General features: G+C 38.1%; 1 protein-coding gene across 4 annotated transcripts; it reads right to left on the minus strand.

Moving 5' to 3' along the window:
• Nucleotides 1–13,114: 13,114 nt before the first annotated feature.
• RASGEF1A (RasGEF domain family member 1A) lies at nucleotides 13,115–199,917 on the minus strand. 4 transcript variants are annotated; one of them, XM_009688034.2, is made up of 15 exons: nucleotides 199,528–199,917; nucleotides 71,863–71,977; nucleotides 70,144–70,213; nucleotides 39,975–40,154; nucleotides 33,334–33,462; nucleotides 27,795–27,932; nucleotides 23,815–24,036; nucleotides 23,416–23,490; nucleotides 23,097–23,189; nucleotides 21,201–21,303; nucleotides 20,838–20,917; nucleotides 19,947–20,138; nucleotides 17,235–17,358; nucleotides 16,918–16,990; nucleotides 13,115–15,773 (listed from the first exon to the last, which is right to left on the minus strand). In XM_009688034.2, the coding sequence occupies exons 3-15, from the start codon at nucleotides 70,159–70,161 to the stop codon at nucleotides 15,749–15,751; spliced, it is 1,452 nt and encodes a 483-aa protein (XP_009686329.1). In that variant the 5' UTR covers nucleotides 70,162–70,213; nucleotides 71,863–71,977; nucleotides 199,528–199,917; the 3' UTR covers nucleotides 13,115–15,748. The 4 variants fall into 4 exon arrangements, with proteins under 4 accessions (XP_009686329.1, XP_009686328.1, XP_009686330.1 ...); XM_009688033.2 differs by lacking the exon at nucleotides 70,144–70,213 and having other exon boundaries at nucleotides 199,528–199,786; XM_009688035.2 differs by lacking the exons at nucleotides 70,144–70,213; nucleotides 71,863–71,977 and having other exon boundaries at nucleotides 199,528–199,784.
• Between the last annotated feature and the right edge of the window lie 88,441 nt (nucleotides 199,918–288,358).

Consider the following 288,358-nt stretch of genomic DNA (forward strand, 5'->3'; position numbering starts at 1 on the left):
GGAGGAAATGAAAATCTTTTAAAGTAGAATTGTAAAGCCTTCAATATAGTGTCACATTGTAAAAGAGACACCACTTTCTTATCTTGGTGATGGGTCAAGCAGGTTAGGAACAGTTCTGTTTCTGGGTCTAGTCTTTTCCCACAGTAGACACCATGTCTTAGACTCCCTTTTATAAACTGAGCTGTCCTGGTAAAGAAACTTAGTTGTTCAAGGATGTTTGGCCTCACTACTCCTTCTTGAAAGGTCCTGCCTGTACCTCTCAGCCTTAAAGTTGAGAAACTCTCTTTTCCTTTCAATATACCTTTGTTGGTGGTCCATTTGCTGCTATGCCAATATTGTCCTTTTGCTTTCTTTCTCTTCCTCTAGCATTTCCCTGGCATGTTTTTAGAAGGTAGTCATAGACTGTTAGCTCTTCCACTAGATGGAAAAAGCAAGTGCTGTTATAATCTTTCTTCACAGAACACTCCCCATTCCACTAATAATCCTAGTAGCCTTATTCTTCACTCTTTCAATTTGAGTTAATTTTTTTAACATGCATGAGCAGAGTTCTATTTCATGTGTGTTCTCATCAGTGCCTTATACAATGGCACTGCTACTTCCCTACTTTCCTTTTGCATATTTCAGGGTACATAAACAGTTGAAATGCAGGCAGGGCGTTTTTCTCCATGTTGTCTTATATGCTGTCTTATGGCATGCCTTTTTTTGTATCTTTGTTTTTAAAAATGAGTGCTGAGAATGCTAATTCAGTGGTTGAACCATTTGCTTGGTCTCCACTGAATTTAGAAGTTAGTTGAAAACCCTTCTCAAACTCAGCTAATTAAGATCTGTTTGTTAATTCAGTTTGGTTCAAGAATTCTGAACGCAATTAAGAGATTTAAATGTTTGATTTCTGAATAGCAGATACGCTGGGCACTGATCCTTTTTTCATGTACATAAAATTTGCCTTTATGTAACTTATTGTGGAGAACGGTGTACTGTATTGTACTTGAGGGAATGCATTGCAAGACTCCTTGCAAATGATATTCTCTGTATAATAAATTGAACATCTGCATTTTAGAATTTGTTTTAAGTTGTTTTCATTGAAATAGACTTACAATAACAAGGTGGAAGATGCACCGAATTCAAGTAACAAGTAGTTGAGCTTTTCTTACAAATACTATTTAGTGAATCTCAAGTGAATATTCAGACAAGTTATGAAAGCTTAAAATCAGTTCCCCAGACAAATTTATACCAGATGTTATTTTGTTCTTGGGAAATCACTATTTTGGGCACATCATTTGGACTCCTTCCCAATGCTTAAAGATACCTTGATGTTTCCTAACAAAATAATGAGATAGTGAGGAAGTCAAAATATTTCATACATAGGCATGAAGATGTGAGTAAAGATGGAAGCGGACCATCTCCTGAGACCCCAGCCCTTAAAACTTCAGCTGCTATTGCTGTCCTGGCTCCACTGCACAAGAATAAGCATCAAAAATGCCTCTCACAGCACTGCTACTGGCATGCACTGGACTGAACACTGAGGTTCTGCAGAGGTGTCGAACACTGTTTCAGCTCACTCTTAACATCCAGCCACTGCTTCAGAAGGCTCCCATTGTCCTAGCTGAGAGGTTTGGCACTCAGCAGACTGCTGATAGCCAGATCTGTTACCTTCTGCTGTTTTCTGCTAGGTAGTTGTCCTTATCACACCTTATTTCAGCCATCTGTAGATCAGAAACGGCCTGCAGCATCGAGGCTGCACTGCAATGAAGGAAGTTTAGAACTGAATGCAAACCACAGGAACTATGTTTGGAAACTTTTTTTTCCGTTCTTCATCCTAAAATGTGGAAGTTAATGCGTGAGAGTTGAAGCCAAAACTATTGGAACTAGTTAATGTCAGGGTTGGCTGTAGGCACAAGTAGCCTGAGTGACTCCAGAACTTTTCAGGGCCCTGCAGTCCTAGCTTTGCTCTTCCCTACAATTGGCTCTGGAGCCCGCAAGAGCTGCTTGGGTAAGACCATGTTGCTGTGGTGCATGCAGAGTGGGCAGCTCATTAGGCTGTTGTGGTCTCTTGTGTTTGTGCTTTGTTAAAGTCAGAGATGCCAATACGGGCTGTGTTAAGTCATTGCAAGGTACTTGCAATACAGTGGTGGTAATAAGCAAATGTACCATTTTAAGCATAGGATGTCCTCGGATTTTGCTACTGCCTAATAAAGGATAAAATGCACACACCTCACAATGTGATAATGTTTGCTGTTCTGGGAAGATGATTTTACTACCAAGAATCAACCTATAGAACATTTACAGCAGGAAAATATTCCATTCTAGTAGTGGCTAAACTAGTGTCTAACACTAGTTAGACACTAAACTAGTGGACCTAGTCTAACTAGTCTACTAGTCTAACTAGTTTACTAGTTAGACAGTAAAACTGTCTAGCTTTACAGTTTATGGAATGGTTCTTTAACAATTTTGCCATCAGAAATTGAATCAGTTACTTAAAAGCAGTTGTTCATGATTTAAAACTTGCACTTCCAGGTAATAATTACTTATCATGTATACCTCATGTTCCCCAATGAGTATTTCACTTTACCTACTAAATTTTCCCTAAACTATTATTTAAATTAGGTTAAAATTATAAATAACAACCTTCAATTTGTTGATTTTAATTAAATGCAAAAGTAGACTTCTTTTTAAGTGCTCAAGGATTTTACGTTTTGCTCTTGGGCTGGGTTATAGGCCTTGAGCATTTAGCTTAAAAAGCAGATGTCAGAAGTGGAAGTCTTAAATTAAAAATGATTGCCCCTCAATGAATTAGCAGATATTTTTAGAAAATAGGAGGCAATATTTTCTTGTAAGCAAGGCCCTCGCTGAACTGAGTTGAGTGATGAATATTACACTGATGGATTATTTTGTCTATTTTAACAGGGATTCTCCAGAAAAGGACAAGATGTCTTATATATCTCTGCATATAACGCATTCAAAATAGATAGGGAAAAGCTTGAGAAATATCGATGACAGAAAGATTGTTCGGTGTGTTGCTCCAAAAGGTACTCAAAATTGCACAAGTACATGGTAAGATCAGCGCATGCTCGCTGCTTTCCTGCTTCTGTTCTGCTTTTCATCTGTCTTTGGCTGTGAGTTTTTCTGTTTCCATAGAAGCCCCTGACAAAAAGTTCACTGGAAGCCCTTTTTCTCTTTTCACATTTTCTTTCTTCTCTCCTTAGCCCTGGGGGAATGCCTGGGTAGAGTCAAGTTCTGGGTTCAAATTTTGCAGTTGTTACCGGTTATTACTGCACTGCCCAAAGCTAACTACGCAGCTCCTTAGCGTACCTAAAAGAAATTACGTGTGCTGTGTAGATATATTTTATTCTGAAAACTTGAATGGCTTTTTTCTTCCCCTCTAAATTTCATGTCATGTTGTCCTGTGTCTTTCTTTAAGGGGTTTCTTGTATTGTATTTTCATCTATCTCTGCGTGCTTCCTTCCTTATTTACCCATCTTTTTACTCTTTTGCTCTTCTTGGATATGGCTCTTCTATCTTTTCTAACTGTCTGCTTTAAAACCTTCAAGCACTCTTGGCTCTTCAGCAACAACCTAGGAGACATTGCCCGTACTGGCTGGCTAGCCAGCCACAAGGAAGAATGGTGAAGAGTGGCAAGGAAAAGCCAAGTGGATGGATGCTATGAGCGGGAAGGGAGCTGCAAGGAAGTAGAGAAGTGCCTTCCCATATTTCTTTGATCCCATAATATCTTTGAGAACTGGATTTTAACCATAAAGGACATATGTTATGAATTCTATACTACAACTTATAGCTTTTTTTCTTATTTTTTATTTGTCATATTTCAAAATATTTCATGCTGAAATACAGTAAACTACTAGGACAACATGAAGTTCATAGCAAAGAGCAGTATTTTAAGATTACGTTATCCATCCTCAATCTGTTTGATCACCACTGATCTGTTTGATCACCACTGAATCTGTTTTATCACCAGGTCTGTAATAATACTAGAAAAGAAACAGTAGGATAATCCTTTACCAGAGAGTGACTTTACAAGTGATTTCATTTATCTGAGTTGATCAAGCTTTTGCTTGCTTTTTGCAGTAACAGAGCTATGATGCAAGTGCATGTGTTTGTATACAACTGTGTAGCTGTTTTCTGGGTACTGCAGTGTGCTGTAATACATGATAGGTTTGCTCTTTCTCAGTGAAAAGTGTTACTCTTTTCTTTAGACCAGTTTAAAGGTATTTCCTAATGTCATCCAAGCAAAGGAGAAAAGTAGTCACATCTCAGATATGAAAATCTCTTGCTTGAACAATAAAATCCACTCTGCATGTTGCTTTACAAGCCACAGAATCACTGAGGTTGGAAGGCACCTCTGGAGATCATCTGGTCCAAGTCCCTCCTCAAAGCAGGGTCAACTTGAGCAGGTTGCTCAGGGCCATGTCCAGCTGGGTTTTGAATATGTCCAAGGATAGAGACTCCACAACCTCTCTGCGCAACCTCTTCCCAGTGTTTGATCACCTTCGTAGTGAAAAAGTGTTTTATTTTATTCAAACAGACCTTCCTGTGTTTCAGTTTGTCTTTTATCCTGTCCCTGGGTACCACCGAGGTGAGTCTGGCTCCATCTTCTTTACTCCTCCCCATCAGCTATTTACACACGTTGATCAGATCCCCCGCAGCCTGCTCTTCTCCAGGCTGAGCAGTCCCAGCTCTCTCAGCCTCCCCTCGCATAACAGATGCTCCAGTCCCGTAATCATTCTTGTGGCCATTCACAGCGCTCGCTCCAGTAGCTCCATGTCTGTCTTGTAGTGAGGAGCCCAGACATGCCCACCCATGCAGAGCAGAGGGGCAGGATCACCTCCCTTGACCTGCTGGCGACGCTTCTCCTAATGCAGCCCAGGAGGCTGCTGGGCCTCTTTGCCTCAAGGGCACATGGTTGGCTCATGGCCAACTGCTTGGTCCTTCTCTGCAAAGCTGCTCTCCAGGAAGTCAGCCCCCAGCCTGTGCTGGGGCGTGAGGTTGTCCCTCCCCAGGTGCAGGACTCTGCACTTCCCTTCGCTGAGGTTCATGGGGTTCCCCTCTGCCCGTTTCCCCAGCCTGTCGAGGTCACTCTCTCTGAATGGCAGCGCAACCGTCTGGTGTATCAGCCGCATCGGAATAAATCTGGCTCCATCCGATTATCAGTGTTGGAATATATCTGGCTAAACAGCTGGAAAATTTTAGTTGAGTGGCTAGCCTCAAGCTTGTAACTCGTGGCGTTGGGCTGAAGACGTAACACGACAGTATGTACTTGCAATGGCATTTTGCTCTGCCGGCGTGCGGCTCTGCTGGGGGCCTGCACGCAGGACAGAGCTGTTGGGTCCAAAGGGCTTTCCGTGTCCCTTTTCTGGCCTTTCCTCCCCTCTGCTCCGCGCCCCGGCCCAGCCTTGTTCCTCCCCGGAGCTGTGGCAGTGAGCGGGGCACGTCCGCACCCGCCGGGGGGGCAGCCGGCCCCGCTCCCGGCGCGGGGAGCCTGGCGCCTGCGCTGCTCCAGCCTGCTCGCTTGAGGCATCGGCTTTCGCGGGGACGCGGCCGAGGCCTCCTGACTCTCGGGGCGCTGCTTAGTTTTTCCTCTCTTCTGTTTTAACAAGAAACATGAAAATTGAATTACTTGAAGAGAAGTTAAACCTCAGATGTGTCTCTGCCTGCAGAATAAGCTCAGTAACTTAATTATCAAGGCTTCAGTATTGACAACGAGTGCTCTTTATTGGCAGTTAACTTCAGTCTGATCCTGTGCAAAAATCCTTCAGCGCGGAGGGCTGAGGCCCCGAGCTCGGAGCCACGGGGAATTCCTTGTGGAGAGAGGAGTATGGAGTTTCTGAACAGTGTACTTGGACTGCTGTTTGTTGTTACAAACACAAGGTCATGCGATCAAGAAAAATAACATTTTTGCATTTTTGCAGAGGGAGCAATGGTGGCTGCGGCCTTGGAATAGCTGTGTGAGGGGAACGCCTGAGCAGCCGCGCGGTGTCCGAAGCGCCTGTGTGGACACGGGCAGCCCTAGGGCCGGGAGGTGCTGGCCTGCCCCGCTTCAGAGCGGGCAGAAAAAAGGAGTTTTTAGTGCATGTTTATGACTGATGGTTCGGGAGCTGGAGCCGACTGCCCGTTCTCCCAAGGCAGGTGGTCTGCCTGGATCCGTGAATAAAAGTAACGCTGTGTGCTTTGCCTGACTGCCGCCGGAGCATCAGGAAGATAATAGAAAATATTATGCTTCAGACTCTGACCCAACTCTCTGCGCACATTAAGTGCTCAGGTTGCACGTCTGGGTGTTGTGTTTTGACGGATACTGTTTATGTAATATGCTCTTTTCCTTTTTTTAAGCTACAGCCCAAGTATAAAAAGCCAGCTGTGTTTTCCTCGAGGCATCATTGCATTTCAGTGTTAGAGTAGCAAATATAGTGATGTTTGTTTGCATAGGAACATGCTCCACTGAACTGAGATAAAAATCTAACTTTTTTTTAGCTGTTACATGCCTTAATTATAACTTTTCTCCAAGGAACTTGCATCTGTGGAGGAAAAGGAAAGTGTTCTTGGTTAGAGAAGTCAAATGAGACCAGCTCAGTACACAACACTTCTGTATTGGGTGCTTCATAGGAATGAATTCAAGTTGTGCTTTAGCGTATACTTGAATTTGTTTAAAAATATGCCACTCAATGGGACTGGAAGATAATGTTTTTGAGAATCAGCAAATACAAGTGAAAAAGTATACAGAAATACTTTGTTCTGGATCCACTGCATTCAGGAGAAAATACCTAGGTTGCTCTTGCTGTTTTTTTCCTTCCATAAAACCCTTCTCCTCTGCGAACCGGAAGATGCACCCACCATCCAACCCAGGGACTCTTGCTGAAACTTCTCCGCAAACTGGTTAAATTGTCCCGACGAACGTTTAGCACCTCTCAGTATTTCGAACTGGAGACTGAGATAAGGAGGGAAGGAGAAGTTGTGGATAAGCTCTGAACTGTTGTTACGCAGTGCTGGCGCATGTCTAAACTGCGGTTCTTAGTGCATGCTGCAGTAGTAATTTTAAAGTAAGTTCAACAGCTTTTTTCCTTTGTCAGGCCGCTAAATGAAAGGGAAAGAACTTCAAACAGTTTGTAAATGATGATTCAGCATAAAGGTATTGACTCATTGACTACTGCACTGGTGCAGCAGGTAAAAAGCTGCATGGGTTGAAAGCTCTTTGTCTAGCAAAGGCTGCTTAGCTGTCATCTGCCGGAGGTGCGTTGGGTACCTCCATGACCCCCAAGGAGGTTAGTTGCTAGGACCGGACACTGCCATGACATTAAGTGACGAACCTCAGGACACGGATCAAGTGCAGCAGCGTTTGGTTTATGCCGCCACGATACTCACTTGCCTCGCTGTTAGGCCTAACTGCCAAACACAGGCTTCACCTAAAGGCTCTTTTCTTAACAGCAAAAGCTTTGCTGCAAAAGGGAACAGGATAAAACGCTTCTGGCGGTTGCACCAGCACAGCAGGCCTCTGCCTTAATTACCAGGGTAATTAAGTGGTGTAAAAAGTGGTGTACCACCACTTTTCTCTGCTGGCCGTGATGAGGACCAGGTGGGCCTGGGTGCAGGCTGGCGCAGGTGCAAACGGGCAGGGAGCGGGGCCGGCGGCAGGGGCGGCTCCTGGCAGCCCCCGGCTGCAGCTGCGTTGCGTTGCGGCTCCCCGAGGGCCGTGGGGGCGGCGAGCGGGGTGAGCCAGCCCGCTCCCACCCAGGGCCCCGTGGAGCTGCTGGCTGCTCTCTGTCTGCGCCTGGAGCCAGCCAAAAAAGTTTCTCCTGCTTCTCTCCCAGGTAACGTGGTCTCTCTCCTTGGGGGTTAAAATAATGCAAGTGTTTTCTTGACTTTCTGGGAGATACTGCTCTTGGATTACACCACGTGGGAGGTGACTTTTGGATTTTTAGTGAGAAATCTTGTGTGCTTCTGCAAAGCAGTTGATGGTTACAGATACCTTATACTGAGTTTGAGGAACAGCTGTCCTGGTTTGTATCCCTGTGGCATTACCATGTGACAGACTGTATTTTTTAATTTAAGGTAGGCTGCTGAATAAATCTCTTTTATCTCTAAGTCTCAGTGGTTGCATAAGGTTGTATTAAAACACTGCCCTGTTTTGGCTAGCTTAGTTGTGTCCGAAGAGGGAAGTGAAGTAAGTCACTCTTAGCCCGAAATGCAGTGCCTAAACAGGAGGTTGCAGTGATTTAACTGGTTTATTTGGGCAGCTGTAAATCTGAGTATGCTGTAGATAAGTTTTTTTCAAAGGGAGTATTTTAGCTCTGGCCGGGTCGGTGTTATCTTTTAACTCTGGGCCTCTTGTGTCCTGCGAGACTTGGGTGTCTTGGCGCGTGTCTCTTTTAAGCTTTCACTCCATCTCCTATAAAAACCCTTTGCTGATGCAAGTTGCCTTAGTTAAAAATCTGCCACAATACATCGTTTTCTTCCCGAGGTAGCAGCGTTGCCAAGGGTCCCTGAATTGCATGCAAAGCAGGGCGTTACCCGCTCCCTGCCTCCCGCCGCGCCAGCGCTGCAGCAAGCGCTCTGCAGGGCTGGCTCGCAGCTGTGCCGCTGGTACCGCCTAGCTTAAAAATTACAGCTACTGAGATCTGACTTATTTATGTATTTGTTTGTTTATTTTTTGGTGGCAGTGGCATTGCCAGCGGTGTGTCCATGGGGTGGCGCATGTGCTCTTTGCCATTTCACGGGACGTTTGTGTATTTAGCATAAAATGCCCTTCTAAAAAACGGTCCCCCGAGTGAAATGAAATCCCCCGTGGTTGGAAGGGGGGAGCCGGGAAACGACCGGCCGCGAAGGGCTGCCGCGCGGGGCACGGTGAGCCCCGGTCGCAGCGGTGCCTTCGGCCTCGCGCGCCAGCACCCCGATGCGGTCTCCCGCCACCGCGGCTCCTCGCTGCCTTCGCTACCAGCCTGGGCAAAGCCAGTTTTGACCTATAAAAGGGACGGTTTGCAGAAAAAATACCCCCCCTCTCCCCCGGACCCGCATTGGGGTCATGTTGGGCTGGGGTAGAGGCAGCGGGTTGTTAATTCACAAACATCCTCCACGTACAATTGGGTTTTTGGTTTTGTTTTTTTTTTTTTTTAGATCTTTCTGTAGCGGCTTGTTGGCCGGGGCCCTTGTGGCGTTCATCGAGGGGCACTTGGATCCTCTGCAAATCTGGGGAGGTGACATGGCAGGAGAGAGGCGTGCGGGGCAGGGGGAGGGTTCCAGATTTGTTTGGTTTTGTGCAGCTTTTGAGGTATTTTAGGAACCATTTTTCAGATTTGAGGCAGCTTCTTCAGCACTGAGCCATAATGCCTACAGACATGAATAGTTTAATACTTAATTAAATTCTTAATTAAATTCTCCTAGTGCTATGAAGGTTGAAAGGTCGTTATCAAATACATCGTTGAAACTGCACGTGCTGGGGGAAGAAGTTAACAAAATGTGTTTACAGGCGACGAGCTACCAAAGTTTGGTCCCCGTAAATTCTGGTTCAGGCTGTGGTCGACTGAGCCTCCCTGAGTTTGGTCTTGCCCTGATTTGTGCTACTAAAACGCAGTCCCCTCGCCCGTGGCAGCTGCTCTTGTGAGGTGTGCTGCGGACTGACGCCTGGGCGCGCGTTCGCAGGACGGAAGAGGCAAGTAGCTGCCCGGGACCGTTGCTCCGCGTGCCGCTGTTGGTCACCAGCTGCACTTAGGCTGAAAAAAGAGGGGAAAATCCTCTGCAGTCCTAAAAACTGTCAGCCTTTCCACTGACACCTGGTCGTCTGTGTCTGGCTGCCTGTTTCTTCTCCTCCCCCTAGAACTGAGGTACGGACTAGCTCAGGGTCTGGTAACCAGAAGAAAGGCAGATCCTCCAAACTCTCCGTTACGGCGTTATTTACGCACCTGGGAAGAACAACGGCTTCAGTTTCCATACAGCGTTTTATATCTTAACACAAACGGACAACCCCCAAACACGCACAAAAAACACCCCCTTGGTTGTGATGTTGTCTCAGTTAACTCTCTATAAGTGATTTTGTTTATTTGTGGTAGGTCGAACTTAGCAGATCTTAGTGAGTTGTTGGGCTCGTGCGAAGGAAAAATTGCCTTTAATGGGCAGCTACTGACTCCTGTAACAACCCAGGAGCTGTGCGGATGTCTAGGAGCTGGCAGCTTAAACCAGTCCGATGTTGCATACAACTCTAGACTAGTTGCTGGGGGCAGGGGGGGTTGGTTTGGATGGAAGTAGGAGGCATGGCTTCTGCGCGGTTGGTGTGGGCGCGGAGGCGGTGCGCCGGGGGCCGGGGCTGCCTCCGCACCCGGCGGGCGGTCCAGCGCTCTCTTGGTGCAGCTCATCGTCTCACTCGCACTGGTAACAGAAGTATATAGCAGAGTTGCTGGTGTGTACTTTTTTAAATAAGAAAATGAAGTTCTTTAGTACGTTCCATTCCAGGGTAAAATCTATTTTACTTTAATTCTTTATTAAAACTTGACTTGGGGAGGACGGGATGGATGGTAGTATCTGGTTTGAATTGAATGTGAACAACTGAATATAGTTTAAATATAAAATTATTTAAAAGGAAACTCTGAATGTGGAACATGGATGGATTGCGTGACTCTGAATTTATTGCACCCCAGATCCAGGAGAGGTCTGAAAGTGCTTCTAGGACAGTGATTAGAAGGATGGTTTAAAGTGCTCTCCCCTCTGCATAAAGGGGTGCTGCTGGATCCCATAACAATTCTGTCTCCAGACAAACAGAACTATGTTAATCTCCAAAGTTCAGCAGCTATCTTAATCTAAGGATATAGATAAAAATAGAAATATAGGAAACAAGTTTGCACTAATTCTCAAGTTCCTTCCCTCTGATCTAGATAAGGCAGGAATTTTTGAGTCTAGTGGCTTGGTTTGTATTTGCTTTTAGTTTTCTTTCAATTCTTAAGCATTCTTAATATCATAAAATATGTATCCTAGTAGATCAGAAACAGTATATTTATTGGCTTAATGTTTTAAAATTCATGTTGCGTTCTCTGGTTGTTTGAATTTCTTCCTCATCATACCTCTTGGAGAGGCAAAATATATGCCTGAGACTACATCAGCACTCCCTGCATGACACAGAACTTGATTGCTTTTTAATCTTTCGCTGTGCAAATTCACTAATAACCTGGTTATTTTGCATCACATAACCGCAAGATAGAGATATGCTCATGCACTTTCTGTGCAGAAGCTGAGCGTGAGTGTGGTCAAGAAACCACAAAACTGGTGATGTTAGAAGTTGCTTACAATGTCAGAAACCTTTAAGTCCTTTACTGTTCTGAATAATCTCACAGAAGTGGCTGTGCTTTAAATTGTACCCCAAACTACTATAAAGTAGACCCCAAATCTTGTTTCTCTGTCTTCCAAAGCTGTAGGCCTGCCTCGAGGAGGGTGCACGCACGTGCGTGTGGTGCTGAGGGAAGAGGCCCCCGGGCGGGGAGCGGTGCGTGGCTAGCTCTGCAGCCTCAGGGAACCTGTGCCGGCGCCCTGCGGAGAGGTGCTGAAACCCCAAAGCGCAGCTGGTTATCTCTGCCTTGCCAGATGAGCATGGGAGGAAACATTTGAAAGCAGCTATTGTGAACGCTTGCATGCTCACTGGTCTGGAAACTTCCTAGATAGCATGCACTACTGGCTTAGGATAAAGTCTTTCTGCAATTTGATTTTTCTGTTGGCAAGTATCTCGCTGTCCACATGGCCCCATTTAACAGCTGGAGAGAGCCATAAGACAAAACTGTTTTTCTGAAAAATCTATCTGGCTTTTCTGCATAGTTGGAAAGCCAGGCTTGCCCTGATTAAAAACAAACTTAGATACATTTCAGACTGAGGAGGAAAGACTTGTGTCTGCATGTGTCCTCTGAAGAATTACTAACAAGTCAGCTGAATTTTGCTACGTTGGTTTTATTTGCTAGAAAAAGCTGTTTCTTGGGAGCTATTAACTTTATAAATCAAGTTGCTGCTAACATCACTAAAAATTTCTTACTGGCATTGAGCTACTGCTTGTCACAGTTGCATTGTATTTTAATGTAAGTGAAGTGTCTGGAAAGCGATTTTATTGTTTACTCTTATGCCTGTGTAAATAGCTAATTTATCCTAATGACTGGATGGGACATAATTGAAAGTGAGTTTTCAGATATGTCATATGTGTATTAATTGTGCACATGAGCTGGCCACCAGGAGGACTCTTGTCTGCTAGATCCTCTTAATACTGGTAAACATCGTTATCTTTTCTAATGAGCCATGATGACTGAAAGTTGTACTGTTTTACTCTAAATGTTGTGGACGCCTTGTTACCAAAACTATCCTCCCTGAGTGTTTTAAATAGAAAAATAATGCTCATGCGACCTCCAGAGCTGTGCAACTGCAAGGTCCAGCATTTTTTATGGCTTATGTCACTGGGAAAGGAGGCAGTGTGGGTAGGCCTGGGACAGTGTGTTAGGAAAGCTGGACTTGCATCAAAGGTCAGCGCCTGCTTTACCTGCTGGGTGACCCTGGAGAAGCGGCTTTGCTTCTGTGCGTTAGGGCAATGAGAAACGGTCGCAAGAGCGGCTATCCTGCAGCGTTGAAACGTCACCAGCATCGTGCTACCGGAAACCCTGCACTGCGCTAAAGCCAGCAAATATTTCCATGCTTTCTTGTTGACAAGATAAATATGGAGGAGGAAAAACTGAAATTTAACTTTTAGGATATATAAAATGTTTTTACATGGTGGAATTGCTACCCATTTTCTTGTGAGAGTGAAATTATTCTTTAGCAGACACTGTATCAAACTCAAAACATGCTATTATACAGACAGCATGTGACAATTGGCAGCATATTTTTGGATTAGTATTGTGCTCATTTTTGTTTGAAGATACTTAAATATTTAATAATGCGTCTTATAAGTGAGGATTTAAATTTAGGTAACCAATAGGTTCATTAAAACTGTACTATCTTCTACAGTTGGTTTGTTCACCTCTTTCAGCCACTCGTTTGTGGCTTGATAAGTTTGCAAGTGAAAAATAACCACAGGACAAGTTTAGCCTGGATGAAACAACTTTTTTTTTTTTTTTTATTAACGCAAGCACATCCAATCAAACACAGAATATCCTGCTTTATGGTACAGCTTTATATTTAGCATTTCAGCTCAGAATAGCAAACCACAGATCTAAGGAATGTATTAAACTGAGGGAAGAAAAATAAAAAGGAACCAATGTAGATACTGCATTGATTTCAAGTATATACTAGGACTGATTGACCAGTGAAGTGCACATTCATGTGAAAGCTTTTTTTAATACATTTACAGAAAGTGTTCTAAAATTGCATTTCAAATATATATTTTTTCTTAAATTTTTTTTCTTAAATTTTAAGCATCCCTTTTAAATTTCAATTACATAAACAAAGCTGATATACAATCCCTTTTATAGTGTCTGACAATGTTACTAGCTAGAACATCTCTGAAAGTGCAAAACACTGTAATAATACAGTATAAATATTCTTACTCTAATCCGGGGCTGAAGGTCAGTACTTCAGCACAGGAAAAATAGCAGCAGATCACAAGAACTATCCCCTCTCCTTTTCTGGGCTGTTCTTGTCAACAGTTAGTATTCCTTCTCCTTTTCCATGGCATTTATCTAGTATGTTTTTGTTTGTTTGTCTTTGATTTCTGTTCTACAGGAATAGCAAAATGTCCCCCCCCCCTTCCTTACCCTAGCTTACTGTTCTTATTTTAAGTGTTTGTCAAGGGAGGGGGGTGGGAAGGCTGAGAGGGAAGGCTCTTTTATTTTCATTCTGCTGCAGGGCTCACACAGCAAACGATTACTACCTGGTGAATGCAAATGCTACATGAAACCAACGGGACTGCTCATGATTGTAGGCCTTCAGTGAGAAGAGTCTATGGGACTGGAACGAACCAGACCTTTGGTCCAGCTAGTCTTGCCCCTGCTTTCAACAGAGGGCAGAAAAAGATATATTAAAGAGGGCTGCAACCCACCTACTCAGAACTGGCAGTTTTTAAAGAAGCTTGCACAGAGGTCCTCTGTGAGGCTCTAGTAAAGAGGCAGTAACCATTTCAAGCTTTAGAGGGCTTTGAAAAAAATTCTTCTCTGATAAAACTGTCTGGATCAACTCATTATCTTTATAGATATCCAACCCTGAAGCCATAAGAGAAGAATTGTTGGAAAGGATAGTGGATATTCATGGCTAATAGCTCATTAAACAAAACAGTTTTTAATTTGAGCCTATTTTCTTTTTTCCTAACTCAGAGATCAAAGGAGGAGAGGAAGGAAGTCCTGAAATGTGTAATCTTTCCTGGAAATGGATAGCTTACATCTTAATATAAGATTCTAAGTTATGCTTATTATGATAGCCAAATTAGCCATAACCTCGAGGTTTAAAAGGAGAAATTAGAAACTGGGCTTACACATCATCTGTAACTCTGATACTGATATGGGTTCAAAGGCTTGATCTAATTCCTGTGATGTTTTTCCCATAGATTTCAATGTGTTGGCCTGCGCTTTTAATTAGGGCTTTCAGAATACTAGAATATGTTTATGATGTGAGAAGTTCTTTGTTTTAATTGTCTGTTAGCATAGACTAGCGTTTTTAAAGGAACCAAGGGAATTAAAGGCCCAATTCAGTGGAGCTGGAGTATTTCAACTCTTCTTAAGTTTCTTTGGAAATCTTAGCCTTAGCTTCAAATTTGATATCTGAGTTTAGTTCCCTCTCCTAAACTCATGCATGACTTTTTGCAAACAAATTTTTGGAGAATAAAACACATCAAATCTGTTTTGCAGAGATAATCTAGGTTAGACATCCTTCTCTTAATAGTAATAATAAAAAAAAAATTCCCTGATTTTTAGAAAAGGAAAACACAAACTATTTTGACAGCCAGAACTTAAGGGATAGTTCCCAGGAGTATTAAAACTTAGGCATGCGTGCATCTTCACACATGCACGCACACATACACGCACACAAACGCACATCCCCCAGCAGTTACCCCATCTCACCTCTTTAAATCACGTAACAAAAATATGTTTGCTGCACCATCAATGTTACAGGCAGGTATACTCTACTTCATGTGCCATATCCTCCATTTTATTTAAAAAGTACATTGTAGCTGGTTTTGAGACATCCATATTTTTATTTTCTTTCCTTCCAGTCCAGCGTAATAGAAGGTACACTAAACAATGTCAGTACCTTTTAAGGCACTATTTCCTGATGTAGGAGAGGGACATGCTTACTGCAGATGTCTAGGGCCTTGACTCTACAAACACTTAATCATGCATGTGAACAGCCTCACTGATTTGAATGAGACCCTTCACTTCAAAGCCAAGGAAGTGTATTGAGTGTTCTGTAGGTTATTGGTCCAATGGAGTATTTAATCTGAACGCTGGCTGTAGCTGAGATGCATGTTTTAATTCTTTTTTGGTGGAAGTAGTGAAAAATAAAAATTTGGATGCCATAGAATAAAACCTCCCCAGGGATACCATCTCCCATGATACACTTCATCTCTGAGAACAGGGCCCTGCCCTTGTATTAAAATAAAAAACCAAAACCCTTCACTTAAGTGCCTTTAAGGTTGACATGTGAAATATTTACCACGTTTTAGTCATAAAAGGTACTATATATACAAAAGAGACCTCAGCCAGTGAGGTCTTTCTTAGCTCAACCCAAGTCCTTCAGGTTTTAAAAACACGTTCTTCCCGTGTGCTTCAAAGTCTGCAGATCAGATCTCAAAATCTCAGGCTCTATTAAGCAGAGTTGTCCTAGAAAAAGAAGTAACAAATAAATAAAACTAACCTTTCTGTCATGACAACAAATTCTATAGTTTTGGTAAAGGTCGGCAACTGTACATATGTTATATCAGTAGCTGGAAGTCTTTCTTCAAGGGCTAGATTTTTAAACTGCTATAAACTGAATTTCCTCTATGAATAAAGATCCTGATTTAATATGAAATGAAAATTTCACCTTCCTAACATTGCTTCAGGTCTCATAGGATGCACTCAGGTAAATAATGTACCTTCCTCTATCATCCTTACTGATGCTTTGATGAACAGCACTGGATTTAACATAAAGTATATTGTTTTGCATGGGTGTCATAACTAAAAAGCTTAAGTGAACTTCCTAAAAAACACTGGGATCATTGTCTCCTCTAGTATAATATAGTCATAATGTAGCTCAGCTGTAACTCTGGACACATCAGCTTCTTTAGTCTTTCTTTATCTGGTACTGATATGTCAAATCTAAATGTTTAACAGCATTTGCAAAGCTTTACGTTTCTCCTTCTGTGTTGGCCTGAGTATTAGGAGAGCCCTGATCTTTAACTGATCTTATCATGTACACGGAAAGGCTGCTTCCCCCTCTAAAGAAGCGAGGAGGAAACATTCCTCCCTTAAAAAGTAGACTGCAAATGAGGGTGTCCATATCACAATTTCTTCCCTTTAGAAAATCTGTAAGTACAAGGGTATGATGCATAATAGCGCCTTCTCACTATCTGTACATATTTGTTCTCCTAATAAAAGTACTTCTGTAAACTGCTACAAAGGGAGACTGTTCTGTTGTATTTGACAGCCTAAACAAAGCATATTCTCTTTAGTGGTCTGAGCAGTGATCTTATAGTCTAAACTGGCTGGAAAAGCTCTTTCAAAATCCAAGTTCTACTGCATTTTCTCAAATTTGAGTTCTGGAAGGGGGCGAGGGGGAATAAAAACCCAGCGTTACGTTTGGGCCAAAATAGTACTCAAGCTGTGTATGCAAACAGGAGGGAACAAGTTGAATTCTTTATACCCATTCTACAATGCAATCGGGGCTCAGATGAGATTGTGAGTTGAACACAAAAGTGTTACACAAAGTGATTGCTTGTCTGTGTATGTCTGCAAAAAGATTCATTGTTCTGAATAGACTTCATACCTCAGTGTTTTCCAGCTGTCTTTTTCCATGTGATTTTCTGGCCCTTCACTTTCAAAGGATGCAATAAACAAAGCTAGGCAATAAAATAAAAACAATCAGATTTACAGGTTCTTTAACTTAAACTGCTTGCTATATTATAATTATTTTTTTTAACAGATGTGAATAATGAAGTTTGTTATCCTCATTTGAAGCCAACGTGAGAAGTGATAGTACACACTTCTCATACTTCTCTTGCCTGTTAATTCTTTCATCTTCATGCCCTGTCTGCACTTCCACAAGTGGAAAGACTCACTATAATATTCAATAGGGGACTTTACCTTCTTCACTGTAAATGGGTGCTGTGAGCAGATAACTCTGGATCTTCTTATCCTTTTCAAAAGGGCACTCGACCTGCTTCCATGTCATGAAATCATGAATCTGTCTTGAAATTTCCCAGAATTTCTGTATATGGTAATTAAAAGAATATTATTACAATCATATTTGTTTTCTTTTTCAAATACTAGTTCTTTGGTTTCAATTTCAGGGCCCCTCCATCTTGCCCTCTTTCATGCTTCTGCTCTTATTATCCCTTACTCCATCTTCTTCCTTGTTATCCTCTCTTCTTATTGCTTCCTTCGTCTCCTTCTCTTGTTCCTTATCTTCTGTTAGTCTCTCAAATTTACAACGGAGTTCACTCACCAGTTCTTTCATTCAATTCTTTTTCCAGTCATCAACTTTATTCTAATATACAATAGATTAAAGGAGAATAAAGTGCTGTTGGCCCATTTTGTGTGTCCTATTTCTAAATTAACCTGCAAGTGGAACTGGTCAGAAAATGTTTTTTATTGATTTTACTTTTTACATTTCCAACTTTGAACTTAAATGAAATATGATGCACCTGATTTGTTCCTAAAGCACTTTTTATAGTTAAGAAATAATCAAAATAATGTATAGGAACTGCAGACATCATTCCTCCCTAGGGTTTTAGGAAATGTATAACTATTTAGGGTTTGTTTTGTGTATTTTACCCTCCATGATCTTAATAAAGGCAAAAGTTTGAAAGGATGTTGACAGGCTGCAGTCCCTTGAACATGAATGTTTATTACTCCGTTGATGGGGGAGAAAAAACACAAAATTGGTAGAAATTTTGCTACATAGATCTTATTTAAGAAATCTATCCTTTTCAAACTGGACTAACAAGCAGGCATTCAGGAGTCAAGTGCTATTTTTAATGAAACTCAATGTTGTCCACTTGAGGAAAACCTGGATTGTTCCCAGACTAGCACTGAAAATAAAACCTGCATTTTGTTTTCTTGTTATATGTGCAAGACCAAATACAACTAGGTTATAAGCAAAAGAATAGTAGCTTATATTTCTGTATATTATTATTTTTTCTTACTGCTTATTCTCCAGATAAAATTAGGACTTGAGAATCATCTAATCCTTCAGAAGTTAGGAAGATCCTCTTGCTTTAGAAAACGTGTGCTTTGTTTTTTTAATAGTGAAAAATTGGAACTATTTACAGCAGAGGGACTTTTTAAATAGTGAGAATTATGAAGATACCTACCTTCTCTAATGTATGATTTCCCCACAATGGATAATTTCTCATTGGCCTTTTTAATGAACAGCAAGCTTTCAAGTCTTTGTTTTTCCTTGTTTGCTCTACTAGACTGCAATAACTTCTGTTAAACTTCTCTCCTGATGCTATATTAAGCTTCTAATTAGAACTGCTGCTCTTGACCATCGCACTCTTTTTCCATATATTTAGTAATTCTTTGTAAAGAAATAATTCCTTGGGGCTGTGACCTTTATGTAGCTTTCAAAGCCCCCTCCCCTCCCCTTTGCATCTGATATTTGATACTAGTGAACATAATACTGTAGATGCTATCCCTTCCCTGTCCCTTTCTTAAATCTCCAAATGGCAGAACATCTCCACTAATGAATGCCGAAATAATGTATGCTTAGTGGTCTTACCTTTTATGTTTACAGACTTGGGAGATTCTTAACCTCTTCTGCAGTTGTTTCCTCTATAGCAACCTGTACCTCCAGCTTAAGATTAGCTTAGAATTCTAAATTGTTCTTCAACATAAATGTACATCAGCTTTTGGAAAAAGACAGCTGTGCATTCATATTTTTCACTTACTAGAAGAGTAAATTGTGCATTTCTTCAAAGACAAGAACCCTTGAAGACTTGTTAAATAACATTTGCTGGTTGTGTGTGTTGTTTGTAGCTAGCTAACCCAACGAGAACAACCCTGAAGATTTAGAGTGAAGTGACTGTTACGGTTTGATCAAATAAAAGCTTGCTGCCACCAAAAGGCTTGCCTTCCATACTTTACCTTCCTCCCTGCTTCTCCCATTCCCTTATGAACATAAGGCAGGAGCAGAGGTGAGGAGGGATAAACTCTTCTCTCTGCCATCATACCTCATCCACCAAAATTCTTGTACTTCTTGATTTCAAGTTCTTTCCCTTATTTTAAATGTTGCATGGACACAACTTTCCTTGAAAAGATTTCCCTTTCCAATTTGCTAATATTGGACTATTTCTGTTTCATTTAAGTAATTTCTAATCGTTGGGTTTTGGCCTTTGAAATTCTTATTTTCTTCTCAATCTTTCTGTATGCCGGTTTTGGTAACCAATTAAAATTACTAAAATCATTTCTACTTGTATGTATTTTATGTTTTGCAGTGTGTTTTGTCTCCTGCTTCATGTAAAGCTAGGAAAAATTGATCACTATTTCAGTACACTTTAAAAGCTAATCTTTTTAATGAAGGCAATTACATTCCAACAGTTTTATGTATCCTCCTCTGCATACGCAGTGGTCATCTGCGGGATATGCAACATAGATATTGTAACTGCAGTGCTAGCTTTCAGAGGAATTTGGTATCAAGACCTTAAAATCCTTTCCTCTATATAAAAATATCTCTCTGTCTAGATTACAGCAATGCTGAATAATTTAAGGGACTTGGTGAGATAACAAGCTGGAAGTTCAAAATTGCCAGTAAATTGTTTGACTAGCATTACAGTTTCTATAATAGCAAAGTCCTACCTTGAAGTTTATCTGCCCATTGGGCAAGCGGTTTGTATGTATTTTGTGCAGAAAGTAGATATCTTTAATGAATAGGTTGAAAACTGGGATAACAATTTTCTCTCGATTGCTGTTGGCAGTCTGAGATCGCTGTGCTGCTCCTTGCAGGGCTGTGCGGTAATTACAGAAGTTGCTGGATGGATCCATGTGGTGCTGTTTTTATGTGGGCAGAAAAGGCAATCAAGTGTTACATGGTTAAATCAACACCTTTTGTATTTATGAAACAAGAGAGAGGTTATTCTTTATGACTTCTTTGGGCCCCTTTTTACACTTTCAAGGTAGACTATCTCAAACTGATGAGGTTTGGATTCAAACTTTATCTAATTCCTGTCCTGTTTGAAAGGAGGGTATTGCACTGACTTCACATCTACGTTTTGTCTCTCAATAGTGAGCGGAAGACTGAAAGGAAATAATAAATGACTGTCGGGGAAAAACAATTAGAATTCTAATTTGCTGTCACCAGTCTTGGTTTGTTGCTGATTTCAATTACCTTTGTTTTGATCCAGATCTCCACTAGATGGAGTACTTTAATTAGATTTAAGGGTAGCAAAAAAGCATTCATTTGCATGAAGAGTGAAAATAAATGCTCTGAACAGTTGGGAACGATCTTGATTTTTCAATTGAAAAAATATGCTAGGAAGGAATAACCTAAAGCAAACTTGCATCAGCTTTTCCTTGCACCCAAGTAGAGATTTTGAAATTCAGGAAATGCTCTCCCTGATGTTTATATGCCGGTTACCATTGACAGAGGTGCCTGTGATCTTTAGCTTATACTGCATCCGCACCTCTCCTTGCAATTACTATTTGATTAATTTTTTTTTTTAATTAACCAAGTCAAAACTTTATATGTACCTCTAAAACATCAAATTTGGCTGTTTTGACCTTGGACCAAGTTTTCTTTAGCCGTGCCACAGGACTCAAGTTCATGCCAGCTGAATGGAGAGAAAAGAGACAAAAACAGCTGAGTTAATATATAGGGCCAACACAACTCTACCTTGTGTGTGTATGTCAGCATTACACACTTGCGCTTTGGAAGGCAGTTCAGCTTGAGAAACAAAACTTGTAGCTAACGCCCACTGCATTAATCTGTCACTGGTACCCCTGTAGGAGTGTGCATACTGATAGAGTCAGCCAATTTATGGCAAGTATGAGCGCAGCTTTGCCAATCGGGTTGTAAAATGCAGAGCCTTTGTCATCTATGCCACGGTAACTCACAGATAATAGCCATCATCGAGTTAAAGTTTCCAATATTGAAGCATTCTCTTGCCACATCAATAAAAAATTCCACCATTCTTGTACGCTGCTTTTTCTTCACAACCTGAAACAAAAAAGATTTGTTAAGAGGGAAGGAATGGCCTGAAGTTTGGATGGGTAGGATGTTCAGTCAAAGGCATTATAGTCAGCTGATTGAACAGACATTTTAAGACTTCATCAAGATAAGAGATCTTACAATGATATAGGCCTTGGGGGTATTTTGTTAAGATTCCTCTTTTAATAGAATAGCAGCAGTATTTTGGGCTACTATCAGTCCAGCTGTGGGGGAGTGTAATTTTTTGTTTATACATGAAGTTCAATGTCTTAGGGAATCTTATCTAAACAAGCTGGACACTTTCTGCAATTTCCTCTTACTGGAAAAGGGAGAAAACATGAATCTGCTATCAGAATGAAGAAGGCATGCAAAAAATTTAAGCCTCGGGAGTAAAAAAAAAAAAAAAAAAAAAAAAAAAAAGCAAATACATATATATACACCCATGGACAGAGTTACGATCAGGGATAAGTAGCCTGGATGTGAGAAACACAATTGGCAGGTCCTGATTTTCTCATTTTATACTGTACACTCTTAAATGATCTTTTGAGAGCAGGTAGTGATGATGGTAAATATACAGATTCCCACTCATGCGAACACTCAAGGTATCTAGCATGCGATGCTGGACATCTGTGTTGCCAGTTTTCTTTTACATCTGGCAAAGCGTAATTAATAGATAGCACTGTCGCCAAACACTCCTTCCAAAAGCTGTCAATCAATCCCTCTTTAAAAAGCTAGTATTTTCTCCTAGATTTCGTTTACTCATCAAAATCTTTCCTGTGTTTTGATCTAGAACTTTGGTCTAGCTCATATAAAAATGGCTCCTGAGTGGTGACCACAGAGTACTTCTTGACCAGAACTTTGTGTGTGTGTGTAGGATGCACTCTGTTATCTAGATACCTTTGCTTATGTATCATATCAGAAGAAAATGGTTCAGTTGTGAATGCCTTGGCTTAGCCTTTGGTATACTAAGAATTTCTGTTTGTCTGCTTTAATAAATGTATTAACTATGTCAGATAACCCTGGAAGATGTTTTGGTTGTGTATTTGTAATATGGTTCTGTGGGAGCAGGAAATCTTCAAGATTAGGGTTAATAAATGAGACTTCATGAAACTGCAGCAAGCATCTGAGAGCTGGTTTCCACAGAGGGGCTACTGACCTTGTAGGAATAGAGACAAATTTCTGTTTTGCCAGAACTGCTGCATATTAATACGAATCTCAAAAGACAGAGAATACACATGCAAAAAAGGCTTATGGGGCAGTATATTTTTGGTTTCTTTGTTCGTTATAGATGGTAGAAGCTCTATGTAACTTTTAATATGGATGTTCTCCCTCTTTTTTTAACTTCTCTAATAGTCTACTGTTCTTCCACGTTTCTCAAGAAAAGATTTATTCCTGTTCTTTTTCCCCAACAGAAATGAATATATGGCAGCACTAATGATATCTAAATGCAGTGGAAGGACAGCAGTTTACAAAGTAAACCTGTGCTTCAAGATGAATAGTTTTGAGAATTGATGAATATATTATTTAAAAAAAAAAAATCCAAATGAGTTCTGTGACTCAAATTTCACAGAAGTTCCATTTCACTGCATGACTGCTATTTCTATAGAAGCTACGCAAGGCTAGAGAATACACGAAAAGCTAAACGTAGCGCCATACGCACAAGCATGCAAATAATGTAAAGCTTGAGTAATGACATTGTCTTTAATAGGACTGCTAATATTTAAATCTCTACTGGACCGCTATCTACCTTTTGGCTTTAAGGATAGAATTATTTTGCCATCTTGTCTTCTACTAGTACCTACCCTACAAATTTCTGTAGCCACCAGCATGCTGAGACAGTTGAACCAATTGTCATAGGCCTCCAAATTGTAGGTTTTGGTAACATCGCCTCGGCACTGTAAGAGAAAAGACCATGTGTTAATCCTATCCTGTGTCATGATACAGTTAGCATACCAAAGGACAAACTTTTGTTTCATGTCTTGATAAAAATCTTTTTTGGGTATCTCTTAAGCGTGACCTCAAAGGTTGAGAAATGGCAGCTTTTCCTGCATGGAGAAAACTAGAACCATTCTTTATCCTGATTATTCTTTGTTTATTTTCCCTCCATACCCCTCCTTGTACCTTGTGATTATCCAGGGAGTCCATGTGGCTGACAATCTGCATCAGGTCCTCTGGGTAAATGTTGCTCACTCTTTCCTATGTTCAGGGAGATGAGAGATGTTGTCATTGTATAGACAGACAGTGAGTTCAGTGAAAAACACATTAATAAATCCAAGATGAGGCGATCATGTTGGTAACTTCCATCTTACTTCAGCCTTCTTTACTGACCTGAAGTTTTATGGTATAGATGTGTGAGGCTTTTTTTAATCAGGGTGCCTCATTGTTCTTGTTCACCACTTGGTATTTTTTGATTAAAATACAGAGGGCTTTCAGCGAAGCCTACAGCAAAGTTCATGTTGATGAGCATATCAATACTTAGTAAATGGAAAATGAAATAATTCACACAAGTTAATGTCTCACCAGTTCAATATGGGTCAGCTGCTGAGCCAAGACCAGAGGGTCACAGCACACACTCAGGATGTCCTTTTGAGTTGACTGTGGCTTATTTTTGAGGATGGTTCCTTTGTCAGCAACAGGTTGCCGGAATTTCTCTCTGATTTCTTGGTACTGACTCCGTGCGGAGAGGGCCATCAGGAGATTCTGTGTCATCTGGCTAATGATCTTTTTCACTGTTCCATTTTCCTAGGCAGAAGATGGAAACAATGACTACTGAAAAGTTTTAACTCTCTCACAGATGCTATCACCAAAGAATTTCTGACCGCGATAAATAAATGACTTTTATTCATTGTCTTTCATCTCATCAGAGCTGATTGTCCGTGAACAGGAATGAACTTGTATCCTAATTGCCCATGCAACTTTGTAACAAGACTGTTACGCCTGCCTTCTTTTCCAACTCTTGTTTCACTAGCTTGGCTGGTCTACTGCTTGCAGCAGTTTGTTTTGACTAGTAAGCCACTTCAAGGCCTCTGGGTCAAGGACTTAAAAATAAGTGTAGTGAAAGGTGGCTGCCGAGCTGCTTACCATAAGGCTTCTTGGATCCTCTGTACAGAAAGTGACAAAAAGCTCTTTCTCATTCTCATCAGACCCACTGATCAAGTCTATCTAGCACAGAAGCCACGGAATTCATGTTATATCTAGGAATATACTCCTAAAATATCCTGGCTTGGCACTGAGCTTCAAATAGCAATTATAGGTACATCCAAAGATTTAGGGAGGAGCCCAATAGCCATCATGTTCCTGGACAACTAAAATGCCCTTCTGCTTGTCCGGGGCAGGTTTTATATGTATGGTCTATAAGGAAACATAGTGTGGAAGTGACAGAAATATAATCAACACCATATTTTTTGGCAAATAGGCAAGCTGAATTCTTTCTGCCATGGACTGTCTGTGTCATATAGACACTTCCTTAGGAACCCAACCTCAAAGAACTAAATTTCTCTTTTTCACACCTTCATTGCTCCTGTAACTACTTTAAGTGACCCCAGATCTCTGACCTTGTTCTTCCTGCTGCTCATATAACTAATTCTGCCAAAGGTGGTCCTTCTCCTCTTCCCTACGCTATTGTTCTCTTCATTTCAACCAAATTATTCCTTTTGAAGTTAGCCAGTGTTAACTGTTAGTTCAGTCTGCTGCGTTGGTTTCAGCCAGTCAACTGGATGCACTAGAAAGAACTGCAATGAATCTGTGATTGTTCAAAGAAGCCACTAATGTGCACTGATGATTGAAATTATGTAGCAGATGTGAGAGAGGAGGACTACCAAATACTTGTATATTGCATGGTATAATTAAGCAATAACAGTGTCAGAATGTTGCTTTACAAGGCAATAATCTGACTCCCAAGTGGAATCAAATGAAAAGCTGAAGGCAGCGTAGCTCATCTTGATGAGGCAACTGGATTACTGCTAAACAGCAGCTGGTTGAAGCCGTTTTGGATATTGTGCTACAAGTGTTCAGAAATACCAAGGGAGAGTGTGTGTGTTTGGAGGGGGGAAGAGGGGGCTGAAATTTTAATTAATTCTCGTCTCTGATATGCTCAGCTTTATACTGTGAATCATTGACTTCAGTCACTATGCCTGACTTACACATGTGTCTGTGAGGAGGCAAACTAGATGTGGATCATAGGGAAGCAAATATGAAGATAGCTGAGAGTATCATAGATACTACATAAAAGTAAACAAAGAAATTGCAGTGACATGAAAACTATGATTTACCTAAACTGTTGTGAATTTAACAGTATCTTAATGTTTAGACAAATGCTCTTAGAGTTTTAGCTGTTTCCTTTCACTGGTAGTCTTACCCTAAATTTTCTTTCAACTTTGAAAATAAAGGCAAAACTTTCAGCTGGTCTGAGTAGGTTCAGTTCTATTGAGTGTGGCTTTCAATCTCAGTGAGCGTACAAGAATTTGTCCTTGTTTGACTTCAAGCAAGATGCTTTCACTCCACTTGGGGCTCAGTCCTGGCTATATGTATGTGATCAGCACTGGCACTGCCCTCATGAAGGTGCGAGTGTTCTCCTTAGTGGCCAAAGTGCATTTTGCTAGTCTCCTAGTGGTCAGATATAAATTAAACGCGAAGATTGTTGAGGGTCCACCTATGACTTGAGCACCTGTCTTGTGTGCTATGATCAAATGCCTCCTTTAGCTTTAATTATTCAGGAACTATAACCATTTGCTATGCTGTCTTATATCTCCAAGGCAAGATTAGGACGGCTCTGTGTGAGTTCTTTGTTGATCTCCTATCCCATATATGGAGAATAGTGTTCTACGGGGATCTGCAAAAGGTTTAAAATACAAAATAAGCCTCCTCCCGCCCCATAATATTCCCATAATCCCTTGCTGGAGCACAGTAATTCCTTAGAACAGAAAGGAGGAGGGTACAAATATTGAGAGCAAAAGCTGCTTTTTGTCAGTGTCAAATTACATTTCCTAGAGATCAGATGTGGCATAGCTCTTCACTGACCAAACTTGACTTGTAGCCTTGTTAAACAGATAAATACTATGACATTCGGATTAATGAATGTCACCAGAAACCTCAGGTACCAGAGCACTAAGCCACTCTATGAAGACTTTTTTTTTTTTTTTTTTTTTTTTACCCAAATGACAATTTATTCATGCATAATAGACTGGGAGGGAAGAGGAAGAAAAGCCACAATGTTTTTCTAATTCAAAATAATAGGCAAATTAAATACACTAAATAAAAACCCTGCCATTTTGCAAAGTCACCTTTCACAGTAGTATCTCTGCTGATGTATACCTCTTCACCCTTGTCTATAAAGGGAACAGAAGGCATATCATAACACTATCTCCTTTTCCCCTCCTACTAAGGCACTGACACATCATAGTAGCATCCAGGTAAACTGCATTGCTGATGCAATAAAACTGACATACTTCCTTTTGACAACTTGGTGTAACACCTAATTGCATTGTGTCCTATCACTGATTCATACAATGCTGTTAAACCTGTTATTTTTTTGTTTCCTCTGTACTTGAATCAACAAAAACACATACACAATACAATTGTCTTCCCAGCTCCTGCTAACTATTCTTAAAAATATCCCAAAATTTTGGGGATCCCAAACACTGGGAAGCATCTACTTCCATTAGCCTTCACATTCACACAAAACAATTCTCCTTACAGTAAATGCCCTTGTAGTTCTTGATTATATCCTTCCTCCTTCTGTCTACTGGTATTTATAATGACTTTCTCATGAGAAAAAGTATAGGCTTTGTAAATTCTTAAAAAAAAAAAAAAAAAACACCACTGTAAAACTTGTTTTATTTGAACTTGCTTCATACGTTTGCTTTGGTAAAAAGGTTTCCGTGAGTTCTAGTTTTCTTCATAGAGCTGAAAACTCACACCTGTTAAACCTGGGGATTGACTAGCTGGTAGGGCTCAAGGAGCTTTCTTTGTCATAACACTACCCATGACACCTGAAATGTGGCAACAGAAAGTCATTCTGATTATTGTTAGGAGCTCGGACCAAACTACTAAATCATAAGTATCCTCATCTTGAGCTAGAGTACAGCTAGTTGATACATTCTGAGGGACTTAGGCATGCAGAGTAGTAGTAATGTACAAAGGATGGTACATTCGTCATGGAAGTTAACCATATTGTGCCTGTACAGTCTCTCTCCTTATAGTTCTTCTCTCCTTTCTCCTCCTGTACCACATTCATTTTTTTTATATCATCGTGGATACTTTATTTCTTCCTCTTCTGATACATAGACAGCTGTGATGCATGCAGTTTCTGCTACGAGGCCATGAAATTCATCTCAGCCCATGTCCAGCACTTACTTAACAGCTTAGCACCTGCTGCTGTACTCCACTTAGAAAATATAGTATGCAGGAGCAAGAGAGGAAATCTTTGTATATAATATGATAAAGTATATGTAAAGGTTGACAGAAATATTGCTTTCCCATTCACAATTTTTCTCCCTCACCTCATCACATTGTGTGATTCTGTGAGCAATCTCCTTCAACTCTTTCATAGATTTTTCATCTTGGAAATCATAGGGGAAAGTTTCAGTCCATTCCTTTAGGAGCTGAATGATCTTGGCAGCAAAGGATTTCAGCTTTGCCTAGAAAGGAATAACAAGTTAATTACTGACCACAGATACTTCTTACTCCAGAGTGAGTGAATACCTGATGAAGCTTAGCATAAAACTACAGACAACCTTGAAAAATCTTTACATTAGTAGTAGGTGAGGAGGAGGAAAAAAGAACATATTAAACTGCCAGCTCCCTAACTGGTATGATTTAGTCAACTTTCATTATAACCTGGCAATGTCTCTGACCAAATACTTTGAAGATATTTTCAAGGTAAGTTGTATAAAGCTGAGAAGATGACAGGATAGTACAAGTGTCTTGTTTGATTGAAGTCAGTAGGACGTAAGCTGATTTATGCCACCTGAGAGCAGAATACCTTAGTGTTTTAATTAAAATGCATACAAACTGCAGTGCAGAACCAAGAGTCTTTCACGAGAAATGTTCGCAACAAAATTCTTGTTCTATAGAACTTATCAGACCCTCCAGATTGAGCTGTATTTTAAAATAAATAAATGACAGAAAAGATGTGTGTGTTCTCTCCATAAAATCTAAGTTAAATTGGACTTTGAAAATAAAATGTTGGCTCTTATTCAAAAAGCCACCAGCTACAGAGGGAGAGCTGTTTTCTAAGTTCTGTTGTTACCAGTGAATCTTCTAAGGCTTTTCATCAGCTAGACCTGATCTGGATGCCAGTTATTCCAGTATCATAGCAATAGAGCTGTATCAGTAAATTCAAAGGAGTAATCTTGTAAAACTGGGAGAGTGTGTGCTAAGATAACTTTCAATGAACAAGAAGAATCAAAACTTAATTCACGTTATGTCTATCTCCCCACCTAACCTGTGATGCACTAAGAAAAAGAGGAAGCTTTCATTTGTGTTTACCTCCCTACTTGTGTAAGCTAAAGAAGTTCCATTACACAGCAGTTCCTCCTTACTGCGAGCAATGTAATTTCCTCCTTGTGCTCTCCAGTAGCCTCTTAGGGGTTATAGAAAGTCACTTAGCACGTGAATGTCACTACAGGAAATGAATTTTATTTTAAAACAAGTAGAAAACGTCTTACAAGAATTGGTAGGAACTCCTGCCCAAAAGCATCTTCTGATCACAGTATCTCCCTTATTTAATTAAAACCAAAGTCCACCACACTAGATTATTTTTTGTATGTGTTTTCTGTATCTTACTGGCATGCTCTGGCACTAGTTCTCAATGGGAACATTAATAATGGTTAATATGAATTTTAAAATTAAACCACGTGCATTTGAATTTTCAGTCTGAAAATGAACCTGTTTGTAAGTCTGAAGGGAATTTTATAGTTTTTTTCAGAGCTGCAAACTGCGCTCTGATAGTATGCTTCTCCTAGTTGTTTTTATTGATAGCATTTCATTGGTCCTGCTAGCGAGAGAAGCACTGAATAGTTGGACAGCGATGGCAAAAAGAAAATGTCACCATTCTCTTTGCCATCAGTAGGCATTCCTGCAAAACATTTGAATACATAGATGAAGGCTTCGACGGCGCAATCTCTGCCAACGCAGTTCCTACGAAGCCCAGCCTCATAGTCCTTCTGCACAGAGTGAGCTAGAGCTTCAAGTTATAGTCATCCGTCCTCCAATTTTGCATGATCATCTACCTCGAGGGAAACATAATTTATGCTTCTTTGTCCAGCAAATGCATGGAGCCTGCCATTATTAAATGAATAATCTGTAGATGATGTTAGAGAATTAATTAATTAGCCAGTTAGTGGGCTTAACGTTTGATTAACATGAACAAGTGCATGCCTACTCCCCTTTTGGTTCACCAAAAGCTTCTACATAACTATTCTGGTATTAATTATCCTGAATATCCCTTCTTTTTAACTTTTGAAACTGGAAAGGAGGGATGGGGGGAAGGATCCAAAATCTTTCCTTTGGCGATGGCAATCAGCTCCATACGAACGCTGACTTTTTTGTGCGTTTGTACACGAGTCATTAGGGTTTGCCTTCTTCATGATGGAAAACTAGGCATCTTTTGCAAGACAAACTGCAAACCATATTGCTCTTCAGGAATATAGGCATAAAAAAGCTTAATATTTCATCAGATGTTTTTAATGCTTATGAAAATGAAGTGTTCTTTCCAACGACAATAATGAAAACCATCAGTACGGCGAAACACGAGATTCTTGTTTCACATGTGTTCTGATGAAACACAAAGCAGTGTGACAGGCTTGGTGCGCATGATTTGTGATAACCTAGATAAAAATCGCACATCCATAGGGGGCAGCAACATGAACACTCATTTATATAGTGCTTGTAAGAAAAGTACCAGCCTACTCTTTCTATAGTTCTACTCCAGATTTCAGTCTCTACTTCGTGAAGCTTGATTTAGGGTTCTCTGGAGTCAATGGGAGTATTTCTCCCAAAAATATTTGTTTGACAAGAAGAATGCTTCTATTAACTTAAAGAACTTCAGATCAGACCTGTGAAGCATGAGACAAAAGACAGACAGGACTGAGAAATAACTACCAATTAGAAAGGAGCAGTAGCAGTACAGTACTTGCAGGAAAAGGATGTTTAATGAGAGTGACCTAGCTGTATTGTTCTCATTTTTGTTTTAAAAAGAACAACTAACTGGAGATAGAAATTGAGGGAAATTACGTTTTTGAAGGGAGCACCTCTGACAAGTTCATATGGAATCACAGCAGACCCACATCTCACTTAGTATCTTTAAGTATTCCAGAAGAGGCAAGACAAGCTTAACAGAACCTAACATTTCTTTCTCTTTCGCTCTGGCTCTCTCTCTCTCTTTTGCTTTCTTTTTCTGTTTTTTTAATCTTTGATTAAAAACATGTCCTCAATCTGTGGAAATAGTACACCACAGTTTTAGCAACCATTCTATCACTGAATAATACTATATGAGAGCTTTTTTTTCAGTCTCGTTTGGCCCCCTCCAATCTCTGATACACTTCTGGGCAGTTAAATTTTATTCTTTATGGTCAAGTTTAACTATTGACTTGTATGTTGATGTCTTGAACTGTGAAACCCTTTCTTTTTATGATTAGCCAAAAGGACTCTAAGTGGGCTCAAAGACAACCCAGAGTTTTTTCCTTTTTAATCCACTTTTCTCTGAGTTGTTTTCTGCAGGACTCGTCTGCTAGTCAGTGACGTTAAAAACAAAGGAATGATAAGTATTGTGGTGCGTAACCTCAGAACCTGGATCCTTGCCATTTCTTTAGCTCACACGCTACTCAGGCAACAAGTCAGCCAGCTTCTTGCTTTAGAATTTGTTTATGCAAATCTTTTATCAGAAACGATCAAATCTGCTTTAACTCTTTTTGCCAGCTACTTCCTGCTACTGAGGCACTTAATTAGAAGAATTAGAAGATGCTGGGAGCTGATGATACCTTAATGGGTTATGACTGTGAATATGTAGAGTGCCTTGGGTCAGTGATTTCTATGCTGCATATGAGATGAACTTTTATTTGTTGCCAAATAGAAAAAAATAAATGTTTGCAAATGCTAGTGGCCAACTTAATCTGTAATACATACAGGTGTTTGCAGTAGAAGTCTGCTAAGCAGTCATTTTAGAGGGGTGTCAAAAGTTTATGTAGTGTTATTCCAAGAATTTTGTTTAGTGGGCAAGAAAAAAGTGTAGTTTATGTTAAGAGGGTAGAAAGGGATCAAGGGCATAGTAAGAAAAGCAGCTAGCAAAGCATGTAAACTAAAGCAGCCTCCCAAACAGCCAAGTTTTATTGTTACCCTGCTGCTTGTTGTTTTTTCTGCAGGCCCATTTCCCAATTACCAGCAGAAGGTGTAAGAGCGTGGGTGTTTGGAATATGAGATGCTCTATTTTATATCCTGTTGTTAGGATGTTTAATGCTATGTCATTTCAGGGTGGAAGCCGTACTTCTTCTGTCTGCCGAAAAGCCAGTCGCACAACGTTACCATTAACACCTTATCTCTAAACAGCCAGTAAATTTAGTCTCCAGCTACTGTTTTGCTTTCAAAAACTCAAAAGTGCACTGCTATTCACACAGAAAAGTTTCATCTTATATCCAGTTATTTTAAAATCCAAATATTTTACCTATGGATTTTGACACTAACTACTGACAGCAGTTAGTCTTCCTCTTCACAAATCTACAGAGAGCTTTACTCGTTTGATGTTTCAGATAATCTCAGCTATCTGTTCCGCCATCTCTTACAAATTACTACCTCTGCTGTTTAGTTAGATGGGAACTGCGGAGCCACTGCAATTTGCAAAGCACCAGTTTGGGTTTGCTTGCTTGTGAAGCAGGTTGGGGTGGTGAGAGGAACTATTATCACTTCTGTGTACAAAGCTGGATGTAGTAGATCTTGCACTTTCCTTCCTCCTATCCCTTCAGATCCCCAGCACCAACATAACTCGTTACATAGCTATTTGGTGAGTGGATCAGGGAACTGACCTGGATGAAAAGTCATTCTGCACCAAGTGGTCATTTTTTTCCTGTAGAGGAAAGTTGTGACATAAGAGCATACACACAGGGAACAGTAACGGAGAAGGAAGCCTCAAGTCAGTATTGCTGTTGAAAACTGAATTGCCAAACCACAGGGTTACCTTCGGTGCTCCCAACTTGAGAGCCCTGATACAACAAGGAGAAAAGGAAGTGGGACTATCGGCGTGCTGCGAATTAGAAATGTCAGCGTGTTGTTTCTCACAATAAAAAATTGATCCAAAGCAGGCTCAGGATTTGAACAACAGTTTAGATCTTTACATATTTGCTTAAAAGAATCCTTCTTTCTGTCACCCTTATGTGCATCCCAGCTTTGACTGAAATTGAAGTATCATACCTTCAATACACTTTTTCCATAATGATGGGACTTCAATGGATTCAAGAGCATATCCAAACTTAGCCAGTCTGGTTTAGCAGTAAATCAAACTAGTGAAACTGCACATTTGCATATGTAAGCACAGGCTACCATTTTAAGTAGTGCATCCCCAAATTTTGTTCAGAGGTGATTTTACTGATTTACTATTAAATTAATTTAAAACACCAATAACTGTTTTCCAGTGTGCCTATAGCAAAATTCTCAGCTTTAATGGCCGTGATGAGGGTGAACGGAGAAAGAGGAATCAGGTTCAGGAAGGAACTTAATGAAAGTCCAGCAGGGCAAAGCAGCTTGCTGGGCAAGTTTCATGCCAGATAATCACTGCTCCAGTGCACAGCACTGACCTGTAGCTTTATGAGTAAAGTCATGTCTCCTACTGCAGCATCTGACTGTTTGCTGGTACATACTGTATGTTTGTGGCTAGCAAAGGAGAAAAAGTGCTTAAAGAAAAAGACACAAATAAAAGTGTATTCAGTAATAGACACTGATTACAATTTCAGTTTATTCTTTATCAATCTATTTAGTTTTACAATGAAAATGAGGGATTGGGAAATAAATGATAGCACAGCTAACTGAGGAAATAATTGGTTCACTTACCTTTTCTGCCTCAGCCCCCGTTTCCAGCTGCTGCTTCTGTTTAATGCAGATCTGCCCCACTTTAGCCAGGAGCTCATGTGGGTGAATGAAGACCCGTGAGCTCAACAGGAAAGTGAAGATGTAGGTCCTCTATGGGAGCAGAGAGAAAAAAAAAAGTTGAATAACTTTAGCAGAAATTCTCTTTCTTTTCTGGAGACTAATAATGAAAGCTATTCCATAAACCACAAATGTAAGTTTCCTTCATTTAAACTTCGTATAATTTTTCCTTCCTCCAAAGACCCAGTGGTCTTTTCCAGCTCTGTTAAGAAGAAATGCTGTGGGCTTCTAGGCTGTGAACTAAGCTGTTGTTTTCAGATTCCCAAACTATTTGTCTTTTTAAAACACCAAACTTATTATACCTAACTAGTCATCACTCACCAAAAAGGCAAATGAAATATGTTCAGTGTAGAGTATTATGCCTCTTGAACACCACTATTTATGCTGCTTTGTTTCTTTAAGAGCGATTGTTTTTCATTTAGCTGCAGAAAATTGCTTCATGTATATTCCAAACCACAGCAGTAACTTTTTCACGTATGGGTTTTTTTCAGTCCTTTTTCTCACATTCACTTACATAGGCTCAAGCTTAGATTGTGACTATATGACAATAATTCAGGTTTAAGTCTGACTTAGCCTATTTGGAGCCTGTTTCAGATTCTTTTGAGTATGAATACTGCTATTAAATTATAATTATAATAAAAATTATTTCTCATTAGAAATAGGCTATTCATTTGTATTTATAAACTGTGATGCATTCTATTCTGAATCATACTCTGGACAGTTCAGTTGATTTAAGAATGCTTTCATATCCTGCTCTTGCTGTAAGCATTTGAAGCTTGACTTCTGTATTTGAATGTAATCCACTGAATAATGAAGGGAGTATCTCAGTGTCATAGACTTTTGTTTTTTCTTTAGGCTTTTCCACAGAATTTAGAGTTAGGAAATTGTTGGGGGGGGGGGTTCCAGATTTCAATTAACCTACGTTACGTTTGCAGTGTTTATTGTTACTTTGCACCATGGTTGGTGCAAATGTGATTGGCGGGCTACAACCAAGTGTGTCTATAAACAGTCAATGTGTGTATATACCATCTTGGATTAGGCAATTAAAATGAGACATCTAAAAATTTAAGATCAGCCATCTAAAATATGGCATCTGTAGTATTAGCTACTGAATTCTACTGCTCGTAGTCTCTAAAACATGCTTGTAGTCAAACAATAATGGTATACTAATCACTTCAAAAAGTTTATGGGATTTATCTCTCTAATTACAGAAAATGCACTCTTAATGAAAAATTTTTCCCTTTCACTAGTATGCATGAATACTAGTGAATAATACAAACTTAGCACTAAAAATACCCAAATATCTGAGGTGGGAAAAGGTATGTTTTACACCTTAAAAGAATTTAACTAGCAGTCACAGTGTTCTAGGAATGACTGAACTGTAGAATAGATTAAGCATACATCTATTGAAGGTCCAACTCTGTCCCCAGTTTGTGGAAGAAGCTAATGAAGGAACAGAATGAATGGGAGCGAGATAGATGTTCATTCTGATTTGGAGATCTTATTAGCACTGATGTTCATGTATTAAATTAGGAATAGCATTAATTCTGGCTGTACCATTAAAACTGGAGTTAATTTGTAGTCCTTGCCTTGTCTATTGTTTATGAATAGAGGAAGAAAGGAGAAGGGTTAGGTTAATCACATGAATAGTCTGGGTCAGGCTCTTGACTAGCACTTCCACTGAAGTGTCTACAGAACGCTGACGGCTGAGGCCACCTAATGAACGGGCTCTCAGCAAATTCAAGCAGGTGGCCAGGGCAGGTGACAGGACATACGGATGGCATGGCCTCACGTTATGATGATATGGTTACAAACATTCTGCATATATGTAGGTTGGGATAACTTAAGAAACAGGGGTTTTATTCAGCATTTTGTTCGTGTATCTCTTCAGAATTTCAGAGTTTATTTTTACATTTACAGTGGCACTTAAAAAATTCAATGTAGCTCTTACACCTGCATCTAGAAACAGTTGGTGCCAACATGTCAGCTTTGGAGAAACTTTATAAAAATCTATGGTAGTGGATGCAATGTGTCCTGGACACAATTTAAAATTCGGCTGAAGAACCAACTTGATCCGCAAAAGGAGACTTGTTTGTGTTATGGGACAATTTATCTTATCTTTTTTCTTATACATGTGAGAATGATCCTTAACTGATACACTCCTAATTCAGAATTAAAGCGTGAGAAAGAATAGTGAGTTGTTTTTTTTTTTTTTAAATAGACTATGCCTGGTTTTCCTCTATTGTTTTTATAGCCAACTTCTGGGCTCATTTCTATCAGTGTTGTTCCTGACTTTAAAGCTGTGAGTCTGGCCTGTCTGGGAAAGGAATTTAGCTGTTGGGTGTGCCAACTGTCATTGGGCTGTATGAAAATTTTTATTCTGGAAACATGAAGCAGCTCTTGCTTTTACCCTATTTTGCAATTATGGGAGTAGCAGAATAAAAACAAACTCTATGGACTTTGAGTGAGACCTTCATCCTTTACCCACTTTCTTGTGTTTTTGGAGTTTAAAAGCCTGTCAAAAAAGATGCCTTCACATGTCTGTAGCAGGCAACCAAAATGTAAGTTGCACTGCCCTGCCAGTGACCTTAGCTCTGATAAGCTGGAACACGTTCTTCTAAGGAAAGATATAATTTTGCTTCTCACACTAATTCTAGTCTAGGTCTCGTTGGTAGAAGTTTGTATGATGTGGGATAATGTTTATCCAGAGTGAATCTGAGAAAGCCTCGCTTCGAGTATCATCTCTATATTCTTATACTGTATTAATCCCAATGACCTGTGCTTTTGTTTGGTCTCTTTGACAGTGTTTTATGTGATGTTCAAAAAGTACAGAACTGGCAAGGTACAGGAAAATACATGGGCATAAAAGAATGTAGTGTCTTTCCATTTTAGGCATATTCATGTCTCTCTGTAATCAGTAATATCTGTACTGGACCCCTGCAGTGCTTTCCAGGCAACACTAGACTGCCACGTTTGAGAAACAAATTATTATACTTCTGGCTCCCAACTGATGTATTGATTCACTTTTTTTTTTTTTTTTTTCTTTGACGTCACTTAATAACTGGGATCAGGTTCAGTACTTCAGAAAAGATTTGTTCTGTGATGGCCAGAGATGTCGGTTTACAACATCTGGGTACCTGGTCTTATTTCTTAGGTTTCTATTTTTGATAGTGCTACTGTTTATGCTCACATAGATGAGTAACTATAATTAAGAAGCAAGTTAAAAGTCATACGTTTAACAGAAGTATTGAGCCCCATTGCCCTGCCTTTATGCTAATAACCACTTCCTGTCCAATAAAGAAAATTTAGGTTGAACTAAGCCATACGCTTCAGTTTCATAGTCTCAGTGGTTAGAAACATAGTTGTTTGGGATAGGAAATATTTCATACGCACATCATGTACCTTATCTAGCCTGAGGATTTCTGTGATTTGTTACACCTGTAGTCCTAGTCACATTATAAGCAAGATCTGTTATAACAGTGTAAACACCCATAATCTCTCGTAGGTGGTCTCTCTGATCATGAAGACAATGATTTGGAGAAGGAAATTCAGCTATGATCCTAGCTGGTTTGATAAAGAATGATTTTTAAAATGCTTCCATAAGCTGTCAGATTGAAAATTAAGCTCCACTTATCCTACTAAAGTGACAGATATTCAGGAGCACAAAAAAAAAAAAATCCTTTCTGCACTTGGAACAACTTAAACTGACTCAAAAGGGGCTTGTGTTTTACAGGAGAAAAAGAAGGCAGATTCCTTTAGTGCTGAAAGTTGTTGCTAAGAGATGAGCTGAATTATATATTTAAAAAAAAAAAAAAAAAGGGAAGCGAGTGCACAAGACTAAAGAAGGAATTGTTACTTTCTGACCCAAGAATGTACTAATGTCATCTTTAGGGAGGAAAAAAAGAAAAATATTTTCTTTGTGCACTCACTGCTCATTCTGGAACTTCTTGTTTGTGAAATATTTGCCTGAAACATTTTCTTGCTTGGGCACAAGGGTTGCAGACTGGTACATTCCATTCCTAACCTCCCGAACTCCTCCGTCTCATGAGTATACATTTTCCTATGTGCTGAACTAGTCCCTGTACACAAACAAGCCTCGAAAGAGCAGTACACAAGTGTAGGCCCTTATCTCTCCTGTCCTCCCTCATCTGTCTCCTGTTCTGCCAACACGGCAAGTGCATTTTTGTTTTGCCTCTGTAACCAGCACAGAAAGATATTCTGTGGTTGGTTTCTCCTCCCCCTCTCCACCCCCCCCCCCTTTTTTGTGTCTGAAAGGTTACTGTAATCTTTAGATTAATGTTGACACAGGCAGGAATGCTTTCTAAGCATGGTGCTCAGATGTAGTAATCCATAAGTTTGGGTGAGTACAGCTCCTGTTCAGCAGCTTACAAATATGCCACTCTGACACTAAGGTAATCTCTGCTGACATTTCCAATAGTGACTCTTGGTGAGAATGCATTGGTGATGCCTTGCAGCCTTTCTTTGCATGTGTAGTCAGTGACATGAGACTGAGAGGTGTTGATACCTTTCTCTTGAACATCCAACATTGGCTACTCTTTTATGACAGCATATCAGAGTAAATGACAACCTCTCTAACCCTTTATGGCAACTTCCCTAAAAACAGAAATGAGCATGAAATTAAGTACAAACATGAAACTGAATTGAAATAGAAAACTTAGATCTGGAGATGACTTAAATACAGCTCATTCTTTATGTTGTTCAAAGTTTATTTATCTACTTGTTTTATAATTAACCTTTTCAGCTAAATTAATGGAGTGATCTGATTTAACTAAAAGAATATGCCCTGCTCTACAGGGGATAAATTTCGTTTAATACTGTTTTCCCAGGAGTTCCTTTGACTGCTTTTGTTGTAGCGCTCTCCCTTGTCAGCCTGTTGTCTGTTTAAACTGTAGCCTCCCAAAGTGGGGTCTATGACTACTTGGTTTGCAATGCTCTCTCACATAGAGTACGGGATAGCACCATGGAAACGAGCAGGATTCCAAAATAAGTCTTAGACCCCTTAAGCAATGCTCACCTTTATGGAACCATTTTCAGAGTAGCTGTGTTATAAATAGATCCCATGTTACAATAAGGGACATGCATGAGCAGCTACTTAAAGATTAGCTAGATTTGGAAGAAATCCAAACAGCAAGTAAATGTGCTTTGATATTAAACAAAAGGCAAGGAACTGATTCCCTGGAAAGCTTAACTACAGCAGCCTACAGCTATTTAACTCTTACATGATATTTAACTATACATGATATTTCAACATTCTCTTCAAGCTCTACCTGCTGCTTTCATCTGTTCTGTGAGGTATATTTGGGGGGGGGGGGGGGGAGACAAATGGAGGTTTAATGCCAAGCAATTGTTGCCCCTCTGTGTCTTCTAAGGACTTGGTACTAAGTCAGCATCTGTCAAACGTAGTGCAATTGTACGTAAGTGTATTTAAATGCAAGGTTTAGGATTACTTTGAAGTGGGAAATTAATGCATCCTGTTTTTTCTTTTTTAATATTTTATTGATAACTGTTGGCAATCTGCTGCTTATACTCACTGAACTTTCATATAGGGTGTGCCTTTTTTATGCATGGTGATTGGGAGGATGGGTAGCAAGTATGTGCAAGTTTTGGGAGATTTTATGGTAACGTAATAACCAAATTAACCAAAGTAAAAAATTCTACATAGAGTAGACTGAGGAACTCCGATACAAGGTGTATTTCGTAGCACAGCCCACCACCACAAGTGCAAGTTCAATGTATCAGTCAACACCAATTGCAATATCTGGTTTCCCTGTTAGTCTTTAAACCAAGAGTTAGGATGCTTCTACCACAGCTGCCACTTTCTCAGCGCTCAAATGGCACATATGCTACATAAGCTCTTTGATCTTTGGAAACTTCTTTAAGTAAAACCTTTCATTAATAGGTATAAGGGGTCATTTTAAGTAATAAAGGGATTACTTAATAACATCCTAGGTTCAAAATCTTATTGCATGCCCTGTAGTTATACATGGTATTACTTTAGTGCGTTGCGGTGAGGATGTTTAATCAGTTGTAACATCATTTCCAGGCTCATAAATCATTACAGTGCTGGCCAATGAAAATGTGTTGAGAAAGGGAGCATTTTAATTAAATTCTGTTTTTATTTTCTGATGATCTAACTAGGAGATACACTGAAAAAAAGAACTACAGCTGATTTCAGCTGAAAGAGTTCATCCACTTCCCTAGGTAATCTTGGCCGCATTAGAGCGAAAGCAGCTTAAAGGGATTGAAAATTCTGTTGTGAATGCTGCTTTTAATTGGTTCTTAAGGTGCTGATTTGGGTTCAACAGGGCTTTCTTTCTAATAAGTTTTTTTTGCTTAGAAGTAGAATGGAAAGTGTCCCCAGTGAGCAAGATCTTTTGCAAATGGTTACTGTAAGCAAAATAAATACATCTTTAGCCTGTATCTTAATCTTGATTCAGATAGGGGTGGAACTTCCTGAGGAAGCACCAATCAGGATCCTAAGGCAGGAAAGCCACGGGAAGTAAAACTCTCCAGTGTCTACTTACATCTGGATAATAGTCCATAGTAGGCACTAGGCGCTCTATCAAGGCCTCCAGTGAACCAGAAACAAGGTTTCCATCCTGATAAACGGGATCACCACACCTTTCTCCCATATCAGGCTGCACTTGTCCACTACAACTGGAACCAAGCATGCTGGAAAATATTGGCGTCTGGGGCATAGTTTCCTGCAGAAGTGAGGAAAAAGAGAGGATTAAGCTTTCTTTGAGGATGTCTTATGCAAGTGTTTTACAGAGGCATATATTAAACACAATTACACATCTGACTGAATGCAGCCTGGGTATTAGAGCCAAATTCTAGATCTAAACAGTCACAGATCTGGAAGTTGGCTTTTGGGTTTGAAATGCACATGAAACTCTGTTACTAAAGCTATAGATCCAGAAGCTATAAGAATTTTTTTTTATACTTCACTCTTTTTCTCCTTTCTCCCCTAGTTTTCTCTTGATTCTTTATGGGTGCAACTAAAAAGGGATGAAAATGCAAAAACCTTCTGAATTTTAAAATTGCAAAAATTGTGCCTTACTGAACAAATGAAAAAAAAATTATTGTGGCGTAATGTTCCTCTTTATACTCTTTTTGAAGTCTGATTTTTGGGCAATTTGATTTGTGATGATAAATCCTCCACCACTTCTGTTCTGCTAGATATAATCCAGGTCATGACAAATGTGCATCTTCTGCACATAATCTGACACATGCATGTCACCGGAAACAGTGGGGGATTTAGTATCTGAACAAAACTGCCTTTTTTAGTACACAACACCATTAGTTGGGTGGAACTGAATGCATATACTGTAATATATAACTCTAAGAACAGTCTCTTTGGAGATTTTTTGCTTAGGGAAAAAAACTGCTGTTATAACACAAAAATCACATGAAGGTTTTGGGTTTCTACCCCCGCCCCTTAGCCACAAGCTATATCAGTATGTTGTAGTTACCAATTGTAAGCTGTTTGGTTTTTTTTTTTGTTTTTGTTTTTAAACTGACTACCAGTTAAATATATGCTGAAAGCCAAACAAAACACGCTTGCTACTGTATGGAAAGGTTGAAATTACTATTAAGCATCAGTACAAAAGCAACTCCTTGTGCACTGCTGAAACAGTTAAGACTGATTAGAAAGTAAAGTGAAAAGAACATCAGCCATTAACTCTTTAGCTGCTGTCTCACCCTCCGTCTCAAAGACGGTAAAGTCACACTCTGAAAAGTAGTTACCTAGAGAAATGGGATTAGGCCATTACTAGTGCCTTTAAACTGACAGCTATTTCTAACTGTACTTGAGTCTTAGACAGGCATAGGTCCTCTCTCTCCTGTTAGAGAGTCTTCAAAAACTAGCTTAAGAACTCAAAACCATAAATGGTATAAGGACTTTTTTTAGGCAGCACTTGAGGCAACTGCAAAGCAAACCAGTACTTTATCTTCTTTTAATGTGATGCACATTTTTCCTTTCAAACCAATTTTGAAAAGCAATCATTCGTGTTTACAACCTGGGATAGAAAACATACTTTCTTTTTTTAAGCTCAGATGAACGTTTTGGGTCTGTGGGTGAGGAAAAAATACCAGTATTAACAACATTTGTTTACTATGGTGACAGAGCTACTTAGGTAGGCTGGTAAAGTGAGTTGTGCTTTGTGGCTTTAACCAGAGCACCTTTAGGTACTAATATGCGATATAGATCCAAGCCGTAACGGAAGTGTAGCTCCCTATAAGTTAAAATATAGCAGCTGTTCAGTAGTGACCAATAAGGCTACTTCATGGAGGGGAGTTCAGGACACAGTGTCCTGGCACACACAGAATATGCAAGATCTAATGCCAATTCGAAAGAAATGAAAAATGCTGCTGCTGCACAAACTGAGACGTTAGGGATGCTTGGTATTTCACAGACATCCGTTAGACCTAAGCTTTGCAGCACGCGCAAGTTTGACAAATCACTGGAGCATATGACAAAGAAGCCAGCTTTTGCTATGCGTATTATGTAACTCGCCAGTAATTTGTTCTTTTTTTCCTTTTAAGGTCCACAGCAATAGAATCGATAGCTACTTTTAGGCTGGACCAGGGTATGACGGGTGCTTCTGGCTAATGACAGGAGGCTGCACAGGGCTTGAAGGGAAAGTTAACTGCTAAGGAAGTGTTCACTGAAATGATGTCTAAGGAGGAAACGGATCCTGGGTTTTTTGTTGTCATTAACCGTTTTAAGCTCATTTAAAGTGCTTATTGTTGCATTGGTTTTGTTTTGAAAGACCCTTTTTTGGGAGGGGGGTGTAATGATCTTTGCTGCTCTTGCTGGATTGAAAATGTGGACAGCTTGAGCTGGAGCTCTCACAGCAGGGCTGCTGGTTGACACTAGCCCTTGTTTTACCTGCAGTGCCAGCTCCAGCTTCCCCCAAAATAACAAATGAACCAAACGGATCAGGCTATGCTGTCAGCTCTAATTCTCCTTCTGAAACCCCGCTGCGAGGGGGAAGGCAGGTCCCAATGAACGCGCTCCGAGGGGAAGGGACAGTTAATGCCTCTGTAAACAACCCAAGCTCTCCCCAAGCCTGTAATGCAAACATTTCTTTGAAATTCAACACAGTCCGGGGCGGGCAGGTGGCCGGGCACCCCCCCTCCCCCCGCCTTGCAGCGCCCATCTCCGCGCACCGAGACCCGCCGCCCGCAGCGGCACCTGCCCGGCCCCGTCCGCCACAGCCCCAACGGCCGCGGCGCGCGACGGCCCGCAGCCGCTAACGGATCGCCAACCGCCGGCCGGGAGGGGCGCGTGCGCCCCCCCCCCCCCCGCCTCCCGGCAGGTCCCTGCCCCGGGCGGCAGCGCTCCCAGCCCGTCACCGCAGCGCGGGGGGAGGCGGACGCAGCGCGGGAAGTTTTTAGGCGAGCAGATCCTTCGACTTCACGTCGGTTTGCTTGTTCGGTTGGTTTTTGGTTCCCCCCCCCCCCGCCTTCCTTCGCTTCTGGGAAAAATAAGCCCCTGTCCCCCCCCCCCCCCCCCCCCCGGAGCGCGCAACAGGACGGCGCGGCGGGTGCCGCGTTTGAGACGGCAGCAGCCCCTCGGCCCGGCCCGGCACACGTAACCCGCGGGCGAGGGCGCCTGCCCGCGCCGCTGGGGCGGCCCGGCGGGGACCGGCGACCTGGCTCTTACCCTCATTTTCCTCGGCAGTATGTACATACGCCTCGGCAGATGCGGCCGCCCCGGCGGGCTCCCCGGAGCTGACAGCGCTACCCAGCCGCGGCGCAGGGGCGGCCCGGCCTGGCCCGGCCCCGCGCCGCCCGCCCGCTCCCGCCGGCCGTGACGTCAGGGCGCGGCGCGGCGCCCTGTTGGCTGAGCGCGAGCGTGGCCCGTTCAAACGGAGCCGAGGCCGGGGGAGCTGGGCGGGCTGCGGCGCGCGCGCGTGCTCCGGGGGTGGCGGTTGAGGCTCGCGCGCTGCGGAGGGTGTCGGTTGTGTGTGTGTGTGGGGGGGGGGGGGGGGGTGTTGAGGGATGGCGTGTGCGGGAGGGCGAGGTTTGGGGGCGGGTGTGCCTAAGGGATGACGTGCGTGGGGATTTTGGAGCGCTGCGTGGAGGCCTGAGGGGGCGAGGCGTGGGAGGTTTCGGGGTTGCGCGTGGGGGGGACGTGAAGTGAGTGGAGGTTTGGTGGCAGGGGTGTTGGGGGGGCGCAAACCCTCTGCGAGCGTGGAAATAAGCGACCGCCTTCCCTGCGCCCGGCTCGTCCGACAGGCTGGACAGCTTAGCTGTGTTCTCCCTCCCCGCCCCTATGTGAGCGAGGCGGTGAAGCCCGGGCTGGGAGCCTTCCAGCCCTCCACCCCACAGGGGGTAGCGTCAACAGCCAGCGCCCTGCCGGGGAGCACGGAGCAGCAGTGGTCCCTCCTGTCCCGCTGGGCCTGCCGGGGAGACTGGCCCTGCCTCAGAGGGGATCGGAAAGCAGCAAGCAGAGCTAGAGCTGGCAGCGCGGCAGCACGGTGTTTCCTAAGCAAAAGCGTGAATTCGTTTCTCTCTATATAGCGTGCAGAGAGATACGGCTTCCTGAGAGCAGGAAGTCGCATCCCCGGGCAGTATCTGGATGAAACGCGAAACTGAGCCAGGGCAGCTGGCAGACTGCCTGGGGTAAGCAGGTCTAGCAGCTCTTCGTCCTAGCCCACATCTAGTCATAGGGTTACTGGTAGTCAGAACTAAAATTACGTTAATTGCAAAGGAGTTTAGCTAATATCGGTATATTTAAAACAGACAAACCCAGTCGCTGTTATTTTTCTCAAGAAGTACTTTTTGAAACATTTATCGTTCTGGATTTTCTCAAGAAAAAAGTTCTTAGATGATTTGACTGCTCATGTCTTACACCCAAAGTACTGTTTGCATTTCTGAAAACTCTTCAACTGTGTGTATTTTTTCAGTTTTGAGCGGGGAAATTACCTCCCCAAAGCTACGGTGTCAGATCCCTATCCACCAAGAGCTCCTATGTTTAGAAAAGTGTAGAATGAGAAGAGGCAGATGGAGAGTGCAACTCTAAACTGCTTATGAGGACTGTGCTTATTGCACAGCTTGGCTTTTTGTAACATGATCTGTAAAATGAAGTGGCAGGAGAGAATTAAGAGAGTCTCCCTATTAAGCTGTTTACAACTCTATGTGTGGTAGCACCCACCATAATTACCCTACCACTGAGAGACTGCTACTGAACCCTCCCTTCTAATAGCTGTTTTTATTCTTCTTTCTTATAGGGTTCTTTCTCCTTCTAAATTGCCCAAGCACAATCATTTGATAGTTCTGGGTTAGTCATAGCCTGAAAAGTTGGTGCAGGACCAGCCCCTGTTGTTTTGCATGCAGGCTTGGATGTGTAGGTAGAGTCTGATCATCCATGGAAAAATGCAGTGGGCACATCCAGCCACCTCACAACTTCCTCAGCTGTGCTCAGGAGTAACTGAGGGTTTCCATCTTTGTGGGCTTCCCCCCTCCCCCCCAACATACTTTTACATCCCTATTTCTCATTTTCTTTGAATTGGGATAATTTAGCATTTGCCCCGTTGTCTCTATGTAGTTTCTTCATTTATTTAGGGCTCTATTGGAGTATGTAGCAGAAAGTTTAAAGACTCTTCTCCACAGTGATTAACGTGAGAAAAGCCTTTCTGGAAGTAAGCGTGCCAGCTTAGGTAGGTGGGCCAAGCAAACAGATTCAGGAACATGCATCCTCTAGTGCAAGAAATATATTCACGTTTGCCCTTCTAAATCCTATATTTGTCGGCAAGCGCCGTCACCCATCCTAAAGGATAAACGTCTTTAAAAAGATTTGTAATTGCTCTACGGCTTCACTGTTACAAATATCTCTAGTCCCATCTACATTTACTTACTAAATCCCTTCTTGGTCTGCAACTCTTAACAGATACTTTTGCGGTGTTTATTTTCTCTATGTAAAATGAGCTTTTTCTCTCAAGTGGCAACTGGAAAAGTCAGTCCTTTTCCTCCCTGCCAAGTCTGCTTTGCTCCTGAAGTCTCAGCTTCTGCATCTTGGCTGTATTCCACAATCTCTAGAGTATGCAGGTGTTGCAGCCGATCTGATAGGTACTAGATTCACACTGGCGTTTTCCTTAGTTATCGCCTATTGCCCACCTTTGACAACAAGGAAGTCCCAAAATGCATGAGCTTTGAATCCAGCAGTCGAATTTGTTGAGATACTACTCTAGGATGTTAGCATATAATACTAGGGAGGTGTGCTGGACAAGTTTTCTCAGGCTTATTGTAATCTTTAAGATCTTTGTAAAGGTTGTTAGAAGCAGAAGATAGGAATGCATAGGTTAATGTTGCATAAGAAAATATGATAATATTCCTTTATAATGGCTGCAAACACTAACTTATCTAATATTTACAGTTAAGAGCACCAGCAGTATCTGGAATTAAGTACACATGAAAACAAATGTAAGATCTCATTGCAGTTCTGCTAATGTCTTTCCACCCTATTCGAACATTTGCTGAGACTTGTAGAAGTATATGTCAATAGATGTTAGCAAAACACACTTGACTGGGTTCTATTCACAAATTGAGATTCAATCAATTGTAAAAACAACTGCTGTTGGGGGGAGTGGTTTGGTTGGTTGGTTTTTTGGACGTGTTAGATGACCATTATGTTAGATGTATCCTGTCACTGGAACTAAGAAATGTAAGACATTCTGAATGTTTCAATAAAATTAAGAGAAACTATACTAATCTTCTTTGAGGGTCTATGGGCAAAGGACAGCATAAATACGATGAAGAGCACCTAGTGTTTTCACCACATTTTGGGATAGATGACCAACCATACTTCTTCCCCAAAGTACAGACTGTGCAGAGCTGGTCCCATCCTAGTTGATAAAACTCATAGTAGTTTACAGAGGGGACTTATCCTACGCTATATAGATTCTTAAGTTATTTTTATTGGCAACATGTCTAAGTGTTTTTCCATCTTCCTTTTCTCCATTCTGCAGTCCAGCAGACTTGGGTTGGATTTCTTTTTGCATATGTGCATAAGGGGGTATGTGTGTGTGTGTGTATTGTTATATATGTGTGTATATATGTGTGGTGTTATATATATATGTATATGGTGTGTGGGGGAGGGTGAGGTTTAGGAGTGTGTGCAAGGGAGGATGGGGGATTTTGGAGCGGTGCATGGAGGCTTGAGAGGGAGTGGGAGGGGGCGAGGCATGAGAAGTTTTGGGGTTGTGCGTGGGGGAGACATCAGGTAAGTGATGTGTGTGTATATGTACTTATGTGTATATATATATAAGTATATATGTATGTGTATGTATACATATATGTGTATATATGTGTATGTATATATTACATATATACATGCATACATGTACACATATTTATATAAAAATACAAGAAATACACACCCCTACACACCCCCTACATGTGCAAATAAGTGTGTATATGTGTGTGTGTATTCATATATATATATATATGTTAGTATATGTGTGTTGGAGAAAGAAGTTTAGGAAAGTGTATCTTGCCTTCTCTAACATACGTGGCACAGTTTGTGGGGACGTTGTTAGGAAAAGTATCTTTCATGGACCAGAGAAGCTGAGGAGCTAAGTTCAGCTCATAGAGCATCGAACAGATAAATCACCTTAACGTTTTATGGCCATTTCTTGTTCTGTAAAGGGTGGAGGGTGACCTTTAGCTATCTATATTTGGAAAGCTGAGATCTGTAGATACAGAAACTATCGAAGGTTTTATAGTTACACAAGTCCCGTTCCTCAACAAATTGCTTGTATTTTGAAGCTGTTCTTACTAGGCAATGCCTCTTGTTACTGGCGGGGAGGCCCTAGAGCAAGTTTAGTCAGTGGAGTCAGTATTTGCTCTGCACCTGTTGCTACAAAGAGGACTTGAAGCAACACTCCTGTGGCTCTGTGGAGGTGGTCAGAGGGGTGCCTGGATGCAGAATGAGTCAGCAGTAGTGAAGTCATGGTTGTCTTACCCTAAATGTTGCTTCAGCATGTCTTATACCAGCTACTATCAGCACATATAGTATAACAGGCTCTACTATTTTTTAATAAATGACTTGGATTGGGACTCATCATATTTGGGTTATACTCCTACCTGGGGCCCAGACTTCCTATTCAAATCATTTGATGCCCCTGTGCCTCAGTCATCATCTGTGAGATGTTGGTGATGGTACCTTTTCACGTAGTTGTGCTTGCTTTGTAGGTTTTCATATTTTGGCAGTAAGCTCTTCAAAATAAAGTCTTTCTTCTACTGTGAGTACAATTTCCTGGCACACTAACATCTTTACTTAGGAAGTTGTTGGTCAATAAGTAAAATTCAGGAATCTTAACAAAGAAAATGGGTGCATGTGAGGGAGAAATTGATTCTATAGTGAAGATTATCAAGATTATAAAGCACTTTTTGGAAACAACTTATTCAAATGTGCTTATGAGGATATTTAAAGTATGACTGTACTTTAGAAAAGCAAGTAATTACAAATATCACGAATGCTAATCTTGGGCTCTAACCTTAAGTATCAAGGGTCTCTCTCTGAAACGCTGTCTTTCTAGCTTTCATTGTCAAGCTACTCAAGTCACTTGTTGGTCACCTTCCACACAGATTTAGTCATTATGATGTTTGACTTCACACAACAGAATGTGTCCTCATGATTTAAAGCCCCAGCATTTGCGCTAGTTGAAGCAAAGACAGAGGAGGTAGCATGGAAAGCGGGTTAACTGTGTATGGCATTCTTCACAGTGTTCATTGAAGGCTTGCTCACATTTTGTCATTTAGTCTGTCCATTCCCACCCTTGTATGTAAACAGCGAGGTGAATGTACTACACTGCTTTGGTCTTCTGAAGCAAGGCTGTTTAGTGCATAGCCTTGTTTCTTATTAGGAGGTTAAGCCTGTTACCTATGGATCCATGTGATCTTCTAAAGTGGCCAATATATAGAGGGGCTAGCATTTTATATTCTATATATTCTACATACTATATATCTCTATATTTATGTATTTATATTCTATACATTATATATAGTACATTATGCACACAAAGCAGTATGATTTTGGAAACCATTTTCATATGCTTGTAAAGATGACTGGGCAAGGTTTCAACATTATATTCTAGTTCCTACATTTCAGAAGACTCTAGTGTATATAGCCTAATATTGTCACTTAGAACACGATACTGGTGAATTAAAAAAGAACGTTATATTAACACTTTGTATTGGTCTTTGGCCTTGGTTATAGACTGCTCTGTTTTATCTGGACCTGAAATAAGGAATTTATCCAGGAAACATCAACCACCACAAGCCATAACGATAGTGGCCTCAGATGGAGCTTTTACATGGGTGCAAGTTAGTATGGAGTGTTTGTAAGAACTTACAATTTAAGGAGCTGAATATAGGTAGAGCTCCAAAGCCTCAGGCAAATGTCTTTAGGGAATGCTAGGTTTTAGTCTGATTTATAGGGCTGCACAGATGATCTAGGCTTCCCTGTTTCATAAACATTTTAAGATTTGAAAGCTGCTCTCAACCCTGTTTGGATGAATTTGAAGCTTTCTAAATTTCAGAGACTGATGCTGCAGAATAACTTGATTGCGTGTTAATAACTTGGCAGCAGATGGGAGTGGGAGACAGTTCCAAAGCTCTGTTGTGAGCTGAGCAAAACTCGTTAAGCTTGGGACTTGAAGTTGGATTGAATGCTCTAACCATTGCTCTGTCGTTATTATTGAACGTGCCCCTCTCTTCCTCTCTGACCTAGGCACAACAAATCTTTCCACATAATAGTTTTGTCAGAGCTGATATGTTTTGTAGGTTGAAAATGGCATTTTTATTTTTTTAAATGTTTTGATGAAGAGGTCTTGACCAGCTCTACTCCTGAGAGATATAGCAATTTTCAGAGCAAACCAAGCTGAAAAAATAAGAACAACTTAAGATGTGGCTCTTCACTGAATCTATTTTCAGTACTGCCTGAAATGGAAAACTATTTTGTGAAAATTAAGTCACATTTCCGTGGATCAAGCTAAGCATAAGGTCAGCCCTGTGACCCACCATTGAGAATAACTGTGTTTTGAGCAGTGATGTATTAATCTTCCACTGATGCTCAGTACTGCATCCCCTACCTGGATTGGGAAAACTCTTTCTCGGGAATTAAGGAGAGCCTGGTGCTTATCTCCAATTTTTGTGCCTTTGCCAGTATTGGAGACTCTTAACATAATCTGACACAAATTGTCTGCAATTCTGGTGCATGGCTCCTGAAGTAGTAACTGAGATGCTAACGATTACTTTAGCACAGTTGTCTAACAAAATTAGCTCTGTGGTTCCTTGTTTTCACAGATGTTCCAGTTTTAGCATTTTGTAGTTTTTAGGAATTAGCTTGTCTGCTAATTGGGATTTAAGGTACATCCAGTAGGGAAACATCACTGGAGTGTATTATGGCTGTCCCTATCCTATTATTGATTGCTATAGATAAAGAAGTCAGTAAAGGATCAATAAAAAGGAGTGATATTCCTCTCTTGAATCAATGACGTAGCGACAGAAACACAGTTTGAGTCTGATGAACTCAGAAAGGTGATTTAACTGTGTACAAGATCTAGCCAGAGAGCAAGTGAAAGAAAAAAATCTTGGAAAAAGATAGTTGGCTCACCTGCTTCACTTAAAGAAGCTGCTACAGCATGTCATGTGTAAATGCCAATTTAGGCAATCAGTGTGTAGTTGAACAGCTGCTCCTGCTATAGATATACATTTGTTCCATTCTTATTTGTGTTATATGTTTTCTGGAAGTGATGGGAGTCTGCTTGCTGTTTCTCATGCCTTCTTTTCCAAGAAGGCGCAGAAGCGGCATTTAAAAACTGCTTTAATGTTTGTGAGGGCTTCAGTTTGATTTTCGACTATAACATAGAAGAACAGAGATGTGTTAAAGTAATATGCACCCTTTTTATTAATTTTATCTAGGGTCTTTCTAAGCTGAATTTTTAAAAACAACTGATATTCAGTTTTAAATTTGGTTCAAGCTTGAAGATGAAGTTCTGGTCTTACCCTAGCTAATTTGTCCTTCACTTGCATATTCATGTTTCCTGCGACACAAGCTATTCCAAGAATGTGCCACCATGCAGAAAGTGAAAATCAATTATGCCAAGAAAGGAGCATGTACATACATCAGCAATTTGGTGCCCAGGGGAAGAAAAATCTGCATGTCTGCTGATGTCAATCTTCTTGATAGAGTATTTTTGTAAGGGCACGTGGGCTGCTATTTTTTTTAACCAGCTCAACAAAAAAGAAGTTTATTTTTAGTGTGCTAAGCTTCAGGGCATCGCAATTAGTGGATCAAAATTGTGAATCTGATTAGTCAACCTTCTGTTTGCTTTAGCAGAAACTATGACAGCAACATTTAACATCCCCACAGGTATTTTGTAAGATTCATTAAGGTCAATGAGGAGGTCAATTTCTTGTTTTCTTTTTTCAATCTCTTTGGATTTGTGAATTTTCTTTTGCACTTAATGGTGAGAAATGCTGCGCTGATGAACTTATTTGCAGTAACTCGCTTGTTCATGCACTGATACAGCTGCAAAGAGATTTCTAGGGGGCATGTGATATATCTGCATTATTACGTAGATTGTATCTACAAAATGTGACCTGCATTATCACTAGTTCCTGCACGCATCAAGAAGTTTAGCAGCAATTATTAGGGAAGTTTTAGAGTGGACTAAAATGTAGCTAGTTCACAGGGTAATTAATAACTAGTGACTTCATTCGGAATAGAGTCAAAGTAGGAATCTTGAGGTATGATAGTCTTAATATATTGAGTAAGAGATTTGGGGAAATACTGAGAAAATTAAGTTAAATTTGGCTTAATTCTAGCAAGAACTTGTCACCAAAATAATAAGTCTTCAAAATAAATTTATTTTGAAGAAAACATTTTGATGAACAAGAGCTAGGTATAAGCCTCTAAGCCTAAACAAAAATGTGTTTGTAGGTGCGACTGTCAGCTAAAGTGTGTTTCAGCACAGTTTGAACTACTTGGGAAATACCTGCACTACTCTGTCACAAGCACAGTGAATAAATAAATGTATTCTGAGCTGATGCCAAGTAACACAGAATCTAGGATTTTGTTATATAGGAGATATATATGTGTGTGTGTATTCTATATGTGTACATCCTAGGATGCGCATACAGCCCCAGACTGTCCAATAATAAACTGTTGAACAGGAAATGTTAAAATATGATGACCCTATATGGTCAGATTTTGCCCTGGACAAAGCTGAGGATTAATCTACAGGTGAAAAAAAATGTTTCTGTATACAGAAACTTTTTAAATTTTTAATTTTTTTCTTTGAACTAGCCGTATGTTAGTAAAATTAACTTAACAACTACTTTTGAATTTGAATTGCAACTTTGTCAGCACAAAGAAACAGTCAGTATTTTGTCAGTACAAGAAAAATAAAGGCTACAAGGAGATATTAAATCTTATTTATTTGTAGTTCACTTATATTTATTTCTGTGTACAGATATGTCATAAAGGGTTGGGCCAAAGTAGCTGAGTTGTGTTAATTCTTTGACTGATTTATGTCAAGCTGCTTTAGCAAAACTGACTAAGTCACAATTCAAATAACTGATGACGGAAAACAACATATCTTGAACATTTTTTGCTTTACCATTGAAGATTGGCACTCATTTAAAGGTTAGCTGTTTCATAAGATACCAAGTTACAGTAATTTCCATATACGTTTTTTTTTCAGTGAGTTGAAACACTTTTATTTCAATATCAGTAGGATAATAAATATTGAACCTGTCACCTATTTATCTGCCTTTTTGAAATTCCTTGCTGCAATATTAAAGATCTTCCAGGGAGCTTGTTTTTGTCATTTTGCTTAAATATTACAGTTTATATACTTTCCCTCCTCACCAGAATAAAGAGAATCAAATAGTACAAAACAGAAATATGGTAAATTCAAGATCTCTGTATGTTCTGATGTATCTGAGTCTCAACCTTACTATTGCTGTTTGCCTCGCTCCAGTGGCATGAAACAAATGTCACCTCACCTAGCAACCTCAAAGGGGATTCCCCAGGGCATGAACATGTGGGTAACTTAAAAGTGATATTATTTTCCCAGAGGAAGCTTGCTTTTTCTTGTGCTCGTTTGTGCTCCTTGTTAGACTAGATTCTTGGGTCTCCGAAAGTTTTATACGCTATGAGGAGGGTCTGTTTTACTCTATGTGCCTCTTAGCTGAGGTTTAGGAACTTCTTTATTAATCTGTGCATTTGGTTTTTTAAATTATTTTTATTTGTGTGGGAATGCCAAAGCTCCCTGAAATAATAGTCATGGTAGTGAAAAGTTTTGGAATTAGAATTTACAGAATGCACCTGTGATTCATGCTGTTGTCCTGGTATTTCCTGCTTGGATGTTTTCTTTCCCTACTCCTTTTTTTCTCCAGAGATAGACAAGCTAGAAATGATCCAAGTCATGGGTATATGGGGGGAGATAAACTATAGAAAGATATAGGTTGGGTTAATGAAATGGATAGCCATCCTTGAGAAATGGCTGCAATGAAAATAAATTTCATGAAGAACTATTAATGGATGTTCAGAGGAGTAGCTGTCATCCTCCACTCGTTCAGAACAATATAGGCATCCCTCTTATTTAATTTTCTCTCTGTAACTTCTCAAAACAAACCAGCATCACTATACATGTAAAATAGAAGTTATGTAAAGCTCATGCTTGCAGATAGTATATAATGGATAATATTAAAAAAAAAAGATTTAAATTTTGTTAGCAACCATTCCTCCCTCTTGCTTGTGGGTGTTCTAACCTGATACACAGTGTGATAATAACTTTCAGGTACTTATAGTCTCAGTGACATCTGAGCTGATGGCTGAAGAGTAAAAGCTTTCTATATCATTTCCCATTTCCTGGACAATCTATTCACAATGCCTTTAACTTTCTGAACTATAAGGGAGTTGTGATCAGATGGCACTCTTACGTTTCTGTAAGATCTAGAGCCAGGAAAATAATTTCAGAATGCTTCCCTTCAAATGCAGCCACTTAGTAGTAATGACTGAAGTGTTTTGCAGTAATGAAAACTTGAGAACTTTCACTAAAAATTGGATTTTTTTTCTTGAGTAGAAGAATGATTCCTTAACGTTTTGTGGATTTCCTCTTCTCTCATTACATTGCTGGCAAATCAGGCAGCCTAAACCTGAAGTTAAAAATACAGCTTGGTTCACATGAAGTGTTGCAAATGTGTTAAGTTACTGAAATAACTATCTTTTCGAATTCATTAACAGAGTCTAGCCTAATTTTAATCATAGAGACATAAAAATAATTCATTAAATGTCTTCAAAATAAATGTGTTTTATAAACATACAGAATTTGGGGGAGTTATTTACCTAGCCAGAGACATTATTTTGTAACAATTCTATATGCATTCCAGGAATGATAATGAGAACAATATTGAACAGTATAGACAAAATTCTTGTTGATTACATACCAATCTGCGTTCTAACACTGAGAGAAGTAGACAATGGAACTTTTTGTCATATTCTACTTTATGCAAGACAAACCCAGTAAGGGGAAAAAATAACACTGTTCCTACTTTCATTTTTCTTGTAGGATCTGCTGTGTTTTACTGGCATGAAAATTGGGAGATGCAGCAGGAATGTGAGACTATAACACCACACAGATGTTGGCTTCTTGAACCTTGCTGTCATAACTTGAGTACAGTCCTGCTCTAGGTGAGTGCCTACCCTTTTAATATCTATGTCTACGGAAGTAGAGAAGAGTTTGTTCAAGTGGAGCAGTTGGTCCTACGAAATGGAATTGTAATTTTAAAACAAAATATGAAAAGAATTCTATATGCTAATGGTTTGCATTGTTGGTTTCTAAGGCAAATGAAAGCCTAGAATTGACTTAGTGCTACATGATACAGCAGAAGATAATGATTCATAATAACTGGTACAAAAATTAACTTTTATAAAGGATATTCTAGGAATTTCTGTTTCTTGAAACGTGTCCTTGATTGTTTTGCAATTTGAATGATTCAATTTTTGTTCTTGCTAAAGCTTGTATACAGCTACTGAAAGTTTAGAGAATATGCGATTCTTTTATACAGTCAGTTCCTTTTTTACAGTTTGCAAAATACTAGCAAACTGTAGCTGAAGTCAACACAAGATTTCAACAAGCGCATCTGTAAATACCGGTAAAGATAACTTCATGCACACAAGAGATGAAAAATCATCTCTGGCCTGTTGTCAAAATTGTTAATAGGGTAATAAGGAACTGTGCCTAAGTGTCAGTCATTGCCTTACCAGAAAAGCTTTCTTCAAACTGCCTACAGTTATAATGAACTATGAAGATATGATAATGGAAAACAGATCTCTGATAAGAGAGCGATAAACAAAGAAGTAGCCGTATATATCTTCTCATTGTTACAATCTGTGCAAACACTATCATCTTCTGACATCCAATCTTTTTCACAAAATCCAGAAAGTAAAGTAGAAGAATTGCAGTAATATAAGATAACATTGGAATGCCTGCCAGGTAGCTTTATCTGGAATATAATATAGATATCTGAGCAAGAATAACTTACCCATCTAGAAGCATAACTACCTGAAACTGGTTTATTTCTTGATTGAATTAAAAGGCTAGATTTTTCAGGCAATTACTAAGCATTCTGAAATTAATGGGAACCAGCTGCCTAGCACCCTTTGAAGATATGGCCCAGTGTTGTGAAGTAGTGTCTACTGACCCCTCCAATATGCGTCTTTTGACTGGAAGCCAGCTTCTAGACTAATACAATAAACAATAAGGGCTTTGACACTTGCTCACTTCTTCTAAAAAGCCTCATAGACAAGTTGGAGGAAGTTTCATGGAAAACTTAGGCTTCTAATATTATCCTGAAAACATCAGAAGTGCATTTGAAAGCAATTTATAATCTGTCACAAAACTTTATTTTGACATATGTTTTGTTAATTGAACTTCTGAGGATGTGCAGTTCCTAATGTGTCTGTTTGAGGGAGCAATGTCACTTACCTGTTTCACAAACTCGCATCTAAGCTAAACTTTCATCTTTACTCAGCATTGCTGTTTCTACTAAAACCTGATACATTATTCATAACTGCTTCTAATTTTGGTCTAACTTTGAACTGGAGATAATTGGAATGTCTCCAATTGTCTTACATGTTCACAGATCAAAGAACATCAAGTCGGCAATCAGGATTGTTCTTATAGTATGTGTGTGTTGTAAAGAGTTATGAAATATTTTTTGCTAGTGCTATTGGACATTCCTCATTCTTTAAAAAGCAAATATTAAAAGAACTGTCATCTTTTAGAAGGGATATCACAGATTATTGTGTCCAGTGCTGCATATATGGGCCTTGGAACAAAACTCATTGTAAGCAACAGAGTTAATCTAGATGACTTCAGTAGGTTTTAGGTAAAGCCCCCAATAAAGATTATTTTTCAGTGTTAGTTAATCACTCCTTTCCCTTTGGTGCCACAGAACTGTCCTCCAGAAATCATCACCGCTTCCAGGTATCCATTATTTGTTTTTCTTTTACTCATACCTATTTTCTCCTTTCTCCCTCTACCAAACCCCAGCCCAAATTTGGATGAAACTAATGAGGACCACAGTGAGAATGCGAAGCTGTCTGCTATTAGTGGTGGGGTTTGCTGTGTAATGTTATTGAGCCTAGCTTGGGAGGAAGCAGTATGCTATCTCCCGCTTTGCTCTACAGAAAGCGTATGGCTTGAAATGACACCTCTTCCCCAAGAGACTGGGAAAGTTGTAAGACATATGGGTTCTCCTGAAGGAACAGGTGATATGTTGAGCATATTAGAGTTTGATAGGGATGAAGAAAGCAGGTTTAGATCTGCTAAAGGCTGCTGCTTGAACAATTTTGGATTGTGACTGGTTTGAAACTGGTCACATTAAACAAGGGGAAACTTGCAAAGGCTCAAGGACATCATATGCCTAATTCCTTTTTGAAATTTTGCAAATATCTCATAATAGCTACAGTTGTTTGAACCTGACTAATTTATATGCAACCCAACAAATGTTATAGCGCCCTTCTCTCCCTGCAACCTAGCTATTGTTATCAACAGCCTCACTAGCAAATACTTATAACCGTTTGCAATATATGAAAGGTTGAAAGCAAAACTGTCTTTCAGGATTAACATATTAAGCACTAAAATGATCTACTGCATGATTTGTAATAAGCCGTGTTACTTTTTTCTACCATCACAAGTCACTACTTTTATTGCTGAAGTAAGTGGCCTCATTTTTTTTATTATTATTTTTCCTTGCTAAACCTTTTCTCTGTATTGTGATGCTTGACTGATTCTGTGTATATTTTCTTTTTTTAAATACAGATGTAAATTGTCTCATTGATATACCTAATGCAAAAAAACCTAAAGATTCTGCTTATTTTTTTCTTTAACTTTGGACATATTATCTCTGTCAAAGTGACTGTTGGTATTCTACACACCTCGGGGCTTTACAGAATTGAGACCATAGCACTCTGCAGATTACAGCAATGAACTCCAAGTCACTGCATACATGTAGGACTTAGATTTATCTTGAAGCTTCCCATTCAGGTTCCTACCAAACTCTTTCTGCTCAGTTTAGGTGATAATAATCAAAGTTATTAGAGACTGCAAATGGCTGATATATCCCCCTTGGCAGCAGATAAAAACTAGCAAAGTACAGTTTGAACTGGAATCAGACGTCCATATACATCAGTAAGATTAATAGCTGTAACTGAAAAATCTGATCTCTTGCTTTATAAATATATCACAGTTCTTCTCTTCACCTTTCAATTTTTATTTTCATATCATTGACAAAGAAAAACTAGAAAATGTTCTTTTTTTCCCCCAAAGTTAGTTATAGCATACCTTTCAGGCAGTCTTGGGTAGTTTACTTAAGAGTCTCCTAGTCAATTTTAGAAAACTGTTATTGATTTGATAGATTTATTTACTCCTTTTTAGCACTTTGGTTTCTTATTTTGTCCATTATGAGACCTTTTGCAATTCCTTTTTGAAGTACCAAAGTGGTTAAAAAAGGAAGGATGGACATTTAACAAGTCTATTGTTGTTCAGGTTGCTTTCAAGTGCAGTTTTGAAAATGTTAGCTCTATTTTTTCTGTGCTATTGTCTGACTTTGTATACATTACGTATCATCTTGAGTTTTATCAGACTTTGGGCTAAATCCTGTACACACACCCATCTGTACAGCCACAGAACTCCAGCAGTTAATAATTCAGTATTTCTTTGAAAGTCTTATCTGAAAGAATTTTATGAAAAGTTATCACACTTATCTCTGCTAAGTGGGTAGTTTGTAGGTAAATTCGTACCTGATTTTCTGAATACAAATTATAAAAAATTGTGTCCTCTATTGGATTTGTGAATTCTGATCTGAGAAGTGGTCTGGAATGTTGCAGTAGGATAAAATAATCTTGAAATTCACCTTTGAAGAGTAAAATAGCCATTCTCAAAAGGTCCAGTTATGCATTGGTCCAAAGATTAAAACAGCTGCAGATTCCTTGCTTCAAGAAATTTGGCTACATAGGAATGATTTTAAAGCATTTTCTGTAACTGCATTGCTTATTTGAATCCTAATTCTACTGCTGCCAATATTCTATCTTTTAAAAACATCAGTCAGGACTTTAAAATTTGATATTTTATGATTCACATTACAAGTGAAATACATTACTGCTATAATAATAATAATAACAATAATTCAAATTATTTTTCAGTGAAGCTTTTTTATGCTTTAACTATCTTAAAATTCACTAATTTTTTCAAACTTTCAAATTTGATTTTTTTCAAAGTTTTTGAATGCGTGAGGTAAGATTCTGTCCCTTTAAAGTACATGTTCAAGGCATAGTATTGCTGCTATGTTGCAGTTTACCTACAAGCAATCACCTACAAGTACATATCATGGAAATGTGCAATATGTGTGGATAGATAAGAACTTCTTCCTATTTTCTATTTTTTCTATTTCCATAACACAGCTAGCTGGTGTTACAGTACTCAAAACTGAGCAAACTAAACAATCTGCTTACACTCCTAATTGCTTTGAGGAGCATGCCTACATAGTTATGGCAAATGTCCCAACATAATTTCTTTCATATCCTTTTTAATATTAATCTATGTTCAGCTTTCAGCTGCAAAGGACTAAAAGAAGAACATGTCAAGCCCACACAAAGTCTAAAGAGAGCTAATGGCTGTGTACAGGTCAGAACAGCAAGCTGCATGTTCCCCATTACAGCAGTGAAGATGATCAGGATTTTATTTATTTAGTGGGTGTTTTTCTTTTTTTTTTTTCAGCAGTACCCAAATACAGGTAGTATCCACCAGAGAGAATCTGAAAATTGGCAATTACAGAATAAATCTAACAGAATAAATATATTTGATAAGACTGTGAGAAAGTAGGAGGGTAAGGGTGGATTGGAGACACAGAGAAGTTTTCTTCTTAATTAACAGGTCTGTGAACAGTAAGAAAAGAAAAATCAACCCAGGAAAGGCATCACTTACCTTATAGTCTTTTAACCTTTTCCCAAAGGCCTGTCCTGCAAATCCCTCGAAGTCCCATGTTCAACTACCAGCATTTTTTGCGACCCATATTTTCCTTCTCCTCCTCCAGCCATTTTCTTCCCCTTCCCCCCAACTCCTTATTAAAAGGAAAGCCACCAATAGCTCATAAGTAACAGGCTCTTGCTTTCAATCAAAGGAGGGGGCTGAATAGCCTTCTACTTGGTGCGAGTTCAGTGGATCTAGAGTCAGGGCCCCTTCATTAATGAGAAAGGAATCTACGCACCTTCTGAAATCTTGCAGCACTGCCTGAACCACACAACTTGTTTCTCATAATTTCCCCCCCGTTGGCCACCGTTCTGTTTCTTTCTTTCTCTCTTTCATCTCTTGAAAAATCAAACGTACAAAGGTAGTTTTCCTGTTCTTGCATGGGTAGATCCTGAGGTTTCTGATCTTTATTTGCTCATTAGGAGATGTCACTTCCAATTTTTTCCTTCCTTCACCTGACCTCCCAATCCCTTGGTTTCAGTGAAAACTCTTAGGATATATTAGTTGGGTTTAGAATTATATACAAAGAAAACTGACATTTACATCATGTTTGCCAGGCGTGTGGACAGTGCAGGCCCAAACACTGGTTTTGATTCTCAGGCTCAGTGGTTTTCACTCTCAGGCTTTTCACTCAAACCTCTTGTTTCAGTTCACTCCCAACGAGTTTTGTTTTGAGTTTATAGGGGTTAAAATGTACTCTGAAAATTCAAACTCAAAGCTCCACCAGAACAGCTGCTCTCTTGCCTCAAACTACTTTACCACCAAAAATGCTAAAATCATCCTTGCTCCTGAAACTTAGCATAGATTTGGTGAAAACCTCATTAACCTAGCCTATGTTTCAGATTTGTAATGAATAATGGACCTGCAGAGTTTAGCAGTTTTATTATCTGTTTTTTACACTAATACCATGTCATATAAAAATATTAGTAAAACCCTAACACTCCACCATGTCAGGAAATATATACCTGCATTCCACATATTGTCTGACTTGTTTTCTCACTGGCAGTAACTATCCTTTTAACATTACAGACATGATATAGACCCACACATAGTATAAAATTCATTTTTGAAACTAGGCAAATAATGGCATTGCATTTATAAGTCAATGAGGAAAGAAATCATATGTACCTAATAATTTTTCATAGTTGAGCTCTGTTTATTGTTTAATATTGATTGTACCTACACCTTGAGGATATGGTGACTAGCTAAAACTGAAAATCGAGGGAAAAGTACCCAGGATTCTTGAATGAAAACCAGATAACTTGTCAAAACAAGCTGTATGCTATAGAGTCCCTCAAGAGAAAATAACTACTAGAGAATGCACAACTGAATGCTGCATTTCTATGATGTTAATTAGATGTAAATAGATATTGTGAGTGCTCAAAACCAGAGTATGAAATTCTGGCAGTACCGTTCTCTGCCAGGCATTCATGTAAAAGAATAATTTGTGGTTGGTATTATGGATACAATTCCAAGATTATAGGCAGAGTCAACTATGTTTCCCTCTTCTCCCTGTCTCAGTAACTTTTTCATGCCTAAAGTAACTGCATTGAGGGTTGAAAATAACTGGATCAGAACACAGTGGTGTAAAGGTTTTCTAAGTGGAGGACAATAATGTAGTAATAAATTAAGATTTTAGTGCATTGCAAAGTGCATCGCTGCAGCAAGTGGCCATAAAATTTGTCAGACTGGGTGCTAGTTTGTCATGGCTTGGTCATTTTCACATGAATGGTCTGTCAGTTGTTCCTGATGTTGATGGTGAATATACTTGAGGCTGCATATTTGTGCTTCTAACGGTGTCTATTGTTGGAGCTGTTCACCAGCAGGGTCTGCTTGGCACACTGCATAGCACAGGAATCAGCAGAGCAGCAAAAGAAATAATTCACTTAAACTCTCCAGGCTTGTTTTAATACTAGCAAACACAGCTGCGTCTCTCCTTGCCATCATTTTAAAGCAGGGAGGGCAGTGTGAATGCACTTAGGCTGCAATCTTTTACAGCACCTGTAACCTGACTCGCAGAGAGACTCTCTTCTGTGTGTTTGCCTCACCTTCCTACTGAGTTCGGCCTCCCGCACTGTGTCTTCTACAACACCGCTTTGCAGTCAGTTGTGTAGCCTTACATTGCTGCTTACTACTCTTTGCCCTTTGAAAAATCAAGAAATTAAAGCCTTGAAAGCTTAAATCCCTTCCTCTTAACTGCTTGGCGCAAACAACGCTTTGAAATGTAACTAGTATTCCTTTGTGCTTCAAAAAAAGGCAGGCAAGCACTGAGTGAATTCTCACGACCCACTAACTGTCACTAACTGATTTGGGGGGGGGGGGGTGTATGCATGCTGCAGGAGCCCCTTGCGGCCCTGTCGCACAGGTGTTCAAAAGCCGGGCGGGAATGAGCCATGCCCTTAGCTGTTCACAACCTCTCTGCTTTGCATTTATGGAAACCGAGGCAGGCAGAAGTGGAAGTAGCTGGCCTGGGTTACGCAGTAAGTGAACTGCTGAGCTGGAATGAGAGCCCCAGTGCTCTGGTCTTTGACCAGTGGTGTCTCTCTTCCTCCTTAGTCCCAGTTCTCATCTGAGCATTCATCCTCGATTTTACAGTCTTTCCAGGCTTCCTGCCGCTAGAATTGTTGAGATTTTGCAAGACTGTATCATGCAATGACCTGCTTTTTTCAGGGTTTTCTAGTATAGCTCACTGTGAAGAACAAAACTAATGGGCCTAGCTGATGCTCCTGATCATTCTTATAGCTGGCCTGGGTCCACAGCAGACAGTGCTAGGGCACTTCAAGGGCTGCTTGATTGTGAATTGTTCCCTGCAGCTGTGCACAAAAGAAATTTGTTTAAAACTTGTTTTTGTATTTCAGGTTTCTAAGAGAGGAGAGTTCAGGTTCTTTCAAACTCTGCCCACTAGAAACTAAATTAAATTTTACTGTCATCAGTCTTCTGTGTTCTTGTTCTTTTAGAATTGAATAAAAGTTTGTTTATTGTTTTGTGGACTGCTCTGGGTTTTCAGGTAGGCAAATAATGTTATCCTTTGAATTATTTAAGGTTGTGTTGGATCAGTTACCTATTTACTTTTTTATTACTACTAAATTTCAGAAGCAGCTAAACAGGGAGTAGGGGAAAGGCCTGTGTTTATTCATATAAACTCCTCTTCATATTCTAATATTGCCACATAGGAAGGTCCTTACTTAAACCAATTTAAAATGTGGGTGCTATGAGCATTTGCCTTCTGTTTTGTTACTGCAGAGGTTAACAAGTCAAGGGTCAGGGCATTAATCACTGATGACGGTGCAGAAAAGACTTACTGAACTTGTGAAATATGAGCTGGCTGTCAGGGGAGCAGAATGGAAAGCGCAGCCCTCCCAAAGAGCCAGCCTTACAGAGCCACCAGCAAGGGAGAGAGCCCAAAAACTGTAGCTCTGCTCAAGAAGCGTGATTCATTTTGGTGCTGATTTTATTTCCTAATGTGTATGTACTCTGCATTTAATCTTCATTTTTATGGATTTTTCTATATGTTGTCAATAACTCTCTAGCCTGTTAGACTTTATTCCTTAAAAGTTAAGATTGGCCATCGAATGCTTGTTGCCTGGTCTGAATTGTGAAAGAGTACCAAGTTAGGGAAACCAAAGACTCGGAGATGTTGTCTTTGTCCATTAAGTGAAGTTCTAAATCCTTCTTTGCTCACTCTGTTGACAAAGCTCATTTTCTTTTAGCACAAACAATCTTTTAAGAAAGGAACTGTTAGCAGGGTATACAGTTTTTATGGTGTAGTTCTGAGCCATGATACTGGAAGGTGCTGAGCAGATGTAATGCCCATCAATTTGCCATTTTTAATTACAAAGGAGAACTGCTTCATGCAGATAGCTTCCCTTTCTTTCTTACAGCTACATTGCTGTAATTCTTCTGTTTGTATAATTAAAACTCTTTAAACCATGCATCTTGGTCTCATACCTCCAAAGACTGCCTGCCTTATTTTTTTATTTATTTCCTATTTTTACCGCTTGATTTGCAATCAAAATGGAAAGATGCTGCTTCTGTAGAGAGATCTATCTCAATTAAGAGGTTATTATTTATTTCTTTGGAATAAGCAAATACATTTCATGTTCTCCTTCAAAAAGGAGATTCTTTTCTCCTCGGTATCATTGGTCTGCAGGGAAAGCTATTACAATTATTTGATGTAATTCCTGAACCATTAGTCACATTGGCTAGTATTTTGCAAGAGGCAAAGCTTTATTTGCTTACAGTTCATACTTAAATTTAAGCTCTTTATTTACTCTCCAGCCTGAATCCCCTTTTAAGACCTTAAGAAATGAAAAGTGCAAGAAGACACAAATTCCTTCTCTGATCTAAGTATGCAAACACTGTTTTCAGAGCTCTTGTCTATAGAAAAGACGTAGCAGAAGGTAACAAGAAATAAGTCAATATCAGATTCTGGTTATGATTTGGAAGTCTTTCATGCAGCCAGATAGCACTGCCATCTCTTTCTTAGTCCTAGAAACACAGGTCAATGCCCCTAGCACTAGTCAGAGAAACCTGATAGTTGGTCTAATTTGTCCAATGTGTCTGTGGCTCCAAGGGACCCATGCAGAATATTAAAGTAACTGGACTACTGGTCATGCCCCGCTTCAGCTTACTGCTTTCAGCTACTGCTTTGCTGTTCTGTCTTTCCCATCTCTCTTCTTTATAAGCAGTGCAGATTTGCTCTTCTCATTTCAAATGATTATCAAAGCTAGCAGTACATGCTATTCAGCATTACCTCAGCAAACATCATCAGCATATGACGAATAATGCTACTCTAGATGTCTTATTCATCTAACTTATTCTTAAAAATGAAGATTGGCTAAAATACAATGATTATATCTCCTGTGAAGAGACCCAGTTTTAGGGTTGAGCTACTCTGTTGTAAGACAGTTCATTACTTGCATAAGGGTGAGTAATGTTCATTTCTGTTATTGCTTGGTGGCAAAAACTATAATGGGATGCCTGTTGCTGATAATAAACATATACAGTCCCTAAAAGCAAATTAAATTTTGGCCAGACTACTCCTAGCCTTCATATTGCTAACTTCTTGCCCCTTGGTTGAGTGGCTAAATTGTATTGGTTTTATGTTTGTGGATTGTTTTTGTTTCATGTTAAGATCTGTTTCTCATTAACAAAAAGAACTAAAACATATCAGAAAATCAGGCTTATTTTCAGCATTTCAGATCAGATACTTTTTACTGTCAGTTTCTTAACCTATTTCCTTCCTCAAGGGCCTTAAATATATGAACTTCTAAATACAGAGATAGGCACTTTTTCCCTCCATCTTTTTCTCTTCTTTTTAAGGCAATTTTTTAGTGCCAATTAGGCAGGAGCCTTGGAGACTTCAAGCTTCTTTCATCTTCCAAAATACCAGCAATTTCAAAGACGTCGGTAGCTGTACACTTCTTTTTACATGTTCTACAGTGCTCTTCAGACTTGACCTGCAACTTGACCCTTTCTCTGCGAGTGAGAAGGGAGCTCCATCATGGGACCTATATAGACCTCAGACTCTCTAGCTAAAGTGGTCACCAGGGAGAGGAGCACACCCAAACACAAGCTACCTGTCCTTAGTCCAAAAGAATTAGATTGCTTTCAGCATCTCTACCCTCTTTTTCTGGCCTTTATATGAAGTTTGCAAGTAGCAAATGCAATGCAGCTGAGAGACAGCTGAGTTAGGATGTCTTAGCTTCCTGTTGTTGTAGTTGAAAGAGACATTAGAAACAGTCAAACAAAACCAGCAATGTCAAGCAGATTTCTGGAGCAGTCTGTGGTCTATACACTTGAACTACAAGAACTTTCAGCCTTCAGCAAATGCTTCTTCTTGGGTTACCCACTACCAGTTTAAAAAAAAAAAAAAGGAGATTTGTAAACACTCATGTGTGTGTGGTTTTAATTTGATTTGTTCATTTAACCTAGGAGATGGGGGTGTGGAATGGGAGAGAGGAAACAAATTCTATTCTTGGTAACCAAATCCAGCAGTGGTGATGGAAAAGCCAGCAATTGATAGGAGAGGAATGTGATTCAGAAGAATGCTACAAAAGATAGTTGGGCTGCATGTTTAGGTTAGCATGGAGATGGGAACAAGGCAGAAAGCAGGTAAATGCTTGAGAAACAATAGGAGAAATGAATGAGTTGAGAAAGTATTATGGACCAGAAGTAAATGTAGAAAGGAGGGTGAAGAGAGAGGAATAAGAAAGTGGGACAAGAGGAAACAGAAAAAAGTTGTTTTCTCCATGTATGCGTGCTGCATATTCCTTTACTAGAGGAAGAAAAGGCACTTCTCATGCTAATACACATGAAATGACTGAAGAGTTCCAAGATGAATCTCCTTTTACATTCAGTGATCTGTACTGGGCAAAAACAAATGATTGTATGTTTAAAACACAGCAAAAGTATTTTTGTTTTAAAAATTAACAAATTGTATATGGTGATATTGAGGAGCGTCCCTTTTTCCTTTTGGTCTGAGCTCAGGATTTCCTTTCCTATTTTACAGAGTATAAAAGCTGCAGATATTGCAGGTGCAGGTATATAAAAGGTATTGCTTTTATTTAATAGTGTCAGCAAAGGCATGTTAGTGCAATTAGAGAATATTTTTTCAGAATTCAAGAGAGGATCTTCTGAACATTTTTCTCTGGGAGATGACCTGGGCCCTACCAGGGAAAACTCTAGCTGAAATCTTCCCCAAAAGTTTCCAGCCCTTCAAGCATAAAAATGTCAATCCCTTATTCCCAGGCATTTCTCAGAAGGTCAGTTCTTTCAAGTTCTCAAGGTGCAAACATAATTTTTGGATGTAAAAGCTGTTATTGAATCTTAATTGAAGCCTGCACAGTAATAACCTACAGGCAAGGGTGTGCAAAGCATGAAGATGCATTGTTTGAGTTTTGTGGAGCTTAGGGTAATCTTTACAGATATAGGCAGAAGAAGCTTTTTCAAAATATCCTTGAGCATATTTAAAGCAAGTTTAATTAAACTGAGTCCATAAGCAATTATTGTTCTTTCACTGCCCTCCCTCTATTTTTAAATCTTTTTCAATGGAGTGTTAATTTTACCCTATCAAATCTTTCAGTAATATACAAAAAGCTTCTATTAAAAAAAGGTAGGATTATATAAAAGAAATCTACTTTTTTCCCTGATGACCAGAAAAAATACATGGCCAATTTAAGAACAAGCCAAGAACATTTCTTGGGCTTAACTTTGAAGAAGGTTTAACGGCTGCAAAAAGGAGGATAAGGTGCAAGATCAAAGTAGCAACCTGAAATATGTATTTTCATAGGTACGCTTAGGTAATAAAGCTTTACGCAGAGGAAAAGCCTAGATTTCTTTTTTTTAATCATGATATATTTATTTATTTATGTTATTTCTATGTCATCTAGTCACAGGTGGTGTTACTAAGTGTGACAATTGTTACAGTGTGACAGATGTATTACAATTTCCCTACTGCAAATAGGAATGTTTATTTTACTTAAAGGGTGCCAACTGTTTAGTTATCTTACTTTGTAAAGCTGTGTGAAGATAAGGAGGAGAAGAAGGGAACACTTAGAAGAAAGAAAAGAGAAAATCTTAGTTTTGGTGCTGCTGGAGGAGTGGGTGTTACATGTGGGAGGTAAAGGCATAGGAAAAAGGAATGACATTTACTGAACTTTTTGCTCAGACTCCCTGTAGTTCAAATGTGCCTACTTTTGGTATTTATAGGGGAAGCCCTTGTGTGATAGGCAAAAGTGATCTCATGCTTAAAAAAAAAAAAATCTCTGGTCTCCATTCTATCTAAAACACAAAACTTACTTAGCAATGCAGAGTAATCCTTTGTGCCTTCAGAGCTGTCAAATCTGTCTCATACAGAGACTACATCAATGAAAGGGCATGTATTACATTAGAAGTGTTTAATGCCAATAAGTAAACCCTGCTGAAAATGTAAGAACAGGTATACAGGTCTTTAACTATTTACTGCTATGATTAACCAAATGCATATGGCTCAGTTGCACAGTTCTCCAATTTGAGAGATCATCACCTATTCTGAATGCAAAGTAATATCTAAAACTAAACATTCTGCAGAAGGCAATTGATATAAGTCTCCACAGAGATTGAACCTACCTCTCTTTTGCTCTTTTAAAAATATGAGTGGGTCAAATGAGCTGGGCAGCGCTTCAACCATGCTATTGTTTTTTACTGTTAAAATAGGCCAGTGAATGAAGTAAACATATTTGATGTGTTATTTTCCCACTATTAAGCTCCCAAAAGCTAACTGCTGTGAAGAACATAATGTAATATTTAGTTGTCATGTTTTTGATTAATGGATTGGGATGCATAGTTAGTAAAAATCAGCACGTGTCACATCTATATTGGTCTCATGAGCTATAAACACCTTGAACATCTCCCTTGCTCTAGTTATTTTCAGTTTTGTTTCTCAGTCTACAGACTTTCCCAGGAGGATGTGATAGGTCAGTAGCAGGCCGAAGGTGGGCTTCAGACCTAATCTAATCAATATTGTGACAAACATAACGAAAGAAGCTATGTCACCTTGGAATACTAGTGTATTTTATCAGCTCTGTTCCTAATGGGATGTGACAGCAACGTTGGTCTGTGGCCCCTTAGGATAGGAGAGAAGTTGTGCAAGGGCTTGTGCAAGGATGGCTGTGTGACAAAGGGTAATCTAACTCCATTAAGATCAGAGCTAGAGGTCGAAACTAAAGATCCTTACTTACACGTTGAGCATCAAATAGTCTTTTTAATAACCTCCATTTTCAAGTAAACTATTTATGCATTTATCAGCTCTTCTAACATGTCATCCATATTTAAAAATATGGTAACTTCTTCTGTTTTGGGGGAAGGTTCTGAAATTGATTTCACAAATTAGAAAGCAGTAGTCACTGCCTTTATATTTATTCCAAGCGAAGCACTTTTACTTTGATCATCTGTAGTGGCTTTATATTTTATTCTGAATTACCTCTTTTTGCAGTGATATACAACTAGTTCGGTAGTTATAAAAGTACATGGCATTTCTATGAGATGAAAGTGAATGACTTTTACTTCTTTTATTCCATGTTTTTCTCCTGTAGTACTACTTTATTCTAAGACTTGCTGCCTGCTTTCTTCTCTTTCCTAGCTGGGTAGCCTTTACTTCACTGATGCACTCTGGCATGCAGTCACAAATTTTTGTGCCATTCTGGTTTTGAGGTGACAGCTTTACTAAAGATTATTTTTATGATAACTTCATTTTTTGTGTTCAGGATTGCATATATCACTATCAAATTTGACAATTACTGTCCTTAATTCTAATCATCCTAGCTTCTCTGCCGTGCTAGGTTCACTGAAACACTTTGACTTATCTTGTCTGTTATCCTTAAAATTCTTCTGTTCTTAAATGTTCTCCATGTACTGTGATACTATCTGTACCAGCTTATTCTCAAGGCATGTGCTTGCTCTGTCCCTTTACCCTTAACAATCCACCTCTGGAAGAATGGCAATTACTGCCAAAATGTTCTTATGCTTAGAAATCTTGTGGACTTGTAGACTATAGCTTGGATATCTAGAAGCTTTCAGGGATAGTACTATCATAACTGTTAGTGTTGATCAAGAAGCTATCATGTCTTATTCTTTTTCCTTGGGGAAATAACCTTTGAAGTATCCTGTGAAAATTTACCAGTTTCTTCTCTCTATATAATCTTTTAACATGAAAAATTGTATTTCTTGTCCTTTAAATTGATCAAGCTGTTTCTGAATCTCAGTTTCATTTATTGAAGTTTTCTATATGAGGATTTCCATAAATTGGCTTGATGTGTAAATAGTAGAGCAAAGCTGCCTTATACTTTTTTATTAATCCTGCAATTACATGGTTGTAGAGCCTTTTTACTGTGCTTAATATGAAACTAAGCCCTCTTCTCACCTGCTCCTTTGCATAACCAATGCACTAAAAATTATGGACATCACAGCAAAATCCAGTTCTTAAATCCCAGGCTTGGTAACTATATGCTATTGCTCCTTACTGTTTCTCTCTAATAAGCTGTAAGCAGTACAATATCTTATTAGTTAATTTGAAAATCGTTTCTCAAGGGATTGCATGGCTTATGTGCATCAGGTCCCTACCAATCCACTTAATGCTTAAATTCACCAAACTGAAAAACTCAGTGTTGGTTTGGATCTTATTGGCTGTAGCAGAAACATTGAGTTCCCTGTAAAGTAGTATGATAGCGTTTTTGATTTAATGGAAGCTATACTGAAATCATCCTTGAACCTCTTGTGTGAAAATAAGCTCTCACTTTCTAGCTAGTTTTATTACTTACTTGCTATTTAGCTAGTATCAAAACCTGCTATTTTTTGAACGTACAGAAAATATCTTTTATGCTGTTGTATACACTAACAAAAGAAGATATTTTGTTTCAATTCAAATGCCCTGTTACTATTGAAAATCCAGTAGTGTTGTTGTTCTCTGATTGTTTAATTAATTAACCTAAAATAAAAAAAAGAGACTGAGGAAAATCTTATAGCAAAACAGCTAATGTATCTGAAACTTGATTGTTGATGTTCTGGGGACTACCATCTGAGCTTAGGATGAGCTCATCCCAAAAGGTAGATTCAAACCTCCCTTGAAAGCTGAACTTTGATACAGAGGTTAGGGTCTCTCAGTGTACTACATCATTTCAAACTTGTTTGATCAGCCCTGAAACAATCTCACTTGATGAATATTCTTTCAAATCACTGTTACTATATTTTGGAGTATTACACACTGGCTTCAAAAACAAAAAAAAAAAAACACACCACAATAATATGAAATATCAACCTGTTTCCATTCCTCTACAGCAGCATTGTTTAAAGCCACCACCATGTAAACTTTCTTATGGGCAGGGTCAGTTCATTACATATGATCTAATTATGACATAATATATAGAGCAACCCATGAATTTATAAACTGCATCACGGCTGTAATTTTGTTTCCTGTATAAGACACTATGAAAACACTCTGCCTAAATCATGCATGGCTAGCTGTCTGTTGAAGTCTCTGCTGTAGCGATACCTAGCACAGAGATGCTTTCACTGTTGTTTGCCTGGAGGCGCATTTGATTCCTCAAACACCAGCAGCACAAAAGAGCAGATGGTATAAAGCACAGCACTGCACAAAACTTACCTGGGTCTCAAGGAGCATGTCTTCTCACAGCTGGGGCAATCCAGCTGGGTCAGTCTGTCCCTGCTTTAAGCTGCCACATAAGAATAGATTGTTCAAAATTGTCACCAGTCTTGCATGTGTACGTTAAGGCAAAGTATGTTGGGGACTGTGTTGAGTCCTGTGTTTTCCATTACAGTTATACCCCTGAAAAACTGAAAGTACTACAGAGGGTAGCGCATGAGAGGAAATTCTGACAGTCTCAGTCTTCCACTACGTAGGTGTCATGTGTTGCACTTCTGGTAATGACTGGGAACTTCCATTCCTGCCACAATGTTTATTGAATTATAGTGAAACTGAGGTTGTTTTGCTGTTTTCCCTATAGAGAATTCCCTATTGGAATTAATATGCCATTTAGACCAGTGTAAAGATGTTGTGAAGGAAAGGAAGTAGGCATTGGGCAGGAATTTGTAATTAACTTCTTATATCATTGCTGTTATAATTGCTCTAAAATTCTATTATTGATTTAGTTTGGTATGATTTTAGATCAGAATTTCTCAAATTTTTAACTTTGGTTAATAAATTAAAATAGTAATTTAAAATTTCATTAATAATTATAAATTGTTTATAACAGATTCCATGGAATCTAATGGCCAGGAACACTCTAGAAGTGAACTTGTTGGATTTTTAAAACTATTTTCAGTCAACAATTCTCTATACTTTATTTTTTCAAAGTAATATACACAGTATACCAAGTACTCTTCAGAAGCTCAGTTAAATCAGATAAGAAAATATTAGATGGATTCTGGCTGGAAATCTGAATAGGTTTTCCCCAGTGGTATTATATTTTTTTTAAATAAAATAATAATAAAGAATGAATTCTCTCTATCCGTATGTATCCATAGTGTGAAATATTTCAAGCAGAGACAAATCAGAAAATAGAAAAAGGAATTTTCGATGTAGGTAATGTCAAATTGCAGATAACGGGGACAGAATTTGGGGGAGGGGAAGAGTTTGTGTGTTTTTTTTTTTTTTAAATAATAGTAAATTTAAATAAGGGTGTAGAAATCAGGAGATCGGGGAAAATGGGCAATTGGTAACTGAAATGAGGAAGAAGGCACAGAGGTGATTGCTAAAGAGGATTCACATACCTTTGTGGAAATGGCAGCAAAATGGAGGGCAGTTTAGAAAGGGAAGGTAACAAGACAGGCATGGCTACATGCTCGTAGAAAACATTTGGAAAAGGTTAGTGGACTGCATTGCCGTTAATCTTCTGTGGGGCACAGTGTTCGAGGTGAACAAAGGCAATGGATAGGAAAGATTTGTCTTTTACTAGTAATTCGTCTATTTAGATGAGGTCTGAGAAGTGGATGTTGAAGTGGATGCCCAAGCAGCACGTACCCAGAGCTTTATGGGTGATGGAAGGAGAGGCACAGATTGGATGGTGGGCGGGTGTTGAAAGCAGCTATCAGCAGTATGGAGTTTTACAATGAACCATTGCCACTGATTAGTGTCTTTTGCCTGCAATTCCCAGTCCACAGTTGGGCTTCAAATTAGTCCAAGGTTCGTTCTGCACCAGCTTACATAGTCTTTTGACGGCTGAACTAATTTTTATTCAACTGTAAGACTGCCCAGTATGATTCCTGAGCAATATAAACCTCTAACTGCAAATTAGCCTTTCATTGCTTTCAAATGAAAAAGGGAGCTTTACGTAAGCATCATAAAATGTAAAATAATACTTACTTTGCATTTCTTTACAGCAGCATTGCACAGTGGTTCTGCCATCCAGCCTTTCCCAGTGGGTGGACTTCCAGCTATTTCACTCTATGATTTTTGTCATGTGTCTTGCCTCCTTCCCCTTAAAATGAGGGGTGCAATGGATTACTATTCAGAACATACTGTTATTTTCCACTGAAAAAGCATGGTAATATCAGAATAAAATTTGACATGGATAGTTTTAGAGAGGTCAGGATCATAAGAAGGAGAAAATAGCACAAATTCTGGGACAACAGAGAGAGAGAAAGGCAGAATTTTAAATGCTAGGTGCTGGGAGAAGAGGAATAGGAAAAGGGTTGGAAGGGTGGGAAAAAAAAAGAAAAGAAAAAAAGAAAAAAAAGAGCTGTTTTGGAAGGGAACCTCCATTATAATGTACTTGAAAGTAACTAAGAAGCAATATCAAGTATAATATCAACAATATTTACATTGCAAAATTGACTGGTTATGAAACTGCATGCTGAAAAGTGTTTAACAAAAGCCTTGGAATTTACTCATTTGTGGAGTTATGGTGGTAGAAGAATAATATATATTTTTTCTTCTTAAGTGCTATGTCACATGAAGAGACAGCACAATCATATCCCATCAGAATGATAAGGAAATCGTTAATAATATGTATGTAGCATCGACTGAACTATCTTAAATGTGACATAAAATAAAAAACAAATAAAAACTGGCAAACATTCTGTTGCCACCTAAGACAAAATGGGCTGAAGAGGATCCAAGTCCTGAAAACCAATACAAACCTAAGTTTGAGCTGGTTTTAGCAATAATAAATATAGCGAGAATTCACCATAGACCAACTTTGAAACAAACTCTTATAGGTTTTTAGTAGGATTTGGGTTTTCTTCAGGTTTCTTACTGGAAATTCAGTGTTACTACATTACTGAGCTGAAATTTATGTTGTAATTAATACCAGAGTTTATGGGCACAGGTATTTATACTTTCAAGGCATTTTATTTTATTTTTCTCCTATGTATGAGATTAACATAGTTTTTCTTTAAGTAAGACCTGCCAAAATGGAAAAATAAAACAAAACCAAAAAAACCAACCTCAGTTTACTTCTGTGCCAAAGTGACCTCTAGCTTGTTTACTTTTTTGAGGGGATAATTTTTTTGTTTGTCCTTTCTTGATCCTAATAACTAATAAGTACTAGATTCCTAGAGCTACAAATTTATAGAGATTTCCCTTCAAAAGGCAGCACAGTAAGGAAAATTGGGTTCTAATTTCAGTTACAGTTCTAAATAGGGCCCAAACCCTTCTTGACTGTGGCTGCAGTCACTGAAAAAGTACATTAAGGACTACTTCCAAAAGATTCTGTTGTGCCTGTGATGAGTCTGTTGTTGTATGGCTATTCCTTACTACTGTATGGCTATTCCTATCTACTATATATCTTAAGGTATCAGTACAACTGTTTTGTGGTGCATATGTTTGATGAAAGTGCTAAATTTCTTAGCTTGGATTATCGGTCTATAAAAACTATAAAAACTGTTCTTCAATAATTCTAAGCCTTAATGTTTTGGTGGTGAAATTTTTTTCATATATTTATGGATGTGGAGCGAATTAAACCTACAATGCCTCATACGGAGATAACCCCATGTCTCTACATGTTTCTATAACGTAGTCACTAAGCCGAAAAGCAACGTGCCGTGTTCTAGTTCAGAGCTGTGAGCATACTGACTGGCATGAGCCAAATGGAGCTGTCACACCTGAAGCTCTTTGCCTTCAGTGGTGGCACTAACTTGAGTTCCCTTCGCCTTCCCTTCACCTTCCCTGTTATTTTTTTTTTTAGCACTGACACCTCTACGACTTTCAAATTACTCACTGGAATTAAATAGTGAGGGAGCTGGACAAACAACTATTATAAACACACTAAACTCATTTCTCCTGGAAATCAGACTAAAAATAATTATTCATTAAAAAGGTTATAAGAATAAATGTACAAATGTTTTAAAAACAAATAGTACCCTGTGCAATGAGTTACGGCAGTGAGTGACCTCATGGCCATAGGAAATTGAGGACTAAATCTTCACACACTTGCAGCTTGAAGCCTGAATTTTCAAAAGTGATTTGTTGTCACCAGTGAATTTTGTTTTCAGTTAGTGCTTGCTGAACCTCCGAGTTAGTTTAAACCAACTTTTAAAAAAATTCTAGGGCACGTGTGGTCTCAATCATTTATGGATAATTTTGAACTAAAGTGACTGTTTTCAAATCCAAATATGATTTCTTTGATTTTTTCATTATCCAAACAGAAGGAAATATAGGAAGTAAGCAGGAAATATGAAGAATGCGATGTGGAATTAGATGTATGTTGTTTTGTTACTTTTATATGAGACTGTTTCTCTTTAATAATATCAGTGAAGAAGTGCTGCTTTACTTTTGTGTGATCAGCTGCAGATTTTGCCTGGAACTGGAGTGAAACTGTTGTTTATTTGTTAATATTTAATTTTTTTTTCAATAAATACAGTTTTGATTCAGGAGAGCACCTGCAATGGCTTTGAGGAGGAAGATGACTTCCATGAAAATACTTTGAAGACCTTCTGGCAGGCCTTCCTAAGCTCTGTTGCGAAAGCTATAAGAACATAACACAGTAATATACATTTATATTTAGATTATATTTTTAGTAAATATGGTTACCTAGAAGCCAGCTGTGTTTGTGCAGGTTCCTTGTAAAGGTGATACAAATTCCTGTAAGTAAGGCCTACAATGCTTTAATGGCAAGCATACTGACTTCCCATTGCAGGGTATCTCTTTTCACTTTCTCTGTTTACGCATGAGGATGAGAAAGAAAAAGTCTATAGGGTAGGTGATTCTCCACTTTATCTGGGAATCTGTTAATGCCATAGCCTAACTGTGATCCATATGCAGTTACCGGGCAAAGTTTGTTTTGACCTTCAGCATCAGCAAGTTGCAAGCTATTGTAATTACTGCATTATGAATTAGGCATACTCATGGGTGCAATCAACACTTACTCTGTCATTTCTTATTCTGCTTCTCTCAGCCACGTGTCACACTTCAAAGCACTGAATGGGCTCAGTTTCAACGGAAGCTGGATGTGCCCATATCAGGCTAAGCTAGGCTGTAACTTCAAAACATGCAGGCAGCCAACTTCTCTTTTTTGTAAAGAGAACAGCTTCCTGTTAGCACAGATAATGAAATGTACCACTGTTCGCATAAGATGGAAACCCCCATCACCCTCAAAATTTGATGTAGTGGAACCTACAGCAAGTGCAAAAACACAACGGTACTTCTATTTTTGGAGAAATGGGAAACTACTGTGAAAAGTTCTCATGTTTTTTTCACCCTCCACACAGTTACTTTTATGTAGTGATCTAGAGGAAATGACAAAAAAGTGAATAAAAGCCAGCACAAGTCATTATATTTGGGGGGATATTTTTGCAGTGAACTGATGGTACTTAGTGTCGGAAGATAATTACAGCAGTGATATCTCTATTGGTCTGTATTCCTTGTTGACATATTTATGATATCATAAAATTAATTTCACAAATACAGTTTTTAAATGCACAAGTTCTATTTGTTGTTGAGAGCAAGTGACTATGATTTTTCCTAATATCAAAGACCCATACATGCTGTAGGTTTAAAATTAAAGTGCTATACTTCCTGAGAAAGCTGTTAGAGCGCTGTTGAACAAAATACGTGACTTATCTAGGTAGATTGTGATTAATATTTCTAGTTGTGAACACAGCCATATTTTGTGGTTGGAAGTGGTTGACTTTGGAAGGAGATTTTTTTCCTCTCTGTTTTTATCATATGTAAAGGTTGGGTTCAGGTGGTTGATAATAGATTATGTTTCTGGATATTAGTATTGCAGTTTAGTTTTGATGGAGTGTTTTCTTTAAGCAGTGTCAAGATCATTACAACATATGAATATGACTTTTTTTTTGGTACCTACATAACATCTGTATTTTGACTTACAGATATGACTCAAAAACTTGATGTTAAAAGTTATCTTGGGGTCCTCTAGTTCAGTACTGGCTGATTGTTGTCATTTTATTCACCAGTGCCATTGATTCTGCTGTTAGCAAAATGGAACACAAGCAGCAAAGCTTTAGGAAAAGAGGATGGGAAATCCAGAGTTTAACAGTTTTATAATTCCATCTAGTTGAGGACCGTGAGCAGTTGGATAGCAAAAGATATCTTGGTTGGCAGGTAGGAAGTTGTCACGGTGTGGATTTCTTAAAAGTCCAGCTGGTTTACTGGCAGCTGGAAGATGAAGTGGCAGTAGAAAATAGCGGGGAGAGCTTGTCCATAGGCTGGCTGCTACTGGGGAAGCCAGTGAAGCTTACGGTCTACAGATTTTGATTTGATGAAATTGCTGTGCTTGTAATAGCTATAAGCTGTTGTATAAATGAAAATTGAAGCTATTTGCTGACCATTGGGAGACCGGCAGCAACATACATGCTACTGAAGGCAGTACAAGTAACATGAGAGTGGTAGCAAGGGCAGTGTGTGATATTGCATATGGAAGCAAATATACCCAAACCCCTGGTAATGGCTACTACTGTTTACTTCTTCAAGTAATTGAAGGAATGCCTTGTGGTTGGAGAGTCCCGAAGGAGGTCAGGGTGTGTGCACAGTTCTGAATGATCTGAATACATGTACTCTGCGGGCATGTATGTATATCCTACGTTGACTCCAGTAAGAGAACTTTCCAGTCTGATAGACTTTGCGGCTGGAGCGAACTGTGGTCCTTTCATGGTACTTGCTAGCGCCTGTGGGGCTTGTTTCGTTGTGGGCTACCTGAAGGTATGCTGAAGCGTACGAATGTATAAGGGCTGCCTCCAGAAGGCTCTGCACTCAGGAGGACTCTGCTTCTTCTCAGGGCTACTTGCTGCGTTTCAGTCTGGGGTTGCATCTGAGCAACCTTAGTATTTATTGTCTCACTGTTCATAGAGAAGTTAGACTTATCTGGCACTCTGCTCATCTGTGGTGTTTTCTAGATACTGGAGACTGCTGTAAAGAATATTATAGACAAGACACTACACGCAGCTTTGCCAGCAGGTCCTGATTTGACAAATACTGATCTGGAACATGGAGATGTTATGGGTTTTTCATTGCTTTTCCCTTCCTATATTACTAAATGGGAGAAGATGGTAGCCGTAAGAGGGAGGAAATTCCAAACAGGATATTCTGATATGGGCGAGGAGGTAACTTGGCCTGGAAAAGTTTGTCATTATTCTGTTACCATTACTCTGTTACACTAGAAAGCGCTTTGCAAGAAGTAATGCACAAATCGTTCTACTTCTAAGCATAATTTGATGTTGAACTTTTCATTTTGAATGCAAACTTGGAGTACTTAAATTAACAGTGAATGAGAATAGTTGTGCTTTTTCAGCATATAGGCATTTTTACATTTTTTATTTTAAATCATTTATTTAGTAGTGAAGATTTTGAGGAATGTTTAAATTTGTTGCATTCTCTGAAAACTGTTTCCACTTCACATATATTGAGAATAAACTGTGTTCACTTTCAGTTTTATTTCAAGTAGGAAGAAGTAGTAGCTTAAAAAAGACCCAGAATACCATTTCATGATGTCTAATTTGTGACTTTCCAAAGTTGATCTTTGATTGCTCAGTGCAACTTGCTGTTTAACAGTGTTGGTGAGAAAGAGAAATTTTGTGCTTGAAGCCAGTGTCTGTATTTGAAAGAAAACGACCTCATTGTTTTTGATAATGATGGCAGTAGGATGTAAACCAAGTCTGATTATGTTTGTCAGTTAAACAACATCAAAAATACAATACACCTGGAAATGTATCAGGTAAATAAATATTCCTATTGCCATTGCTGGCGCAGTGCTTAAGGATAATGCCTAGAAAAGGAAGTGAAAATTCAAAATTCTTTACAGGCCTCTAAGAGCACATCTTCACTCCACAGTGGAGAATCATGCAAGATGCAGGAGTTTCTTGTGCTGTTTCAAGCTGATGCGGATCAGTGCCCTTGGAAGCACTTGAATATATTTGGAAGCAGTACAGCAGCATTAGCACGATACTGTGCCTAGGGCTTTAGGCCAGGGAGTGGGACTTAAATCCGCAGAGCTAGTTGCAAGAATCAGACCTTTAAGCACCAAAGCATGTGGCGAACATTGCTTACCCAGGATGGTCAGTTTATACACGTGTAAGCAGAGTGACCTTGCTCCCTTTGAGTGTGTACTCTGAAGTGACCCTGTTCCAAGAATCTGGAGTCTTTGCAAGTGGGGAGCTACCACATAGAAAAGAGAACCTGGGATATTGTATTTTAATCTTGGCCTTTATCCATAGCTCTTACTTCATTCAAAAAGCCACACTAATTTGTTGAAGAAAGTTTTCATATAGTATTGATGCTTTTTTTTTTTTTTTTTTTGCAGGGAAGAGATGGCATTACATGACTTTGTTATAGCAAGAGTACTTCTCAGAGTGATGCTGTGTAAAATAAAGATGCAGGCCTAAGTTCGCAACTGGTATGGTCCCACTTTGTTCCAGCGGTAGGCATGAATGAGCCAAGCAGTGCCATGCTGTGAATGCTGACTAGACTAGATGCTGCTTGTGGAGAGCTTTCAGGGTGACAGTAAAGGTTTTGGCCATATGAGTAGGGAACAGCTTTGTGCTATCAACAGCAATGTTTTGCCCATATTGGTAGTGCTGCAAAGAGTACAGTCTCGTGTTCCCCAGGTATTGTAACAGATCGCAGTAGTACGTTAGTCCTTTACAGAGAAATGTGATGTTTTGCTGACCCTATAATAATTACAGAACATACAGTAATACATATGTGCACAAAAATAGTTCAGATATATACTGGTACTAAAAATCTGATTAAAATACTGCTATGTTAAGCAATAAAACAATGTAATCTTGGGAGTATCTTAAGACATGAGATGAGACCAAGTCCATTTTCTGGTTCTGCTGTAGATATCCTTTGTGAGTTGTGGGAAGTTAGACAGGTAACTATAGTTGTATGTCTCCTCTCTGTTTCCAGTCTGGTATTTGCATGGCGGCATTAGTGCTGAGTCTTTATTTTTCTGGAGAATTCTTGGAGAAGTGGAAGATGGAATATATTTTTTTCTTAATTATAGTTTCATCTTCATCCATGTCCTAATGAATACTTGATTTTCAGTACTTAAAAGTGGAAATAGGCATTTAATTGGCAAGGCTGTTCTACGTCTTACTGTTTCATTGTGTAGAATTCTTTATGATGTTGAACATTGGGGTTAAATTATTTGTACTGTCTGCTGCTTTTTATTTAAAAGGATTTCCATTTGTAAGTCAGAAGGGGAACTTCTGGCTGTGGAGTTGCTGTACACTTTTCAGGAAATAGAATATTTATTGGGGATTTCCTTGGTGAAACGGATTGCTTGGCACACTCTCAACATCTGCAAGTTTTCAGCCAAATTTTCAGCGGACACTATCTCCATTTTCAATCATCTTAGTCCAAATACTTATGCTCAGATCATGCTGGAAGATTAAATTCTTCTAAAAACAAGTTTAATCACTGGAGAATCACTTTATATTTGCATTCAAGATGGACTATCCTTTGTCTGCCTCTAAACATTCTCTGGTTTAAAAGTTGAGTTAAAATGATGTGTACTTTTCTTTTTGTTTTTGGTTTTTTGGTGGAGGGTTGTCAGAGGGTTTCTTTTCCTTTATTTACATTCTGTTGGTTCTGTATAGCCTGTTTCATGAGATCAATCAGTGTATGACCTGATGCTTTTAAGTATTATTTGTTGCCACCGTCTTGTATTTTCTGATGTCCCACAATGCGTGTCCCAAAAATAGAATGAGGAACCTCAGAAACGGATGAGGCCTCAGACTGTCCCTGTGTGACCAAAGCAGAAGCTGTGGAAGAAATAACTATTCTGAAAGAAAAAAAACCCAGCAGCTCAACTGCAAAAATCCAGCCTGGAAAGCACCAAACAATTTCTCGCATAAATCTTCAGCAATTTCCTTGCTTACAGGCAGTTCCAAGCTCTTTGATGTCAAAATCGTTTATACAGTCACAACATGTGAGTTGTTATAGAAGGTATTTGAATGCAATAGAGTGTTGAAAAAGGTGAACAGGTTAGAGAAGCATGCTTTATTCCAAGCAAAATGGCAATATGAAAAAGAGTGCCAGAATACTTCTGGAAAAAAAGGGGAGTGGGTTGTACTGTGTTAGATTGAAGTGAAGCAGAAGAGAAGATAAAATTGGAAATGCAGATGACAACTGCACATAGGTAGCCATGAAAAGCTGGACATATATTATGAATTGGAATTCCCTGTAAATACTTTCGTAAAACATTGCTATTATGGCATAAGAATCTGTCAAAATAAGCACCGACACTTCAGTGTGTCTGGGCTGAAGGCCAGCTGACTGTGAACTCTGCTTCTAGAATGAATCACTGTACTGTTGTTTTTCTCAGTGGCATACAGTTTTCCTAGCAGATGCAAAAGGTCAATCTCTGGAAAATTAACTTGAATGAATAAATAAAACTTGCTGTGACAAACAGGGGATCAACAACAAAACAATTTAGTCATCATTCCATCTCACCCTGTAGAAAATGTACAACAAACGCTTCAACTGGAAGCTTCCATCAGATTCTTGCCTTATGGCTGTGAATAGTGTACAGAAGGAAGTGCATGATATTAAAATCATATTTAGTATAAATTAAAATTTATATATTAAAATATTAGGATAAGGTGGTATAAGAAAATGCCTACCATAAGGCACTTTACCCTGAACAACCAAGGGGTACGTTTTATTGGTCATATCCATATGTTTTTGAGAACTTGCTTGAGCTTATTTTGCATGTTTGTTTTGGCATTCCTTTGTTATATAGTACGAGGTTGAAGCATTCCCTGCTTTTATATTTTATGTTTCTGCATGGAATTGTCAGAATGGAGCAGGCCAGTGGGAACAGACTTGAGAAAAGACGACTGCTAACATGCTTTGGTGGCATGCAAATTTCTTTTCCATTTCAAAGGATCCCTAGAGCAGTATCAGTATCAGCAATAGATTTCAAAATGGTAATAAGAAACAAGAATTGTGGCCATGTCAGCTGAGGTCTGCATGGCGTTCTTTTCTCCTGTGTTAGAAAGATTTTATAGGGTTCATGGGAGAATTAATAGGGAAAATCATTTGTTCCATATTATGTGGGAGATTAGTTTAGATGATGGTTGTAATCCCTTTTTGGCTTCCGGATCTCTGAATTGTTTTAGCAGGAAGTGAAATTGATAACAAAGACTGACAGTGGTTGCTACCTGAAGACTGATTGGTAATGTTAGTTTGAAAGATGCGGTTGAACTTGTTTCAGTTCCTTGTGAATAAATGCCTACATTAAAACAAACCAAACACAGATAGCAGTGGTGTCCTTGTTTACTACTAAGTGCTTTGTCACAATCCTGTTCCCCAAAGAAGCAGGCTCCACTTGAGGCATATCATCATAGTTAATATGGATGAATCTTTCTTAACTAACGCTCAGGCTGCATCTATTTATTTGATGGAGAGTTTTAGTATCCCACACTATACTGTGGTATTTTTTAAAACAGCAAGCACTATGCTGTGCCTCTAGTGCTTTGTAGGAAAACTATGTGTCTCACGATATCATACCTCTCGTTAGACCGGATGGAAGCAGGCAAAGCTTTGGGAACTGATGCTATGTTGATCACAATCTGCAGGCCATAAGAAGTGCATCACATGAGGTAGCATCACTGATAAGGTGTGGCTGAGGCAAGGTATTGAGATGTTACTGATTCCTATTCATTAGACAGTGTCCTGCGTTCCAGTCAACACCTTGCCTTTAAATTAATTTAATGAAAGATTTTTTTCTAGTGTTTAAAGGTATAGTGGATACTGTCACAGGCTACTATAAACAATTTGAGGAATTTTATGGAACAGTTTTAGGAAATAATTTAGGAAAGTAATCTTCAAAAAAAAGCCAACAATCACCTTTCCTTTGAACAACTCTCCATCTCTTCACCCTCCTTCTTTTCTCATAACCAGTGGGTGACAGGGTAGTTTACGATTTGATACTGATGATTGTTGAGCCTTTCTCACAACAGAAATGTCTCTACCCATCGTAGTCTGCAGTTTGAAAAATTGCCAGCATACATTTCTTGGAAAAACTTCTCATTTTTGCTACACGCTTGCTGTGAGGAGGAAAACATGAGCAAGAGAGACACCCTTGATATTAAAGAAATGGGACAGTCATTACCACAAAGGTGCACAGCAATAGAAGAAGAAAAACCAGCGGGTGGTAAAAAGGGCTATTAGTACCCGTATTTGACCATAGAGGAAAAGACCTGAACTGCGAAGCCCCTCCTCTGTTGCAGCAGTCACTTGATGCAGCAGTCACCAGCACCTGCTAACAATGCTTTGCATTTAGGTTTTCCCACAGTGCAAGGCAACATATTTTTTGGGGGGGGGGCGGGGGGGAGGGAAGTAGTGTTGCTTTTGCTCTGCTTATTTTCTTTTCTGCTGTGCTCTCCCTGCCAGTGGTGATGTGAGAGGCACTGGAGGAGTGAGTCATTGTAGGGTGTGCCTGAACCCAGGAGCAGTTTCCCTGACCACAGTGAGCCAGGGAACGGTGCCCCAGCATCCTCCCTGGCCCGGCTACTCGCTCATGTGCCTGCTGCAGCACTGTCGGCAATGGACTTGCCAGAGCTGCAAGCTGTCAGATAAGTCCCTCCAACCCTGTCATCCTTATATTTTTATCCTTTGCTCAAGAGAATCAATCTCAGTCTGGAAGTAATGTGTTGAAGCTCAGAGGTGAATGAGCACCCCAGGGCCTATCACTGAGCTCATTTAGCATAGTGTAATGTCCAGTTTTTGTCATACATTCATATACATCTCAGGAGAAAGATGCTTACATCTTTCACATGCTTACATGTGAAATGAGTATACACAAGCTGAACTAATCAGGAGTAAGGGCTGGAAATTTCTGTCCTGCCTGATTATTTTTGGTGTATATTTTCATAAATCTGTGCTTTGGATTACATGTGGTATTTTAGTGTAAGTTTCATGACAGTGATATGTGTGTTCTGACATACAGCTTTGAAAGGCAACATTGGTATTTGGTTGAATTTGACCTGCCTCTGTTTTTATCAGCTGATACTGGTGGCTACATGAGTTGGCCAGGAAAAACACATCAGCTAACTGGCTTATTAATACCTCAGGCAATATACATGAGCTGATGTACCAGGTATATAATATAGCACTCTTGACTGCTATGGCCCAGAAACTGTCAGGGGCTAAAGCATATCTTAATGCAAACTGTAAAGTAGACTTCACAGCCACCGTTAGCAATGACGTTTTACTTCAATCTGCAGATATAAGAAGATAACAGTGTGTGAGGTTCTCAGCTGAATTAAATAAGTTGGTTCCAGTAAAATCAGCATCAGCTGAAATTGGGTCTCTGTAATATAGGTAAATAGATGAGTCATTGGAGCCATGTCCAATGCTCTCTCCTGCCGCAAACCTGCAGTGTGATTCTCACTCGTTGACTTGGGATATATCTTCATGGATAGACACAGAGAGATTCACTCTGTCAGGAATGCAGCTGGGCTGGATACAAGGAAAATGTGATCTGAGAGCTATGTAACAATTCTGGTATGTTGGTGTGCCCAGAGCGGTAAATCCCACTGAGGTCAAACATGTTGTAGTTCAAATATTTGTGCACTGCAGATTCCAGGTGTCAACTGCCTTACATCCAACCAGCTTAGAAAGGATGCTTGTATCTGCTCTGTTCTGCTTACAGAGATAGGATGCTACCTTTATGTCACCCCTCTATCATATTTTCATGGACTTGGACAATTCTTCTACTTGTGTATGTTCTTCTTTTTTCCTATGTGCCAAAATAATGGTTTTGTGTAAGGCCTTTTCTTTCTAAAATCCATGTTAACTGTTTGTGAGACATCTTTTGTCTAGGGATTCTAAGGTATAGTACAAGCAACAACCAATTAAGCTTTGCCGTGAAGAGCTGGACTTTATTAGACTATTTTTAAGCAATCAGGTTATCTGGCTACAGAACGATGTATGAAGTACTTAAAATATGATACAAAGATACTCAGCAATGCTCTTGTATTTATTGTACTCTTTGCCTTTCAGGATAACAATAATGTAATACTTTTCCTTCACAGACTGTGAAGGGCTCCAAAAACATAAGCGATTCCACTTTATTTTTCAAGTATGGGAGTGGGCTCTCTGCTTAGTGATTTTTATCTGATGCTATTCTGAGTTAACGCATAGCCAGATAAAAAATCCACTTCCCCGATATTCAGTTCTGTGCCCTACTCAGTTTATTAATACAAAACCCCCAAAGAAACCCAGAATAGTGCTGTCTTTTTTTGTTTGACCCTTCATCTCTCCTTTGTAGATGCATGTGGGAGAACTCCTTTTCATGCACATTTCCAGTACAATTTAATGTTTAGCTTGTACAAATAAAGTGATTTCAAGTGCTTCCTAGCTTTCACGGAACTGAAGGGAGACATCATAACAAAAAAAAATTTTTTTACAAAGCTTATTCATAACTAGTCACAGCCCTATGAAAGTAAGTTGCAGTTTCTTATAGATGGTTAATACAGGTGTATGGTCTCCTGAACGTTTGATTAGCCTGTATTAACAAGCCTGATGCAATTCTATCCACAGAGATCAGTGCCGGAGTGGATATTTTTGAATAGTTTTCCTGAAGTTCTTCTATGTCATCATTCTGTGATACTAAATATATTTTTCCTTGGTGATTTGGAAGGCAGGTGCTATTAATATTTTTCTGTTTTTTTTTTTCTGCAGCTTAAAGAGGAGTTTTCCCTGGATTACTGACTTACAAGTACAAGTCTTTCCTCATTTTTTCATCTCTATGATTACTGTAGCATGTAGGGATACTAGCACTGATTGTTCCCTTAATAGAAGTTCTCTTGCATTTTTTTGCAATATTATCTTTTCATAGTGTATGCTTCCCTTGAGAAGAATGTTTATATAGTTTATTTTTTAGATTAGATGCTTGCTGACTAAATAGGTTTTTCATTTTGACTTCTGAATTATGTGTTGTTATCATGTGTTGTTAATGATAACAATTAAGTTGTTATCATTTACAAGTTTGTCTTACAAACCCATCTGCTTTTCCATCTATTTTATACAACGGAGGCATTCAGTGTTTTTGTTGTTGGAAGTATTTCAGGAAGAGCATCATAAAAATGGGGCCTGAAGGAGACCTTAGATGTCACCTAAAATCCACCAAAGATGAGAGAGACTGTATTCTTGATAGAAAATTTTGAAAAGGTTCTTTAAAGATTTTAATGAATGAGAGAAGGATTATTATCATATCTCCTCTGCTCTCTGACTTGTGTGTGTTCTAAACAAAACAACTGCAGCAAAATATCCTCACAGGATATTTTACAATATGTTTTTCCTGGACACTTTGTAGATTTTTATAGTTTGCAGTTCAAATTTGGATACTGTATTCCAACTAGTAAGACAACAGCAGTGAAAAGAGAGGAATAATTACCACCACTGCCTTGCATATAATATTCCTCTTATCTCTCAGGATTACTTTTTTTTTTTTCAATCAGTCTCACTGAGTTGTGTTATTGGCTCACATTACGGTCCACTACACCTACTTACTGTGTTTCTCTTCTTGTATTCATCTATGTGTTAGCAGTACGCGGGACTTATTGTGTACATGTCTAATTTGAATTTCATCTTTTTTTTTTCCCTAATGATCTATTAGTTAAGATTTTGAATTCAAATGCTGTCTTCCAGAGTACATCTCCTCCTGCTTTGGTAACATTCCCAATTTTCTCATGTGTAACTTGTGCCATTGTTGATGATAATGAAACACTGGATACACCAGGCAGAACGGTATAACAAGCCACTGATAACTGTGACTCCTATATGATTTTCTAGCTGACTGTGCATCCTGTTTATGGTGATTATCTATGGAGAAAACTTTCTTTGGTTCCTTATGAGAATGTCCTCTGTGAGAGAGCAAGTAACATTAACACAGTGAAGGTATGTCATCCTTCTGCTCTATCCTAGTCACTAGGCCATTTATTCTGTTGAAAAAGGAAATTAGAATGGCTTGACATGATCTCTTCTTGGCAAATTTATGTTGGCAATTTCTCATCACTTTATTATGCTCTAGTAGTTTACAAATTGATTGTTTTCCTGCTGGGTCTTCCTAAGCATTATGGTTAGCATCCTTGTATCCTTGTAATCTAGTGAGTCCTTCCTTTTAAAATATTGTGTTTGTCCTTCTCCAGTAATCTAGTATGTTCCCTTCTATGTTCTTTGCTGGATACAAAATAGAAGCATTATGGAACTGGCACAAATGGAATACTAGAAAACTAATTACGTATCTATTCTCTTGAGCTTCTCATCTGCATATTGCAGCTATTAGAGGATTAATTAGCTTGAACAAACATCACATGTTTACAGCTAACTGATTTTTTCAGCTTTACATCATGCACAATGCTATTATGCTAAATTTGGTGTGATTTTTGCACACAAACTTCAACAACAGCAACAAACCCTTGGTACAATACAGTTAGTTTCCAGGAAAAATTAGTGCTATTTTTGCACTAACATACTAAGTTAGTAAGCCTGTTTTATGTATGTTCCAGATATACAGTTTGTTCAACAACTCCTAAAAGAAGCATGCCTGTAATCCACCGTACCAGCAGTTGTTCAAGTTTTCATTGTTTAAGTGAATTCAGAAAGATTATTTACAAGCTTAACATTAAGCATACTTGCAAGCAGTTGGAGGAATGTACTTTCTGTTTTCATCATCATATCATTTCATCATTACTTCTAGCAAATCTATTAGATTTCTTGTAAGCATTACCAAGAATCCGGTCAATGCCGTTTCGAAGAGCAAAACCCCTTGAGTTCCTTTGTACCCATTCATGGTATCCTGTTTTGTGAACTGATAGGTCCTCTTATGGCCTCCTGTAACTACCAGCTATGCTCCTTACCCCTCAAAAATATCAATTTTTGTTTATCTCAGGAGTACAGAGTATGATGAATGATCCTCTGACTGCATTAGTTGTAGCAAAAACGTTAAGATAAAGTATTCTCTGGATATAAACTTGTTTAGTTACATTTGTAGAAAGAATTCATCTACGTCATTTAATATCAACTCTATTTTAGAACTGAATTTGTAGAGAGTATCTATCAGCTTCCTTCCCAGCACCTTACAAGCCAGCTGTGAAAAAGCTTGTCCTGACTAAAGACAAGTACGATTTATCATTTAGAACTTGTATTTTTAAGTAGTCTCTGTCAACCAAGGACACATGGTCTCTTGTTTCCGTAGAGGAAACCATTTGCACTGAGTATCAAAGCATAACAATATGGAATCTGATTCAGGTATATTAATGAGTTGTTCTCATATTTGATTTCTTGCATTTGGATCTTATTCTCTTGGATTTGATCTCCTTTTGAAATTGGTAGGGGGATTTCTGCTGATTTCAAGGGAAATTTAAACAAATCTTGTTAAAGTTCACAAATTTAGCAGGATTGTTTTGGATTAAAGATAACTGCCATCAGCCTACTGTAAATGGGGCAATCCTTGACTTGCTAATGTGATTTAATCACAGATAATCTCTGTTCTGTTGGCTAATATTTTCCTCTTAAGGGAAGATGAGTGATATCATTAATAACAGATGCATGATGACTTGTGTGCAGTGATTTCATAACATAATTCCCATTTCTAGAGAGAAGAGGACCACAATTAAGGAATTTTACTAGGCCACTAATTTATTTTTCAGTATTAACAGAAAGATACAGGTTATTAAACAGTGCTTTGAAAATAATAATGAGTGAGCCAGAAATCAAAAATACCATTGTGCATTCTTCCTGAATGCATTTATGGGTAGGTCCTTTGCGAGATATTTGAGAGAAAGTGGCCAGGGAGCCTGTAGAAGCTTGCAGAGCTACATCTTAAAATACATTTGAAAAGTGCTTAAAGAGAGGAAATTTGTGCTTGGTGTTGTAAATAAGTTTTTGTCTTTTTTGAGTGTAAATCTCACTCAAAATCTATCTCAGTGATAGACCTATCTCTGACCTTTGTGGGCATTATTTTAATTGCCACTGAGTTGGTTCTGAATATACCTTTCCATACGTTCAGAACATGATTTATTTATTTGCGAAATAAAGTTTTTTGCAATTATATAGGCAAATGTCTCTGCTTCTCTGGCAGCTTAAGAGAGGCATTCTTTATTTGGAGGTGCTTGCAGTCTACTTTATTTGTGTTCGCTTATTTAAATGTTCTTGCTGAAATTTTCTTTATATTTTGTTTCTGCTATGTTTATCTGATGATTATGAATTTTTAGTTTGCTAAATCACCTGCGAATATTGTTCTCTGTTCTGTAGCAATTATGATCTCTAAAGGTAAAAGTGATTATCTAATAAATGGATTTTTAATTTATTTTTAGATTAACAGTTTGGCTCATCAACATTATTCTTTTTAGACAACCATAATAGTATTGTTTTTAGTCACTCTCAGCAATTTTATTGCTTCTGTACTGTTTTCATAACGTTTTGAAACCAAAAAGAAAGAAGTGATTGCTGAAATAGCTTGTACTTTAGAAAGTAGATGGTGTGAATATATTAATTCCTTCACTTTGGTCTCAGTTCACAAATTCATCTAAAGCGTTGGATTCCATATGGTTTAAACATGTACTTATGTACTATTCTAAACTGGGATATTAGGTTTATCTGAGCTAATATAAAGATTGCCAGTTTACCTTAACTGATGGTAAGAGTGCTATGGCAACTTAGCGCTGTGTCATCTGAGAGTTAGAAAGGACTTAGTGTGCTGAATGGAAGACACTATTGCTGAAGTAGTGTGATTGGTGCGTTAACTAAAACGTACAATATTTCAGTTCTGTGCTGTTTTGATATTCTGTCATGGTTTGTGGCATAACAGTAATTCAAAAAACCACTGCTATTAATTATAATACATAATGCATTATAATTAAATATTATAATTAAATATCCATCCAAATGCAGCCAGCTAGTATTTGTCTTTCTCGTTGCTTTTCTATTCAACCACAGGTTGAACCAGCCTTTGAATAGGGAAGATGTGTTATTGTGTGTAATGGGTTGGGGTTATAGACTCACTAGTTTTGTTAAAATTGTATGGATATTGATATAGATATATATCAATTTAATCACATTATTAAAAATAGGTTTTTTTAAAGAGCTTCATGCTTGTCTTAATTTCATTTGGATTAATTAATTGTACTTTACTGGTTTTATATATGAAAAGACGATGGTGATTATAATGTAGGTGGAGTAGAGTGGGATGCAATGGCTACAAAGAAGCTATTTGTATTCCAGTAGGGAGTCAGAAATGTAACCTGTTATGAGGACAATAACAATTGTACAAACATCTAGCAATAAATTAATCCTGTAGAACTATACACAGTTCGAACACTTGAAATAAACAACAGCTTTTTTTTTTTTTTAACTTGCTTTTTTCTAGTAGGTCTTTGATTATTGTAAGAGAGGACAAGCTACAGACCTATCTTTCAGTCACAGCCGGTCTGCAGAAAGAAATGTGTCAGCATTGTACGCTAGGGAGCATAAAAAGTCACAGAGCAGGGAAAGATAAGAAATGCCTTTCTCTTTGAAGATGATCTTATTTGCCTTTTGAGGGCTATTATACAGTGATCTGTGATTGTAAGATTTCTATCATGAAGATATAAAGTTGAATATATGAAATCTTTTACTGCGCTGTATGGTAGAATTGCACAGGATCGAGCAATGAATTTTCCAAGTGGTGTAAAGAAAAAATTTGCATCCAGAATTTGAGCTGTGATAGTTAGGAACAGGCCTCATAGCACTTTCATTAAAGAAATTAGGTTCTTTTTGTTGTTTCAGTTTGACTTTGTTAACTGTTCTGCAAGAACTGTAGGTTTTGTTTATAGAATGGTTTTTTTTTGTCTTCAAGTGTTATTCTTTCCTTAGTTATCTAAAACTGATACTCTATGCATTTAGCATATAGAATACAAATTCGATCAGTTTAGTTTGTTCTGTGTATTTCGTTAGTAAAGGTAAGAAAATGCATGCTTTTTGCTTGTGATATATCAAGAAAACATGCACTTTCTTTTTGCTATAAGGATATTTTGCTTCATTAAAATGCATTGCTACAATACCTATTTTGATAGTTTGTAATGAGTAAGGAATGGTAGATATCGCTAAATATGCATTGAGTTGCTCTTGATTGCTAACTCAGGGAATAAAACGGGCAAAAGCAGATGGGTTTGTTTAGTAGTACGTATTCTGGGCATTGCCAGGGGAGAAACCTTCACTCCTTGGTTGCTTTCGCACCTGACAAACCTGTGGTTAGAGCTGCTGCAGAAAGTAAGTATACTTTCTTCCTCTCTCCTTTGGTCCCTGTTCCTATGGAGTGGGTAGAAGGAGAGAGAGAGAGGAAGTTGCCAGAAGTATGAGGCAATTCCAGTCCTTTTCACTGTCATGAGAAGCAGATGCAAGTCTTTGGCTCTTTCCTATATCCCCTACTTCTCTGCCCATTAGCACAGGAAAGAAAAGTGAACCCTGGGAGCTTTTATCCCTACCCTGGGAAGGGTAGGGATAATATTGGAAAAGGTACTGGCACAGAGCTCTCTGTAGGACCTGGGCAGCAGAATTACTTGTAGGACACAGCTTGCAATGATTATACACTGAGGCATCTGAATTGGGATTTCTGTAGAGTATTTCTTCTGCAGGTGCAAAAGAAGTTGTCACTAGGTGTTGTGAGAAAACTATTTGCTTTTTGACTGTTTGGTTAGCTTCCAACCAGCTTAGCATGTTGAAATGGCTTGGTGAAGAATGTCATTAGTGCTGAGAGCTGATGCAAAGGCAGGGACAAAATACATGGCTGGGAACGGGGAGGAGGTGGGACTGCAGGAGTCAGCAATCACATAGGCTTAGGCTGCTGTGCAACTGCAGCCTCAGTGGCTGCAACAGACATTCACCTTTTCTAAATTTAAATGTCCAAACTGAACCAACACCTTTACCCCTTGTCGTTTAAATTCAGAGGCCTCTTTTACATGTTTAAGCCCAGGAGGCTTGATTACAGTTGTACTCGAAAGCCGTAAAAGAACTATGAGCAGAGCTCTGTCCGCAAGCTACAAGATAACTCTATCTGGTGTAGCTTTCTTCCTGTTCTGCTCCCAGTGTTTTCAAATCTGCAGAGGGCTATAAACAATCTGTCCTAGTTTTATTTTCTCGTAAGTTTCTAGATGAGATTTTTTGTTGTCTTTGGCTAGCAAAAACACATGCTATAAATTTTATTCGCGAATACATTAGCAACTGAGCATCTCACATAAAAATACATTTTGACAAAGTTAATACTGTGAGGCTTCTCATAAAATGTGGTAGTCTTTAAAATATACCGGTTTAATATTTGTCTGATAGCCAGCCATCTTCAGGGATCTTTCTTCAGGGCTTTCTTTTTTTGGTCATCATCTGTCACTGCTCATCATAAAGTAGGATTGGGATTTAATGATGTATCCCAAATCCCTAGCCTGTGTGAGCATTCAGTACTGTCCCCATGCACATTCATCTTGGTGTGACTTTTGGTGCAGTAAGACTGTACTGTGGAAATGTAGATAATGAATATTAATATTTCCAGTTCTTTCCTAATGTTCCGTTCAGCTTTTAATCCTCGACATTCTTCTCTTGCTGCACCGAGTTACAACTACATAATTCATGTATAAGTGCAATAATCCTAATGGTTTATTGATTTCCTCCTGCAGCTCTCTTTCTCACTTCTTAACTGTCACTGTGAATATATTATACTTGGAAACCTATGAAAGTCAAATAGCTGACTTTGCTATTTTTGGCTGCCTAATAGAATTGACTATGGTATGGAGCATATTTTTCCTTCAGTTCAGACTGATGAGTTAGACATTATTACTTAGCAAATTGAAAGAAACTAAAAAAATTGATTGATTTAAATCCTTATAACTATTTTCAAATACAGAAATTGCCCAGCTGTCACCTTGCAAATAAACAGAAGAAAATATTATGTGGTTTCACAGTGAAGGGGTTTTACATCTTGTGTTGGAAAGCCTATTTGCTATCTGACGTGCATTTCTACATGCCCAGACTTGATTGAGAAGCAATGGAAGTCATTTGTGTGTGGAAGGGTATCCTATAATAACAGACCGAAGAAGACCTTTTCTCATAGCCTTAGCAGAAAGGCCAAGGAGCTAATCTCAAGCTTAGAGGTGATCCTTTCAGATCAGCAGGAGGGCAGCATATGTAATGGAAACTTGCCCTCAGGATGCCTGTGCTGTGTCTGTCATTTAGATAAACAGGCTGCTTTACTCACAATAGCTGTCAATCTGTCATTTCCTATCGCTATTAACATTCACCTTAAGATATAGCAAAGAATTATTCTCATTAGCTCTGGAAAAGTCAACAGGTGCAAAAGAAAAGTGCAATATTATCTTACTTGTTTTGCTTTTATTAAAGTATGTCATAGAACTTTTGACAATTTTATGTGCTGCATTTAATGGGAATTTCTAGCTAATCCAAAGGAAACTCTAGCAAGAATACTCACAATAATTTTGGCTTTTCATTGCTCTGCAAAGACATTCCACAAGCTCCTCTAAAAGGATTTTGTACACAGCTGATGAGAACCTAGTTTGTAAACAGTCTCTCACTGAAAGCAATGTTATGCTTAGTTTTTATTAATTATGAATTTCCCATAAGCAACAGTATCTGTGATTTAAATATTAATCTTTGTGAAGGGAGCCATAAAACTAGTTGCATGATTACATTGCGTGGATAGTTTAACCCCTTTTTTGTCTGGAGCTTCTAGAGACAGCACATTGGAAGATGATGGCAATTATTTTAAATGATGTTTGCAATTTGAAGGAGTTGTGTTTTGCTAAATTGTGTGAATATATACCAGCAATATAATGTGTTGGTTCAACCAAGTGCTGCTCAGTGTATAATTTTGGCCTGGGGAATCATTATATTTTGCTAAAAGCTTGCTACAACCTTACCGCTCTCAAGCATTGATGCAGTGTCTGTAGGCCTCCATCTCCATTATGTCAAATTCTATTATAAATGAGTCCCTAATGACAAGCATTTTACTGTGGACTAGAAAATGCTTTCTCCCCATCTTGCATACCACTTCTACAGAGAGGGCATTTTGTGGTAAATAAAGGTTATTAGAATTAGTGTGATGTGGAAGATACTTAAAAATCTATAACTAAATCTTCTTTGTAACTCCCATCAGCAAATGCTTTGATTGGAAGTCTTACAGATTAATTCATTGAACGTCAGAGCCATATGACAGTGATAAAGCATAGCACATGCACTGTAAGTTGCACAAACAAAGCAGTAATTTGAAATGAGAGATAACAGAAGTCATAAATCTTAAAATAAAAATAATAATAAAAAAACCCATCAGCTATACATCCAGGCAAAAATTACTGATTTGTGTCTGCATTTCAGGGTCCTATTGTTTACACTCATATGTTACTTATCCTTTTGAGAACAAAAACTAAAATGGAAAGGTCTAATATATGAGTTAAATCTAATGCTGTTTGTGCAAGTAAATGTGCAAAAGCTGAACAAAACCAGATGCTAACTTAAATGCAAACTACTTGATATCTTCCAATATTAATGTACTTTGAAATTATTGGGAATTTGGAAGAACCTTAAACTTTCTTGCAGGCTAGTTTTAGTAAATAAACTAGCTTTTCTGATTTATAGTCTTTGGCTGATTGTTTTCATTCAAAGTAAAGAGTAAAACTTAAGCTATATGTAAAAGAAAATACATTAACCATCGTTTCTGCTTGACTTCCTTCTCTCTTAAATACTTTGAATAACAGTGATTGCTTAGTCATCAGAGGAAAACAAACCATCCAAAAACCACGTTTCAAAGTTATAGCAAGGTTTCATCAGGACTTGAGCCTCATTAGTTTCTGAATAATCTCAGTTAAAGCTATGGTTTAGATCCTGTAATTTACTCTTGAAAATGAATTTTTTTCTTCTGCATCTAATAGTACCTTGATAGAAAGGAAAAACTGGAACCTTTCTCCTCAAGAGATTATCTAGTTCAGCACCCCACAATGAGGAAAATCAGATTTGCCTGCAGCGTTCCTGGTGGTATTTTTCTAAACTATTTGCAAGTATCAAGAAAGCATTTTACTAAGAAAGACGGTTTAGCATGTTCATATTACTAGGGGGTGGTTTTTGTTAAGGATTCTCTTTCCATTCCTCATTTTTTTTCCTCCTTTGTACTGTCCTATGATGTTCATTTCTGCATTCTGCAAGGCTTATACTCTTGTGCCAGACCAAGACTGCATTTTACCTGCTCTGTTCAAGTGATTCAGTTAGAATAGTCAACATTTTCACAGTATTTAACTCTTTTATTTATATTTATGCTCCTTGCTGCAAATAGAGATCTTCTCTTCCTGACCTCCTTTCTGCTTCCCTTCCCACCTTCCAATGTACCTGTGGCACTGGGAACAATTAACATTGTCCACTTTATAGTAATCTACTTACTGGAAAAGGAAACTTGGTGCTTTCTAAATGGAACAATCTAGCTCCATTTTCCAAAACAGCTTTTCATTTCTGCTACTCCCTTCTGAACACTGCAGGTTGTTTATATCCTTTTTAAAGTGAAGAACTGCAGTTTGAGCATAGTATCCCGTTTGAACATATCGAAAAGAAAGGCATAATTACCTCTTCTATCTTGTATATAATGTACAATATTCCTTTTATTACCTACCAGAACTACTTTTATTATTTATGCAAGTGTCACAATTGACTCAGCTGTGATTCATATTTGCACTCTGGTATTTTTCAGCAGTATGGCTGTGTAGGCTGTCAAGTCTGTAATTCTTAGTTCTCCTCCTTAACATTTTAAAAAATGGATGCTATGTGTTGTCCTTTAATTGAGTGGACTTTGTGCTCTCCGCGTGTGCAGAGTTCACTGATTGCATTGGTTGGTCCTTTAAGAATCGTGGGGTAAATTTCCTCATGTCTTGCTCACTTGAAACTTATCTATATCATCTGAATAGACTCTATGTCACTTTTTTCCAATGTTAGACTGTGCTCCTGACCCCTTGCTAATTTCACCAAAGTTTAACCTGTTCTAGAATTTGGATAGTGCTTACTTTGGTTTTTTAAAGAAACTGTAGGCTTTATGACTGTCCAGCAATAACCATTTCCTTAACAGAAACCGTTTGTTAAAGCAGTCCACTAGGCACGAACATCCTTCATATCCCAATATTCTGCTAAGTTATTTTTGGAAAGCAGCTTTTGACATTCTGTGTTGTTGCTATAGACAGCACTGGTTTCTGGAGAAATTGATTATTTATTTATTTACTTACGTTTAACTGTAGGGTTTTGGAAAAGTTTTTTAAAATTGGTCAATTTTCTAGGGAGTCTTTGGCCCCAGTGACTTGTTAAGCAATTTGTGGTTTGTAACAGGAACATTTAAAGGCTTTTTAAAATACTAATTTCACGGAAATCTGTCACATCTATTTCATGTGAATGTTTTGTTTCATCTGGAGGAAATCCTTTCCCCTTTATATGCCCTTGAAAAAGTGTGCACATACTAAGAGTTATGTGGAGATTTTGGTGTTCTTCCCAGAATTTTTGAAGCCTCCTACCTCTCACCATTTACTATCCAATGGAAAGCTCAGGCATTAAGGAAATGCTACCATCTTGGGTAAATGCTAGTCTTCTAAGAGAAACTACTTATAAACACTAATGCTAAAGTGGTTGATTAGTTTTAAGTTGGATTCTAAAAAAATGTGCTGTTCATGTCAAAGTTATACATAAATACTATGCCTCCTAAGTTGCCTTGAAGAGCTAGCTGTGGCTGAGATAAGTTATTTTTCACATGCAAAGCAGTTGTTTGTGTAGGTCAAGTCAGAAGTGACTACTCTTAATGCTGTAAAACATGTTACTGGTTGTATCAACTCAGTTTGAATGGCTAGGAGTTTGTTCCTTAGACTATCAAAACTGGTATCTTCATAGTAAGATTAGGCAAGGGAGGCACAGACTGTGAAGACCTTGAAACTGAGCTCTGTTGTCATTTACAAAGATGATTCTTTTAAGCCGAGTCACGTTTGTTTTGCAAAGTACCTCAAATGTATCTCAGTTTCTGTCCAAGTATGTCTGGTCTGTCCAAGTATGTCTAGCCAAAGACTTAAGAATTTCAGTCCTATTACTTTCATTGGGGAACTGTGTTAGTAGCAAAAGTAACAAAGAAGTATCCTTCTCCTCCACCCCCTTCTGTGTCTTATTTTCTAATGTGACAGCTTCAGCTTTTCTGGACTTGAAAGGACTAACATGTTTTAAAAATTTTTGCTTGGAGGTTCATAAGCTATTGCTAATGTGAATATATTCCATTAGCAAACACTTGACTGATTTTGCTGCTTAACTTGCTATGAAAATTGATCCTAATATGTTTAATGTTGTTGCTTTCCTTCCCTTAAAATACCCAGTCACCCAAACGTTATTGATATAGTGCATCAGCAAGTGGTTTTGTGTTATACTGTTTGTTTGAGAAATATCCACTCAACGTCTGCATTAGCGAAACATAATTTATCTTGATTGGAGTACTACAATTTCCTGCCCAAGGGATAAAATCTCTTGGATCATTGTACTCCAGAGAAATTCCTATCCTTTCACAATTTCAACTATGTAAACATATCTTCTGTTAGCTTCCAGTATCTAAGTATTTTTAAAGCAGTTCTGTGATGGCAATAAACAAAAAAACTAGCCAAACAAAAAAAAGAAATATGTACATTTTGCTGCCTCAGCAGCAACTAGCTGTACTCCAGGACCAGACTGAGGCCTCAGAAGAATTGTTCTAGTCTGCGGGGCTCAGTTGCTATCCATTTTTTTTTTTTTTTCCTTAATGCTTTTGTCATTCATGTTACAGCTACCTGTGCTGCCCTGGCTTTTCCACGTTTATTTCTCCACAGTTGGTGATTACTGGAGAAATACACGTCTTGATGTGTCAGGTCACCCCCAAGAGAAAAGCCTGCATTTGTTCCTCCAGAATCAGAGAAACTCTGGTTTAGGAAAATAGCCTACTTATGTTGCTGTCATAGGTTCAGGAACATTAAGACATATAAGTCAAAACTAAACTGTTATAATGTGTACTAAGCAAATAGAAGCCAGTGCTTGCTGAATTGAAGTAGACATGTCAGCTGAATGGCATGGTTACAACTCAATACCAAAGCATAATTGGTTGAAGTAGTACCTAAGTTAAAAAGATGGAGTCTGCCTCGTATTTAAAAAGCTGCAAATTAAGCGTATGGAAGTTTTCTGCCCAAACATTTTTCTGGAGAAATCTAGATTTGGGTAAAACCAAGTATTTCACAAATTGTCATTTTTCCTGTATTTTCCAGTTATTAAAAGTCCCTAAAAATTGAAATATTATTTTCACATTTTTGTAGCAAAAACCTTTGAAACTTTATTATTAAATTATGAAGTTTCATGTTCATTTCAATTTAAAAAAAAATTTAAAACTTTTAAAAATTCAGAATGGACAAAAACATTTAATTTCGATTTAAGCAAAGGCTTTAAAAACTTGACTGTCTTTTCTTTAATAAATGAATACAAAAATCAGCTATTTGTACAGGTCTTTTGAGCTGTTAGAAAAGTTATGGCACATGGTACATGTTGTTGCTTGTGGAAAAGCAAGGAACAATGTCAAAAGAAGGAGTTTGTAATTTGTTTATCAAAGGTATTCTACCTTTTTCTGTTTAGAAACATTTTTTCTTGTTCTTTTTACAAAAGCATTCTGTGGTTTCTGTAATGAAACAATGAAAAAGAAAATGTGCTGAGTAAGAATCTGTATACACTATTGAGCTAGCTCCTAGTCTCCCATCAACACATTGAATGTTTTGGGTCACAGGGCGTTGTTCTGTAAAAAGATTGGCGTTTTTTTATTTACAGATTTTTTTGAGCAGTTCTCCTTCAGTGTCTTTAAACTGGGAGTGACTTGTCAGTTTTGATTTTTCTCACAGGGAGCAGCTATTTCTATTTTTAAAAGCCTAAACCATTGGATAAAGTATTTGGCAAAAGAAGGAATTAAAAAGTACTAAAAATAATGCTTTCAGAAGTCTATATAATGGGCTGATTTTTTTCTTTCTTATCTTAATTCTTGCTGCATTAAAAGCAATGTGAAAAACATGCAACCATGGCAAAACCTTTCAGAACGGAAGAGGAGAGAATTGGAACTACTCAAAACCTGTGGGGAAAACCAGAGATGCTCTGTTGATTTATTCTCCAAGGCCCATATGGTCTTTTCAGTTCCAAGCCAATAAGGTAGAGGAGAGCTTTGAAGAAAATGGCCAAGATAGGAGTATTTTCAGAGTGAATCCTAGGATTTGTTAGGTCATGGAAGTTCAGAATGATTTCAGTGTTCCTAAATCTACAAATAGTCTCTAAAATGTTAGGGACAAAGATGATTGTGCTTAAAACGAGACAGCAACGATTAAAAAATATGCTTTTTGCTTGAAAAATGTTTCAGTAGGATGTTACTAATGGAACTGAAACTTATCCTTACAGAGATTAAAATGAAAAAAATACTTGCGGTTTCTGTTATTGCATTTATGTGGTGCTCCAATCAACAATCTGTGAATCGCTTCCTGTGTATAATTTATATGTAGCATCACTATTTTCCTCACATGATTAGTGGCTTCTGCTTTTGTTTGGGTGGATTTTACACCTATTGATTAAAAATATTTCTTTTTCCTTCTGCCCAGATTTCATGCCTGAGGCTGATATAGTCATATAAACTACACTGTTCAAAGTGTTACTAACTGTGATTCTTATTGTTTTCAGTGATGGATCTCAAACTCGCAATCCAGTTGGATGCAGAGTAACAAACTACACAGCCACAAAGAGGAGATAATAGTGCCTCCTCCCATGGAAGGGTGTAATAAAGATTCTTGGTGAAGCACATAGATATAAAAGTGATGGATATTGTGGGAAAGCTCTGGCAGAAAGATTCCTGTCTTAAAGCAGTTTTTGGTTAGTATGTCATTTGTCATTGTCTTGTATCAGTATGGTGGTAGTTTACGCTGAACAGAGAGACTAAACCAAATTGTTAATTAATGACTGGTTCACTGAGCACTGCCTATGGTGTATACACAGTGAGCAAAGTATGATTGTGTCATTTAAAGAGCAGATTATAACACCCCAGAGGATGAAGTCAAGATTATGCAGACCTCTTTAATCACAGCCTTTCCTAACTTTTGAATGCTCTTGTACATGCAATGATTTATAAAATAATTTTTCAGCCTTAATAACCACCTTCTTAGCACAGTCTTTTACTTAACATTTTATTTATCATCTCTTCTTCAAATGTAACATACAAAGATAGATGTTCCGTTTTTGCTCAACACCAATTTATTACAGATTTCCCGGTCTAATTAAATGAGAAGGAATAAGTGGTCAGGGAACCATAACCTGCAATACCACAAAAATTGTTATAGAAGCTCTGGAAATATGTGTATATACATTTAATGTTTTGTGATTCAGGTATGTGTTTCTGTACTAAGCAATCAAGAAAGTAAAACCTCTTTAGTATGTATTATTTCAGCCACTGTAATCATTTAGTCATCTGTCTCCTCCCTTCTGTCGTCTTCTCCTGTCCCCAACTATGGAATGAGAGATGTCATTGAACCATATGTAACTTGGGCAGCTATCAATGCAAATTCTTCACATTTTTCAGGGGAAGAGAGTTATCAGCAGGCACCATCAGTTTACACAGTGTCTTTATTTTTCACAATGCTGCAGTTTGTTTAATGGTTTATGCTGTTTGGCATTGTGCACTGAAAAAGAAATGCACGATAACAGTCCTTATTGATGCAATGTTACCCTTCCAGTAATTTAACATAGAGGCTTCTAATATTAAGCCATTCACTATACAAAAATCTGCTATGGTAACAGCACAGCTGAACTGCTTGAAAACTGGGCTGCTGTAGCTGCTCTGCTAGAGCAGTGTAAATTGAATGTAAGATTGTAAGATTAGCCTTGCTATTTCCTGAAGTTTCTGATATTTGGTGATATATATTAGTATGCTGGACTTTCTTTACTGACTGATAACATGAAATGATTTCACAAGCAGTTACATGTAGGTTATTAAATGAGTAGCAGGCCTAAAACCTGTTATCTTGAAGCTAATGTCTATTGCAGACAATGCAGTTGAGTTGCTACTATCCTGATGAAGTAGAATATGAAGAGGAAAGCAGTAGATGAGTCCTGCTTTGTTTTGTCTTACTAAAGAAAATAATATTACTCTGGAAAAGTTAAATTCCTTTGATTGGTGCCATATGCTTGGGTTTATAATAGGCTTTTGTGTTCCCTCTTAGCTAGATCAAATTGAAAGTGGGATAGTTATCAGTGAGGGTTAGAAATAAAATAATCAGTTTGGTATGTCAAAATATCTTCATTTTTATGTCAGTCATGCTCTTTTTGGTACAGTGAAAAATGAGTCCAGGCTTAACAGCAATAGCATAGTAATTGAACTTCACCCCTTTCCGTGCAATCAAGTATTGGTTGTGGAACTCATCTGCATGTTTTGCTGTGTAAACAGGGGAGCAGGGCATATACTTCTAACTACAGCTGATATTCTGGTATTAGGGCTGTCAGTTTTTTTTGGTAAAAATGATAAAACTTCAAATCAGAGAATAATTAAGGTGTAAGTATTCCTTTCTTATTTGTTTCATTTTTTTCCAAGGCTCAAAAATGTTACTACAGAGTTTGTTCAGAACTGTATTTCTGTCAGTGTTAACTTTGAATGCTCAGTTGCTTTAATGGACTTGGACAGTTGCACTTTTTGAAGAGAGATCAGTGAGTCTGGTATGTCAGGTTAAAGATAAGTTTATTGACATTATCTATACTGATGTAACATTTGAAAACATATACTAAATAAAACAACCAAATAGTGCTTATGCATGTCCTGCTGCGTGCTAATGCTTCTCATCCATGTTAGGTTATGCAGTCAGCATATTTGCAAAGGAAAAAAAGCAAACATTTAGGTTTTGTAACTGTGGTCTTCTACTGCTTTTGAGTTCCTTAGGAGTCTACCCTATTGAGTTTGTCACAGGAAATGCAGGCCAACATCGTGTGGACCTGAGTCTAGAAATTAAAGAGTTTTTAATTGCTTAAGAGCATTTAGGTCATAACATTTCTCATAAAACCAAGTTTCTCTAAAATACTTTGGGAAGTACTACAGTCTCTATTGTAACTGTTTTTTTTTTTTTTTTTTTTTTAAGCAAAGCTCTAGAAGGTTTAAGTGTTGGGAGATGGTTGCTACAGATGACTTATATTGCCATGGAAATACTGTTCTTCACAAGTAATAAGCCTCCTCCCTTTTGTGCAATATAGACTGCTAAGACAGCATATATATATATTAAAAAAAAATTGTACTTACTGGAGTAAAAATATCACAGAAAGTAATACTAAATGGTTTTTAGGATAATGAAACAAGATAATATTAAGGTCAGATGGCAAAATTGTTTTTCTTTTACAGTATAGAGTATAACAATTATCAGTTGATTGATCTTCGTACATTTTCCAAAACCAGTTTGTACAGAAAGGCAGAATTTTCTTTTGATTCTACCACACTGTGATTCATTTCATAAAATTAGTGTGTGAGAAATCTGTTTTCAATATCCTCTGGTTGCCTTTTCCCCCTAGATTTCAATTTTGTTTGTGTGTGTGTGTATATATATATATACACATATATTTGTTTTAATATATGCATATAATCCCATAGGATAATATAATAATCGTTAGTAACTAAAAAAATCTAACATGATTTGTATAGAATTTGTTCCTCACTCACTGCTTTGATTTGCATAAGACTATATAGTTGTAGTTCTACAGTAAATGGATAATAGAAGCGATATTTGTGTGAAAATATTTGGGAAGTGTTCATTAGTGGAAGCATTCATCATCATTAATTCTTGGAATTTTCATTTATTAATAACTGAGAAGAGAATCCTGTCCTATCTCTAACGTTCTGTTACGCTGCTCAGAAAGCCTTAAAGCTGTTTCCAGACAATTGTAAAGAATTTTATTTCCTTTTCAATGTTCCTAGTTACTGAGAGTCTGTTGGTTGACTACTGTTAGTTTTGAACTTCCTAAAGTGTGAAAAGAGATTTCAGTCTTTCCATTTTCTGTGGCCTATAGTATAGGAATAATAGTATACAAAAGGAAGTATATATAAACAATGTGGGGCAGATAAAGTGATGCTATAGTTAACTGATTGAAGGTGCTGTCGTAAGACATTACCTAAGGGAAATAATTTGTCTTTGTTCAAATAAGAATTAGACAGATAATTCTGTTGCCTTAGCTAGGATAACAGCAGAAAGACAGGGCAGTTCCTGCTAATGGAGCATCCTCTTTTTGTAGAAATCAGACTGATTTTGACAACTCATTTTGCAAAATTGTTGTTGAATCAGAGAGGTTCATCATTGCTATTGTATGTCTACTGATGATGTCATGAACCTAACAGGTATGTAAAAGTTTTTATGCCATAGGAATAACTTCAGTTATTTTAGGAAAGAGAATCTCTTGCTTTATTGTGGTTGAGTACGAGATAAATGCTACAGATTTGATCCTTACTTTGGCAAAAGGAGTCCTTCAGCTATCGATTCCCTTCCTCCACAAATACACAATATTATAGATATATCAGTATTCCCCTCTGTTTCTTTGTTGTCTTGAACAACTGAGGAAAGACGCCAGCTGCTGGCGCACAGATGCGATATGAAGAGCCAGGCTCCTGAGTCTTGATCTTTGTAGCTTTGGGGGAAAAAAAGAAAAGCCTAAGTGAAGGAATTTACAAATCCCCACAAAAACTGTCTTTAGTGGTCCTAATAAAAAGTGATTTTCGGTACTTTTACCAGTCCTTTTAGATGTGCCTTTATGATTTTAAGAGAAGAGCTGTGTCGTGTTTTGCAGTCTTTGCCCCTTATTAATATTCTGGACCACTAATGCTATTAAAAGTACAGTATATCCGCATCCTTTTGCTAAAGCAGGCTGAAAAAAATAGTACTGTATAGGTTTTCTTTTTTTCACTGCATTTTTCTAAAGAGTTCTATAAATGCTTAACTCGTTATAAAAAGAAAAAAAGAAACAACACATGAAATGTACTATAAACATTATTTTATATACTGTGAGGCACTATCTCTGAAATACTCTGAAGTATTTCGATACCCTGGTTGCCATGGTAAGAGAGAGGAAGGAATAAAAAAATTCCTGCAGTGAATACCTTTATAACTCCAAAATCATCACTCAGCAGGGTTGTGTGCTTAATAACTCATAAAAAATACTGTGGGTTTTTTAGAAGACTTGGAGGGAATTTCTTTACTGATTTGTCTCGTTCTATTCAGATGATTTCACATGTTGCTAAAGAGCAGAGGTGACTGGAAGCGGTAACTACATGATGGGGTGATTTTTAGCTTTGACGTGGGCGTGAATGTGTTGAAACCTTCAAACGGGGAGAGAGCCTGCTTCACTGATCCAGCACGGCAGGGAGGAGGCTTGTGGGATCGCAGTGGAGCTGCGTCACTCCCACCAGCAGCCACGGGAAAGATATGCGAGCGGTGTGGGAAGACAGGGAAACTGGTAGTGTCCCGTAGGCCTTTCCCTCTGTGAGGAGGAGGAGGAGAGATGGGGCAGTGGATTCAGTCTGGGGATGATCTTGTTAGCTAACATATCTGAAGGATGTAGTTGATGCAACCTCCCGCTCAGTGAAGGCCCACTGAGTGTAAGTACCTTGTAGCTCTGTGTGGACAATTGGACAACTGGCAAGGCAGGAGGTGTCCTGTCAGCCACCACAGCTCACTGCTGTGAGCCAGCCCCTGTGCCAGTCCCAGGCCCACCCCACTGCACGCCTTCAGGTACGCTACCGGGTCTGGGTTTCTCTGTGTGGTGTTGCTACGACCTGTCGAGATACCTGACGTTTCTAAAAGCTCTGGGCTTTACGCTGGGAGCGGGGGGGAATTTTTGCTCAGTGAATAAAGGGTGCAGGTTGGCAGCTTCATGGACATTTAAAAATGTCCTCAGTCCAACGAAGCCGTAGGAATGTAATTTGTGAAGCTTTTCCAAAGCAGCCTGACCCAGAGGCACTAGGTACTCAGCGTGTGAGTACTCGGAGCATTTCACGGAGTCCAGGCTGAGACCCGCGCTGGGGTGATGGCATTTCTAGACTTTCAGTGATAGATGAGAGTGTCCACATAACGATTTCATGCAGCATCCTACTGCTAGCACCGTCTGCTGCAATTTTTAAATATAGAAAGGAATTTATCTTAGTCAGCATGTTTCTGTCAGAACTAGCTCTTCATTGACCTGATCGGAACGCCTCTGCAGAGCTTCAGACTTCATCTGCTTTCTAATGGAATAACACAACACAGCCTAATCTTTTCAAAGTGTTGCCTTTCCTTAGCAAATGGAATCAGTTTTTACTCTTCAGTGATTTGTGTGGCTGTGTCTGCATTTATGTCTAAAATGTTTCCTGTCTTAGCATTATAACCTATACATCTATTGGGAATGATTTTAGGACTCGAGAAACCATCTGAAACATGTGGGGAGTTGTTTTTTTGCTTGAATCTTGCCACCGTAAAGTGAAATCTATGAAAATGTCATCAAACAGCTACCTTCTTTGCTTCAGCTTCACCCCATTTTTTGTTCAATGGATGCCTCTAAAACAGGTACTAAAACGATGCTAAATAGCTATGGCAACTGTCACAAAGTGCCAGATAACTTTTCTAAAATTGTTTAAGCATCTGTAGGCTGAGAATCATGATAGTTAAACATCTTTTAAAGTATTCTGAAATCCACAGATGAAAATAGCTGCTTTTATGGTATTGCTTGTTCATAGTGAAGATTGCTCTGCACAGAGGTGCTGTGCAGGTACCGATCCCAGCACCACAGGTAGCTCAGTGTCTCTCCTTATTGTGCCACTAAAGCTTGGCACCTAAATTTTTCATCACTCACAGCTTGCTAGTACCTCTGGACTGTCCATCTGTATGGAAAATGGCCTGTTTCTGAACATGAGGACAGAAGCAACAGCAGTAAATGCTGTGGGGAAGAAACTTTTTCTTGAGCTAATGGAGTGTAGGCCAATGTAAGCGATCAAACAAACAAGCTTTATCCCCTGACAGTATTTCTTCGTGACTACAGTTATTACTTTACTTTTATCTCCCCCGAGACAAAGCCATTTGTTTTGTTGTTTGCTGAGGCTTTTTACACGCTGAATGTTATGTGTGGGATAACCTGTCATGTTGCTCATTGCCCGAGGAGCAACAATGCCAGCGCCATCGTGTAGCCCTCCAATGGCCAGGGTCGGCCGGATTGTAACCAGCTGTAGCTGAGGCATGCTCAGAGTGGGTTTGGAGGATGGCCACAGATCGAGCTGCCGTGCTAGCTGCTTATTTGTGTGAGCCTGTGACACGTAAGCTATCACTCCAGGAGGAGTGCACAACTTTTCCTTACGTTCAGAGGTGGTTTCTTTTTTTTTCCTCATGTCCCTTGGACCCCAAGGAAGGTGTGACACAATAGGCATGTCCCAGAGGGTTGACACCCGCATGCTACTTCTTCCTCTGATTGTTCCCTCACAGCTGTTCTGCAAATATTTCCTTCCCTTGCTACCACTGAATAGTGGCTTAAGAAATCTAAATGTAAGAAGAATTGCTCGCTGTGTAAATAAAACAGAATTTTACACAAGTATGTTATGCTTGCACATTTTAGAACGTAGGCCCCGAGTACTTGAGAAAGATTTTACGCTTAGGATGTTAAGATCTTGCTAAGCAGTTGGTTATTTTGCTGAAAAGGCTGTCTGTCTATCTTCTCAAAATAATTTATGGTACATTTATAGTATATTGACCTGAAATGCAGCAATAATTTGAATAGGAAAACAGATGAGTTACAAACACATATTTGTTTATGTAGCATTCCGTAACGCCCCCTTCCGAACTGTTAGTCCATCATGCAAGTATATATACATCTTTTCATTGCTGAACTGAGCATTTATATGCCTATTGGTTAGAGAGCCTCTTGAAAAATAGCTACAGCAATCGTTCTTCACGGTTATATATGATGTCTGGCATCCTAACATATGAAAGAACTAACTCACTTTCTGAAAGCTTGGACAGCAGATGAAATCTCTGACTAATAAAGCCTGAAAAATAAGATTAGTGACAGATATTGTGATTGTCCTGGTCAGTGTGAGTTTAAGAAGCTTGAGATTATATTGTTTGAAGAATCTTAATGAGAGAGAGAATGAGAATGGTTCGGTAGCAGAGCAAGATGCAGTATGTATTTTTCAGAGTAAGGTTGTCAGCCCTTAAGGAGATTGTTTCTTCAATGTCACTTCCTTCCTCAGTAGCTCATTCGAAAACCGGAATTAATAATTCCTTTTTTTTCTTTTTTTTTTTTCCTGTCTATCATATCCCTTTATACATATTTCTAGTGTTCAGGATTGTCTGTTATACACTTGTAAATTAGTGCAGCAAGCTTCAGCCTTGGCTGGCATAAGTTAGTGCTGCAGCAGTATGTGAGTAAATACTGCAAAAAAGGGAGCTACACAGTGAAGTGCAAAGGCTGCAAATGTGAAACTTGGGCTAAGCTCTGAGTTTTCGTTCTTAATTGGAAATTTGAAATAAGTATTAGCTTTTTAGTGACTGATAAGGAGACTCATTATCTGTTTATTTTCAGTAAAAGAAGGTCTGCAGTTAAGTTTATTGTAACATTATGACTTCTGTCTAGGACTAGGCTAGAGGGCAGAAGACTAGGAATGATGGGTGCAGAGGATCATAGGATATTTGGGATAGAAGGGATCACAGATGGTTGTCCAGTCCAGCCTCCAGCCCGCTTGTTTTATTTCTTTGCTTTTTGCCGAATTCTTGTGTGAATTCTATCTACACAGAATTCATTTACACAGTTCAAACTGGCTGTACTTCCCTTTCTGTATATTCAACAGAGGAATAAAATATGAGCACAGAATATATAGTCTGAACAGAAGGCAATTTCATAAAGTCTTCTAAAAGCTGAAGATTAGCAGTATTTCTTTAAATCTGTATACTGTTGGTGATCCATCTAAATCACATATGCCACCAAAAATTAGCCAAGTAATCAGAAAAAGTTTCTGTAATCCTACTTGGCTATAGATACAGTTACCAACATTTTAGTCAGACATCCTGCATTTGTTCCATTACACTTCCTATGATGATTCCTGTTTAAGAACTGTAGTAGTAAAGTACACAAATGACTTTATTAATAAAAAAGTATAGTTTTCCATCTCTGAAGCAGATCTTAGGGATGATCTAGCTTTCCTAGTCATGCTGTTAAATTCAATAAAACATTTACTTTATCTGAGAAATGTTGAGATTCTGGTAAGGTTACAGTGAATGATGAATTTGCAAGGAATTCAAAGGTAACTGAGAACAGCCATGGGTTTCACTGACTTCTGTATTATCTCTCTGACTTCCACAGTAGTTATTATATAGCTTGTGATTATGTCTTGTGGGTTCTCCATGAATCCTGGCCTACCTCAGGCAGTCGCAGAATGCACAGGAACTGCGTTGCAAGAGTGAGTACTGCAGTCAAGCAGTTGACGCTGTGTGACACGGATGATTGAATTCCAGGTGCCAGATAGTATAAAATTTACAGTTCCTACTACTGAAGTGTTTTTGGGAAGCTAAAATTCTCTAAATGGCCTCAGGAATCCAATATTTCTAGCTGCAGAACTGATCAGGAGACATGATAATGTATTTATTCCATGTAGCTCTTCTCAGTAGATTATAGCTATAAGAATGTTGCTAGAAAGATAATGCTGGATGCTAAAAGATTCCTATTTTTGAAGTAATTTTCAGAAAAATAATGACCAATGTACCGCCTACTTTGATAGAATCTTTTTTGCTAGTTGATAATAAGGTAAATCTACAAAAGGAGGAGAACTCTTCTGTTTGCATATTGTTCAGCTTCACCAAATGGTCTTTGAATAGGCAGCTGTCACCTTAATTTCTGCAGAATGATCCATTCTGTAATGCCTAGCTTGCGGTTTCAATTATTTCAGTATTTAACTTTTTTTCGTTATATATCTGTATGGTATATTCCCTATCTCCTGTCCATAACATGCCTATAAATGAGTTCAGTGTTCTAATTCCAACCTGCGCTGGATACCTGTCACCTTCCTGTGTAGTTTTTTTATGATTCAAGGTGAGACTACTAGAGCTGTAGTACAGAAAAAGGGGAAATTTGCTAGGGGAAATTAGATCCCTAAATTTTCAAACCTCCTCAGCACCTTTAAAACTGAAATCTAAGAGCTTTACATCCATTTCCTAAGGAGGAACATGATGAGGAAAATTCTCAGGTGTTCAAATTAGATAATAATTGTGAACCCTTACTTTAGGAATGGCCCTAAAATGCAGAAATTTCTCTAAACTTTATACAAAGCTGTCACCTGCAGACTAGAACTCTCAAAATTCCTGCTCTCTGCTGCTGCTTTTACAGTAGGGGAGCAGACCTTTTACTGCTTCTCCTAGTTTGGCTTGTGCTCTGAAGTGGAAAGTTCATTTAGAACATACTTATTCTTTCCTAGCTAATGTACCAGTGTATTGTTTGGGTAATGACTGTTAGCAAGAGAACTATTTTTTTATATAATATATATCTGCATTATATCTATATTTTTATTTTTATACAGACTTGAGCGGCATCAAAAATATCATCTTCAAATTCAATAGAATCAGATTAAGAGTACTTACATTTTTTAATCAGTTACTTGGAAGAACACATGCCCGTTCAGGAGACTTTTCTCCCAAAGCTACCAGAGTGATTGACAGATCGTTCTCCCTCGGATTTCATCTGCACTTTATGTACTTGTTCATGAATGCTTATCTAATTCCAAACAGCTATAATGCATTTTTCCACTGCTATTCAGGACGCTCCTATTGATACTCACTTTCTTGTGACCAGTTATGTTAAAAGCAAGCTTTTCACTCTCAACTTTCTGTACCCAAAAAATCACAATATAAGAAAAAAGTATCAAGCCTATAAAGAATGGATGATGGAAAATTTATATTTTTATCTTTAAATTTGCTAATGAAAATGGACATGGAATGGAATCATAAATAGACTCATGACAATTTTCTTAATATAATCCTCCTTATGATGACATTAAGACCTCAAAACTACGCAGTGAGAGTTTTTAAAATTGATTCCCTGTGTACTTAGTAATGGACAGTGTTTCTATCCTTGTGACAGTTGTTGCAGGTTTCATATGCAGGGTGATTAACACTACTGAATTGCTGAAATTTACAGAACTTCCCATTACAAGTTCTTAGTTTTTGGTTAGTTTCTTGTGTTACTGTTTTTTTAGGTGGTTTTGCTTTAATATCAACTATTTCTGATAATAATTAGAGAGATAAAAAATATAGGACTTTTCTTCTGGTAAAACATTCAAGTGGCCATTTCTTTTGAATAGTATTAGCATGCTTTGTACCAAGAATGGACAAAATCTTCCCATTCCGCCTGTGTAAAATCTTCAAGTGGAGAAAAGAGGAAATAAAAATGTGCTAGGTATGTGCTAATCCAAGTGATGCCTACACAATTCCAAACCATTGGAACCCATTTGGGGCCACTTTGAGTCCAGCTAAGAATCTTCTTATCCCCTAGAAAGAATGACAGCCCACTGTCAGTTGCTGTTGTCTGTCAAAATGCTCTATTTTTCATAAAAATCAAACAGGTATGGTCACAGTTGGGTTTCTGCATTGCTTTGTTTGATATAAATTGCAGTCTAAAAATGAACTTTGGAGGAAGCAACTTCATCTTATTGAAAGGCTTCCTGTTGATTTTCTTTTTTAAATGAAAGTTTGTTGAAACTGATTTGTTTCCATAGAGTTTTACAATTAGAATAAGTAATCAAATTTTTCAACAAACTCTAATCAACTCTGCTGCTGACTCTCACTGGTGTCAGTATAAAACTTCAGGACTTTTTTCTTTTTTTCCGTTTGTTCTTATGCATGTACTTACAGTAGTATTATTAGAATGGCAGTGCCAAGTATTAATAAATTAAGATCTTCCATTTTGGTGTTGCTTTTATAGCTTAATAGTTTTTAAAAGACTCTGTCGTGTTTATATGTATGTTATTTTACAGTCTTTAATTATTTGGGTGATTGTTTTCCACAGGTTCTCTAGTTCATTTAAGTACAGGATAACCCTCCTTTGTGAGCATGACTGTTTTGTAAATCCTCTGTCTCGTGTGTTGTACAAATTGGGAATTTTACAATTTCTGAGCTAGAAATCCATGAAGAAAATGGAACGTTTACCATTGCTGAATGCTATCTTGGAAAACTGTTTTTTCCCAGTCTTTATCGCAGACAGTTCCTACTGCGCTGCATAAGTACAATAGGGCTAGATTAAAGTTTTGTAGGACGTTTTCTTGTTTGTTTTGTTCTATGTCATGTGCCACCTCTTGACTGTTTAACTTGGCAAGTTTTGTAAGGTTTTCCTAATGTATGTTTTTTCCTGTTGTTCCCTATAATGTAGCAGTGAGCCACAGTCCTTATAAAATTTGTATTTTCTATCTGTTTTTGTGGCTGCTGCTGTTCCCGCTCAAATCTCATTTATTCATTTGTCTCAGTTACATGGAGGAAATTCTTTTCATTTTGCAGTAATGTCAGAGGATGGAAGTGTACACTCTGACAACCTTATTCTGTTAACCAGAGTGGCTAACAGAATACCCTGTATCTTATTTTTGTGTTGCTTATTGCTTGCAAAAGTTTCAGGAATATTGAGATCCTGTTGACGCATTGTTCAAGTACCTATGCAAATATTTTTCTGCTTGAAAGTATGCTAAACCTATGTTTTTGGAAAACCTCTCTCTGCATCAGAAGGCCTGCTAAAAAAATCTGCTGGAGCCCTTGTACATTTTTACAGGTCAGACAGCTCTTTCTGGTTATGGTGATCTATGATAAAGGAAAGTGGAGTCCTGTCTGCACAAAATATATCAAAATCTATCAGTTCCTTCTACAAAAATCCAGGGCTTTTAATTTATTCACACTCTTAAAGCCTAGGGGAAATTAAATTAGCAATGTTAAGATATATGTGGATCCTTTTAGGAAAAAAAATAAACTAGAATTAATCATTAAGAATATATAGGAGTCATTGGACACATAAATACCCCAATTCACAATGATGAATGTCTTAAAAATATGTATCACTAAACAAGTAGCTGATCCTCCCCATTTCTCTTCAGTAGTGCTGTAGTGTTTCTTAGCAACTGCTGCATTTCACTTTGAGCTAGTGTTTCCCTGACAGTACTCGTAACAGTAATATTGCACATATGTATAAGACATTTGATCAGAAGGGCTTTAAAGTCCAAGAACACATTTATAAAGCATCGTTGAAATGCAGCTACTGTTGGGCAAAAAAAGAGAAGGAAGCAGGCACAACACTGTTGCGTGGTATGGGTAGAGGGAATGGGACAACAGGAAGGAGGAATTTTGGCTAACCATGCCAAGGTTCCCTTAGGTCTAACAAAGAGCAAGGATGTTAAAACTCAGCCTTTCTATTTTCAAGTTAGCAGGGTGTTTCTTAGATTGGTGAAGGAAGTGGATGAATCATCTATCTGCTAGAGCATCATTTGAGCAGAACAGTAAAGCTCAGCGATCTGTTTTGTCCCTGGGGAATTTTACAAACCTCTAATCCTTCTGTAGTCTAAACGTTTTCTCATGCTATATTGAAATTATTAATCCCTATTCCTGCATCTCACCTTCACCTTGTGTGCCCAAAACCCTGGGTTTCTGCACTGCTAAATAGCTGGACCTCTCTGTGGAGAGCTATCTAAATAGCTACCTCTAACAGCAGATCTCTTGCTGGCTTTGTCAGCCCCTGTATCAGGTATGAGCAAGCAACTGCTGTATTCAAGCTGCCTGTGATTTGTTTTTTAACCACAAACAAGCAGCTACCTTTCCTGAGATCTAAGTACATCAGTAAAATTATTGTATTTAGGGGATCTCACCAGGAAAGTTGCTGTAAGTTGCTGTATTATTGTATAAAAACGAAAGTAATATTCTTGCTGTTGTCTGAAGATCTGGTTAAAGAGTTGCACTGAGATTTAGTTAAAGAGTTGCATTGCTTTCCTGGTTCAGGGAAATGAGAATTTTTGTTGACAGTGACTATCAGGTCTAGTCAGAGAAATGTTGCAATTTTTCAGCTCCTATATTTTGATTCTTCATTAATATTATCTATCTAGTTTTCCAGACAGTCAGTTCTTAGGAGGCAGTAAAGGACATGAACTCTCAGATGCCTTTAATTATGTGTTTGTTTTCATTTTTCATGTTTGCAGCTTTTGTTGCTTTCCATTTCCATTTGTCTCATTTAATTCTGTGAGCAGAAAGAATTTGGAAGCTTAAGGCTATTGGTCTGGAACCACTCATCAGCTAGACAAATTTGTCATGGTTTGTGATTTAACATTTTCCTTCATATATTTTCTTCGGAGAATGACTGCAATTTAATATTACTTTGCATTCCAAGGAGTTGTAGATTCACTGTTTGTTACCAGACCGTAAAACTTCTTTCTGAGCTACTCTCTTCAGTAGCGCTCAAAGCTCCTCTGTCATTTGTGATGCTAAAAAGCAGGTTGAAATTTCAGTGGTAATTTGTTACAGAGAAATCCATGAAATTTGAATAAATCAACAAATTCCTTTTCTCATCACCAACCAGTTTTAATAACATAAGCATTGTTAGAAGTTTAGTCTATAAATCTATTACTGATGTGCAAACTAGTTTGGCACACTACCCTGGAAATGCTCACTTGAAATCAGTTCAAGAGCCTATTTGCTTTTGAAAACAGGAGTGCAATAAAGATTTAATGGAAACTGAAGTGACTACAACTGGCTGTTATCTGATTAAGCTACCTGAAATGGATTATCACTTGGGGCTGCATGCCATATATTTACATTACTGAAGGGTCTTTCCACCTTTCCGAAAAAACACACACCCCAAAAAACAAAAAAGCTCCCAACCTAGTGGCTCTTCAGCTGAGAAGACAAAGCAAGGAAAGCAAAAGCTCAGGGACCACTGCTGGCTCAGATACATTGGCAGGACAGTAAGAAAAGAACTACCACTCCTACTTCCGTAGTCTGCTCTGCTGACTTTTGTGTTGAACTGTTTCCACTCTGTGCTTAGTGGTGAAGTTTATCTTATTGGCATCTTTCACTAATACAGCAATCACTTTAAGGAAAGAAAAAGTGACTTAAGTTGGCCCCTTTATTTATATAATCAAGAACGGGATGCACCACTTTCTAGCTGAAACTGGCCCAGTATGTACACTTGAGAAATGAGTCACAAGTCAGAACCTCTTAGAATAGGTTCTCGTTGGTGGGAAAAGAAACAAGACTCAGATTCCCAGATATGAACCTACTTCAGTGTTTTTATTTGTTGGTGAGATCCAAACCAGCAAGGGAAGTACTTTGAAGTTCTTGGTTTAGAGCTCACAGATATGCTAAAGCGATGATAACTTTATCTGAGACATGGTTGTGGTGACGTGGTCACGCTGTTAGATGTGTCAGTAGGTGTGATATGCTGTATGCTTAGCTATTGAGCAAAAGTGAGGATGTTGATTTTGCAGTCTCTAGTGCGCTCCATCTACGTTTTCAGTCCATTCTTTTCAGAGCTTTATGTTTTCTCTCTGTTCCTTTCCTCAGAATCTGTTATCTTTGTTTCATAAAGACATTACTGAATAACAATAGTTCTGGTTTTTGAGTTTAATTTAATCAAAGTACATCACCTTCCCTTTCGATGTGTGGTTTTTGCTGTTGTTGTTTTTGTTTTGGTCATAAGACAATGCTCATGCAAGGGTTTTTATCTTTTCTGGTTTTCTGTCTGCTTCAATAACTCTGTGCGCACACTGTATTTGAAATCTGCTACTGTCTGGAGTGAGAAGCCAAGTGTGGGCAGCCACAGGTTGGGTAATGCTCGTATTCATGCTCCTGTTTATGACTGATACTGCTGTTTTCTTTTTGTGCTCTTTTGTCACTCAGAATGCTGTCTCCATAGTTGCATTTCTGACTTCGTTCCTGAAATTTCCACTTCTAAATAGAAGTCGCACCCACCACTGAACAAAAACTGAGAATTCAATTCAGGCAAAAGATTGTTAATAGTGAGATATATTCCTTGATTGCCTAGGTGAATGGGTCTAATTATGCAAAATTGAAGAGATGTAGAATTCAGTTTCCTAATTAGAATTTATCTTCTCCATTTGCCCAGAGTCAATTTTGGATCAGTTACTGAAGCCCAGAAAAGTCTACCAACAGAAGATAGCTTTATGAGCAAACAAAAATCAGGTCTCCTCATTTAAGTAATTATTCTCTTTAACCCAATGTGAAAAGTAAGGGCTTTTTCAAATATTCTAGAGCAGTTAGACTTCTATTTCCATTGCTCTCACTGCTTGGGTAAAAGTTTAACAGATGAATTGCAAAGAACTCATTACTGATATAGAGACACAGCAATCTGTTCCATTAGCCACGCAAAATACATGGTTTTCTGCCACCCTCTGTTGTATGCTAGGGTGACACTAACATTTGCCACTCACTACAGTGATCTACAATAACAGTGAGAAAAGAAATATACTCCAAAGCATAAAAAACACATCACAATACTATCATTTCAGCTTCTCTCTTGCCGTGCACGCCAGCTCAGTTTGTGGGATAATAGAAATTGTCTTGCTTATAGCATTTATTTTGAACTCCCCAAACAGATGCCAATTTGTTTCTAAGTAAGCGCCCATCCAAAAGTGCAGCATTTGGAAAGGCTGGTTTCTGAGACAATATGTTTGCGGCAAGCTTTATATAACTTAAGTACCTTGTAGTTTATGACATCTTTCAAACTAGTGTTCATGTGTAGTAGAGACTGGACGTGCAAGGACACGTTCTTTCATCTTTGTATCTTGCTCCCCATCCTTAATACCATCGCAACCTTAAAAATCAGTCACGATTTGACCATTTAGTGATCATTTAGTTTAAGTTGTAAATTAAACTTGCAACAGGTTTTTAAATGGAGTGATAGCACAAAAAAAAAAAAAAACAAAGACCCAACCCAAAAAAGCCTCACTAAACAAAACTGTTGTAAAATGGTTAGCTAAAGCCAAGGCTTTGGATTCACCAAGCAGCTACAAAAACACCTATGCTAGCACAAGAGAGGGGGTGATGTTTGGGCAGGAAAGAGCGGGTATGGGTGTCAGTGAAAGGACAGTGTCCGGCTCTGCTGGTTTAAAGTGTATCTCAGTTTTTGACTTTTGAATGCCCTTTTCAGAGCATGTGTTTGATTCAGTGAAAGATCAGATGTTACTTCTACTGTGGAATTTATTTGGGCATAATACCCCTAAACTAATAGCTCTTAAAGAGATGTAAACCTTTCCTTTATGGAAGCTGTATTTTTATATATCAGTACCAGGTCTGGTCTAAGTCATATTCTTCTGTTTTTTCCTCGTATTTTTTGTCCTGGCTTTCAGAGCTGCAGGTTTTTAATTGTTTGAAAACAGGCGAGTGAGACTGTATTCTGGGAAAGGAAAGGCTTGCATGAATGTGAGTTGGTTGGCAGGATCCTCAAGTGTGGAGCATTTTTCAAAATCATCTTTAATTGCTGCCCAAAGTTACAAAGTGTAGCAGACATAAACTTGCCTTCTGGCTATTTTAATTTTATTATTTATTTTACTTACTTTCCCACATATTTATCGTATTTTTTTCTAATGTACATCTACCTTTAAAGTGCTTTTAAACATACAGATCAAAACACAGTATAAATGTTATGATTATGAAGTGATGCAATGAAGGATTGGACCTATATTGTGCGCTCACGACAGTGATGTGGAAGGACATTCTGTCCAAGGTTAAAAATTTATCCAAAGGAAGGCATAATAGAGATCAGTTGTTCTCTTTGATCAATATGAATAACACTAGAGAGATTCTGGAACAGGAAAAGTCACTGAAAATGTCAAAAGGCAACAAGGAAGAATGACACAAAGCACACTTTTGCTTTTGTCACTAAACATGCATTAGGCAACTTGACTCTGAATCAAAAGTAGTGTTAGCAAAGAGATTACCTTCCCTATTGATAGTGTTAACTGAAATAAAATGAGGTTTAAAATAGATTTTGTACAAAGGAGAGAGATTTATATATAGTAATGAAACTGGAGGCAAGTTGACAAGTGACTAGCCTTAAACGTATGTAACAGGAAACAACACTGATTTTATTTACATAGCTTGGCTGAAAGGCTAGCTATTGCACTGAATAGTTTCACTGAGAGAGACAGAAGATCAAGCTCTAACTAAAAGCAGTAAAAATTCAAATTAAATTCACCATCCAGATAAGAACTGTGGGTGTGCCAGCAACTAGAAAAGAGAAAATAAAACAAAATAAAAAGCGCAGCAAAAAAACACAAACCCTCTCATAATGCTACCTTTAATGAACCGAAAGTAGGGTCTGACAGCTTAAGTAAGAAGCACAGCTAGAATGAAAATATACAGATAAGCAGCAGCAGTCCAATAGGACTGTGATGAAGCTTGCATCCTAATACTGATTCCAGTCTTTTTGGTGAATAGTAGAGTTACTGTTCTGGATATGTTTTGAAATTTTCTTTTGTATTAATTTTTATTTAGGGAAGATTGAGACTAGGCACAGCAGCTAGGATCTTAGAGTGACATGTAGATAAGGCTCTTCTCTTGCCAGTATATCATATAACCAGGTCATCAGTGTGATTGAAGAGCAACCAGGGAAATGTGTCTATATTTGCTAGATTGTTTGCAGTAAATAATTCAGCCAGCTCTGCTAAATAGACAACTCTGTCAAAATACTTCAATACTGTCCTGACTTTAAAATCAATGCAGAACAGTGTGCATGGTTTCTTTGTGCTCTCCGTCTGGAGAAATAGACTTTTTGATAAATATTAAATACAAATATGCCTCTTTCTAAAGTAGGAACTTTTTGAAGCTTCCACTTGGAGTTGATTTATGAAACGATGTTGAAACCCAGTATATACAAATACCTCTTTTGGAAAAAAAATGTAGGTTACTGCCGTATTGAACCTTTGGGATTACATGTTTTAAGAACTAAAGGAAGAGTAAGATAATAGGATAAAACTTGCTTTTAACAACTGTTAAGAGTTAGGCCTCTCATACATTCGTCTTTAGCCCTATGGACCAAGACAAAAACCTTTCTTTAAGCAACAGTTAAAACTCTCCCAAATCCTTGATTCAGTCTGGCTTTGCAAAAGCTCAGCTCGCCATCCTCATGGGGCTTGACTGAGGTTGAAAAGTCCAATGGCTTTTTCTTTACCAAAAAAAGGACTAACTGCAGTCAGGTACTTGATGTAACTAACAGATATGCAAGGGAGACAGGATCTTGGATCATACCATTGAAAGAACACACTAAAAACAGCAGTAAATGAAACTGTCACTAGTGTTATGAAATCCAAAGGTTCTGAGTTAGCTAATTCCAAAATAATCTAAAGAAGTAATGAAAGCAATAACTCTTAGTGACTTATTTCGAGAAGTCAGGGAGGACAGATGGGCTCCCACCTGACCAGAGTGTAGGCACAGTGCACATACACCTGAAGAGTGGCATGAGATGGATGCAGCATGATAAATCAAGATCCGCCTATCGATAGTATCAAATACAACCCTGATGTTTGAAAAACCATGAGAGCAAAGGCCTGTGCAGTCAGCTGACAACAGCAGGCCCTGCGGGTGCCACGAGGCAGTAACGGCCCTGCTCCGTCCCGCCTGCCCCACCACCGCCACCAGCCCCAGGGTACACGAGCCTGGGCCTAGTGAGGAAAGACGAGTAGTCGTTTTTTTGCTCTTAATTTCTGTAACGTTTTTGCCTGTTTCACAGGACATTCTCATTGCTAAGGAAGCGTGGCCTAGGTTGGCAGTTCTGACACCAAAAACACCAAAAAATGATAGCTTTAGAAAATGTGATTTATGAGGAAGAGCTTGAGGAACTAATTTGGCTGAGTTTAGAGAAGAGAGGACCCAGCGAAGGACACAGAAGTTTTAACAATCTGAAAAATCTTGTCATAGGGAGAGTAGCATGCTCACCAAGGCAGGGCAGGGCAAATGCTAAGGTGCATAAATGCAGCAAGGGCGATTTTAGGTGAGGGGTTAAGAAAGCGAGTTTTCTACAGTAAGAAATAAACCGTAGAGCTGGCTACTGAGGATTCTGTGGAATAGACTTTCTTAGAAGTGTTAAAAATGGGTAAGGTGGATATCTGCAAGGATTCTAATTCAAAGCTGCAGCCGTCAGTCTCTTCGCCTTTCCCTTCCAGCTGTTCATTGCAATGTCTCTGTGATCTGTAGAAATTCACTGCATTATTTATTCTGACGGGAATGGCTATCTTGCATATGTCCAAGGGAAGCTGTAAAAAAAATTGTAGCTTGGACTGCTAGTCTACCTGGGACAAAGCACCTGGTTTCATTGTTTGGCAATGAAAGGACAGCAGATTGTCCATGGGAAATCAATCCTGCAGATGACTGAGTTACCTGACAATATTGCATAACAGTGAATCCTGGAGAAACTCAAAGTATTGGTATATTAAGGATTAATCACTATCCAGTGTTTGTACTGAACAAGTAGTTACATCATTAATATCTGCTACAAAAGGATATAATGCCCAATAAGACAAATAAAGGATAATTTCTTCTTCTAGAGAAGGGGAAATATTTGCCATAAATTGGTATACATGGAGTTCTGGTGGGAATGAAGATTCCTTTGTATTTAGAGTACACCATAATTTTTAAAATGCAGAATAAAGATGCAAGTAAATGATTTAAAATATTGCTAACCATGCCATTGTCTTCTCAAATTCTCATAGCGAACAAAACCAGAATTTCCCCGCATACGTGATTGCCACACTTTCACCTGCTGCGCTGGCTAAAAGACTGACAGAGCACTTGTGCCCGATTCAAATGCTGACCACATGTCATCATGTGGAACTATCCAGCCATTCTGCCATTCTATTAAAAATGTGTATACATGTAGTCTATAGTGAATTACATTAAACCTTGTGAAAGTTTAACTGATAATCTTGGATTCTTTTTCTGTTTTTGTGATTTTTTTTTTTGTTTGTTCCCGTAAGAAGGGTCAGTTACTCCAATTTTTGCATTGGTAATTAACAGTATTTTAACGAAAGATTACTGGACCAATGGAGCGTTCATGCTAGAAGTAATGTCTGAACATCCCTTGTTGTGTTCAGCCATCAGCGTTATTTAAATAGTGCAATTCACATGTTCTTATTGCCTTTACCGCAGGAGAAAAACAGACCCGTCTCATAGTGTTTGTTTCTCAGCTGAGTAATTTTGAAAACAAGCTGAAGTGACCAACCTGAATTTAAATGGAGTAAGCTGTAGCTGTGTGACCTGCATAGGCTGACTGAAACTATCGTTAGCGTATAATTTGTCATTTTAAGTTGATAAGCCACTGGTTATGTGCTTTGGTTTTATTTATTTTCTTAATGAAATTGGCAGTTTCAGAGTATGGTTGGTGAATGTGTGTAGTTTGTTTCCAGTATGTTTTCACATAAAACAGAGTATGACCTCTGAGAAACGTGTCTTGAGCTGTTGTGCTAGCAGATTGAAATGCCGCCTTGGTGTCTTGTGTCGTCCCCCCCCCCCCCCCCCCCAAACTTCTGGAGTTCTGGTAATAAAGTCTGGGGTTTTTTGCTTGTTTGTTTGTTTTTTAAATTTATCCAAGCATAGGAAATAATCATAGCAGCCCAGGTGAAACACTTGTGCTGCTGCTCCCCTGCCCCTCAGCAGATTACAGCTGTTGTGGGTTAGTTATTATCGCTTTCCTTTCCTGGCTTTTGCTTAGACCTACCTGCCCCCCTTTTTCTTTCCTGCAACACAGCATGGTATAGCTCCTGTACTTCTGTGAGTTGTTTCTAGTAGTTCCGACAATATAGTAGTTCTTTGCGAAGCTTCTGGCTTTCAGTGTACATTTACCTGTGTTAGTATGCGCTTCTCAAATACCTCATGTTTCAGTCGTCTTCACTCCGTTTAAATAACTTTTTTTCTCTGCTACCTAGGTGAGAGTGAAGGAGATCTTTACGAGATCTTTTTAGGAGATCTCCTAGAGAAGGAGATTTTTAACTTTGTTGCTTTCTATATGGAAGCAACCACTGTCATGACTAATAAGGCTGAGGGGAGAACACGATGGCACTGTTCTTTAGGTAGATTGTAAGAACATTGCATATTGCTACAAAGATAAATCGTTTAGCTCCAAGTACAAATGCCTTTATTTCCACATTTCAGTTCCAAACACATGCCTGTGCTGTGCAAATTTGGAAAACTACTTTGTGTCAGAATTAATGAATGTGTCATCCTTGCCTGGTAAATTGAATCTGTAACATTTTCACTTTTCCCAGAAAGTGTTATGTTGTCCTTTTTTTGTCTTTATTGCAAGACAATTCTTAAATTTAGGCTACGATAGAGGAAGGAAATGTACTTTTACCACTTCCAAAATAAAGTAGTGGATATTAGAGGGCGACCACTGCTAGAAACTAGTGGACAACAGGTGGCTTGTGATAATTTTCAGTAACAGTACGGAGAAAAAAAAATCATGTGTTACTGTAAGATTTTAGTGAGGTTACCATTTCAATAGCAATTCTAGTTTTCCTGTCCTCTCATTACTGCATATTCTTTCAGGTGGACCTTACTGCAGTGGTTAACTAAGTATGTGACTTCACTTATGTTTCCTTTCAAATATACAGCTCATTGCATAGGATTTGATTTGCATAAGCTTTAAACCTTTGAAGCATGATCAAGTTATAGGGCAAAGGATGAACCTTCTACTTCAGTAGAAAAGTGATATGTGTTTATGAAGGAAAAACAGAAAAGACTTAATAATAACATTCAAAGTATGAGAGGAGATGCATCAGGACCCCTTCTATCTATTTTATCAAATGTCAGAGAAAACCTCAAGCGTTATGGGAACCCAGAGAATGCTTGTTAATTTGAGATCTTGTAGTTTATTAGAAATGTCCTGCTGTTAAGCTCATATTCATGGCCAAAAGTAGTGCAGCACTGATACAGATTTGACAAATGCTGGGTGTGCGACAGTCAAAAGTTAAGTAAAGAAGATAAGGTGCAGAGGTGGTGCGTCTAAAACAAAAATGAATAGGACTCCCTGTATGTGTAAAATAGTTTAGATGTGTGTGGTTCCCAGGTGGTTTTAAAAGGTAATTTAAAGACCTGACTGTATAGTAATAATTTCTAGAAGGCTAATGTAAATTAATCTCCATGAACGCTTTCATTCAAACTGGGCTAACAATGGTTAAACTAAACTAGGTGCATAGTCCAACAAGTTTTTGCTGTGTTGCTTTACTTAGGAAAGCTTTTGGTCTACCCTGCTGCACAATAATTCAAGAAAACATAAGATGTAATAGATGAAAAATATTTTTGCTATCATCTTCTCCTGCTGCCACCTACTTTCTGTCAAACAAATTGTTTAGCATAATCGAGTCAAACTAAAAGTATAATTGATGAGTTACTGCTTGCTTCCGTTTCAGACTAGGGAAGAAATTGTGAAGACAAAACTTGTCTATTTTCCCCAGCAAGATCAGTTGGTCTAATTAAAATCGAAATCTCTATGGCTATAGGCTTGTCTCATTTACTATATATTTGCTACCATGTCATTTGTGCAAAAATATTTTTATTACACCTAGCTGAATTCCTTCAGCTCTGATGACATTAATGATCTCTATTGCAGTAGCAGACTGTTTACTTTGTGCTAATCTCAGCGAGATGGAGGAAACGTCCATTACAGATGGGTTTTCCAAATGCATACTCATTTCCTTTCTTGGATAACCACACTGAAAGCCCCTAATTCTCAGAGGTTAGAAGACCTGGCATATTCTTATACTGAGGCCTCTCTATGAGCTCTGGTTTTTAAATATGACTGTGCCATTCACTGAATTAAAAAAAAAAAAAATCTATAAAATAGTGGACATCTAAAATATGAGATGCTGCACTGTTGAGGTACCACTTGACATACAGTAAAGTAAATGATCTTGTATAAACACAAAAAGTAAGCTTGCAAAAGGAGTTCATTGGTACCAGTAAAATTAAATTACGTTCTTCCTAGTTGTAGCTGCAGTAACACCAGTAAAATATGTCAGTAAAAGTTTGATGATAATGACAGTGGGAGGTGCAGGGTGTATAGTTTACTCCACTGATTTGGGGTATGATGGCAAATTATCATTTTGTTAAGCAAAACAGTTTCTGTGAATATATGCGTGGTTTTCACGGAGGGGGAAAAACTGTGAAAGAACGTTGACATGTTACGTAACAGCTGGCCAAAGGATTTGGATTGTCCTAGGAGGTGGGAACATCGGCCTGGACTGTCTGGTGGTAATCTGTATAAGACATTTTTGAGAAAGCTTGGGAAGGGGTCTGTACTCCCATCAAAGACTACTTCAGTATGGGAAGAACTGTCAAAGAGCAATGGACTGCAATGGCACTTTCTTCTTTTCTTCTTTTTGGGGGTGAAAGATGTAGTTGCCTTTTTTTTTTTTTTTCCTTCTTCTTTCTCTCCCTGAGGAACAGGGAGAAAACAAAGGCTCTGTTCAAAGAAACCAATTTGTTCACTGCACCTGCAGAATGTACAGAGACTGCATTTCTACAATCATTATTAATGTTCTTCATTTGTGCACGTTGGTCATTTGAAGTGCCTGTCTAAATTCATTCTTTATTCATAATTTGGTACTAATAATTGGACTAATTTCTTCTTTTTTCATGTCTACAAACTGTCACTGATGGATGGCATTTTTCCCAAATGTATTTCACAGAGAATTTGTCAAATTATTTCACCAGCTCATTAATAAGCAATTAATTGTGAATATTGGCAATAGGAAATCTGGCTAAATGTTCTGTCACCAGCTCCATGGCCCTAGACCCTGTGCTGACACGGGAGGTGTTTCATTACCTTCCCTGGCATTTTATTCCTTTTCCTTTTTTTATTTTCGTTCTTTAACTGGGTGAGCTGCTTGCGGAATTGGGGTCGGTGTGAATGCTTGCAAGAAGTAAATTCTGTTTGCATGATTTATGCTGCCAGAAACTTTATTCATTTAGAAATGCTGCCAGTAAATAGACTATTCAGAGAAAATAAACACAGATGCTCATACATACAATGGCAGATTAATTTAAAAATGTAACTAGTATTCATAGGAAATTGTTTTCAGTATTTGCCTAGACTTATTTGCAACAGTAAAATAAAGATTATTTCCCGTGTTCGTGATGCTCTAGGACTGGGCGAAGTATAAATTTTGTGTATTGATGGCCACAACTAGAGAGCAAATGATAGACTGATGTCATGGATTTGTTTTCGGTATGGTTTGCCAGTTTTTTTTTGAGGTATATACCATAACAATAGCTAAGTTAGAAGATAGTTTTGAAATAGGACAAAGAGCTTAAAACAGTTTGAGACCCCAAAAGCAAAAAAAGGCGTCTTTTGGATTCATTGTAGGTTATAGCTGGGCATTTTGATTCAATTGTATCAGATATTTTCTTTGAACTTACAAAAAGTAAATTTTCTCTTCATGGGCATTTGCATTTGATATGGCAATGATTATACAATGGCTGCTATTATCAGATGTGAGTTTTGTGTTGTTACTAAACAAGCACAAGAAATATGGTAGAAGAGAAATGAGGTGAAATTCATTCCAAGGTTGCTCTTTGCTTATTGTACCATACTATGCTAATCTTTTCCTTATTTGAATAAATAACTTATATATACACACACATATACGAAGTTAAAGTAACCTTTATTTTTTATTTTTTATTTTTTTTAAGGCAAAGGAGTAATGCCTCAAACTGCAGATCACTTGAGGCTTATTTGGTGCTAATTAACTTATTCAGCTCAGTTAGTTAGCAGTTTTTAATTGCTATAGAAGCTCCTGTGGATATTTTAAAAGCAGAAACATACGGTTTTTTAAAAGATGTGTGGCTTTTTCTGTGATCATGTGAGATATCATACTTAGTGTTTTCATGTACAGATGTATATTTGGTTTCATAATTACTCAATTTCAGACTCAACCCTTTGGAAATATTGATGGAATTACTGCACTGAGAACAGTCTTTAACTTCGTTTCCTGAAGAGCTTGCTTTTTCATTCTTAACAAGAAAAAATCTTGTATATTTGCAAGTCTTTCTGTCAAAATGACCCTAGATGATAGAAAGATCTCTTAAGCTTTCTAAATGCATTGATAGATTGTTTAAAGTAGTAGGACCAATCTCATTTAGACTTTCGGTGTTTGTAATTAATAATTAGAATAATCAAAGCTAGAGGATAGTTAATCTGCCTTCAGACTTGCTGCTCATGGTCCTGTCCTCTGTACACTGTTCCTCACGTTTTACCCCATCATCTATATTAGAAGTTGCTACTGTTTTGAAATCAAAAAGACTCCCAGTGTTCTCTAAAATGATTGGAATTGTTTAATTAAAGTCTCTGATGTAGACCCAGCCCAGTTTTGAAAATTCCCTCTCAGAATGTGAGTCCAGGTATCACGTATGTTCTCTTGTGAGTAAGGGGAAAAAGGCTACTGTTACTATTGGGCAAGTAAACTGAATCTTCCTAGGCATGATTTGGCTGTCCATTAATCAAGCTATTCGAGAACCATTAATGAGTAATTAAAAAAGCTATCTTAATATGCATGCTTTAATGAAGCAAACATAGACACAAGCATTTATGTTGCATATTCCACATGCAGATCAAAGATTTAAATTGGATTGCTTATTTCCCACTTATCTCAGTTTTTCTCATTTCATTTCTACCTCTGTTCTGTAAGGCAAAAGTGACAGTGTCAGTTGTGGATATTGTTGTCTATGGATTCTGTGAAATCAGGTTAATGATAATGCCATTGATGATACCATGGTCATATGTTAGAGTTTACTACAGGGGGAAAAAAAAGATTAATAACATAGTACCCATTTTTAGTTTATCAAGTGATTCCAATTTATCAAGTGATAGCTCCAAGTGCATAAACGAGGTTTGACAGTGCTCTAATACTCTTGGGTTAGATTTTGAAACTTTATGATAGGTGTACTGAAATGTGTTTAGGTTTCTTTAATGGTTTTGAGTGTGTCGTTGTTATGATTCACTGTAGTCTCATTACTCTTACTGTTACCATTCAGTATAGTTTTGACTCACTGTAAACTGTTCGGCTAAACAAGTTAGAGAAAGCTCAGAGAAAACCGATATGTGGAGTGTATTTAATCTGATTTCATGTGTTGTTGGAAAATGAGAGCATTTAGGGAAATATTTCATATTAATTAATAATCTTTGAAGCCAAAGAAGGAAACTTTAAAAAAAAAAAAAAACCCACAACAACAAGCACCCTCCCTAACACACAAACACGTTTGCAAGGTAATCTGCAATATTCTCAGCTAAAATCATTCCTTCCTATGGTAGAAACACTAGGAGGGGGGACCAGAAAAGGAGACTTCCCTACTGTTCCTCTGATGCAGTGCTGTTTGCTGTAAAATATATAATGAGGCATCCACAGATTTCTTTTTGCCAGAGCTCTCGTGATAGCACTGAAGCATACAATGAAGTCGTCTCTTGAAGTGTGGCTGCAGCTGTGCTGGGGCGCTCTACTGCAGTAACAATGCAGCATCAGATTGTAGTATCTTTTCCACCTTTGATAGATGGAACGAGTCTTATGTGTCCTCTTTCACTGTAACCTGGACTGCTGATCAGCTAGTCATTGTCATTTGGAGGAAGGAACATGTGAGCAGGAAACGGTTGCTCCTGAGAGGAGAGATCTTTGCCCAGATACTGGGGAGAAGGGGAAAGACAGGATTTCCACCCATTGTGTTTAGGGAATGTCTTCACTGATTATAAAAGCTCTTAAGTAGATGAAGTTCTTTCCTGAACTTTAAGTTAAAATCAAGTTTTAATTTGCTCCCATCTGGGGCTTACCTCAGTTAAGTTAGTATCAGCCCAATAGTAAGTTTCTGATACGCTGAAAAGAGCAGAACTCTGCTCTCCAGAAACGCTGCAGCAGAAAATACAGTTATAGCTATGACCAAATGAGGATATTGTGCCACTTTCTCTAACAAAATGAGTATAATAGTGAACGAAGAGACTAAGAAACGTTAATGCACTCTTTGCTTATTTGCTTTTTACAAAATTATCGAGCTTACAATTAGCGCTGTACTACTGTCAACATATTAGCGGCGTTTGCACTGGATTTCATTTTTGTAACAGTCGTCACAAATGTTTCTAAGTATTTACCATTAATATTAGACAACTGTGAATGACTATAACTAGGATTATAGTCATAGGATTGAAAATGGCCTTTATAGTTAAAAATTAAATATATGAAATATATGAAAGCAGGCTGTGAGAATGACTCTCTGTTGCAAAGTAGGCAGACAATGTTTCATACTCATATGCCCCCCCCTTAAAATAATTTTATACATTAGTTGAAAAAAAAGAAAAAAAGAAAAAAGATCCCCTGGCAAGTTATGGGGTAAATAGATTTAAAAGGAAAAGAGAGTAAATTTAACATACAGAGTATGTTTGTGCAATACATTACATTGCCATATGAAGGTGAGCAGAAGGCAGAGAAAGGTTGCCGTGCACAGAATAGCTGCATTGATGCAGCTTTCTGCACAGCCTGGTAAACCTTTCATTTCACCTTGGAGTACATGACTAGCGAGGCATTGTTGCTTCAGAAAACCCCAGCTGAACACCTTCTGCAACGCTGTGTAGTACCAGTGGGCATACTCATTTTTTGCCTGGCCACCTTTTCTTTTCAGGGTTGTACTGTAGGCTGTAGCGGCCTCTGTTGGAAAATCGCCATCTCCTGTTAGTGCTTTAAACTAGAGCCGTCCAAATTCTCATAGTACCCTTTAATACTGCATCTCCCTCCCCTTCTTCTTGGGGCTTGCAAGGGGAGATTGCACAGGGCAGTTTATCTTTGTCCTTCACAACATGTACAGATCAGCGAAAAACCCCTGGCTGGCTAAGGGCTTTAATTGTTTCATGGAGAAATTACGCAAAGGTACTTTAGGAGGAAGGAATCCTTTCCTGCATTTTTGATGCCACAGTAGTTCTGATAACGGTAATGCTGTGTGGAAAACAAAGTATCACTTTTTAAAGGCAGCACATTTTTTGCTTTTTGGATATAAATTGATCATCTCTGCAAAGAATTTTCGAATGTATGAGACAGATGGTGAAGCACAGTATTTGGTATCCTCGCTCCTCTGAAGCAATAAGTAAGGGCAGATTCTGGACTTGGCAAGCCAACATTGTCTAAGCTGAACCCTGTTTATTGTGACATTCAAGTGATGTAATTGATATGGCAGTAATAGTATACAAAATGAATGCTCTATTAATAACTTCTGTTTAATGGCCACTTAACCCAGAACCTTAGCTCATTATTGAAACCTTCACTGGTAGTGCTTTGCAGCAACTGTACTGACAGTGTGTCTTGAAAGTTAATGGGATGCCTGGGAACAAACATTTGATGAGATTGACAACTGTTGGAGGTTTATTTCAGGTACAGTTTGTCTTGGTGTAAAAGACTTAAATCTCTGCCCTGAGTGTGTTCTGAGTCTTTTTCATGCTTTGTCTCAATTCTGTGCATGAAGCCGTTTCCTTACTCAATTTGCAAGGTATTATTTGTTCCTTATTCATATGTTTTGTAATGACTGTCTTCAGTCATGATGCCAATAGAAAGCTAGTTAATTTTGTATGTCTGAATCACATACATACAAATACAGAGCATATACATTATATAAGTTTATGTTAGGTACATATGGAAGCAGGAGATATTGTCCTCTCTCATTTCTGTTTCAGCCTTTTCCAGTCTCTCTCATTTCTTGGCTATAGTTTCCATAGTACACATTTCCTTTATTTTGCAGTACGTGAGCAGCAGTGTGTGTATTATCAGTGCTACAGACACAGGAAGTACTGTGGTTTTCTAAAAAGTGGTAATATAGATATACAGTGATCCTCCCACTCTACTCAGCCCTGATGAGGGCCCACCTGGAGTACTGTCTAGTACTGTCCAGTTCTGGGCTCCCCAGTGTAAGAGAGATATGAAGCTCCTGGAGCAAGTCCAGCAAAGGGCTACTATGGTGATGAAGGTACTGCAGCAGTCCTCCTATAAGGCAAGGCTGAGAGAGCTGGGCCTGTTCTGCCTGCAGAAGGGAAGACTGAGGGGGGACCTGATCAGTATGTACAAGTATCTGAAGGGAAGGTGTCAGGAGGATGGGACCAGACTCTTCTCCGTGGTGCCCAGTGACAGGACGAGAGGCAACGGGCATAAACTGAACCACAGGCAGTTCCATCTGAACCTGAGGAAAAACTTCTTTCCTGTGAGGGTGACAGAGCACTGGAACAGGTTGCCCAGAGAGGTTATGGAGACTGCTTTCCTGGAGATATTCAAAAGATATGTCTGGACAGGGTCCTGGGTAATGTGTTCTAGGTGACCCTGCTTGAGCAGGGAGGTTGGACTAAATGATCTCCAGAGGTCCCTGCCAACCTCAACCGCTCTGTGATTCTGTGACCTATACACAGAAAGACAGCCTGCTGTCCGTGTAATGTATTCCTGCAAAAGCTTCATGTTGTATATGGGACAGAGTAGCCACATATAGAAATGTCTGAGGGAGTGGGTTATCCAGACCTAAGATGAATTGTCTTCTTGTCTGCATTGAACTAAACAGGGCCCATCTACTTTTAATTAACATTAGTTTTTACAAGGAACTTGGCTGGTCATTCTTGATCTGGTCAAAAGACCTAATTTTAGAGTTTTTAAAAATATTTCTGAGTTATTTCCACTTATATTGCTGCATGCAGCTTTTGCAACACAAACACACACACGCAGGTATGTATATATAAACTTTTATCAGTTGTATTCTTCTGTCACATGATTGGCCATCTTTTTTTATCATTTAAATTACTGCTCTTTGTACTCTACGTAATATAGCATCTACATAAATAAGTTTAGTCTCTCATATTAAGTCCTAAGTCAAAGTAGTATGTGATGAGATTGAAGCTGGAATGAATCCTGTTATATTTTGAGTAACAGACCTGTGACTTTCTGATAAAGCTTATGTTTTTAGAATATTTTCTGAGATAAATTGCATACAACATTTTAAAAGACCATTTGCCATACTAAGGAAATTCTGAGCAATTAGTTTTGGTTTTATTTATAAGTATGACATATTTACAGACATACTTGTATAAATATTTTAATACATATTTATATAGTGGTTTAGATTACGATGAACCACTCACTTCGCCAACCAGTTTGCTCCAATTGACTCCTTGTGTGTAGAGCTTATCTGTCTGAAAAGTAGGAAAAGATACAACTGATAAGTTCTACAGAAAAAATCAATATGTTGAACAAATCTTACATAAGCGAGGAGCTCAAAAGATGTAGCTGAAAATGAGATGAACAGTACTGTATTTAACTGTGTCGGATGGAATTTATCTTTTGCAAAGGAACCATACCAGTCTAAAATGGTAGATTAAAGAAATCCACGATAATTAAATGCCCATTTATGTCTATTTTGGAAGGGATTGTAGGGTAGGGAGGGAGTTCAACCTTTTCCTGTCACTCAGGACATCTCTGCTACACTACTTGTGTTGAAGTACGACCTTGGAAAGGTCACACAGTTGCTACGTTTTTCTTTCTCTAGAACAAGAAAAATATATGACCTTTTCTGTAAATGTTCCCAGACCCCTATACAGTATACCACATAATTTTAGAATGAGATGACTGAAGATTTTCAACATTTTTCAGTCAAGAAGGATATACTTTGTGAAAGTCTCTCCCATTATCTTTTATTTAACTGCTGCATTATTTTTAATTGAATATTACAGTAAGAAGGATTGAATCAGACCTATGTATGTGGATAGTATTTTCCGTGTGTCTTATTCTTGCTACACATCCCTCAGGAGGAAAGAGAAATTAGAAATGCTGAACGTCACCAGCTTTTACCAGCTAAGCTAGAGAAATAATTGATCTGCTTATAGCAGAACTACCTGCTGTATACCACTTTTTAAAGCGACGCACATTACTTCTGGTGCGTGATGTAGATTGGAGTGGAAAAAAAGGCTGATACAACACTTTAATCTCAGGTGATTTTGGTACAGAAGGTCTTGAATTCTATCTCTGGGCTTTCTCAGCCTGAGTGCAAAATCGTGTTCTGTGATGTGCTTCTTAAAGGTATAGATTGCTTTTGTATAGCCTTTCAAGATGCAAGAAAAGGTTAATACAAGCTTTCTTTGATGTAGCAGACCAAAACTGAGGCATTAAATCTAGAGCTTCATCTCAAGTACATTGTAGCTCACTTGAAACAGAACAGTCAGCTGAGGGTCTGGCTTTGACACCTCAAATTCTATAAAATAGTTGTGTGTGTCTAAATTGCTTTAAAACCAGTAAAACTTAAGCATACTTAATGATAATTACATGCTTAAGTGCTTTGCAGAACTGAGGCTTTAACTAATTCTTTAGCTCGTATATACTGGAAAGAGCTGGTATCAGCACTACAAATATTGTGCTACAGTTTTATAGTCTTCAGGTCTTTTCAATGCTATTCTGCTATTGCAGAATTGAATTATAGCCTATGTCATAGCCTGTGGTTTTATACTTATTTTGGGATTTTTCCACCTTTTGTTTGCATATATCAGACATTTTCTGTTATATAACTAATATTTTTGTTCTTGAATTTCCTGTATTTTTTCTCATCCCTTTGCAGTTATACTCAGAAATAAAGTAGATAGTTTTTGGGAGAAAAAAAAAGAAGGGAGAGTGCAAGAGAAAAAATGAATCATGCCTACGCCTGAACCAGGGACACAGTAGCTATATAAAACTGTCTGTAGTATAAATACCAGATCAGTAGAATGTAAAATGTTATTGCTGTATACTGCTTAAGAAGCATTATAAACTATTAGGTTAGTTTTGCTTCACCATATTCAAGGTTGACTTATTTACGAGTACAGACATTTGCTTTTATTTTTAAAGGTTACAGCACATACTGATTTTCCTGGACTCATAAACTGTTTCCTCACCCACCACTTGCCTTTAATGGTGGGTACTATCTTACACTTGCCAAGGAGAGCTGCCTGCTGAAAACCTTGCTCTGAATCACGCTAGCTCAGAGATGGTTCATTGCAGACTGGCGGAGACTCCGCTCTTGTTAAACTCTAAACACATTTTGGAGGGCAGCCTGTTCATATTAAACTGTCTGTACTGGGTATAGATTTGCCATTGCTTGAGGAGGAGGATACTCAGTGCTTGTTAGATTACCCCAAAACTACCTTTATTGTTGTGGAAAGAAACATGGAGGGGAAATAGGTTGTTATTTCCTGCAAAGTGAAAGCATAACTTTTTTATTACAAATTTGGTAGCAAGTGCCTGGAAGAAAAGAAACAGAAAGTGTTGGCAAGATGTATTGAAATGTGCCTCTGTACTTCAGGATAAAGGTCCTTCCTGTCTGTCGGAGCAAACCACGCAATCCCAAAACACATGTTGCCATTCCAGACGTTATTTCTTACCCCTAATCACTTTCCTTCATCAATGTTACCAAGTGGCAAACCTCATTTATTAGGTAACTACTAAGTGCAAATTAATCTGAAGCAGTCCCTGGAGCAGAGCTGCCTCTTCTGATCACTCACTTCAGAATTTTAGCCCTGTGTGGCAGTAAAAATGCAAATGGGGCGTTTCTAGGTTTGTTGAGCACAAGGCCGATTCTGGTACCTGGATGGCTCTATACTATGTAGTATATATACTCTATACTTTATTTCATGTTACATTTACAAAGTTTCTAGTTCAGTTGATGCTAGATTTCTCTTGCAGATATCCTAGGAAGAAAGAACCCATCCCTCTGCCTCTGCCTCTCCCTTTAAAATTCGTACTTTACTTTATGTACTTTAATTGTCCATCTGGTCTATAGTAGACATTTCTTACCTATCAGGTGAGAGCTAAATATCTGTCAGTATGTACAATAATTTATTTTTCTCTTGTTTAGATTATCTTGAAAATACTGGTAGCAGTAGAGTAGACTGATAAGGGAGCTGAGGAGGGGGTTCTTGTACCAGCAGTAATGGAGAAGGATGAGAACTATCTGCAGGCTTGCTCAAGAGAGGATGCTCAAGAAACAGTCTAGGCTGTTGGTGGTGCATGCTGAGAGATGTTATATTTGTGGGAGAGAGCGTTTCTTAGTGAAAATGATCTGAAAAAAGAACAGGAAAGGAGTAAGTATTCTTTACAACTCGTATGCACAGTGTTCTTGGGCCCTCTTGTTTCAGTTGTTGATCAAAGTTTAGAACCAGAAGTTACTGTCTCTGTTGGAAGCTGTGTAGGCAGAAGGCTAGTGCTATTCATGCCATAAGGTCCTCAGATTTACATCGGAATCATTCTTAAACCAGCTACTTGAAATAGATTCAGGACTGGTGGTAATACCCAGCTGTTTTTACAATCTCAATGGAAAGTCTGAAAATAATAGAGCTGGTAAGTAATGCTGTTAGGAAACCTATTGCCCTTGGGAAAAAGGACATCTTCCACGTAGTTGCTGTAGGTATCAGGTAAAGATGTTAAAATGTAAGGGGTACATTGGATCTGAGTTTTTGGGATGACAAAATACTTTGGAATATACAGTAGCAAGGCTGCCTGCAAATGAGTCTTTCGGCAGGATAATTCGAAATTAAACGAAGCAATTGTGTAGGGATTAACTTTCTGGTAGAAATGCTGTGCTTCTAATAGGTGTTAAGTGCTTGCCACACAATATTTTAGAGAATTCATGCAAGTGTTTTTCTCTCTGGGAATTTAATTATCTTTATGAACAATTTTGTTTTGTCATGGTATGATTTTGGCCATCTGAGAAAAATCTGCAATTTGTTTTGCCGTGGTGCAATATGTAATGTGTATTAGAAGTCAGATAAGCTGGAATCTGCATGTATTTAATACATAGGAGACTTAAATATTGTCATTATGAAAAAATGGCAGCATGTTTTTTGTTTGTTTGGTTGGGTGTTTTGTTTTTCGGGTTTTTTTTGAGTGGCTGAGAGTAATATTGATATTTGGTCAAATCTTTGTAGAGTTACATTTTGACAGGAGGTATCCGTATAGGTGTGCTAGTCTGGGGTTTGAAAGAGAAATGTAATTCCTCACAAATTCTGTGAGCTCCCTGTGCTATTTATGGATAGCTTAGAATAGGACAGTAGTAAGTCTATAGTGCTCAGAGTCTGAATCCATGAAAATGGACTCTACCCAATTGAATGGAGCCATATACAGACGAGATGAATGCGAGAGAAGATAAATGTATAAAATTTCATACAGCTCTTTATTCTGCTGCTTTCTTGGTCAGGAATTAAAAAAAAAAAAGAAAGTTCTTCAAGCACTGTGCATGGAGTAGTAAGTATATCATTCTTCTTCCTTTTGGAGCTCAGTGTTAACAAGAGTGAATGAAAGTTTTCAAACCAAAATTGCTGCTCTGCAGGGTTATTTTACTACGTGAGGTGCATGTTCAAGTGTGCATAATTTCACAGGTTAAACCACAGATTTAGCCTTCCTATGCCTAAAAACATGATCTGTGAAGAACTGATTTTACTTGGTCTGTTTCAAGGTGCAAATCCATTTTTATCTTTCTTACTAAAATGTGTATTTGAGGTCCATATCATCAAAATTCATCTTCAGAGTCACTATATTTTTGGGAAGAGGTGATGAAAAGATCAAAATCCATCAAAGTGTGTTCAGTCTGAGTGGAAATTAAGCCAGTCCTAGCGATAGTCTTACTAATATCTCAACAAAAAGCACCAGTTTCGAGAAGCATAATCTAGTGAGGATATTTTTTTTCAACCAGCCTTGTTTTCTTCACCAGCTGTAAGGGATTGCAAAGTGACAGTGTTTGTCAAATACAGAAAAGTAGTGGCTCTGGAGGCTAGGAATATAGGACACAGAGGCTTTCATCTCGAGAGCCCTGGTTCAGCTGCAGCATGGGGCCATGTTGTGCCCTTTAATGAAGAAGCTAACAGGCAGAGAAACGTGGTTCCTCCCTAGGAGGGTCATTCAGCACTGGAACAGACTACGCAGTGGGGTTGTGGAGTTTCCTCCCTGGACGTTTTTAAGCCTCAGCTAGGCAAAGCGATAGCTGACTTGATTCAATATTGGTCCTAGTTCTGCTTTGGGGGGGGGGATTGGATTAGATGACCTCCAGGGGTCCCAACATTTTTGTTGTTCTGTGGTAAATCTGATTAGAAAGTGTTAAATTTGCATGATGGATGACTTGGAATAGCTTTGTTAAGCTGCAGGGCTTGTACTGTTGCAAAAGAGACAGCAAGTTTGCCCTTGTATGCTGAGAGAAAAAAGGTATCCTGTCATCAGTGCCGTTTTCTCCCCTGCCTGATTTACTTAAGAGCTGCGTTTTCAACTGGTTGCCATTGCAGTACCCTCTCTAACTGCCTGTCGGGATTCAGTTCCAAAATGTCACTACTTAATAAATTGGCAGTCAGGATTGTTTCACAGGGGAGAATTCCCTCTGATAAAAACATGAGATATTCATGTATGTATATACATGTGCACTATTCACATGACATCAGTTACTCGTCAGAATATAACTATTGGCATAGTCTTCCAAATTCACTTGTACTCGTTTTTACTCGAGATATTCTTTCCTGAAAGAAAGTGCTGATTGCCTGAGAGAAATAAACCAAACTGTATCTGACTTTCTGTGGTTGCTCCACTCCTGCGGGAAGCACAGCTGCACCCCACTAACCATGTTTTACAGCTCTGTCAGCTTACTGACTTGAACTGCCCTGTCCATATTTTTTCTTTTTATTACTTTTATTTTTTTTAAGAGCTACTTCTAAAACATCTGGAGGACAACTTGTCAGGAAGCAGTTTGTGTTAGAAGGGTTTATGCCTGTCAGCTGCTCACCTCAAAGTGTGCGCAGATCCCGGGAACCCCGGAAAGCGCTTATTTGGGAGATAGCTGTTTTCACTATTTGCAAACAATTCTTGGGTGTGTTTTCTTTTTCCACTCTTAATTCACATGCGTAGTAATTGTTTTTGGTTGCATGGCAACCAGCTGGGGCATATGGGATGGAAAGTTGGACTTACCTACACTGTAAGGTTTAGTTTCCTTTTCAGGCAAGCTTAAAAATATGCGATTCTAGCTCCAGATCATTTAGTGTTTAATTTATGTGTATTCTTATTGCATCACTGTTTTTATAATTGGTAAGGGACAAGACGAACTGCCATGGTTGTTTAGGTAGCAAAGCAGCACGCTTGCCAGAGCCCATGCTAGGCAGTGTCAGTGAAAACTACCCTCTCCCCTTGCCCCAGCAGCTCTGCTGCTACAACTCAGTCCTGAGTTAAGCATTCGTGCTGAGCTCCCCTCCCTCCCTCCCCAGTAGTAACCCCAAGCTGAGTGATGTCTTTTGGCACTGGAATAAAAGCACCAAACGCATTGAAAGTGAGCATAAAAAAAAGAAAACTTACAAAATACTGTGTTTCTCTGAGGGTGCCTTTTTTTTTTCCCCCCCATAAACACATATTTATGATATATCCCAGATCTATAGCTCTCCCTCGATCCAGTTTTTTGTTTGAGGTACGCATTTGGTTCTTTCTTGTCCACGTTTTAGTGATAACTGAAAATTTTAGTTTGATAACATTAAGTGGAACATTTGTAATTGTTTTCTATTTTTCTGGTTGCTCTTTGTTGTTCCCATGCTGCTAAACAGGAATTACTTATACTACTACTTGTCATATGAAGTAGTTTCATACCATAAGCTCTGTGCTTTCAGATTGAAATGTTTAAAGTTGCTGTAATCAGTGACAGCAAGTGTATTACTTTGGATTACGTCAGTGTAAGTCATAATTGACATCTGGCAGTTTGGAAACAGCTCTTATCAAGAATGTACAAAGATTATAGCATAATCAACGGTAGTTTAAACAGTGCTCACAGGAATTGCTTGGTGCTCCCTGTTGGATACCTTTCTTTGACATCTTTAACCTCTTAACAGCAGGTTGACACTTTCGCTGCAACGCACACTCCAGTTTGCTCATTTTTTAAAATGTGTTCAAAATCATTGAGTGTTTGCCTTCCACACAATCAGGACAGTGTCTTTCATTGGAGGCTTATTAAAGGAGTGTGAACGTTCACAAGAGACGATGCATTCCTAAGGCTGCTGCAGTTGCATATGCTACTCTGTCCTGTGCACACTTGGTGGAAAAGGAATTTAACAGCATTTTGTGCGTGTGTTCTCTTTACCATGTCTTCCCTTTTTTCCACCTGTGCCTGCTTATTTCTGTATTTATTTAATGTGTTATCTTACTAACCTAGCATCTAAGCTCTTTAGTGTTTGTCTCTTCTCCTGCCTGCTGGCTGTGTCTGGCATGGTGGGGGCTGGACCTCGTATTGATTCCTATAAACTTGTCTATACTCCCAGAAACCCTAACCTCATTCCAGGTTAGCAGACTTTGCCAAGTGTTGTAATATTCATATTAAAATCATAATATATTGCATGGAGAAGTGGAATGGGATAGGAAAATGAAAGGATAGATAGAAGACAGTGTTATCTCCTATTTACAGAGGGGAAACCGAGAGTATTCAGCAGAGGTAGCAGTTAAACCTGCATGCCAGAGTTAGTAATCCAGTGTCCGCAGTTCTATCATCTCTTGATTTTTAATGTAAAAAAGAGTGGATATTGACCAGCCTGGATGTGCTTAATGCGGTAACTTGGGAAGGACAACCTGTGGCTTATGAGTGGTGTGGCTCTTGTGCTTGTCAAGTGACTCGCAGGGCACTGTAGGAGAGTGGGTATCAATGCTGTGTCAGGGATTCAGCAGTGGCTGCTAAAGGTGCCAAAGCTAATTTCTCTCTAGGAGCCCTTCTAGGGCCAGTCTTGTGCCCTTCCCCGGGAGTTTTGTCTCCTCCTGCAGTGGCTACATCTGCCATTATAAGTGTTAAAGGTCTAGCCAAGCCAGGATTCAAAGCCTTCCAAGAGAACTCTTGTGCTCTGGTTTTTAACCCCCCCCCCCCCCCCCCCCGCTTCCTTTCTTCTTTTTATATTTTCGTTTTTGTGCTTCTCATTTTTGTCTTCTTTCTATGTCTTTGCCTCTTTTGGTATCTCCTTTAATGTGCCTGACTGATAGATTTTATTTTCCCCTTCTTAATAGCTTATAGAACGTTTTCAGACTTGAACTCCAATAACTTTTTTTGATTTTTTGACTGAATGTTTATTCCAAATTCTAACGGATTCATATAATAAAATTGTGAGCGTTCCTGGATGCTTAAGTAAATTGCTCATGTTTACTAGGATGATTGGGTGTAAGGGTGAATAACGTGACTATTCCACAGAAAAAGTGTCACTTTGTAACAATACTTACTTTTTTTCATGAAGCTAGATATGTAAGTAACTTTTGGAACTAGAACGTTAACAGAATGTAACATGATTTCTTTTTTCTTCATTAATAAGAATTGCTTTTAGAACAAGCATGACTTTTGACATCTACATTATACAGCTTGTCAACATTTTTTTCCAGGAAAGTGTGGCTACTGGGGAATAGATTAAAGCATGTTCAGCTTTTATTCAGACTTTAATGGGGCAAAATTGACATTTATGACAGTCTAAGATTTTTGCCTGAGTAGCAATTTAGCTAAGGACTTGCCTTAAGCTGCTGATATTTAACATCAGTTACCAAGTTCTTCTTCTAGCCTGTCATTGGAGAGTCCATGCTTTACAGAAAACCTAACGATATCATTGTTTATTGACTCTTGAGAGTATTCGGCACCATACAGTGCTTCTAGATGTGAAGTGAAGATTATTTGATTTGCCTGACATGCACCTCTGCCGTTCAAGATGGACACAGTCAGCTGAGTGACTGACATGGTACAGTCTTGCATTTGTACTTGTAATTTTTTGGTCTCAAGATTCTAGGCTGTGAAGAAGTGACTTGGTTCCCATTGAAACCCGCTGTCTCAGTTAATGATGGTTGCAGAGTGCTGTTGCAGGCAGCTTGTTATAACTTTTGATTAATAATAAGGTGCTGATATGGGAAATGTGTTACAGTGAGCAAGATCACATCTGGCAAGTCATCATGGCTACTTGTTTTAAGCAGTTTTTATCCCCAGAGTGTGTTGACCTGATTCTGTGCTGCTAAATTCTCATGATACAGTTACTACCTTATATTGTACATATGTCCAATTCACAGTCTGAGGATGCAGACATAAGCTGAGGCGGCTGTGCGGGCATCTTGCTTTCTCAGCTCACCCAACTTTCTTCTGTTTTCGAAGTGAAATCTAAGTATCAGATAGCTAAATTTGTCAGTGACTGCAAATTTAATCTGCATCTAATCAGCAGTTTGATTATTTTTAAACAAATGCCTCTGAATTTAAAAGAAGATTCTGAATTTTTATGTGATTGTATTTTTAAACAAAAAAGTTGAGCTAAAAGCGCTCAAAGATAGAGTGCCAGAATACTGTTCTCTGAGGGGAAAAAACATTTTTTTAAATCAACTGAGAGGGGTTAGGTACTTTCCCAAGCAAATGATCTATTTGTGGATTCATATTGTTTTAATTTTACTGGAGTTTCTATCAAGCTCTTACGTGGCTCTCCAGCAGTTTTACTGTGTGAACCCTTAGGAGAAATACTTGTAGTACACTTGCTGTCTATATATTACATTGTGAAGCACATTCTTGAAGAACATATGCATTCCTTTGAAGAAAAAAAAATTTTTTGAGTCACTTCCACGTCACTGAAGCAGCACTAGGAGGGGCAAGTGACTAGTATTAAAGAAAAACATTCGAATTAAAACCTGAAAAGCATTTATGTAACATGTTTTTGTATTATACAAGTTCTGTGGTATAATTAAGTGGAAATTATCATGAAGAGAAAACCCCTAAGCAAAGACAAAATACATCATAATTTCAAGCATAAGCTCCGTGAGACTCTTTCAGATATTCAAAGCTAGAAACTAGGCTGTAGGCAGAGTTTTGGATTGCTTGACAGGTGTGCATTTGAAACGTTAAAGGGCTGAATTCCTATTATAAGCTTAAATACCTATAAAGTGTAATTCAATATAAATTAGAGATTATTAAGGAGCTTTTGGTGGTTTGGTTTTGTTTTGAGGGAGGAAAACGTGGTAGTTGGTATTTCTTTAAATTAAGGGTAAGACTTAGCCTGCCAGCACTTACTAGGTCATTTTCCATAGCCAAGTTTTATCCTAATGAGAACTGGAAGGAAGGGGTCTTGGAGGGTACCACTATAGCAGAACCTCTGTTTGCATAATATGCTTCTAAAAGCTTGGAAATCTGTCAGTATTTATGTATGTGCATATTAATTTAACTATATCAACATTCATAATAGGAAACATGTCACCCATTTTACCATCTGCACTTCTTACAGTGTTTTTCTTCCTATTTTTCCCTTAACATCACTGCAATAAGAAAAAATCGACGAGGAATTAACAGAAAAGAATCAGAATGATCACATCGCATTTCTATTTGAGCCACTGGGGGCAGGATTGCTGTGGTGCCGACATGAGCAATAGCAATCGACTGTGAGTCTCTTCATGATAGGTAATGAGAGTTTTCCACATCTGTAGTTCAGAGCTGTTTTCAATACTGACTCAGAATAGGCTAACACCAAAATTTATGACCAGCTTTCATCCCTTCCTATTGTTACCATCAGGGTATATTCTCTTAACCATGGAAGCAATGAAATGGTCATTTGTAAAAGCAAAGCTATTCTGGTAATTGTGCTACAATTGTTCCCATAATCCTTGTCAACAGAAGGAAATCACATCACTAAACAGTACTGCAGCATTGTAAAAAGTAGGTTGACAGCAAGATTAATGCATATATAGCAAAGTGATGCCTTTCAGATGGGCCAGACCAAATGGTATTAACACACTGTTCTATCTTGACAACATAATCCTGTTAGCACTGAGGTTTTAAAATTTAATGAACATGAATGTTACTTTATAAAATCCATTCAGATATATAGTAGTAAAATAGTGAAGACTTTTCTCACTGCCCAAAGCTCCATGAAGCAACATTTTTATGGCTCAGATAGGTAAGTCTGTTTATATCACAGTAACAGGGCTCAGACCATATTTTGATAAAACAAAAGGTAACTCCTCTTATGAGGAGAAAATGTAAGTCGACAACAATCGAAGACAGGGAATGAGAGGGAAATGGAGGTGTAGGGAGAAGAGGCAAATTGTTCTTGATTACAATAGAAGAGGGCTGGAACAGACACTATAGCCTTAGTCTCTGCAGAGAGAGATGCTTCTTGAAACATAGCCAGCCAAACATAGCTTTTAATTTCCTGGAATTAGGCTGATAAGGCAGAGCAACAATATAAAGAAAATAAATTACATCAACAGAACTCGTGAAATTAGTGGAATGAGGAACTCCTTGTGTGCAAGGTGTATCCCCCTCTACTTCTTTACTCAGCACCTACCTGTATCCGCAAATATTTTCAAGCTAAGATGCTCATAGACAGCAACTGCCAGTCCTTAAAGGTGCCGGACTTAAAATCCCTGTTATGACTTTAGAAGCATCCCTGGGATCAGGAACGGTAATCCATGTAATTGTGTAATAGGATTGATATTAATATGATCCTATTACTAAACCATGTGTTTATATGTCTGAGTAAGCAGTGAATAGAGGCTCAGGATGTTCGGGTCATGTTGCTCTTTCAAAACAGATCGTAGATGCCCCATTGTAGAAGCACCATTGTAACATGCATTGATATAAAAGGTGGATATTGATGTAGCCAGCAGCTTCATGCCATAAATTAATTTTGCTAAATGTTCTGAGCTGCTAGGTGGTGGGTGGGTTTTTTTTTTTGGTGGTTCATTCTTTTTTTTTTCTCCAGCAATAGCAAAAGGTAAGGTTGCAATGAAAGTCTTTCTTATTTCTGCACTGTCCGTGAGAGAGAAACACTACAGATGATATGATATGAAGTAAACTCCCATGAAAGGGGGTTTCCGGATTTCTCCCCAGAAGGGAGAAACTTCCAAATCTGGAAGAAGGTACGTGTGAGTACAACCAATAAGAACATACTGAAGTAACTCAGGTCATGCGGTTAGCACAGTTGCAGGGTATTAATCCCTTAAAAATCTGAAAGCAAGCAAGCATTTATTGAAAGTTAAGTATATATAGTGACTGAGCTGAATTGCTGAATGTCTTAAATTGAAGTTATGAAGAAGTTAACAAATTAAGTGCCTTTGCCCTTTTCTTCCAAATTAATCTTACTCAGAAGACAGTACAAACATATTATACAACTATCATGCCAAGGAAGTGCTGGCAGTAGCTTTTTTTGGGGCCACTTCTTGTCATTCTTGAGGCAGGAAATACCCAAAATTGAACTGCATTCCTCTTTTTAATTTTGAAGCCTAAGCCAAGATAAAAGCATTACAGTGTGGGCCATTAAACTTGCTGTGAAAGTTTCGTTTTTCAAAACTTTCCAGGTGTACCTGATTTTGTTTCAGAAGAGATGTTAAACGTGCTTTTCAGATACAGCATAATGTAACATCTAAATTACACCTGCTCAAGTAAGCATGCATGCAAACTTGTATGTATGTGCAAATGCTATTTTAATTAGAATTGAGTAACTAGGAAGGGAGACCACATTATCTGCTTGGCCCTTCACGTGATATTTCCAGTTCAGGTGCCACAGGGCTTTGCAGGGAATTTTTGTGCTACTACCAACTACTTTATCACTTTCTTCACACGAGAATGTAAATTCCAAGTGGGAAAAGATCTCTATTATCATCTCAAAGTATGGAAATACTCAGTGTGGTGGTATCTGATGATGCAGGAGTAAAAAGAACTGTGGAAAAAATCAACATCTGTCCCATTTGAGCACCTAAGGGTATTAGTCTGCACTCTGCTGACTTGATGAGTTTTTTCCAGCTTCAGTCTAAATAGCTGCTCCGCCAATGCACAGAGACAGTTAGCCATGGTGCTAAGGATGTGCTGAGGATGTGCTTAATTATGTAGCTATCTAGAATTATCTTGATTTCAGTATTTATTTCCTGTACTTAGGAGATTTAATGCAGTAGAGAGAATTCCTTTGTTTAAAAAGTTCAATAGTCTAAGCAGACGGGTTAGACAAAGGATTCACACCCTTCCCAAATTAAGCATTGGGAAAAGAAGCACAGAAAAGCTTGGAATTTAGTCCATATCTTTTAAATCTCAAACAAATGCTTTTGATCTCAAGACTCTCAGGTCTATGGAGTATTTATTTTAGTACATTCCTATTTTACGTTTTCATCCTGAAGCAGCCCAGCTTGCATCGTTATTATCTGGACACAGAGAAATTAATTGTGTGGGTGGGCTATTGGAGGGAATGAGTTGTCTGGTAATAGTGCAGTTTATGTTAAAAGCTAATATTAGGAGAGCATACAGTACTTCAGAAGTCTCACACCTTTTCTGAACTTAGTTGAGGAACTTTACTGTGGTTTGCCCTCATCATTCTTGCATTATCTCCCAATATAAAAATATGATTTATCAGTGGTGACAGATGCTGCCTTGGCTTTGCAGTTCTTGTTACGTTAATGCATCACAGTTTGCTGGAAAACAGCATTTCTCAAATAGCCTGTCCTTGTTCAACAATGCTGAATTATTATTTCACTAGCTTTAGTTTCTTCTTTTTATAATTAACTTTCAAATGTGCTGGGGGAACATAGGGAGCAAACAAATTCATTTTACAGTAACCTGTAAATAAAACCATTTTCAAAGCAAAACTGACAGTTAATACCAAGCAGTAGCGCAGTTTGTTGCCACTAGAGAGAATGATGAAATGGATGACCTATAGGCATGAAATATTGATGAATACCTAACACTACCTGACTTTATCCTTTTGAAACATACTGTGCACAAAAGTTCCTAGAAGAAAGGAGCAAGAATGGAGCAGAAAAACATTCAAAGTTTACTGGTGCTAATTCTTATCTCCTTCAACTGTTTTCTTGCATTTCCTGGTTCGTCATATAGGTTTCTAAAGAGAGCATGTATAACCCAATGGTTAAACTTGATTTTAAAAAGTAAACGACATTAAAAATAGTATTAAATTAATGCTGATCAGTAACTTAATAGGTCAGGTCTTAACAGTTCTAGGCTCCCACCTTTGTGTATTCTATGTCTTTCTGGATGATCTGATCTACTCTAAGATTTGTTCTAATTTGTCTTTCAAAAAGTGCATAATGTTCAAAATCTGCATGCTCCCAATCTAAATCTTTGTAGAAAACATTAATGGTAATTAATCGTATGGTGTATCACAAAGGAACTCATCGAAGCATTCATTTCTAAGGTAGCAATGAGTAGCACTGGAAAAAATTGTTCCTATTAAGAAGGCAAATTAGAGGTTCCCTTATCTAAGTTTGAAATAGATTGTCTTCTTCTAATTTCTGATTATGTGTTTAAAATGACCTAAGAGAATATTGCGGCAATTTTGAAGTAAGGTAATTTTTTGGTAAAGTAATTTAATCTAAAAATATCATTAAAAAAACTCAGTGTAATGCCAGAACGGAAGTGCGACAAAGCTCACTGAGAAGTGAAGATTTTGGTGATTTGTACATGAGAGTAAAAGTGCAACCAGCAAGAAGGCTACTCTGCAGCTCTAATATTCAGACATTCACAGCATGATACAATTGGTCCAACGCAGTATTTTTCTACTGGGCAAAAAATGGGGGAAATTCAGGAACATTTTGGGGAGAGAGGAAGGAACCCCAGGTAAAATGTGCTTCATTTTTAGTTTTATTTTAAAAAAGGGATTGAAAAAGAATAGAAGGCACTTTGTGTGATATGAATGGATATTTGGCATTTTAATGATTTTTTTTTGCATTGAGAAATTTCATTTTGTTTCAATTCATTTAAGAATTTTCATAATAGAATTTCTCAAAAGTAAATTTTCTTGTTCTTTCTCAGCTTTAGTGACTACATCTAGTAAATCTTCTGCATCCAATGCAGCACAGCTCTTTCCCGAAAGATGCTTGGCAGAAACTGGAATATGGAGGTAGCGTGATGGCGAGGCATGCATATGTTTGGCTAAAAGATCGAAATCAGCAAGCAGCTGGTAGCGTCTGGTTGAGAGCTGGCTGGGATTTGGAAGAATGCTAGTAAGGTTTGATTGTGACCCAGGATTGCTGCTGGAGGCAGTCTGTTTGCAACCAGTAAAATAACACCTTTTGCAGCTAATCTTTACATACTCTGCAGAGAAATCATTAACCAATGTCCAGACTGGTTCCAGACACTACTGCAGAGGGTTTTGGGTGAGGCAATGAGGGATGGCTCTCCACGCCAGATCAGATTCAACACTTTCTCCTCCCTTCCCTGCCACAGGAAACAATAATTAGAAAGGACTTCTGAAATATGATTTCTTACATTGGAGTAGAAGTTGCTAGGCAGTTCATGGAATGCTTATCATCAAGCATGCTTGGCTTTAATATTCACACAGAACTTCCCATAGAAGTTAAAGTAACGTAATTTTAAATGGAAATTCACCAGCTGTCTTCAACACCTACTTCAGCTGCTTTTATAATCAAACACTAAGGATAACTATATAGTAGTACTGGGCCTTGTGTTTTCATTATATTTACTTGTGTTGCAAAACGTGTATTACTTAAAATATTTATGCAGGTCAAAGCTACAAAAATCTCTTTTTTTTTTTTGATCTCAAGTTTCCTTAGATCATTTATCCTTGTAAATGCAGATAGATGATAATTGTTTCCTACTAAGCAAAATAATTATATTAACTCTATAAGAAAAATATATTTGGGGTCAAGCTATTGTATAAATATAGACTAATCTTTTTAGTCAAATGCTGATGATGTTTTTAGTGTTTTTAAATTTAAACCCATACATTTTGCAACCCATTTCTTTTGTTTGCCATACAAATGCAGGAGTGTGATCATTTCAATAACTGAAAAAAAAATATTTGCATAGGTACAGTGCTCTTGACATGCATGCAGTTGCACATTTTTCTTTCTATTAAACCTGAGATGCCTGGAGGCACAAAGAAGGATGACTTGGTCCAGGTGACCCATCAATGCAGTGGCAGAACTGCGAATTGAACCTCTGGCTCTAGGGACCCAATGTGTTAATGATTCTGTGATTTGGAGAGCAGAAATTTATTAGAAAAGAGCAGTTGAAAAGAACTTTTTTACAATGTTTTTCACTGTTTTCTACAACTGTTAGCTTTGGATGCTCTCATGAAGGTCATTGTGTGGGCAACTGTGGCAAATTTGGGATCAGACAGAATTATGGGCAGGGCTTTTCACAGCGACTAATTGCAAAGATGTTTTGGAGTTACTTTCTGAGAAAAGCAAAAGAGAAACCATGCAAGGACGAGGCTTGTAGAAAACATAAGGCAGCAGGATCAGGGTTTTGCAGAGAAATTTTGAGCCTATCAAAAGAACAACAACTTTCTAAACCTTAGAAGGGACTTTAACGATAAAAAGATTTCTGAATTCTAACGATTCTCCTAAAAGTCAGAAAAATCCTGCAAACCTGCGGCATTGTTTGTAGTCACACAGAATTTCTGTATAACACAAGTTTCGTTTTTCTAGGTGCTATGCTACACACAAATAGACAGTTATTTTGAAGTGTGTGGTTGAGACTAGAAATGAAAGTGGTGAGAAGAAAATCAGTTTCATAAATTAGGAGAAGGTAAATCTTGGTTTGATGCAATATAATGTCAATTTCTTAGTATTAACAAGGCTTAGATTTTTAGCACTGAAGAAGGGCATGGTGTATAAGTGCTAACTAATGAAGACGGTACTAGCTTGTGGTTCCCATTACAGGTTGATGGCTTTATGCAAGTGTGAGGTTTGGGGCTGTTTTTTTTTTTTCCTTTTTGGCTTAGCATTTCAAAGCAGGGAATTATTTAATTGGCATTTCCTATCTTATTAATGTCAGGCCGGTCTGAGACCTCTTTTCCTTGAACAGATTATGATGAGGTGTTCCTCCAGTGCCACTTATAGCAGTTGTTTAAAAAATAAATAAAGAGATAAAAAGCTCTTAAACCAAATCAATACTTAAATAAGAGATATTTATGCACTTAATTTAATTTGCACAGGGTCAGATTTATCTTCCCTTTGACAAGAATCTGTGGTTAGAGGAAGCAGGCCTATAAGCATATGGTGCTTTGCTAAACCTGTTAGAGGCTCAAGACCTTACCCTCACACTTCAAAAACACATCTATATTATTATAGATCAGCTGTACAGAGGGTTATGTTGCTGCGATTTACACTTCAAAAAACTCAGGTCTACCTGAGCCGCGTACTTCATGACCCTGTTGGTAAAAGATAAAACAGAAATGCTAGCGTGCTCTGTTCTTTAATCTTAATCCTAGCCACCAAAGCAGAAGAAATTACAGTTTCTTACAGGAACAAAGGGTTTGCAGAGAGAGAGAGAGTTATTACCTTACCATTTAGAAGCAGTTGATTGTGTTGATTTGTTGCAATTTCATAATGCATATTTATATAAAATCATATTTTTTTTTCCTACCTATAAAGATTTAGAGGAAATTTTAAGTAATGCTAATGGGAACACAGGTATTTTCTCCTAGCTAGCGCAGTCGCTATTAGCTGGGAATTGCTTCTGTCGTGCTATCTAATTATGAGCTAATTGCTGCAAAATAAGTAGTGATATAATAGGAAGGTGAACAGAGAAGAAAATGATGCTTTTTATCACTTCCTATAGATTGTACTGAAGATGGGCTTATTTTGCACATGGAATTAGATTTGACTGTGGCCTTCACAAATCTGAGGTTTTCTTCCACTTTCACGTGCAGCAATTAAAAAAAAAAAAAGACAAAAATGCTGCATGGTATTGAAGAAAATCTGCATATTAACACAATCTATTGATTAATCTTAGGTATATCCTCTTCCTGTTGTCTGTAGTGATTGCATTGATTGCAGTGCTGCTTTTCAATTAATGCAATATACAGGGAAAATGTAGTCTCCATATACTTCACCCGAGCCTTGACCCTTTGAGTTGCTGAATGTTCAGAACTCCCATTGACTGCATTGAAAATGTTCCTGTCTAATCACCTTCAACCCTGTAGCTGTCTGAATAACTGCTTTGTGTGCGAGATGTTTTGTGTGCTCTGTGTTTATGGGTCTGTTTTCAACCACAAAATTGTCTAATTTACTTGATATCTCTTCTCACTGGCAAATGTTTTAAAAAATGAATCTAGTAGCAATCCCCCAAATTGCTTTTCACATAACGTTCTTTGAGTGTGTATTACAAACCATGAGATCATGAAATGAAGAAATAGCTGGTCGAAGGCAAACCATTAGGGAGCATTATTGAGATGGTTTGTTTGTTTTTTTGTCTTGTCATGCTGTTCATCTATATGCACTGGAAGGTTAGAATTTGTTTTAGACTTTTTTTTTTAATTTGCTTTTAGATTTTATTTTCCCTCTTCTCCTTTTATATGTATGAGAAGTGACTGGCTTCCCTCCAGAACAGGTTACTTCTGCATCAAACTACTAAAGCAGTTTCTTCATGAAATGCATGGAAACTAGTAAAATCCATCTATAAAGAATAGAGGACTGTTTAGAGAAGTACTTGGCAAAAGCCCTTTTTCAAACCTTGAATTGGTATCTACAGGATCTTCTGCAGCTGAGATAAATGGTAGCGTAATTAAATTTGGTAACAAACTTGGGAGTTATGACTGTTGCCTCAGTAAGATTTGAAAATAGATGAAGCTAAGTATTTCTTGGATGCAGTGCAATTAGTTGACAGATAACATACACAACCCTGTTTCCTGAAAAACATCAGAAACCAAATCAACCGTAGCTGACTCTTTTTTCCTTTCTCTTCTCTCAGGCCCAGATTGCTCTTATCCCTCTTATCCATCATGCAGCCTGAAAGCTTCCTTTTGAGTCTCTTCTCGGGGCTGTACTCTCAGTTCAGATTCAGTGTGATGATTCCCTGTAGCTTGCCTCACAGTTTCTCTGTGCTGTCATTCTTTCACAGATTCACAGGTGAAATTCCCTTGCACTTACGTTTTTTGTTTGGTAATAAAATACAGTTCTCCCTAAAGAGAAGGCTGTTTAATAGCTCAACTATTTGATTTTATTAAGGCATTTAAGATTTTCTTATAATAATCTTCAGTGAAGAGTGGTGCTTACAGACAGTCAACATCCTGGAGTATGATTAGCAGGACACGCTAATAATCCAAAGTCCTGCTCTTTTTGGCTGACAGGGCATGGTTAAAATAGCAGGATATCCAAACTCCTGATTGTGCAAGGAGAGATCATTGTAATCAAGGTGGAGGAAGGAAGAAAGGATTACAGCCGGTAAAAGAAAATGGATGCAAAGAGATAATAAGAGGAAGAGAAGGATCTGGCAGAGAAAGTTACATTCTGCCTAAGGGCAGCTCACTTATATCATTGAAACTCTAGTACAGAGCATTATATCATAGACTTTTGTGGAAAATATTTGCCTACGTGTTGATTGAGTGAGGCTGAGAGAAAGGAGTGGGGAAAGGTAAAGGTTCTTTCATTTGAAGGACTCTTGGCTACAAAGAAGCAAAGGAATGTGGGATAAAACTTGTGCAAAAAATTCAATTTCAGAGGAGAGAGCAACGGAAAAAACAGTGCATGAAGCATTATAAGAACTTATAACGGAAGCCAGTAGATACCTGACAGCTAAGAAAATTAGGATTTTTCCTTGTGCAGCCAGTTAAATCAGTATTTACCTAGTGTGTGTAAAATATAGAGTAGAATGTTTGCTACTTGTTTGGGTTTTTTTTTTTTTTTTTAAACCTCTCAACAAAAGTGCTTTACCTTCTCTGTTTTATTTCAACTCTCTTTCTACTAGGGATTTCCAATAGGTATTGCATGCCCACCAAGAGAATTATGTTATACATATAAATGACAGCCTGAGTTATTTGTAGAAAAGGTACCAGAAAGATTAGTTATAACATGTAACATTGTTATGCCAGGAAAAAGATGATTTCCTCTCTTCACTGAGAAGCCTGGACCTGATAAGAAAACTGCACTGGTAGCTGAACAATTTTTTGAGCATTACAGCATATGTGACATTGAAACAAGTTTTTGTTTCACCAAATATTGCCTCACTTGATAACATAGTTAAATACTCTCTGTTTTTTTGTTAAGATAATATTTAAATAAAGAGTAATTTCACTTAAATTATTTTTTCTAACTTTCAGTGATGCTTTTTTGCATACCTGAAGGTCATAGAACTAAAAATTAAATACAAAATTATGGAATTCATCTTCCATCTTTTATCTGGGGTATCTAATATTGATTTAGAAAAACAGTAAGACATGAATTAACTGAATGGCATAATACACCTTTGAAGAAGTGTGATTGCTCTCCAGCAGATGAGTACCCAAAGGCATGATGAGATTGTGATATACCCAAATCATAATCAATTGTAGTTCACAGAATTTAAATCTGGGTTTTTTAGGATTTTGATTTCCAGAACTCCATTTTAGTTGATGGATGCTAGTCCTTCAGTTGAAAATATATATCACTGTATCTACCTTCTATTACAATACATTCATCACTGTCTGGATAGAAATAACAGCTACAATAATAGTTTATGAGAATTTAAACTATGTAGCATGTTCTGTCTTTAATCCATCACATCACTGTTCATACACAGTTCATACACATCACTGATGCTGAACGCTGATTCTCTGGGAATGCAAAATCATATATTAAATAATGAAATATTGGCCAACTAAGAGTATGCTTGAGCAGACTCCAGATTCAGTTTGTGATTAGAATTTACAGTGACATAATTGGTAATTAAAAACTTTGCTTTCAAATGAGGCCTGTGTCTCAAGGCAGTTCCTGGTGGGTTCTGTTCAGATGCTTTTAACAATAAGCAGAATGTTGTTTTTCTGGTTGACGTATTGTCAACTAGAGGGCAGAGCACTCAGCTGTCATCTGTGGTAGGTTTGTTCAAAGTTAGCTTTAAAGAGTAATATAGGAAAGTTTAATCATTGTCATTACTGTATGTCATTACTCCATTACTGTGGTGGTAGTGTCATTAAGTGCAGTGGCATACTAACCTAGGTGTGCTTGATGCTTTACTGTGGAACAGGGTGCCTGGGAGTGTCCTGAGCTAATGGAGATAAAATTGGGTTCAAAGAAGTAAGAAGTTGTATGCATTTACCTTTCCCTGAAAGCATTTCTATAGCTGCTGTTTATTATTTGTAATTTATTGTGCTTGTCTGTGCTGGTAGTCCCATTAAAATTGGAGTCCAGTTGGGCTAATCTTTTCATAAACGGAAAATAAGAAATGGCCTTTCTACCAAGTCCATGGAATTCTTTACATGGTGCATAGATGAGATCAGTGTGCCAAGGGTGGGGTAATACTTTATTTGGAAAATTTGAGTTGAGAAATTTGGTTGTTATATATAATAAGAATACATGTTACATAGACTCAATGGCTACAAAAATTTTAGGTTTCTCTTTTTAGTAAGGGAAAATTAAGGATTGTATAGCATGCCATTACCCAGCCTTCATCATCTGGTAGCCCACTGTACTCAAAGCTTGAGCCTTTGGTTGGAGGATTCAGAAAAATAGCTGTGATTCAGGGAAACTGTTCAGTGATTGAACTGGCATGAGTGAACAAGAGTGGCAGACTGAAGAAGAATGAATCATCAAGTTTAGTTTCTTCATTTAAGCTATTTTTCTCTATTTAATCTGACTTGAGGAAATGTAGCCTCAAATGTAGCCAGATTAAGCCTCACAGTGAAAAGAAGTCAGCTGGTTAGTCTTTTTTTTCTGAAAATGGAGATTATTTTCCAAACTGGAATAGAATACATTGCCAAAATAAATATGTAGCAGTGCAGGAAGTAACAGTGCATTGACCTGAAACTTTCTACATGTAATCACCACTTTCAGTGAAGTTTGTGTTTGTTTATATCCAGCATCAAATTTCTTGTCATTATTATGAACATGTACACCTCTGCCTGCACCTTTCCTGTAACTGCTGATCAGGAGGAGTGGTAGCAACCCTTTAGGATGTCAGAGATGTAGGTTCAAGTCAATGCTCTGCCCAATTTGAAACAAAGCCCATACTAGCAACCCAAGGGATTCCTTAGCTGTTATCTGTTTGGGGATGTCAGTTTCTGATTTAGATAATGTGTTTAGTATCCCATCTCCCTGATTTAAAGTTTCATGAATTTTTTTCCCTCAGTGTCCTGATTTCACCAAAGCTTGTTCAGACTTTTCAGTACAACTTTTTTCCCTTACTGAAAATGCTGATGTGATTCCTTGGGAATAAAGCAGCTCACAGCAAAATTTTAATAAGTTTTCAAATTACGATTCCAAAAATTTGTAATCTGTTGAAAACTCTTCTTTGTCACATTTAGTATCAATTTTGGGGGGGGGGGGGGGATCAAAATCTGAAAGTTTCTCTGAATAAAATAAATGAAATAAGAAGCAATCAGCATCTTCCGTAGTATATTTCTTATATACTGAAGATGACTCTTCATTAATGTTCAATCTGAGTAAAACAGATTCTGCATGGCAGTTGATTGGACCTTTATGCAATATTGCCTCAGTCACCAGCTTCTATCCAGATTATAGAAATTTTTATTTTTTCTAGAATAATTGTAACCAAATCACTAGACTAGACAACCCACTTCAACATGTTGAACACTCATTCTCCTGCCATTAGAGGAGTTGCCTGCGCTATGCTGGGATGTTGGACTAGCTTTACACTGTTCTCCTAACGTGTGTTGCTCTGGCTAGATTTTGCCATAGCCGTCGCTCACAAGGCAGTCTGAGACACAGGTTTAGAGGACTGCAGAGATGCCAGTAAGCCTTATAGTTAGTGCTGCTAAAATTCCCCAAATAATCAAAAGATGGTGGTCTTTTTTTTCCCCTCTTTCAGCTTGTCTATAAGATCTAAAACCAGAATAGGCAAACCCAGTTCTGAAATGTAAGATATCCTTGTTCATCCAATATTGTAAAAAAGTTACGTTACCTTCCCTTTTCCCGTAAATTCACTGTCTTCAGCTTCCTGTAAGAACCAGCTATGCTCTACCATCACATGAGACAATCATCTCAGTGTTCATAATCTGATGGGAAATATGAAACGGGGGCAATACTGAGAAAGATTTTCTCACAATATTTTCTGCCAGGTTCTGCGCACTTGGGAAACTTGGAGAAACATCTGATTATTTTTTTTTAAATACTTATTCCAAACAACCCCACACTCATGATCTTTTTAAGGTACTCCCATCACCAATCTAAACTCTTGGTGGTTAGCACACACAGAGAGTCATTTACCAGAAATCCCACTAAATAGATAGATAGCAAGCTTTGTTTGTTAGCTAAACTGAAAGGTCACTTTCTTTCTGTTGCCAAATGCAGAGACAGCGAAGTCAAAATAAAACTCCGAAACGCATCGTTTAGTATGGTTTGTCACAGAATATCTCAGAATTCTAATGCCGTGACTGTGCAGTGAAATAAAAAGAAAATATGAATCTAAATATAGAGAGGAAAACATTAATTTTAAACAACGAAGATTCAAGTTAGAGAGAAAATGAGGCAGGGATTGTAGCCTAACTTTCTCCACTTTTCAGGAGACTGATGTATAATACTCTATTTGCTTCCGTCTCCTGAAGAAATAAAAATGATGCCTCATTGTGAAAATATGATGCTATGATTTTGTCCTATTTCCCTCTTCATAAAGTCATAATGGCATGGAAGAAGTGTGAACTTGCATTTTTAGTTCTGTTATAATCAGTTTAGCTAGTGACAATAAAAGCAAATAGATCAAGAGCACTCCCGTAAATTCAGAAACTTGTATTTAATATATGAAATTACAGTTGAAGGCCTTGATGTTGCTATCAGTTGCTGTATGGTGATGGATAGGTTGGTGGAGAGTTGCCTGTGTAGAACAGCTTGCGGGAGTGATCTGTGAAGAATAGCTGAATTGAGATAGTGTGAATTATGGATATTTGCTTATGTGTGTATCCTTCTGTTAATGCTGCTGTGTGTGAGTGCCAAGAAGCAGGAAGGAAAGCTGAAGTGGTCGAGTTTTAACCTGTTATGGCAGGATTTGCTAGAGCTTGTGTGTTACAGCCAGTTGTTACATTTTGGAACTGCGTGCTGAGGACCACCCAGCAGCTTCACCAGGCCTCGCAGCTGGTGCCCAGGGGTAGTGTGCAGCTCCTTCAGGCGTCGTCTCTAAATCTTGAGGAGCTAGGCAAGACTTGTCTGGCGGTGCAACGTTTGGAGGTGTTTTGTGATGGAATATTTGGATATTTTAGGTTGTCACAGTGACTTTCGAGTTGTGATCCTACCCTCATGCCTGGAATCGTTGGCAATAGCATCTTCATGTATGCTTTTCTCCCTGTCCTGCAGTGTCTAATGCACCAAGCAAAACAGAATCTGTCACATGGTGAACAAGCTATTTAAGAATGGAAAGAAAACAAACTCTGCAAATGCATAACCTTAGAGAAATTTTAATTAATGTCAGCAGAGAAATCTCTGTGGAACAAAAATGGAACTGTAAAGTGTTCTGGTTTCACAAAGTCTTTCTGCCTCTCCCCTTCCCAGCTGGTTTCCTCCACAGATAAAAACCACAGTCTCCAAATGCAGAGAGTGAAATATTGGCAGCTCTCAGGTTTGCTTTTCATCCCATGCCTGATGGGAAAACGCCAGTCAGTTTTCAAGCTTTTCCAAGTGAGCCTTTAGGGGCTTATTCACCAGACTGTGAATTTCTGGTAAGCTGTTCCCTGCAGCTTTGGCCATAAGACCCAGAATTTATTTGTATCCTATTTTCAGTTTTTGATTTGCTGCCTAAATTTATTATGAGTAGAGTCTAAGGATTTTCTTGCTTCTTTTTTTTTTTTATTTTTTTAAATTCTCCTGAGTTTTACTAGCATTTTTCTGGGCAGCCTTTTTAAGGCACACACCCTCTAACATGGTTCTAGTTACTGATAGACATTATCTTTTTCTTTCCATAAAAAATGACTATGCAGGTTTCTAAGATGTTTGTGGATGAGTGTTGAACTCTGCTGAGAATATTTTATGGATCATAGAAAATTATTCCACCAAATCACTGTGCTGCCAGGGCCAGAAAAGATGCATTACTTATTGCTGATATGACTGTAAAACAAGATAGATAGAAGGATCTTTCAGGTATAACCCCCAGAAAGAGTCTATCTTGGAAGAAATCTCAGCAAAAGTTAGTTGTTAGTTTTTTACTTTTAAAGCAAAAAATATAAGTAATCTAAGTGGAGCTGGGTTTAAAGAGAGCCCCGTATGCATATTATGCCCAAAGCAGGGCAAGCAACCCCTGGAAAGAGTGCTGTTTCCATGACAGGACCAGTTAAAACACTTTTCACAGTAAGAAAAATACAGGGCAAGGAAGTTAAGTTCTGTCTGCCTCATTCCACTGCAGTATCCTTACCGCATCTAGATTAATCCATAGTAGGAAACTTGCTCTGTTTTCAACTGATTAACTTTTTGGCTAAAAGGAAGCGTTTTTGCTCCTGTCATGTTTATTAATTTGGGGTTTTTTTGCCTCTGTGTAATTCTGTGGGATAAAGTGCAGACATGCAAATAAGTGACTGAAGTGAGTTCATGCCTGATAGTTGGTCATGTATGTGCTCTTAACCCAAGGTCAAGGAAGAAATTTGAGCTGTTAGCTCTGTTTTATTGATGACTGACCTAACTGGGATGGGCTTTGATTTACTTCAGCAAAGAGCGCTCCCACAGACCAATGCTGTTCATCACTGTCTGCATGGTGACTTGTAACTTGTTTCTGTCAGAGCACCAAGTTATATGGGCTGCTGTTTTATCAAAGACAAAGGATAATGGTGATTTATTTTTAAATACTGACGCCGTTCCGAGTGCTTCAGAGCCTTCTCCTTGTCAATACTTTGTGTTATTTTCTTTAATTTTAAACTGTTTTGTAGTCAGAAAGGACAAGGATTTTTTTTTCTTAAATCTTTTTATTGTAACTTAATTTAGCTACAGCTATCACCTGAAATTGCAGATAATTTTACCCCATTCTTATACTGGGGACTTTTGTATACTTAAATGTGTGAATAGCCTGTATAACATACTACCAGTACTGTAGTCTTGTTTGTCTTCATTTATGTCTTTGTATCATATACTAGTTTTACTGGAAGTGGTTTGAAATAGTATTGAGGATTATCTGATAAACAGAGATTATATAAGGAACGCAGTGAACTCATTTTGGGAGAAGTGCTTAAACTACTTGTTTCATTGCACTTTAAAACTTCTTCTAAGGGAAGAATTCCTTACTGATAGCTAGTCTTGCAGAGACTCTTAAATGAGAAAAATCTGTTTGTTTTAAAGATAATTTTTTTCTATTTAGATTTTGATTATGCATTATTAATGTTTGGTGAACTATTCCTTCTGAAACAAAAAAATGTTGTAAAATTGTGGTTTAATATTCTGAAATTAAGTGTGTTTTGTCCTCTAAAGTAATGGAATAAAAGTAATAAAGAATATTCCTTTTTATGTCAGATTGAAGCTACCTCCTTAATATAAGCACATGGTTATTAGCTGTATATCACAATCCTGTGGACTTTTAGAAAGCTGATGGTGTGAGTAGAGTTGATGCTGTTTATTTGATGGGAAACATTTGGATAGGAACATACAGGACGATCAGCATGCAATACTGCAATCCTGTTAGGTCTTAATTTTTCCCTTTCTTATGTGTTTTAATTGGCAATTTCATCTTGTGACAGACTTGCAGCTACTTCCTAAATCTGTGCATGGTGAAGAGTCTTCAGTCTAATCTCTTTTTTCTTCATATTGTTGGATCACAATTCACCTGCTCCTGATACATAGAAATGAAATGAATGAGAATACCCAGCCAGATGCAAGACCAGAACTACACTTTTGCAAACGAATCTACTTGAAAGAGAGATCTAGCCTAGTGGTATAGAAGGCTGCCATGCACCCTGCTTTCATCTAGTTCCCTTGGATCAGATTGAGCTAAAGCCCTTGATCCGCATCACCAGGGCATACTGTGTGGTACTGTTGAAGCCCTCAGACAATACCGTTATCATCACAATCATTATTATTGAAATTTAAAATGTCTAGAATGGGAGGACTATAACTTGCCAGAATGCCAATTTTGTAACCTGAAATTGAGAGTACGTGTTTTATGTGTCAAGCTGTTAGGTTATGCAAAGGGTACAAGGCTTGCAAGATGGGGCTGGAGAACTGTATAGATTACAAAAGAGCAAACCTGGCTCAGTCTGGCCCATACTTTCTTGCTGGGACCAGTTCTGTGGTGAGTTATGCTTTGAAGGAAATGGTATTATTCTAAGTGAGGTATTTTTCTGAGCAGGTATTAGAGGAAATACTGCACTTTTGAGCATAGTGACTAAGTGGGAAATTTGTTACTCTGCCCTGGAGGTATTATGTCTCTTGTTACAATACTGTGTTGCTATTTAGAATGAAATAATTTGCAGGAAACTGAACATCTTCATTTTTGAAAGCCTTAACCTTTTTTTTTTTTTAAATGAAAAATGCTGTAGGGATGAGGTGTGTTACAGGTTACCATCCAACTCTGTACGGGACGCTGATGACAGAGTTGTTGAAGGAATGAATCCTGTGCATTCTGGTTTCACAGTTCTGCCACATGATTAATACCAACAAGCTGTGACTATAGAGATCAGATAATATGCTGATAGGTGCTATATAATATCTTAATATATTACCACATTTTAAAATAAGTTATAATATTTTTCCCTTATACCTGTATTTTTCCCCTTAGAACAGAGGAGACACAAATTGCATGAGAACATTTCCATCTCATTGCCCCACTCGTTAGTCCAGTGTTTGTTTTGTCTACAGCTCTTAAATCTCCTACAGATATCTTAGTATACTTTACTGGTGATCAATCCGATGACTTTTTTGATCGGATGGCAGCTCCATCTAAGAAGTAAAGATGTATTCTCTGAAATAACTGAATGGGAAACTTTCATGGATTAACTGAACTTAATCTGATAAAGATGACTCAGTACCTAATTAGTCTCTTGCTGTCTATTGCTGCATGTTTTGGAGCTTGAGATTCATCATTAATGAAAGTAATTAAGTGAACAAGTATTTTATCATCAACAGTGTCCTAAAAGAGGACAGTCTGGCAGTGAAGGGATAGGATAAAGCTCTAGGTGGATCAATAACATGCAAGTCTGCCTTTCCTAATGACAATTAATTGTGCTTACAGTTATAACTGCTTTGATATTATCCAGGGAATCTAAGTTGAAGTGTTACAGAGACAAGCTGAGGTGTAGGATTTGTGCATTGATTTTGGGACCCTGTACTCTGAGTTGCCACTTTTTGTTGCTAAGACGATGTGGTCGTGTAATGTCTTAGCACTTGTCCAAAGGGGGCGGACTGAATAGGCTCTGTTTAGCAACTTGTAATATAGTTATGATTTTAATGTTCACCTCGTACCTAGGGTTAATTTGAAAATTTGTAATGCACTCATTACTATCTGCAAAGGATTAGCCTTTACATTGTCTTTCTTGCTTCATTATATTAAAAGTCATTTATCAATTGTCACTATTACAAATGAGAATCTAGATCTTACTTAAGAAACAAATTTTCAAGAAAATATACCGGTAAGGACAAAATATTTGCCAAAAGATAATAGTAAGATACTGTACTGACCTCTGCTACATTTCCTCTTCAAAACACTTGATAGAATTAAATAAACATATTTTGATATGTATTAGATTTTCAATATGGAACTGCTAGTAGACAGTGGGTATTTCATGGACTAGAAAGTGAAGGAGGATTATCTTGGGCAGATCTGTATGACAAGACTAAAATTTAATATTTTGTTCCCACTGAGCTCAGACCATGCAGAAAGATTGGGAAATTGAGTTTGTGATACAAATGAGGAAATATATAATAATACGTCCTTTAGTTTTGTAGAAACTTATTCTCTAAGTTAGAAATGCACAAATAGTGCAGAAATGCCTAGCAATTTGTGTCCGAGCAAAAGGATTAATTGACGTTTGAGGGGCGATGGAAGTGAGAGGAGCTGCACACCATTGTCTTACAATTAGTCTGTGTCTTGAAACTGGATGATACTTTCTCATGAAAGCTTGGCCGTAAGTATTCATGTAGGAACTGAAGAGTAGGGAACATTTCTGAAAAATCTGGCTCCTTGTTTAGATACCAGTTAACATCAAATGATATTTGGGGAAGAGGTTGTTTTTAGTCTAACAATATGTATTCAAAGCCAAGACTTCTGACCAGACCTGTTTAGAGAAAAAAGCAGAAAAGCAAAATAAACAATAAAAACAGTAGTTTCATGGAGCAGGAGCTACAAAGTACAACTTCAGAGAAAATCATGAGAAAAGGGGCTACTGTGAGAATCCAGGCATAATGGGGATATAATTTGCAAATGGAAGATAAACACTTAAGTAATTCCCAATATGCTGGAAACTCCCTGTTGTAGCATGACTTAGAAATCAAGGCATTCGTAAATACTTCCATGGCAATATGCTCCTCCACAATTTTTATTCATATCTTGCAGCAGTGTACAGCATTCTTCAGAAAGGCAAAGGCTGTGGCAAAGAACAGGTAGCTTTGTCAGCATTGTTAATAATGTCCGTCATAACAGAGGTATTTGGAGTCAAAGAGTTTTCTTCTTTTTTTTAGAGTGCAGGCTCATGATTAAGTTGGTAGAAAGGCCTGAGCTTAGAAAAAAGATGACCTTTCAAGACTCCTGCCTGTTTAGATTATGAATGACTAGAATGTCAGAGAAAGGCCTAGGGTGGAAGAAAAAGCAATAAAACAAGGAAAGGAAATAATCAGTCTATAACTGATTGAAAAGTAACAATGTTGCATAATATAAGAGAGTTACAGCTCTTGATCTTTAAGCTATTTTTGGCCCTCCAGTGCCATACTGATGTGAAAGGTTGATATGGTGGGAGGAAGATGCCTAGGACTACAAAATGGTTGGTAAATTGTTGAATAAAATAATTATCATGAGTTCATGGACTTTCATCTATATTGTAAAATGAGATTATCTTACAAAGATATTCTTGTTAAACATTTTAGTTGTTATTGCTAACATCTCTGCTCTCTCTCACAGCGATTAGGCACCCGTATAACAGTACAAATAGGTGATCATTGAACTGAACTGTAGTTATCCTACACTTCAAAACCCCTGACTTGTCTATGCTATCTGCGACATAATAAGACTAAAGCAAGGACGTATAAGGAGGTTTTGAAGGGTTTTGAAACCGTTTCAGTAGGTGTACTGTTGTATGTGCTGTCTCAGAAGCAGAGCATATCCTGAGTCATTCTCCCTACACTAATGATACAAATTAGAAATCAAATGTGGCTTTCTTTACCTTTGTCTCTGAACAGAGCTCTAAGAGCTCTGAGGCTCATAGTTTGTGAAGTCTGGCTTCAGGGAAAAAACTGATGTTATGAAAACTGTTTACATCTAGAAATGAGCTGAGGTCAACTTCACGTTTATCCATTTGTGCAAAAAGGATGACGTTAGTTATAATTTGCTTCATTGTTATAGTTGTGCACATCGATTAGGTAAGTGCTTCTGGAAAACAGCATTCTAAAAAAATATATATTTTTTTAATCTTTTCTACGAGTCCATTAACATGGGAAGCCATCTGTAAATGGAAAATATACATGTTTCTTTCTTGCCCTGAAAAGTTTCAGAGTCTCTGACAGGGGAAAGCAAGAGGTTCTCTAGACTCTCCTGAACCATGGAGAATATGAATGAGGAGAAGAAATGCTTTTAAGACATAGGACTCTCTAGAGAGTGGGATTTGCAGAGGAAAGAAAAAACGCTACCCGTGCAGCTCTGCAGGACCTGCGGCAGGGATGAATGAGAGACTCAGGTCCGTAACGTTTAGTCTCTGTGAAACTACTGTGTCAAGTCTCACCCGGGCTGTCTTCAAAGGGTGTTTCATCATTAAGAAAGCCCCAGACGTGAACTGTGTAAAGGTTCCAGCTGTAGTTTACAAGAAGTGCAGCTGGGTGTATATGCGTGACAGAGAACGATGATTTACTAGTGTGGGTTACACTGTACATTGACTGCCTTCAGAAAGGCTTCTGCCATTCCTTATTGCTCTCTGTCCACAAAACATGCCATGCTTTGGATAAAAGATAGATAAATAAGAAATTTATAGACATTACAGTGACAAGAAAACCATTTATGCCAACTGTAGTTATAACTACTAGCGCTTGACCTGGAGAAAGTTAGCCTCCATTTAGCCAATGCCATGTGGCTTAGTGGCAGTAATTTGGATATTATAGAGGTAAAGTATTAAACACATTTCTTAATGCACCAGCTGCCACATAAAGGTATATTTTAAAAAAAGAAATATAGATACGTATAAAATATGTATGTATTATAATTTGTTATTTTTAGTTGTTCAAATACATAAACTTTCTATACTGCTGTTAGTAATCATATTTTGAACCTCTACATACTCCTTTGAAAAGATTTTTTTTTTTGGTACCTCACTAGGTTTCTAGAAGTTAAAAATGAAAGCTTTCCATTATAAAATCCAGTTTACCCTAAAGTAGGGCTGACGGTATTAAGGTATTTGTGTTTATAGGGAGACTTTCAGCTGCTATGATTATGAGAACAGAGAGCAGTTAGGGCTTTGAGTGGACTATCTGAGGAGTCTCTTCCTGTAACAGGTGGGAAGGGGGCTGGGTCTGACAGATAAGTGTCTGGTGGTTTTATCTTTAATACAAGCAAATGAGATGATTCTGTCAGTGACATACAAGCATTTAACCTTGTTAATTTAAAAGGTTTGCAAGTTAGATAATAGTTTGAGTGTCCTTATGAAACATTAGTGAAGGCAAGCTGGTTTTTTTGAGATACTTACTAACATTTGACTTAATGTTCAGCATTCAAACAATATCATATTACAATAATTGGCACATGCAGGGTTAACCAATAGCATAAGGTAGTTCAATGGATATAGGCTAGAAAATATTGTACAACTTGGATGCTTTAGGGGTGAGCATGTTGGAATGAGAGAGAGGATGGGGCAGTTGTTTCTCTGAAATGATGTTTCATCTCTGCCCAGTATATTGTTCTTTCTAGGCCAAAGAGGGGGTGAGCTTTAAAAACACAAAAGTCCCCCTCTTCTAGCTGAGCCTGCCAAAGAGAAAGCTAAAAATGGGCAAGAATGCTCTTATTTGATGCTCGTAGTCAAGACTGTTGAACGTGCATCTTGGCACTTCTACTGTAAGGCACATCATTTTCTCCAGTGATGTTAACATTTCCCATGTGATGCAGCTTTGAAGGATGCATCAACTAAAGAGCAAGTTGCCTACCTTTCCCCCCCCTATGTAAACTGAATGAGTTTTATTTTCCAACACTGTTAATTATGAGGGACCTGGCTTTTTCCAAAATAAGCACACATCTGTTTGCTCCCAGTGACTGTTTCACCAGCAAGTTCTTCTCTGAGACAGCATTCAGAAAATTTTGGTATCTAATATGTTATCTCTGGGAATTCATACTACATTTAAGTTCTAAGGTGCAATATTTTCTTTATATCCTTTTTGTAGTTTGCAGAGGTTTAAATGTGTGTTCTCAACCTGCATGCCGTCCGTTGGAAAGTTGAAAATCACTCATTTAAGCCCAGGAATCTTTGATAGGTAATTGCTAATAGCAACAAGATATACTTTGTTAAAATATTTTAGAATTATTTCTAAGTATGTTATGGTTATTTTCTTTAATGGATATGAAAGCAGATGTGGATTTGACCTTTTTTAAACACTTTCCCACCCCTGCAAATGAATGACTATTTGATATGCAAATTATCATTACAGAAAGAGCTGTGGATGATTTTCTTATAAAACTTTGCTGCGTGCTGAGAAAGTCTTAGTCTGTCTTATATTTACAGAACAGGTTTTACATGAGTGAGATAACTTCATTATTTTGTCTGTCAGTTGGGCCTTTTAATGTAATTACAATTGCAGCAAAATATTATAAGAGGAAAAAAAATAAGCACAAGCAAAAGGTTTCTGGGATGCATAGCAGCAAATCCACTCCATTCCTATTTCAGCATCCAATTAACTCCCACAGCTTGTTCATAACTGGCATCTCTCTAAGTCTACCACTATAGTAGAAAGTACAAAAATGCACTAACCTAATAGCTAGCAAATTTTCAAGTCTCCATGTGTATAGCTTTTTTTGTTTAAACATTCCTTTAATCTTTAAATAAAAGGAGGGAAAAAGTACTGCCATGTGGCAGTACTGATGGCACTGTTTCTCTCGGAAGATGCCCTGTGTCTATGAGTTAACCTCACCATTGCCTCTGTTGGCTGTCTTATAAAATGCGATAAGAGTTCTTCAGCAAAATCTGCTGTGAAAATACAGGCAATGTTTTCGAAAACTTCTCAAAAACAGATATCACAATATATTTAAGTAGCTTAGACAGTACTAGCACATAATAAAATATGGAATCTCTCAAAAAATTTGTAAGTGTAGTTGTGAGGTTATGTGATATGGTAATAATTTGTTCCTGATACGGAAACTTATTCAGTTGTAGTGGAAAAAGCCTTTATATATGAAAAGGAGGCTTGGTATTTATTTTCTCTATTGTCTACACTGTTGTAAGGACTGAATAAAATGTTGAACCCATAGTAAGAAGAACTGGGTCCCAAATTTAACATACTGAAAGTTTCATACTGAAAATGCTCTTATTGGCTATGACTACCAAAGAGGTTATTTTTATATATATACATATGCATATATATGTATATATGTATTTTTTTTTAGTGCACGTACTTATGGTGAATCATGGATGAGTGAGTTTTTTACTCTGTCTGCTGTGAAATATGTTCATTGAGATGACTCAAGAGCTTATTAATCAAAAGATACTAGTAATAGCTTTTTTAATTAGTGGAATTATTTTGATATTCCTCCCAGATGGTACCCACGTTTTTTGAAGGGAAGAATTATTTTGCATTTGATGATGAGCAGTGACCGGGATAGATGGATGCATGTTTTTTTGAATGCGATTTATTCAGTTATTCATTTATTTATTTTGGTATCAAGAACTGCAGGAACTGAGAAAATAGGGCCAGTCTAAAGCATGCTCAAAAGAAAAAAGGCTCCTTTGAGCCCTCTGGCTTCAGTAAGTTTTGGATCAAGTCTGTGGGTAAAGGCAAAGGAAAGGTGCCTGCTGAGACAGTCCATGATGAAGTAGGTAGCTAAAGATCATCACACGTCCAGATGACTGACGTGTTTTGGCACTTAGCAAAAGAAGATACCTCTTGGAAATGAATTTATGTGACCTGAGAAATTTGTTTATGGGAAGAGCAAATGAATGTGAAGAATGAGGTCATTGTGATCCTGTCAGGGAAGTTAGAGCAGCCATGAACCTGAAAGTAATGGTGGACATAACTCAGGTGGTTTTGTACAGATAAGCATTCAACTGACTAGAAAGCAGTAAGAGTGGAGATGCATTGAAATTTAATGGAACCTATTTCAACATTCAGAAATGCATTCAGGTTGTGCTGGAGTTGCTGGAGTTCAAGACTGGCTAATAAAAAAGAGTTGTTTCATCCTTCTCTGTAAAGAGGGCACCCAATTCCAAATGCAATGCCACTCTGCAATCTTAGTGTGCTTCACTATGTGTTCAGATCAGATCTAATAGAAGTAAAGGGGAATAGCATACGTGCTTAAGTACTCTGTTGAATATAATACAGCGCAGCAGAAAAGTATCAATAGTAGGTCAATATACTTGTACAGGCTCGTCCTAATATTTCTACCCTGGACAATTTGCCACAGGGCATTTACTGTGGTTTGATTCTGTTGAGTATTGTGGTACACGTGGGTTCTTTCCGTTTTCCTCTCTGATTTGAAGCCCCTAACCATGTGTCAGTTGAATAAAACTAGGCATGATAAATGCAAGAGGTAATTAGCTGAGATAAGCGTTAGTCTTAACAAGGTCTTACTCCAATAGAGATGACTCTGGGCTTTATCTGAAGGAAAGAATAGACTGGTCACCATGTTCTGTATACTCCAATAAGCAGCATTTGTAGTAAGCATTTGTCCTGTTGTCTTGGTTACTGTCACGCTTTTGCCAGAAACCATAAAGCTAGCATGATTTCATCTGCACGTGTGAACTGTGATATGAGAAGCTCTGAAAAGTCTTTCTTTATTCTAAGCACTGCAATTATAAATAGATTGTATGTGAGCTTTGCCTAGTCAACTGTCAGTGTTAAATTGGAAAGCTGATGCCCTGTCATTTTGTTCTCTCTAGGTAGACTCAAACCTCTTAACAAATGATCAAATTCATCTTTTAGTGCAAAGGGTAATTAATTATTAGTGCAAAGGGTAATTAATTATTTTTGCATTTAGTTAATATTCTTATTAATAGATCCGCCCATCTATGAAAGAGGATCTTCTTTTCTGTCCAGGCAAATATATCTATCTAAGATAATTATCTGATTTCTTTTGTCGCAGTATCTGAGCAGCCCATGTCATGACTGCAGTTATCTCCTGCGCACTTGCATTGTTCGCCCTTTCACTGAGTCGCAGAGAAAAGATGTAGCTTATGGCAGTGCAGAGTGCTGACTTCGGGGCTCCAGAATGCCAGGCTGTGGCTCTCATAAGATGGTTCCTTCTTTTTAAAACTGACTGCTAATGCAACACTTGGGTATTGTTGCAAGGACGATGTTCTTGTGGTAGGGGATGTGATATTTATTTCTTACTAATATTGCTTATACTGGTGTGTGCCTGATATTTTTCATGCTCTCTGCCACGCGAGTAGAAACCATTAATTCAGTCCTGAAGGAGGTCTGCATGAAGGTGGTAATGATACTAAGTTAATTGATGGTGCTGAATGAACAGCAAACTTTTTTAGAAGCATACTTTTGTCCTCTCTACCTTTACCGATGAACTAATTAGACTGGGCAGGCTCCCATTTCCCAGAACAGACAAAGAAACTTTCAAAAGAATGAACTACTGCCTATGAACTTAGAGGAATTAAATTAGGTTAAGACAAAGGTTTCTGGACAGCCATTTCATCTATTCCCAGTTATGGTGGGTGCTTAGAACAACTAGACCTATCCTAGCTTGCAAGAAAAACTTGCAAAAGGTCCTATGCACTTTTTAAAACCCTTTTCACTTGTCTTATTTTTTCCGTGAACAAATAACTCTTTGTTTGGAAGAGCCTTTCCATATTTCAATAGAAAACTGTAAGAGGGTGTCAAAACCCAGTTACTCACTGAGATAACATATAGGTGATAATTTGGGTTATTATGACATAGGGACTCCATATATATAAGGGGTCAAGCATATACATGTGATGGTTGCATTATGATTTTCATGCTTTTTAATATCCTTTGGATCATTCTGTGTAGAAGTGTTCAGAGTTCCATGAGAGCGACTTCTACTTGGAAGCAGAAAGTACTGACAATTTCATAAGAAACCATTCTTAGGAGATCTCCAAGCCAATTTCATAGGCTCAGAATTCTTGAGTGTGCTTTGACTGGTCAAGCAACTTGTACTTTATTAAGTCAGTCCTTTTCACAATGGAATATAATTATGCTCATCACTCTGCTAGTTGAGTGGAACCAGTTCACTTTTTCTAGTACTGGGGCATTTTCTCATTAAAGATAGATACTGGTTGCTCATCCAGAAAAGCCTTCTATAATGTTAAAGATTTGTCTAAGCTCTTGCTTTTGGTTCGCCACATTATAATCATTATGCAATGAGTACAAGTGAAATAAGCAGCAATAACAAACACAACAATAACGAGCATTTGCCTTTTGCTGTAGCTGTGTCCAAACATATAGCCTAGAATGACATTAAAAGCCTAGTTTTAACACTGATGCGTGGTGAAGGGTGTGCATAGTGAGCTAATGATATGTTAAATGCAATTGCTCTCTATGGATTGACTGTAATGTTCTGTATCTTGAGAGAGAGAGAAAATACTGTCCCTCTCTGTAAGCAGATGCTTTTTGATTACCTCTGTTGAGGATTTATAGAATACTGAAGATAAAATGTTCTGTAATAAACAACATTTAATAATTTTGATCTTCAAGGATACTGATACTCAGTAAGAATCATGTTTTCTCTAGAACATGAAGAGAAAATATGCCTCGACTAAGAATAAAGAAAAATATTTGGCTAGTATATTGCACTCTTTAGAGGTCCTTGTGCTGCTATGTGGAATCTTCTCTTTCAAATATTTTAAAGTTAATTTGATCCTTATGTAAATGCTGTACTGACAGTTGTGGAGAATGCATCTTCTGTGTTCCCAGAGCTAAGGGAGGAATATTAGAGAAGTATTTCCTTTGAATATGCCTTTAAATACTTAAATGCAATTGCTTTCGTTGAGGACATACCCCTTTGGTGTTTTTTTTAAACATTCTTATTGGCAATGTTACAGAAATAAAATTGGAATTCAATGAATAGCGATGAGTGAAAATAAACACACCTGCATGAATCTTCCAGGACACTGTATTTAGTTAAAGAACATTTATATATTAATTAGACCAACAATATGAGGGGGAGGGCCATAATTACTTCTTGCTACAAATGCACATCGTAGTTTGTATTTGTGTCTGTTGCCTTAACTGTTGTTAAATCTATTTGCCTAACATTATCTATTAATAAAATTCATGTAGCTGTACATAGCGGCGAATTTTGGGAGTGTGCTATAGACTGGTGCCTGGATGGTAGCCAGTTTTTAATTACCGTGACATCTGGGCTTCATGTGAGGTGGGTTAGACAGCATGGTGCTTAAGAACATCTGCAGCCATATGGTGTTCTTTGTATGTCAGCATTCCCAGTATTGCTGTTTCTGGTTAAATGCTGGGTGATGCAAGCACTGATGGGGAATTTCAGGGCTTGACATTGATTAGGAAGCAATTGGCAGAAAAGTGAGATCAAAGCTTAAAAAACAAACGTGGCTTTACTTAGATGAAGTATCTGATTTAGACGAAAAGTGGGTAAGAGGAAGGACAGAGGTAACCAAACTGCAGTGTAACCGGGAAACCTGTCTGGTCTACGGCTCTTGACCTACAATTGTGAAAGTGTCATGGAACTTTGATTACAAGGGGAACAATGTATTATTGATTCATTATTTTCTCAAATTATAATTTCCTTGAATACGGGAACTGATCTTCTGCTTCTTTGCTAATGCTAAGGCAGTTCTACTATACTTAATGTGAAAAATATGATAGGATGAAAGTGCACTATGGCATAGTTGCAGGCAATGAGACAAATTAAGGAACTTGGTAAAATCATACATCCTTTGTAGGTTAGCTTTATGGAATAGCACACATTCCTAGAAACTTAGTGCATGATTCGTTGTGCTGAGTGTAATAAGGGCTTTATTCAAGTGCCACTGCAAGTGTTAAAGTCCTGGATCAATCCATGCAGCCTCTTCTGATATCAAAAATAATATCTTTTGGAACATTTTTAACAGCAGACTTGCAGATGTGAAGCCTTAGGCATACCAAATCTGTTGTAGTCCCTTTGGTTTTGGATTTAAATAATAAATTTATTGCTCATCTGCTACCATATCTTTTCTACATTTTTTTCCATGTACAATTGCCGGCATGCAGATCATTTAATGAAAAATGAAACATCTGAAAACATAAAGGAAATATTTCTTTGTCAGGCTTATCTTGTTGGAATAAGCTGCCTAGGCTGAAGTGTATGGCCCAACATATATGAATAAGATTTTTATTTATTTTCGTAATGCATTTGATAATTCCAAATAGGAGATCATGCCTCCATGGAAAAAACATGAAATCAGCAGTAAGTAAAAGCTGTCAGTGGCCTGGCATGAAGTTACTCTTTAATACTCAATACTGAAACACTTGGGGGGAAAAAAAATGCTAGGTGTGACGACTCTCTGTCGAAGGACTGTTTGTGCCTCTTGATCTGTAGGTTCTGTTCTTTCTGATGACAGCTGAATATCTGCATGAGGACATTGGCATTATTATTTGCCTATGACAAAGCCCTACCTACTGACAGCCCTAAAGTTTTCCAGGCTTTGCAGATCAGTTCTATCACAAATCAAAAAATGTCCAGTGGAGGAATCGGCATTTCTCCTTTTTTAAGTGGAAAGATACAAAGGGAGATTATAGGCTACGTGCGTTCTGTCAAGGTCTTTTGTCAGGCATGCCATATGAATTTTTGTCCTGTGTCATTGCTTTTTCTGTCTGTATTTACAGCAGGACCATTAAGAAGGAGGAAGATTAGCACAAATTAGGGTTAAGATGACATTATCTTATTTTTATTTCACAAAGTTGAAAGTAACAAGCTTTTTTCTGGTGCAGTTATGACTGCCATTGGCTGAGTGTAAAGTTTTTTCTTTAATGCTCTTTGGGTGGATTTGTGTAATGATGCAGTACCGCTTCCTGATTGTCCATAGGGGCAGTGAAGGTTGGTAAGCCAAAGCAAGCTGAATCAGACCTTTAGCTTTAGCTGTCATTTCTACTTTTGAGCAACTTCATTTTGGGGAAAAAAAAAAAAAAAAAAAAAAACACCAAGCTAGTTTAATGAATTACAAATAGAGCTGGTTAGAGAATGTCAAAGGTTGTCACAATAAATTACGCAGCAGCCAATAGAAAGTAAATTACTTGAAATAATAATATGTAAAACAATACTTAAAACTTATTTGTCAAATATTGTTCACCTAACTTAGGTGAGTAATGACACTATTTAAAAACGAACTATTCTGAGGAAAAATTAGTTTCATAAATTACTGTCACTGATTAATTCAATAGGTTTTGTTTGCATACTGGGAGAATATACAAATAAAATTTTCACAGAATCACAGAATGGTTGAGGTTGGAAGGGACCTCTGGAGATCATCTAGTCCAACCTCCCTGCTCAAGCAGGGTCACCTAGAGCATATTTCCCAGGATCGCGTCCAGACAGGTTTTGAATATCTCCAGCGAAGGAGACTCCACTACCTCTCTGGGCAACCTCTGCTAGTGCTCTGTCATCATCACAGTGAAGAAGTTCTTTCTCAGGTTTAGGTGGAACTTCCTCTGTTTCAGTTTATGCCCGTTGCCTCTTGTCCTGTTGCTGGGCACCACGGAGAAGAGATTGGCCTCATCCTCTTGACACTCCCCTTTCAGATACTTGTACACGTTGATGAGTGTATACGTGTTCATGAGTGTAACTTTCACCTTGTTTTATTTCATGAGAGACAGCTCATCCTGGAGATAGTGCTCCAAGAAATCATGTACTTTGGGTTTGGATTCAAAGTCCAAATAAAGCATTTGATAGAGAACTACCGTGTCTTATAATGGTATCACTAAGCTCCTTATTGTAGGTGAGAGCACAGATGGGAGTCGTTAGGGAAATGTTTGTGGCTGTGCCAAGCATTCACAAAGGATATCAAATGAAAAGTTGTGTTTGTAAAAGCATAGCTTTTATTTTCTAACTGTGATTTTTGTATATTTCCATTTGCACCTTTTCATTGCACTTCCTTCCAATTATTAATTCAAGCTCATGCCTGCTTTCCGAATGCATATTGCATGATTAAAACACAGGGCAAGTAAATGTCACATAATTTTTCCAGACAAAAATACAGAGTTTATCTATCACTAGTGAAAAAACAACTAGGAGAAACATTCCACACAACAGAGCAAAAACAATTCTTGGAACCTGGATTATATTTATAAGATTTCCAAGCAGCAGTAGGAAATAACTGAGCTGTTGCCACCCACATGATTGGCACTTTAGAAAAGTGAAATAGCAATTTATACCAAATTGATGTGGTAAAATGTTAATGGTTGGAATCAGGAACAGATTTCTAATCCCAGCTTTGACTTTGTAGCCTTCTGCAGTTAAGTCATTCAAGCTCTGCATTTATATCCATTTCTTTGCCACAGAACTTATAAGTTAGTTATTTCTTTTTCTGATTGCTTTGTACAAGTATGCAGTATAGGGGGATGCTCAGAAAAATGTGTCCTGAGCAAATCTGTGCCAAAATGCCTATTGGACAATGGGTTTATGCGTTCAGAAAGCTAAAATCATTTTTGCCACAAGGCTAATATGTCCCCAATGGATGAACATTTCTTTGAAATTTTCATTGGTTTAAATCTTGTATGCATTTGTACTAATGGTTTTGGACTGAATGTGAACACAAAAGAGGAATAATTAGGTACTACCTGTATTTCTCTGCCTTATGTGACATGCAGCTAAACAACAAAAATAATGACGGGACCTCTAAACTAAATTCTTTCATTTCAGTAACAGAGTTTCTGTTTCAGTGTTTCTTTTTATGAAGAAAGTTTTCCTACTTATTCACTAGGCCCAGGATGGAAGTGTAACAGACGTTCATAAATGCAATTAGCTGATTGAAAATCCCTTTCCCTCTTAAATGCCCAGGTTTCCACTTCTTATTTGTTGGTGTTATAGTCTGCAGATTTGTCAATTATTGTAAAGTCTGGTAAAATGGTTACAACTCTATTGTTTCTAAAATGGCTGTAAAAAGTAAATTGGAACTAATTTTTTTCCTGTTTTGGAAGTTGGAGAAAAAGTACGTGACAGGTCCTTTCTTCTCAATTGGCAAGTTATCCATTAAAAAAAAGTTTTATTTAATTCTAATGTTAATATTATGGGTTAGTAGAATGATCAATAAGATGAATTTATTTAAGGTCTTATCCTGGCACTCACAAAATCCCTTTGATTCCATTGATTACATGATGCCAAGATATGGAGTGAAATCTGGACCCCCATTTGAGCACTGGAAGTTTTGTTGCTGATCTTAGAGTCTCTAGGATTTCGTGCCTAGTTTGAATAGGAATGTATATTTTCAGGATTGTCCATAATTAGGCAAGAGATCTGATGTGCATTTAATAATCTAACAATTAAATCCTGATATTATATTTAATAACCACTTTATGTTCATAAAGATTTGTTTCACTGATTCCTTAGAAGAGTAAACTGCAGTTTCAGTATAAATGAACACAGGTCCACTGAGCTTAATGAGATCATGCTGATTTGCAGCAATGGCAACTCCAAGGGCTGCTTAGCATTGAGGATGGAAAGTGAACTGGGGAAAGAAGGGAAAAAGGAGCTAGTTATAGTTGTGTTTTAGCTATCAGCTGGTCATCATGTTTTTCTGAAGCTTAGTGATTATGGCACTGGTTCAGATGTGTAGTTAGTACCGTATATATTGCAGATTTTGAAGTTTTTATTAAATATAAGTAAATACTTCCAGTCTTAAATGAATTAACTTTCAGTTATTAAAGTTTACTAACATCAAAATGAGTTAGGGTTTCAATTACCTAATTGGCATTATGAATGATGAGGTTTTTTTTTTAATGTTCAGTTGCTATATAGATCATGTTAACTGTCTTAAGAAGTCACTGATGATTAATTTATATATAGTCTGCAATAACCTTAAATATATATATATATACACCCACACACTTTCAACTAAAATTATTACTTTATTTTAAACACTGAAAATAAGTGTTTCAGTCTCCTACGCTGTATTTCAGAAAACATGTTGAAAGGTGAAAGAGAGAAAAGATGAAGAAGTGATGGAAGAGTTTAGATCTAGTTTATTAATCTAATATCAACTGGAGTTTTGGACATTTATATATATTCTGCTTTGTTCCAAGTGTATCTACATAAAAGAAAAATTCTCTGTTTTTCCACAAATGGCTTTAAGAGGTTTTGAAGTTAAAAAGACGTTTATCTAACTCCCTCTTAGAAAGTACCAGTGATATGGTTATTTTTACCCACTCTTGTGTGTCTTCGTTATTTTAGTTTGGTGTGACAGTACGCTTTTGAAGCAAATGTCTTGAATGTTCGCACTTATGATTCTGATTCATGTCACGGAGTGACTTTTGGAGTGCACAAACTGAACTCCTTTCAGATTAAGTTAAATTAAAAAATGAGCTCAAATGTACTCCAACCTCTGGGGGAAGCCAAAAATATAATGGCATGCATTTGTCACACTCTCCCATTCTTGATGATAATTTTCTTCCATTGATTTGCCTACTATTATTTTGAACCCATATACAGTTTTGGCCTCTGTATCAGTTTTGGCCTCTGCAACATCCTGCATCAGTGAATTTCAAGGTACATATGTTTGGACCTCCTTTTGTTCGTTTTGGACCTGCTACCGAAGGATCTCGTCTGATGCCCTCTAATTCTTCTGTTTTCAGACAGAGAATAGCAGTTCACTAATGACCTTCCTGTAGCTCATAGTTTTATAGATCTCTGTAAAATCACCCCTTAATCATATCATACATCTCTAATCCAGACTGTGCAATCTTAGTCTATTTAGTTTTTACTTGTATTGAAGATCTTCTCTGCCTTCAGGTATCTTTGTTGTTTTTACTTACTTTCAACCATGCTGGAGTGATAAGGCAGGGTGCAATATAGTAAATATGCATTTTTTTGACAGATTGTTGTGCAGAGCTGTAAATTAGAAGTTCTCAATTTCAGTAATAGAAAAGTTTGTGCTTGAAAACGTAAGTAACCAAAAGTAGGATTTTATAACGAGAAGTGACGTTGTCTTTAATGGTAGGCCATGCTACCTTCATACCTGTGAATTGCCTTCTAGCCAATGAAATAACTTCAGCTTAAATGCTAAACAAAAAATGTATTTGCACTTCACCTAATAAATAAACATATCAAGTAAAAAACTAGAGTTGTTTAAATAATTTGCAAAGCTGGAGTAAAATGATTTTTATAAACTGTAGGCTACTCAATTTTAATTATGCTTCTGTACTCTCTCAACCAGCCTTACACTTCCTTAAAGGTGCATGTAAAATTTAAATGCCTTGCTTTTTATTTCTTTCATTATTTGTGTAATTGAGCTATACTTAATCTGTCCTTACAAGCAATCCTCTTTAAGACAGAAAATCAAAGTTATTATAATAATTGAATAACTAGTTACTATATGCTCAGAAATCTTTTCCACCTGAGCAATATAATTCAATATATAGCTACTCAGAGAAATATAATTAGCAATAAGACTTGAGCAAAACATATCCTAGACCATAAAATTTATGGGAGAACCTAAAACAGTGTCTGATAAGTAAGAAAGGCGTTTGCTGTGTATTAAAGCAAGTGCTTAGTAATTCAAAATAAACACTTGGGTGACCTATTTTTTTTAACCTGTACTGTGTAAGTCATCAAAAGTTTTGAGTTCTTTATATATTACCTGTAAAAACATGTTTTGCTACACTTCATTGTGTTTAGGTAAACTAGTAAGGCTAACAAAACAATGATATTTTGGAAACTCGATCCATTTAAAAATAATTGCAAGACCTCTTAGGCCTGCAAACTTTAATCATCGAACGTTTTCATCCCTAAAATGCTTAGTTGCATGCTTCTTATTCAATAATCTGCTGAAGAATCTCCTTTTTACATGACCTGTTGTCTTCTAGCTCCAAACAGGGGAGCCTGTCTGTTGCCGAAGGACAGCCTTTTCTGGGAAGGAAAGGGCACGCTATGCCATCGCAGGGGCAGGCTTATTTGGGGCTGGGGAGGAGGGCTGTGAAACCTGCCGCGGAGCTGGGCTGTGAGGTGCTGTGCGCGTCTGCTGAAGTCGGCCCCGCAGGCGCAGGCAGGCTGGGTGCTAGTGCCCCGACTGCTGGCTCAGGTCCCTCTTAGGGCTCGCTGGAGCAGTGGAGCCGCGGGCAGCACTGTCACCACCAGCTCGTGCCTGCAAGGGCCCTCCTCAGCCCAGAACACGGCAGTGCACTAAAGACGCGTGGTATGTGGTGCAAACAGGAGAGCGAACGTGGTAGGTTTTAAATAAGCGAGTCCTGCACCTTTTGGAAAAGAGGATACCTTGATATAGCTTGCTGTGTCACCCCAGGGACCATGGCGCAGGCCTAGGTTGTGGGGGGAGCAGCAGTTCCTGAGCACCTGTGCCACGCTGCTTCAGCAAGCCTTCAGTTCAAGCTTCGTTTTCTGGAAGTGAGGGTTTTCTCTAAACTGAGCATAGTATTCTGATTTGCATAATTCATATTTTTAATGTTTGTCTTAATAATTAAAGACAAGAAGCTAGTTCAAAAAATGGGTTTGTGATTGTTTTCCCCTTCCTAATTTAATGCTTATAAAACTGCTGTTAGAGCAGAGGTGGTTGCTTGTACCTACAATAAGTAGTCCAAGGTTATGCCGATACCAGTATTCTTGCATTCTGCCCTGCCCTTTGAGCCTATTTTCATTTTGCAGAGTGCCAGTTATATAGGTGTGAATAACTTTAGCATTATATACCTCATCTGTCGCAGCTACTAAATTGCCACATGTACATACACATTTGGCAGTTTCTGGTGATTCAGTATTCTTGATGCAAAAGTTTGGGAGCAGGACTGAGAATACTTTAGTGGCATAAGCTGAATAACAATAATTCAGTTGGAAACCAATAAATATTGCCAGCTACCATTTTATTTTCATTAAACGTTATTAAATGCTGAAGTGACTAGTTACTTGTTTGTTAAAATTTTGTTTTGTTCATCATGAGTTCTTTATCTACTGGATCATTATTTAAGTTCCTACCATGACTTTTGTCTGGATGCCACTGCATGCATTTACATTTCCAGAACAGGGAATATTTTGCTGTTACTCATGAACATAGATTTTGATCGGATATAATAAACTTTTTGACCTAAATTGTAGATTGACCTTCTGTGACTTGTTTTGCTTAGTAAATATGGTGTGAAAGTAGAAAAATCCATGTTTTTCTTAGACCATTCTTTCATTTTGATTCTTTTGTTGCTAAGATCAGAAGATAGATAACTAGGGATCCTCTTATACGAAATTACTGCTACAGATTTGAAAAATATTTTCTGCAAAATTATGCTTATCAAATAAGTAGGACTATTTCATTAGAAGTTAGTCAATCTTTTAATAAGGTCAAGCAGTGCATTTTTTATACTATTTTATCAAATATATCCTGCCTCTAAATTTCTTGTGTAAACTTCTGTATAGGAGAAAACTTATGTATTACCTAGGATTTTAACCATTTAATGCTGGTAATAAAAGTAATCTTTCTCATTGCGTGTAATGCTGGCTGGGATAGGCATGTGTTAGTGTTCCACGTGTCTTGTACAGGTCAATAGTTGTCCTGTGCTGAGTATAGTTATCACTGTTTAGGCTGAAATGTTCCCTTCCATCTTCTTTATGTTGTTTATTTGGAGAGAACTTCATGTAGTTGACTAAAACGTATGATACACTCGCTGGGTGTGGGGGGCTCAGAGAGCTAGGTGATTGAGGAGTTGCATAATTGAAGAACGAGTAAATGAGTGGCACATGATAAAATCCAGCATAATCCTAGGACCTTTTCTTGGTAGAAAAATATTTATGAAGTCATAATACCTTTTGTATTGACCAAAACCTTTGGTACTCCAGCTAGGCTGATGTTTATTAGCTGTAGAATTGCAGGGGAAATTTTGAACTATTCATTTCATACGCAGTTGTCCATGAACTAAACTTATCAGTGACAGTGAGAATTTCCTGCCCAAGTTCATGGTATATTCCTGTTACCAATTTACAATTTTCACAGTTTTCATTAGAGTTTGCTGCTTAGTGAGAAATTAAACTTACTGTATAAGGAATTTACTAATGGTATTATCTGTGAAACCTCAGAGGTTCAAAAGGAACTAGCCCAAGAACCACATGCAAATCCTTATGCTGCAAACTGAGCTAAACAAAGTTTTGTTATAGATTTAGCACAGAACATGGACATAGATGAGGAAAGAATGAAGTGTTTTAATGTGCATCTTGATCTCCAAGAGACCAAGAAGATCTAATGTACAAAAGTCTTTTAAGTCCATCAGTGATACATAGTTACTGATGGGGTGTAAAACACAGCATCTGTTTAAGAGCACAACACTGCCAAACTGTTGAGGACAAATAACTTCTCTGCTCTACTCTGGAACGTATTGAATAGCTTGAGCCAAAGAACAATCAGCTTATTGGCAGGGGGTGGAGAAATGTACTTGGCTTTCCTCTCCTATAAATAAATAGCTGAGAAGGATAACAGCAACATGAATAAAGAAAAACAAAAACCTAAAACTGTATAAAAAGCATATATCAATTTAGATTCATTGGAAGTGAGAATAAACTCTCTAACATTGTCTAAAAATGAGACAGACGCTAGATATGTCCAAAAAAACTCTTGGAAAAAAGAGATGATTTAGCTGTAGTTGCTACCCACTCTTGGATATAATGAAGAAACTGGAGAAGATGTACACATGACCACCCGGTGAAGTTGCTAGAAAATTGCCAATTCTGACATCAAGCGAGAGGAAGACAGTGATCAACACCACATGTCATACAAAAGGATATTTTTGCATTCAGGATGAATCACAGGACAGCAATGTGTAACTTGCCTTTTACCCACTGACTGCAAGAGATTAAAGGAGCAAGAGAAAGTGAAGACAAATTGCTGCGTGAATATTGCAGGAACAGAAAATAGCTACTAAACTTTTGAGGAATGAGTAGGACAATTTTTCTAGTTTTGCTGCTTGCTGATATAGGGTGAAGATTTTTATTATTCATTTAATTTAGTCTTGAGACTTGCCAGTTTTCCCTAAAAAATGTTGTTCTCTTGAGGGCGAAGTAGAAAATGATCTTGGTAATATATTCATCACAGACGTTCTTCTTTATGAGATGGTTATTGTACCAGGACAATTTTGATGAGAACTATTCTCACTGTTTTTTCTTCACAAATGTAGTGGTATTTCTCCTCCAAATGGAAAACTTTATGCATTGCAGAAGCAAAGTTAACATGTCTCCAGACGCATCTGAAGGATTAAAATGTAAAGCACTCCTGTCCCTTTTACCCATCCCTTTTTCACTTTGATTCAGTTACTGATTGCTGTTTCCTAAGCATGGAATGTTTTTCTCTTGTTTCTAAATATCTCTGGGTTATTTTTGGCAGTGTCCATCATAGGATCATAGGATAAATCAGGTTGGAAGGGACCTCAGAAGACCTACTCCAACCTCCTGCTCAAAGCAGGGTCAGCTATGAGATCAAGCCAGGTTGCTCAGAGCTTTATCTGGTGTGGCCTTAAAAGCCTCCAGGGATGGAGATGATATTTCTCTGGGCAAGTAGTTCCACTGCTTGGGTGTCCTCATGGACAATCTCATGGAGAACTTTCCTTATACTCAGTCTGAACCTCTCTGTTTTCAGCTTATGCCCTCTGCCTCCTTTCCTCCCATCATATACTGCTGTGAAGAGCCTGGCTCTATCTTTTTCTTAACCTTTTCAAGGAATACTTCTCATCTTAATATTGTTTTTTCTCTTTCAGATATAAAAAACAACAAACAGGACTATCCTGGGCTACCTGTAGGTACTGCAGTTACACCTCTCTCCTGTGTTGTGCAATTTACTTTTTCTACTGTTTTTTTTTACTCCTTTTTTAAATCTTTTTTTAAGTATCTGGCACTTTGCAGGCACTAAAAAAAAAAAAAAAATCCTCCCCTCAAATTACTGTCTGAGCAAGAGTGTTGCCTTGAGGTATCAGTTCTAGACTACTGTTCTACCTGTGCTGTTACCTACAGTGAGTGACCTGAACAAGAATGAATGGAACAAGAAATTCCATTTCTAACCAGGGACTCAAGCTGGTTATGTTTATGCTTGTGCAGTCGTGCCTGATTTCAGCTTAAAAGCAGAAAAGTGTTTGAGTGCATGTCAGGTTTAGCTAGCTCAGGTACTGATGATGGCATATGTTCAACTGGGCAGTTACTGTATTTACTTTTGTGCTACTTGATGAATCTTACACTAAGCTTGTGATGGATTTTGTATAACAGCAGGGCAAAGAAACTCTGGATAAAAACAGCATTAACTGATAGTGAGGCCCATTTATGTTTTGCAGTGTTTGCAATCCACATAGGTGAGACAGAAAAAGGGGAGATAGGAAACAGTCAGAGAAATGCCTTGCCCAAGGTCACAGAGGTGGGAATTGAACCCACTGTTCTTAAGACAGTGATTCAAATACTGCAGCCAGGCCATGTTGTCTCTTCTTCTCACTGATGTGCGTCAGAATATGTTCGAGTATATGGTTATCAACAGAGAGTTGACTGTGTGCGTGCGTGTGTGTGTGCACACGTGTGTGTGTGTGAGAGAGGGAGTGAGTGACTGAGACTGGTGGGATGGCATAGCTGCCTCTCCTTTCAATTTCCTCTGTCGAGTCTTTCCAAACTATTGTGATCTTTAATGGCTTCCAGTAAGGGTCTTAAAATCACTATTTAAAAATCTCACAAAGGAACCATCAGAGGAATACCTGCCATATGAAAAGACAGATAGTATGACAGAAGAATATCTAGTACTTCTTTTTCTCTATGTTATTGTATTATTACTGTTCTTTTGAAAAGTACTTGTATTCTATATATGATGAGATAGTGGGAATTCATAATATTCATGGTCATTTCTTTTTTAATGTAGAAATTAAAAAATATTATAAATTAGGTGATTCAAATGGGGCAGTGTCTTTCAAGCTTCAATATTTCAAGCAGCAAAGAACAGCATAAAAGTTTAGTGCTATGCATGATTCAATAACACGCTACTTTCTACATATATGTCACAACTGATATCAAGAAACTATGAAACCATAGGCCAGGATATTTGTTAATCCATTAGGGGTGTCTGTTAAAATAATAAAAAGAAATGATGGCTCATAAGGTTGTGATTCTGTAATGACCATCAAGGTCAGGGTCTCACCCTCTGCTGCTTCCCCACCATGTCCTTCTCTTCTGTTAGTAATGGCATAAAGGATCTTTTTCTCTCTGGTTAATAAGACCAAATTTTGTTACTGCTGACAGCTATTTGGCTGGCTCTTTCTGTTTGATAATCTGCTGGGTTTGGCTGGTTACTTGTGGGCAGCTGTCCATACCATGCAGCTGGCACTCCCTGGTGATCATGCAGTAAGGCCAGGTTTGGAGAGGGGGGAAGATGTACCGTACTACCCTTATGCTTAGATCTGTCCCTTCAAGGCCATGATTAATGTAATTTGGCTGGCAAAGATGCAGAGGCAGCTTGCACTACTATTGCCTATGCTGTACTTGTCCCTGGTTTAATGGGGTGCTTCAACTGCTATGGCTGGATTAGTCTGGCATCTTTCTCAAGCACAATAAGAATTACTTTAAAATGCCATGTGTGTACTTTTGCTTAATTACCAAAACATTATTTCTTAATATAATCACCCTTTTTTTTTAATTAACTGACTTCTTATACAGAGTGTGATTTGTGGGACAGGCAAGCAGTAATGAAAGCCAAAGGACCTTTTCTTACCTGAAGTCTGGCCAAGCATCCTACTGCCCTAAATGCTTGGGACATAATGCAGTGTCACACAGAGATACTTGCAATACTCTGCCATTTTAGCAAGGTATTTCTCAAAAGGACTAATGAACCTGGACAGAGTACTACACTAAGGCAATTCTCCTGCTTCTACTATTTTAGCTGGCATGCTCAGTTAGCTTGAGTATCTCTGCATGGGACTACGTTATATTATACAGACGGAGCATGGTATAGCTAAAGAATAACTTAATGCCCCAGACTCTTGGTCCTCTTGTGGTTTGGTCTGGTTTTCTACTCCCAAAGAAGCTGAGTTGCTCAATGTATGATAATCTCTGCTTGAACTCTGGAAATCTGAAAATCTGAGTTGCAAGGTCTTGCTTGCAGTTCTGGCATCAGATCTTCTGTGTGCATCCAGCGAAGTCTAGAAGAATGCCCAGCTGCAGAAAGCCCTTTTCTTGCATATACTGAATGTGTCTGGCTGCCCTGACACAGTAAGCTGTTGTTTGAGGCATTTGCCTTAGTAACGACAATATGTCTAAAATGAACAGAGGAAAAGCCTTCAGCCATACAACCCCCAAAATTATCTCAACACTTCTCAAAATCAGCCTGTTTAGCATCTAGAAAAAGAGCGCCTAGGAAACCCTGAGAGAGCATTGCACATAGTGCACGTCATTCAGCAGATGGGTGCTGGTAACACACAGCTCTCACTTGTCCTATTATCAAGAGGACTTGCTAAAAAACAGGAAATGCAGTTTCAAAAAATGGTTCTGAGTCTTGAAGTAGGAACTTGTCTATCCTAGGCTGCTAAATATTCTTGAATCTCTTCTGTTTTAAACTAGAATGTTCATTCTTGACTTGAAAAAAATCCCCAACCTTTTCTAATTAAAAATCTAATCAAAACTGAAAATTTCTATAAAGAAAGTAAGTTACAAAAAAAATTCTCATTAGTGCTGCTGCAAATGCTGGTCTGTGAAAGCTATTGTTAATAAGAGATAAAATCAGTACTGCATAAGCTGATGGACATTTATAATCCCTTTGAAAGTTTTTACAGGCTTAGGAGTTTTTAATCCTAGACACAAAACATCATCCCGAACTATATAGTTATTGTTTGTCTATCTAAATTCTCCCTGCAGTGTAAGGTGGGCATATTTTTCTCCTTCACAGTGTGCTGGTGTTGTGAGCTGTCAGGCAACTGCCATGCGATCTCCCTGGAGTAGGTGAAATGAATCCTCTGTATGGTGTATATAAGCCTCGTGAGCTATTTTTGAAATGGAAGCTGTTCTATAAATATTTTAGGCATAATTAGAACATATTGGGAGATAAGTCCCTGCAGAAATTTAGTGAGGATCTTGGTTGGCTGGTGCAGGCTCTCCGAGGTGCTACCTGCCACAGGCTCATAGAACATACAGAGAGCTCAGTCAGCCTTAAAGGTAGGTGAAATAGGCAGCCGCCTATCCTGGTGAGGAGATACGGCTTGCAAAGGAGGAGAGGAAACTTTCACCTGTGACACGCTTGCAATTTGATAGCAATAGATATTTGCTTCTAAAATTATCAAATATTAAAGCTAACGCTTCCTAGCACTTTACTGGGGACTTGGGAAGCTAATAGAATGCACTTAGAAAAGTCTTCCTAGCAGAAATTGTTTTAACCTTCTTTTGTGATGTTTATGAAAAAGGAGAGTGATGGGCTTCAATAGCTTAAGGCAAGCGTAAGTATGGCTTGCTAGCTTTTATCAGTCCAACTAGAAACAGATGAAAGAAGGCCAAGGGAAAGAGGAGTCATTGCAGAGGTAAAAATGAATTTTAGGTAGAAAGAGTAGTGCCTTACCCTCTTTCCAGATAATAGTTATCTGTTTTAGCTAAACTGAAAGCACCTTTGTTTGATACAACTAAAGAGAAAAACAGAAGTTAAAGGACTTCATTTTATTTAATTTCTTATTGTTAGTCTTCTGCTGAAGTTAATCTCAGGACCATAGCATCTTCTGCAGGTAGAAAGGAACGGTGGAGTTGAAAATGCCTGGTTGTACCTATCTGAAGTGTTGGCTGCCAGCTGTCAATAGTGCATTTCTGCTGAACGGTTTTTGACATGGTGTTAGCTAAGAGTTTGGAAGAAAGCCATTTCTGAAGCTAGTGTAATACCTATGTGAAGGGGAAAGCAAATTTAGTGCAGGAGGACAGTCACTAAGTTGGCTAAAGAGATTAAATATGAATTCAAAATAATTCCTCAGCTGACTAAGGTTTTCTCCTTAGCATGTGTATGTACACATACACTGTGGTTGTATTTACACAGATCCATTAATTCTGTTTATTGTATGGCCTTCTTTGGGAAACTTCAGCTGTCTTATTCTGCTGATAGAAAGCTGAGCATATGTTTAGGTTTTGAGAACAGTTAATCACCTCTTCATGTTGAACAAGATCTGGGATAGGACCTTAGTTTCTTCATCTTTAAAATGGGGATGTGCTTCAAATTAACAGTTTTGATTGGTATTTGAAGTGCTTTGGAGGAAGTATGAAGATGGAAGGGGCTACAGAAATGCAAAATGTCACTACTACTGTAGTTCAGCTAAAATTAAATTCTACTCTCTTTAGGAATAAAATTCACCAAAGTTAAAATTTAATTTAGTGGAATAGCAGTGAATTATTCAGGAAATGCATATAAACTATGAAAACCATGCAGTAGAAATCTTCAGGTGTTGAAGTTTGTGTAATTCAGTCTTTATAAATCTTTACATTTTGAAGGACCCAATAGATACATCATTAATTTGTTGGATGATGTGCAGAACCTTCTCTCCCCCTTTCCATCTGTCTCTAAGATTATCTCTTTCCTTCCTCCCCTCCCCTTCAGAGCAAAAATGCTAAGTAATCCTGAAGACAGGAACTGTATTTATAGTTCTCTAGTTAGCTCACTGAGAGAAGCATTAATGCAAATCAGTTTATGCCCTTTAAAGAATGGCGCAATCACGTGATGCCTTTCTCAGGCATGAAATATAAGGTATATCAAATTTAGAGGCTCCTTATATAGATATATCCTCTTAAACAAAAACCTTTAGTGTCATGAAAGGAGAAGTATGGAATAAGAAAAAACAAAGGAAAAGTGATGGAATTATGTTAGCCATTAAGCTAGCAGAGGGCATGTATTTTAGCAAAAAAAAGGTTAATAAAAACCTGTTAGAACATTCTCCCCAGCCCCTGACAATCACATCATTCGTGTAACGCCTATGCTGCTATTTGTTAATAGGGTTGCTATGGCAACTGAAAACCTACATCTCTTCAAGGTAAAATCAGAAGTGCAATGAGTGTTGAAACACTAGGACCAACTTAAAAAAAAAAAAAACCACCACAAATGTGTATACACACAGACACATACACACGCTTTCTCTCTTCTGCTTCTTTTCCCAATAGATAATGATTAAAGCTTTTCTCTTCATTTTCTTTCCATTCTGGCACTGGGAAGGGTAACTGTGGGGACTAAGTAGTAAAATGTGAAACCCTCTTGGAGACGGAGAAACTACCTGCAGAACTGCCAGCAATTTCTTTAACAGATGGTATCAGGTCTCAAAAGGGTCTAATTGGCTTATCGTAGCCAATACATGTGTTACAAGTGCTTAGATAAATCCAGCAAATACGCATTAGCCTGACGACTTGATCTTGCAACTGTGCTTTTAAAGAAAAATAGAGTCAAGACTGAAGAACGCCATTTTGAAAGGGCTATGTTTGAGCCTCTCGACACCTGCAATGCTTTGCTGAAGTCCAGTACAAATCACTTTAAAAAAAAAAAAAAAAAAAAAAAAAAAGCTCTGGCTGATCTTACAGTAGGCTGGTACAACCTCTGTGTTTGCATGCCAAACTCCATGCTGTTCCTACTATAGACATTAGCTAGTTGCATTGCTGGTAAACAGTCAAATTCTAGGTGATTTCATAGGAACTGAGCTGAACGTGCCTTTTATGGTTATTTCTAAAGAGTATCCATTTGAAGATCTTGGCATATGTAAGATTTATGTACAGCTCCTCTGGTCCTCTGATTAGCAGTGTGTGCAAAGGAAGGACTAGACTGTGTCGATTTGGCTAAGGAAGTGGTAGATGCACTAGAAAAGCAGCTTCTAGCAAAGTCTGAACTGGGAATCAGTGGTGGATTTCAGGTGTTGTCCTGAAGTTTAAAGGACTTCAGAAGTCAAAAGGATGATATTTTTCCCCAGGACACAATGCAGAATGTACCAAGGATGTAGCAGATAATATCCTACAGCTCCAGTCTGCTGTACCAACTGGCACAGCCAAATGATTCATTGCATTTAAGGGTTTTCTAGTTTTGTTTTTGTTTTTTGAAATTGCCTTTAAAAATTATTGGCTATTGTACCATGAAGCTTCTTGTAGGCCCCTAGTGTTGCCTCAGATCTAAAAACAGAGCTATTGGAGCCTCAGCTGAATCCAGGCTAGATGTTGGTCTGAGTGGAGATGCTGAGGGAGATGCTAGTAGATGGCTATTGTACATACACATGAAGTGGGACCTATGTAAGGAAGGCTGACACATCAATTGTCCTTCCTCACTAAATTCACAGTCCTCAAGTATATACCAAGCTAGTTACTAAACAGCAGAACCTGAAACTTGCAAATTAATGTCTTATCACTTGGATTTTTTTTCTTTTTTAAACTAAATTCAGACACAGGGCCATATGTCTCATGGGAGTTGTTAGGGAAGCTCAGCTCATTTTTCTAAAATGTTATCGTGATCTGTAAAACCTCCTGATTCATAGGAAAGCCATGGAAATCAGGAAATTGTACCTTTTTGGAAAATGAACGACTGTTACTAATAAGCTATATCTGTCAGTGCTAAGTGTCGCAAGGAAATTTCCCTGTTTCTTTCCACAGGAGTTACCAATGGAGTAGAATGTCCATTTCTGTCGGTAGGGTTTTTGGTTTTTATTGCAAGGCTGCTATTTGGTGTTCAGTGTTAAGAAAAATCACTACAACTTTCTGCAGTCAAAGTGGGTTTTTTCTTTTCTTTTTTTTTTTTTTCTTTTGTCCCTTTTCTGCTTTGGTGATTGTCTGGATAGTAAATGAAGCCTTTCAGTAAATTCAGCCTTTCAACTGACCTCATAGTGTGTCAGTGCTCCTTCTGGACCTTTCACCTACTAGGATTTGCCAGAAGGTGATTCTGGCAAATTTTTCATGCAGCTTGTTAGTTAAGTTACTTGGCGAAGCCTGTTTTAGTCATTAAAATAAGCTATTCATTTATGTTTTGTGTAATCGCCAGGTTTGCAAAAATCTTCATTGTCCTTGATTGCAACTGCTTTCTTCTACTCCAGGAGCTCCAAAACTATGTCCTCAGTGGGCAACCTATCTTTAAAAAAAATCCCCCCAAAACAGCAGCAACCCTCCTTTCCCACTCCCCTGAAAATATCAGAGAAGCCAACTGGCTGGCTGTCATTGACGTATAATGCAAGACAATATAGAAGCAAGCATCAAAAAATGAATTAAAAAAAAAAACTTACTATTTAATTATTATCTCAGAAGGTGGGGGTTTTTTGTTTTGTTTTGTTTTTTAACAAATGTGCAAATGAAAGAGTTAAAAACACTAAAGTTGAAGGGAACTCTGGACTTGTCATGTGCAGACAGTGTGGGAAAAATCATTTTTCACATTTCGAAAAGCAGAAATAGGAGAACCCTTTCTCTTCCTGTGCAGTTATTGCAAGATCTGAAGGCTAGACATCTTTAAAATGAGCCAAGGCACAGAGATGCTGCATCAAACAGCAAAAGAAATTTATCCTGTGGAGAATGACATTCGGAGAATCGGTGGAGTCATGTAGTTACTGTTAGCATACTGAGAACAGGGGCACAGAAGCTGCTTTTGTGGAATTACACAATGAGATTATAGAAGATTGGAGCTTATAGAAGGGGAGCAGACCTAGGAACCCACAGAGTCTTATTTACTGAGTATGATACTGAAACAGAACCGCCTACAAATCCTTATTCAGTTCCACAGTTCAGTGTAGGGATGGTCACAGATTCATACATCTCTTGCAATATTTGCTGATTGTTTATGGGATAAAATTGTTTGTGGTTCTCCAGAACCTGGTCAGCAGTCTGTATAATGGATAACATTCCCATTTTTGCCATGCTTGAATATTTTTGTGTTAAACACAAGTATTTTTTTAGTTATAGCATTAATTTGAATTTTAGTTTTCTTAATTCCAGCATGTTAAAATCATTTTTATATATACATATATATATATATACACACACATATATATATATATGTCTCAATTGGCTGCACAGTTCAGAAATTCCTTCTTCTGTGAAACTATGAGATCTGCGATTAAAATCTTGTGGTGGTCCCCTCAGCTGGAACGAAACAGGTATGCCAAAAGGTTTATCTGAACTATTTATATGTAGGAAGAGCAAGCAATCTATACAAACCAATAAAATGTCACCCCATGTCTCCAAATTAGCAAGCAACTAGAGTTTGATTAAAATTGATACTGAATTCAGCAAGTCAGAGAGTTCTTACCTAGCACAATCTATAAAACTAATTGGCCACAAAACACCACATGCAGATTGGCAAGCTCCTCATCCAAGGAGGTTTGGAAAATAAGCACAACTAGCACTTCAGATCCCCAGTACACATGAGAACAATATGTTTCACAGCAGTTTGTCACAAAACAGCGTGCATATTAGCAATTCATTACTCATTAAGACTGCCACATGTACAATAAATGCATGTATATATGATGATGCTATTGTTGGGAGGGCTGCTTGGTTGTATGAATCAATTTTGGAGTCCATTGTCACTTAGAGTCCCCTTTGTAAGTAAATGCTTGTTTCTGGTTTCATAGATGCTATTTGGAGCACAGCAGGATATAAACCTGCACAAGTTTGTTGTGATAGCTTAAAAGTGATTTTGGAAGCAGCAGCATCATTTTTGCAGGTGCCCGCTCTACCACCCCTGGGGAGTCATTAGGAAAGCAATATGATTATTTGTTTTGATTTCAGCTCGTATGGAATAGCCTGAAAGGCTATGGCAGGAAAAGGCTAGATAAGTACCTCCAAAACTTTGTCTTTATAATACCATTGACAATCTTCCAGGGTTGTTCCAGACCAGCAGCCCAGGGGCTAATTTCCTAATACCTAGTTTATTAACTGTGTATCCAGTACCAGTATGCCTGTACCAGTATTGGTTGGCCTGGGGAAGATAGTTGACAGACTTTCATGCTGGTTAGGGTTCTGTGTTACATAGTATGTTGCTGAAGGAGTGGGGCAAACTCCTTGTCTGAGTCAGTGATAGGCTATGGCACTGACTGGCCAGTTCCCCAGGTGCACAAGGAAGTTCAGTCACAGAGCTGTCCAAATCTCTCTTGTATCCTTCTTGGTATACCGTTTCCAGCATCCTTACACATTGCTGCAGTCCCCCAGGGACTTTCCGGCACTGTTTGTGCAGCGGATGTTTCTCTGAGCAGCCTTCTGACTTGCTGTGTATGCTGGCTGCAGTCAGCAGGATCTCCCCTGGTCAGTCTGTATGCCTAACCCTCTGAAGAGCTGCACAGAGCTGTTAAATCTGTATTAGTTTTCTCTTTTGGGCTGTTGAGACAAGGCAAGTTGTCCCACCGCGCACCTAAACACTAGCTGCTGGAATGGATCCCCCCCTTGGCAAGTCCTAGGGAAGCAGAGGCTCTTCTGCTCCCGTGCCCCAAGCCTGCGTAATGCCCCAGGTGCCACGGGTAGCGTGTGCGTACCGGTGTGCACCCAGCCCTGCTTACCCGCATCCGCACCAGCCCTGCGTCTGCATGCTGCGCTCCTGTATGTGTGGGGATCTGTTGCTGTGGATATATCCAAAGTAATAAAGCAATGACTGAACTAGTATTAAAACAGAAAAATCATTCCAGGGTGAATGAGCTATCTTAGTTACTGCTGAAGAGATTTATGTAATTGTTGGCTAGTGAGAAGCTTCTTAGTTTTTCTCTAGATGTCTAACATAGTACAAATAATGTTAAATGATTTGAACGATTAGAAAAACAGTTCTTTTCTGTCTCTAGACGTAGGATGTATCTGTATGAGTATGAAAAACATGGTCAGGGTGCCACAGTGGATGTGACCTTAGTGACACTAGACAGCTGAGGGAATAGTTATACAGTTTATCCCAGTTCAAAATGATATTTACTGTTGTTTAAACAAGTCTATAAAAAAAATATTTATGAAATAGTCCTAAAATGCTAAGAAGCTGGAAATGAACGTTGTTTTTTTCTGGAGTTTCCTTCCTCATTACTTCAGTGTAATCCTTCTTTTCAGATGAATTTTTAAGTTCAGGTCAATTCACTCATTATTAGAGAGTAACATTTCCTTCTCTCCAGGTTTTGTTTTCAAAGCCTCAGAGATAATGTATTGTAAAACAGTAAATGATTTGAATAGAATTTAGGAAATTGTTGTTCAAGATCATTGTTTTCTATTTTCCAAGGTCGTTACATCATATTCGTTATAATTATGACCTCCATTTCTCCTGCATGTATTTTAAGTACTTTCTTTGGGTGAGTTGAAGTGGATTTTGGTTTTGTGTTTTGTTAAGGTTTTTTTTTTTCTTTTTTACGAATACAATTTTATCCGGCAATTTAGCTGAGAAATAAAATATAACAGGTAACTAGGTCCTATATGGAATGTCTTTTAGTGTAAACTATAACAATTCATCTAAATAGCCCTGCATGTCTTGAGTGTAAACAATTTTGCCCTCATAGTTAATTTGTGAGTTCTCATTTGTGCTCAGACTTGATGTTGGTGAGAGAAGGGAACTAACCACTGTGCAAATTTGTGGCCCATACTTGGTGACTTCCAGCAAGATTTAACATTGCCCTGAAGAATTCTTGATTAAAAATCACTCTTCCTCTTTTTGGTTTGGTCAGCAGAATATTGAATCTAATTTTACATCAGTGCTGACCTGATTTTAGGAAGTTAAGTTCCTGTGAGGCCTATATTACTCCCTCTCTATTTTCTGTGAGCCCCTCTTACAAGGGAATAGCAGAGACTTGCCTTTGAGTTTGAAAACCTTAACCGAAGGCCACATTTACAGCTATTTTCCTGTAGGCTCTTCTTGCTTGCGTGATATCTACCCTGCTGTAACCTTTCCTGTAAGATTTTGTATCTCTTTGTTTAGCCAGCGTTTATCAGGCTTTGTGGCTGCTTGTGGTCACAGTGGGAAGGGATAGAGCATGAAGGGAAATCAAATTAGCCAAACTCCTTTGAATCAAATACGTTTCCTAATCATGCTTATTTTGAATGCTAGTGTTAAAGCCCACTTGAACATCTCCTGTTATGATGCGAAAGTTTAGGCCAACAAGTAGTAAATGGAATATATCGCAGCTAACTAAACAAATAGTTTCTAGGAAAGGCAAGTGATTTCATTCCCCCATATCCTTATTTATTACACAAACATTTATACAAATAGGAGTCTTTTTCTTCAACCATTTTCCTTGGACCACAGACATTCCCCTCTTTTTTAAAAATAGGGATGAGTCTAGCAGCAAAGCTGGAGAACAGAGTGAGCTGAAAGAAAAAAAGTGCTCTTTTCAGAGAAACCAAGCGCAGCACCATGCCTGCTTCCCTTTGACGTGGTGAAATGCAATTGTTCAGCTATTGCTTACACACTTTCCCTATTTTAATGCATCAGAGTTGTCACTGTTGAATAGTATCCATTGTATGTGATAAGCTGTGAATATTCTGTGATTCTGTGATTCTGTAATATGTGATGATGAAGTGGTGACTTCCTGGAAAGGAACAGAATTAATCTTCAGAATTCCCCATCCCTTATAAAAGGCCTTCTGACAATTTGAAAACTGACAAGTGTGAGGGTTGTTAAAATTCGTGCAGCTTGGAAAAAGCTCCATTGGATTGTCCATTTAAGCATGTTTTAGGCTGGAAGCTTTTACTAGCTAGTTACAAATATATTGATTTTTAAAAAGAAATTATTGACCTTTAAAACCCTGGAATCAGCTGCCTGACTTATTGGAGACATTTAGTTATTTATATTCACAGAGGCCTCGCTAAGAGCTGAGGATTTTCAGAGTCAGACCTGAACAGTGATCGGGGTGAGGGGTAGGAGGTGAAAGCACTGTATCTACATAAAATATAATTAGACAGGCCTGATTGCAGAGGGCTGAGATACCGCTCACATTCCAGAGGAGAGGACCTCAGACTTTATTTCTTCACTTCTTCCCCCTGCTCTCTGGGACAATTTTCACATCCTCTGCCATTTGAAAAAGTTGGTTTATCCAGCGCCCTTCCCTTCTCTGCCTGTCCCCAGTCCATGCGTAGCATGAAAATACTCCTGTGCTGGCGCTCACTGAGTGCTGGGGCTCAGCACAGGCACGCGTGCTGATCTTGCTGTGGTTTCATGAGCCCAGTCAGTAGTGGGTCTGTGGTAAGCCAAGAAGTATGGCTTCAAGTTTCCTCCTCCTCGAGAATAAAATTCATGGTCCCCAAATTAGAGCTGTTATCCTGGAAGAAACTATTGTTGACTGAGAGGGAAAAGGGAAGGTCATTCAAGGATTTTAGATGACCTTCTATACTCCAGAAAGGTGCTGCAGGTTATTTGTAGCTGTGACCACAGATTAATAAGCAAAGTTTCCACCCAAATTGATCAGTAGAACCATGAAAGTAGTTCATGAATAGTGAGGAAAAACTGGAAAAATACTATCTACTGTGATTGAAGAGTTGTAAAATAAAATGGTGGCTATGTTTTGTAAAATAGGTTGTGAGCTTGTAAAAAGAGCAACCTCCTCCCTACTTCCCCCTAGAAAAAACACCCTCAAACGTCCACCTGGAGAGACAATTATGGTACCACATGCTGTCTTAACGTTGTCAGTAATAACTTTTTAAATAATAAGTAATAAATTCCTTTAGGCCTTACCCTCTAAGCAGTTTCAGTACTCACATAAATGTGTGTGATTACAGGTTTTTGAATGAGGGCCCAATGTATGTACCATTAGTTGTCTTATTTGCCAAAGAAGGGCTGAGATCTCTGCTGCTGTGTCTTGTTGTATTTACATTTTCACCTTGGAAAATAAATTGTTTCCTAAATTCAGGCAGAAGAACAATTTTCTGGCTGTCAAAACATGTTAAGTATTAGTATATGAATGGGATATTAGTTATTGTGAGTTAACACTGCAGATCTGAAAATTAAAATCAATGCTGTAATTCAGCAACTGTAGATTGATGATATATGAAATAATATATATTTGGGTGTTTTTCTGCTGACATTTCTTTAGCTTTTCCCTACCTAAAATGCTGTGTTAATATCACAGAGCTTTCCATCCTCAGCACGTTAACTGATGTAGAAGGTTTATTTCTAGCACATCTGAGGTGTTCAGGGAAGAGGCTGCCACAACTTAACATGGCCCTGAATCACAACAGGCAAAACCAGAATCCTTAGTCAATTCTACAACTTTTAATTTTCACATTAGTAATAAAGCAGCACTCACATTTCTGCCCTCCATTATTTCTTTTCTTCAGCAGACCACGAATTTTCCCTGTTTCAGTATTTTAAGGAGATACTGACACCTTGTACTTTGTTAGTTCAGTGATTGTTCCTATTCTTTTCTTCCTTTTGAGGCTCGCAGAATCCCCTCTCCTGTAGCCCTGCAGTCCACAAGCCTCTGCTCCTGCTGGACGCCCACCCTTAGGTACCAGCAGTGAGACGCTAAAAGGCCGATGGGATTCTGCTGACATGACAAGGAAGCCTTATGGATATTGAACTGTCCGCCAGAAGGTTCAAAATTCATGTACTCTGTCCCACTGCCACAGAGAAAATCCATCTGTTCTGCAGGGCTTCAAATGATGATTGACAAGACTATAAATGATAGTGAATTGATTTTGCAATGTCCTATGAACTAATAACCACAGTGAGAGCTATCTCTTGCTATGCTACCTGCTCTCTAACTCCCCCTCTCTCTGGCAGGCCTGGCCCTGCTTTCATTGCACTACAGCTGTGAGCTGAAGGTGCAGACACCTTGTCGGCAGGTTTGGCTCCAAAGGCATTTATTGCAGTTCCCACGCACAGTATGGACCACAGGATAATCTTGGATTTGGGGGGGATGACATCTGTGTCATCACCTATAGTGTTTATTTTCTACTTTATTACATTTGTTTTTGTTTTCTGTGATCCTCAGTCCCTATTGCCTTTTCTTCTTTTTCTTTTGTATTTATTTGCATTTTAATTCTTATTTCTTTATTGATTCTTCTCTAGGTGCATTATAAATGTGGGAAATGTAGAGGAGGGGAGAAAATGCATTTTCTTTTCTTTTCCCCTTTTCCTTCTCTCTCTCCTTTTTTCTTTTCTTTATTTTCCTACCCACTCTGCTCTCCCTTTCTCCCTCAGTTGTGTTCACTTTATTCATTAGCAGAAGCAATACTGCAAACAGATTTTTTTCAGACTGCAGTAAGGAATGCAGAGAATGATTGAGGGACCTGAGGAGTTTTCGGTAAATTCTACCATAGAGTTGCACAGGAATATTATTCTCCCCTGGTCTCACTGTCTCCTACTGCATAAAAGCTGGATTTTCATTTTTGGAATCCTTCGCAGTATGTAGGCATTTGGCTGCAGAAAACTTTATATGCAGCTCCCTTTATAAGAAAGAGGATTAACATTTACATTTACCTTTTGAGGTGCAACACTGATAAACTTTTGACTAATGTTAAAACCTAGCAGTTTTCCTTTTCCCAGTTACAGTATCTAGGAACAAAGTGCTGAAGAAAAAGTAAACGATTCAGACGGGGAAAAAAAGAATAATGTGTTGTTGCTGGATTTCTCCTGAGATTTCTGACATCATTATTAGCTTCTTTTTGATAGCAAGTTGGGGATGTACCAGCCCCTATCTTGAATCCTAACTCATATTTTGTGATCACTTTCCCTTTCTTTAGGTTTCTCTCAGCTTTCTTTGAGCAATACATTTTGTGATTAAATTGCCACTTTAGATCAAATGTGTTGTAAGGGAGGAGAATTTGGTTTAGCTGGTTTTTGAGGTTTATGTAGGGGGCAGAAAGGAATGATCCCTGTCTTCTGATCCGCAGTTGTAACGTCCTGCACCGGCAGCCTGAATTATCATTTTCAAGATCTGAATGTATTTTTATAATAATGGACTTACCTATACAAAATACTAGGCATGACACAGGTCAAACTGGAGGAAATTGCAAGGTTGCTGTGGTACATATGCTGCAAGTCAGACTCAGTTATATAGTGGGCCCATTTTGTTTTAATATTTATGGATCTTTCTGGTGTTTTTTCTTTTTTCATCAAATCTCAAACTTCATTGTAAGCACAAATATCCAACTTAATTATTTTCAGCTCTTGAGGTTTCAAACCCATTAAACAGCAGTAAGGCTCAGTAATTGTTTTATTACTAATACTGAAAGTATAATAATACTGGTGGCAACAGAGAACACTGAGCAAAACATGTAAAGGCACAGATAACATTATTAAAGCTGTTTCACAAAAGACAAACACAACTGTCAGGTTAATACTTCAGACCAGAGCTAACAGTTTTAATTAACTCTTACTTTCATTTCCCTGGTGAAGAAGCTAGCAGTAGAATTATTTGGCATTCTTAGAAATGCAAGGCTCTCTGCCTTGTTTCCTTTCCTTTTAAAACAGTTACTACCTATAATGTAGTTACCAACTATAAGGTAGTAGATGCTTTCTGCAGCTCCTGGCAACATACATGCTGTCTTGTCTTTGCCTAATTTTCCTGTCAGTTCCCAAAAATGTTCTGTCAGAGCCTCCAAGGGCAGTAGATGGAGTGTGCAGGGTTCTTGGTGCCTTCTGGTGTGCTCTGCTGCACTCCACCCCAGTGGTGTCCCTGAGAAAGAAACCTCAGCTGTGTTCTAGCATGGAAGGATTTGCAGGTGCTTTATGACCTGAACTATGTCCTGGAGTTTTATGGGGTAATCTCTAGAATGCAATAATTCAGCTGAGAACCAATTGGTATACTTGAGTTTGCTTATGTTCATCACCATAAAGAGAGAGTGGAAGAAGAGAAAAGGGGGATTTGGTTAGCTAAAAAGCAAGGATAAGAAATTCTAGGATATCTCCTGTTTGTTCCAGCTATTGCTTTTCTGTGTTAATTGGTTGCAAGACTGCAGAGAGTGAAGTAGTACTAAGTCAGTACCATTTCGTGTGACCAGAACCGTCAAAGAATCAGCAAGACCCTCTCCCCAGGCAGGTTGTTCATGTGTTGAACTCCAGTCTTGAACTCGTCGCATGTGAATAACATATAGCTATGTTTCTTATATGCTGGTTAACACTAAGGAAGAGAGAGTCTCATACATCCTAACCAGAAGGGTTTATAATCTCTTTGGGTACCTGCTTTGTATGTGCTCATTCAGTACCATAGACTTGATGCAGGGGTGATGGTAAAGTTGTGAGAACTTGTCGTTGTAAGCAAGGCAGGGTTTGTAGGTGCTTTAGGACCTGAGGAAGGGTTCATGTGCCTCACAGCTTGAATATTCTTTTCTATTTATGTGAGGTTGCCTATTTAAAGTGATTATTTCTCCCTCCAAGCCTTGTCTCAAAGATGTCCTGATGTGAACTGTGAAGCTGAAGTTACAGTTCTGTTTGGGGGTGGGTTTTTTTGTTTTGTTTTGTTTTTTGTTCGGGAGGGGTTGCTCCTTTTGCATCTGGAACTGTTTTGATGCCATACTTGCATATGTATATACATATAGCACATACAGTTCCCTATGATTTTGAGTATCTTATCTTTTTAAATTTCATTATAGGATTTGCATGTTTAGGACCAAGAAAAAAAAATAAGTGCTTTCATTGTAAAAGACAGAAAGAAGTCTACCACAGAGAGTTATGAGAGCTCATTTTTGCTGTTTCTACCATATACTTCCTTTGTGCCCTTGTACATCTTGGTGCATTCAACTTTTTGTATTGCCCAAAGGGAATATTAATACTTACCAAATTCTTAGAGTGTGACAAAGATTCTAAACTACTGTATAGGAATGGCTGAAGGAGTGTCATTTATTGTGATAAACTGTATATTATAATAATTGCCATAGTTATGCTCTACTTCCTGCCTTGATTTCTGCTTCCATAATCATTGTCTAACAAAAAAGTTTATTAGAAATTTGGGGAGGGGTTTTTTTTGATTTTTTTATTTTTATTTTTTGCAAGTCCTAGGAATAATTTCTTTTCCAAAGTGCTATAGTGTTTTCCGAAGTTGGGTAGGCATTTGGAGGTGACAATATGTGGAATTTTTGCTTTGTCTCTATATAGTCAAGTATTTTCTTCTGGGTACAGTATGGATTTAGCACAAACAATTGGAGATAAGGGAAATGTTTCGAAGTAATAAAAATGACTGTAAATTCACATAAGGTTATCAGAGAGCTCTGATCAAGGGGTGTACTGGGTTTTTTGCATCTACTTTGTAGGAAAATTGTGCTAGCTTTCGGTTTTGTCATGTCTTGTAACATTCCAGTACCTCTGCAGTTTGCACATTCATCCTTTACCAAATGGTTTCAAGTCATGTATTGCTACAGATTTGAAGCTTCTTTATGAATTAACAATCTTGGTAACTATATCAATAAAAGATGGTTCTGGACGGCTTTTACTGTGGTTGCTTCAATCTGTGGTTCACGGAATTGTCTTCTGAGTGACCTAGGAATCGTTTTGCTAAATGTTACCCAAACGATATCTAGTTTGCTAGTGTCCTTAGGAGCAAGAGCTTTTTTGTGCAAAACACGCGCACACTGTTAGAATGACCAGGCTGGGAAAGACACAATCAGGAACAGGAAAGAAATGCTACCTGCAGCTTTTACAGTATAGCCAAAAAATTGATATTGTGTCTAAGATAGTTTCAGATATGTCGTCCACTGGAACTGCTCTATAGACTGTACTCTTTGGTGTCATAAGTGTTTTCATTTTTGAATTGTTGTTAGTTTCTTTATGCCTATTGTCCTTAAGGCAGCATTTCTAAACTACTGAATAGCTGACTTGCCTCCATAACTAAAGGGAATACATGCCTAGCCTGAACTTAGTTTCCTTATCATTTTGGAAATTTGAATTACAATCACAGGAAAACAGGCATTGACTGAAAAGACTTTTTATGTGTCAATGAAAGGAAGAAAAAATTATTTTTCTGTTGTTTTGTTTGTTGAAAGACATCAGTTTTCAGAAGTCCAAATATGTAAAGCTGAAAAGTATGGGAAAAACTACTTTGTGGTGAACACAATATTGGTTTTCTTTCATTTGAGCAAGAAAGGACCAAAATGGTGCCTTGGAAAATGCGCCATCTTTATTTTATCTGAGGGAAAATACAGAGCACTATTTGCTAAAAATAAGTAAATAAATAATAAGAATTTTAATGGTAAAAGGAATTAGCCCCAGCAAAATAATTGAGCAGAAACTGAATATTGCTGAAATTATATTAAACACGAGTCTGTTAAATTTCAGTTGTGATTGAAGTTTAGGTATTCTCTTGTATTTGTATTAGGTTCTGACACTACTTTAATGCATGTGTTCTAAGAAACGTTACACAGTTCTTATATAGTGACTCAACGGTTCAGTTGGTTGTATTCTTCTCTGATGTGGATGGTCAAAGGTTCATATTCAGTTGGACTGGAAAAGCTAACAGCAAGGTGTTCCAAGTTTGCTAAGAGATACTAAAATTGAAGGCAAAGAAAATAATAATACCCTGCCCCCCCTCCCCGATTCATTCATCCCTAATTTAAAGCACATTTGAAACCAAGACTTTAATCTGAAAAAGAAAGCACAGTCTTATCAAAACATAATGTCTGGTTGTAAGAGCTGGATGCTTGTTTTGCTTAACAAAGGCACCTTACTTTCATCCCTATGAAACACCTTAATCTTGGACTAAAATTAGATTTCATCATAACTGGTGATTTTAGAAGATATTATAAGAAGTTTCAGGAAGGCAGTATAGCAAGCGTGTGAAATATCCCCTGTTCTAAAACCAGTGCCTGTGTACAATTCAGCTTAAAATAACATTTTAATAATGATTAATAGAACTGCTTTAAATATTACCTGTAGATACCTTTTGCTTTCCTTTTACTAAAGTACTAGATAATGAGATAGAGGTGATCTTGACTGTGTTCAGTGTTCAATGAACATTTGTTGCAATGGAGAATGAAATTTTACCCATTTCCTTCACATGTCTATATACAGCAGGGTGTGCTTTATTAAATAGTTGAGATGAAGTAAATACCTTCCTAGAGGCCGTTTTCAACAGCTAGCATGTTCCTAATGTGTAAAATCTTGTTGAATTGTTTAGAGCTCCTAATATTTGGGTGGGGGGTTATTTTCAGATGTAATCTATGGAAATATATGGGAACTGAAGTGAAGCAGCTTCTATTTAAGGTGATTTTTTTGAGTTGAAGAACTTGGCTGAATCTTTATCTTCTCTGCGAAAGAAATCAATTATATAACTAAAACCACTTAACTAACTGTGTGTGGCAAACCTGTGCCTCCCCTGACTTCGGTTTGCGGAGGTGAACTACCAGGAGGGATGTGGAACTCAAAGCTGACAGGAGCCTCAAATGCCCGTCCAAGTAGCAGCCTGGCTTCAGTTAGCCATATGTTGAGATTTAGGAGCAAAGTTTGTGACTGGTTGAATGTTTTTAGGCTGAATCAGAGCTCTAGAGCTGAGCATATCTGTGTCCTAGGGTGGTTCCTTACTGAGATTCATGTTGGTGACGGGTCCTCTGTCCCCCCGTCATGGGCGGGACAGCAGGTAGTGCTGTGCTAACCTCTCTGTTAGCAGTGCAACTAATTTAATTCATTCTTGCTTTCTTCCAAGCTCACCAGTAAATGAATGACCCACGAGCTTGTTCATAGCTAAATGACATTGGAAGTGCTTGTTTGTTTTAATAAAAATATAGCACGAGAAGTGAGGCTTCACAGAAAGGCAAGTGATAACCACACATGACCATGCAATTCTTAATGTCTGGACTGTAGCCAGACCATTTTCTCAACGCTGGTATTAAATGCCATGGTTTTCCTTAATAATGTGTGTTGCAACAAAGAAGCCTCAAATAAAAACATGTGTTTCTGCTTAACAGACAGCTCCTTGCACATGTGCTGACTCTGCAGCTGCTTCCTGCAGTCTTTGACTTCTGTAATAAGGACAACTGGTGAGCCTAGCTAATGATATTAAACTGACTGGTCCATAAGTCTAGAATGTCATTTATCACAAAGGTTTAATTTGCTGAGTATACGGGCAGCACAATACAAGGTTTGCATGTGTGATGGATGTAACTTGTTTTTTTTTTTTTTTGCTCTTGTTGCCAAGTTACCAAAAGGTGTTATCACAGTGAATTGCCTATGTTTAAATAGACTAAGATTCCACCTAGAAGGAGCCATAGTGATGAAAATTGATAATATACTAATGCCTCTGAAGAGGAGAAAATAAAAAAAAATGTCAACCTGTGAGGAGGATAATTTTGTATTCTAGACGTTGGCCAGACAGGGTCAAAAATAGCTGTGCAGACTCCAGAGACTATGGCATGTGCTACAGTAGCAAGTGAGTAAGAGCTTGCGTGCAATAAATAGCTACTGATTTAAAACTAAACAGCATGAATATTAGCAAGTGTTTAAAGACAGAACCACAACAATCAGTTGTCTGAATTACTTTCCCTCAAAATAATCTGATATCCTTGCACGAGAAGTCAGGTATGGTAGCAAAACCCTAAGGAAAAAAGGTAGATTCACAAAAACGTATTAGCTAAGATCTCTGTCCAAATGATTATTTAATAAATAGTCTTAAAACATAACAACAGCAAACGCTTTCCACTTTTACCAAGTGGAAAAATATACCATATTCTGATGGAAAATCAGGTAGAATCCATGCTGACACATCAAGCATTTCTTTTGCCCCTTCCTGACGATCTGTACCAAAGTGCTTTAAGTTCTCTGAAATAGGAATCTGTTTTGCCCAAATCTATGTAAAAGATTGCAGAGAGAGGCAGTAACGAAGGGGAGGGTCTATTACTGCTGTCTTTTGTTAGTGAGAAACATAAGTTCTTTCCAAAAACGCACATGCTGGGTCAACAGACTGTGGGGTCTTAGCGACTACTTGGATGCTGAATAGTGCTCAGTGTTAACTGCTGATACCTGTGTTGTTGTCGTTGTAGATGTGATTGATGTGGAAGTCCTCACGATCTTTGAATAGAGCTACCTTTTTGTATTAATAATGTCAGGGCAGTTCTTAGTAGATTTCAAATGCAATTTTTAATACATCATTTAAAAGTCAACTCTTAATAAACTGTCTGTTAGTACACAGAAGGTATGAGCCAATATTATGTATAAGATGTTGCAGAAAAATACAGTGTAATGTCTAAGAAGCATAAGTACATCCAGTCACAACTGCAAGTCTTGCCACAGTACAGAGAAGATGTAATCTCAAACAAATGTCTTCATTGCAGTTAGCCAATTAAAGATCCAAAGGTAAAATTGTGAGATTCTGCAGTGTGGCACTAGCTAGCCTGGTATTCTGTTTGTAGAATTAGGAAAGCGTGATGCTGCATTAATTTAACGGTGCGAGCCTTTGAAGTAAGCCATTTAGTCAAAAGCACTGGCTTGACTGAGATGAAGCTGTAGATGTTAGGTGAAATCTTTCCGTTAAAAAGCATTAAATAAATTAAAACTATCACGTAGCCCCATCAGAAACCTGCTTAGATAACTCAGCTTGAAATACTGTACCTCCTCAGAAAATGGAAGAAGGGAATTTTGCCAGGATTTCAGAAGGGGGAGGAGAAGAATTTTCTCTCTTTACTTTAAATTGATGTGCCAGAGGTATGCACTGTCCTTACAGAAACCCTCCTGCAACAGTGAATTTTTGATCCACAGCAGAAAAATATGAATGTGCAGTGCCTGTGCTTCAGCAGACTTATTCTGGTGGTCTCAGTGAGCACCACTTTTGAAAAGCCTAAAAATGAATAGTATCTATTTGGTCCTACAGAAATTCCTCAGAGGGAGGGGGAATGATGGGGAGACATGTTCCTGTGGACTGTGGCATTTCAGCTCGCTAAAGTGATGAACCAACTGTCGTGGGAATGAATCTGCAAGGAGTCCATGATAGACGCCTGACACGCTGTATCCCCAGAGGCAGAACACAAAAGCAAGCCTGACCGTTTAGAAATGCTGAGAAGCTTCTCATTTGAACAGGCGCAGGTGGTAGCGCTGCCGCAAAAGTTGCGTTAAGGGCAGAAAAAGCAATCGCTGTGCTGTATTTTGACCTGCTGTCTGTACCCAGGGCACGGCATGGTGGCACGCACGGGGTTAACACCAGGAAGACACACTGGTGGCATGTAATACCAGGTGTTACAACACTCGCCGAATTAGTTCCAGTGCCAGCTTTTGTACACAGCCTGGCACCCCTCAAAGCAACGGGCTATTTTAGCATTAAAAGACTTGTAAATGTCTTACCTTGATCTAGTCCAGTGTAGCTTTTTGGTTGTTCTCCGTCCACTACCAGAAAAAGAGAAATTAATGCCAGATTCCAGTGAGTCATCCTAAACGACAGAGTGGGCTCACTCTTTGCACCGGCTGCTGGCTGCCTCCGCTGTGTGACAGCTGCCGGCTGGCGGGGGAACAAGAGTGTCCCATTCTGCAGCCTGCTGCAGGGGAGAGGCGCCGGCAGCCCGCGGAGCCCGCCGCGCGGGAGGGAGGCAGGCACAGGAATATACCATGTAGCTGCGCGCTCCCCTTCGCCGCTCGCTGCTCCGGCTCACGACGCGCTGCCGGAAAGTTACTTTTCAATATGTGATGCACCCTCTGATTTTAAAGCCTCCCCGGTCCTGCCCTCTTTTCAGTTTGTGTCCAAAGGAACTTGTCGGCATTTCGGGGATGATGTTGTCGCTGTTTCGGAGGCTGGCGTAGCTGCTGTGCACTGAGTATGTTGGGTAAAGGAGGTCTCTGCCCTGTGGCTGCCGGAACGACAGCACTTGGGTTCGTTCCGCAGTTTTATAGTCTGTTTTTCTGAGAGCGGGAAGCCAAGGGCAGTGCAGTAGTTCTGGCGTCTGAGATAAAAATAAAAAAGGATGATGGGGAACACAGAATCATATACAACACTGTTGGGGAGGGAGAAGTTACTCCCAGCAAAAGGTTAGGTTGGGATAGTTTCTCAGCCTTTGGCGACTGTCCTTGGACAATCTGCACATCGGGAGTGTCTCTGCATGTCAGGAATCGGTGCCAGAGATGGGACCCTTCCTGGGGAGGCCAGGCGTGTTTCCCAAGGGGAAAACCAAGCTGTCAGCGTGCACAACATTGCACTAAATGGCAGGAATTTCTCTTGGGAAGCAGCGCTAGCTTCTCATCACTCGAAGTCTCCAAAGTATAGTTCAATCATTTACTATATATACGCACACACGTGTGCACGCATACACACAAACGCACCCCTTGTATGTGTATATTTGTCTCTATGTAGACCTATTTTTAAGAAACTAGAAGTACAGGATAACGTCATAGAAGTTGGTGATTGCTGAAAATATTTTTGTGTTAGTCGGAAAGAGGAAGAAATGTCTAGGTTCCCACTGCTTGCTGGTGGTTCCTAGCCTCTGTGAAAGGGAGAAAAATCCGGAAAAGTTTTGTGGGCTTTTGGAAACTTTTTATTAAAATATTTGCAGCAGGTTCTTTAAAATAAATGTATAGTGGTGCTAGCCATGCATTAAGCTATGTCCAGATGCTCCGAACACTTCTCAAATTTGTCTGCTGCTTTAAAAGGGTGGTGTTTCCTATTTTGTATTTCCTGCGGTGTGAATGTGAGTGGATGGTCTTAATGCTGATTAATTGGCACTTATTTCAACTCCCAAAGAAAACTAGGAAAGGAAGTAAGGAACAACGGCATAAAAGGTGGAGGAGCTAAAGCATGTTTGTGTTCTTCATTAGAAACTGAACATATGATAATTTGATTTTTCACATCCACTGTAAATGATTGTACCAGTTAAATATCCCTTAGGTGTTTGGCCGCTATCTCCCTTTTACAGAGTACAGTTTTCTTCTGTTTTGGTGTTATTGGCTAGGGATGGTCCTGTGAGAATGAAATGTGAGCTCTTTAGATCTTTTTTCTTAACATCTGATTTAATTATAATTCCAACTTTGCTAAAGGTACTAGGGATTTCCCAGCCTCATAATTCATAATGAAACAGAACAGCAGCTCATATCTAAAAGCTTATGAAATGTTTCCTTAGGCTCATTTCAGGCAAAAGTCATACTTTGTTTTTTCCCTTGTCAGTTTGAATCACCACAGGAACCTTTGTTTTAACTTTGATTTTCCACAGCTAACGTTGCCTGTTCTCACAAACAGCGTATACCTATGAGGTTGCTGTGGGATATAGGGAGCTTCCTCCTTAAGCCTGTGGATGAACAGCATGAAAACTATCTGCAGAAGCATTTAATCTGAACTCCCTGTGGGCATAATATTATTAGGAGAAAGGAGTCTTTGCTACTGTTGGGCGGTGACCATGGAGGAGTGCATCATCAGGGAGGACTAACTGTGCATAGGATTTTTCTCCACAATTCCTCCAGGTCTTTCAGGAGTCAACAGGATTGTACACAAATTCAAAATTAGCTGTGTAACAGACCTGAACTGAAAAACAGTTGTAGTGGGGGAGGAGAAGAAAAGCACTTTACATCATAGAGTACATCTGCTGTAACAAGGACCGTACTTCAGAGGCCCTGTATGCTACTGGAGCTTGCCCCTGGAGATCCTGTGCTCTTGGGAAGGCTCACTGGGGAGACTCAATGTGGGCACAAGTCTCAGTGACAGCTGGTAAAACAAAAATATTAACCACGTTTGTCTGCAGTGACCAAGGGCAGTGACTGAAGCTAGGGTTTCATGCATGTCCAACAGGCTTGGACAGGAGTGCCTGCGCGTGTGGTGGGAGCCTGGGGTGCTGACACCGAATCACAACAGGGGACGCTTCTCTTTGGACACAGAATTAAAGTTTGATTAGTTATCTGTTGATGTAGACTGATATTTTATCAGGGTAGTATCCTAAACTTTAATAATTCCTTCTTTCTTACACATTGGTGGAATATACATAAATATATATATATAGCAGTGCATAGAAGACTCCCAGTAAGCACGTGAACCTGTGCTGCCTCTGTTTCTAGAAGAGGCCTCAGTTAACTGAACTCATTTGTTACTGTTGCCAGTATCATCTGACAGAATAATAACACATACATATATGTTTCTGCCCACAGGACTGATGCTTGTGTAACTCAGAAGTTGGCTGCTTGTGGAGATGTTTACTGACAGAGAAGAAATGAAGCAGGTGGGATATAATCAACTGTTGTCTTTTTTAGTGTAATTAAAGTGACTATAATTGGGATTCATGCTTGTCCAGAGAATCACAGACTCAGTAGATTATTCTGTAGTGCAATTCATTCTACCTTGCACATTGACAGAAATGTCACTATATTGTCAACACTTGTTTTATGAACAAGACAATATCAAAAGGAACATGAAAAATGTTTTAAAAGTAGGAAGCACTCACTTAAAATCTTTTGTTTGCCTTGTCCTTTAAATCCCAAACCGGATACTGTACTAGTTCTTTGCGGGCTCCATTCTCCATTGGGAATTTGAACCCAATGTGAGAGGCTAAGGAAGAATAGACCAATTTTGGCTCCAACTTGACGAGTGGAACGCTTTTGCTTTGGCAGTATGCTTTTGTGTCGGACTAGCAGTGTGGAATAAATTCTGATCTCAAATATACTCGTATAGCTTCATGTCAGAAGAGCTGCCGCTGCATGAGTAAGACAGTTTCTCCGCTATCTCTTTTTTGGTGGTACCTATGATTTGTTAGTCACAGCATATACAGAACACGTTATACCCTTACTGATGTATGCCTAATCAAATCTGAAGCAAATTCACTGTTAAACATGGTCTTTATCTTCAGGAGTATGAAGCATATTATAAAAAGTTATTCAAGTAACAGAGCCAAAGGTATTTGCCAAATTACTGTGTACTTTCAGTGGCAGAGGCCCCAGTTGTGGTGGTGCACATCCATCTGACTTCATTTGTGGTGCTGTGTTTGTGGTAACTGAAAACTCATTTGAGTATGTAAACTCATCATAGGTATGTAAGAAGTGACAGAAGTGCCTTATTTTCCAATCTGAAAATGGGAAATTCTGCTTATATGCATTTTCTCTCAAATACAGCTTTATTCAAATCCTTATTTTAACGTGTATTTCTGAAGAAAACAATTTTGTGCCGTTCACCACAATTCTTACGTATAATATTAAAAATGGTCTGGCCAAGATTTACACCTATAGTGAAGTTTTCAATCAGTCTTTATTGAGCTAAATAACTGGCCTGGCTTGATGAGTTCTGCACCTACCCTTGCAAACTGCAGTAGCCAGTGATTTTGATGATCAAAGTATGTATGGAAAAACATGAATTCGGCAACCCATCTCTGAAAACATTTGCCTCTGACTGTGTCTTCACGTGACAGAATACTGTAGAAAACATGGACAGCGTTATTGTAGAATATTCAAGTGAACTTTGCTCTGTGGGACTATATCAGTGAATCGATATACCTGAGCAGGAATGAGATGATTTCAGGTTTCTAAAGCAGTAGCCTTGATAGATGAGAAACAATGCATGATTTTGCCTGAATGTTGAGACCTTGAAAACAGATTTATAACAATTGAAAGATTTAGCTCAGTTGCAGTTTCCACTGTGAAACAATATTTTGGTGTCTGAAAAATTTCTGAAAAAATTCCTCTTGCTTCAGAAGTTGTTTTAGGGCTTGAAGCCTAAAATATCGTCCTTCTTGCTCCGTTAAAATGTGATAACAATTATTTTTGTCATTATTGCTTTTAGAAGACTTTTGCGGTCTAATTCATATTCAGTTATAGAGCCAGAACTCTGTGTTTACCCGTAGGTGAGAAAGATGCAAATCTCAAAGGCTGGAAATTCTTAAACAAAAATTTTTTTCACTAAAAATATCAGCCCATTCAAACAGTAGGGTAGAAGGACATTTTTTTTTCCTTCTTCCCTCCTTCCTCCCCACTGGAAACGTGTCTATTTTGACAAAACTTCTTGAACAGTTCATCCCGATGGATGAAAATTCACTTCAAATGAATGACAGATAGATCCAGATTTAGCCAGCGTTGAAGGTTAAGACTGAGCTGTGAGACACCAACTTCAAATTTCTGCCTCAAATTGCATACAAAGGGAGTATCCCACCACTCAAGAGAAGTTGGAAAGTATGGCATATCAAGTTTTATTCTAGATTATTAAAATGAAAAGAAATGGATGAAACCTGACAGTATGTAAAATACCTATTCGTGCACACACAGTCAACATCTTTCCTACTGCTTGCAGCTGAGGACAGGAACCTTCCTTTTGAGAGGCCAGCATGTGACCTAGCAAGCAGATGCCCTTGGGTGGCTCCTACAGCTCCCATCTATAAGACAGGCCATCATTTCAGTGGAGCATTGTACCTTTGTGGAGTTTTAATGAAGTAAATGGTTTTCTTCTAAGACTGTTTTGTCTAATGACAACCCAATGATTACTGTAATATTTGAGAAGTGATTACACATATACAGACTGAAAACAGCAAGTCCAGTGTTTTACTGATTTCTCCCCCCCCCCCCCCCAAAAAAAAAAAAAAAAGGTTCTGGATGTGGAAAATATTCTGAAAATACTTAGGGTTTTTGAATACTTTTTACACCCTTAAAGTATGATTTAGAAAATAAGAAAATGCTGAGGCAATGGGAGCTTAAAATTTACAGGATTTGTCAATGGAAAAACTGAAGAATTAACACAGATGGTCAGGCAATCTATATGAAATGTTCACGAATGAACCAGTGCCTCAGTGTAGTAAAATTTGTGAGGCTTAATTAACATTTGCAGAATAGCTGTTTCTTAGACACATGCTGTGAAGGTATAAAAGTTGTATTGCATTCTAATGTGCCCATAGCTGCCAAGTTTTTTTAAAGCACTATGATGTTTTATATAAAATAATTTGTTATTTGCCTATTGATTACAATTTGCAAGCAGAAGCTGGACACACTTGGCAATGTTGGCTGCGGTTTGGTGGGAGAAGTTTGTGGCTGTCAAGGGAACAGATAGTTGAATGAGGGGTATTTGTGGGGCTTCTAAGATAAGTTGGATGCCTTTCCAAAACCTTACTTCAGCTTTATAATCATTACAAGGCTGGCACAAGTGGTTATCTACTGTTTACTTAAAGTGTTAGAAGTGCCCTGTGGCTCGTGCATTCACCCAAAGATATACTCAGCTAAATGTAGTAGTAGCTGGGTAGTGCTAAGTGTTCCAGAAATTTGGGATAGTTAGGTGCCCAGAATTATAAATCTCTTGGAAGATGTGCATCTTGTTTCTTGTTTACATAGCACTGGGTAAGATCCTAGGCACAAAGATATTTCTCTTAAACCTTAGCGCTCTCCCTACAACATTGTGGAAGTGCCTTTTTCAACCCCAGATTAGCAAGTTTTATTTTTCACTTTGAATCTTTTTCAACTGATGCAGTGTGGGCAAAGATTCAGAAACAATTAAAAATGCAGTTTTTTCTTTTGTTAATGAAACCGATCTATCAATAAGAGGAACGTAGCCATATTCTAAAATAAGTTGTTCAGAGGCTTGAAATTCCTAGTGTAAACGAGGAATTGGTATCTGCAGTTAGCAAAATATTTGCATACCTGCACAACAGAAGAACAGGTTAATGGTTATCTGTTGTTTGCTTTTCTCCCTAATCAGTAAAGCTTAGAAAACGCGGCTTGCTTCACTGAGCTGGCTTTGGTTGCTGGCAGAATTGATACTTGGTGCCATGCCAGTTCTCTTTCGTAGGGGAAAGCAGTAACAGAGTCTTGCTGGGCACAGTAGCTATTTTGGGCTCCGAGAGGTAGTGAGAGGTTAAAAAGTGTGAAGAAGGGTTCCAGCTACCTGGTTTTGATAGCCCATGCATCCTGGAAATTTCATTACATATTAATGGCTGTTTTCTGTGTTATTAATGTTGTGAAATGGTCTGTGAGGGAAATGGTCTCAATTAGCCCTTGCATTAACTTTTGTCATTAATGTGTGCCAGTATTGATGCTTTTAATTGCATGAGACTTGTGGAGAGCTCAGAGTAATCACACAGGGATGCCCGATTTGACTGGAGTCTAGCCTCTGAGGTCATAGCAATAAAGGACAATTGGGTTTGTTTAAAAAAAAAAAAAAAATCCAGAAATAGGGCAACCACTGGAAGGAGAGATTATATTTTTTCAACGCTGGAATGGTTTAAAGCCACTATTACTTCTAAGGAAGCCTTCCCTATTTAGGGATAGAGAAGCAATCTGTTTGATTGTTCTTCTTCCACCCAGCTTTCTCATCTGTCCTTCATTTCTTTTCTGTTGACTCTCTTTCTTCTTATGTCTCAGCCTTTTAAAAATTTCCAGCTTTCCTGCTGCATACCCAATCCTTTACGCGTAGCAGTGAGAGAATAATCTCGTCAGCATGACATCATGTTCAAAGGGTCAGTCTTTTTAGTACAGTTAAAATTTAAGGGGATAATTTCAGTGTCAAGTGAATATATTTTTATCTGCTTAATATCTGCTGATTTGGAACAGGAAGCATAGGGCTGGGAGAAGGATCTCTTTGGTGTACAGCATATCATAGGATTAGTTTCATGCATTTATTAAGGTCAAAATTAAAGACACTGGCTTTTTCCACCTCCCTGAATTGATTTTCTGAAGCTACAGTGCTAAAATAAGTTTTTTAATTTTTTAGGGGAAGGAGATATTAGATTAGTTTGGAATGATCCATGTAGTTGAATTTATCTAACTTACCCTCAAATCTATCCATTTTCCCCTGAAGATTTCATATTACTGAAGCCAAACTAAGTAGTTTGCAGTTACTTAACTAACTTTATTATAGTTTACTGTAGTAGTTTTCTGTTCTCCAGTCATGCGGTACCAGACTGGATTAGATAATGTAATTAAAAAATTTGGCTAATGGATTTACAATGTCACATATTAGTTCTTTCATAATCTGGATTGGAGATTATTCAATCCCCAGGTTCCCTTATGCTTCTTTTTTGACTTTTGCTTCCACATCAATGCGGATCTTTCCATTTCAGTACACAGATGCTTCAAATTCTGTTTCATCACTCTTCTATGGAAAAAAGGCAAAGCGTTTATTTAGCTTTTCCTGATCACCTTCCAAATGTGGCCACTGCTCTTTGTTCTAATATCACTTCTAAATTTTAACTATCTTGATTTGTAAGAATTATCTGTATTACAGAAATTCTTTTAATAAGTCTTATTCACGTATACTTTTTCTGACATCCAAGGTGTACCTTTCTTGCTCTTTGTCTGAATCAACTGTCTAGTGCTTCACTTCAGAATATTTTCTGTGATCCACTTTTCCATCCTGTGTCAGCTATATACCAAAGCCAGTCTAACAGAAGGCAAAGAAATTTGTTGGGTACAACCTTGAGAAATATCTTGGAATATCAGTGTTAGCTGCGTTTTTTTTCTACCTGGAAAATTAGTCTTCCAGAATGACACGCATCCTGGTTCTGTTTGTCTCTCTAGTAACAATACATGTTTTCTATGTGCTTACATTTAATTTGGGAGATCTGTAATAGTATCTCAATTTTCCTCCAGAAGAACCTCTTTATAATCTTTCCCTAAGGGGATGTTATATAAATTGACTCTATTTTAGTTTTACCAGCACACATACTATCTCTTTCTTAATGAACTGACCTGTCATGCTCACTTAATCTTTTCTTGCATGCAGCACACACTGCCTAACTCCACACCTGTATTTGTTCCTTCAAAAATTATTCTCTTTCCTGTTCTTTTGCTGCTTTGCTCCTCATCCTAGCAAACAGTGTTTTAGTAGACCTCAGTCTGTTTCAGTAGTGAGCACCCTTTTTTTCCTGACTGCTGTTCTCACCAGTATTAGTTCAATCTTTGTTTTTCTTGTCTCCTCTTTCCAACTTCTGTTAAACTTTCAGTCATTTCCTGGTCATATTTATCACATCTTTCTCTTTCTGTGTATTATTAAAAGATTTTAAACATTTGCTGCTTAAAAGATTTTCAAGTCCTTTTTCTTATCTTCCTCTAGTTGAATTTCCTTTCAACTGTAAATTAGCATCCATCTTGCTGTTGAGTATCATGACAGTGTGGATTTCAGTCATCGCCTTTTTTTTTAATTTATGTTTTTAATATTTTTGCCAGTGTATTTAGATGCTATGGGTACATATTTATAAGGATAGTGAATAATAAATTCCATGCAGAAATTTCATCACAAATGATGTAAAAGTAAGGAAGATGAGGCTGCTCCTTGCACTCTTCTTAAACAAATACTCTGTTTTGCACTTTGTACATCAGCAGGCTTGTTTTTTCCTTCCACCTTTTATCTTTGAGGTATTTATGCCTTTGCATGTCCTTCTGCCTTATACCTGGGTGAGATTAGATGGCACGTGGATTGTGTTAAGGTAAAGCCTGAAGGGCAACATCCCACCAGGTTTTGCATGAAATGCTGCCTTGTGAGATTATAAAGTAGCATGGACTGTACCAGCCTATGTCTTTTCAACTTCCTGTCTCAACAGCAGAAAACAAGGAATGATTGAGAAGAGAAGGTGAAGTCAGTGAAATCCTTTTTCTTTGCTTCCTACAGGTCTCCTAATACAAGACTATAGTCTTTCATTGTGACTGCCTGGAGGCTGCTAAACTATGGTGCTCTCAAGGCTACCCCTCAGGATCTAGGGAAGTTTCATTTTCAGATGATCCCTTATTATAAAAATAGACTATTCTCGATGTTTTATCTTTGACTTTATACTCAGCATGATAGGCTTGGTTTGCTGGGGAAAATTTTTCTGGTAACTAGACTTTAGAATGAAGTCCCATGGGTATTCAGTATCATCCAACAAGGCAACAAAATAGAAATTTGGAAAGGAAAGTGCTAAGATAAAGTAACTGAAAGGAAGAAAGGGAAAAAGAAGGAAAGAAAGTGAAAGATGCTATAGGCAGGTTTCCCCACTGGTATTTGAAATGCTAGCTTTTACACTTTGAGTTGTATGCAGTTTAGCATGATATCCATTATAAGATCTATCCCTAGGAAATGATATCTGTGAAAGGCAAGTTTGCGGAAAAATTATGGGAAAAAATACAGGAGTTTTATTAAAAATATTTCTTTTCTTGCAATTGTTTGACAAGTGACTGGTGAGCAACAGCAAGCTAACAAGCTTCCCCTCTTTCATTGAGGGAAGACAGGAAAAAACCGAAACCTATGATCACAACCTACAAATGAGTGGGTTGGCTTCTTTCCTTTAAAGAGGAGAAGCGATATCCATGTTCCTGTAGTTCCAGTCTGTACTGAGTGTACTCAAGCAAACATTTTTGTAAAGCTTCTCAAAAGCAGGAGGAACCTCACTCATCTTTAGCAGTGTTCAGAATGGTCAAGCTCTGCAAGTCATTTTATTATTCTCCTTTTTCTAATTGTGGTCCCAGTCACTAGAGGAATGAGCCATATGTCTTAAACCCTTCTCTTTCAGAAAACTGGTTAGTATGAAGTGGCTAGTGTAAAAGTTCAAAACTTTTAAAGGGTATGTTCTTTTCATACATGCATAGCATAGCTAGGTGTAAGTCTCAGTGCACCCAAAAGGCCTAAGCTTGCATTTTAACCACTGATCTCTTCAGTGCCACGTTTTTAATCATACAGCTGTGAGATCTTGCTGCTATTGTATACATATGCATTTGAATAGTAATTTAAAAAGTTGTTAGGCAGCTTCACTTTTTATTTGCTGAAATGTATTGTGTATTAGTCTGGATAAATGTGAAACAACGTTGCCTGGAATTTTAAAGGTATTAATTAAAAGTCTCATAAATAAATAGTAGAAGAATTGCAGATTTTAACAATTAAGGAATCAAGCTAATAAATATCAGAAATGTAACAGCAACTTAGGCTATTTATTCAGCACAGCCACTCTTGTTTGACACAGGAAGGATATGGATATGGGAAAAGGTTTGTTTATCAATTGAGCTTGAATGTTAAAGGCATAGTACCAAAAAGGTCCAGTGTTTTTTTTTTTTTTTTTTAGTGGTGGTGACTTTCAGCAAACTTCCAAGAAATGCCTAATATTAAAAAAAAAAAAAAAAAAAAAGCTTACTTGAGTGGAGTACATGTCCAGTAGCTGAATACACTTGTTTAGTTTAGGTATTCTTTTTGCATATAAAAATAAATTAAGTTACAATATATATTTTCACAATCTAGGAGCAGTGGTTATCTGACTTCTTCCTCAGCTAAAACATTTGAATAGAATAAAAAACTGCTTTTTTATACTGTTTGCATGCATTAAATTATATTTATTTTATATTTATTTATTTTCCTCTACTACTTTTCATGTCAAAATCATTTCGTATCTTCATTCGTTGTAAATTAATTGATCCATTCCTAAGCTTAAATAAACATACATGTTAAGAGAGAGCTTCTTTGTAGATACTCTTAAAATAGCTTTTAGAAACAATCTAAATGGATCAATAAATTGTCTAATTAGAATCATTCACTTTCTTCTAGTTTTGATTTATATGACAGTAAACGCTAGCTTCAAACTATCAAATGGGAAAATGCTTAATTTTTCTGCACCATGTGTGCTTTGTAGAATGAAGAAATATGTTCTTTTTAGCAGTTTGTATGTAACTTCAATTTTAAGTCCTTGGCAGTTTTGAAATTAGTAGTGTTAAATGCCTTTACTTACCAATTCCTAATAAAGTCAGGCTTGTGCAGCGTGCATCGTATTCTCATAAATATCGCTGGCCTAAGATTCCACCACATTCTCAATGCCACGTAATAATTTACTATGCTAGTTATGACTGTAAAAGTTGTCACTGAATGTCCTTTCATTTCTTGGCTTATTTACTGACGTCTTGATTAGGCTTTATTAATATCATGCAGAGAATATAGAAAATAGCCTGGTGAAAGAAAATGGCCAAAAAAGAAAATGGCCAAAGATAAAAGTGGAAGTGCAGGAAGAACATGCTCTGTGGTACCAAATGGAAAAATGACTAGTTCTGGCAAATCTTCAGGGAATTTCACTTACAAAATTGAAGTGAGCTGTAGTAACTGAGAAATTGTTAAGTTTACATAGGGTGAATTTTTATGGAGGTACTAATCATAGAATCATTTCTCACCACCAAACAGAAAATTTAAGTCACTAATGTAAATCACTGATACACTAGAATATGTTTGTGTAAGAATTACAATATTGCCTTTAAAGTGGGAAAAATATATTTTCTTCTTTTTTCACATGTGCAAATATGTACGTACACACACACACACACACAGACACACACAGAGACACACAAATCCAAATCTGTATCAGGCAGGTACTCAGCATAGAAAATCACAGCTAATCTGGTTAGAATCTGGCAAAATAGGAACTGAATTTTATAAGGGGGAAATTTTTAATAAAAGGGGATTTTTTGCCTTCCTAATATTTTTTCGTCTGCAATATGCTATAATAATCAATAACTATTAAAGAAAAAGAATAGCAGCCAAAATGAATAATATATTATGCAGTTGACTATCTAAACCAAATGCAGTACAGCTATTTTTATTGTGGTTCAGGGAATCTTGTGGAAAGGTTCCATGTTAGACTGTTGCGCAGACCAGTCAGCAGCTGTAATACAGTCTGTAGTATCAGGAATATAATCATATATAATGACAGAGATGGAAAGAGGTGTAAAGAGAGTGACAATTTGATTAATAATGACAATTTTGAGTGTGCTATTTCTCAGCCTTTCCCAATTATGACATTTAGATGTCAGTTTTAATTTTCACAAATGTGAGCTAGCAGAAAGAGTAGTGTTAGTCTTTCCAGATTCACAAGGACTGGGCCTCTACATCTACTAGATAGCCTGTGACTGCTTCTTTCAGTTACCTTTCTGCTTGAAATGTGGGTGAGATTTAAGTGCAGCTCTACTCCTGTCATGCATATTCTGATGCCGGTTTCCTCCTGACTGCTGAGTGGATATGCATCTGTTTTTTCCACTGCAAAAGGTACAATCTTAATTTTAATAAATGGTATAGGATTATAGGATTATCATAGGATTATTATTTTAAAGATTAAAAAGAAATATCTGTATATTTGCCCTAAACAGGGAACTCTTGGAGAGTTTTCCCCAGTCATGTTAACTATGATATCCACAGAATTTAAAATCTGAAAACCCGTGAGTAGGATGTTCTGTCGTAGTGTTAAAAATGCTTCTTTTTGATTTTTCTTTTTGATTTTTTTAAACATATCAAATAAAAAGAATTAACTTTTCTTTCCAGTTTGAGAAATGGCTGATAGGTGTGGCATCTACGAGTTCTACTTCTGTCCTGTCCTTGTGCATCGTGTATCGAGGTGTTCATGTAAATAATATCAGTGAAAACAACCTCGGTGTGTGTATAGAGCCAGAAGTAAAAGTTAATAATTTATATAAGCCTGGTGGTAGTCTCAGAAGTTTAACCCAAACCTCAGAATCGTCTACTATTTTGTAACAGCATTGTATTTTCCTTTCCAACATAGTTTTCTTCAGCCGTAGCTCAAGTGACCTCATAGATGAGGAAGGGCAGCAATTTTTGTTGTGAGGAGCTGTTCTTGCACCCCATGGCTTGCAGCGGAGGAGCACGCTTGCTATTTGCTCTTGCTGTTCTGGTCAGGAGGAAACAATTCCTAAGCCTGAGTATCTTTGGTCCTTCTGTCCAGCACCGGGGTTACTTGAGGAGTTCTTCTGGTCAGTTGGTCTGGCAGTTTCCAGATGCTTGACCTTACTCTGGATTGTATTCTCTTTTTGCCTTTTGCAGAATTTACTTACTACCCGTTCCTTACCTGAGCCTATGTCCCGTAACTGTAGCTGTTTCAAACAAACCAGGTGCCTGAATGAATATAGCTGGTTCTTAATGGTAGCATTAATGTTAGATGTTTTAACAGTTTTAATTCCACATATACTTCGGAAATAATAACTACTAATTTGAATAGTATACAGCTGAAAATGTATTGCTTTTCATTGGGATGAAATCTGTTATCAGCAGGTGTTTTAGTTGCAGGGAATGGACAGCAGACACTCATGAGAATTACTGCTTGTAAAGAGCTACACTCAGGAAGCTATCGGAACAAACCAACTTTTATTGGCCTTGCAAAAAATGTATGATTACTCAAAAGCCGTTATTAGCATGACTGTTAACACTGCTACCAAAGATTTCTATCTGTACGACTCCAGCAGACATCCCTGTTTTCGAGACTGCCTTGTAGCTGTCCTAATGAACGTTGACTGTGGTGTTCCCCAGGGATGGACAAGAGGGGCTGTCGCACCAGGCACCGCTGCAGCAGGTGTTGCAGCAACCTACTTTTCTAATTCGTCGTAGCTCTGTTGCATGGTACTCAATGTGCCTGGGGGAATAAGACCCACAGTAGCTGTGACCAGTTTACTTAATAAAGTAAATTTACTTAATAAAAGAAGTTAATTAAACATCTTGCATGGGTGATCCCTTTCACTTTAGGCTTTTAGAGAACTTACTGCTTTTCCTTTTCATTGGTTTTCTTTAGCTGATACTTTTGTTTCATTGAATTCCAGAAACAGCCCATCTGCATTAAAAATGATTTACAGTTCCTAGTCAGAAATTATATATCAGGAGACGTTTTAAAGTTTTTCAGCAATTAATGCTCCATTTCTTTGGCTACTGTCTTTCAAAAAAAATCCTTTCTTAATTTCCCAGCAAGCTGATATGTCTCTAGGTTCCGACATAAGTTTTCTTTTGTTTAGGTAAATGAAATTTTGTTTGGTAAATGAAGCTTGGTTTTAATGTTACAATATCAATATTTCAGACTTTGAATATATGGTCTTTCTAAAGAAAAACGAGGAATGGGGACAAGTTTTTGCAGTATTGTAATTATTGCTTCCTAATTTTTAAAATAGGATCTGTACAAATTTAAAACACACAATTGAAATTTTAAAATCCATTCATATAAAATTTACTAATCTTAGTCTTCGTTCTACCCTATCTTGGCACATCAGCTTGTTGAGCCAATGCTTTTCCACATTTCAAAACGTCCAAGAAACCTGTGAGGTCTCTGAAGTGTTCTATTCCCTGGCTTTTCAGTTATCATGTTTGTAATTATCTAGAATTTATCTTCTTGCTGTTCACCTGGTTCTGTGGCACTTCTCAGCTGACTGTGATTTGGTTTCTTCTGTGAATGATGTTATGTTTGTTTGTTTAGAACGGAGTATATGTTTCCTATGCGAGGGTTTTCACAATTAACTGAGTAGCAAATTTGACTAGGAGTTCTTTGTCCTTTCATTCTGCTTCCGTACTTCTTCCCTACATTTAGATGGAGGTTTCAGGATTCTCCCTCTTGTTATTTGCTTTTTGTCAATTTGAAGTTATTTGCTTTTTTGTTATGTTCATTTTTAATGATGTTAGCAAACGAAGACAGTTTTGGTTTGCTTGCTTATAAATTTTATTTTGTTCTAAAGCCTATCTTATGTATGAAAGAGCCTTAAGGATCTGCCACTTCATCAATGAAACAACATAAAACTTCTGAATGTGGTTGACAAAATATTTATCTTTAAAAATCGACCACAATTGTTTAAGAAAATTTGTATTTTTTCCACAAGAAAAAAATACATAGAAAATTCTTGACTTGGTCTTCATGAAGATCTTTGCTCCTTTTTCTATATTACTAAGCATTGCTATTTGCAATAAATGTTGCTGCTGGGTTTGTTTGTTGCAAATTTCTAACTGTGCATAGATTTTTACCTGAAAGGGTTTCCCAGATGTGGCTTGCATTTTAGCAGTAACTGCAGTAATTCATCCCTTTATTTGTTTTCCTTAAATTTTTGCTGCAGCTGCAACCACTTTGAGAATTATGAAAAATATTCAGGCTTATAATTAACATCTAAATCCTTTCTTCAAATTGAAAGGGCAATTTATATTTAAAGAAAATTATATTGGAGATTAAGCCTTCTACAGACTGGAATATTAATCCTCCCAGTCAGACAATCAGCAACTGACCTTTATTAGCTATTACTATTAGATCAATTTAAACATGAAGGGTGAAAACCTACTTCTATTAAAATTGTTGGCAAAGCTGCTGGTGACCTCAGCAGATACAGGATTTACATGTAGAAAGGGCCCCTCAGGATTATGTTCTTACCTGGAGAAAGAAAAACTTCACTATTTCCACAAGATAAAAAGAGAAACTTGAAATTCAATCGATAAATAATTTTATCACAAGTTTCTGCTCATCTCTTCCCACCCTCTCCCATGCGTATCTCCTCTGAATGAGATTTCTGAATCCTTACTTGGAGTCGTAGTAGTGAGTATATCGGTCTTCACAAAAGGAAATATGGAATCCAACTAGCTGATCTAGTGAAGACTTCTAATGCCCTGTAATATTGGCTGGAAACTACAATAGAGTACTTGAATTATGGATTCTGGATTCTAATTTGAAAACACTTTTTTGTTATTCCTATGGAAAAAGAGAGCAACGCGTAACTTCAAAGTCCACCCAGCAACATTTGCTATATGCTCTGGCAGAGCTGCTTTACTGTCTGAGATGCCTGTTTGAGCATGTATAATTTCATAGATTAAACCCACAGGCTTTCAGTTTTCCTGCATCTAGTAAACCTGGTCTGTGCAGAATTGATTTTGCTTGGCCTATTTCAAGATGCAAATGTGTTTTTACCTGATTTTCTAAAGTGTTTGTTGAGGTCATTTCACATACTGCAGTGGAAGAGGTGAACGTTCGGTGCTTTCAATGGGATAGATGAGAGGCAGGATGATAAAATCTTTTTAGAATGAGTTGGCCCAGGCAAAATGAATCCAATCTCAATACAGTGTGTTTTCTCTCAGTTTGCAAATGAGAGTGGGAAAAAATTGTGCAAAAAAGGCAAGGCACAAGCACAAAGCTAATTTTTTGTACGCCTCCTGCAAATGCACTTTCATTTTCATCTTGTCTCTTGGACTTTGCTCTGGAAAGTGCACCATACTGCTGTGAAATGTTGGAGCAGTGAGGCAACTCAGGCCCTTTCCCTCTTTTTTCCCCTACTACTTTTCATGCTACTCTGAGTCCCTCTGTATTGTCCCTTGCCCTTCAACTGCACAAAGACCAAACTTTAGATGAAGGAAGTTTCTCTCTATTGTGCACTGTTTTTTCTAAGAGCTGGTAGAAGGAAATCCTATCTGTGATAGCTCACAGAGCCTTTCTTACTTTTTATATTGCAAAATTGAATGCAAACATTTAGTAGAAAATGCTATGTTATTAATGTGTCGAACTGTTAAATAAAGATATTGGTTGCAAATCACATTTTTAATGAGAGAGAGAGATTCTCCCCAGCAAGAGAGATTTCATTGAAAACTTTAGAAATGATTTTTGCTTCTTCATTTCGCTATTGGCTTAGACTGAGTGAGACTGTGTTACTTGATTTAAAAGTTGTTGTTTAATCTATTTTTTAAAAGTATGCTTGGACTGTATTATTGTTTTAGCTACCGAAATAATTATTTTTCATTTTGGGTCCATGTATGAGAGAGGGAGTGTGAGTGCATATTTTAGATATTTATACCTATTGACTTACGTAAATCTGAATTGGGAGGGGGGATCAAAATTGTTTTTATCAGATATATCTATTGTGATACAGACTGGAGGGAAGAGAAAAGGACAATTCTGGACAATTTTCAGCAAGATATAAAGAGCTGAAGATTTCTACATCTGTCATAAATATGTAATTGACTTTCCTTTAGATTCCTCTCTTGATGGATGCTATAGAAAAATGACGAAGTACTCCAAGCTAAGTTTAAATGTTCAAGATTTTCTGCTTGGTTTCACACGCTAAATATATTTAATCTTCCAGAATGTAAATATGAGCTCTTATTTTGTCATACTACATACCGAAATATCAGCACTTGCATCTTTTGTGATAATACAGCATGTGTATAATTTCCATCCAGACTTGATCATGTTTACTTAATCTATTTACTGCTGTTTAAATGATTATACCGTAGTACCAATGGCAATTTGGTTCAAGCAGAGATGAGTTAAAGTGTTTACTATAATGGAATTTTCGGAATTGTCAGCTCCTGAGTACTTTAAATTTCTCAATCAGCACTTTTTTAAGGGAGATATGGTGACCTAAAAGAGCATCAAACTTTTTCACTGAATTTATCAGGCTTCTGTGTCTACTAATAGAAACTACTAGGGAAAAGGCAGTAGTTCACTATCAGCTACTTAGCGTATCAGAAATATAGATAGATATAAAATAAACATTTTTTAAAGTCCCATATATATGTTTTAATGAAAATGTCTTAAAAATTACTTTTAAACCCAATGTATTTTAATTGATATTACGTCAATTCAATGCAGTAATAAAATTACTATATCACATAAACCTTCTGAGTAACTTTCTTACTAATAAGTACCTAGTCTAGAGTGTGACTTAAGCTGACCATGAATTAGAAAAGTAACTTCACAATAAATGTATTTTTATCCAGTAAATTTTCCTCTTTGCTGTTACAGCTTTAGCCATGAGTAGGGTTAAAAAGAGGAGTGGTTGTCTAGCAACACTGACATCTTTATTTCTTGTTTTGATGATGCTAACCTAGCAGCATCTGCAGCTAGTGGGAATACATAGTTTGGAGTTCTGTCTTTCAGCTCCATACATTGAAATTAAATGCATTGTTAGCAGTAGGCAAGAAACTAAGTATGGTCTTTGTTTTAAAAAGATTATGTGGTGTTGTTTTAATATCATTTAGCAAAACAAAATATTTAAAAATATATGTAAAGTAGTAATTTTTAAAAATTGTATTCCTCAGAAATAATTCCAGACTATAGATTTAAGAATTCAAAGTAATAAATTGCAATAGATATCCTTTGGATTAGTTTGTGTATATGCATCACTAAAAAGCACAAGGATTAACAGAATTTATTCTTTACTGAGTGGTAAGTTGCATCCAACTAGATTGATATGGTGATGTTTTCTGCCAAATTAATATTCTTTGCACTCTTCCTTTTTGCGAGCAGACCACAGTGTCCAGTGACTAAGTTTATTCAAAGTAGAGGGGTATCAGGCTAAAAGCTAAAAGGAGGAGGTCACTGGGCTTGCGAAGTAGATGTTTTCAAGGTGTTCAGCGTAAATAAAAGACAAATGCTTAAATGCGGATAGGGTTCAGAGGATGATGAGAAAGGAGTAAGACAGTGTATAGAAGGAAAACTAAGCCAATGGGGTCAAAACCAAAGAGGAAGTAACAAGAGGTAGAGAAGGGTCTGGAAATGTTAAGGTACTTCTGAACTGGATTCAGAACTGTGCATGCAGGTGTGGAAGATGCAGTTGGTCCTGTGTCACTAAGTAGGTTAATAGTTCATCTTGGTCTTATACTGTCCTTGCACAAAGAGGAGATCAGTGAAGTAATATTAATAGAGCTGCTGAAATACAGGCCAAATGCAGTGATTCTGTTTGTTAATTTGTAGGTGTTTATTTGTACAGTAAAAAACAGAAAATCCCATGGTTGGGTGTTTTTTTTTTTGGTCCCCAGGCACATGACTGTGGAGTTTTCTTTAAACAAACAATTTCTAAAATCACTTAATTTCATTTTGAAGTGTACAGTTTTGCAAAAAGAGTATGACAGCATAAGAACCAAGATTCTGAATTTGGTTAAAGGTTCGCCTACCCCAGCATCCTGACTGTGACAGTAACCTGTGAAGGTAAGAAACATTGCACATATAGAATATGTCTTTGGCATATATTTCTCTTTCCTGGCAAGTAATGGTTTACAGACATCTCAAATCAGAGGCTGCATGCAGATTATTTTTTTAACAGGTGGTGGACGTGGTTTCCATGAATTTCTCTCCTTCTGTTTTGGATCAATTTATACTTTGGGTCTTGGTTGTACCTGTAACAGGGAGCTTCACAATATAATTGTTTTATACTTTCTTCTGTTTGTTTTACCTGGAAGCCATCACAACATTGATTGGCCTACATATCTTGTGTTATATGAAATAGTAAATATTCATTTCTCATTCACTTTCTCTGTATTATTCATAATCTTATAGCTTTGCATGATGGCTCGTTGCAGTCATTAATTCCTTGAAAAAATGCCTCTCTTGGGAGGCAAGCAGAATGCCATGAAGCCAGAGATAGCGGTCTGCCTCTCCCCAGCAGGTAGGGCACGGTGCAGACATCCGTTTGTGTTGGGCCCAGAGAACAGATGGTTGAGGAATATGTCTGTGGGAGCCTTTAAGAAATGGAAATTACAACCTGGGATATTATTTGCCCCATATACAGTGTGCAAGATAATCAGAAGTACTTATATACCTCATTAAGAGAACTGGTTACTTGCAAATACTTAACGTCATGAGCCTTCCTGGAGTGGTGCAAGGTTTTTAATATATTTTATAAGAAATAAGTATCTCTCCTCTTTATCTCTCCATCAGCAATCATTGATTTTTCTCAGAAATTGCATACAAGTCTCCCAGGAGTTTTTGCATATCCTAGGTAAATATTATCAGCTTTGGATGGATTTTTCAATATACCAATTTCTTTTAGAACAGTCTCACCAAGATATATGTGTAAGTGCAGGGGATTCTCTTCCAAAGCCTAATAAGTTGACATCGTATGTCTTATACTTTGAGAATGCACGTCTGATTATTACGGAAAGCAAAATGTGAGCATAGCTGAAGTATTGAAGAGTGAAATAGCAGAAGTCTTGTAAGGTGGGCAGCCTTAGAACATTTAACTGTATGTCTGATGAAGATTTCATGGAATAGTTCTTTTTCCTAAATTAGCTAGCAGTTGATTAGAGATTTGAGAGGGGTTATATGTATGTTTTTGTACTATATTTACTCTGGTGGCCTGGATCAGTAGCTATATGGACTACACTAATCTGTTGGCTGTCACAGGGGATTCAGATGACTCTGTGCACATGGCTGCTTTCTCTCATTTACAGGCGGGCTAAACCAGCACTGTGATCTGATGTGTCATCTTTTGGGGACAGAATGAAAGTTAACGTCCTGTTTATATATGGTTATGGAGAAACTTATCGTACTTGAACTTGATTACAAGTCCCCATACTAATGTTCATTCTGCAATATCAGCAGAATGACATTTGAGTAGGAAGGGGATAAATGAAATACCCCAGCCCAGACAGTATGAGTGGTGTCAGGCTTTGGGAACTTGGAAGCACAGGAGATGACGGAGAGTAAAACAACTGAGTAGGCAAGCAAGGTAGGACTGCAGATGTGATGTTGGAGGGATGAGACGGGTATCAAAATGGCAGGAGTTGGAGGCAGGAGGGTTTCCTTTGCTTCTCTTCCTGAACTTCTGCTCACTGGTCCCTTCCATGGGTGGATCATCGCCCTGAGACTGACAGAACCTGCCTCACCCCTCCGCCAGAGGACCCCATGGAACCTTCAGAAAGCCTCTCTGTGGCTTGACTCCTGTTTATAAATGGTGAATAACAGCAGTACTTCCTTGCCTATTCCCTATGTGAATAGGTACATTTGAAGCGGGAAATATAAAGAGTATGGTGATTAGGTTGATGTAAACCCCTTAATGGAAAGGGCCAGGAATTTTCGGGAAATTTTACAAGTTGTTGAAATGAAGATCTAAGCACACTTGCTGTATCATCTTGGTAACAGCAAACACTTTTGACGTAGAGTTGAAGCTGGTAGAATTCTGTATTTTTTACACAAGTAGTTGGTGAAGAATGTTATGGAGAAATACAGTCAGCATCAGCAAAGCAGGTATAGGTGCTCAGTGGAGGGTGAAACAAAATAAGAAAGAGCTGAATCCTGGAATATTTTCTCTAGAAATCACAAGAATTTTTTTTTATTTCCCTTCCATCTCTGTGCCATCTCACTATCTTCTTTCCCTTTCTCATAGCTTGAGTCTGTGGATGGTTAGAACTAGGATTTTATTCATTACTGTAATGATCATTGGATCTTTTAGTGAAAACATGCTTTTTGGTTGCTGCTAAAGCATTTAGTTTTCACACATTCAGATCACTGGGTCATTCTGTTGCACAGAACAACTTGCAAGTTACTTTAGTTTTTCTTTCAGCTTATAATGTAAGAAGTTAGAGTCTGTAGGAGTGCAGGTTAGAGTCAATAGTCACTTAGCTGCCTTGATTTGGACAATGCTTATTATACTAATCTCTGAGCAGGCAAATTGATTTATACTTCTGAGCACTTCTATGACCCAGGAATCATCTCTGTAAAAATAGGTTACTGCGAAGGGTTGTATGTAGGTATGTGAGTGAAAGCCTGTTTCATGTGATCCTTAGAAGCGTATTGTAACATACTAATTAGCATATCACAAGATATCCCACAGCTCCACAGCTCACTGTCTCCACAGCTCACTATAGAATAGCAAAGCTCTGCTAAGTACGTTGATGCCACTATACGATGCCTTGCTGCTAGAACTTTTTTCAAGCTAGTTTTAAAGTTTCTGTGTGCTGAGACTCCTGTTGCTTTTCTTGCAAGATCATTTCACAGCGTCATACTTAACCATCCTGAGTAGCAGTCTAGGGCTCAGTATTGAAAACTTTTACTATAATTCAGTCTCAGACCTTAGCATTTTGTAGACCTAGGCACATGTAATTTATCTTCTCTTTTTATCACAAGCACCCTTTCAGATATTTGCATGCTGTTATGTTTCCCCCTCCAGTTTCCATTTTCATCTAACTAGGTTAATAAATATTTAATTAAATAAATTTTAACTTATAAAACAGTTCTTCCATGCTCTAATCTGTTCTGCTGGTCTTTTCTTAATTCCCCGCTGCTTTTCAGTCTTACAGTACGAGTTTCAAATTAGAAAAGTGCACATAAAAACATCTAAAAGACAGAATTCAATATGTGGCTGGCTATTTAGTGAGTGGTAGAAATCTAGGAAATACTAATAGCAAAAGAGAAGTATGGGTGGCAGATGTTACATCAGTAACAAAGGAAAACATAGGCTTACTGCAGTTGCGAACTAAAATCCAAAAAGATGATACTTCATGGAGGACTGGAATGGTAACTTAACGCTTTTGGACAGTTTTTTATGTGATCACAACAGAAAGAATGAACTCAGTGCTGAACATGACGTTTAGCTGTAAGACTGTCATTTTCTGCCCGCTGATGTCTCTGGCTCTCTCACTAATATCACTCTCTTCTGACTGATGTTCACAACTCTTTCTGATTTAGTATTGTCTGCAGATTGTACTAGAGCATTATAAAGATATTAAATGAAAAACAGCTCATTAAAGGATTCCAGTAGACATGTGCCCCTGCAAACTGGATATGTTCTCATCTACCATCTCATAAGTTATCTCCAGAGGATATCATACTTTGCCATATTAGAAATCAAAGCTTATACTTAAAAAGAATAATAATCTTCACTTTTTGATTGGTATCTTTTTTAGTAATCTTCTCCAGTCTTTAAAATACAAAACTAAATGAATATGTAGTATATTTAAGAGATCCTGGCAAGAGATTTGTCTTATTGCAAGACTAAAGCAAGAAATCAGCTTATTTGAAGAGGTCTGCTAATTTAAAAGGAAATGGCAGAATTCTTAAACAACATGAAATGGGATGAGGCCTCGGTAAGTTTTTCAAACATGTTGTTCCTTAGACGTGTTTGGGAGAATTGTAGTACTCCTCAGCGTTGTTCTTGTATGGTTCTGGTAACTTTGGCTAGATTTCCTTGGCTATCCTCCCAGCTGTCATGGGAAAATAAAACAGAAAAAGAGAAATTGTGTGACTGCTCAGCTTGGTGCCTTGATGAGAATACAATACACGGTGGGTGAAAGTCATTTGACTTGATCAGGAATTATGCTCAAAAATCCAGCAGGACGGCTGTGGGTCTGCTATGGAGATCTGTAATTTACTGGAAAGGTAGTATTTGGATGCATTAGGTGTCCCCCCTGACCAGACTTCTATCTGAGACAAACAGAAGCTGGTTGCTGGCTCTTTGATGGTGCACCGAATGCTGCTAAGTGTATCTGGAGAGGATTATTGTAATAATGATGAGGAATTATAGTGAGGAACAAAAGGAGCAATGGGCAGCCTTGCCACCCCAGTTGAAATTTCTCTGTTTGTTCCTGGTTAGTGCGCTTCAGTTCCTCCAAAGGCAGTTGCAGATACTTTTATTAGGAAAGTGATGTGCTTCAAAGATCACCTGGTACCATAAGATTTTCCCAATATTAAATATCTTACCTACCTGCCAATTTGCCACATGGCTCAAATAATAACTGGAAAAGGTGAGAGAGAAGCCACAGGGCTGCGTAACGGCTGCTCAAATGCAGACACATGGTAACACAGTGAGGATGCTGGTATAATCAAATGAATTACCACAGCCCCCTGCAAGGAATGGAAGATGATGGAAGTGATCCAGATTCAGAAACAGAGGCAGCTGTGAACAAATGCTTCCAAATATCAGTGGGTCATTAAAGACACAAACTTGGTCCAACAGTAAAAGGATCAGTCTTACAGGAAATTTCTTTGTAACAACAAAAGCAAGCCTGAGTCCTGTAGATTCCGACTTACACCGTGCTTTACTGCAGGAGTTAGTAAGAGATGCTTGGATCCACAAAAAACCTATCTTTTAATATGCAGTGTTATGTCAAATAAAACAAAATTCCCAATGTACTGTCCACTGGTGTAAGAGATCACAGATTAAGAACCTGATATTCCAGCTTGGAATTTTGTAGCTACAAGGGATGGGAAACTGAAAAAAAAAAATAGAGACATCCTTTTGTGATCCTTCAGGATGACTTTCTCTCTCTTAGCACATGATCTCTTTAATTGTTACCTTAAATCTTTGGGTTCTTTTGCTGCTTTCGCTACCTTTGCAAGGTCGTTTCTAACAAAGAGTGAGGACTGAGCCAATGGAACAGCTTGCACAGTTATTACTACCACGGCACTTTAATTCTTGGACTTTTTTCTTTTCCTAGGGCAGCCATTTAAGAGACATGTCTCCCACCAGGTGCACAAAATGCTCTTCCAAAGAAATAGTGGCTAATTGCTATCATTTTTGTTCTCAACCTCAGGGGCTGGGAATCAACAGTGGTTTGTAAGACCAGTAACTTGAAAAACCACAGCACTTGTAGACAGAGATTGCTTTACTACGTGCAGGAACGAGCTTAATGGAAGTAGTTTATGAAAGGGGTGTATGAAAATGAAGTCTAGTTTCTTTAGTTTTAATTTAAATATTCCTTAGCTAACTTTCTGGTATACATGTAAAGAAGCAGATGTGTGAAAATATTCCTACAGTTGAAATCATTTTGCTGTAGTTTAAGGTACCACATTTACTTTTCATAACGTGCTCCTAGGTCTTAATAAAACATTTGTTATAAGAGGAAAAGAAGTGATGTTCCCATCCAACTCAGTTCTCAAAGTATCGTCTCAGCTTATTACCTTTCTGGACTTCCTTCACTGCCACAAATTTCTATGTGCTTTTTTTGCAGTCTTTGTTAGACTACCTCCATGCTTCTTCAGCAAAGAAATTATAACCTTAAACAGTCTTAGCACCTATTGTGTCTGAAATCTTGGAAGTGTTATGGATTTTTGCAGGATTGTTATTTGTTAGGTATTTTATTGTTAAACAGCCTGAGTCCCCCTTAAGGACTAGGCTGCAAACGACCAGTCTGAAGGAAGTACCAGATTTATAACATGAATTTCTCTACTCATACTTTGAATACAAGGATAGAATGTTTTACTAAAACTTATGATTCTATCTGATAAGGTTAGCTTGGACTCCTACTGGAGTTTGACATGCTTTTAATACTGTAATAGGCTGGATAGAATATACAGGTAAAAATGTGTACATTTCCATATGATTTCAAAAGGTCTAAATTTATACTCCAGAGCTTTAGAGGACCAAAAACCTTTGGGATGTTATCTCAGACAAAGGAAAGGATCTTTGTTTATCTAGAATTAAACAAATCAGGTTGTAATGTAAAGCATAATGCTGGCTTTTAATTTTGCACGTGCAATGAAATTCAACGCAACTATTTAGAGAGAGAAGGTTACCTACTATGACATCTCTGTTGATTGATATTGACCTGTTCTGCTTCCCTCCTCTTCTGCTTAGAGGAGTTTGGTCTTTTGGTGTACACAGTAAGGAGGACTAAGTTACATGATATTATTCACTGAATACATTTCCATTTCTGTGAAGTTGGCAGAAATATCAGACTAGCAAATAACATTTGTTCCAACTCCTTTTCTAACATCAATTTCAGTGTTACCTCAGTTTGTTCGCAGAGTCCACACAGAAAATGAAGACGTGAAAAGTAAACAGCCCTTGTCTCCTCCCCAGTAGTCTTTGTTTTATTTGCCATTTCAAAAGTTTTCATAGCACAGTCCTGGTAATCTCCTGAGTTCTGCAGAGAGATTTACATAAAATGTAAAAAGGTATAACAAAAGAAAAAAGTTATCATTCTTTTTCTTCTCCCTTCCCCCATTTTCTTTTGTTCTGTTAACAGTTTCCCCTAAATCTCACCCTTTTAAAAAAGCTAATTACTGCTCTTCCCTGGCATGCATTAGCATTATGCTGTTGTCAGTCTGTCAGGTGCACTTAGTCAAGGCTTAATAGGCTTGCAGTGAGCTACAATTAAACTCTAGAATTAACATTTAAAGAGTGTTTACATGACTCTTCCTCTTCCCTTCCTCCCCCGCAGCAGTTTGCTTAAAGATGCAAGCCGTTTTTTGGTTTGTTTTATGTGATGTGAGGAAAATACTGAAGAAATCCATGAAGTTGACTTTCATTTGAAAACAAAGTCATATATTTTGGAGCTCTTGGTAAACATTACAATGCTTTCTTCCAGAAGAAGAATTGTGGCAATTTATAACCACGTGGTCAAATGCAACCTGCGAGTTCTAAGCATACTAACAAATGTCACCAGTGAAAATGGAGTTGTTGTTGCTCGTTGTGTAGCAGTTTGTTTGCCACAGAGTCCAGCCCTGAGTGGAGTGAGAGACTTTCTGGCCTGCTGTGACCATCTGAAGGCAGAGGAGGCCGCACATGCATAAGCTGCTTCTTTCTCTGTAGCCCCTGTCAGCTTCTGAAGTTTGTGGTCTGCAGATCTCATCACTTTCCTTGGACCATTCAGAAATTAGGAAAGAAAAAAATAAGAAAGAAGGAAAAAAAAAAAAAAAAAGGAGACATGGACTCCAGAAGAGTTGAGGCAGACAGTGATTGTTTGGAAGGGTTTAAAACCTCTTTGTGCAGGTAGGGACACATCCCTTTCCCAGTCAGAGAGGGATCCTTTGTGCTGGATCAGTCAACCTGAACAGGATCCTCTTGGCATCTACATAGACCAGTTCTGCTTCCTCAGCTGACAGACAGCTCTAGAAAGATCTCTAGACCCAGGAAAGCCCTACAGACTCCTACCCGTCTTGTAGAAGTCACTTGTTAGCTGAAAGAGCTTTTGAAATTAAATTATGGATGCATTTTTTGGTACTGTGAATGCTACAGATCACGTTGATGGAAAGTCTCTTAGTAATGGATTCAGGAGGACTGAGTTCTGGGGTTCGAGATCCTCGGTGGGGAAAAGTTAAAATGATGTGAGGTCTCTGTCAGCATCTTACTAGCTGTATTATCTTACTACAGCTGAGGATATGCCCTAAAGCGTGAAGGTTTTCTTCTCAACTTGGACATTAGACATAAAAGAAGAATCCGTTACATTTCTCACGTATGATGATTTTACAAATTTGTTCTTAAGTATTTTTCAGGTGTCTTTGCTTTACAGACAAAAAACACGATTTTGAGCTTCGACACTAGATAAGTTCATTGATAACGGTACATTGTCATTTGTATGTTGATGATAAGTCGTTTTATAACATTTTTATGTAAATTGACTGTGAAACTGCAGTTTTACTTGTGAAAGGTGAAGGTAACAGCTTAGGAATTTTCTGTGAAGTTCTGTATCACAAAACTCATGGAGATTTATAGTCCCCAGGTAACATAGGTCCAAACTGTCTCCCTTATTTCCATGTGCAGAGATATCTGCTCTGTCCTAAATTCCCTTTCAATTAAGAAGCCATTCATCTCTCTATTTTATTATGTGCAAAGCTGTAGTTTGGTAGTTGAGGGAAATGTGAAGGTTTTAAATTAAACATCTGATATTGTGTTTGTCCTTCAATATGAAATTAAATTTTCTTCTAGGTAGGCATACTGAAACCTTACAGAAAGAAACTTTGAACTCTCCAGATGATTTGGATATCAACCATAATGCAACCACATTACTGCTAATGGCTGCATAAACATATCAACCACAAGTGACTAAACTGAACTAGTGTTCACCTTCATTTCCACTTTCTCCATAACTTCCTGCAACTTGTTTTGTCTCTCCCTCAGCACAGCCATTATGAAAAGATTTTTATAATGGTTTCTGCTCATGAATCCTACCAAATCAGTGAGAAACTACCAGTTTTAAAATCCATTTTGCAGATATTGCAGAACCTATGTTCGGACAGACATAGTGAAGCCTAAATTGAAACGGAAGTTTTTAAAATAATGTTGCTGGGTTTTTTGCCATGGGATGGGGCAAACATAAACATTCTCACATTGTCAAAGTCCATCCTCATCCAGCATTGGTATTGATCTACCTCTAGTAATGACAGCTTATTCATAATGAATTTTGCTGTCCAGCTGGTGATTGGTCTCTTAGCTAGTTTTTCCCTAAGCTGTGTAAATTACGCCATTTATATCATAATTGGCATACATGAATCTTTCCATTCAGATGTTTAATGGCTTAATCTCTCAAGTCAGTTCAATTTCCAATATTGTAGAGGAGTCTGAAGAAAGCAATTTGCTTTGCAGCTGTAAAAGCAGGTATTTGGAGCAGGAAATGCTCAGATTGAAATAATCTGCGTGAGGGAAGTAAAGGTTTTTTAGTCAATATCTCTTCATCCTAGAGACACTGAACTGCTAACATTGGAACTTTTCCGTTCCTAATTTATTCTCTTTGACAGAAAGACGCTTTCTTTAGTATTTAGGGCTCTTTGGGCCACTGACTAGTGTATTACTAGTGTTTAAAATCAGATAAAAGTTCATTTTCCTGTTCATAGCAGGGTCTCAGTCAAGGCTAGAGAGATGCTTTGTAGCTATGTAATTGTTTTAGCAGCAATAATAAAACACAGACTTGGGAGTTCTCCTGTGTATATGAGTCATGCTAAGGCCAGACGTTGTACATTTTAGCCAGGAAAAATGACTGAAAGGAGTATTTTATTTTAGAAGAAATACTCTTTCAGAATGTTTAATTTGAGGACACATATCAGGTTACAGGCCAAATATGCTTTGGGATGGGTGATGTTCCAAAAAGAAATGGAAGACATCATGCTGTATGCCAAATTGATGGAAAAAAATATTGGGAGAAAATGATCCTAACACTATAGCAGTCTTTGAGTAATTCCACTTTACTTAGACAGGAGAGGTGCATCTTTTTTTTATTTAGGTGCTACACCTCCTAAATGATGTAAGCTTGATGGCATTAGAAACCTAACAATATCTCTTCATTCAAAAACAATGTGCAGTAGGAATGACACCAGGCTTCCTACCCTGTCTTATTTACGTTGCTCAGCTGTGATATGTGAGCTAGCAATCTAGCAGGACTGGGTTTCACCATTTTCAATTTGGTACTCTGCATATCTTTGGAAAGTCCCGGGTATATTGATATGTAAAGTCCTGCCAATAGACAATTGCTTTCATTAGAAAGTGGGCCAAACTGGCTGCTAAAGTGTTGGGAGAGTATATCCCTTGTTTTACACGTAGAGTTGATAATTCAGTTGCAGCCAGGCTGGAGGATTATCAAGTGTAGAGATGTCCTTTCTGTTTTAGGAGTCTTTTTGCAGGGTACTACTATTAGGCCTGAGCTCAGATTAAGACCAATAGAAAAAACTTCTTCAGTGGAGGTTGTTGACAGAGAGCTGTTAGCTTCATCTCTATATTGAAGATTCGCCAAGGCCTAAACCTGTAGCTTGGTTTGGGACTGAGGAAGAATTTTTATGATATTGCATCCTTGCGGATCCAATGGCAAGAGCTTAAATGATATTTGGTGAACTTGTTTGCTTTCATCTTGTGTGTTCAATACAAGAGTGTTTTAAAGGAACATAATTTTCAGAAAATCCTGCATGTCCTTGTTCCTTGCAAAAACTCTAATTACTTTCTCAAAATAATGGTGTTTTATATCTTTTTATACTTATATGTGTTGCCCTTTGAAAGCGAAGGAGTCTGACCTGAATTCAGAGTGGCCGGCTATTAGTGCTGAGATTGCGTATCTTAAGCAGCTGGTAATTTACAGCTGTAGCTGTTGACATCACATGGAGAGGCTTTAAATATTGAAGATAATCTGTGTTCATTTAAAGAATTGTCTTCCTCTGTGCAGTCAGCTTATTTCAAAATGAGAGGTAATCAGTACTATTTTTTGTCATGGGATAGGGCAAAACAGAAATGTTCTTAGTCTAATGGTCTAAGACATTAGAGCAATGAGGTATTCCAATATTTTAATAAGAAGAGTCTACAGCCCTTTTTTCAGGATTTTTATACACGTTTGTAGCTGTAGGAAAGACATCTGGGATGCCCAAGAAAGTTAGCTGCCTGCAGCTGAGCTAGCTACACTGCTGAGCTACCAGTGAAAATGGGTAAGACATTAAAAGAATGGGTGATTAACAGCAGGAAGGATTTGTGCCAGCACATTGGACTTGTATCATCTCATCTCTTGGCACACTTCAACTAAGTGAAACATCTGTGTTTATCACTAGGGAATTACATTAATGTAAAGAATAGCCAGCATATTAAGGAGAAGTCATTAATGATCCAGATTTCTGTATGTTCATTGAATTCTCTCTTCTGCAATGCAAATTTTAACCCACACTAATGTGATAATGGAGAAATTGGGGCCAAACATGTAGGCAAAAGCAAATAATTATGCAGTAATACCTTTTTGGTCAGTAGAGCAGGAGTGGAATCACTCAGGAAAAGAATTGGACTAATCAAGTCAGACATGGGATAAATAGCAGTTTTGCTATTCTTTTTGATTTTGAAAGGAATAATTAGCGCATCATCTTGTGCTTTTTCTTCTTCTCTCTTGAAGAAAACTTTGAATATTAAAAGGAATTTCAAAGGAAAAAATTTTTAGAAGCGTAGATTATTGTTGACAGAAACGTGCTGAAACTTTAGAACTATTGTATATGTTGACAGGATGTAAAATAAGATTCATCAGTGTAATATTTTACTTTGAGTGCATTTCTTTGATAATTAACTCATGTTCCTGTTAAAATATTTATGTTACAGAAATCAGAATCAGATTTATAATATTGAGACACTTTCGCCTTTAATAAAACTTCTACATTGATCCATTGGCAATAATTCTTGGAACTAGGTGTTAATAAAAAGCCTATCAATTTTAATTCAAAATGACACGGTAGATTGTGATTTATTATAATTTAAAAACATTATTTCCTCTGTGATATGATATTTTCACCCTGAAGAAGGTCCTAATTTAATCATAATTCCCATATATTTCCAGTAATTAAAAAATATCCCTTCAGCCACGAATAGAACATCTCATGTACCAGATTCTCATTGCTTTGCCTCTCTTCCTGAACGGTTACAAACAGTTAAGGTGAAATGGGATTAGGCCTGTTAGTTCACTAAAGCTGGAATATAGTGACAAAAAGCAAATATATTTTTAAGAATCATGTTGAAACATAGGTTAGTAAACAGTGCAAACAGTGTATATTTAGTGTGCCATAAATAAAACAACTTGTGTCATGCAGAGTGAGATGTTTTTCTGGTGTATGTTTGAAGTCTGTGGGAGGACTTAGTTTGAAAAACTGGAATTGTCTCCTAAATGAGAGACAACTCTTGCTATTATCCTTGAAGGGGACCATAATAAGAGGCCTAAGAATTTGTGACACTCTTGGTACACAAAAACTTATCAGATTTTTGTAGGTTTTTATAGTTTCCTCTGAGCCGGGTACTATCTGACTCAGAAGAATTTAGCACTGGTATTTACAAGGGGAAGAGCACACACAAAATAATCCAGTGCCTTTTTAAAAACCTTTTAAACATTTGCGAAGTAGTCTTGCTGCATGGAATATGCAGTATAACAGAATGCTGTTGTCAATGTGGAGCATTGTAAAAGTTTTCTGGTGCTTCTCTGAGGGAACCTGTGTTATTCACTTCTGCCTTTATCGCTCTTGGATAGCGCAGCCATGGTGAGCACATTCCAGTGAAGTCTGTATACTATATCTTTGTGTAGTCTGTGCAATCAAGATACTAAGTATAGGCCAATGAGTCTATAGAAAAAGGGTAGCATTGTTTCAATGTCCTTTTAATCCAAGTGTGGAAATACATATATATGTTCAATGAATATTTCCTGCCTGATATGCAGAAATGAGTGAGTCTACATGTCAGGAGCTAGTAGAATACCATGGAATTAAACTGGGAGAACAAAGAAATCTCTTTTAAGATAGATGGGCATTTTAAGGCCTCTCTTTTTTTGAATCACATCTTTTGTTTTGAGACTTATTGAACAGAAAAGATGAGAAAAGGTTTGATGACTTCAGTTTTTGATACTATTGAAAATTGCTGCGTGTCCCATAGCAAAAAAAAAAAAATAAATATATATATATATATATAAAAAAATAAAGGCAGGGAAAAGAGGTGTTGTTCTGTAGCTTCAGAATGTGTTTGCTGGAAAGCAAGATACGATTTTGATGGATGGGCATAGAAAATGACTTCTTGGAGAAGACTTTCCTTTGTGACCTGAACAAAAAGTGGGAAGATTTTTGTTCCCATTGGGATGTAAGTGTAGTGTTAGAAAAGATGCACCTTGGAAAAAGGCGGATCATTCTGGATGTTTGTGAATTCAGATAACGCAATTGTCCTCTCAGACTATTAAGATACACTGTAATGTTCATTAAAAATAAGTAGATATGACTGTCAGCTCTGCATAAATAGACAGACCTTCAGTAAGGTGAACTAAAGTGGCCTTGGTGCTCATGATTTACCGATTCAGCTGTTACGAATGTTTCAAAACAAAGTCTATTTATTAGAACTGTACTGGCTTCAAATTGCATACTTAACTACAAGTGGGGCTACTGCCTGGGCAATAGAAGGCAATGGGTATATGGCTTTTAGTGTGGGTACACACTGAGAGCAATTCTATTGGAGAACTCAGACAATAATTTGTTTTTCAGAAGTTTTATTCCTGCTGTTGCTGCTGAAGGAAACGAGAATCCAGTTTGACCTCTGCTCCAATACTGAGCTGGTATTTGCAAAAAGGGAAAAGATATGTATGTATGTTATCTCTATCGTTTATTAAAAAATATAATGGGGAGATCACAGATACAGAATAAATAGAGAACTGCTTGAAGTTAGGGGGGTTTTAGAGCTTTAGCAGCATTTTAAGGTATATTAAATTCCATGCAATAATTCATAGTTCTCTGATTAAGCTAAAATATGCTGTGTTCTATTCCTCTCTGGTTAATGTGTTTCTGAAAGAAATACTCTGCTCTATGTTGGACGTTATCTTTAAGTCATACAGTCATATTCCCCCCTCCTACCATAAAATCATTTGCCCTTGGGACTTCTACAGTAAGAAGAATTAATATATTGCTTATTCTGGTTGTCACATCTTGCAGTTTTTCTAAATATTGCAGTGTTACTGAGCTTTAATCACTAGCTGATACTGAAATCAAGATATCACCATGGCTTCCAAATGGTATTTGAATATTTTAACTTTAAGTAAGTATCTATAGATTGGTGTGATTTAATGGAGCGGAGAACATATTCTGTTCTTGTCTAATCTGTGCATCCTCACTCATGAACTTTTTAAGCCCGTCCAAGTCCACGCTTTATTTTTTATCCCCTCTTCACTATGCAGCGAAGTAGTTCGGTGGCTCTCCATGTATTTTCCTGATGTTACTGCTAGGTCAGTATTATCACTAAGAAATACTAAATGTAGAACTTCAGATGTTCAGTGTTCATTGCCATCTCTGACAGATACGGGTGGAAAAGATAGGAAGGGTTTTCTTACACGGTATGTTTTGAAATGAACCTCTAAGCAAGACTATGTTCTAGTATTACCTGCATTCCCATGGACAGAGAAACTCATGCAAGGCCTGATTTTGCATTGGTCCCTAATTGAATTTGTTCTTATTTACATTGATAGGGAAGTGAATTCCACTACTAAATCTTCTTCTTTCAACTCAGTCCATTTATCTAGATATTCAGATGTCCTTCCATGCCCCTTTTGTTTTGCACTTCTTTCGTATTGGCTAATACTTAACTTTCCAAACTCACTTTTTAAGGGTAAGCTATTGTTCTTTTATTGACAATGGAAAAAGAGGCAGGCTTCCATTGCTCTTCCCTACAACTTATTTCTTCTCTCAACAGTAGTCCTAGGGTGAGCTGTGCTGCCTTCTAATTGCCTCCTAACTGAGTGTCCAGGCCCTAGGTTTACCACGAGGTTTACCGCTCTGCATCCTCTCCCCCACTGGCTCCAAGGGATTTAGCTGTCTCTGTTCGAGGTCAGCTCTCCTATGGCACCAGCTGTATAACCTCAAATGAGACTGCTGTGAAAAGAGCTAAGCTGTGAGGAAGAGCTGTGTGAGAAATAGCTGTGAGAAGTGTTGTCTGGGGTCTCTTCCCCCTGGCTTGGGAGCTGTATTTAGGCTCAGACCCTTGCCCTTGGACCTTGTGTGAGCAAGGTTGTGGGTAAAACTGTGCCCAGCTCTCTGATCCTGAGCTTGTCTTGCTGGCCTGACTTCTCTGCTTTATCTTGAACGTGCCTCATCACTATAGACTTAACCTGGCGATTCCTGGACTGCTGGCCAACCTTGGCTACCTCTGGTGAACCTTCTCTGCTCCTCTTGTTTGGGCACTGCCGGACGGTGCCCTCGCTGGTGAGGAAGCTGCCCCATGCCGTGCGGTCACCCTTGGCTCCCAGCTTGCCTTTGGTTGAGGAGCAGCCCACCCTTGGTGCCTCCGACATCGAGATTGGAGCCAGTGATTTCAAACACTGCATGCTGGTGTCTGTCCCTCTGCTTTGCCTCCACACAGTCTTTTATCCTACAGCAACCCATATCATATTTCCATATAATTGCAGTTTCTCCTTTCATGGGGAATTAAGCGTGTATTTTAGCTTTATTCGCGTTAGCATAGGATTTGTCAGAGTTGAACATCTGAATGCTTTTTTCTTCTCCCCTCTCTTTCTCTTTAACAGTCCTGTTTCTTTTACGTATGAACAAAGGGGATAATCACCCTTAAATAGGTATTGATGATCAGAGAGTATGCTGAGAAAAGTCCCATCCAGATCTCAGTAGATGGCTTGAAAATGATTTAAATTATTGAAATTTAGGATTATTTTTTAAATTTCCTTCTTTACTTAGTACCTTCAGACTTTTCTCTGGGTACATTTTCCAGTTTTTCTCTGAAACATGCCCCTTTCCCCTCAACACACACACATTAAAGTAATGTATTTCTGAAGATGTTAAAATTGTGATAGTTAACAGTATTATTCAAGTTAGCTAGTGAGGTGTCTGTACCTCATTAGTTAGTATTTCAAGAGCAGGGACAGCAACCTGGAAATAGTTCGTACTAGTTATTCAACTGGGAAAAAAAAAGCAATAGTAGTGATGTTCTATATGGTGTATTAAGAGTGTACATATGATGGAAAACCCCAATGATTTTAGTGTAATCTGATCCTGTTGATAAGGATTATCTTTTGCACTGTTTGTCTCATCTTGTAAACAGCAAATACATTTATTAAGCAACTGTTTTTCAAAAAAATCTATTACTAATTATTCATAAAGTAAAAGGACCACTCTCTTCAGGCTAAGTGATTTTCATCTAATAATTATACCATCTTTGCCATACAGCAACATTATCAGTGGAACTAAACACAACCTGTGTAGCGTGCGTGTAGAAGACCAGGTACCCTGTTCCTGAATTCATAGTCCTTTATTTGACTCTTTTCTGTCCCATTACCAGGATATATTAGAACAAAGCCAATCTTTTCCAAGTATACATTCAATTACTAGGCTTGCAATGTACTGTAATTTGGTGACACATTCTGTGCTTGCTGGATTTATAGGGTAATAAGCTAGCGCATACTGATGTACCTCACTTGGAGATGGAGGTGTTTGTACTACGTTGTTTGTGTTAAGACAGCCGATACTCTCTATAGATATGGAGCAGCAAGCAGGCTTGTTGTTATTGTGCTAAATATTGCGGTAGAGATTGTGCCTTTTTTTTTTTTCTCCATCCTGCTGTGCATCTTCTTAAGCACTTCACAGTTCCAATCAATCAAGTTGCACCAAATTTGAATTTTATTTAAAAGTTTGATTGGATTGGTCTTATGTGAATAAGTGTTAGGAGTCCTTTATCTGGTAAATGTTCAAAATTTTAGGAATGTTAAAATCTAATTTTTTTGCAAAGTGCTTGCCTGATGAAAATGTAAATTTTGCCCATTGAAGATTATAACCTATTTTTCAACTCTCTTTCAATAAATGGACTTTCTTCAACTGAGTGACTATAATGCAATCATTTCTGTACATTTTTCCTTTCTGCCTGTTATTACATTAATAACATTTCTAGCTTTACTAAATATACAGATGGATTAAGTTTGTTTGCTCTGATTCCTCATTTGAGATCTCTGATTCATTAATCTGATGGATGAGGAATACTACTAACCAGTGCCATTCAATGATGTAACAGATTAAAACATCATTCATTGATTACAAAATAGGTGATTGTAAGTAAATAGCTAGTTATTACAATAAAGCAGTGGAGACTCTGCATGATATTAACATTTTTGGAATACAGTCCTTGCATTTAAAGTTCTTTTAATTAATTATCTTGATAATTGAATCTCTTGAAAACGAGTGCCAAATAAAACATACTATATAGGAAAAGAACAATGCATGTTTTAATAGTTAACGTTTATAGTGAACAAAACACTCTTGGATTGTTGCCTTGGTGGGTAAGTGATAGTAATACAGATTGTAATTTGTCTTGCATTCTTTTTTCCAGTTTCCAAACTGAGCTTGTTTTCCTTTTGTCTTCAGGTTTCTTATTACAGATTGAGTAATTGAAAATTTTGTGAAAATTTTGTGATTTTCCCATTTTTGCAAAATTGAAAATTTTGCTCCTGTTTAGTTCATCTGAAAACATTTGCATGTTGTATGTTCCCCATGCACTTTGCTTCTGCAGGCCATTGTGGATTAGCCTCTCTTTCCTCGCTGTATCTGTGACAAGCTGCTGTGGTGCTGAACGGCTAGCCACGGGCTTTGGCCATAACTTGAAATAACTAGGCAACAGTAGTTGATATGGACGGTACTGAATTCATGTGATGGGTTGAAAACTTCTACAGATTTTTAAATGACTATGGTTAGTTCATTTTTCTTAATGTGGCCTATGTAAAGATGTGGCCTCAAGCAAGGCCAATTTGTGCGCTCTCTTGTGCCCATGTGTGTGCACACACGCATGAGCACACACACACTCTCGCACACACTCATGTCTGATGAGGAAAGTTTCCTCTCTTGAGGATACTGCTTTCTTCTATAGGTTTCACGGTTTTGCCAGTTATTGCATTAATTCACAGATGTCTGCCAGGTATAAGATTAATACAAGGTTCTAGTAAGCAGATTTTCACAATTTTCCATTAACCTATCAGATCAATTTGCAGGAGCAGTTCAGAACGTTTTAAAGCCAAGTGATATACCACTTAGCTTTTGTTAGTTGGTTGGTTGGTTTTGAGAGAGAAAGTGAGCTGACTTCTCTGTTACTTAGGCTGCTGAAGTTCATGATTACATTAGTAAGCAAACTCTGGGAAACTTGCATTAAATGCAGCACCAAAACAAACAAAGGCACATATGTGGAATAAAAAGCAAAGGAAACTGGAGGGTGTGTATTCCAGCTGAAAAACATTTCAGTGGCTGTTTATCTCATAAAAACCCTTCTCAAGAGAATTTTTAATGAATTCAGCTCAGGGCACAGAATCTAGGCTTAGAATCCCTTTAAAACAACTTCAAGCTCAACAATAGTTTTTATGCCAATACAAAAATACAGAACTTTCAGTAAACAACGCTGACTTTTGCCAGATCAGAAAGGATCTTGGAGAACTGGTTTTGCAAACTTTTTCTGTCTTTAATACTGAGTGAGTTGAATCACATGGCTAAGCCGTTCTTTTGTGCTTTGTGCAGTCACTGAGCAAGCTCTTTGATAGATACTTGATTTCTGGATGGAAAATTTTGTACCTTTTCCGGTCAGGCTTTCCATGATCTATTTTTACCCATTTTGATGGTATTCTTGATTTCTTGGTATTGTGTATTATGCATGAAATAAACCTTTAGATATGTTCCTATGGATTTGTTTTGCAACCCCTTCATGGGACTTGTATGAAACATGCCAGATCTTGAAGGGCTTATGTGTTTTGTTCAATTCGGTATCATTTTACATGAGAGATTTTAAGGCCAATGAAGACTTTAGTATTTGTGATTTTACATTATGATTAACCTTACTGAACTAATAAGCTCCATGGTAGAAATAAAGCTATATTCAAATAGTATGAGAGCTCTCATAAAGAAAATGTTTCTCAAAGTATTTTGAGGTAACATAAGTGGAACAACAGTTTGGAGTCAAAAGAAGATTGTGTACTTTCACATGCCTTCAGAGTATCTTGCAAATCTGCTGCTTTCCCTAGATAAAGCCTACAAATTACTTAGTGAAGTCCTTCGGCATTTCTGGGAGTTCCAGCTAGAGAAATAGTTGGAACATAAAAGCAGCTTAGTAAACCACAGTGCAAGCTTCTGGGAGCTAGTTCTTGGGGCCTGAGAAATTTTTCCCATGAATATTTTTTGTCAGAACTAACGGTTTCTCACAAAAAGTTTTAAATTTCAACAAATTCACACTTTCTGATTTAAAAAAAAAATCTGAAAAGATGCAATTAGTACTCATGTTGATGTATTTTTTTTGTGTGTGTTTCTGGGATATGCAGCTGTCATTCTCTGGCTCCTTACTTATTTTTGGATTCTTGAAGAATTGGAAGATAATGAAGTTGTTTGACTTGAAACAAACTCCAAGCTTTCTTGCAAACTTCCAGCACTTTCCAATGGATTTATTTCACTGGAAATAGTTACAGTTCTAGGACATACTTTAGGCCAAAGAAACAGCTTGTGAAAGTAAAACTATAGTATTGACAAGAAGAGCCAGATATGTTCCACATGCTCTGCACGGTGGGATTTCTAAGGGCTCGTCCAGAAGGCAGTTACTGAAGTGCAGTGAATCTAACTTTAAGCTAGTTTGATTGGGTAGAAGTAATAGTTCAGGCATGTTGTTGGCCATAAATTCACTTGAGAAACTGAACGAGCTCTTGGAAAACTACTGAGAGTTTTGGGCTTCTGTGGCCACACAGGATAAATAGGGTAATTGTTTTAAATGAGTCCATGGAACTCTTGTAGGTAGTAAATTGAATATATCAAAAATTTCAAAGGCAGAAAAAAATGAGGCAAGTCGGGGAATCTGGGGAAGGTCATGAGAAAGAGGGAGGAGCAAGTGGTACATCTGACTTGGATTCTATAATTTCATGTCTGGAATCCAAACCTTATCATGTGAGCCTATTCACATCTGAAATACAGCTCTGCTGACCTGGAGCTTAAAATTGGATTTTTGGTTATCCTTTTCATGATCATATATTTGTGCAAAGCATTGTCAGTTCGGTGAAAACCAGAGATGTTTCCTTCATGACTTTATCTGATAAGAAGTGATCTGAGTAGCTCATAAGCATGCCTCAAAGAGACATCACTAGGGTGGTGCGTACCACCATAGAGAAACAGCTTTGAAAGAACAGTGTTGCATCCCAGCATGTGCTCCTTTGGACACTCCGTAAAACCAGCCACAGATTCTTAGGCAACCTTTTCCCAAAATGGCAAGCCTTGGCTCTGCCTCAAGCTGCTGGACTTTGTGCTTTTCCAGTTAATTCCAGAAAAGCCTCATAAATCTAGTAAAACACTTGGGACGATGAATTGTTTTTTTTCTTCACTTTATTTTGCCATCTTGCTACATGCTTTGCAGTAAAAAGCTTCGTAACAAGCAACACTTCACTGCCATGAGAGTGCATCTGACAGGATTCATTCACATGCATAGCATCTCTAACCTTCTGAGGGATTTTTGCAGTTTGGCTTTGCTAGTTCTTTGGAGCCCTATTTTTAACATACGTTTCTTTGCCTGATGGAAAACCCCTGCTGGGTCTAATGTACTTTTTGCCTATAGCTTTTCGATCCTTAGTAAGGTTAGTATGTCTTAATATAGCTTTTCCATTTGTAATAATGATCACAGATTTGATCAGGACTGATACTCTGTTTAATAACGGGCAGTGGAATATAGATCAGGGAATCTGATGGGATTTCTTTTAGGGGTAAGGATGTTAGTGTAGCCTTGAGTTTTTGTCTGATACTTTAAAGAACTATATCCCAAAATGAGAGGAATTCCTCATTTCTGCAGAGACACCTAATTCAGCCCTGCTATTGAATATTGAAATTAAAGAAGCAACAGGGGCTCATATTTATTGCATGGCTGACAGTTCTTTCTTACCGTTTCTCAATAAGTGCAGGTATAATGTGTGCTTTTTTTGTTTTTTCTTTTTTTTTTCTCTCCAGAGGTGTTTTTCAGGTTTTCAGACTGGGGAGAAAAATGAAAAGATGTGCACTTATGTAAACTTTTTTTTTAGAAACACTTTTATTACATTTTTGCAATAAATGCTATGCAAAATAGTGACATTTTTCTCTTTCAAGAGAACTAGGTATATATTTTTACTTTATCAAATATGAAGTCTGAAAAGATGAGGCTGAAGAAAAAGGAACAACAGTTTTGTGGCAAAGGTTTTTGGAGGCTATTTTATCTCTGTTGGGAATGCTGTTGTATCCAGCTCTCCAGTATCAAAGCTTAATGCTCTGTGATGGACTCTCATTACTGCCCATATCACAAGATCACAACGTGAATCAGTGCCTAAAATTCAAAAGAAATAGAAATGCATATTTATAGCAACTTGAGTTAATGTGAAAAGATGCATTTGAAGACTGTGAAGATGCAAGATGTTTATTAGTAAGGTGGATGCATGCCTTATCTTTGAAAAATGTATTTCATCTTACTTGTTTTGTTTACAGATGTTCTAAAGAACCTTGATAAGTCAATAGCAGTGTTGTCAACAACTAACACTGAAACCTCAGGAGATGAGACAACCCCACAAAGCTAGTTCTATAAAAACTAATCTAAAGCTCAATTTCCTTTTTGCATTTTGGTTTTGAATCATGAAGGTTTCACATTTTCCAGGTTTCTGCATACTATTAAAATTTTTGTCCCATGGAAGCAAAGATTCTCATATGAACATATTACTCTGGTTGTTTAAAAGAGAAAAAAGTCATCAAATGTTGGAAACTCCAATGCAATCTTAAGATTTGACAACAAATGGAATACTGTTTGTGATTCTGAACACTAAATTGAGTGTTTCATTTTCTGTTGCCACTGGTAAAGGTAAAGAAGGCATTGAAAGAAAATATATTTTGTCACTTTTACAAATATTCCTTGGGGGGTAATTAGGAAGACTCTTTTTTCTTCTTCTCATCTGTCTTCATATTTGAAAAGAATGTGCAAGTGCAAGGCCAATGTATTATTGCAAAAATTACCCCATCTATTCAAGAAGATATTAAATGGATTGGTCTGCAAGGCAGAATAGCTCTGATACTGGAAATACTGTAGAAAAAAATGTTAGACTCATGCTGTTTTTGGTTTTGGTTTTTTTTACTCTTATGTAGCGAATCTGGGAAGGGTATTCTTGCATATATCGATTATACAAAAGAACTAAAACAAACACTACAAATGACCTAAGACATTCCTACTTCTGTTTTGGTGATGTGAAAGGTTATGGGGACTAAAAGCCAAAATCTGGGCTTTCAGTAGTGTTCATGGAGGTCAGGAGCACACACTGCAGTGCTTCTCTGCAATCAGCTGAAAGCTCTGTAATGAAGGTGCTTTAGGAATTTCTGTTCCAGATTCACAAATTACAAAGATGAAATAAATATGCATTCATGTATGCTCACAGTAAAAGCTTTCAGAAAATATTTGGTATAGTAAAGGTGCAATGTCTCGCAGTGACTATCTTGCTAGGACTCCCAGAGGACAGAAGTGTTTTTTGAGAGAGATGAAGGAAAAACATAGTTCCATTCTCTCTTTTTTGATACAGCTTTTCAGGGATATATGCTGGTGTTTTTTCAGGACATGATGCTCTTCCATTGTAAGAGATGGATAGCAGTGCAGGATAGCTATTCAGAAAGACTCCTTTCTGGTCTATTTTTAGCTCTATTAAATCTCAAGCAATAATCCAGAATGATAATCTTATGGAAATATTTTTGAGTCTAAAAGTTTCCTCTCTTACCCTCTTCTTCCTCCTCCTCCCCTCCCCCCCCCCCCCCCCCCCCCCAAAAAAAAAAACATGTTTGATTTCAGCATTTTTAGAGGCTGGTTAATTGGTGGTTGGTGAATGTTGCTGCAGACCATAAACTGGAAGCCAGAGTTCACATTGCACCATTTTACATTAAATACTTCCTTGAAATATTTTTCTTGAGTGCTATTGCCGAGATGTAAAATGGTCCCAAATGTCACATTCCTCTTCAAATTATTCCACGTAACATATGCAGGACCAAAGTTTCTCTCATTTTTTTTTAGGTGGATAGTCAGCACTTTAAAGTTCAGTTATCACATCAAAAGCAGGTAAGGCACTAGAGCATGTGAAAATCATTTCAAGGAAGGATGCCATTCTGTTCAGTGGTTTGTGTAAATTATAGATGAAATTTTCCCTCCAGGGAGAGAGTGAGTTATGTTTCAAAAATTTTAGGCTATAATTTTTTCCCTCCAACAATAATGATTTTATATTGATAATTTTCTGCCTGAGGTAAATAGAGACTTTGCTGAAATATATGAAAAGGTATTTTGGTCTTGGCAAGCCCTGTAATTTTAGCAGGATAAGAAATCATCGTATTTACTAATCCTCTAGTACTCAAGGACAGAGAGCACTTGTGCAGCAAAGGGGACTTTTGTTACAGATTCAATATGCCCTATGTTTTCATGTCGCATGTGATATAAGGAAGAATCAAGTTATGGTCCCAAAACAGGAAAGGGATGCTAAAACAATAGGGAAGCAAGCATTACCAGTCAAATGGACACCATAAGTAGATGCTACAGCTTCTCTAAAACCAATGATAGTTTACTAGAAAGTAGTATATACTAAGCAGCATCAAACGATAAAGTGGGACTGGATTTTTACTACATCTGTTTGAAAGAATGTACACGTTATGTTATCACATTGCAAGCTAAGCAGTTAGGTTAACTGTCTAAAAAGGGAGTGGGCCCTTTGACTTCACTTAGATTTTAGCATATTTATGTGCATTGTCAAACTGCTCCTAAAGTAGGTCAGGAGTTGAGACTGAAGTATGTATTTCTGATAATTAAGGATGAGCTCAGTCCTTAGACGCGACAATTTACAGGCTCTATAAAGGAAGTACCTCTGAGAGGGGTGAGTAAAGATGAGGATACGCCTGTTGTCTTTTCGCTGCACATGAAATATCCATTAGAAAGAGAGGCGCTGCAGTAGGTCCCCACAACAGAAGATTATATGATTTGTTTCACTTTAAAAAAATGTTTGCATTCTCGGCAGAAGTTTATATGACAGAAAAATTATGCTTCACTTTAAATAATGTGCGCTCCCAGCAAAGCAGCAGCTCCCCATTAGCATGTGAATGCGTAAGGGAGCAAAGAGGAAAGGCTGGGTTTTTAAACCAAAAGGTAGAGAGGTAAATTTACTAAACTCTCTGTGTGTTATTAACATTCCACAGGATTAAGTTTCATCATCCAGAGCAAGGATATGGGCGCGTAAGCATCCACCACTGCACTGCCTGCAGTTGTGGAAATGCAGACACTTCTCATTGCAACAGCTCCTTCTCTTATCTTCTCCTGCTTCATGAAGTGTTCAGCTCATCCGAATGGTACGGGGGAGTCTACGCGTGGGAGAGGGATGCGTGCTGAGCCATGCTGCTACCACAGTACTCATGTGAATAGGACGTACGAGTGGGCTGTGTGAAAATGAGTAAGTTGTGTGTGTCTTCAGTACATCCACATCCCTTGGTAAAACTGTCCGAGCACGAGGCACGCTGCAGTTTAAAGTAGTCTGTAAACAGTACTTTCAGGCCTACTATTTGCAAAATGTAGTGTCTACTGTTATCCTGCAATTGGTCAAGATACTTTTAAGCCCTAATTTATCAGAGGTTCTCACATCAGTGAATAGCTTCATGATAGTTGAGAGCTCACAGGATCCGATAAAGTAGAAGCCTTAATTTATGAAAATCTCTCTTTAAAGCATCACTTTGAATAAATGATCAAGTAATACCCTCCCAACTGGGAAAAGGGGGAGAGAGAGAGACAGAGACAGAGAGAGAGAGAGAGGGAAAAAAGACAGGCAGAGTATACATATGGCATTTCTGCAATGAAGATAGTGGGATAGCGTAAGAAATATCCCCACGTCGATGAATACATGGGCTGGGCTGAGAGGCAGAATGAAAGGCAGCATGTCCTGAATCATCTTGTAGCATTGCAGACTACTTAGGATTGAAGGTTACTGAGTAAGCTTTGTTTTAATAAACACTGCAAGCAAAGGTGACTTAAGTTGCTTTACAAGGAAATTACATGACATTCTAGTCTAATCAGTGTAGAAATTGTTCACGAAGGTACTCTAAATGCTGAGGGCTGTAAATGTGTGTCAAAAACAAAATTGCTTGCAGAGCGAGCAAGAGCATGACACAACTGTTAATACTGTGGAGAGGAAAGAAAATTGGAAAACAAGGCCGCTGTGCTCAAGGTGTGAAAATAAGTATAAATACTGTCCAATGCCTGTAATGTGAAGGTAACTACTTTCTTGTCACCTTGCTAATTGCTTTTGAGGAGCCTTGATGTTGCAGCTGTCACAGAAAGTAAATACTTGCTTGTTAGCAAGAACGAAGCTTAATTCTCTTAACACGAAAGAAAATTAATCTTGCTGTGTTTGCTGTACGTTGCATATGGTGAATTATGTCTTGTATCAACAGATTACCATTCTCAGGCTGTATATTTATCAGGATGCTCGCAGTTCATTAATTCTATAAAGACAGAGTCAACAGCTAAAATAGGCTTATATTTTACCTGCTTGCACATTGTGTCCTGTTGTCCCATCCCAGATGAAATGAGTCTTATAAAACAATTAATAGTTTGTTGTCTTGTCTGAGAAAGTGCAAGTTTTACATTTTTAGACAGATTTTCAGGTGTGTTTTTCTTACTGGAGCCCCAAAATATTTAACTTACTAATTTCATGTTTTAGTGTAAATGTCTTCATGCTAAGGAACTAATTTCAGACAAAGCAAAACAACTTAATCTCACACTTACAAAACTGCGATGCCTTTTTGATATCTGTCGACTATTTAACAGCTGTGAAGATCAGCACATGATAGAAAGGATCTGATGCTTTAGGTTAACCTATTTAAAAATTCTGGTCTCAGCAAGCAGGGCCAATAGCAGGGTAACTCATCTGCCTTTTTGGTAAGAGGAGCTGCCTCTTCTTGGGCAACAGGTAAGATCTGCAGTTGCTCAGTCCCCCAGAGCTGATCAAGTGAGTACTCACAAGTGACATTTAACATTTGTGTTGTAATGAGTTTTTTAAAAGGATTGGCCAGGTATGTTAGCAAAAGCTTTAAACAGAAGTAAAGAACAGGAAGGAATTGTCCTGCAAATACAATCTGGGGATACTTGCACGGCCTCACATCTGTCTAAGGCCTCATTTTCCATTTAACCTGGATATTAAATTTTATTACAGCAGATGATTTTGTGAATAAATTACTTTGTGGTGGGTTTTGCTTCTCTCCTAGTCACACTGATTAAAGTGCATAACCCTAACTATTACATAGTTGTTAAATCTTCAGTAAAAAGCCTTTTAAGGGATTACCATTACCAATTCTTGTGCTAAGTTTAAACTAATATTTGATCTAAGATTTTGAAAGCCAGTTTAATAAAAGAACAATTACTGAAATTTAAAAAAACCCACAAAATAAAGGTGGAAGCGTGGGAAAATTCCAGTTCCCTCATGAAGGGCAGGTAAGCTGGTTTTTGCAGTTCACTCAAGCTCCAGTACTGGAGACCACTTTTGCTTAAATGTAGAGTGTGTAAACACCCATGTTTTTACTTCACTTTTTCATAAAACTCCCAGTGGAACACAAGCATTTGCTCCAAGGGTAAGGACATACGAAGTACTTCCCTGGGGCCTCTCTGATTTGGCATGAAGCTGCATTGGCCAGGTTCCCTGCCCGTTTGCTCATCTCTCAGTCCCCACACTCTATCAATTTGCTAAAAGTAGTACATGTCTGTTCATACTGAATTATATCTGCTTTCATGTAACGATTGAGTTAAATTGATGAGAATCAGTCATCTATAAGTAATGGCTAAGTTTGATTACACTGTTTCTTAAAAAATGATTTCTTTAAAGCTGTCAAATTTGTACCTTAAGGTTCAACTGAATTATGCCTTTGTTTAATTGCAGTTGTTCCTCTGTTTGCTATTCCTGCTGCCATATTAGAAATGCTTCTGGTTTGGGATTGGAGTCGTGCAGGCAAAAGTGGATTGTTCTTCAAAGAACTAAGAGGATATGTGATGGAGCATTACATGACCAGCAGTATAAGGAATATATAGTACTTTGAGGACTTAGAGTACAGTATGTGATTATGTGACCTGTAGATGTTAACGGTAAAGTAGCTGCCAAAGTTCATCTGGCAGATTTAGTAAGCAAATATCCCCACTAGTGAAATAGGATCATTTTTCATACCTCATTTCTTTCCCCTTTGGGGCTTACTCAGACCTCACGCTGTCTCTAAATTATTAAATTAGGTCTTCCTTGATCATCCAAAGGTCATGGTGCCTAATGTGTGTTAATGTGATGGAAGTGTCAGATACAATTAGTTTCAGTAGTAAAACATGGTTTTATAGCCCTGAATGCAATAAATTAAAGTATGCTGTAGACTGCTGTAGTCAGGGAAATTTCTGCACCATTAAGGTTTGATGAGGAAGTTCATGTCCTCTTTAGGTAAGAGTGGGGAGCACTGAGTAGAAGTTGGTATGGTATGCTTCACCTCCATGATTGCTTTTACTCTTTTTTTTTTTTTTGAGAGATTATATATCAAATGGACATATAATCTCAAAACTCCACTTTCTCTCTTGGGGAGAAAGCCAGATAGTGCATTTTCATGCTGCTTGCATATTCTCTTTGTCGGTCTCTTTCTGCTGAGAAAATTCCAAGGCACGTTTTAGGCATCAAAACATCTTTAATCTTGATGCTGAGAAAGGTGCATGCTGTCAGAGACAGATCTGTTTCTGTAAGGCCTGCTACTGAAATTTCAAACTTTGAACATGAAAAATTCAGCTATAAATAGCTGTGGATGATAGAAGTGGGTGACCCAGGAGGAAGTAATAAAACTGACTAAATTGCCATGTTCTATAATCTGTCCAATAGAGTAAGATTCTACAATTAACTGTTACTGTATCTGTTTCCTTTCTGTAAGGAGAAAAGACCTCAGTAGCAGATAAGCAGAAGGAGAGAGATGAATCAATTTTAATTGAAACTTCTGGTAGCTTTGCTGTTGAAAGACACAAAAGACAATGCCCAGCTGTGATAGATATCATTCAAACTGAATACCCATCTGTACAAGCCAATCTGCATCTCACGGTGTATTTTGAATTGTTGCAAACTTGGACAACCTATCCAAAAACAAGTACTTTCAGTAGCCAAAAACAAAACAATATTCCGTTTCACCTATGAAGAGTGATCCTTCTGGGAAGGATGTTGTGCTCTTTAGTGGCAGTTCAGTGTTTTTAATAGTCTTGTATTATTCATGGGGAATCATCTTTCAGGGGCTGTGGTTTCAGAATGGAAAAAGAGGCATGCATGCTCTCTCTCGCCTTCTCCTTCTCTCTCTCTCTCGCCTTCTCCTTCTCTCTCTCTCTCGCCTTCTCTCTCTCTCATCTCTCCTCTAAAAGGAAGGACGCAACTGTGTAAATCAGTGTGCATTTAAGAGAAGTAGACCAAATTCGTCTCTCTGACTTCCCCTGACAAAGGAATCCTCTTTGACTGGATGAGTGCCAAAACTAAAACCTTGAATCAAAACCTTGTCAGATCTGATGGAGTTGGTGAGGATAAGTGAGCAAAGTTCTCAGGAGATTCAGTGGTTCTTATTTCAGTATCATGTAGCTCTCAAGGGAGTTCTGCTGAAATTTACTGATGACACAAATATCGGGAGGCACATTTAATACTGTGGTAGACAAAGGCATCTAAGGAAGGTAGAGAGCAATAGGCAGAAATCAGAAGGGTGAGCTGGAAACAGAATAAATGCTATTGTGGTCCCTTTGGGAGCAGGTAATCAAATGTATAAATACAAACTCAGAGAGTGGTGATCAGGAGATGGAAGTGAAGAAATGATGGAAGTGAAGAAATAATTTGAGAGTAAACATCAAATTGAACTTGACTGTATAATTCAATGCTGCTATAAAATGCAGTGGTCTAGAATATAAATAGAAGAACTTAATGTAGAAGGGCTGTTCCATAGTGGTTAGGGCACACGTGGAAAACACGTGCTTTCTTCTTTACACTTTAAAAAATCATGCATGAGACTGCTGCAGCAGGATGGAAAGTAAAACATGAAAGATGCAATCAAAGCATAAAAGCCATTTTTCTCAGACTTGTGTAGAGAGTACCTGACACGCTGCCACTGTACAAACAAGCTAGAAAACAAGACATTTAAAGTCAACCAGTAGTTTAAGATCATGCAATTTAGAAAAAATTTCTGTTTTCTTTTTCATCCAAAAAACAGTGAATCTCCAGAAACAATGGAGAAAGCTAGTGTTTCGGGTTCCTCGAAGCTTTTAGAATATTCAGTTCTAATTTTTCCTTTTAGTTACAAAAAAAAAGTAAACTGCCTGTAGAACTAAGTAAAAGGTCATGCCACACTGCTGATACCTACTACAAAGGTGATAACCAAGCCTTTCAAAAGAGGTCAGTAACAGTTGATGTTGGTGGCTAATCTCGTATAATTTTAGAAGAACCCATTTTTGAACAAAATCAGAATATATAAAATTGAGTTTCTTTTCAAGGCATCTCAAGCTATGTACCTATAAATGTAATATTTCTTGGCCCCTTGTTTTTTGAATGACAAATACAGAATGCTAGCACTTGTAGGATATTTTTCTCCAAACCATGTAGTAACCCACTACATGGGTTAAAAAAAAAAAAGAAAAGGGGGGGGGGGTTCTTTGGGTTGGGGTTTTTTTTGTCAGCTGAAGGGAGATGTTAGACACAAGCATATATGGAGTGTTTCTTTTTTTTTTAATATTGATTCTAAATTTATTATAAAAAATAACTGGAGATGCCTATGGAAATCACAGTAAAACCCTTAATCTATCAAAGTGTTTCAGCAAATGAAGAACTCATTGGCTTTAGTATGATAATTTATGGATTTAAAGTTAAATATATGCATAAGTGATCTGCAAAATCAAGACCATATTAAAGATCTTATCTGAACTGATCTGATGTTAGAGTGATTTCATCTCAGTACTATCATTTTAGCTTAATATGTTTTAAGGTCTTTCATTTAAAACTGTGAATGACCTAATAAAGAAGGGAATACTAGCTACTGAGTAGAAAGCATATTATGACAGTTAAGTCAGGGAAATTATCTCCTGCCCAAACAAAAGACTAAATGTAGAAAATTGTTCTTTGTTATTTTTAAGGCTGCATGAAATAACTGTTGCATTTCTGTGATCATCGTTTGTATGGGGCAGGAGGAATTATGGACAGTCTTTCTGTAAATTTCAGGAGATTGGCATTTGCTTTCCTGCTACAGATATATTCTCATCATCTTGCTTTCTTAGGCAGAGAAATCAAGGCAAAGAGTGCGTAAGCAGCTTCTCCAAGCCCTGCGTGGTGTCACCAGCAGGCCCAGGAATGCAGACTGCTGTCTGAATCTGACCTGCACAGAACCAGTCCTGCAGAATCTCCTAAATCTCAGTAAAATCTTCACAACATTTGCATTATTCAGTGCCAAATCAATTATATAATGCTGCTGCCTGCAGTTCCAGGATTGGCTTTTGTTCCACTGGGACTCAAAGATCCAGATCATTACCTAGCAGGAGCTAGCTTTGGTAGAGAGAGATTGCTCCAGCTCCAAACAGCTGGAGGGGTAGGCATGAGATCTGAAAAATCTGAAATGCCTCTGTCATAAATCTGCATTTTTTTGACTGTTACTTTACTCTTTCCTCCCAAATCATTTCCTACAGAAGAAGTATATTGATTAAAAAACATGAACATTCAGCAGCTTTCTAGAAGGGCTGTCGAAGAACTTTCCTGAGCAAAAATTATATCTTATATGATAATGATATTTTGCATAGAAATGATTAGTGCAGTCCTGTTTATAGGACTAATATCTATTTAAAAAGTTTAGGTTCTTAATGTTTTGTGTAATTTTAAATGGCCCTGTTGAGTCACATTGTAAAATTCCCCAAGTGAGTCCTCTTTTCAATTGCAAGGCCAAATTCCTTTTTATGCCTCATCTTTGCTTTTTGGTTTGTTCCCTTCTCAGGAGATAAAAGTTTGTTAAATTTGTTTGTGGCATTTTGGGTCTTCAGTAGAGGTTTCCTTCAAGGTTTGTAGACTATTTCTAGGAGGCCTATGAAAAGTGAATGAAAAAGTAAGCCTACTGGTTGTAGGCTTAAAGGTTACTATGGCTTAAAGGTTACTCCAGCATAATTAAACATGTTAAGGAATCTATCAATGAGAAGAAGCTGATATCTATTTGCCTGAAACCTTCATCACCTTGTTCTTGCAGCTTCTTACCACATGGATTCTTTCAGCTTTTCAATTCAATGTGAACTGTAAAGAAAAATCTCTATCTCATGGTGCTTTTACTTGCTAACAGGAACGTTTCCTAGTAAAAGTTTATATCCTCCTAAAAGTACTGTACGTTTCCAATCCCAAACTGCAGGCTGGCCCCAGAATACTCAAAACTCAGCTACGTTTTGTTCCAAACTCCAAAAAAGCTTTCTAGGAATTCTGCCCAGATTTCCTGAAAGATGCTCCAGTGTCCATGTTACTATCCTAAGTTTCATCTTTTTGTGATTAAAGTTGAATTCAAACAACCTTGCTGGTCTGCAGTTCATTAGATAAGGTTTGCTGTTTTGCCCTCTGTGTCCAAACAGGATATTATTTTTGGTACTGGATTTCTTTAAACCGTACCAGTTGTTCATGTAGGACAGCAGGATGAGTTTTCCATTCGTAGCCTTCTCATTCTCCCCACCGGAGTGTGCGCTGCACAAACACAGTAATATTCTTTTTATTTCTTGTAAGGCATCAAGATTGCAAAGGGGAACTTAAAACTGTAAGGGAAGAGCAAACTGGAGGTTTGAATGAGCACTGCAAGGCTTTTTTATAAGTCTTAGGGCTGTGTTTTGGCACTGTGACTCTTGGACTGCATATGTCCTTGTTCAGCAGAAGGTATCATTCAAGCAATCTGTGCTAAGACTTGTCAAAGTCTAAATTAAAATGCAGCTATCTCATCTGGTTTTTGTCCTTGGTTTTAACAATGTGTTTCCTGCTAGTAAACTAGAAAAAACATGAAGGGCATTTATTTCAGTGATAATTAGGACTATTGATTATTCATCTTATTTTACACCTTTTTATCTACTAAATGAGCATTTTATAGCATTTGCCTCTCAAGAAAGAAAGAAACTGGTGATAAAATGACTTCCATGCTAAGAGAGTCCCTCTAGCAAAATTGTTTTATGAGACAATATAAGTGTACTTCTCTTTTTAATTAATTGTATTTATGATCATGCTTTGCTATGTGTCTCTTACTTCTCATAGAATGATATAAGACTTCTGTCCCATGGCTCCCAGCTACATTTCATTTTATTATAATCACCTTCATTATAAGAAAACCTCTTAATTATGCTGAAATGCTTTGAAGCTGAGAACGGTGCTGTAATGAGTTGAAATGTATATGTGGTATTTTCCCAAATGGCACAGAAAAGAAAATATGCAAGGCAGAACATATATAGTGCCATATAATTCCAAGAGTTTACTTATTTCAGAGAGCGGAAGTGTTGACAAGAGTTCAGGTCTCGTAGATTAAGCCCCCTTTGCGGCAGCTGACTAGCCATGTGACCTTAGGGAACATTCTTATTCTTTTTGTACATTTCCCTTCATTTTGATAAAATAAGAATAACGTGACTGCGGAGAGGCACGATGAGGCTTAAATCATATTTTCACAAAGTGCTTGGGGATCCTCTAAGGAAGAGCGTGTATAAATGTAATTATTTATTATTTCATCATTTAAATCTTTTGAAGTACAAGAGCGTGGCTAGATCCTGTCAGCTTGCACACACATAGGCGTAGTAAAATTATGTATATATTTTTCTAAGCAGCAATAATCTTTATGTTGTGAGTCTGCAATGCCAAGGGAGTTAGGCAAAATTTAAGGTGGCAGGTCTGCTGACAGCTCTCACAAAAGTGGGATTGTCAAGTGCTGTCCCTGAGGAAAGATTCACAGCATCTTCACTGAGCCTTAGGAATGGATTTAGCAGGCTGGTACACTTTGTTCACCCGGTTTCTTCTGTTTGATTTTGTGTGTGTGTGTGCATATGTGCACGTGTCTGTTAATATACAAGGACTGGTATTTTACTTTTGAATGAGCTTTGGATTATACTTTATTTTTTAGCCTGAAAAGTGATTATTTGTTGTTGGGGGTGAGAGGAAAGGAAAGAGAGAAAGTGAGTGCTAACAACTGTTCTTAAGAAATACTTGGGAGCTGTTACAAAGATGACCATTAGACAAATTCTGGGATAAGCTTAGCAAGCAGTGTTCTGCTGTTTTGAGGACTGCAACTTTTTAAAAGCACTCTGGCCTCAGAAAGCAACCATAATATCCAATACTGACAGATGGTATTAAAGACACAGGCAGGGAACCAACATGGTTTTGATGCTTTGCTCCCGTTAGAAGCTCTCTCAGTGCATGCCTCGTGGGTTAATTACTTGAGCTCTCACAGAAGGAATCCTGGCTTCTGGTGCAGCAGCTTGTCGCAAGACGTGGTAAGAAATCGCACATGATTTTGAGGCTTGTAGCCTGTGAATGTGTGTCACCCTGGTAACCGTTTGCACCTGCAAGCATGAGTCATAAGAGCTGAGAATTACAGGGTGATTTTCGTGGTCTTTTCTCGGCGTTGGAAATTGTTCATAGACAAAGCCACACAGAATAGAAAAGAGCTTTATTTTGACATTCTAGTTGCTTTGTGGGCACGAACAGAGCACCTATTCCGTTCATCTGTGTCCCACTGCAATGTCTGTGTACGCCAGCAACAATTTAATTTGTTCTATTTTATATGGTGATTATTATATCTATACTTGTTATGTAAAAAAAAGACAGAATTTGTCAGTAACTACAGCATTTCGTTTTTAGGGTTGTCAGACAGTTGCTTAAAATACACAAAGACCAACCTTTTCTGTAGTTTAAGAAACGCGCTTGTCAGAAGTAAAGTATATCTTAAAATTCAGACAGCTGGTAAGGGAGCTCTGCTGATAAGCTGGCATTTTATTCTGCAGCTATCTTTCTAGTAAGAATGGTATTTGTCCTCCTGCAAAATCCATTTGATCTGAGGAACAAATGCTTGTTCTAAATTGGATAGTTTCAATGGCTTCAGAGGGGAACCAATAATTAACACCAGCTGAAGATCTGTTCTTAAAAGTTTTACCAATGAGATATTGCTGTTTTATAGCACCTTTCATCCCTGTATCTCACAGTGATTTGCAAATGTTAATTAAGCCTCATAGCACCCCTCTGATGTATAAAAGTGTTGTTAGTCTTAGAGATGCGTGAAATATTCATGACAGAATTGGTGGCATTCAGAGGTTATACCTCTTACATAAAAAAAGCTCGAGGGTTAAGGAAATGCAAAGTTATTTGAGACTATCTGCATCAGAGAATTTGTCTTTCTCTTTCTCTACACATATGTTCACAACCAAAACGCCTGTAACCTTTGTGCATAGCTTTCTTGTAATTGTTCAAATTTTCAACAGGATTGATTTGGGTTCTTTCACATAGTTGTTGCATTATTGTTCTTCATATTTCCTAATTAGCTAAATCTAATTAGCTCTGCACTATAAAAAAAGACATTAGGCAAGACGCTGCCCATCTACTCAAGAAAAGTACAACTTTAGACAGAATTTATTTAAGCAAAGATTTATTATGAGACTGCTATAGGAAAAGTGAGCTGTAAAGCTGGAAAACTTATTACTGTTTGATTCCACTGTAACTATAAAGAAATACTTCCCTCTTCATACCACTGTGGATGTGTTTTCATTAGTAGAACAGGTCAGTACTGTGCTTTTCACTATACTAGAATTCATGTCATAGAGAGGTCTTGTAGCTCATGAACTGGATTTCTTTGGGATGAAACTGAACTGGAAGATGCACCCCAACTACAAGTGTGCTGTCAGTCACTAGCTCCAGAGCTGGTTTGAAATAAAAAAAATGACTGAAATGTATATGGCGTGGACAGTGAGACCTTAGCAGCAGCTGTTTCATTCCCCAGATCCCTCCTTTTGATCTGCACTAAGGACACCTAGCCTGGGGTCCTGAATACATCCTTCTTTAAGAAATTTTGTATGTCTCAGTCTCTGAACTTACCTATATATGAGGAGGAAAAAGGCTTGGAGAACCAAATACACTAATCTTGTTTTGCATCTCCTTCATGCTGCAGCACATGGCAGGGAGGGAAGGGGGAGTCCCAATGACTTGTGCTACCCCATTTCTTTTTCACACTATCATTTTTTTGTTAGATGCATTTCAACTTCCTTAGTCTGTTTTGTTTGCTCTTTATGTTGCTCCTTTGAAGTCTGGTTCGGTTTAGTTAGTAGTTGTGTTTGGTTTTCTCAACATTGGCTTGCAGGTTGTGGTGCAGCTCTAAAATATTTACTGTTTGAGCTTGGCGTGTGTAGCCTCACTCTAGTTAAACCACATGTATGTTACAGACTGTTAGTGGTCTCTGATTTGAAGTAGTTTCAGTATAATTGAGGAAGCAGCAGGAAGGGGTATAGCTATTGAAGGAAGTTTTTATTGGAATGTTAGAACATCAACACAGTCCACTGAACTGGGACCTAGCAAAGTATGTAGCAAAGGGGACCACAATAAAACTAATGCAAGTTAATGGACAAACCATTGCTGCCTATGCCCATTATAATGCATACACTTTATCGGTACAAAAACGAACCTTTGTAGCATCATCTTCAACCTACAACTTCAGAGACTGGTTGGAAATTATGAGCCTTGCTGTAAACTAGAAATTATAATGTGCTATGTGAATTATAGGTAAACGCTCTCTAAATTTCCAATGAGTGATCACATATAACGCTCTTTTTTTCTTATCTTTCTTGACCTTAGTCCATGCTGCACTACTTGGCTTTGTAAATCAGCTAGAGAACCATCAGGTTTTAGCCCACACAAAGAATACTTGCCTCTTGCGTCACAGGTGTTGTGTGAAAGCTGCCTCTCATGTTTCTAAATCTGCTTCCTCCAGTTGGTAGAGTCGTCATCTGGCAAAGCCCAAAATGTTCTCCAATCCCTTTTGACATGTGAACTTGGACAGCAAAAATGGGGAGCTCCACCTCTGATGGAGCTCCCATGTCTGATAAAGAGAGGCAACAAAGCTACCTGTAATATTGTTTGAAATTACTTCTGCCTTGAAGTCTTTGAGGAGAGACTTTGCTAGAAGAGACTCATCTCTCTGTGCTCTGGAGAATCTTCACCTGTGTTCCAGAAAATAGGATGGTTTTGAGAACATTGCAGTAAACAGCATAGGTAGAGGAAAAAGGGTGCATGTAACATAAACTTGTAAAGTACAGTTCAGTGTATATGAAAAGCTGTCAAAGCAAAGATGCTGTGGTGTTCGTTTGAAAGTAGGCATGCTTAGCAATGCCTAAATATCATTAAATATCATTAAAAATCTGATTTGTATGATTTCTTACTGTTTTTTTTTTTAGTTGGCTGTAATGAGGTGAATTAATTTTGCAGCATGAATGTTTCCACTAAGTCATTTTTTTCCGTTGTTTTAGTTTGTATCCAAACTGGATAGGCCAAAAAAGAAGGTAGAATTTTCATTAAGATTTTCAAGCTTGCATTTTAAGCCATCTTGCAGTCACTGCAGATTTGATATGTAAGCCCATGTAGACATCAGTAGCTGGAGAACAATGTCTTAGGCACTTTCCATCCATCCATCCATCCATCCATCACTATGGATGCTAAGTCAACCAGGAAGTAGTATCTGAGCTGCTTTAGGTGACTCCAGCCATTGGACTAATGGAAGAAGTAAAGATAGAAAAAAAAGTTCTTCCTGTGGTTAGCGTACGTTTGTTATTATCTTTTATTCCAGATGCTACTTGTAAACATATCTGACCTACGTAAGGCTTTTTTGAGGGGTGGGAGGATGTTCATGACAGAATTACTGACAAGTCTGAGTAGGTAGAGCCTGTCAGTGGATCTGACAAGGACAATCATTTCTTTGTTAATGTGTTCACTTATAATGTCCCTAAAAGACTTTAATTTTCTTCAGCTCGATGCAAGCACTGCTTAGGCTCAAGGGTGAGTGGTGACTTCCTGATCTCAGCCCCAGCATCAGCAGAACATACAAGTTAATGCTGCATAAGCCAACTGTTAATGAAATTTGGCCATTGTAAAATCAAGCATGCTGGAGTTCCAGTCTTCAGCATTTCTTTCTCATTCTCATGCCAAGATTGTGATAACTTGGTCAGTTGTTGACTCCTGAGCTACTTTATGGTGATGATTTCTTACGCAAATGGTACTTTCAAACTAATTTAAGCACAGCTCATAGCAAGTACAGATTTCCCTATCTTGAAAACAATAGTTTATTACTTTCTTTTTCCTGTAGTCCAAATTACAACAGAAATTCAGACTTGAAAATGTGCGTAAGCAGGTAAAAATATTCCAGGTTGGGTTAATCAGAATACTTCTGGTCTTGTCTGTGTAGTAAACTTTGTTTACCATTTTTATTATAGAATCACAAAAGGCCAAACTTTCCATTTTAGAAAACAAGTGATGTTGTATATTGGAGTGATCTGAGGATTTTTCTTCAGAAACAAGCCATCATATTTTTAGTGTTGATGAATTGACTTTCCTAATGAAAATTGTTTAAGAAAAAGAAGCCATGACAGCCCCTATTTTTCAGATCATTTTGCACTATCTAAGCATTTTAAGCTAGGGAATTTCTCCTTTAATGTAGAATCTTATTCAGCTGTGTTGATAAAGCTGTAAATGTGAGAAATTGGACTAGTATGCAGAACACTGAAGCAAAACCCAGAAGCAGCAGCAGAAACGACGTCTTAATTGTCTGTTCTGCTGTGTAGCTTATTCTCAAAAGCAAACCTCACCCCACAGGCACCTCAAAGTAAATAGTTTGCAATTGCTATTTCAGTTTGCCTTTGATTAATGGTTTCTGGTCATTCCATTCCATACCATAGGGCAGATTTAGCAAAGTTGTGGATGGGGAAGCAGGGGGGAGACGCTCCGTAGCTACACAAAATCTCCTGTCATATGAAAGTGTGCTACTTGTTAGCCCTTTTCCATTCCGCGGCTTGGTTAACCTGTGTTTGATTAGATGTCTGCTGGGTGGAATTTCATGAGTAAGCAGAAATTTGGGAGGCACGTTTTTTTTTTTCTGTGATGATTTACCAGCAACATTTTTCCTGTAATAATAATATTCTATATTTGAAATGCAATGTTTTTGCATACTCATTCAGTGGTCTGCAGTGGTAAAAATTAAAAAAATGAAATACCAGGTTCATTCTTTTCTTCTTATCAAAGTGATAGAGGTACCACTCTACCGCTCCTGAAGACTATGAATAGCCTGCTGGAAATTAGTTGCAGATTTCCTTGGTCAGAAAATCATGCACTAGCAAAAGGTTTATTTGACCTAGAAATGGTCCTTAGCTACAGTGTTTTAGAAACAAGCTCAGATAAAAGTCTGAGCTTTGGAAACAGTAAACAGGTACTTTGGGTTTCTGGCTTGGACCCATCTATATCTGTAATGGACTATATAATGACGAATGACTGTCATTTTCCCATCTCGAAACTGTCAAGGGATTCTGCTGAGAAGGATATATTGAAAATGACATCAGAGTTTGTATTGCAGACCTTGAGACATGCCGCAGAAATTTTCAGCTGAGTCACCCTGGTAACCAGCCCAAGTGCAAATCATGGTTCTATAAAGGAAAATAAAAGGTAAGAAAGAAGGGCAGATGGGTCCTCTAAGGAGAAGTAAAACCAAATAAACTGTCACGTCCTGCAGGCTACAGTGACACTTCAAGTGTTGCTTTGTGTTGGGGGAGAGGAAAGAACAAAACGGGGTGCTTTGCCATTCGCACTGAATTTTAGTAGAAGCATAAAAACAAACAAGCTTAGAGCAGTAAAACCTTTTAGCTTCCTAGCATATTTAAGAGGCTGTCATCTAAGCAAATATTAGCAGAGAGGAGCAAATCAAAATATTAGACTGGTATTCAAATGTGTTGTGCAGCTGTTGGCTTTAGACAGCACAAAGATGAAAATTCTGAATTTCTTTTCAGGTACACATGATAGGCATAATGTTGTGTTTTACCTTAATCATTAATTTTAAAAAAAAGGAGCCCTGTGTTTGGATCTAATCTAGTTAGGATCAGCTCCCTTTTTAGTTACTACTGTATTTTAAGAAGGCAATTTTTCAACTCTCTACTAATGTAATTTATCACTTACATTCAAGGCTCTGACAAGATACTGGCCCTTGTGTTATGCATAGTAATTGCTGCTGCCCTCTTCAGATTTACTTGCTGTGTGCTCTTTCTATAGTTGCAGTAGTTCTGCTTCCAGCTCTGTTTTTCTGGTAAGGATATCATAATAAAACAAAAGTGTTAAGTTTCTCATCTTACTACATGCAATGCATGCAGTCTGTTTAATACAGACTTTTAATACATATATATATAGCAAATAGCAGCTTGCTATGAAGTGTGCTTGTATCCCTAAACAGAAAAAGACAAATCTGATATGTTAGCTCACTAGATGAATGACATGTAATATGGTAATTCATTAGGGATCAGGTACAAAAAATTTGGCAATTAGTTCTCTGATTAAAAGCTGCTTACCTACTAGTGGCTGTTGGATGCATAATTAAGGCAGATTCTTTACAGTCTTTATGTAGAATGATTGCAAACACTCAGGGTTTGAGCAGTTCTTTCATATGACACATCATTTTAGACCTCTCTAGTATTTTTCATATCTAAAGGTTATTGACGGTATAGCACTAAAATATTACGGGCATAGTTAGAGTTCTAAGCTCCATTTCTCAATATGAGAATCTCAATCTAATGAATTATCCATATTTCAATATTTACTAGCCATAATTTCTAGCTACACTTAACTCTGACAGGACTGAAAATTAAAATACTGCTCAGTTTTGATAAATTAGTAACCTAAAAGCCAGCAACTAGAGTGAGTGTAGGGTATTGGCTATGCTTTTGGTTCTGGGAATTACCATTGCAATACTTTCAGAGCAACTTTATCTTATTGCCACCCAGGCAAATTCTGTGTTGTAGAAATTATATTGGAAAGCCATATTCATGCCAAATATTCCATACAAGGAATTGTATACAGACAAGTTCTTCATCTGAATATTTCTATACATAACAAAAAAAAAAAACCCTGAGAAATGTGTGTAAATTCCTGCAAAACATCTTTCAGATGTAAATGCCCATTCCCTATGGGTCCTACAGGTGATGGATAATTAAAATTCTCTTGGATTCTCACTGTCTCAGATGCTCACGTATACAATTTACAACCTCTCGGCTTATTGCTGGAAGATAAGTTATCATGTCAGTACAACAGAGATCCAGAAATAATTGCAGTCTCATCATGAATATGAACATCCAGCTGGGATTTAAAATATCAGTGAGAGAACACAAAGGGTAATGCACTAAAGCAGAATTCTCATTAGTGAATTGAACCTCCATACTGTGGTCAGTACAGAAATGTCTATGCTGGTTGGAAATTAAAGGTGCAAGAAGAGGAGGAAAGAAGCAAGGCTTCTGAGCATGCTGCCTGAAAAATTATTAACGTATTTGTTAGGAAAGGTATTTTTAATGAAATAACCCATATCCTAGTCATGTCATATCACTTCCCTGAAGCTGGGACAATCAAGGTTAAAACTATCTCATCTCTTTCTCTTGATTTTGATGGTATAGATACATCCTAGGCCTGAAGACAGGTCTGTTCCATAGCACCTTCTAGTCTTCTGATATTGATCAGTTCTGTGCTGCAACAGAAACAAAACCACGTGCAGATTTTGTGTAAACAATATTGTGTCTAAACAAACTTAATACAATTTTCAGTTTGAAATTCTTCTGTCAGATGAGTCTGCAGAGCTGTGGCTGCAAGTATCTTCCAAACTGAAGTATTGTAAAAAAGTATATATTTAACATGAAGTACATGCATTGCCTACCTACACAGTATATAGTGAATGGGGAAGTTTTTTAAAACACCTGCTCTATCAGATGGCTGACTTCTATGTTCTTGGTTCAGAGTAGTTGTTCTCTCGATAACTACAGCCTTTCCTCATCGTCTGACAACACAGTCAAAACTGACAGCTTGACCATCTAAAGGAAAAAGCAAAAAAGACAAGTGGCATGCTCTGGGTGGCTTGTATGCAGATCAGTTCAGGAAATCTGTGGTTCTGTAGCTAGAGAAGAAGCATTTGCTCTTCAGAACATGTTAAATACATTTGAGATTTCACACCTGGAAATGGGAACGTTCAGTCCAAACTGGTAGTTTTACAGAAACCCTCCCACCAGCAATGGGGAATGGGGAGATAAGAGAGACTTATTTGGTTAAAGCCCAGATTGTCTGCTAATTGTAGGTCAGTAAATGAGATATTTTGGGGTAAGTATGGCCTTACGTTTTGTTATTACAGGCAAGCTCTTAGGGTGGCTTTATTATTGTTCTTTCATCTCTTTATCATATTACCAAATTTAAATATTTTGATTGAATTCTTATGGAAACCATTAGGTAATGTCTTTTAGCTATTCTGGAGACTGTGAGAGAGAATTATATTGAAAAGCAGCTTTAAGAAACATACTATTACTTGATCACAGATTATTTTGTCCGTTTGCTTTTAGATAAATAGTACAAACACTTGACAGTAGGTTCCCTGGGTCTTGCTCTTATGCTTCTTTGTAAAAATGAAAAAAAAAATTTTTTTGTCCAGGTTTTATGAAGTTCTTGCCCATATTCCTTAAATGTCTGTCAGCTAAATTCTCCCAAAATTCCACTGAAGAATGGATTTAGTTTTGTAAGTTGGTAGCTATTTCTCAAAATTAAGACAGTTTACTATCTTGACATTAAAAAAGAAGGAAAAAGAAGGAATCCAAAAAAAAGTCCTTCAAACAGCAGCTCTAGAAACAGTTCAGAATTAAGATCTATGCGTTGATCACAATGTACTATCTAGTACTGATCTGTATTGATGTGTGGCTATAATGGCTTTGTAAGGTTTAGACACAAGTGAAAAATCCCAAATGCCGTGGATCTGGTGTAACTTATTTCTCACAAGTTACTTGGTGCATAACTGATGCATCCTTGGTGCATCTTCTGGATGCAGCCCTTAAAAGTGGGAGGCCTCTCTTGAAAAATCTTTTGCATCTTTTGATGCAAAAGGCAGCATTGTCCATATTTATGGTGCAAGCAAAGTAGTAATAAAAATGGAACTTATCTTTGAAGACCTCTATCTTGATACTCTTTTGTAAGCTAAAAGTATTCTAATACCAGGTTGCCTTAACATACATTGAAACAGTGGAGTTCTTGTGGGTTTGTGCTAATGTAAAATAAAATTTGTATTGGTGTTAATATCCTTATGACTAGCACTATGGAGTAGCATTTTGATTCCCACCTTTACAGAAAGAATTTCCATTCTACACGAAGGAATGTGAATAATTCAGATGATTGTACTTTTTTATCCAATGAATAATCTATTATTGATCCATAAGTCAGACCAAGCTGGCGGATGTTATCGCTAGGCCACTCTCCATCATCTTTGAAAGGTCCTGGAGATCAGGAGAGGTGCCTGAGGACTGGAAGAAAGCCAATGTCACGCCAGTCTTCAAAAAGGGCAAGAAGGAGGAGCCAGGAAACTACAGGCCTGTCAGCCTCACCTCCATCCCTGGAAAGGTGATGGAACAGCTCCTCTTGAAGGTCATCACTAAGCATCTGGAGGACAAGAAGGTGATCAGGAGTAGTCAGCATGGATTCACCAAAGGGAAATCATGCTTGACCAATCTGATAGCCTTCTATGACGGAATGACTGGCTGGGTAGATGAGGGCAGAGCAGTGGATGTTGTCTTTCTGGACTTCAGCAAGGCTTTTGACACTGTCTCCCATCACATCCTCCTAGGTAAGCTCAGGAAGTGTGGGCTAGATGAGTGGACAGTGAGGTGGCTTGAGAACTGGCTGGATGGCCGAGCTCAGAGGGTTGTGGTGAATGGCGCAGAGTCAAGTTGGAGGCCTGTGGCTAGTGGTGTCCCCCAGGGGTCAGTCCTGGGCCCAGTCTTGTTCAATATATTCATCAATGACCTGGAGGAAGGGACAGAGTGCACCCTCAGCAAGTTTGCTGATGATACTAAACTGGGGGGAGAGGCTAACACACCAGAAGACTGTGCTGCCATTCAGAGGGACCTGGACAGGCTGGAGAGGTGGGCGGAGAGGAACCTCATGAAGTTCAACAAAGGCAAGTGCAAGGTCCTGCACCTGGGCAGGAATAATCCCATGCACCAGTACAGGCTGGGGACTGACCTGTTGGAAAGTAGCTCTGCCGAGAAGGACCTGGGAGTGCTGGTGGACAACAAGTTAAACATGAGCCAGCAGTGTGCCCTTGTGGCCAAGAAGGCCAAGGGGATCCTAGGGTGCATTAGGCAGAGTGTTGCCAGCAGGTCGAGGGAGGTGATCCTGCCCCTCTATTCAGCTCTGGTGAGGCCTCACCTGGAGTACTGTGTCCAGTTCTGGGCTCCCCAGTACAAGAGAGACATGGCACTACTGGAGGGAGTCCAGCGGAGGGCTACCAAGATGATTAGAGGGCTGGAGCATCTCTCCTATGAAGAAAGACTGCAAGAGCTGGGCCTGTTCAGCCTGGAGAAGAGAAGATTGAGAGGGGATCTCATCAACGTGTACAAGTATCTGAAGGGGGAGTGTCAAGAGGATGAGGCCAGCCTCTTCTCCGTGGTGCCCAGCAACAGGACAAGAGGCAATGGGCAGAAACTGAACCACAGGAAGTTCCACCTGAACCTGAGAAAAAACTTCTTCCCTGTGAGGGTGACAGAGCATTGGAACAGGTTGCCCAGAGAGGTGGTGGAGTCTCCTTCGCTGGAGATATTCAAAAGCCGTCTGGATGTGATCCTGGGCAATATGCTCTAGGTGACCCTGCTTGAGCAGGGAGGTTGGACTAGATGATCTCCAGCGGTCCCTTCCAACCTAAACGATTCTGTGATTCTGTGATTCTGTTTGTTCCACTCTTTCACATATATTGTCAAACCAAAACACTGATGGAGATGTGAGGGTTGTACAGCACGCTTTGCAAAAGTAGTGTTGAAATGATAATGGTGACATCATTATTTTCACCCTGTCTTGTAAAATAACCATTGAAGTTGCAAATGATGCTTTAGTCTGTCTTGCCTACAGATTGGAGATGCTCTATAGTATTATTGCAAACTGTTGATAAATAATGTATAACGTTTCATTCTGATACCTCTGAGTTTTAGGAAGAGATTGTTGTCTTCATGTAAGAGGTAAAGAAACTTAAACTGGATGGCAATTTAGTAATACAGGTAAGAATAGCACTGTGCTCTACCTCTATATCTAGTGTCACCTTTAGTATATCACATCACAGGGAAAAAAAATCCATTTATTTTGGTTGGAAATTTGTCTCTCTGAACAAGATTTTGTTTTTGGGTAAGGTGACACAAGGTTAATTAAACAGAATTGCTCTTTATGTCATCAGAGTGAATGAGATGAAAATCTGGTCTAGAGCCTGAAAAGTGTCCCAGGAACTGTTTGCTTCCTATCAAATGGGATACTTTTTTTTACTATTTTTTGATGCATGAATCTGTAGTAAACTTCCTCCTTCAGAGGCATCTTTTTTTGAGCTCTCCTTTAATAAGTGCAAATGCATTCTCCATGCCTTGTTATCTGTCCCATTCATAGCACCGAGTTATGACATTTCATTCTTTATGTAAATGTATTATAGGGAAGTAAAACAAATAAAAAGTAATGAGAAGATGAGCTTTGGTACCGTAGAGGGAATGCAGCATTTCATCGAAACAAGTGACAGCTAATAATGCTGCCTTTTTATCTTTTTCAACACATTTTTATATTTCATACTAGTGTTCTGTATTAATTCACATAATATGCCTGTTGATAACAGGTTTATTTAAAATTCATTAAAATTATAGAAAAATGAGATTTGCATAGGAGAAAGGTCTTTGGAACTTTTTGAATTTTTCTCTTCCCCCTCTTCTAATCCTCAACATGCTCAGCAAAGGACTATTATGGCAGACTTTAATCAAACTTGTGTTGGCATTGTTTGCTAGTATTCCTCCAAAACCTTCCCATATATCTTCATATAAAGGAAGCAGGTGTAGGAGCTAGGCCTGCCAAGTTCACTAAGGTTGTGAGCCTAAGGCAACCATAATTGCTGGTAATAGAAATCAGGATCCGCTTACGAGCGCTGCAACGTGTTAGAGGGACCTTTTGTTCCACTGATGTGAGAGTTTTGCATTTTGTTGCAAGTGCCAGACCAGGAGCCCTGGTGGGAGCAGTTGTTTGTTCCTCTGCAGAGCAGGTGCTGCTCCGTGCCACCGCCGTGTCTCCTCTTGCCCGATGACCCAGGTGCCCTTGTGCATCGGTCAATCCCCTCCAGCAGTAGAAAGGTAACTTTTCTTTTGCTCATTTAGTTCTTGGCTGCATTCCTGAATCTGCCCACAAGGAGGGCTATGAATAGCAATTGAAAGAATTTGGGGATGTGGCTAGCTGCCTATTGCAAATTGGGGAAGAAAGCTGTGTATAAACCATCAAGAATATTAGTAAAGCCTAAGTGTCTAATAGCTTTTTCCTTTTGGCTGCCCTACAGTAAATCTTCCATTGCTTATTATGATGTTTTCACTGTAGTATATGTTTTTATTCTATAGTATGAAACTGTTTTTTAAGTGACATCTAATCAGATGTCAGTTTAACCTGTGTAAATCTGAATGTCCTGCGACTTATCTGGCCATTTATGTTATTGTGTCTGTAACACTTATTTGTGGTTTATCTGTGCCTGTGAAGTAATGGTTGCCGCAGAAATTGCTGTGTTTGTGAACAGCCTGTCACCGTACGGCGCAAAGGCAGAGCAAACGACACGGGCGGTTCGCAGCAGCCACTGAGCCACCTTGTCACCACAATCAAGTGGTGGCACGTACCATGTTTTGGGGCTAATCTTACAGCACGCTTTCTGGAGGTCAAAGCATATGTTTTCAGCTGGCTCTGAGGAAGACGTATATTTTGCCTTTGAAATGACTAGATACGATGTTGCTGCTGTACACTGACAGCAGGTCTCTGGAGTACGCTGGTCTGCAGGCTAATCGGTGCAGCGCTCGAGGACCTTTCAGTAGGTCAGCTGTAAAAAGTCAGGCTTATGAAGGAGTGCAGAGAATTAACTTTCTCTCATATGTGGAATCCAATTATTGACATGAGTATTTCATTGAAATAGAAAGCAAGCTAGTTCTGGGCCATTGGCGTTCAACTAGGTAAACATCTTTTGTGAGCTGAAGGGGGACAGGTCAATGCAAAACACCCATGTACTGTGACTGTTCCCAGTGCTTCTTGGGAAGTTGTTTTCTGTATTATCTGCAAAGTTCTCTTCCTTTTCTTATCCATTTCCGTACTTTGGGGTGATCATGGCTCCCTCAGTGCTCCTGCCCCTACTTGCTGAAGGAGCGTGGAACAGAGGCAGCTGAGGGAGCAGGGAGAGGGCTTCTCTGCAGTAGTGCAGGCTGGAAGTACAAAGGAGCCCTCCAGTTTCTCACTCCACCTCTGTCATCCCCGTAGCTTGCTGCTAGAGGGAGGAGGCCATTCCTCGCCATGTGGAAGAGGCGACCCCCTTTTCCACTTCATTTGCCTCACATTCATTTCACTCCAATGAATTCTCGCTGGTCTGAATGAAGAAGCAAAGCAATCCTCAGCTCTTCACTCCTTTCTGGCAGACCCTAGTGGCCAGGATGAGAAGGCAATGATTACAGCAGAGAATAAAGCTGGGAAGGACAGGAATGGATGGGGGAAAAAAGGAAGACAGAATTCCTCTTCTGGTAGCAGTAAACCAACGCGTACAAGTGTTTCTAGGCAGCTGTTCAGCACACACCTGCTCAACTTCGAACATTGCCGGTTTTGATCAGGTTTCCCCACGTTTGTTTTTTTTTGAATCTATATTTATGTACAACCAGTTGTAACAGTTACATCTTCCCGTTGTTTGGCATGCAATAGAGAAGCTGTCAAATTAAATTGAATTCTTACTTGCTGATTATATTTTTTTCCAGAAGAAAAAGGTTTCAACAATATATTAAAGGCAAACTAGTAGTGAAAGAAGAAAATGAAGGTATTTCCTCAGGTAGGAGTGAAACAGCTAATGCAGAACAAGCTGAACTTCTCAGTCCTAGAAAGTAGGGGTAGTGAACCAAAGTTAATGAAAGGTCAAGACCGGTGGTATTTAGAGAGGACTTTTTCAGTATGATAGTGCTTAAGAAAAGGCATTGACTCTCTAAAGGAAGCAAGAAGATAGCTCAATAGATAAAAATATATTCTTGGTTTAAGAAGTTAACTGAAGAAATGGGTGGATTCAGTTGGTCCCATTTCATTGCTTTGACATATCTCCATACCATTTGTGGATTTATAATATGTTAGGATATTAGAATGGTGATTTAGCTACGTTGTGCAAACCGTTTTGTCAATTTTATTGCATGAAGCTGTTTTTGTTATCTGCCCAGTAGAATAAAAGACAAATTAAAAATAATAAGGGAGTAGCAGACACTTTTGAAATGAGGTTGCTTTCACTTCTGGAATCTCTAACCTACTGTCTCTCTTGTGAGGTGAAGCAATTGGGTACATGCTAATGTGAAAGTAAGGGAATAGAAAAGATTGATGTCATACACATCTGTTAAATTATTGAAGATTCTGAATTACTTTCTCAATGGAAATTTTCTCATGTTAATAACATGTTTCTGCTCTTGAAGTCAGCACTGAATAATTCTTATACAATCACCAGTGTTTTAAAATTAATGTATTAAACTTAGAGGATGTGTATGATCTTTCTAATGCAACATAAAATATCTCTTCTTTTTAATGCTGTTCACTAAATTTCTTTGTTATGTTAAATTACTCATATAGCTTTCTGCTCTGAAGAACCCCATTATAAGCTCATTGGTATATGGCACAGCTGTCATTCATCTATTTTAGTGTACTTTAAATTATTCCTTTCCAGTAAATCAAGTTGTATGTCTGGCAGAAAAATACAAGTGCATATGCAGAGACTGGCTATGCAAAGAGCCTGTTGAACTAAAAGAAAGGAATAGAGACAGAAAATATGTCAAGGAATGGCTGTACAAGGTGGCTGAGGAAAAGGAGCTAAAGGAAGAGAGGGGGCTGGTGAGGAACCAGCCTTAGGGAGCCAGTGACTGAAATAGAAGATGGATTGGAGTGAGTAGAAGTAATGATGATGTGAAAAAGGAGAGAAAGACCGCAAAGTAGCTTTGTCCTAAGGCACAAGTGAAACTAATTTCCTTCTTCCAAAGAAATTTGGAAGGCTGAGATGGCTGGGACTGGGATAGGGATCCCAGAAAAATTTTAGTGTTGATGCCTGTTTTTCAGAGAGAAAAGGTAGTGAGGTATGATTTATAAATTCATTGAAAAGTAGTATCATTACACAAAATGTATAGGACGATGCAGCTTATCAGGCTCATTAAGTGAAAGACCAAGTAAACCCAGAAAATATGCAGTAAATTAACCCAGATCTGTCAGTCCTAAAATCAGTTTCTTGCAATTCTTGAGAGAAATTAGGTACGTTGTATACATGCCTCAAGCAGTCTTGCAAATCCATAAGTGCAGGGAAGCAATGTATTTCTTTTGATGAGAATTAAAATATTCATAGATAGCAGCTGAGCTAGCCAGAGAGGGGATACTGCTTTAGACTGGCTAGACAGGCAGGTTAAAAGCCTGGGCCGCTATATTGTATCGGCATGTGTGCCAGTCACAGGCGCTAGCGTAGTGCAAGCCTATGCAGGTGGCTGAAACCAAGTTTCTAATTTACTAACAGACCTTTCTGTCTGAGGACAAATTCCTTCAGTCGTTTTCTGTGTTGAATTAATTTATAACTTCTTGACGTCAGGCCTAACAGTGTATGTGTCTTTTTATGTTCTTGCAGTGGCTGTGCCAGCAAATTTGCTAACCGCATTTGTGTCACGCTTTTGTGTTTAGTATAACCCTGTCATATGCAGGAAGCAAACTCTGGTTGTTGGGATACAGCAAGAAATCTCTTGTTTCACTTTGATTTTAAGGGAAGAAATATATTTTCTTTTTTAAACTAACTATGCAGGATTTTTGTCTTTTGTACTTGTCATTTAACATGGAAATCTTCCCAGTTTCGAAAGTAACTCAGCTTTCAAGTTTGAAAACGCGCCCAGTTTTGGTATGTGTTTTCACATTGGTCATTGTACTACTTTGCTAACAAACATTTTAACTTGAGTACTTATTTTAAATATGAAACTATTTTTCTAAGCATCAGTTTCTGTTTGTGGCAAAGATTATTTAGGAAGGAGGTCTGAAAACGCTAGGCAGGGAGCAGCGTGACTCCAGGTTATGATAACTGATATCCAGGTCAACAGAAGCCCAGAGCTCTCTGTTACTGTTGCTGCTGGGTCTGCCTTCCCTGTCAAACAAAATAATGGTGTTTATGGACTCTGTGCCGGAAGGTTAAACAGAAGTGTGGATGTAACTAAGCACCAGTAGTAAAATAAGGACCACATCACAGCGTGGGGCTCGCACTGATGTTCTATTGTGACGTGAAAAAGAGAAGGAACAGGGGGGCTGCTTGCCCAGACGTTGGTGGGTGACTCAAACCAGCCATACATAGTTGTGAGCTGAGTCTTCATTGTGGCATAAATTAGTAGAGGTGGATTGACCCTATTTACAGGGAAAATAACATTCACAACAGATTTAAAACATTTTTGTTTTTAGGACATGTGAAGAGATGACTGCGTTGTGAGACTGTCTACCTATGTTATCTACATGGTGCTGGTTGGGAAGTTTCTGCTTGTAAAGACCTGGCTAGGTTCCATGATTTCTATAAGTGTTGCTTCAGCCCATAGCTCTATTTGCACATTTCTGTTTTTCACAGACATAGTTTTCAGCTCTTTTCCTTTTCTTCTGTTATTTGACATAAAAGGTTTATTTTCCCCTGTTAATATTGCTGCAATTTTATTGATGTAACAGAGGAGTTAGTTCTGATACCTATCTGATTTTTCTTTCCTAAACTGCAGCCTGTGCTTGAAATTTATCAGGAAATTATTAGTGCTAAACCAAACAATAAATCTAGATCCTAATCTTGAAAGCTGGCAGTCTGATCCCCTAAATGTGAACTCCTTTATCCAAAACTTGAAAATCACCTTCACAGTGATTTCTAATTGTCAAACCAAAAAAAAAAAAAAACCCTTCATGAAAACTTAGGTGTGCAAAAACAATATAAATGATAATTCACAGATATATTCAGAAAACTAAAAAATATCAGACAGTGGTTTGGCGTTTCAAGGCTTTCTGGGTTTGAGGAGATTTGTTTTACATTATTCTTGGTAAACTGGCGAGCAATGGAAGGAAACTGGGCAACACTGGATCTCAGTGAAGCAAATATTTTAAAAAGAAAACAGATGTAAACTGAGTTCCCTGCTGTGGCACAAATTCAAATAGTTGGTTTTGTCTTTGGCAGTACATATAAGGAGGAACTCAGAAGGGGGTTGATTTATTGTTATCATTATGTTACAGGAATAAATCAGTGTCTGCTATTAATTAACATTCTTACTCCTCTCTTGCCATGCAAAGGGATGGTGTGACATGGCTGTGGCTCCCTATCTGGTGGTAGTGAATTTTTTTGTAAGTACATTAAAAACAATTTTTTTTTGAGACTCTGCCAAAAAGCCTAAGTTGATAGACTGGTAGATGAGAGATGAAATGTTTTTGTTACCTTTTTTTTGAGGTAGGAAACAACTGTGCTAAGATCAAGCCATTTCCCAGTGTTGCAGAGAATCAAGGAACTGAAATTTGCTCTCTTCAGTTCAGTTCTGTGGGTTAGAACACCTTTCTCTCATGGGACACCAGCCAGTCCTTTCCTACACCCTCATTTACCTAAAAATCATGCTTTATGCCTATATAGGGATATTTCTGGATTATCTAAAAAAAGGCTAATGGTATTTACATAAGCAAAGAACCATACTGATAATATTGCCCTATGTTATGGGGATAAAGTGTTTCACCATAATTTTAATTAAAGGGTTGATCTTGATGGTATGATATTGTCTCTGGAATAAATGGTACAGAACCAGTGTAAATAAGATCAGCTAATTACTGAGTGGGTTTTGCAATTGAATAGACAATTCATGTATAATTAAAACCTAACTTTCTGCTACATTTATTTATTAGACATTGCTTTTAAATTTAATTTTAAAAAATTATTTTTGTTTTAATTAATATAGCCTAATTTGTCATTTACATATAGTCTCAAACATTTAGGGATGTATTTGAAATAATTAAAATTGGTCTATGAGTAACTTAGTCTTTGTCTTTCTAAATTCCAGATGAGATATATGTTTAAATAAGTAAGTAGTAAGAGAGAGAAGGTCCTTCAGGAAAATTCAGCACAGAAGCATGCAAGACTGCCCAAACAGCACCTGGTGTGAATGGTTTTAGTGTTTAGGGTAACAAATGTCTTTTGAAATAAGAGAGTACCACTTTTGCATTAATAGGAATTATATAGAGTCACCATTTAACACTTTGTAAAAGGCAAAGTCAAATTGTGGGTTAGCATTATCATGCCATCAATAAAGTCAAACTGTAAGGACTTTTCTTAATGATAACAACAGAAAGGTGGACAGTCCCTGTGAAAGCCTGAGAAAGTGTCTCAGGCCTTGCCTTGTGTCAAACGAAGTGTCACCAACTGTAAGACTAAATATTTTTCACAAGAACAGATTCTAGTTACTCTAACTGTTGAATGCCGAATGCAAAAAAGCTACAAGCTACAGATCGTTATTTCAGGTTTCAAAGCACATATTCAAAGCTCAGGAAAACTACTGGAAAGGCAACTCTACAGACTTTGTGGCAAAACCTGGTTTAAAAAAGGAGCCAATCCTTCAAGTTTTTCTTCTTTGCTCGGCCTTTGTACTTTGTAAACAAGATTGAAATCTATTTCTCATTCCTCTTCAATTATTGATCTTTCTGTCAAGCACAAACAGATTGAGCAGTTGCACGTATATGCATGCATACATTGTGCATGCAGGTGTGTCTGCATGTATGCAACTGACCCAACAAACCCGTTCACTGAAGTCCCCATTGCCCAATTTCCATTAGTCATTATCGTCCTGGTCTAGATTTGTACTGATGATCCAGCTGGAAAACATTCCAAGCTCTCTAATCTCTGGAAGGAAATCTTGTTTAGAAATGGCAAGTACAGCTCAAAAACACAGTCCTTGCAGAGGTTTTACTCAGAGACAGACATGTGGGTATTGTGGAAAAATATGGGAAAGGTTGCAGCAGAGAAAACGTTAAATCCGTTATACAGAATGGTAAGATATAATGAATTTATATGTATCTTTTTAAGTCTATATCTGGTGTATCTCTGATACTTGCAAAGCAGCTCTTGCAGCTGCATTTATTAAGAGAGAATAATTTGAGAACAATAGCCTGTTGGATACAGTGTTATAACTATGCTGATCTGATCTATTTTTGGTTTTTTTTTTTTTTTTTTTCCCCAAAGGGCAATCCACTGACTTGGCTAGATCTTTTAAGTTGGGCTGTGAACGAATGGCTCAAAAGCCACAGCCGTAAAGTAAGAGGCATCTTTTAGTTGTAGCATCAGTTTCAGCAAAAGAGCAGGAGGCTTCCTTGGAAACCTTCGTTTTCCATAACTTACGCTGTGCTCCATAGTAATTTTTCTGTGGCTCAGTTGTTTACTGAGAGGAAAGGCACACATGTCACACATGCCTGTTCGTGGGGCAGCTGCGACGTTCTCGGTCTGTTTCTCTTTGAATTTCCATAGTGTTCAGTGGGTGTAAACTGACAGCAAGTGCTATTTCTGGAAGAAACCTGAAAGTGTAGTTGAATTATGTAATCCTTTGATGTGTACAGCTCTTTAAAAGGAATATGTGAATTTTAGCTTCGAAATAAGAAAGAAATGTACATGCTTAACCCTTCCACCCATGTGCACATGCAGGCATATGCTGTAGTTCTTAGGAAAGTAGAGAGATGTTCTTTGAAAGAAGATAGGAAGCAGAGGCCACTTAAAAAAACAAAAAGAGAAGTATCTTTGTCAGCTTTTTTCCCAGAAGTGAACAAATTGGTACATTGATTCACTTTTCTGTGGCAGTGGTGGTGGTGTTCATATACCTGCAGCTGCAGGTATTGCTGTTTTGATCAGTCCTATCACGTACATTGTTTTAACGCTTTATTTATGGGCTTATAAATGAGCACCTTTCCAGGCCCAAAGAGCTTAGTCACCGTTTAGTCAGTGCGTTAAACGAGGATGGTCCAGACAGTGAAAGGGAGAGGATCAAGAGCTGCAAAAATAATATTTGACAGTTAGGAATATTGTGCTGTTTACTCTTTTAGAAGGGATTTGTTTTAAAGAGGGAGGTTGATGGCAAGTGTTGTATGATGTGGAGGTGAGGGTCTTTAAGAAAGAAAGGGAGATTCGGACATTCACAAATGGAGACTGGAGCACAGGCACAAATGTTAGCTATTTCATTCCAGTGTAGGAAACCCTCTATTTTTATTTATATATATATATGTGTGTGTGTGTAACTAATATGTATTAGAGGAAGGGAACTAGCATATATCAATATATCAATACATATCAATGTGTATATCAGTCTATGATTACACATAGAAATATGTAAATATATGTTAGAGAAAGGGAACTAACATACACTTCTTATCAAAATATGTGCTATAATCAGCTTGGTAGTCACAGAACATACTCAGTACCTCCTGTTTTTGAGCAGGTATGAGGTCCATGATTTTCCTGTGGGATTGAGAATTTCTCTCACCTGGCAATTTGCTTTAAAATATTGGACTTTTAATGCAATCAGCCCGTTTCAGAACCAAACAGTAAGAGCCCTCCAATGTGCTTTTATATTCCCGGGACTTAGAAGTGCTTTCTACTGAAATGGTTTGGGAGTGTCCAAAGGGGTTTGATTCCATTTAAGGCAGGAAGACCATCCCATTCTGCCTTCAGTTTGATGGATTAATTTTAATAAGGGGCCTCTGAGAACTCCTTTAGAGTCCCCTTCAGCATATCAATTATATTAAGTAGCTGATGTAGCTTATTGTAGTGGTAGCAGTGCTTTTTCATGTGATCTGTCTGTCACATTGAAGTTCACAACTGCTAAGATGTGTATTGCAAGATCAGGCCCTTTACCTAGTGCTAGGTGAGTCACGGAAAAGAGAAAAAAGCTTTAATTTGCTACTAAGGCTAATTCTACCTGGGGGCTTTGTCTTTAATTTTTACAGAACTAGGAAGGACACTTTTGTCTAGTACTTCACTCAGAAGTCCCTTTTTCGGATCAGGCACTCTGGCATGTACAAACTCTTTGTGTCTATCCACCCACGCCTAATCCTTTCTGTCTTCATCTGAAATACTCCACTCAGTAATACAAAATTGAGGAAAAAATAATATACAAGAGGAAAAATATACTGCCGAGTATATGAGTTTGTTGCTGCTGCTTTCCAAATGCCTGAGCTTTAGCTTGAACAACTTATAAAATCAGAGATTTTTGGTATTATTTTAACGTTTCTCTGCTTTTTATGTTAAACTATATGAGCTCTCATTCAAGATACAGTGTTGGTGTGGTAAAATAGTTTTTGTGTTGAAGGAGAAAATGGGAAAGCTGTTCCCAGTATATTATTAAATATGAAACACGTATCTAGCATTTTATTTAAGTGTTCAGCTTTCACCATGTACACAGTAATCTTAATCATAAAGCACATTTGTGCATTTTTGAAGGTATAACATATACTTTTTCTTTTCCTGACAAATACAAGAGAATTGAAGGTTCCATGGCATTAGATAGATTCTGCATTTGAGCTGAGATTTATCCCTGCTAAGGCACGTGCCACATATCTTTAGGCAAGATGCAGTAAAGAGATGTTGCAAATGGGAAAAATGTGGCTATTACAATTAACAGTGGTTATTGCAGTGTGTCTGTATTGGCTAGCTCAGTTGTACAAAGTTATCTTTTGCTATCATTAGTAAAAATAAAAACTCAGCGTTTGCTGCCCTATTCAGTCAGTTTCCTGATGCTGTAGGTACGGAAGTGTGTCTTTCTATTGCAAAAGGAGGAGGCCTACGTCATTTAGTTCAGGATAGGTTTTTTTATGTGTAAGGTTCACATAGATGAAAGCTCTGGCTCTTTTCAAGTTCAGCGGCTTAACTGGAATCTCTGGTGGGATGAGAAGAGGAAATGGGAAGTAGAAGGAACGCCAGGGCTCCGAGGTATCTGAAGGGGGCATATTTTAGTGCAGTGTAAAAAGTGAAAACAATATGACAAATCCAAGGACGGGTGAGGAAGAGAAGAGTACTAAGGAAGTCAGTGAGAAACAGGTTATTTCAGTCAAAATGGGAAATGGATCCGGATGAAAGATGATGTCAGAGAGAGATATGAAACCATTTATATTCTGGGTGAAATTAAACATTTTGCATATTGCATTATTGAAAACAGCTTTCCGAATGAAGAGATCCAGACCTCCTGTCTCCTTCCCCTCCTTTCCTACTCATTAGCTTTGTTATTTGAATACCTCACAGCATCTGTGCTAGTTATCCTAAGGCGTTGTGAAAACTCAGTAAGAACAGGTAGATATTCTTTCTCAAAGCTTGGGTTTCTTGTTTCTGGAATACTTTTTCCTTGAGTATAAAAGAGGTCATAAGAAATTCTACATAGGAGGTTAAAATTCTACTTTCAGTTTACCTGTACAATTCCCGTGGTTACTGCTGCTTTTCACATGGTGTTCTGAAAGAAGACTTTGTCCCTGTAATTGTGAAGCTGAGAAAAAGGTAGAATTAGAAGTTTGCTTAATTAGTGCTCCCTTTTAAGGTCTATTTTAAGCGTCTTCCTTCAGCCTGAAACATTTGATAGTTTCCAAAATTGCATTTTAATCATATCTGATTACTTGCTGGAATCTGTAATTAACTTAGGTGCAAGTGATTTAACAGTATTTACCAGGTGCTGCATAATTTACCAGGAGCTGCCTGGTGCACATATAAGTAAAGTGTTTTGGCTATTTAAATTTATAAGCCAGATTATTTTAGGTTTATGGTCAATACTGATGATAACCTTATATGATTATATGCACGGTACTACCAAACTATCCCTTACAATTTTACTGTATTATAATTGTTCTTTGAAAAGATTCCAGATTACCTATGTGAAGATTAACTAGACAATTATTTTTGTGTCATAATTAGTTTATAAGGTGAAACTAACATTTTCAAATAGTTCTTGACATTACACCGTATAAAAAGCTTAAATTAACCCATTTGAAAAGTAGTTTTCATTTCAGAAGAGCTCTGAAATTCCTTTCCTTCAAAAAGCCTAGAAGTTGTTTTAGAAAATACTTTACTCTGTTGGCACGCACATTTTTGTCATGTTTGGGAATCAGTACTTGCCTCAGCTGAGTACCAAAAGAACAGAAAAATTGACTGTCTGCAAAATTGAAGGAGTTTTGGACTAAATGTTTGGAGTGCCCTTCCATGAGCCTGACTTGGACTCTATCCTGTTCTCAAGCCTTCTTCCATTATAAGTTTCTGAGTCCCAGATAATTTGACAAGACTGTCATTTAGTATTTGTACTTCATTTTTTCCGCAGTTTCACAAAGGTGAAATTTACAGATGAATTAAGCCTCAAATTAGGAAAGCAATAGTCCCAGATTGGGAGTGAAGATCATTAGACATTTTGGTACCTCACGATCTGGCAGAAAGACTTTCTTCTACTGTCTGACATCACTCCTCTCTGTCCCTTTACTCTCTGGCACTAGCACTAGAGCTGGAGGTTTCTCTCTCCACGGGAAGTAGCTATCGATCACATGTGAAATGTGGAGTTTTGCAGTTCTTAATGATCGTTAGTATGAAAAAAATTATTGTGAAAGTAAATAGTGAAGAAAAAAATTTAACTGAAGTACTTGTGTAATCTAAACATCAGTAGGAACTATGAAATGTAAAAAGGTCATAGACGCTCTGTAGTGGTCGTGAGTTTTTCAGAAACCATGGTTTTAGAACACCATTTCATCAGAAGATATTGTGATAAACCAGGACACAAATGGTAAAATGATACTTGTCTGCATTATTTTGGCAGTCAGACACCTAAGATTATGTAAGTTTCCTTTTTCCAAGAACAAAGCAGCAAGTATATGCTAACAGCATAAAAATGTGGGAATCTGCAGTCAGTTCTGTATGTCTCTTACTACGTGTTATTCACATTAAAACCGGTAGGAAAGTTGATCAGTTTTATGCTCCTGAATACACTGAAAGGTTTATTGTTTGTAAAACTGGTGAAACTTGTCTTTCATTGAAAAGACTGGGCAGATTTTACATTTCCCAGGGAATAATGCATTCCCATCAAGCTTTCCCAGACTCCCAAAAGCAAAAGATAAGGGGAAAATACCACAAAAATCAACAGAGTTGACAGTTTATCGTTGTGTGAACCCATGAGAATTGATGTAAACATATCAGAGACTCACAGAAACACTGATAGATTTTAAGATGACATTTGAGACTGTAAAAGTATAATTTGCAGCAAGAGCCATGGTAGATACAATTCTTTCTGAAGCTCTGTGTACTCCTGGTACTTCAGATGAGAGAATGTTCATTTATAGTCAGAAATGGAGAAGTTAACAGAAGTTACTAAATGCCTTTTTGAGACTATGAACTACCAACAGCATTTCCTCTCCCAAAACTGGACTGCCAAATGATTTGTACAAAATCCAGAGGGTTTGCTGTTCTTATAAATCTACATAGTTCAGGGAGCAATCATCAGTGGAAATTAATGTTCCTTTCAGTTTATGACCTTTTTGGAAAAGCCTGAGCCTGACTTCGGAAGCGACCCCAGAAGACTACTTAAAGGAATGGATACCGTACAGTATTGTATAGCGAAGTGCCATTTCTCTGTGTATGTATCTAGATTTAGATACCCTGCATACTATTTCTCTATTTGTGGAGAAGCAAGAGAAATAATTGTTCTTAAATTTGCCCGTAAGCTTTCCCCATTTTTGCTACCTTCTACCCAGTTTTGCTTTCCCCTTTTTTATTTTTCTCTCCTACTTACTTGCTTCCTCCTGGTCTTTGTATCATTGCATAATGTTGCTCATTCTCCTTTCCTCCTCCTTTCTCATTTCATCTTGTTGTATGTTTCTGATTATTCTTCCCGAGTCACTCAAATGGGCTTCTTTCCTGTCTCTCAGAGTCAGCCTGTGTAGAGACGTCGCGTGCTCTGAGTGATTTCCAGAAACACTGACTCAGTGGAGTCATCAAACAATAATGAAGGTTAAGTGTCTAAAGGTAATTAGCAATATCTTTACTATTTTATTACCATGGAAGCCTTGTTCCTGGCAAGGAGAGTCTTGTTAAGAAGATGCCATGTCTCAAGGAGACAATTCAGTAGTATGACAGCTTATGCATTAGTGGCCTCTTAAGCAGAACATAATGGATCACAAAAACAGACAGCACTTGCTGCTCTTCTTGAAATAGAACTGAAAGGCAGTAATCCTGCGCTCATGTAGAACACTATAGAAATGATCTTGTCAAGAGGATTCAATAAATCTTGGGTTGTCTCCTTTAAGATTTGAAGATCCTAAACTCTGATATTCATATAATATACAGTAAGGAGAGCTGGTTGAGGCGGTGGATGCAGTAAAGTTTGTAGAAATAGCTGTGAGCTAGCTTTTAAAAAAAAAAAAAAAAAAAAAGACAGCTGATTTGCCAAGGGAAGCAAATATCTGTCAGTATATCACAAAAAACGATATATGCTATGGATGTTAAGGACCTAGAAAGATTTTTTTTTTAATGTTTTCATCAAGAATTTGAATTCCAACTGCATTTGCAAATGAGTGTTGATCCAGAACTCTGACATTATTCTTAAACAGTGCAACAATGGATGAGAGAGAAGCGTTGTTAGACTGTCACAGATGGCTGAATATACTGGGAAAAACACATTTCACTGGGAACTTTTAAGTCAAATTTTTTTCTAAGTGCTCAATGTAAATTATCACAAAAATGGTTTAAGCACCTTAGTGTGCTGATGCAGGTTTTCTGATGTGTTTTTCAGTTGTCGTCATAAATGTAACAGGAAATGCATTGCCATTTACTGCTTCAGTTGTATATGAGAAGACTTATCACCACTCTGTAATCTCTTTACATTTTTTTAGAAAACCCTAATATATTGCTGCATGTTGAAAGTTGTCAGCACCATTGGCAACAGCTCAAGATGAACATGAAGGAGTTGTACTTTTCTGGATGTGATCAGTTTTGGCACAGTGCTTGTTGCCATGGCTAGGCGCTGTGTGCACTGCTGTTCTTGTCAGGTTCATTATGTGAGTTTTCTCTTTCCAAGGTATTATATCTTGACTGTGAAACATTCATCCAGGCTCAAATTTGGCAAACATAGTCTGTATCTAGCAGCATGCTGGTTTCTAGGAAAAAATAATTTATTCCTTTTAAGGGAGGGAAGGGATTTGGATTTTAAAATGCTTCCTTGTATTTTATAACACAAAACTAGCTTTACATTTCAAAACATGGCATTTCATAAGCAGTTGCTTAGGAGTGACCTTGATGCTCACTGAGTAAATTATAACACAGTGTGTGAGATTTCAAGTTTTTTTCTTAAATGTTAAATTCATAGAAAGTTATAATAGCTTTAAAAGTTCAATGCTGTTAACATTACTGTTGACAATATATTTTCCACTCCAGCTAAGAGTAACATATAATACATGAATTTTTTAAGCAGGTTTTCTCGACGGGAAAGTTAACCTTTAAGTTATAACAAGGCTAAGGAAGCCGAGTAAGACGCAGGTATTGTACATAACCTCCAAGGTGTCTGTGAGAGAATTAAGAGGAATCGGAAGTGGTGTAAACCTCATCTAAACTAGATTATATTTACACAGACAGAAATTCCTTCACTGATTTAAGCTGATATTCCATCACTCTATTTCTAATAGGGACTAGAAAGAAATATCTAAGAACCTCACATTAAACAGCTGTAGGATTAATCCTCTCTGTATTTATTTTATTTCTCATCTCAATTTAGTAATAAAGGGTAGGGCTTCAGATTCCCATCTGACACAAGTATGAAAAGGTGTTAGTATTTAATACTTTGCTGACAACCAGTCTCCAGATAGGTTCTTCTTATAGTAAATAGAGTGAAAAATGTAAGCAGCTTTTAAAAATCAATAGTTTTTTTTTTAATTGCTGTGGAAAAGAAAAGGAATCCTAAAGATGTTGAGCAATCAGTGCTAACTGTTGAGGAGAGTATTTACATTTGCATTGCAATATAAGCAATTAATTTGTTACTTTTCTTTTAACTTCTGTAGTACTTTTGAGATAAATGGACGTTTATCTGCAAAAGCAAAATCTGTAAGTGCCAGGGCAGATTTGTGGTAAAAGGGGACAAATTCAGCACTGGTCTTGAAGTCTTTTGTGGTAATGTCAAGATTGGTTTCTGCGAATGACCACCCATAGTTTCAGTACACCAATCCACACTTCTCTTTTATATTTTAGCGTAATTTATTTTGCTCTGCATAATACTGACGTTCTGGGCGATCAGGCCTCTATCAAGGGCCAAAGGCGCTCTAAGGATAATAATGAATAGCGGATATGGTTTTGTGTCAATTTAAGAAGCAAAAATATCCCCAGAAATATGGATTTAAAGGAGAACTTCATTTTTGTCAACTCCAGCAAGCTTTTGATTTAACACGAAGGATAGCAAGTACATAGTTCAGGAGTCTGAAATACTGTTTACTCAAAGATGAATTCTGGGAGAGATGGCAGCAATGATGCCCTCCTCGTTTCATGCTTTCAGTAAGTATTAGGAATTGGGAACACTGTATTTGTCGCTGTGAAGCTGCCAGCTTAGATAGCTGCTGTACAGTGAATGATGAATACCTGGTTGCTCTCTGTTAGACCTGATGTGAAACTAGTTTCAAGATAGTAAACTGGTTGTATTTTTATTAAAATATAATTTTAGAATGAGAGTAATACTTCTATTTCTTGAACTATTAAATAATCTACTGAGGAAAAAGGAATTACATACTGCAGTAGTTCTTATTTCAGTCAAATCTTCATTAGTACAGGCTTCAAGCCAACTGGATTTGTGATTTAACAGGTCAAAGAGTCACTATTATTAGATGATTAAGTTACTGTGGTGAGTTTCTGAACTTTGTTACTTCAATTAAATACAACCTTTTAAAGGTTAAGGGTTTGAGTGTGTGTTGCTTGGTTATTCAAAGCCATTGGGATATAGTTTTTAGGTACTGCATGCCTAATACTATTATTGGTTTTTAAAAAAAAAAAAAAAAAAAGGCGATAGTACATTTTAATCTTCTAGCCTGCCAGTATTGAAGGAAGTCTCCCTCCTCTTTTTTGCTCAGTGCGATAATTTGACTGATAACCTTTATATAGTTCAGGGGCTTCATTGCTTTCTGAATAGAGTTTCTAGAGAGTATAGATTTAGATTACAATGTCGAACTGCCTCAGGGAAATATATTCTCATTAATGGACCTGTTAATGATTATCATTGAAGGGACTCTAATAGTATCAGATGTAAATGTTATCACAGCCCTCTATCTTTGTCACATAGATATGGAGATGCATTATGAATTCACACAGACTGGTTCTCAGAGCTGTGCAGATTGATGCAATATCAAAATGGCTGAAGGAAATTATAAGTTGTATGTTATCAATTTAATATTTCAAACTTCTATTTCCAATTTGTAGGGTTTAAGAGGAAGAAAAATTTGAATCAGGGCAGTAGTATGGGTTGTTCAAAAGAGATCAAATTCAGACTACACCTCTATGAATTTCAGCTTCCCTATGCTCCCTGACGTTGTCTTTAAGAGGGATGTGACCGATGCAGGTTTATATCAGTAGAGTCTCTCTGCTGCAGTGTTGAAATCTTATACGCTATATAAGCAAAGGTATGGCGGTATGAAGTAGGTTTTGGAAGCTTAGTTTGTAAATGCTTTCTTTACCAGGAGTTAGTTACCTTTATTCAAGTGTAGTAGTACCTTACTGCTTTACCTTACCTTTGATGGCTTTCGTCACAATATGTTGAGTGCAGTAAATCAGAATCAGTCTCTAAGTTGTAGATTTAGACTCTACACATTAATAGTATATTTGCTTATGTTCTCAAATGTTACATGAATTTGATTATGAATATTTGCTTCAGTAGTTTTTTTTAATAGCAGACACTGGATTGTTTCTCTTTGTTGCTGGGGAAACCTTTTAACCATCTGAAACCAATATTTTCAGAACAAATAAGAAATCTGATGTTTTTGTATGCCGTTGTATGCACAGATGAAAGTAACTTTTTAGAAACGATAATGAATTTATAAGCATGTTGTCACTTTTATTGGGAAGCTGTAGAATAAATAGCTAGATGCTAAGATAGGATCAAAAAGGAGGAGCTTTTCAATGAGGTGTTTTGATATCAGAGTGTTCTACTCGATGGGACTCCTCAAATGAAAAAACAGGGGTTGTGGAGAAGAGCAGATTTTACAAATGGCAGGTCAGAATTTGCAGTGGTGGTGCCCTAAAAGGAGGATAAAACGTGAGGAGCCGTAAGTGTAGCTAGTGCGGCATTGTAACTAGTTGTGAAGTCATGAGGAAGAGAATTCATCTCCAGACTCACCAAGGGAAGAGGACAAATGTATGGAGAGTAAAAAAATTTGCCTTTGAAGTGAAGGTGGGATATTCCTGATGAGAGATAAAACAGTTAACACAGGAGATACTATTTCGAACGAGCAAAGAAGGGAGTGAGAACCATAGGGAAGAACTAAGCAAGCAAGTCAAACCAGGGAGTAACTGATCTGGAAGAGGAGAAAAATCATGGGATCATGTAGAAGAAGATAAAAATGAAATGCACACTTCTAGAATGATGCGTGTGTTGGGGAGATACATGAAGTATATGATGAGTCTGTTCAGTTATATATTTCTTTTTGGAAGAAAATGCTGTAAAAACTTCTTTGTGTCTGTCTCTTCAGCATAAAGCAGCTGCAACTTTTTGTGCTGATCTTCATCAAATCAATCTATTATAAACTATGAAACTTAGAGAGAATGTTAGTGAAAAGTTTTTGTGGAACTGATGAAATTTGAAGTCAGGAGGGATCTCATCTGAATCTATATGCCCCATACTTTTATGGATATAGGTGAAAGATTACAGAAGTTAAGGTCTTGTAGAACTGGAGAAGATGTAAAAATGAGTACTGTCCATGGTCAGTGCTGGGTCACTTCTAGCTGTGACTGTCCTGGGTGGGATCCATCTGAATGAATACATGTGGGGAATGCTGCTTACTGCTGACATAGTGAGTGTGCAGAAATGGGGAGAAAAAAAAAAAAAGAAAATTATCCTGACTGTAACTAAAGGGAAGGTAGGGTTCTGTATTATTCGTTTTTAAATACAAAGCTGATGTGACAGTGCAGGCTAATTTTTTTCTAATTATTCTCTTGCAGAGCATGAAACTTTGAGACAAGATTATTGAAAAGTATTTGAGCATTTGAAGATTTTGTTGATATTTGATGGAGTCAGTGTTTCAAAGCTCTGAAACATTTCACTGACTTTTTTTTTGCCATAATTCAGTGTGTTTGCACACTTCAGAATTAGTTTTTATTTTCTCAGTCTTAGTGAAGTTCTTAAGTAAAGCTTTAGTACTTTTCATTTGACTAGAACAAGAAATTCTAAAGAAAAGCTTTGTTTCTAATACTGCCTGCCTCAAGAACCTTGCATTGCTTTTAAGTTATTGACAAATCTATGGAATTAAGTATTTTAATTACTAATGAGAAGAAACATGCACATCTCTGAGGTTGGTGTCCACTGCTCTTATAAAAAGCCATTTTTTTAGGATTCTTGCATGAGCCAAGAAAGAAATCTGTCCTCTCTTTCTGAAATATCACATACTCCTCAGGCATTATTCTTGCTACAATACACTGAGCTCTGTTCTGAATTCCCTGAAGACTGAAGAAAAATGCTTGCTCACTCACTTGCAGCTATTAGGATGTTTTGCAGGGAGTTACTGAGCCTTGCAGATTTCTGCCAACGTGTAGAGTGTTTTGTAAGGTCCATAACGATGACTTGGCTTGCTGTGAAAGTTTGGAAGTGAAACATAAGCGTTTTTTGTACCATGTTAACTTTACTTTTCACAAAGGTTGTTCTCTCTCATTTTCTCATCCATACTGATTTGATGTGACTTTTATGTTGCAGTCTGTGCAAGGATATGAAACTTGCCACCTAATCATCGCAGTCTCTGTGTCACACTTCTCACCTGCTTTTAATTTCCCCTTAGGAAGGCGCTTCCTGTTGCCGCTGCAGGAGTCTAATCACAAGAATCCCAGTCCATCCAGAGCTCTGCTTCCCTGAAGAAACACTTCACTGCACACATCGCTTGGTGCGTTGGCGTTTCTTGTTAGTATGCAGCGTCAGGTTAGCACCTCTAGATAACCTTGATAAATTAAAAATTGTCTTATCAATATTCAGTCAGCCTGCTCCATTTATCCAAATGTCTGACATCCTTTCTGGCAGAACTGAGTTTAAAAGGCACTGCAAAAGTAAATGGAATTAAAATTGCATATTTTTCCTTTTAACGGAAATTAAATCAGTCTGCTGGTAATGTCAGCCTAAACACCATAGTTTATTAACAATGAAATAATATATAGTGGCAGGTGTGATGCTGCAAAATGTTAATTTTCATTAGACTATTGTGTTTGGAGTATGGTGAGCAGCTAATTCAACGTTTCATTAGGAAAATTTGGAAAAGGGAGGTTTGGTGTGCCCAGTTCTTTGCATTAACAAAAATATAAAGGGCACATCACCTGAAAGGGCAGGCTTACAGGAATTCACCAGGCCAATGTTTTCAAGAGTTGTAGTGATTTTGGATACCCATACTGTAATGCCATAAATAGTCTGGGCTTTTGGTGGTCAGATGGGCAGCAGCATTATAAGTGAAGACACTTCTCCCTCTGTGAACATCACGGAAGTGAAGGAGGAAACTGCAGGACATTGTGAAATGTTCATAAACACGTTTTTAATTTAAGATAGTTAAAATTATTTCAGGCCTGTCAAATCTTTAAAAAAAAAAAAAAAAAAGAAAACTTAGTCAAGTGATTTCATTTTGAATTAATTTAAACAAAATGTGTAAACAAAGTCTCTTTTTTTGCCATTTTTAAGAGTTTAAATTTAAAAAGTAAAAATATTACTTTAAAATGAAAAATCAGAAAAAGAAAAAAATTGATCTAAAAGATTTTTAGGATGTTTGTGTCCCAAGGAATTTTATTCTACCCCCTTCTCAAACTTTTGCATCCAACTGCCTGGAAAAATGAATTATCTGCACTGTTCTAATGGCTTAATTAACTCGGTAAATGGATTCAAGCATTCAAATACTTTTAATATTCCTAGAATGCTTCCATGACCCTCTCCTTATTTGAACTTAAAATAGCCTAACATCAGAAGCCCAACAAAATATGGAAAACAGAGTCAAGGAAAAGTAATTTTAAAGGAAGTGCTCACAGACTTTGAAAGTTTCTTTGGAAAAAAAGCTATGCAAAGGAGTCAACCTTTTATTCTAGAAAACCTCATAGTATTTTAAGATGATTTAGCTAGGGAATTAGATTGTGAATTTTGCGGTAGCGTACAACTATGAATGTTACTGACTTTTAAGGCTGTTTCTTAACTTCATTTTTATATTGTAACTTACAAATTGATGTTTAGTAACTCCTCAGAGAGTCTGTAAACGCCGCAGTTTGAGTTTGATTAATGTCCTGTGTTACTCATTGATTCTTAAACTGCTTTTCCCTTTTTTTTTCCCCCTGTCCCAAGGGCAGTTATTTTAAAATTAAATAAGTGAGAGCTGGGTTTAATTAAATCCTGTCAAGATTCAAGGGTTTGTTTTGCTTTAAAAGCTAAGTGCAAGTGTTGCTAATTTTAAAGGCACAGAAGAAAATGTTTCAGACAATTAGCATATATCCTGTGGATGAACAGCACAAGGGGAAACGCAAGCAAGGAACTGCTGTTCAGACTTTATCTTAGCAAGCTGTTGCACTGTTATGGCAGATAAATATTTGTCTGGCATCCCTTAGAAGGATGAGGTTGGAACACCAAAACGGTACCTGTTAAGGTCAATAGGAAATTAATTATGCAACTTGCTTGGTTATACCAGCATAATGAAGCATTGTGCATTGATGTGCCTGCCTTTATTTTTACAGACTCTGTGTGTAGGAAAGGAGTAAGCAAAGAATCATTCCAAAGGGCTGTGTCTCCAGAAGCAAAGAGCAGAACGAGATATAAAGAGATATGTATATATTTTTTAATTTGTTTACATTGTTTTTGAAACAAATAGTCCTAAATGCAATATCAGCAGCCTCTTTAAGGGACAAAGTTTTTGTAACAGTGTTGAAGGAGGATAATTCTTAGGAAGAGGCAGAGATTTATCCTTAATCAGAACCGTGTGAAGGGCTGCAGGTTAGTGGGAGGAAAGCAGGAAGTTTTAATGACCTACCGTACAGGCCATGGAGCAGTGACAGCAGTACATAGCATATTTATTGTGTTTCAAATGAAAGACATTGTAAGGTTTCTTCAGCTTTAGAGAACTTTTACTGCTTGAAAATGTATTTGAGCAGAATTTACAGAGATGAGGGGTCCAGAGATTTAAAAAAAAAAAAAAAAAAAAGTTTAGTGAAAACGTTGATTCTAGATGGGGGAAGGTATCTTTTATATTTGTTTTCTAGCTGGGACTGGCAGTGTATTTTTGAAAATGAGCTGTTGCAAATCATGTACAATGGCCGAAGGTGTGATATGTCATATAATCGTGATTTTAGTCTACTGGTTTCACTGTAATCTAGGTAGAAATCTAAACCAAGAATGACCTATTACTAATAGGCTTTGTACCAGTAACTTCTTTGTAGTTTGGTCCAGCCACACATTTACCCTGGATTAAAGCTGCCAGTTTAAATTCTATAAAACAGTGGATGTTTTAGTACTGAAAAAGTTCAGAGAAGCAGCGCTGTCCTGCTGCTTATATTATTTTTCGCTAAATAGCTTTCTAGAAGCAGAAGAAAAGAATGTGCTCATTTCAGAGTTGATCATCTGTGTTCAGGAAGTCTGGTGCTTCTTTAAATTAGTGGGCCTACAAAGTACATATTATAGAATTCATCTGTACCTGTCAGCAGATAAGATCACTGAGTTATATTGTTTCTGAAGGGTGGGTCCAGTCCTTTGAGGATGTCACTGGAAGACACTCCCTGTCCTCTGCTCGGAAACCCATTCCCCTGCATCAAAAGGACCAAATTTTCTCTGGGGTTTGGAATTACGCAGCAGGATGGAGTAGGTGAAAGCAGCTGAAATGAATGAGAGGCAGGTGTGGGACGTGGGCTGGGACACTCTTCAGAGGATGGAACTCAAGATTGTTCTAAGGGTACAAAATATTTTGTGTTTGAAAACAAGCAGAAGGGAAAGAAAGCACAACTACCAGTAACAGAAGCTTGACAAATCCAGACTAGAACAAGATTCCCTGGGTAGGAGACTTTGGCAAACATACTAGACAACTCCAGCCTTCAAATGATTCATCCTTTAAGCAGGCAGGAATTTAATACAGTAGTGGTAGAGTTTGTACTTTTCCTCTAGAAAGATGAAACAGACCCTAAGGATGATGATGATAAGAACAAAGCTCCTTCTGAATTTGAATTCTGATAGCAAACCTGAAGTTTCCTTACAGTTTGCTGTCTTGCATGAAACTAAACCAAAGTCTGACCAAAGAAGTCCGAAGAGAAGAACCTCTTTGCTGTTGTTGATAGGAAGATGAATAGCGTTCTTTTGTGAATTTCTTCAAATGCCCCTCTAGCTTCAACAGAGAGAGATCCGGCTCAGATTTTAGTCCTAAAACTTCTTTACTTTCAGATATTCTTTCTATTAGATAATGCTGGTCAAAGAAATGAAACAATTTTTGTCTCATTTAATGGATGCAAATTAAGTCTTTCCTCAGATTCTGATTGTAAATGCTTCTAAATGACTACCATAAGCCTGTGCAGGACTCTACAAATGATTATTTCCTGCTGCTGGAGGAAGAGGTCCCGGTTTTTCCAGTAGCCGACTGACTTGATAAAAGCCATGTTACTATGTTTATTCCATAATGGACTCTTACTGGGTTTTCAGAATCTCTCTTGAACCTTCAGAGATGCTAAACGAATTGTAAGTTGGGAGTTGTCTTGAGGTATACCCAAACAGATCCTTGCTAGAGAAATAACTGGGGCATTTGGATATTGTTAGTAATACAGCACAAGAAAAAAATATTTAAGAATTTGCAATTTCCTCCTGATATAATCAGCGTATATTTGTGCTGATACTTTTAAAAGTATTCTCTTATTCTGACTATGCAAAGAAAATATTCTTCCGTGCCTAGAACTCCTTCAAGGTAAGTGATGATAATGGTGTCATATTTTTCGTCTTAACTAAGTAGAGGTCTGATATCTGAATCATCATCACATATTTCTTGTGCCATTTCTGTCCTGTGCTTCATATTTAGAAGCATAAATTAAATTTCTCTTACTTTTTTTTTTTTTTTAATCATCTGGCCTCATTGGAGAAGCAGAGAAAGAGTAAATCATCTACTTCACTTTAGCATTTAATAAAAATGCCCAGATTATTTTTCTTCTTCTAGATTTTATTTCAACAAAGGCAAAACTTTTAACATGATTTCATTGTAGCTTCTGAAGATAAGAAAATGACTTGAACTAAAAAGGTGTTAATTTCTACTGTACTTCCAGTTCCCACTGGCATTTACGGAAGCTGACACTTCTTAGAATTAATATTCAAAAAAGGAGTTCTTAAAACAAGCATAATAAATATTTCATATCCCTTCTTGTGGCCAGATACACACCCACCATGACATAGGGAGATGGGTGTCCTTCCACCTTGACAGGTGCAGTATGTATGCAGATTATATCCTGTTTTACATCTGTTTATAAATTGCCAAACATTTGCTCGTCTTTGTTTTTTGTGATGGGTCTTTAACTTTTCTGCTTATGAGAAGCAGAATATTTGGCAGCCAACTATTTGGGTGGGTGGCCACATCTGCAAATGATACAAATTAATGAAGTTTCTTTGCCTTCCACAAAAAAAGGCCTGATTTATGGTTGTATTAAGATTCTAACGCTCACTGAAGAAAGTACTGTCTACTGAGATAAATGGCATGGATTTCTTTCTCTAGGGTATACTGAAAGGCCAATACAAGGCCGTATTTTGAATTTTTTCTAATATTACTAAATTAATATCAAAATGGACACGTTTCTGCTGAAAAACCGTACAAATGGAGAACACTGTAGATACTGCACTTCACTCTTGAGGCTTAACTAGAACAGACTATTAGTTTGAATATCAAACCTTGAATAAACTAAACAAAGGCAAGGTTTGTTTTAACACCTTTGTTCCTGTAAGTTTTCTTTTTATGACCATGTAAGCGTTTACGCACGAAAAAAATGATTTCTGGCTAATGATCCAAAACACAGGGATGGGCACCTATGTGAGAGCACAAAGACTGCGGGGGAATGGCCCAGCCCTGTCCAGA

Source organism: Struthio camelus, chromosome 7, assembly GCF_040807025.1.
Source record: "Struthio camelus isolate bStrCam1 chromosome 7, bStrCam1.hap1, whole genome shotgun sequence".
Taxonomy (NCBI): Eukaryota; Metazoa; Chordata; class Aves; order Struthioniformes; family Struthionidae; genus Struthio; species Struthio camelus.

Coding starts and splice junctions, on each gene's coding strand:
- RASGEF1A (XM_009688033.2), bottom strand. CDS start 71,904: ATGGCAGAACCACTGTGCAATGCTGCTGTAAAGAAATGCAAA. Junction 27,933..33,333: donor CGGGGGCTGAGGCAGAAAAG/GTAAGTGAACCA, acceptor ATTCCTTTCTAG/GCAAAGCTGAAATCCTTTGC. Junction 16,991..17,234: donor ACCCATTTACAGTGAAGAAG/GTAAAGTCCCCT, acceptor TTTATTGCCTAG/CTTTGTTTATTGCATCCTTT.